The sequence below is a fragment of the Elephas maximus genome, chromosome 10 (assembly GCF_024166365.1).
Source record: "Elephas maximus indicus isolate mEleMax1 chromosome 10, mEleMax1 primary haplotype, whole genome shotgun sequence".
Lineage (NCBI taxonomy): Eukaryota > Metazoa > Chordata > Mammalia > Proboscidea > Elephantidae > Elephas > Elephas maximus.
The window spans coordinates 21467046-21752323 of NC_064828.1; the positions used below are offsets into that span (position 1 = coordinate 21467046).

General features: G+C 39.3%; 2 protein-coding genes across 3 annotated transcripts; both read left to right on the plus strand.

Annotated features, from left to right (window-relative positions):
- The first annotated feature begins 98008 nt into the window (after positions 1-98008).
- ZNF770 (zinc finger protein 770) lies at positions 98009-107450 on the plus strand. 2 transcript variants are annotated; one of them, XM_049898979.1, is made up of 3 exons: positions 98009-98120; positions 102278-102477; positions 102919-107450. In XM_049898979.1, the coding sequence occupies exon 3, from the start codon at positions 102975-102977 to the stop codon at positions 105090-105092; it is 2118 nt and encodes a 705-aa protein (XP_049754936.1). In that variant the 5' UTR covers positions 98009-98120; positions 102278-102477; positions 102919-102974; the 3' UTR covers positions 105093-107450. The 2 variants fall into 2 exon arrangements, with proteins under 2 accessions (XP_049754936.1, XP_049754935.1); XM_049898978.1 differs by lacking the exon at positions 102278-102477.
- Positions 107451-116041: 8591 nt separating this feature from the next.
- On the plus strand, positions 116042-237037 carry AQR (aquarius intron-binding spliceosomal factor). Its single transcript, XM_049898977.1, has 35 exons — positions 116042-116318; positions 118770-118826; positions 121167-121207; positions 127767-127802; positions 132500-132620; positions 134681-134821; positions 136230-136298; positions 137342-137442; positions 146809-146885; positions 149224-149288; positions 150470-150586; positions 151993-152106; positions 154022-154125; positions 158600-158702; positions 161412-161532; positions 167491-167632; positions 170063-170241; positions 172928-173095; positions 182301-182470; positions 186557-186798; positions 188616-188762; positions 189506-189575; positions 193846-193956; positions 196620-196729; positions 199671-199806; positions 201892-202101; positions 204249-204386; positions 206880-206951; positions 208002-208189; positions 208832-209003; positions 215378-215548; positions 219633-219718; positions 230633-230807; positions 233216-233329; positions 236378-237037. Exons 1-35 carry the CDS (start codon positions 116244-116246, stop codon positions 236750-236752), a joined length of 4518 nt encoding a protein of 1505 aa, XP_049754934.1. The 5' UTR covers positions 116042-116243; the 3' UTR covers positions 236753-237037.
- Positions 237038-285278: the final 48241 nt, after the last annotated feature.

Consider the following 285278-nt stretch of genomic DNA (forward strand, 5'->3'; position numbering starts at 1 on the left):
CAGCATTCCATCAACAAGTATTTACTGGGCACCTATAATATGTCAGGCACTGTGCCGAGGACCAGAAACAGTGTTTAGAAAATAGACTCAGTCTTTGTTCTTGTAACGCTTATAACTTAGTCGGATGCATGAATACAAAGTCCATGTGAACAAAGTCCACAGTTCACTGCTGTTCCTCACAGGTGACAAAGGGCTGGGTCCTTCCCTTGAAAGTTTCCAGCATGAACAACACGATGCCATTCAGCCCCATCCCCATTTCATTGGTTTACTAAGATAGACATGGTCATGTATAATCCACTTTTGATGGGCATAAGATGATGGAAGGAATTCAAATAATAAATATCTGTTAAGCTTGCTACAAAACACCAAATATGCTGGTGGCTATGGAGAGCACCACAAAGTAAACACGGAACCAATCCCTAGAAGTGAGAGATTCAGTAAACTCATATGCAAAGGCAGACTTTCTAACGTGGTCATAAATACTGAATAGATGGCAAAGACAGTAGGCACTATGGGAACTTAGAAATGGAAGCATCACTTCCAGAAAGGGTGAGCTTTGCACTGGGTCTTGAACACTGGGGAAGATTTTAATACAGGAGATAGGTTGTGTTGTGTGGGAGAATATTCTAGGACTGTTGTTTCTGTTGCCAAGGAGAGAAGTCCAATGCAACCTGGCGTATGCAGAAGGAATGGTCCAGGAGCTTCAGGCTTGGCTGGAGCTGCGGGTTCTCACAGTTCAAATTGGTTTCTCTCTGTTTCCCCATCTTGCTCTTCTTCCTCCTGCACTGGCTTCCATCTCCAACTGATTGGCTCCAGGCTTACACCCTAGACCCTTAACAACCCCAGCACAAAAGTCAACTTCTCTTTCCCAATAGTTCTAAACGAGCTCCTGTGAGGTACCCATCCCTGCATCAATCACTCTGACTAACCCCAACCGACCTATTGCCGTTGAGTTGATTCTGAGTCACAGCGACCCTATAGGATGAAGTAGAACTGCCTCATGGAGTTTCCAAGGAACGCCTGGTGGATTTGAACTTAATCACTGTGACTAGGAGGATGGAATGATCCTTTCACTGATTGGCCAGGCTGGGGTTATGTGCCCACCCTTAGAACAAAGGTCAGCCCCATCTGAGCCATATCAGACCAACATCACTGAAAGGGTGATTCCCCAGGCGAGAAAACTTTGGAAAAATAGCAACAATCATTAGCATCATCATGGCACATACTGTGTAATAAAGAGCATACTATGTACCAGGTATTCTTCTAAGCAACTTTCATATATTGTTTATTCCTCCTAACACTCCTATAAGGTAGGTAATCTTGCTCTCCCCATTTTCAGATGGAGAAGTTAGGTAATTTGTCATGTGGCCAAGTGGCTAAGCAGGGAATCAAACCCAGGCAGTCAGACTGCAGAATCCATAAAACCCATTACTGTTGAGTCAATTCCAACTCATAGTGACCCTGTAGGACAGAGTAGAACTGCTCCGTAGGGTTTCCAAGGGCGACTGGTGAATTTGAACTGTCAGCGTTTTGGTTAGCAGCCTGTCAGCGTTTTGGTTAGCAGCCAAGCTCTTAACCACTGCGCCACCAGGGCTTAACTTCTACAGATGCAGAGAACAAGCCAAATATCAGACTCAGAAATGAGTAAGATATATTTGGGAAATAGTGAGAAGACCAGCAATTCAGAGAGATGGTAATTTTAGTCTATTCTCACATCCAGAGAAACAATACCCAGAGAGCTGGTGGACAGGCAGTGCTTCCTCACCAAGAGGTCAAGTTCTGCCCAGACACAGGCAACCACCAGCTGAACTTCCAGGGGAGAATGCAATGGGCACCACAGAAAACTGAACATTCCCCGAAGGCTATGGCAGCCCAATCCTGTGATCAGCTTGTGGTTCACACTTTTATACAATTTACCAAGGACAATTTCATAACTAGGTCTGATTTTCTCTCTCTCTCTTGCTTTGAGACATCTATCATGGAAGACATATAGATCTTAGTGAAAGCTAACAACACATTTTAGACACACACACAAAATCAAGTGATGGGCTTTTTTGCGTGGCGAAGCTGCAGACCCAGGCTTGAGTCTATTTACTGTGCAATTCCTGATGCAAAGGAAAGCAAGCACAGTCAAGACAACAGCCAGCTCACCCCAGTGCCGTCAAGTCGATTCCGACACCACCACAACATATTATCACAGAGACAGTGTGTGCACTTCAGAAGAGAAATGGATACATTAGGAAAAGTTTTTTTTTCCCCCTTTGATGTAGAATATGCTACCCTTTTTTTGTATTAAAATGGGAGTTAACCTTAAAGAAATAAAATTCAGCCTGTAGGCTTCAGAAAACGAATGTTAGATTTTGACAGTGTCATTTCTCTCGTCCCTGAAAGCATTATGGGTGTTAACTTGGGCCTTCATCATGATTTTCCTTAATGGTGTGGAGGGAACGTTATTTTTCTCATCTCTGTTTTATTGATCTGCCCGCACTTCCTCCCATATTTTCTCTTTGCCAGCTGTTACCTCTGCCCCTTCTCTGCCCCTACAAGCTATGGAGGTGGTGGAGGGAGTTACTCCAGTGTCTGGCTGCAGGGGGTCCAGGCACTTCTGCCTCCACTCTCCATCCTTGGGTGAAAACCTCTTCTCTGCATGGGATTCGAAAAGAAGATGAGCTGAGAGCCCTAGACCTGCCCTTCAAGAAGATATCAGAATGGGCCTCAGGTTCTTTTTATGAGCTAGTTGAAGAATGTACAATTTGTAGTATTATCTAGTTGCCGTCAAGTCGAGGCATCTCTGGGTGGACTCGAACTTCCGACCTTCGCTTTGTCTGTGAACGCGTTAGCCATATTACCACACAGGGACTCCTGATTTACAGTTAGTGTGTCTTTAAGTGGGCTTGGAGACATGCCCACCATTCAGGTCACAGTGGGCATGAGCCCAGCAGATGGGTGAGACTGCTCTGTTTTCTTTTGTGGATTTTATTTCCCTAAAAGAGCCATGAATAGTCAAATAGCAGGTGATTTGAGCCCCCTAGAATTTGGGAATAAAATAGAACCTTTAAAAAAAAAAATGTTTTAAGGTAAATGAGCATGTGGAAACCTCAAAGTGGGCTTTGCAACATGAGAAAAAACATCGATGACAAGTGTTTTTACTCTTGTAATTATCTGTTTTGACCATTGTTAATGGTCTAGAAGTCATTTCTAAAACTGCTTTGTTTGAAATATTAAAAAAAAAAAAAACACACACACACATTGTCGTCCAGTCCGTTCCGACTCATAGCAACCCAATAGGACAGAGTAGAACTGCCCCACAGGGTTTCCAAGGAGCCGTTGGTGGATTTGAACTGCGGATCTTCCGGTTAGCCACCACTATCTTAACCGCTATGCCGCCAGGGCTCCATTTGAAACATAGAAGACCTTAACTGGAGAAAGAAAATGCCTTTAACGTAAGAACTTGCCATGATTAAACAAGAAGCTTTCAATTTTCCGAAGAAGTGTGTTTGTGTTTAACGTAAGTGCAGTTCCATGAAACTACACGCAGAATTGTGTGTGTCTACGTTGACATGTGAATGTTCTTGTTCTGGAGAAGGCTTCAGAGCTCCGGTCGGTTCTCAGTTGCTGTCGAGTCAGTTCTGACTCATGGCAGCTCCATGTGTGTCAGAGTAGAGCCCTGCTCCGTAGGGTTTTCAATGGTTGATTTTTCAGAAGCAGATCACCAGGCCTTTCTTCTGAGGTGGACTCCAACCTCCGACCTTTCAGTTAGCAGCTGAGCACGCTAACCATTGGCACCACCCAGGGGCTCCCTGGTGACGGTAAGCATTCCCATTTTGCCCGTCTCGCTCTCCTTCCCACATCAGCTCTTCCTTGCTTCTCTGTCATTACCAGTTCTCTCTCTCTTGCCAGCTTCCTCTTTATCCCTCCTCAGACTAATTGTTCTTTTGGTTTTCTGACCAAGCAAGACAGAATGAAAGGAGATCTCAGGACCTGATGCCTGGTGGTGGCGGCAGGCAGAGGGCAATAGTGACCTCTGGGTGAGCTATAAGGAAGATGGACAGCATCCCCTTGACCAGCCCTGACCAACATCTACAGAAGGAGCTGTGAACAGTCCAAGGTGCCACCCTTGCAGTCAAACTTCCAGTACATTGAGTGTAAGGTGAAAGAGGCTGTCAGGGGAGAAACTGAATTGAGTAGTAGCTTTTCCTGAATATTTTACTATCTCTTTTTTTTCCATTCAGTTTCTTTTTTTCTTTTTTTTTTTTTGATGTTTTGGGGATTTTTTTTTTTTATCACTCCTTAGTTCCTGTCCCCCTTAGAACACCCCCAACACTCTAATTTCTAATTGGCTTTCCATGGGACAAACAGGAGGTATGGCTTCTGGCAGGAGAGGATTTTCTGTTGATTGATGGATTAATTTTTGTTGAGCACAGTGCGCTACCAACAGAACCAAAAATTCAAGAGAAAATTTTAGCTCTAGGAGTTTTTGTTCTAATGAAAGGACAGACAGACAACATATTTAAGCCTCCCAGTTTCTTTTTCTTACCAGTGCTTCTTTCTGTTTCTCTCCTGTAAGACAAGTCTACCTGGGCAAAAAGTGGAGACTGAGGCAACTGGAAAGCCAATTTGGGTCTCAGAAACATGCTATTAAGAGCTGATTGGACCAGGCGACCTGTTGGGGAGAGGTTTCCACTGGTGAGTTTCAGTAGCCGTATTTGTTGAATGGCTGCTCAATTCTAGGCTTTGAAGGAATCAAGCGTTTACTTCTCCAGATTCTTTTGGTTCTATCCTTAGGTCGACCTAGATTAAAGAAAGTAATGTTCAAAGGAGGATGAGGATGGCTGTACAACTCAGAGAATGTAATCAGTGTCACTAAATTGTACAGGTAGAAACTGTTCAAGTGGGGTATGTTTTGCTATGTATATTTTCAACAACAACAACAAAATAAAATTTAGAAAAAAGAGAAAGAAAGAAAATAGCATTCTTGTACTATATACTAACATAAAAACTCCTACAGAAATCCCTTCACTGAAATACAACTCATTACTATATGAACGAGTTGAAGAGTGTACAGTTTGTAGTATTACCTAGTTGCTGTCGAGTCGATACTGACTCACGGTGACCTCATGTGTGTCAGAGTTGAATCCCGCTCCAACGGGTTTTCAGTGGGTGATTTTTCAGAAGTAGATTGCCAGGCCTTTCTTTCGAGGCACCTCTGGGTGGACTCGAACCTCTGACCTTTCATTTGTCTGTGAGCACGTTAACCATTTCACTACACCAGGACCCCTGATTTACAGTTAGCATGTCTTTAACTGGCTTTGGAGCTGTGCCCACCATTCAGGTCACAGTGGGGCTGATAATCGCCAAATAATCACATGAAGAAAGTTTCAGTATCCTATCAGGATCCATATGGTCATTTTTTAATAAGTCAGTGGACCCCCCCCCCAAAGAAGTTTCCCTTTTCTGACTATTCTGGCATGTTTTCTTTTATCAAACAGCGTAAGCTAAGGAACCAGAGTGTTTTCCTGTTTGCTCAGAGCAAATTTTGGTGCTCAGATGAACAAATTGTTCCATCGCTGATCACTCACAATGTATCTGAGCCACCATTTCCCCTGTAAAATGCAGCATATGAGAAACGTATTTAAGATTCCTTCCAGCTCTGAACTGGCCCTCGACACACACACTTTCTGATCTCACTTGTATCCTTATCTAATTACAACATAAGCTGCATAAGAGCAAGGCTCGTGGCTGTTACATTGACCGGCAGATCCCTAATTCCTAGCACATAAAAGGCTTGCAGAAAATACACTTCGAATGAATAAATTACCCCATATACCCCACGTGGTTTTGCTCTATGAACTTTAAAATTCTTTCCTTTATACTCTAGCCGCGTAGCTATAGCTAAAATTCTGTCATTTTCTCCCCTTTTTTCTCTTGTTGAACCCATTCTCTTGCATAACTTGCCAGAAAAGGCCCCAATTAAGAAATAAAACACTATATGGAATCAAAGTGACAATAGCAACTCCAAAGATTAGACAGGAACCTTAGGGGGTATTGAGTTTATGTTAATGTGGAAAGAACAACTCAGAAAAGGAGGGTGAGAATGTAATCATTGTCACTAAATCGTACATGTAGAAACGTTTGAATGGGTGTATGTTTTGCTGTGTATATTCTCAACAACAACTAAACAAACAACAAACTATATAAAATTTAGGAAAAATAAAAGGAATAAAACACACAGAGAGAACACAAACGTTCCATGCCTGTGACAGAGATGGGGATGGAGACCGGCTCCCCTTTAGCTTGGCTCAGGCTGATCAGAAAGAAGCCATAAAGGTCCTTGTGCCACGAAGCCAGCCACCAGTCGACCTAAAAACAAGTGGAATGAACGAAGCTCCTTGCTCTCTAGGCTAAAAATGATAAACTACCCCCTGAACAACAGATCTGACCCTGAAGAACGGGACGGAGTGAACCAACCGCTGCCTCCCACAGGCCTCATAGATCCCGGGCACATCCCATTGAAAGTGCCCGCGGCGAGGAAAGGGGCAAAATGCCTTCTACAAGGTTAACTGTGCTGGCTTTATTCTTTACTAAAGAATCAGATTTTTCTCCAAACGTAAAGCTTACTCAAAACACTGAGGTTCTGTTCGTGGATAGAGAGGACGCTAAGGAGCTGAAGCATGAGAAAAGAATCGGAGAGGACGTTGAACCGAGAGAGGAGAAAAGGTTTACCTCGTGAGGTTGATTTTTCTCCCTCTAAAACTCAGTCCGCAGCGCGGGCCTTCAGGTACATTTCGTAGACAATACTTCCCTCTACTGGCCAAGAAGGGTGATTACAAGGTTCAATTACAACTCCCTTAAAACATCGGTGTTTTTGTTGTTTCGGATTTTGTACCCGGTTGTAAGAGTAACTTTTTGGGGGGGGTCCACAATGAGAGCACGAAAAGCTCTTTTTATTATACATACATCAAAAAGTTTATATATATTACTGTAATATGTATTATTTATATGTTATTGTATATATCGTTTATATATTTTATTTTATATAATGTTATATATATTATATGTATTTTATAAATATATTATTTATATATGACATATATAATATATATCAAAAGCTCTTATATGTATATCTCAAAACATTTGCCATGTCAACATTTTTTACATGTACAGTTCAGTGAGATAAATTACACTCATCACTTTGTACAACCATCACCACTGTCCATTTTTCTAAATTTTTCTATCACCCTTAACAGAAACGCAGTGGTCCCTAAGCAATGACTCCCTCTTGTCCTAACACCCCTGTCGTTGTCGGTTGCTGTGGAGTGGAGTCCAACTGAGGGCAATCCCATGTGTGCAGAGTAGAGCTGCTTCATACGGTTTTCTTTCTTAATAATTTATTTTGTTGTTGTTGTTGAAAATATACACAGCAAAACATACACCAGTTCAACAATTTCTACACGTGGAATTCGTCGACATTGATTACATACTTCAAGTTGTGTAACCATTCTCACTCCTTCACAGATCGTTCCCCCTCCATTAACATAAACTCTCTGCCCCTAAGCTTCCTATCTAACCTTTCCAACTACTGTTGTCAATTTGATCCCATATAGATAGTTTTTTGAAAGAGCACAATGCTCAAGATAGATATTCTTCACTAATTAAGTTAAGCTATTGTTTGCCCTAAAGAAAACGTCAGGAGATATTTTCAGTTTAAGGTTTAACGATCATCTCAGGGCAATAGTTTCAGGAGTTCATCCAGCCTCAATGGCTCCAGAAAGCCTGGACACCATGAGTGGGGCTGCCCTACCCAGGCAGCCTTTGAGTTGAGCTGAATGATGGAAAGGACCCAGCCATGTGAAGACATGAGGGAGGAGCCTTCCGAGTGGAAGGAGTGTTGAGGGTGAATTTCCACCCCATGCCTTTCCCACCGGGTCCCCAAGTAGCCAGTGCCTGAATTGTAAGAGAAGTGGCCAGGCTTCTCTAGGTCACTCCAACCTCCAGGGCCAAGTGGTTTATTGGGAAGACCCGGAAGTGCCTGCCTGTGTAAAACGGTAAGGAAGAGGAGAAAAGAGTCACGGGTTCTTTTATCAGAAATTATGCTTTGGGATAAAATGCCATTTTTTAAGCTAACGTGCGATTTCCATACATTTGCTCATTCAGTAAATGTATGTGGATTGTAATCTTACCACGTCAGGCTCTGCTAAGTACAGGGAACACCTATGAAACAGACAGACCCAGAGTTTAGCCTTGTGAGATGCTGATGAATAAACAGGCAAGTATAACACAACTCACCAAATGCCGTGATAGAGTAAATACAGACGGGAGCATATAGGAAGAACACCTGGCAGGAGCTTGCTGTCTCAGGGAAGGCCTTTTAGAGCTGGTGATATAGATACAGGTGGGTAGAGCACCAATTTTGGGGAGACAAAACAGGGAGAGGAGGAAAAGATGAGGCTGCAGGGGTAAGCAGAGTTCACATCACAAAGGATCTTATAAGTCTTTTAAAGAATCTGGACTTTAGCTGAAGGGCTATGTAAAGCTGCTGAAAGATTGAAAGTAGGAAATAATGTAATCAGTTCAACTGCAGTGTAAAGAATAGCAGCAAGACCAGTCAACGAGATTGATGAGGAGAACGTTGTCGTAATTGAGATGAGAGAAGCTGGTGATCTGAATCGGAAAATGGCCATTGAGATGGAGAAGATGGATAGGTTCAAGAGATATTCAAATGAGACTTGTATGATTGCATATGGGGGATGAGGTTAAGAGAGGGGAAAATATAGTTCCCAGGTTTCTGGCTGGAGCCACTGAGTGGGTGCTGGCTCCATCACTAATAGGGGCACCATTATGGGGACAAGGGAGTCCCTGGGTGGTACAAATGGTTAAGTGCTTGACTACTAGTCGAACACTTGGTGGTTTGGTTTGAACCCACCCAGAAGCACCTCAGAAGAAGGCCTGCTGATCTACTTCCAAAGGTTATAACCTTGAAAACACTATGGAGTGCATTTCTACTCTGCAACACACAGAATCTTATGAGTTGGGATCAAGTTGATGGTAACTGGTTCTGTTTTTGTTCTTTTATTTTTTAATTTTATTTTGTTGTGGTTGAGAATATACACAGCAAAACATATACCAAGTCAATTATTCCTACATGTACAATTCAGTGACGTTGATTACATTCTTCAAGTTGTTCAACCATTCTCACCCCCCCTTTTTGAGTTTTTCCTCCCCCATTAATATAAACTCACTGCACCCTAAGGTTTCTATTGTCACTTTGGTCCCATATAGAGAGTTCTTAAAGGGCATAATGCTCAAGGCAGAACTTTTTTACGAGATAAGTTCAACTATTGTTTGATTTTAAGAAAACTTTAGGAAATATTTTTGGTTTAAATTTTAAAGATTATCTCAGGGCAATAGTTTCATCAAGCCCTCATAACTCCAGAAGGTCTAGAGTCCATGAGAATTTGAAATTCCAATCCTCATATTCCCCCTTTTAATCAAGATTCTTCTATAGAATCTTTGATCAAAATATTCAGTAATGGTAGCCAGGCACCATGCAGTTTGTCTTGTCCCATGGCAAAGGAGGTAGTTGTTCATGGAGGCAATTAGCCACACGTTCTATATCCTCCTCCTATCCCTGACTGTCCTTCCTCTGTTGCACCAGGTGAGTAGAGACCAATTGTCATGCCTTAAATAGCTGCTTGCAAGGTCTTAAGACCCCCAGGCACTTCACAAGGAACTAGGAGATAGAACAGAACCATTAACTCGTGAGTCCCATGAAACCATGCCCTAAATCTCCAAACCAAGGAATCAAATCCCATGAGATTTTGGTTGTACATAAACAGCCTCAGCAACAGCTCTTTTGGTTGTTATTGTAAATATATCTATCATCGCAAAACTTTTGCCAACAACTGAGTTTTGTTGTTGTTGCTTTTGTTTGTGTTTTATTATTATTACGGGGGCAATTTTGGCAAGAAAGATAATAAGTTTTATTTTGGACATGTTCTGGAACCTGCCTATGGGTCAATTAAGTGGAAGTGATCAGGGTGCAGTTATTTATGTGGATTTGAAGCTCAGAACAACTGTGGGCTAAAGATAGAGGTAAAGATGGTGAAGACATGAAACTACATGAGATTTCCAGAAGATTTTGTAGATAAAAAAGAAAGAGGACCTTGAATAGAACCTTACGGGGACACCACCACATGTAAGAGGCAAGCAGAAGAAGGCGGGCCCACACAGGAAACTGAGAAGGAAGAGGCAAGGAGGTAAACGGCAAATTTTTGGAAGCCAAAGGAAGAGTATGGTTCCAGAAGAAAGGAGTCGTGGACTGTGTTGAATTTTGATGAGAGAGAGCTGAGAAATGTACTTTGGATTTAGCGAGAAGGCTGTCATGGGTGACCTCAGTGACGTTAGTATCAGTGGAAGTAATAACAGTAGAAGTTGGGTTGTTACAGGTAAAGGGTCAAAGGAAGATGAAGGCCTGGTGACCTACTTATAAATATTAGTAATACTAGGCAATTCTTACGAAGTTTTGTTACAAAAGAAAAGCAAGAGATGTAATAGGAAAGAAATGTGGAGTCAAAGGTATTTTTGTTTTGTTTTGTTTTTAACAGAAGAGACTTGAGCATTGTATAAATGCTGATGGAAAGGAATGTATTTTCATCTTCATTTTATAGAGCCTAAGGAAAAAAAAAAAAAAATTTGTCCAAGTTCATACAACCGGCAGAGCTAGGACTCAAACCCAGGTCTCTCTGGCTCCAAAGGCCTGGTTCTTAATGATAAACACAAAGAGCAGATAACTCAATTCTAGGTACCCGCTTCCTAACAGAATTTACTGGATCAGAATTATATGCCAAGGAATATGTATTGGACCCTAAGCATCGGATGAAATCATAGCCACAGCCAACACCTAGGCTTCAGCCTGGTGAGATCTGTGCAAAGAACCCAGCCAACCTGTGTCAGAACACCTGACCCACAGAAATTGTGAGACAATATATTTGTGTGGTTTTAAGTCACTAAGTTTATGGTAATTTGTTATGCAGCACTAGAAAACTAATATACTGCTTTATTTACAATAGCCAAACACTCGAAACAACCTACCTATCCATCAACCAGAGAATGTAGAAATGAATTATGGTATATTCACACTGGAATACTATGAAGCAGTAAAAAGGAATGAAGTCCTGATACATGTAACAACTTAGTTGAATCTCAAAAACATTATATTGAGTGAAAGAAACCAGACACAAAAAGATTGTGAGTCTACAATTATCTTCTATGATTCCATTTACATGATATTTGTTTGTTGTTAGCTGCTGTCAAGTCGACTTCAACTCATGGCAACTCCATGTACAAAGAACAAAACATTGCCCAGGCCTGGGCCATCTTCACCCATGTTAGTATGCCTGAGTCCATTGTTACAGCCACTGTGTATTCTGGATGCCTTCCAACCTGGGGGGCTCATCTTCCAGCACTACATTGGACAATATTCTGTTGTAATTCATAGGGTTTTCATTGGCCGATATTTATTTTCATTGACTAAATGCACCAGGCCTTTCTTCCTAGTCTGTCATAATCTAAAAGCTCTACTGAAATCTATCCACCATGGGTGACCCTGCTGGTATTTGAAATGCCAATGGCATAGCTTCCAGGATCATAGCAACATGCAAGCCACCACAGTATAACAAACTGACAGACAGGTGGTGGGGATAATATTTAAGAACAGGTAAAAGCTAATTGATGGAGATAGAAATCAGAACTGTGGTTGCTTATCGGAGGGAGGGTTCACTGTAATGGAGCATAAAGATCTAATAGTGCAAAGATCTAGGGTGACAAAAATGTTTTACATCTTGATTGGGATGTAGATTACATGAATTTACTCATTTGTCAAAACTCATCAAATTTTTCTTAAGATTGGTACATTTCACTGTATGTAAGTTATTCCTCAATTAAAACTAATGTTAAGTCCAAAAAAAAAAAAAAAGCATAGACCATGTATCCCAGCCCTATTTAATAGTCCAGCAAGTGAAGCTAAAAGATCGGTGTCTGGCGTAAGCTGACACAACTCACTAGTGGCAAATCTCAGCTCTGTAGGAGTTTGGAGTTCTTTGTCTTCTTTTATTCTACTTCTTCATTGCATTTCTGCTCGGCTTAGAGCAGATTTGGAGTTGGAAAGTAAAACATATGCTTAAGATGACAACTGATTGGGTTATTACTACTTATATTTTCCATATGAATACGTTCTCGTGGTTGTTATGTCCCGTCGCGTCAGTTCCGACTTGTAGCGACCCTATGCACAACAGAACAAAACACTATCTGGTCCTGTGCCATCCTCATAATCACTGTCATGCTTGAGTCATTGCTGCAACCACTGTGTCAATCTATATGCTTGAGGGTCTTCCTGTTTTTCACTGACTCTCTACTCTACCAAACATGATGTTCTTATCAAGGGACTGGTCCCTTCTGATAACATGCCCAAAGTATATGAGATGAAGGCTCACCTTCCTGGCTTCTAAGAAGCATTCTGGCTGTACTTCGTCCAAGACAGATATGTTCGTTCTTTTGGCAGTCCATAGTAAATATGAATATACATATGATGTTCATAAGAACTCTTCTAGGGGCTAAAGCGGTCTCTTAGAAACTCAGCTTACCATGAAAACATGTAAATAAGTACTATTCTGAAAATATATACCATCCCTCCCATATATTACATTTCTAGCAAAAACTATCAAAAGCAACATTATTTTCAACTCAGTCTAAGTTGGTGTTACTCACCTGGATAATTACTGCTAAAATTATCCTCAAGGAAATGAATGTATCATTTTCTATTTCTTGTTGGTTTATCCAAAAGCTGAGTAAGTACAGGCTGGATAATTAAGGGAATTTCTGAAAGTGACAGATGTAACCATAATGAAATAGGAACTAACTCTGTACAAAATCGTGCAGGAGAGGAGGTCAACTTTTGCAACACTCAACTCTGAAATCCATGCCTTCATCAGATTTAGTTCAGTGACATATGTTAGAACATGGAAAGGAATAAGTGGGTGAGGGGTGCTATCCAGACAGGAAAAGTCCTTAGTGCATACCTGAGCATCTCCTAAATAAACCTACCTGCACCCAAGTTCTTGTCTTAGATCAGCTGTGGGTAATCTAAACTAAATGCATGTGCTCTGGAGGCAGATTGTTTAGTTCAAGTAGTAATTGCACATATACCAATATTGTGACCTTAAGCAAGTTACTTAGCCTCACTAAGTCTCAGTTCACTCATTGTAAAGTGGGGATATTCACAGTACATATTTTGGGGAAATGGTTTTCCATGGATTTCTCATGTCTCTGTATGTTTTGCAAGACACTGCCTTTTGTTACAAGGGCTTTGTATAGCAAACAGCCTTGGAAGATAAAGATAGTGTTTCCCTCCAGAGCAAAGGGCAGGCATACTTACTGTCCATTATAAAAATTCAGGCTCCCAACGCTCACGGTTCCTCTCCTGCAATACTATCCACTGTGTGTGCCAGTGCATATCTGATCCCATCTGCATCACTCCCATGGGACTTTGGGGCCAGAACTATTCAAATGTGCTGATACTCATGCTGCTTGCTGAGCCATGAGTAATAAAGTCCTTTGACTCTGACCCAGGAGTCTTGAGTCTTCCGCCAGCACCCAGAAGCTTGTAAATAGAGTAAAACCTCAGAACTTTCACAGTTCATGACACCTAATAATAATTAAACAAGTTTGTTCATTTAAAATGCTGAGTACAATTCTTAGTACTTGGTAAGCATACAATAAATGTTAACTGTAATTATGTTACAACCATCAAAATATGGGTATACCCAGGGGCGTACCACATGAGTGAAAATGTGTCTATGCATGAACTCCCACTAGTAGTAATTCAATCATATAGATTATGGCTTTGTAGTCCATGTACAAGTGCCCACAGGGTGGTGACTTATATAACTGTTCTTGGCCATCAACATCTTAGTGACTATCAATGTTTATTAATAATCAATAGTCATTTCTTATAGCAGAGCCTGGCAGGGGAAGACTTAGGAGGCACACATGTTATGTGACTGGGAGGGAGACTTTGAATGTGTGGTATTGGACAGGTAAACAGGCTTGAGCAGTGGGTATCTGAATCACTGAAACGTCCATTTCCTCAGATTAGCCCCACAAACTTTGTGGCCATGTTATCCACATTTTACCTCCTGGAAGGAAGCTCCACCAAAAGTCTACGATAGACAGAAACAATAAAATAACAAAACAAACTCTTGAGTCACTTCATTTTGCACTGAAAGGCACACTTTGGCAGACAGAAAGGCTCAGTGCTGTGTAATTGTCATCAGTGTTTCACTCAATATTTCAGGTACTCCAACTGAACACATGCCTTCTGTGACTCTTGTTGCTAAGCAAAAAAGTGTATAAAAAGGCTTGTTATCCTTTAAAAAAAATTCCTTAAAACATAAATGCATCCCAACTGCCACTTGGATTTATACAGAGACGACTCCTGTCATCCTTCCTCCTTCCTTTCCAAGCCAGCTCTTCTCAGATTTTCCTTCCCTTCCCTCCGAGTTGCAGAGCTGGGCTCCGGGCTCCTACGCCCATTTTCCTGATTCATGGCAGATCACTCCAAGCCAGGTCATATCTGCCAGGACAAGCATTACCACTTTGAGCTATTTTTCTCTTCTCTTCTTCCAAAGCCTCCCCCCAACAACATTAATACAGTTATTTTAATATTCCTTCTTCTTTCCTTCAGCTGACAAATATTTCTCTATACCTGAAGTTTTTTTCTTTGTTTTATTTTGTTCTGTTTACTCCATGCTATGTCAATTTCTCTTCTCTGTTTTTTCCCCTTTCATTTTGTCCATCTTTTTCCCCTCTCTGAGAAGGGCTGGTGGGTTGGAAACCCCAGGAGGATCAAAAAGAAATTCTAGAGAAGCCAAGGTGACTGGTAATAAGGCTTTAAATTGGAGAGTACCAGTAGCAAACCAAATACTCTTTAAGCAATGTGGTACTTTCATTCCTTCTTTGCCAGCCCTTGAAGATAAGGATTTTAATCATCCTCATCATACAGCTAGGAAAACCGAAAACTGAGAGGTTAAGTAACCCATGAAAGGCAATAGATGGTAAATGTCAGGGCCATGATTTGGACCCAGACACTGTCACTGCAGAGCCCAGTCTTACCACTGTATCCATTACATCTCCTAAGTTCAGATTAGAGGGCTGAATACGAGTTACTTAAACAAAGGAGAAGGTAAGTCATTCTAGGCATAGGGTACAGCGTCGCACAAAGGCCAAAGATGTGAACCAGCTTGCCAAGTTTGGGGAAGCATAATATCCACAGGGAAGTGACCAAAAACATACAACAACAATAGCAAAATAACAAACTCCAGAGACCCAGTTATGACATCATTTGAGAAAAGCTTAGGACTCATATTTGGAAGACTTAGGTTGCAATGACATCTGCCTTCCTTGCTAGCAAGTTAGTTAGCCCCTCTAAGACTCTATTTCCTCATCTGTAAAACTAAGATAGCATACATTTCACAACTTAGCCGCAAGGGTTTAAAAGAGATAACATATAAAAAAGCTTTGTAAACTGCAGCGTCGTGTGTAATTATCTTTCCCTTTTACCTTCTCCCCGCTCTGTAATGGAAAGTGGGTTTCAGAATAGAGACTCGGGAAGCAACTGTAGAATAAAGGACATTGTGGAAACCTGGGAAAATTCTTGCAGGCAGCCTTCCGTGTAAGAGTTATTCTTTTCTAGCTCGAAGTCTGGGAGGTTTATGAGACCCATCCTATCCAGGCAGAACAGAGAAAATGGTTTTGCCAAAGGCATTAGTCAAGCATTTTTCTACTAGAGGAAAGTTGCACCTTTAACCTTCAGCATTTTATGGGTTATATGAAATACTAAAAGAACAGAAATGACTAAAATAAAATAACGCCAGGCCCTATATCTTAAAAACTGAACTTTGAGAAAATACAGAGAACCTTTGGAATTTGTATATCAGCTCTAATAAAATTAGCTGGCATGGGATATGGGATCAGCATAGGACACAGACTGAGGTGGGAGCAGAGGCAGATGAATAGATGATGAAATGGCTGGCGACAGGAGACGGCCTCAAGTCCAGCAATAGAGCCATCTCCCACAGCCATCCTTCAGTTTCAGCACACGTAGTAATTTGGAGCCACTTACCAGCCATACAGCCCTAGCTGGTTAAAAAAAAAAATCAGCTTGCGCCATTTTCAAGACTTCTCCCCATCCCTAAGGCTCTGTTCGAGGCACTAAGGATACAGCAGTAATCAGGACAGGCAAGGTCACTGCTCTCATGGAGCTTACATTCTAGGGTCCATTTTGGTGGGGAGTAGGAGCAATTCATATAATAAATGAACTAGACAATTCCAAACAGAATGCTAAGTGGCACGTAAGAGGTGCTTGATGATATTTGTTAACTGGATGAATAGATGAACAAGGCCTAGGATTCTCTTAAAAGACCACCCTTGTGCCATGAGGCAGCCAAGTCGTCTGTCTTCAATGCGATATCATTTAAAACATTTATTCAAATTCATTCAATCATTCAGCAAATAGTTCTGTGCTAGCAGAATGCTAGCCACTGGCGACATAAGACAAAACATATCCCAGACATATATGTTATGGGTTGATTTGTGTCCCCAAAGAGATATCTTGAAGTCTTAACCCCGATACCTATAAACGTTGATCTTGTTTGAAAATAGGACCTTTGGAGATGCTATCAGTTAACACGAGTTTATACCAGAATAGGGTGGATCCTAGTCCAATCATGGTGGCGTCCTTATAAAAAAGAAGGGACCCACATAAAGAGATGAAGTTGTATCTACAAGCCAAGGAATGTCAAGGATTGGTGGCCATCACCAGAAGCTAGGAGAGAGGCATGGAACAGTTTTTCTCTCAGAGCCCTCAAAAGAAATCAACACAGCTGATAGCCTGATTTGGACTTCTAGCCTCCAGAACTGTGAAACAGTAAATTTCAGTTCTTATAAGCTGCCCACTTTGTGTATTTTGTTATGGCAGCCCTGGGAAACTAATACACAATAACTCTCAGTGAAGAATCATCTCCTGTTGACTTTATTTGTTCTATCTTCTACCAGTTTTGCTCACCTTCAGATTCAGCCTGAATGTACCTTCTGCCAGGAGAGATATAATAGGCTCTGTGTCAAAATGTTTATAGAGCCTTGATGGCCCAGGCTCCCATCTCAGAGAAGTGAGGAGTGACATCTTCACAAGGCAGATGGCTCCATCGCCCTTAGAATCTTCTATTGAGCTGGTAACGATGAGAAAAGTTATTCAGGCCATGCACTGACCAATTCTCTCCCAAGCATGAGCACATGTGTTGTTTAATCTGTGGCTGGAAGACCCAACTACAGAAGTGGAAAACCATTACAAAAGAAGAATGTTATTAGCCACCATTTCCACAGAGCAGGGAAGAGTTCTGGGACTCCAGTGCAGGTGTGTTACCACTGGCTCTCAGGGCCCACAACAATACACTGAAAACCCCTGTGGTCCTGGAAACCCTAAGTATAACAGAATGGAACTGCTCCATTTTCTTACCTGTGATCTTTACCAAAGCAGATAACCAGTTCATTCTTCCATGGCTCTGCTGGGTGAGTTCAAGCTGCCTACTTTTAGGTTATTAAAAAAAAAAAAAAAAAAACCCATTGCCGTTGAGTCAATTTCAACTCACAGCAACCCTATAGGACTGAGAAGAACTGCCCCATAGGGTTTCCAAATAGCGGAATTCGAACTGCCAGTCTTTTGGTTAACAGCCAAGCTCTTAATCTCAGCACCACCAGGGCTCCAGCTTTGGGCTATTAGTAAAGCGCAAACCGTCTGTACCATTTAAGGACCTCCAATGCCTCATGGACACACACAAATAATTAGGACAGCTTTAACTATCTTATTATCAATATTTAAGAATAAAAAAATATCAAATTTGGCTAGTTTATAGTGTCTTTTCTTCTTTGAATCCTATGATACCTTTGGAAACTCTAATCTTTCTTCCCAAGATAAGGAGCTTTCTTTCAGGTGTCCGTTTAGTTTTCTTTTTAAATTTTTATCCGTTCAAATAAAGAGAGCTTATTGAGCAGGGAAAACCATTAAATTTGTAATTTCAAATCATAACTAGAGAAGGTAGAATTTGTGAGTTGTTTAAAGACTTGGAAGGTGGAGATCGTCCCAGATGAGTACCCTGAAAGGCTGAGAAGGAAAGACGGGTGAAGAGAAAGGAAAATAAATCTACTCTCAGAGGCTGAGTAGGGGGCAAGTAGGAAAACACCAAACTGAATAAGAAAGAGCACATTGTGTCTAGCTGAAAATTGTTCTCAATATCCTCCCTCCAAGACAGATGCTTTAATGTGCAAGAATAAGTGAAGGTGTCAAATGAGGTTGCAATCGCTTGCAAAAGATTATTACATAGCTGGACCACACTGCTCCCGCTCTTTTGAGCTGGGTGCTGATGGCTGGAAGAAGAGATCTAAACCATGCTTAAATTTGAGCAGCAAGGGCTTCTGGAGGAAAATTGATCCATAAATCTGAGACATAAATAAACAAGCCACCATCTTAGACAATGTTCTTGAAAAAATGACCAGGCAAATCTGCTTGGAGTTGGTGGGTTGGTGTTGGAAAAGCAGACCTAGATTGTTTGCCTTCTCCTGATGGATCAGTAAAGGACCGTGACTGCTGTTTTCCCTAACCTCCAGCCCTCCCTCCTCCCACACCATACACATGACCCTCCCCAGATGTGACCGTACCTTTCTTTATAGCATGTCAAGATATCACATTGGCCTCTTTGTTGGCTGTGGATTCTAAGAGTTGGCAAATTGGTTTTTCCAGATACGCTTTGGTCTGACTTCTTATTATCCCTCTGCCTTAAAGGAGGAAAACTATGCATTTTGTTTGTTTTTGAAATTTGCATATATCATCATAGGCCAACAGTAAGAACAATAGTGTGACTAACGCAAACTTTGTATTCTATAATATTATTGGTGTGGACTTTGATAACTGTGTGGGGGGATTTTTTGTTTTGTTTTGGCTGCTAAAGAGGACTGAGGATGACATAAGCTCTTCTTCAAGATGGAAAATTCTGTCACAAACCCTAGATTCGATGCTCCAGACAGGAACCTCGGCCTTATTTGGAATACTTGAGCACAACTGATATAAGCCTGGATAGATGGGGGTCCCCTGAACTCAACCATTGCCCTAGATCAGTATCTCTGCATCGGGCCTAACGTGGTAGAACAAACTCATCTGTACACGGGCTTGTTTTGAAAAATGCAACTGAATATTATCCAAGTGAATGAAACCTAAACCAAAAAAAAAAAAAAACCCAGTACCATCGAGTCAATTCTGACTCACAGCAACCCTATAGGACAGAGTAGAACTGCCCCATAGAATTTCCAAGGAGCGCCTGGCAGATTCCAACTGCCGACCCTTTGGTTAGCAGCCGTAGCACTTAACCACTACTCCACCAGGGTTTCCCAAATGAAGCCTAGGAGAGATAAAAGAGACCTCGAGGGTAAGTGTTATTTTCAGTGCTCAGCAAAGTACCTGGTGTTGAAGGAAATGTTCTATAAATAATATTTTGAATGAGTAAATGTACCATTATCCTCATCAAGTATCTAACAAAACATCGAAAATTGAAATCACCACTTTATTCAAAATTTTCAAGTTCCCTTACTAATGCATATTTTGCCAGCATTCCCAGTGGTGGATGAGAGGATGAACTGACTAGAGTCTCCTATATGCTGTCTCTCTCTTACCTTTAAAAATGGAAGAATTCCTCACCTGTAAGATCAGTGGTAGGTCAGAGGTGTCCTGTACCAGCCTTGACTTGGGTTGATAATGTTCTATTTCAGAGTCTGTCACTATTGTGTTCACTCTCTGCAGAAGAGCAGTGGTATGTCTGAGGCCAGAGAAACAAAGGTCTGGAAAGTTTACAGACCACCCAATCATCTTCTGAATCATGAAATGTCCAAAACAAAGTATGAATGCTTTTCTCTTGGTTTTTGTTTGTTTCTTCCTTTTTTTTTAGGAATGCCTTGGTTGGAATGTGGGCGCCATACTGTTAATCTACCAAGAAAAGAAGGCTCCATTCTTGAAAATACTTTTTTACTTGATAGAAGCAATGAAAGGGACAATACCACTAATAGCTCTTTTTCACTTATGGCCTTCCTAACCCTCTCCTTTCTTTGTTTCTTGGCATTAAAAAAAAAAGAAAAAAGAATTCAATTTCCAAAGCATTAAACATTAGCGCAGATTTTCTGAGGTACGTTCCAGGAAAACAGAGGAGGTGTTCTCTTGCGTGTCAGGTGTTATCAAAAACACCAATCACCAAGTCTTCCTCTCTCTATACCAGTGGTTCTGAAAAATACCCAGGCCAGGCCCACCCAGACTAATCGAATCTAAATCACTGGGCGTAAGACCCAGATCCCCTAGTTTTAAAAACTCCCCCAGGTGTTTCTGATGTGAAATCAAGCAGCCTGAGAGCCACACTAGCCTCTCCTTCTCCTTTTCTTAGCAAAACAGTTCAGCTTTCTCAGCCCTGGTTGTGTAGCAGTTAAGAGCTTGGCTGCTAACCAAAAGGTCAGCAGTTCGAATCCAGGCTGCTCCTTGGGATCCCTATGGAGCTGTTCTACTTTGCCATATAGGGTCGCTATGAGTCGGAATCAATGCAGTGGGTTTGGGTTTTTTCGTTGTTGTTGTTCTAAAATGTTACCCTCATGCCTTTTACCCTACTGAGCAAACCAAGATTCCTAATTAAGATCCATCCTCCTTACAAGGCTGTGGGTAAGTGGAAAATGCAGTTTTCTTCGTAAGGAAATAATTTTCTTCTGGTCATGTGTGGAATCAGCGTCTCTTGGAACGAGTGTGTCATGTCCCCTTTTACTTGGTCCAGGAGGCAGAGCACACAGCCGGAAAGTCGATGTGGTATTTTACGATTATCCTTAGACTATGACTTGAAAGACATACTCATTGATTCTCTTGTAGGCAAATGGATTTGCACTAGACATGCTATTGTTGTTAGTTGCGGTGGATGAGAAAACAGAAATAAATGCAGTAAACCAGAAGTATGTATGTTCTTGCATTATTTGTAGTGGCCCTACACTGGAAACAACCTGATTAATAGAGGAATAGTTAAATACATTCTTTAGTAAAAGAGCAATTTACAGAAAAATGGATAAAAACCCTTTTCTAGCCAAAAAGAAAGACGGGAGAGAAGGAGCAAAAGAAATTTAGGTGTGATTAAAATTGAACATAGGTGTCATCGAAGATACTCTCTACTGGTCTCACCCCTTTGGGAACAAGGGAGAATGAAGAAAGCTAAAGACAAGAGGGAAAAATTAGTTCAAAGGACTAAGGGACCACAACTACCATGGGCTCCACCAGACTGAATCCAGTACAACCAGATGGTGCCTGGCTACCACCACTGACTGCTCTGGGAGGCATCATAATAGAGGGTACTGGACAGAGCTGGAGAAAAATGTAGAACAAAATTCTAACTCACACAAAAAGACCAGACTTACTGGCCTGACAGAGAGTAGAGAAACCCCAAGACTATGGCTCCCAGACACCCTTTTAACTCAGTAATTGTCATGGATTAAATTGTGTCCCCCAAAAATATCTATCAGCTTGGCTAGGTCATAATTCCATTTATGACTGTATGAGTGCCTACCATTTTATCTTCTGATGTGATTTCCCTATATGTTGTAAATCCTATCACTAAGACATAATAAGATGGATTAGCAGCAGTTATATCGACGAGGTCTACAAGATTAGGTAGTATCTTAAGCCAATCTCTTTTGAGATATAAAAGAGAGAAGCAAGCACACAGACATGGGGACATCATGCTACCAAGAAAACAGCACCAGGAGCAGAGCATGTCCTTTGGACATGAGGTTCCTGCCCTGAGATGCTCCCAGACCAAGGGAAGACTGATGACAAAGAGCTTCCTCCAGGGCCGACAGAAAGAAAGACTTCCCCAGGAGCTGATACCCTGAATTTGGACTTGTAGCCTACTAGACTGTGAGAAAATAAATTCCTCTTTGTTAAAGCCATCCACTTGACGACTAAGACAGTAATGAATAACAGTACTAGATGACTAAGACAGTAATGAATTCACTCCTGAGGTTCACCCTTCAGCCCAAGATTGTACAGGCCCATAAAACAAAACGAGACTTAAAGGGCAAAACAGCCCAGGGGCAAGGACTAGAAGGCAAGAGGGGACAGGAAATTTGATAATAGAGAACCCAAGGTTGAGAAGGGAGAGTGTTGACATGTCATGGAATTGTTAACCAGTGTCATAAAACAATATGTGTACTAACTGTTTAGTAAGAAGCTAGTTTGTTCTGAAAAACCTTCATCTAAAGTATGATAAAAAAAAAAAAAATCGAACATAGTAGAAACTAGGAAACCAGCTGCCTCTCAAAGAAAGCTATTGTCCAATTCTAGACCAGTTTCTTGGTATTTCTATGTATGGTTTACTGGACTTTCAAGCATAACACCCTCTTGGGATACTGATGGAATGTGTATTGAGATGAATAGGGACAATATTATTTATCATCCAAATCAGGAAACTTCTAATAAGGGATACTATTAACAACTGCTTTAGGCAACAGGCATAAGCCAGAACTATCCTGAGCAGACCAGGACATGTTGTTGTCATTGATTTGTGCCATCAAGTCAATTCCAGCTCATAATGACCCTATAAGACAGAGTAGAACTGCCCCATAGGGCTTCCTACTCTGAAATCTTTACGGCAGCAGATTGCCAGGTATTTTCTCCCACAGAATGGCTAATGGGTTCGAACTGCAACTTTTCAGTTAGTAGCCACGTGCTTTAACCATTGTACCACCAGGGCTACTAGACCAGGGCATATGGCTGCCTATTAACAAGAAACCTACAGAGAGCAAGCACCAGACAGTCCCAAATACAGTTGTGACTCTGATCAAGGTTCTGCCCTCCTTTGGTTCAAAGGCTTTTTTCTGATCCAACATCCAATTACTTCATCTGTGTTTTCAAATGTTGTGTCTTTTTCCTTCTCATCCTCTGCCTGACTTCAAGTACCTCTGCCACAACAAACTCCCCCAGGTTTATAGCTTCCATTCATGTCTTCAACGGAATGATATCACCCTCCATTGCACATAATAGATCACGAGGACCCTGTCTCCCTCTCGTCCTCTATAGATTGCTACACGATCACTAGAGTTTGCCATAGAGTAAAAGCAGGTCAGAGAAGAACACACGCACATTAACTTCATGAGGAGAAGGAGCCTGGTTGACAGTCGACTCAGGATGAATCCCCCATCTGCATTCCCTCTCATTTTGAAGAAGGTAAAATGAGAATTTTCATCCTTTCCTCTCCCGGGCACCCGCCATTGCCCCATATCACATCATTCGCCAGAAGCCTCTTTATGCCACATAAAATACAGCCTAGGAGACACCTGGTCCCTCCTGATCACATGTTTGTATCTATTTTATAGGGTTCTAAACAAGAACAACAACAAACCGTTGCCATCAAGCTGATTCCAACTCTTAGCGACCCTATAGGACAGAGTGTAACTGCCCCACAGTGTTTCCAAGGAACAGCTGGTGGATTCGAACCTTTTAGTTAGCAGCCTGAGCTCTTAACCACTGGCCACCAGAGCTCCTTATTGGGTTCTAAGGAATCCTATTTTCATGGAGAAAAAAATGTCATTTAAAAATGTTGCTTGATTTATTTATTAAATCCTGTTCTTTCCCCATAGCAACCCTATAGGGCAGAGTAGAACTGCCCCATAGAGTTTCCAAGGAGCGCCTGGAGGATTTGAACTGCTGACCCTTTGGTTAGCAGCCATAGCACTTAGCCACTCGATGGCAATGGGTTTGGTTTTGGGTTTGGCTCCTTCCCTTTTTGACTGTTTTTTATTCTGCTTTGAGTTGCTTGGGTCAGTTGAAACAAATGCTCAATGTTTGGTCCCAAACAACAAGATATGGCAGAAGCCCTCTCTTAGCTGGCACTTACCGAGGTCAATCATGCAAGTCTAATCATGTCCCATGGAAAAAAGAACAGCTTCCTGTGGAAAATACCCTTCCCCACAGTTTCAAGCCAGGTATTTTCCCTGAGTGCCATTGTGGTTGAAGCAGTAGGAGAATGAGAAGGACTTCAATGCCCCCATTCGGAGAATGCCATCTGCTCTGAGGTCATACTCCTACTGTAAGGCCAAGAGTTGATATGCTCTGTAAAGGTCAAATTCAAGGAAAGGCCATTCCCTCACCCTTTGGTGGAGGTTAAAGGGACAGGCAAAGTAGCCAGTGCTTTCTCTTGTCACACACCAGTCCCTGTGCTTTATGAATTATCATTAACACAAATGGCTGGCTGTTAGCTGTACCTGCGGCCATTTCTAAGGTAAGGGTACAAAGGAAGATTCACAAAGACATCCACAGTTCATAGATGGAACTGGATTAAAATTTTAAAATGGTATGCCTCCTTTAAATATCAGTACTTTAATTTGGACTATCCCACCAAACAATAAAGTCAATTTATCAGCAGTAAATTAGACTAAATTAACAAGGAAATGATTTGCTTATCAGTGTGAAAGTTATTCAGTGCAGGACGAAAAGAAAATTGACATTTGTCGAGCATTTACCACATGACAAGTCCGACACTGGGCACTTTATGTGCATGCTACACTGGATTTCAGAGCAGCCCGCTGAGGTACGAAGTATTGAACCCACTTTATAGACAACCATGACTCAGAGTCATGGTTAAGTAACTTGCCCAGTTCCCACAGGTAAAGGGCAGAATGAAAGAGCCAAGTTCAACCCAGGATATATCTGCATCTAGAACCCTCTTTCCACTGTACCAAAAAGGCCAGAAACTTTTAAATATATGAGCTGATTAGACACAGGAGTACCTATAGTCATGTACCTATTGTGAGGTTGCAATTTACTCAGTCTTCTGCTCAGGTGGGCGAAAAGGTGGTGCTACAACTGGTAGAGTCATCCTTATGATGGTAGAGTCATCCTCAACTGCTGAGTACCAAGGAAAGCAAAAGTAAAGGTCCAGTCCAGCTTAAACATTGGTCCAATGCAACCATTTGGAGTCCTTTTGTTTAATGTTCCATCTCTTGAGATAAAAGTACTTGGTGATTTCTCAGTCTTCCACCCACATCCCTAATTCCTCTTCAAGACAGCATCTGGATACATGTGGGTTGGGCTGTTGGTCAAAGAACTTTGCAGCCTCACAGGGGAGAGAAGGTAAGAGTGATGTCCTCTAACCGCCCGATCCGCAGGAACTTGTCCTTTGTCCACCCAGTTGCTGTTGCCCTGTTAAAGTCTGCTGCTCAGCTGCTTATGTAACTGGCCCTCTGGTTTCTTTTTAAGCTTGCCTGCTTCCTGCTTACCTAGAGGCCTCATCTCTATCTTGCAGGTGGTCTTGCTGGAGCCCCTTCGAATCTCATTTAGTCTCCAGATTAGTGCTGACCTCCCCTAAAGGGTGATTTTTCTTCCCTGCCCCCCACCCCCCAGAAATACTCTGATACACGTGCCTCAATTACCCCTCAGTTAAGCTTGCCCACCAGCACCCTTAGTAAATGTTCCTCCTGGACGCACGGGCACTTCTAGATGCCATCAAGATATGGAAGCTGGGCAAGACACCTGTGGGACTGTACTCAGGCCCTCCCTCTCTGCCCCACTGAGCTGTGCCACCACCTTTCCTCTGGTGTGGCTCCCCCTTTCTCCAACCTAAGTATAGAGTATCCATTCAATTTCTTCAACTTTTGAGTAAACCAACTCTTCTTGAATTTATTCAGCAGCACAGCCAGACCTAGCTGTGCATTGCCTGTAGCAAATGTGGGTCTCAATATTTGCAGACAAGACAAAAAGGAGCAAGAGAAACCTTAAAAAGTGTGTGTCAGGTGGGGAGTGGGGATCAGCTTCAAAAAATGGCAATCTGTGAAATATCATTGGAAGAAGAGACCCGCAGAACTTTGTCTTGACGCTAGGGAGAGTAAAAAAAGGGGTTGGAGGGAGGGCAGGGTCATGCACTGTTTCTGCTTATGAGTTCAAATTGCTTCTCTTTTTCATTTAAATGTTTATTTTTTTCTCAGTGCCAACTGAAATAATCACTTCCTTCTATGAGCCCCTCTATAGTCTGGTGACACAAATGGTTACGCTCTTGACTACTAACCAAAAGGTTGGCAGTTCAAACCTATGCAGAGGCACCTTGAAAGTAAGTCCTGGTGATCTCCTTCCGAAAGGTCAGAGCTTTGAAAGCCCTGTAAGCAGTTCTACTCTGCACACTTGGGGCTGCCAAATTGACTCTACAGAAGCCAGCGACAACATGGCCTAGTCACTGCAGGCCAACATTGAAATGAGGCTTATTTTAGGACTGGCCCACAGCTCCCACCAAGGTCTGCTCCATGATCTTCATCAGTATCTCACTATGCACCCCGTCCACTCTCAGAGCCCCCCCTTCACCACCTGGAAGTGGCCAATGCATAGGGCATGCCCCTCCCCCTAGCAACACCTACCCCCCGCCCAGTTTCAACATTGGTGGTTGTGTTTTGTGTCTAGATCTGGAATAGAAGTTTGATTGTCTCTGTCCTATTTAAGCTAGTTACTATGGTTGCCAGATGTCTGATTTCAAATACTTAAAGCATTTTTCTGAGAAACTAATTAAGAAAATACCAGATGTTTAAATGCCCAGTATTTGAAAACATGTCTAATTTTTTCCCAAAAGGTAATTTTAATTTTAAATTTTATTATAGTATCCAAAATTCTCAACCTTCTATGGCTTCCCTAGTTTCAATATCCAAATAAAATTGCTCAGGTGACAGAGGAAAGGTCAGAAAGTTCCCCCGAGTCTTACCAGGGGCTCAAGTTCCATTATTACTTCTCACTGGAAAAGTCTGGGCCCACTGAATTCTCGGAATTCTTAGCTCACCATCTCATCACTTGAAAATGGTGCCCTGTCTCCCCTGCACTCAGCCTCGTTGCTTCATTTCCCTAAAGGACGACTCACACTAGGATGTCGTACATGCCAGGCATTATTAGTTTGGGGAATTCATTCATTCATTTAGCAAATGTTTATTGAGTATCTACCATAGGCAAGGCACTACAGCAAACAAAAGAGACAACAATCTCTGTCCTCGCGAAGCCTACGTTTCAGTGGAAACACTCAGAAAATAAATACAGTAAATAAGACACTATATAGTATGTTTCATAATGATAAATGCACAGAAAAATTAAGTTGGGAAGAGGCATAGGGAGCGATAGGGGGAGGTTGTTGATTTTTTTAAATAGAAGAGTCAAGAGGTCTCCATTGCACAGCCTTTACATTGAGTAACACCCCAAACCTGGCCTCTTCTGGGAAATAATTAGCATCCCTAATAACATGCTTGATAGGCTTTACTAAGATGGATGAAGACCTCTTCTGGAAAGTCGGTTACCCACCCACCTAGCTGGCAGTATGGAGCCTGACAGTCTTCAACCAGACCTATTTATTCCTCTTGTTCTTTACTTTTTTCCTCTTCCTCCTGTCTTCTTTCCTTTAACTCCTTCCTTCTTCCTCCTTTGCATCCTCCTCTTCCTTTTCTTTTTCTGTAACTATTTCTCCCGAGAATCCTCTGATTCGACTTGCTCATCAGTCTCTGTCCTTGCAACAAACTTGAAATAAAGCTGACATCTCTTGTAGTCAATTTCTCTGAGAAGTTGCTTTCATCAAAAAAAAATTTTTTTAATCACATGGAAATAACTAAATTCTTTATTGAAACATAATTTTAATCCAGCAGTTCAAGGTAGGGGGTTGGAGCATTAGGAGGAGGGGCCAGAGTAGGAAATCCCCATTTCTGACATTCACCTTGACACTCTTCCCTCATCTGTGTTTTTATTACTGACGACCTTCCCCATCTCAGTAAATGACAACCCCATACTTCTAGTTGCTCTGACACAAAACACAACCTCCAATATTGAAACCATTGGAGATGGAGATGGAATGAGGGAGGGGCATGCACACTGGCCATTCCTTGGGGGGCTCTGAGAGTGGACAAAGCAGGTGAGGATACTGGTGGGGAAGCTGGAGGCGGCCACAGTGGGAGGTGTGGGCCACCCCTAAAGAAGGCTCTTTTTTTTTTTTTAAGTTTTCCGTGTGCATCTGATAAATTAGTAGACAGATCTAGTGGCTTTGGGCGTTGTTGTAAAATCACATTTACCGCTTAGGTCAGGGCTATTTCCATTACACAATCATACTATTTCTCAGAAGTGCTGCATTTGTCTAACTTTCGTATTTCTCCAATCTGGTAACAGTCTTTTAAAGTAGGAGACAGTTAATAGCTTTATTCCAGAAGGATTGACCACCTTAACTCAAGTATCCGGAAAAATTTATTATGTTAGGAAAAAAAACTAATGATAATTTTTTGGCACAAAAGATATATTCACTTGGAGAACAAAAATTGTTTCAAACCTGGTCTGGAGCAGAACTTTTTTGCATGATATAATTCACACTGTCCTTTTGGGAAGTAATTGGCATTGCTGTTAAAATGCTTCAGCAGTTTTCTGATAGACCTAAATGAGGTTAAAGACTTCTGGAAAGCCAGGGTTACCCACCCAGCTGACTGGCTAGCCTAATAATCTTTAACCAGACATTACTTTTTCTTGTACTAGTTTAACAATGATTAACCACTCACTTTTCCTATAAAATCCCCAAAGGGAATCTAGAATTGGCATGCTTAAAGGCCTCATGCCTTGTAACTAGTTTGAAATAAAACTTTGACCCATTCCTATCATCTATTTGTCTAAGGAGTTGTTTTAACATCATTTAGGAAGAAATGCTGTATTTTTTTTCCTACTTCATATAAAAAAAATAGCTAAGAAATTTCACTAAAAGGTATTAAATGTATATAGAAGAGTGCTTAAATATGTGGAAACTTAGTTTCTTTGAAAGCTCTGAGCACTTTGATTTGACTAATGGAGAGAAATTTCTTCTTTGGACGAAGTGATTCAAACTTGGCTTCTCTCTTGGAATAAAAGATCTTCCTTCAGATTCTTTCTTTGAGCAAATCGGTGCCTTGCACATGGGATTCGAGTGCCTGGAGGGAACAGCACCTCTGGAGAAAGGGAAGCTGGATTAATATTATGTTTTAATCATTAAATGAAATGTTTGTGTCAAAACAAGAGCTAGGATCATGGATAATCTGTGAACTTTAATGAATCTAATAGGTGAAGGTTGAGTTTGTTATGAAGTAAATTTTAAATTTTTAAAAATTTTAATTTAAATTGTAATTTAAAAAAATACATTTCACTCGATGAGAAGTAAAAGATTAATTCTTAGAAAAAAATTTCAACTCGATAACATAAATTGAATAAAAATATAATACAACAAGGTGATAAACCAAACCAAACCCATTGCCATCCGGTTGATTCTGACTCATAGCAACCCTTTAGGACAAGGTAGAACTGCCCCTAGGGTTTCCAAGGAGCTTCGGGTGAATTTGAACTACCAACCTTTTGATTAGCAGCCAAGTTCTTAGCCGTTATGCCTAAATTTCCCAGATCATGTATGTAGAAATATATATTTTAGAAAATTGGTTTTTTTTATTGCGTCCGTGCAATATTTTTGTTGACATTACCTGGAAACTCTTTTGGTCACCAAGGAAAAATATATGAACTTTCAAATGTATATATTAGAACGGAGTTGAGCCCTCTCTTCCATGGTCTTTCAGGATGCTGGATTGTGCCAGATAGCTCTGAACCAGACCTATAGAACTTGAGGTGTGAGCAAGGCCACCAAGAACATGTACGGAATCCAGTGAAAAAATATCTAAATCCTCACCTCATTTCCAAGAGTTAACCAGCTAAAAATCTTCATGCAGGATTTATGTTGATATGCAGAACAGTAGGCCCATTCTGGAGAGCCAGCGCAGGTAATTTATGCTGGTTTGTCAGCCTTCATCACCTTTAAGTCTACAACAAAAGGAGAATAGGAGTCCTGAAGTAAAGAAACAAGCTCTCAACTGGGAATAATAATAACCGTTTCACAGGACTGTTAGAAGATAAAAGCAATAATGTGTATAAAGTACTTAGCACAATATTCACCGCACACATGTAATATTTATTATTTCTAATATATTAAATAAATTAAATTGTTATTTAATATATTAATAGCATTTTTAAGTTCCTTCTCTTTCTCTTTACAATCTACAAAAAGCTTTAATAGGAGCTCTTTTACTCTGCTCACTCACAACTATCCAGAGTGCTTTGTGGAATGGGAGAAAGTACTTCCGGTTTACCAGTCTCTTGGGACCTGGTGAAGAAGGATGTGATAAAGCACACACACTCCTAAAGGACCCAATTCCTAGTGGAGATCTGCCTTTGGGGTTGAGACTCTGAGATGTGTCACACCTACAGATCAGGCCCTCCCCCACTTTTCCCAGTGTCACAAGATTCCAAGTAGGGTGACAAGTGAGGGAATTCTCGGGACACAGGACACAGTGCTGAAACCAGGAACATCCAAGGCAAACCAGACAAGTTGGTCACCCTAATTCGAAGAGAAACGTGAACACCAAACCCTTTTTGCAGACCAAGACTGCAAAAAAGAAAAAGAAAAAAATAGCCTTCAAAGCCGTCGGAAGTATAAGCACACGCTATAGGACTCCAAACGTCTCAGTTCTCCCACTCCAAGGGAGGGCAGCAGCAGGTTACTAAGCCCTTCTCACCACAACCCCTGCCAAGGGGCCAGTGTCGGCGCTAATGTCCCTCCATAGTTTAATTATGCTGCCTGAGGCTTGGCAGGTGTGTCTCAGCATGGACTGGATGACCACACAGCTCAGGTTTTCACCTTCACGGAAGCAGATGTCTGCAGAGACCCAGGCAGCCCTGCTACAGCTCATTTATAACAGCTGCAGCATGGACTGTTTGATGCTGAGAACACAGAACCCTCACAATTTTTTTTTTTTAATTGTACTTTAGATGAAGGTTTACAGAGCAAACTAGTTTCTCATCAAGCAGTACACATATCGTTGTATGACACTGATTAACAACCCTGCAACATATCAACACTCTCACTTCCCAACCCTGGGTTCCCTATTACCGGCTTGCCTGTTGTCTCCTGCTTCCGGTCCCTGCCCCAGTGCTGGTGTGCCCCTTTAGTCTTGTTTTGTTCCGTAGGCTTGTTCAACCTTTGGCTAAAGGGTGAACCTCAGGAGTGACTTCATTACTGAGCTGAAAGGGTATCCGGGGGCCATACTTCAGGGTTTCTCCGGTCTCTGTCAGGCCAGCAAGTCTGGTCTTTCTTTTTGAGTTAGAATTTTGTTCCACATTTTTCTCCAGCTCTGTCCGTGACCCTCTATTGTGACCCCTGTCAGAGCAGTCAGTGGTGGTAGCTGGGCACCGTCTGGTTGTACTGGACTCAGTCTGGTGGAGGCCATGGTAGATGTGGTCCACTAGTCCTTTGGACTAATCTTTCCCTTGTATCTTTAGTTTTCTTTATTCTTGTTTGCTCTCAAAGAGGTGAGGCCAGTGGAGTGTCCTAGATGGCTGCTCACAGGCTTTTAAGACCCCAGACGCTACTCACCGAAGTAGAATGTAGAACATATTCTTTATAAACTGTTATGCCAATTGAGCTAGATATTCCCCAAGATCATGAGAACCCTCACAGTTTAGTGGAAAGAGCTGACTTATTCAATATATCAAAATACAGTATGATAAATACTATCAGAGACTATATAATTAAGAAGTAGGTGCCCAGTGTCCCTGTAGTGCCTGCTATCTATCATTATTGACGCTCTTACACATTCTTCTGTCTGAAATTATTACATTTCTCCACAGCCTCTCCTCCAGCTCTCAAGGAATAGACTACAACTTTTTCATCTGAACCACGATGCCTATCACAGTGCCTGCTAACTGGTGTTTTAATGATAATTAAATAGACATTGTTATGAAAATGCTCTGGTAAATATAAAATGCAACATAAATACATGCAGGTATTACTTAGTCATATGAAGAAGTCCATTTAAAAATAACACTATTAAAAGATGTTTAAAAGTGCCAACCCTTATTTAATAAGAATAGCATTGAGGAAAAGTTAGTATATTAACATGTCCAGGCAAAAAGATTCACCAGCTTTACAACCTAATGGTCAGATTTTAAATGATCATTCCCTTTGCAGCCCGACCTCGTTCCCAGGAAAATTGTGAATTTTTTATTATTCTAATAATTGTGTTATGATAAAAAAAAATATTTTAAAGAAATCACCACATTTTAACCTGCTTAAATATTTCCACAGTGGAGATAAATGATAATATAGTTTTTACTGAAGACTTTCCATTTGGCAGACACAGCAGGCAAGGAGGTGGCAGCTGAGCTCTGTCAACGAGAAACCAATTTGGGTTAGAATGATATAAAAATTAAACTACTGTAGTGTATCAGAATATGGGAAAGTGCTCCTAAATTGTAGCCTTGGTGATTTATTGAAAAGAAAGAAGTGACTTATTGGAAATGAGGAAGTAAAGAAGGAGAGAGTAACAAGAGGAGTTAATGATGATAAAAGATTGAAGAAACGATCATGAAACCAGCCAATTCCCTCCTTCAGTTTTTGCAACTGTGCTGTATTACATTTAAAGGGGGAGCACAAAAGCTAGATTAGTTGTATTTTCTCTCTCTCTTTGGCATAGAAACGGCCTAAAAGGGAAGGGAGAAAGAGTGATGGTAAGATAGAAATAAAAAGGGAGAGATGTCAGTAAGAGTAAAATAATTGATAAAGAAGAGTAAGGGAAAGAGACAGAAATGGAAGGAATATAAAAAAGAGAGGAGAAAAGTAAGAAAATTTGCCAGAAATAGTCAAGACCAGAAAGTAGACATTATTTCTGTGTTGCTTTGTATAAAGGACTTTTGACCTTCAAAATCATAAAACAAATGTCTTGACTTTGTTAAGAAAACAAAACAAAACGATCAGTTCCTGTTTGGTCAATTCCAACTCATGGCATCCCCATGTGTGTCAGAAGTAGAACTGTACTCCATCGGGTTTTTTATGGTGGGTTTTGGGGAAGTAAGTCGCCAGACTTTTCTTCTGAGGTGCCTCTGGGCGGACTTGAACCTCCAACCTTTTGGTCAGCACCCAAGCTTGTTATGTTAACTGCGTGCCTCACTCAGGGACTCCATCTTGACATGGTTTAATATTTTTCTTTGTTCTTCTACAGCCGTATGCTCACCATCCTACTTCTTGTACTAAAATGTTAGACCTTGGCTACCTTTATTCCTTCCTTCCCACTCCACTCTTCAGTATTTTAACAGCTTTCTTTACACAAGAATTTCAAGGTTCATATGTATTGAAGTTTGGAGCAACTGGGTTGGGGTTATTTTTTTCAAAACAAGAACAGCTAATTCTACGTGGTGAGATAAAAAAAGTCACCTAAAATTGAGAGTGGCCCAAACTGTTGGAACTCGAGCCATCCCAGGATTTTAGAAATGAGAAGGAAATAGCTGACTTGTCGACATCATCCCTAAAATTGGGATAAAAATATCTGTGGGCTACAGAGGCTTTGAAAGAACGAAATCAGTTAATGTACACAAAGCACCAGCACGGGCCCGACACACAGCAAAAGCTCAATAACTGGATTTTGAATGAAGATTCCAGTTAAAATAAGGATTTGTGCTTGAATTATTTTAATAACTAAAGCATCAAAAGCATAAACTTTGTTTAACTCGGGAAAAATGATAATTGTTTAGTACCTTCATCTTTGAGGTGTAAAATTTCACGAAGTAAAAGTCACTCCAATAAAGATGCTCAAAGGAGTGAGGGGAACGTTTCCTCCTGGTGAAAACCTGTCCAAGATTTCCTTCCTCCTCTTTTGAAAGAAAACCTGTCCTTGCACTCACTTCCTGGTGGCAGCCCCTATAGTCTTTCTTGTCAAGAAAAGATCTCAAATTTACACTTGTAATATTCACGTAAACAGCCTAAGTGGGGATGCCACCTCTCCAACTTTTCTCCTTCAGTCTTCCTACAAGAGGAAAGAATGAAGGCAGGGTAGACACCAGTAGCCTATTGAGCCCAATCCATCTCGTGCTGGCTCCGTGTGTGTCAGAGTAAAACTGTGCTCCACAGGTTTTCAATGGCTGGTTTTTCAGACGGGGGTTTTTCAGAAGCAGATCTCCAGGCCTTTCTGCTGAGGCATCTCTAGGTGAACTCCAGCCTCCAGCCTTCCAGATAGCAGCTGAGTGAGTTAACCATTTGGACCACCCAGCAACTCCTGAATGTAAGGGTAAGTAGATGCTTATATATCTAGCTGTCTTGCTAGACTAAGGAGCCCTGGTGGCACAGTTAAAGTGCTTGGCTGTGAACTGAAAGGTCAGCAGTTTGAACCCACCAGCCTCTCTGTGGGAGAAAGATGTGGCAGCCTGCTTCTGTAAAGATTTACAGCCTTGGAAACCCTATGAGACAGTTCTACTCTGTCCGATATGGTCGCAATGAGTCAGAATCGACTCGGCAGCAATGGATTTTGGGGTCTTGCTAGACTAGTATTGCAAAACTATATTCACGATGGCAATTTCCTCAAAGGAAAGAGTCAAAAATGTGCCAAGTAATTTAATTTTAAAAGTTACTTTAGACAGGAAATCAGGGGCTGGTTTGTGGGTGACTCGGGGAAAGCTGAGGAGCGTGATGAAGGCGGTGATCCCACACCACAGCAGGCTTGGTGGGGTCGACCCCTGCGAAGCAAAGCCTGTAAGCCCTTTGTAGAACAATATCTTACTCTCAGGCTTCTCACCGTCAGTCCTCTGCTCTGGTTAATATCATCAAGGGAATCCTCGCCTGACAGAATGTAATTTAGGTTCTATTAAATATGATTACTTGGCCTTGAAAATGATGAATATTGGACAGAATTATAGAATTGCTTTACAAAAGAAAGGTCTCTTTTACATCCTTTCTTGTGGAGCCTAAAATGAAGCCTGGGGAAATCCCTCCGAGGAGTTGCGGCATTTATAGGTTCGGTTTATGAAAAAGGGAATTGATATTCATATTAAAAATTGTAAAGATTGAGCAAGGTGAAGATAGCGAGGCTGCAGACAGCTGTGACGTGTGTCTGAAGGGTGAGTGGCATGTTGCCTCCCTGATTTACTTGCTTTAATTATATCAGTAATGTGAAAGTCGACATGATTCGAAACTAGCTCTTTGGGTTTTTCATTCAAATACTAGCCCCCAGTGGCCACTTTTTATGGTCCTCCCAATTTCCAATTACATAAGTGTTCACAGCTGAAATGCTTCAGAGTTCATTGCTGGGCTTTCTTGGCAGGTGGCCCATGCTTGAGGTTTTATTTAATTATATCTTGTTTCTGATGATAAAAGTAATACATGGTCATTGGAAAAAAATTGTAAAACACAAAATATTGCAAAGAATGAATTAAAATCACTAATAACTCTGACACCCAGAGATTGCCATTAAATTTTGCTGAATAATTTCTAAGTTTTTTTAATACATATATGTCTACCTGTATTTTTCATTACTTAATTGTATATGCTCTTTTGTGTCTTTTTTTGTTTTTTGTTTTTTTTACTTAAGACTATAGTATGACCATATCCCCATAATTTAAAGAAGTACTCTTCAATGAGATTTTAATGGTTACATTAAAAAAAAAAAAAAAAAACCTGCTGCCGTTGAGTCGATTTCAACTTATAGCCACCCTATAGGACAGGGTAGAACTGCCAGATAGGATTCAAACTGTCAACCTTTTTTGGTTAGCAGCCATAGCTCTTAACCACTGCGCCACCAGGGCTCCAATGGTTACATTATGTACCATTAATTTTTAAACTGATCTTCAGTTAATGGACATAAGGGATGCCTACTTACAATATTGTTAACATTATCAGATAGCTCTGGGTGCACATTTCTAGTTATTTTCTTAGGATACATGTCTTAGTCATCTAGTGCTGCTATAATAGTAATACCACAAGTGGATGGCTTTAACAAAAAAAAGTTTATTTTCTCACAGTAAAGTAGGTTAAAAGCCCAAATTCAGGGCATCATCTCCAGAGGAAGGCTTTCTCTCTCTGTCGGCCTTCTCATCAATCTTCCCCCAGACTAAGAGCTTCTTTGCACAGCAATCCCGAGTCCAAAGAATGTGCTCAGCTCCTGACACTGCTTTCTTGGTGGTATGAGGCTCCCCCCGCCCCGCCCCCCATCTCTCTGCTCACTTCTTTCTTTTATATCTCGAGTGATTGCCTCAAGACACAATCCAATCTTGTAAATTGAGCCCTGCTTCACTAACACAACTGCCACCCATCCTCCTTCATTAACGTCATAGAAGCAGGATTTACAACATACTACCCAGAATCATGGCCCAGCCCAATTGATACACACATTTTTGGTGGGACATAATTCGATCCATAATACATTTCTAGAAGAATTGCTATATCCAGTGGTCTGCAAAATAGTAAGGCTGTTTCCAGAGTAAGACGGACTAGGTAGAAAGATTCTAGTGATGTACTTCCGAAAATCAGCTAATGAAAACCCTATGCATCACAACAGTCTGATCCGCAGCCAATCGTGGGAATGGTACAGGACCAAGCAGCGTTTCATTCTGTTGTGCACAAAGTCACCAAGAATCGGGGGCCAACTGACAACAGCTAACAACAACAACACATATTACCCAATTGCAACTTCCTTTTCTGCAAATTCTGCCTTACAGTATTTCCTCCCCGTATCTTCTGACTTTTTACCCTGCCAGGACCTAAAACAATGGAGGTAGCAGGTGGAATTGAGATTACCACCATTATATTTCTGGTTGGCAGTGAATTTTGTGTTAGGGATAAGGTGGAGGCACCATCAGAATTCAAATGACCTCAAAAAATCAGGGAGCGAATGAAGTAAGTCTCCACTACTTGAAGAGGAGCACATTTGGAAAAAAGAAAGAGGCTCCCCATATTCCATATTAACACGTTTTCAGGATGTTACAGTAGATCAAGTCATAATCGTAACTAACGTTTTTATGTTATTTTACAGTTCATGAGCGCTTTTGTATACATGGTTTCATTGACATAACAACCTCATGAAATAGTTTATCCTCATTTTATTTATGTGAACTCTGAGAGTCAAATCTCTGCCCCAGATCAAATAGCTGCCAAGGAGGGGAAGCAAGAAATCATTTGCAGGCCCCCAAGTCCTCGCTCAAAGTGTCTCCAAATGAAATATACAGGAAGATGTGCATGGTGGTGCTCGTGCTGGCGGAACAGTCAACTGGGAGGCTAGACACCTGTCTTAGTCATCTAGTGCTGCTGTAACAGAAATACCCCAAGTGGATGGCTTTAACGAAGAGAAATTTATTCCCTTACTGTCTACTAGGTTACAAGTCCAAATTCAGGGCATCAGCTCCAGGGGGCAGCTTTCTCTGTCTGTTGGCTCTGGAGGAAGATTCCTTGTTATCCATCTTCACCTGGTCAAGGAGCTTCTCAGGTGCAGGGACCCTAGGTCCAAAGGACATGCTCTGCTCCTCGTGCTGTTTTTTTGGTGGTATGAGGTCCCCCAGCTCTCTGCTTGTTTCCTTTCCCTTTTTGTTTCTTGAGAAATAAAAGGTGGTGTAGGCCACACCCCAGGGAAATTCCCTTTACATTGGATCAGGAATGTGGCCTGGGTAAGGGTGTTACAATCCCACCATAATCCTCTTTTGCATAAAATTACAATCACAAAATGGAGGACAACCACACAATACTGGAAATCATAGCCCAGCCAAGCTGCCACACACATTTATCAGGGGAAATAATTCAATCCATGACCACACCATAAACAGAAACTGTGAGGAAAGATTCCCTAACTTTAGTTCTAAACTGACCCTCTCATACCCTGGTTGTGCTCCTTTGCTAAAGAGGAATTTCAAACAAGTATGATGTACTGAATAATTGGAACATTGCACCCATGAAGACAGGCTGAAAAAAGTAAAGAAAAGTAAGGCTAAAAAAAGACTTAACAACTGTCAGCTTTGTCAGGTACAACTCTGGAATGAGAGCAATTGGTGTCTTTTAGATTTAAACAAACAAGAGCAAACATATTTAAATTGCATTGAAAAAAAGATTTAGCTTAGCAAAACAACTTTTTGCTTGCAGTTTTAGATAAATGGGTTAATAAAATGTTATCACCCTAAAGGAGGAAATATATGACCATTTAATCAATGTGGCCAGGTACAGTGCGATTACTTCTGTGTGTGGCCTGTCTAGCCATGGGCTTGTAACTCCCACCCAGGTGATTGATTGTATGGTAGGATAAGCGTGGGCTACCAAGGGGGTTGGTCAGTTTTGCCTTAAATGAGAGCCAATTCCAGAGCCTAGAGGAGGAAACCACCACCGTCAAAGAAGGAGAGACCAGCAAGAGAGACCTGGCAGCAGGAGATAGCATGGTGGGCTTCCTGGCCCACAGAGAGAGAAAGCTGAGTGCCTTTGGGCAGATACTGAGGACCAGGGAGAGACATGTCTGTGAGCACAGCTGGGAAGAGGATATCCCGATGGAAGAACAGTATCTTGAGTGTCCCTGAGCCTGAATTGTAACTCTTACTTCCCTAATAAACCCCATAATCATGAGTATAATCTGTGAGCTCTTTGTGGCCAGTCCAGCGAATTATTGAACCCAGTAAAGAGTGCTGCGTGAGGGACGGCTGTGTCAGAGTTGGTAAAAATTTCGGAGAGAGAAGAAGGCATGTCTGACCTCCATCTCATAAGTATAAGCTGTGAGCTGTTGGGCTTGGTTCTCTTTCCCCCTTGTCAAGTTAGATGATGTCAGACACCACCGCCACACCATTTTTACACCAGGCAAACTCATAGGATGGGGAAGTAAGTACACTTTCAGTAATATGGAATCACCAGTCACCCTCTTCGTTACTCCTATCCTGTTAAGAAACAAAGAGAAAAGTTATATATTCCCAAATTGAATATTAGAGTAAAAATGTGTTTTTCTAAGTGTATATTTTCCTCTTGTTCCCCACATTATCTTTACCTAATTATTAAAAAAAAAAAAAAAGACACAGGAGCTGATAAAAGATAATAAAACTGTTATTGATTCTTATTTCTATTAAATATCATCTTGAGTTATAGTAGATGATTTTTCCAACTTTTCTAGAAATCTTAGAGTTTTATCTTCAGATCTTCAAATAATCTGGTCTGGCAAGCAGGTGTTGTTGGTAAACAGAAATCAGGTCTGAGAGATTTATTTTGCCTGTTAGCCCTTCTCTCTTTGGAATTACAAGTATCCCAGATATCATGAACGCTACTTTCTCTCTTAATATGCATTGAATGCATGTCATTACATTGACCAATGACATGCATTCAATGCATATTAGTATGGATCTGCTATGCAGCTGAAAACGTAAGACATTTGTCCCAATACTCAAGGAATTCCTGTTATATTAATTAATAGAGAAACTAACATAAATTATTACAATGCAACGGGATGCATGCAACACTAGAAGAATATGTACATACTCCAGGGCTGCAGAGCTATTAACTTTGCCTCCATGAGTATAAGAAAGCTTCACCATCATCTCAGGTGGAACTAAAAGGACGAAGAGGTTTCCACAAGGAAAGAGATGGGAAGGTTTATGCACATATATTACTTGGTCCCTTGCTTTATGACTCGATATTTTTCTTCAGTTTAAAGTATGGAGGCACATAATATCACAGACCCTCTGAGCGCAACGCTGAAAACATCTTTTAGACTTCTTAGCCAGTTCATCATTGTTTTGTAAAGTCTGCATTTTCTTTAAATTGACCAAATTATCTACCACCTTTTGCTGTGCTTGTTGTTCAATGGGTTGATAATAGTTCATTGTTGGTCAACAAACACTAGTTCCTTGGTTAATTTACCACTGTGTGGTAGTGTTAAGTCCACAGGGGTGGATTATACAATACGCAAGGTAAGCATAGTGCCTACCTTGCTTACCAGATCATTTGTGCTGAACAACTTCAAATGAGTTTCACTACATCAAAGATATGAAATTGTTCACTACAGATGAATATGTAAGCACAAGTAAGCCTGTGCTTACCTTGTTAATTGGGCCTTCCACCCCTGTCAGGGATTGTAAATTTGAAGAGGCTTTGGTTCTGTAGGATGGTGCTGGGAGGTTGGGAGAGAGGCAGATGCCAGACATACCTGGTAGCAGAGCCTTTGATGTGGTGAAAAATGTGGAATTGTTCACTACAGATGATCTGGTAAGCAAGGTAAACACTGTGCTTGCCCTGCCTGTTCGATAATCTGTCCCTGTGTTAGGATGCTTAATTCTAGCAGGTACCATTCACATAGAGGCTACCATCAGGGCTCTGGGCCCTGTTCCAGACAACTGTTTGACTTTGAGGCATTCGTCTCCAACTAGACTGTACATGATTCTGTTTTAATGACTACATTTTTGTTTCTATTCGAAATACACCTAGAGTAGATATTTTAAGGGAAAAAAAATAGCCACTTATTATCTATGCTGGTCACTTCCCTAGTTAATTTGGTTAAATTGAATATCTAGAATGGTAGCAATGACTTTCTAAGATACTGTACCATCACACAGTCTTAATCTCATACTGGTATAGATTTAACATGGATCACTGAACAATATAATTTCCATTGTATAGTTGGCACTGATGGCTTGTGGTCAACTGATATATGCCAAATTTATTCAGAAACCGTAGCAGCTTTCAGATTCCTGGGCAGCATTTTGTGGGCAATCTTTTAACCATTAATTGAATTTTGAAAAGGAATTCAATATTTCTCTAACTTCTTTGGCAATCAGATCATAAATGGCCTGTTGTCTAGAATCCTGAACGGCAACTAACTGGTTTGTTCTTCACTGGTAAACATTTCAGGGTTATTTCAAATTTGTTGGGTGCCGTAGAGTCAATTTTAACTCACAGCAACTCTATAGGACAGAGTAGAACTGTCCTATAGGGTTTCCAAGGAGCGGTTGGTAGATTTGAACTGCCGACCCTTTGATTAGCAGCCGAGCTCTCAACTGCTATGCGCCAAGTCTTTTATTTTAAACTACATTTGATTTAAAAAAAAAAAAAGTTTGAAACAAATGGATAATAGACCAATGCTTGTGTGATACTTCTGCACAACCTTATTTCCTTTTATAAAGTTTTTATCTTGGATTTTCTTCATACCGTTAGTTTCCTTTAATATTGATATTTCTGTGTGGCAAGAGCTGCAATGGCATTCCCCTTCTTTTAGACTTAAACCCATGGAAGACTGTAGAGTTTTCCCCCCTAAGAAAAGAAAAGGAGATCATGTGAGCACAGTAGCACAAACATCCGATACTTATTTGTAAGAATTGAGGGCTAGATGAGTTACTTCTGCAGGACTTTCCAGCTCTAGGATGACAGAATGAAAATAACAGATTGTAGTTTTTAGTTGTATGAATGTCATCTGTATTTTGTCAGGGAGAAAAACATCAAATGCATCCTGAATCAGATCAAATAGAGCAGTCCAAAGATTTCTGGTAGAGGTTAAAACTTAGTTCATTAAATTGGGAATTACAGTTCTCAGTGTTCAGACAGCGCACATTGAAATGAAAGTTTCTTTTTAAAAAATAATGAAAATCCTTCCAAGGGTTTTTGGATTCCATCACGTTTATCTGATTTTCTGGAATTGTTGCACTGTGGCACATTACCAGCGCTGGGAAGTCCACCTTTGCAGAGTCATGTATGATTACACGGTTGCATAGAGTCCCTCACACAGTAGTCTGTCCCCAGCAGAAACAAGATGTCAGGGCAGCTAGCAAACCAGCAATTCTGCTGTGAGTACATACAAAGAGGAAAGCAGAGTTTGTCAATGAATCAGCTTCTTTCCAATTTTTGCAGAACTTCCATGTTGGTTATTCAGGAACAAATTGAGCCCTTGGTTAGTGGAAAATTGAATCTCTCAGTGAATTATGTAAAAGAAAACAGTCAATAAAGGAGTGTTTTTTTTTTTTCTTTTTCCTGCACCCAAGAAAATGTGTCTATCTTCTTAAAGTTTACATGCAGCTACATGGAGTTGCCTAGAGTATTTCATTATCAACACACACACACTGCAAGTCCAGTAACCTACCCACTACAACTGCTTCAAGGAAGACTTGTTCACTTCCTAAGCAAAAGTGGAAAACAAAATCATACTTTCTAAAAAGAAGACTATTGATTGACATTAGGCGGATGACTGTCTTACAGCCGTAGCCTCTTCCATACCTCTCTATAAATGCCAAATCTCACCTCGATATCCTGTTCTTTTCAGATGTTCCTCTAATGTCGAATGGACCTATACTAAATTTCATAACTAATAATGATAAAAGCTAACTGTTGTTGAGCAATTAGTATGTATTGTTCCAAACTTGTAGCGTATATTATCTCATTAAATCCTTACCACCATGAGGTCTGCACTGTTAATAGTCAATTTTGCAGATGAGTAAAGTAAAGTGAGGCACAAAGTGGCTAAGTGACAGCTCATGATTACAGAGACAGTAAGTAGTGAAACATGTATTAAAAGCCAGGTTGTCTGAGAGATGACTGCTACTCAGCAAGGAAGAAAAGCCTGGACTTATAAAGCAACCAGGAAATGAAAAGGCTTTCCTTCTGCCGTATGAGAACCTTAATGGAATTTTTTCTTAAAATATTTTAGAAAGCAGGAGACGCACAAAAAAGCCATACATGCTAAAATTGGGGGAGAGGGGAAAGAAATTCCCCCGCAGGCAGTGACCTTTATTACTAAGATTTGAGTTGGAATCCAATTTTTATAGCTCAGTTATAAATTTCTAAACCCAGGCAGTTATATAATAGAAATGCTGACATGACCTTAATTCCAGAGGTGCAAAGGGTATAATTGAATTTAAGAACAATGTCTCTCATCCATTAAGTCATTAAAAAGATCTTAACAATCTGACACATTGGGAAAGTACTACATGAAAATGGTTAACAATGGTATGCAAATAAAAATGAGCTTTTACTATTAACTACTGTGTTTTAGGTTGTGTTTGCCAAATATAACATTAAACTACAATACAGTCATTGAGGAAATGTTATGGCAATATGTTTTAGAAGTTTCTGAATGTAATGCCAACAGAGAAAGATGTTAGTATCTACAGGGTATTGCCAAGTACATATTGCGTAATTTATACAGTTTATATTTACAGTTTTTAAAATTAAAACTAATCGGAAATAAGCCTTTTGGTTCCAGGCTTCTGGAGTTGTCCTGGTGGTGAAGTGTATCTCGCATACATAAGGATGCCAAGTAAACGCAAACTCTGGAATATTCCTCGACACATAGATGTATATTTGGCACTGTTGAGGAAAAACATCCAGATGTTTGGCATCATATAGACACAACCTCAACCCAATGCCTAAATCCAAGTGAAATTGAGAGCCAAACATATATTCGGGGAATTTAATCAATATAGACATCAGTTGGGCTCAGGGTAGCTCAAACAGAATAAAAGAAAACCACAATCCCTCTCTTCCTAAATGGCAGGGTTAGAGACCTGTATTTTCTATTAACATTGTCTCAATTCTCCATTTAATCCGACTGCTCATCAGACTAGTAATGAAGTGCAACATTTCAGCGCAATGGAGAATCCAGTAGAACAAACCACATCATGGGCATGGCCCGCAGAGTTCCAATAATTATTTTAATCAGATCTGCTGGTTGTTTTATTTCCCTATACATATGCTGGTATAGCATGAGTTACTAATTCAATAAGAATGTATCTAATAGATTTTCCAGGTAAGAGTTGGTTGCAATATTTGCAAATATATTCGAATGTCTTATTTTAATCGTATATACAGGCAACAAGCTGTGGAAATGAATATATGCAGGCACATAAAAAAATATATAACCCAGTGACCTAAAACTTGAAAATGGGAGAAAGATGCAACAGTCTGCTTCCATAAACATAACAACCTTGGAAACTCTATGGGGCAGCTCTACTCTGTCCTGCAGGGTCACTATGAGTGGAAATAGACTGAATGGTAATAGATTTTGATATTGTAAAGTTGATAAAAACAAAAAAGGGTTTAAATTGGTGACCGAATTACTGTGGTAGATTGGTTATAAAAATGGCTGCAATTTTTCTCCTGTTCTTACAATGTGTCTTCACGGCTCCTCCCATCAAGATGTGGACGTTATTTACCCTCCACTCCCATCCCTTGGATCAGAATGACTTGCAGCTTGCCTTGGCCAGTAGAATGTGGTAGACTAATGGGGTACCAGTTCTGAGCCAATGCATCAAGAGGCTTATGCACATGCGCTCTCTTGCTTCTTTTCCTTTGCGATGAGAACAGATCTATGGTAGCCTGCTGAAGAATTCAAGACCACTTAAAGAGAGCCAAATCATCCCAGCTGACTCTCCAGCTAATCACAGACTCATACGCAAGCCTACCTAAGAGCTGAGCCTGGCACAGAACAGCAGCACCCCCGCCAGCCGATGTGTAGATTAATGAGAAATAATGAAAGGCTGTTACTCAGCAATCAATAACTGATACAGTTAGTGCCAGGCAGTATATTTACAGCAATATTCAATGCAAATATTGTGGTTGTATCTAAGTACTAATGTTCCTTGAATTTACTTTTTTTTCAACACACTGTCACAAACTTGGCTTGTAGCATAGGTAAGAGAGATATAATTACCATTATTTTAAAGATGAGAAAATTGAGGCACAGAAAAGTTAAATCACACGGTCAGTTATTGTTGAGGCAAGAAATAAGGGTAAGGTAGATCGAAGAGTAGAGTCCATTCTCCTCTCTCTAAATCCATGTGAATGTCTAATAATGCTTATAATCTTAACTGTCTTCACTGTGAATTATAGCATTTGACTTAAAGGATTAAAAATACCGGCATCCTGGTAGCCAGTAAGAAATTTGGCAAGTTCTGTCCCTACCAATAGGAAAACCAGGGTATCATTATACCCAATAAATCCCCTAAAATAAAAAATGAGAAAATCACCCAAAAATTTACGCATGATTTAATACTCATTGTTGTTGTTGATGATGTTGTTGAACGTCTTAGGCTTCAATGGTGTTTATCTTTCATTGAGAAGAAAAGAAAGGAGGGAAAAATTCGCCTCTTCTACTTTGTTGTCAACCTTTGCACTACTTAATAAACCAATTAAATTAAACATTCAGGATGTACCAGTCTTTACACTGAGATAACCACTGAGTAATCAATGATAATTAAAAAAATCAATTGCTCTTCTGTAGTAATTAAATTTGTCCACTTAGACATAATTGATATTGTTCACAACTAATTATCCAAGTAAAGGCTCTGAGGGACTTTTCGAGACTAAAGGAATTGAGCCAAAGATTCTTCCTAATTTGAAATTGGACTGAACACCACGTTTTCTCAAAAAAAAAAAAACCTGACCAAGTCTTCTCTAGAAACACAGTATTGAACAAACTCAAACGCAGTCAGGAAATCAGTAATTCATTAGGGGCATTTTAGCACAGACCTAGCCTAGTACTCTGTATGTGAGTGTGGGCAAATCACTTAACCTCTATGTTTCTGTTCCCTCATACATAAGATGGAGATAGCAACATTAACCACTTCATGGAGTTGTTGCAAGTATTTTAATAAAGATGTTAGAACAGTTACTATAAGCCCTATGTTATGTCATTATTATTAATTGTCTTGGTATGATTTTTAGAAAGAACAATAAGATAGCCACTAATCCCTGGTTTATCCTATTGCTTTATTCTCACTTGCACCTAATTCCTTTGGGCATTTTAAGTTCAAATATTCCTACCGCCCTTTTTCATACTATGAGATCCTATTGTCCCTCTTGGGGAAAAAGAAATGGCTAAAACAGGGAAATAGAAAGTTCACATTCGCTGTGCGGTGTATCTGATTACAAGTTGCTAAACCAATACCCGCTTTCCCTCTCAAGAGCCGTTCATTTCTCAGCACCAGAGGGGAGGGGAAATAATAAAATAAAACAAGACGATCTTATCACTGATGCTTAGCATTTGTATACTCACTTAAAAAGATGGCAGAGCAAATTACTGCAGCCCTCAGGCGGCCTAAACGGCATGTTAGCAAGTTATATGGATATGCTAGTACCTATTTATTCTGGTATTCAGTGCAAAAAATGTCAGGGAAATCCCTACTTAAGTACACTAAATTACTGACTCCTGGAGCTGGAGAGTATGTTGAGAAGCTATTTAGCCACCGAACCCATCCCCCAGATAAGAATCTACGGCCCATACTGATGAGAACCTTTCCAAATTCTAAAGAAAGCTATTAAACTATCTCCTACATTAAGATCCTCATCCTTCCAGAAAGTTCTTTGTAAGGCATTCTGGCTTCAGCTTAAGTGCAGGCACATTCATTCTATCATTTGGTGGAATGAAAACAGTCGGTAAGCACCCTGACCCATGTGGCATTTCCTCGAATTTTCTCCTTAGTCCTAGAATTGTATTTCCCAGTACCAACAGGACAGCTTTATCTGAATGGCTTCCACTTATCCCATAACCTGGCTTCCCATATGATATTAAATTAAGAATATCCTATGCACTCTGATTCTGAAAGTATACAGCAATCATGACTTGAACTTTGCTGTTCAGATAAACCTTCGACAGCCTTCTGAAATACCCATCAATCAAATAAGGGTTAAGAAAAAAAGAACAGCTCAGAGGTCAGACACTTCTCTATTGTTATTGCCAATGGTAGGTTAAGCTATATGGCTGAGGATCAGAATTTTAACCAGAAGGCCAGCAACAATGTAGTTTATAAGTAAATATAGAATTAAAAACAAGTAAATGTATGAATAAAATGCAATCAAGAGCAGGCTCTTAGGTTTCTAAATATATTTCTTAATTAAGGAGCTCTGGCAGAACAATTGGAAATAACCTGATGTCTGATGTAAGAAAACAGAATTTGGTTTTTGATGGCATTATGAAGTGTCTGTTTCGAAATAGCAGATTGAGCAAACGCACCTCTTCCCAAGGTCATTAGAATTCATATCTTGCTAGAAAACAAGAAAAGGAGCCTGTATTTGACCAGAAAGTTTCAAAAAATATTAGAGGAAAAGGTAGGATATGACTATTTATAGAGAAAACAAAACAGGGAAATTTGTAGCCCAAATCTCCAAAAGTAAGAGAAACCTTTCCCTAGGAAACCCTGAAAGAGGCTCAAGTAGGGAAGTATGATTAAACCTTGGTTAAGATTAAACACTAAGCAAGGTCATTAATTTTATAATTTCATTGAGAATAACAGAAGAGGTCGGGTCCCTCTTCTTCCTTTTTCCAAGAGTAATAACTCATACTTTTATAATAAATGCAAGGAGATTCATTAAATGTTAAAAAACAGTCTGGACTGGAGAAACTGTTTGATCTTACAGAATGAACAAATGCTTCCAAAATGGCAAACCTGCAACCTTTTAAAGGGTGAGAACAAAAAACCTGAGGTGCACTATTTTGATTGGACATTACAAACTTAAATGAACACAAAGCCAATTTACTGGAAGTGGGGACATGGGGGGAGGGTTAAAGGATGTTTCTCTCTTAGAAACAACTTGCTGAAGTGAAATTTTCCTGTCAGCAGTTGCCTTGGAGATCCAGATAAGAGGCAGCATCAAGGCCTTCTTCCCGAACATTGTTTCAGGAATCTTGATAGGCCTGGGAAATAGTTTATCATTATTTTCCCAGCTTAACCACAGAGAAAAGGAAAAAAAAAACTTTCGTTTCTATTTAGGTAGAGAATGAGTCAAGGGTTTGCATATATCAAAAGAAAGGCAAGATGGAGTAGGGTCCCAAACCCTAAAACAGCCATTTTTACTTTAGTCAAGTGCCCCAGTTCACCCGCTCTTACCCACCCCCTTCCATGTAAGGAGAATATATAAAGCTGGCATCTGGTTTTTGCTCCCAAAAGAAAACCTCAAAACTTTTGAAAGATCACGCCAGCTTTCAAAAAGTAGACAAGTGATTCAGGGACCAAAGCAAAAAAAATTTTTATTCTAATTAAACCCGAAAACCCACTGCCGCTGAGTCGATTCTGACTCATAGTGACCATGTAGGACAGAGTAGAACTGCCCGATAGAGTTTCCAAGGAGCGCCTGGTGAGTTTGAACTGCCTACCTCTTGGTTAGCAGCCCTAGCACTTGACCACTACACCACCAGGGTTTCCTTATCCTAATTAGGTGGTGGTTATACAAGGCTATAAAAAAAAAAAAAAAACCCGTTGCCATGGAATCAATTCCAACTCAGAGCGACTCCACAGGACAGAGTAGAACTGCCCCATAGAGTTTCCAAGGAGCACCTGGTGGATTAGAACTGCCTACCTTTTGGTTAGCAGCGTAGCACTTAACCACTACACCACTAAACCATCAGGTTATATATGTGATAAAATTGCATAGTGCTGTGTGTGCGCACGTGTGCGCACACACACACACACATAAAAGCATATATAACTTCCTGAAGCCTGAATAAGCTCTATGAATGTACTGGTGTTAATTTCTTAGTTTTGATATTGTCCTACAGCCTATAGGATGTTAGCACTGGAGGAGGCTCAGGAGATGGTGCCTGGGACTTCCCTGTACATTTCTTTGCAACCTCCTGTGAATCTATAATTATTTCAAAATAAAAGTTTTTTAAAAAATTCTAATTGGCATGATTAGAGAAAGTCAAGAAAACATTAAGTCCATTAACCAAGAACAGGCTGCTATGAAAAAAAAAAAAAAAAAGCAGAGATCCATAACATTAAATAACAGGAAATCAGAAATATGATTTTTTTGAGATTTAAACTCAACAAAGACTAAGAATAGCTAACACTCAAATATCTGAAAAATAAAATGGACAGTACTAAAGATCAGCTGGTAATCAGGAAAGTAAAAACAAGGAAAAGTTCTATTACATGAAGTAGAAAGTCAACGAAACAGAAAATATGAGACAGAATTGAGAAACAATGGGATATGAGAGAAATGCATAGGAAGTTCAACATCTCTCGGACCAAAGACAATAGAGTGGGAAATAAATTTTTAAAAGAAAATAAGAGGATGAAGAGAAGGAAAAGGAGAAGGAGGAGGAAGAGAGAATTTTTCTGAGCTTAAGAAAAATGTCAGTCTTCAGGATAAAGAGACATATTGAGATAAAAGAATAACATGAGACGAAAAAAATATAAAATTCGATCTACTTCCCACTCAGAGATAAAATCCAAATAGATCAGAGATTTAAATGTAAAAAATGAAATCATATAAGTAAAAATTAGGATAAATTCCTCTATTATCCCGGAGTGAAGGAAATTTTCTTAACTATGATTCAGAATCAAAAAGCATTAAGAGAAAAGACTGATAAATTTAATTATATACAAATTTAAAATAATGTGAGTTTTTTCTTTTGGTGCTTGCTTTGTGTGTGTGTGTCTGGATTTTTTTCTTTTTTGGCATGGCCCATAAGCAAAGGAAAGCACCCAACACGAAACCAAACCTGTTGTCCTCAAGTGGACTCTGACTCATAGTTAATTAGGACTGTGTAGAGGGACTCTCATAACCCATTGACCCATTGCCTTTGAGTTGATTCTGACTCACGGTGACTCTACAGGACACAGTAGAACTGCCCCATAGGGCTTCCAAGGCTGTAATCTTTATGGGAGCAGACTGCCACATCTTCCTCCCATGGGGTTTGAACCACAGACCTTTTAGTCTATAGCCAAGACTTTAACCACTCTGCCACCAGAGCTCCTTAAGGAAAAAACCTCCCTCCACCAAAAAAAAAAAAAAAAAACCCGTTTCCTGTCACGTGAATTCCAACTCATAACAACCCTATAGGACAGAGTACAACTGCCCCATAGGGTTTCCAAAGAGTGGCTGGTAGATTTGAACTACCGACTTTTTTTTAGCACCTGAGATCTTAACCACTGCACCACCAGGGCTCCCCTTACATATTAGGAATTTTAATTCTTTTTCTGTGCTATAAATTGCAGGATTTTAACCCTTTGTGATATAAGTTGCACATTTTCCCACCCCATCCACCCTTTGACCTTTCCTGGGAGACCTTATCCCAGTGATTAAGAGGTCAGCTGCTAACCAAAAGGTCTGCAGTTCGAATCCACCAGCTGCTCCTTGGAAACCCTATGTGGCAGTTCTACACTCTCCTATAGCGTCGCTATGAATCAGATCAACTCCATAACAGTGAGTTTGGTTTTTGGAATACACATAGTCTCTAAAAATATTTTTGGGAAGTTACATACCAACTTTCAAGTTAAAAGAAAGGCAAAAAGGCCTAGAGATGTGATCAGACATTTCACAGAAAATAAAATGCGAATTGCTTTTAATAGTATGAAAAGATACTCAACTTAATGCACTATAAAATAAAGACAAGTTAAAAGTACATTGGGAGAGGCGGAGCCAAGATGGCGGAATAGACAGACACTTCCGGCGAACCCTCTTTACAACAAAGACCTAAAAAAACAAGTAAAACGAGTATACTTGTGACAAGCTGGGAGCCCTGAGCATCAAAGGCAAGCTTAGACAACAACTGAGGGGCAGGGGGAGGAAGAGACCATTCAGAAGTGGAGAGGAGTTACTGGACCTGAATCGTGGGGACCCCTCAGGCACCATTCCCGGAATGGCAGCGGTGGTGACGGCGGCTGGCTGATACTAGCATTAGGTCACAGTTTCCTCAGGGAGAAGCAACCAGCCACACAGCCTACTCACACCTCTGGAACCTGAGGAGAATGGCGCTCTCGGCAAAAGCTAAGTACTTGAGTATATTTTACTGTGCCCCCCACCCCCAAATCAGCATCAGTGGCTGAATCCCTGGACCTGAGATAGACTCTGGTGAGCACCTAGAGCCATCCTCCCAGCCTCGGGGAAGGAAAAAATTTGCAATTGGGGGAAAAAGATAATTTGCCAGCTCCATTAACCAGGACTGGTAGCTCCACTCAGGTCACCCAGCCACCCGCGACAGGGGTCCACAGATAACTGGTACCTCCCTGTCCTTACAACCAAAAACTTTGGGTGCCCATGGTCCCTCTGAAGAACCCACCCACCAGCACGCTCTAGGAAACAGAGACACGTTTTCCTCAGAGACACTTGGGGGTCAGTTCTCAGCCCCCTGCCTTGTTCAGAGTATGAGCCCCCGCTGCAATCAGATACCGGTATATATGCCAATCACCCCTGCCCCTCTAAGACTGTAGGACATAGCCTATGGCTCACACACTTGATGATCAGCTACCTGGAAACCTGAGCTGAATTCATACAAGAAAACTGAATGGACTCCTAGACTGATATACCTGATAACAGCTCTAGCCAGCTGGGGACAGGACACCAGAGCTCCAAAGGCAAAAACAATCAAGCTAGCTCACTCAAGCAGCCCATAGGGGTACACCAAAACAAAACAAAGCAAGCAGCTATGACACAGTAAGCAAGCATAAACTAATACAATAACTTATAGATGGCTCGGAGACAACAGACAATATCAAGTCACATAAAGAAACAGACCAGGATCACCTCAACAGGCTCTCAAAACAAAGAATCCAGAGATCTTCTAGATGAAAGTGCATTCCTGGAATTACCGGATGCAGAATACACAAGTTTAATATACAGAACCCTTCAAGACATCAGGAAGGAAATGAGGCAATATGCAGAACAAACCAAGGAACACACAGATAAAGCAACTAAAGAAATTGGAAAGATTATTCAGGAACATAATGAAAAGTTTAATAAGCTGGAAAAATCCATAGACAAACAGCAATCAGAAATTCAGAAGATTAACAATAAAATTACAAAATTAGATAACTCAGTAGAAAGTCAGAGGAGCAGAATTGAGCAAGTAAAAGCTAGAATTTCTGAACTCAAAGATAAATCACTTAAACCCAAACCCAGTGCCATTGAGTCGATTCCGACTCATAGCGACCCTATAGGACGGAGTAGAACTGCCCCATAGAGTTTCCAAGGGGCGCCTGGTGGATTTGAAATAAATCACTTGGCACTAATATATCTGAAGAAAAATCAGATAAAAGAATTAAAAAAAAATGAAGAAATCTTAAGAATCATGTGGGACTCTATCAAGAGAAATAACCTACAAGTGATTGGAGTACCAAAACAGGGAGGGATAACAGAAAATACAGAGAAAATTGTTGAAGATTTGTTGGCAGAAAACTTCCCTGATATTGTGAAAGATGAAAAGATATCTATCCAAGATGCTCATCGAACTCCACATGAGGTAGGTGTTAAAAGAAAGTCACCAAGACATATTATAATCAAACTTGCCAAAACCAAAGATAAGGAGACAATTCTAAGAGCAACGAGGGATAAATGAAAAGTCGCCTACGAAGAGAGCCAATAAGAATAAGCTCCGACTGCTCGGCAGAAACCATGCAGGCAAGAAGGCAATGGGATGACATATTTAAAAAATTGAAGGAAAAAAATTGCCTGCCAAGAATCATACATCCAGCAAAACTGTCTCTTAAATATGAAGGTGAAATTAAGACATTTCCAGAGGAACACAAGTTTAGGGAATTTGCAAAAACCAAACCAAAACTACAAGAAATACTAAAGGGAGTTCTCTGGTTAGAAAATCAATAATATCAGGTATCAACCCAAGACTAGAACACTGGGCAGAGCAACCAGAAGTCAACCCAGACAGGGAAATCCAAAAAAAAAGCAAGATTATTAAAAAAAAAAGCCCAAAATAGGTAACAGCAATGTTATTATATAAAAGAAGACAACATTAAAATAATAAACAGGGACTTAGAAATGTAATCATACACCTTCCATATGGAGAGGAAGATAACGGCGATACAAACAAATAAAAGTTAGGTTTAAATTTAGAAAAATAGGGGTAAATAATAAGGTAATCACAAAGAAGACAAACTATCCTACTCATCAAAATGAAATACAAGGGAAAGAAGCCCCGGATAAGCAAAGCACTACTGAAAAAGAAGAAGAAAGTGGGAGGCCTCACCTTACCCGACTTCAGAACCTATTATACAGCCACAGTAGTCAAAACAGCCTGGTATTGGTACAACAACAGACACATAGACCAATGGAACAGAATTGAGAACCCAGACATAGATCCATCCACGTATGAGCAGCTGATATTTGACAAAGGACCAGTGTCAATTAACTGGGGAAAAGATAGCCTTTTTAACAAATGGTGCTGGCATAACTGGATATCCATTTGCAAAAAAATGAAACAGGACCCATACCTCACACCATGCACAAAAACTAACTCCAAGTGGATCAAAGACCTAAACATAAAGACTAAAACGATAAAGATCATGGAAGAAAAAATTGGGACAACCCTAGGAGCCCTAATACAAGGTATAAACAGAATACAAAACATTACCAAAAATGATGAAGAGAAACCCGATAACTGGGAGCTCCTAAAAATCAAACACCTATGCTCATCTAAAGACTTCTCCAAAAGAGTAAAAAGGCCAACTACAGACTGGGAAAGAATTTTCAGCTATGACATCTCCAACCAGCGCCTGATCTCTAAAATCTACATGATTCTGTCAAAACTCAACCACAAAAAGACAAACAACCCAATCAAGAAGTGGGCAAAGGATATGAACACACATTTCACTAAAGAACATATTCAGGCAGCCAACAGATACATGAGAAAATGCTCTCGATCATTAGCCATTAGAGAAATGCAAATTAAAACTATGATGAGATTCCATCTCACACCAGCAAGGCTGGCATTAATCCAAAAAACACAAAATAATAAATGTTGGAGAGGCTGCGGAGAGATTGGAACTCTCATACACTGCTGGTGGGAATGTAAAATGGTACAACCACTTTGGAAATCTATCTGGCGTTATCTTAAACAGTTAGAAATAGAACTACCATAAAACCCAGAAATCCCACTCCTCGGAATATACCCTAGAGATACAAGAGCCTTCATACAAACAGATATATGCACACCCATGTTTATTGCAGCTCTGTTTACAATAGCAAAAAGTTGGAAGCAACCAAGGTGTCCATCAACGGATGAATGGGTAAATAAATTGTGGTATATTCACACAATGGAATACTACGCATCGATAAAGAACAGTGACGAATCTCTGAAACATTTCATAACATGGAGGAACCTGGAAGGCATTATGCTGAGCGAAATGAGTCAGAGGCAAAAGGACAAATATTGTATAAGACCACTATTATAAGATCTTGAGAAATAGTAAACCTGAGAAGAACACATACTTTTGTGGTTATGAGGGGGGGAGGGAGGGAGGGTGGGAGAGGGTTTTTTATTGATTAATCAGTAGATAAGAACTGCTTTAGGTGAAGGGAAAGACAACACTCAATACATGGAAGGTCAGCTCAATTGGACTGGACCAAAAGCAAAGAAGTTTCCGGGATAAAATGAATGCTTCAAAGGTCAGCGGAGCAAGTGCGGGGGTCTGGGGAACATGGTTTGCAGGGACTTCTTAGTCAATTGGCAAAATAATTCTATTATGAAATCATTCTGCATCCCACTTTGAAATGTGGCGTCTGGGGTCTTAAATGCTAACAAGCGGTCATCTAAGATGCAGCAATTGGTCTCAACCCACCTGGAGCAAAGGAAAATGAAGAACACCAAGGCCACACGACAACTAAGAGCCCAAGAGACAGAAAGGGCCACATGAACCAGAGACCTACATCATCCTGACACCAGAAGAACTAGTTGGTGCCCGGCCACAATCGATGACTGCCCTGAGAGGGAGCACAGCAGAGGACCCCTGAGGGAGCAGGAGATCAGTGGGATACAGACCCCAAATTCTCATAAAAAACCAAACTTAATGGTCTGACTGAGACTGGAGGAATCCCGGCGGCCATGCTCCCCAGACCTTCAGTTGACACAGGACAGGAACCATCCCCGAAGACAACTCATCAGACATGAAAGGGACTGGTCAGCGGGTGGGAGAGAGACGCTGATGAAGAGTGAGCTAATTATATCAGGTGGACACTTGAGATTGTGTTGGCAACTCTTGTCTGGAGGGGGGATGGGAGGATAGAGAGAGAGGGAAGCCGGCAAAATTGTCAAGAAAGGAGAGACTGAAAGGGCTGACTCAAGAGGGGGAGAGCAAGTGGGAGTAGGGAGTGAGATGTACGTAAACTTATATGTGACAGACTGATTGGATTTGTAAACGTTCACTTGAAGCTTAATAAAAGTTATTAAAAAAAAAAAATTCCAAACATATGGAAAAAAAAAATGAAATACAAGGGAAAAATACAGACTCAGCAGAAACAAAATCAACAACAACAATTATGAGGAAAGGACAATATATAAAGAAAATCTACTCATCACATAAAATTAAGTGGGAAAAAGAAACTGTCAACACGCAAAAAAAGACATCAAAATGATAGCACTAAATTCCTACCTATCCATAATTACCCTGAATGTAAATGGACGAAATGCACCAATAAAGAGACAGACAGTGGCAGAATGCATTAAAAAACAAGATCCGTCTATATGCCGCCTACAAGAGACGCACCTTAGACTTAGAGACAAAAACAAACTAAAACTCAAAGGATGGAAAAAAATATATCAAGCAAACAACAATCAAAAAAGAGCAGGAGTGGCAGTATTAATTTCTGAAAAAATAGACTTTAAAGTTAAATCCATCATGAAGGATAAGGAAGGACACTACATATTGATTAAAGGGACAATACACCAAGAAGATATAACCATATTAAGTATTTATGCACCCAATGACAGGGCTGCAAGACACATAAAACAAACTCTATCAGCATTGAAAAGTGAGATAGACAGCTCCAGAATAATAGTAGCAGACTTCAACACACCACTTTCGGTGAAGGACAGGACATCCAGAAAGAAGCTTAATAAAGACGCGGAAGATCTAAATGCCACAATCAACTAACTTGACCTCGTAGACGTATACAGAACACTCTACCCAACAGCAACCAAGTACACTTTCTTTTCTAGTGCACATGGGACATTCTCTAGAATAGACCACATATTAGGTCATAAAGCAAGCCTTAGCAGAATCCAAAACACTGAAATATTACAAAGCATCTTCTCTGAACATAAGGGCATAAAAGTGGAAATCAATAACAGGAAAAGCAGGGAAAAGAAATCAAACACTTAGAAACTGAACAAGAAAAAAAAAAACCAGTGCCATCGAGTCATAGCGACCCTATAGGACAGAGTAGAACTGCCCCATATAGTTTCCAAGGAGCGCCTGGTGGATTCGAACTGCCAACCCTTTGGTTCGCAGCCCTAGCACTTAACCATTACGCCACCAGGATTCCCAACTGAACAATACCCTGCTCAAAAAAGACGGGATTATAGAAGACATTAAGGATGGAATAAAGAAATTCATAGAATCCAATGAGAATGAAAACGCTTCCTATCAGAACCTTCGGGACACAGCAAAAGCAGTGCTCAGAGGCCAATTTATATCAATAAGTGCACACAACCAAAAAGAAGAAAGGGCCAAAATCAAAGGATTATCCCTACAACTTGAACAAATAGAAAGAGAGCAACAAAAGAAACCCACAGGCACCAGAAGAAAACAAATAAAAATTAGAGCTGAACTAAATGAAATAGAAAACAGAAAAACAATTGAAAGGAATTAACAAGACCAAAAGCTGGTTTTTTGGAAAACTCAACAAAATTGATACACCACTGGCCAAACTGACAAAAGAAAAACAGGAGAGGAAGCAAATAACCCAAATAAGAAATGAGAGGGGCAATATTACAACAGACCCAACTGAAATGAAAAGAATCATATCAGATTACTATGAAAAACTATACTCAAACAAATTTGAAAACATAGAAGAAATGGATGAATTCCTAGAAACACACTACCTACCTAAACAAACAAAAACAGAGGTAGAACAACTAAATAGACCCATAACAAAAGAAGAGATTGAAAAGGTAATCAAAAAAACTCCCAACAAAAAAAAGCCCTGGTCCGTACAGCTTCACTGCAGAGTTCTACCAAACTTTCGGGGAAGAGTTAACACCACTACTACTAAAGGTATTTCAGAGTGTAGAAAAGGATGGAATACTACCAAACTCATTCTATGAAGCTACCATCCCTGATACCAAAACCAGGTAAAGACACCACAAGAAAAGAAAATTATAGACCTATATCCCTCATGAATGTAGATGCGAAAATCCTCAAAAAATTCTAGCCAATAGAATTCAATAACATATCAAAAAAAATTCACCATGACCAAGTGGGATTCATACCAGGTATGCAGGGATGGTTCAACATTATAAAAACAATTAATGTAATCCACCACATAAATAAAACAAAAGGCAAGAATCACATGATTTTATCAATTGATGCAGAAAAGGCATTTGACAAAGTTCAACACCCATTCATGATAAAAACTCTCAGCAAAATAGGAATAAAAGGAAAATTCCTCAACATATTAAAGGGCATTCATACAAAGCCAACAGCCAACATCACCCTAAATGGAGAGAGCCTGAAAACATCCCACTGAGATCGGGAACCAGACAAGGATGCCCTTTATCACCACTCTTATTCAACATTGTGCTGGAAGTCCTAGCCAGAGCGATTAGGCTAGACAAAGAAATAAAGGGCATCCAGATTGGCAAGGAAGAAGTAAAAGTATCTCTATTTGCAGATGACATGATCTTATACACAGAAAACCCTAAGGAATCCTCCAGAAAGCTACTGAAACTAATAGAAGAGTTCAGCAGAGTATCGGGATACCAGATAAACACAAAAATCAGCTGGATTCCTCTACACCAACAAAAAGAACATCGAAGAGGAAATCACCAAATCAATGCCATTTACAGTAGCCCCTAAGAAGATAAAATACTTAGGAATAAATCTTACCGGAGCTGTAAAAGACTTATACAAAGAAAACTACAGTACACTTCTGCAAGAAACCAAAAGAGACTTACATAAGTGGAAGAACATACCTTGCTTGTGGATAGGAAGACTTAACATTACAAAAATATCTACTCTACCAAAAGTGATCTATACATTTAATGCAATTCCGATCCAAATCCCAACGACATTCTTTAATGAGATGGAGAAACAGATCACCAAGTTCATATGGAAGGGAAAGAGGCCCCGGATAAATAAGGCATTACTGAAAAAGAAAAACAAAGTGGGAGGCCTTACTTTACCTGATTTTAGAACCTATTATACCGCCACAGTAGTCAAAGCAGCCTGGTACTGGTACAACAACAGATACATGGACCAATGGAACAGAATTGAGAATCCAGACATAAATCCGTCCACATATGAGCAGTTGATATTTGACAAAGACCCCAAAACAGTTAAATGGGGAAACGACAGTCTTTTTAACAAACGGTGCTGGCGTAACTGGATATTCATCAGAAAAAAATGAAACAAGACCCATACCTCACACCATGCACAAAAACTAACTCAAAATGGATCAAAAACCTAAATAAAAAATCTAAAACGATAAAGCTCATGGAAGAAAAAATAGGGACAATGTTGGGAGCCCTAATACATGGCATAAAACAGTATAGAAAATATTATAAAGAATATAGAAGAAAAACTAGATAACTGGGAGCTCCTAAAAATCAAATACCTATCCTCATCCAAAGACTTCACCAAAAAAGTGAAAAGACTACCTATAGACTGGGAAAAGGGTTTTAGCTATGACATTTCTGATCAGCGCCTGATCTCTAAAATCTATATGATACTGCAAAAACTCAACTGCAAAAAGACAAATAACCCAATTAAAAAATGGGCAAAAGATATGAATAGACACTTCACTAAAAAAGACATTCAGGTAGCTAACAGGTATATGAGGAAATGTTCACGATCATTAGCCATTAGAGACATTCAGATAAAAACTACAATGAGATTTCATCTCACTCCAACAAGGCTGGCATTAATCGAAAAAACACAAAATAATAAATGTTGGAGAGGCTGTGGAGAGATTGGAACTCTTATACACTGCTGGTGGGAATGCAAAATGGTACAACCACTTTGGAAATGGATATAGCACTTCCTTAAAAAGCTAGAAATAGAACTACCATATGATCCAGCAATCCCACTCCTTGGAATATATCCTAGAGAAATAAGAGCCTTTCCATGAACAGATACATGCACACTCATGTTTATTGCAGCACTGTTTACAATAGCAAAAACATGGAAGCCACCAAGGCACCCATCAATGGATGAATGGATAGATAAATTATGGTATGTTCACATAATGGAATACTATGCATCGATAAAAAACAGTGAGGAATCTGTGAAACATTTCATCACATGAAGGAACCTGGAAGGCATTATGCTGAGTGAAAGTAGTCAGTTGCAAAAGGACAAATATTATATAAGACCACTATTATAAGAACTTGAGAAATAGTTTAAACTGAGAAGAAAATATTCTTTTGTGGTTACGAGAAGGGGGAGGGAGGGATGGTGAGAGAGGGACATTCACTAATTAGATAGTAGATAAGAACTACTTTAGGTGAAGGGAAAGACAGCACACAATACAGGGGAGGTCAGCACAATTGGATTAAACCAAAAGCAAAGAAGTTTCCTGAATAAATTGAATGCTTCGAAGGCCAGCATAGCAGGGACAGGGGTCTGGGGACCATTGTTTCAGGGGACATCTAAGTCAGTTGGCATAATAAAATCTATTAAGAAAACATTCTGCATCCCAATTTGAAGAGTGGCATCTGGGGTCTTAAACACTAGCAAGCAGCCATCTGAGATGCTTCAATTGGCCTCAACCCACCTGGATCAAAGAAGAATGAAGAACACCAAGGACTCAAGGTGATTAAGAGCCCAAGAGACAGAAAGAGCCACATGAACTAAAGACTATATCATCCTGAGACCAGAAGAACTAGATGGTGTCCAGCTACAACCGATGACTGCCCTGACAGGGAACACAACAGAGAACCCCTGAGGGAGCAGGAGAGCAGTGAGATGCAGACCCCAAATTCTCATAAGACCAGACTTAATGGTCTCACTGAGACTAGAAGGACCCCAGTGGTCACGGCCCCCAGACCTTCTGTTGGCCCAGGACGAGAACCATTCCCAAAGCCAACTCTTCAGACATGGATTGGACTGGACAATGGGTTGGAGAGGGATGCTGGAGAGGAGTGAGCTTCTTGGATCAGGTGGACACTTGAGACTATGTTGGCATCTCCTGCCTGGAGGGGAGATGAGAGGGCGGAGGGAGTTAGAAGCTGGCGAAATGGACACAAAAAGAGAGAGTGGAGGGAGAGAGCTGGCTGTCTCATTAGAGGGAGAGTAATTGGGAGTATGTAGCAAGGTGTATATGGGTTTTTATGTGAGAGACTGACTTGATTTGTAAACTTTCACTTAAAGTACAATAAAAATTATATTAAAAAAAAGTACATTGGGATACCATTTCTCACCTTTGCTTTTGGCTAAAATTCTGAATGATTGACAACACATTTTGGAGAAATTATGGGAAAACAAATACATACATTGTTGGTTAGAATACAATATCACACAGCCCCTATGAGGAGAATTTGATAATATCTAGCAAAAATACATATTCATTCACACTTTGACCCAGCAATCTCATTTGTATTAATCTATTTAAAAATATAGAAAAAAATTATGAAGAAGGCTATTCATCGAACTACTATTTGTAATACTGGAGACGACCCAAATGTCTACCAAGGACTGACTGGATAAAAGGAATACCCATACAATGGAAAGCCAAAAGGAATGAAGACTGTCTCTATGTATTGTTACGGAACAATCTCCAGATTACAATATTAAGTGGGGGAGAGAAAAAGCAAAGTAAAGAAAAATATATTTCTGTTTATGTAAGAAAAAGCAGTGAATACAAATAGCTATTTGTGTATTTACTTAACTAAAACTATTGGGGTCATTTCAAAGGGCTCAAGATCCTACTTGATAAGGTTTCCCCTGGACAAAGACGGAAATCTGTAAGAACAATTACTGCAGTGGATTTCAAACACATCAAGTATGTTAAAATCCATGAGTTTATTATTTAAAAAACTACCTCATTGGTTACCCTTGAAATATGCTAGGGAACCAGCTCATGAGTCTTACATCTGGTAATAAAGGCAAAGAGCCAGGCATTTAACTTGACTTTCTGTGTACCACCCAGAGCACCCTTCAGGACTGAGATGCTCATTGTCCCAGCTGCCAGGAGTGTTCACTGCCAAAGGCTCTGAGCTGAGCACCGCCCCAGGAATGGTCCTGAAGGGAGTTGTCTTAACCAAGATTACTTCCTCTCCCCAGGGGCAGCCCGCAATCAATGATTAGTTAATACAGTGGTGGGGTGGGGATAGAAAGGTACCACCTGAACTTTGAAAGGCTATCCCAGCTTCAAAGCTCCCCATGAGACTGCCCAAGTTTTTTTTTAACTGCAACTCCAGTGCAGTTCAACTTTTCCCTCTGCTCAGGCCTGCTTCCCTCATCTCTTACAAGTGTTGTTCCTGAGAGCTCTCCCCTTTCAACCTCTGACACACAATCACCAGTCTGTTTTTCTGGGAACTGACCTATAATACTTTCCCATATGAAATACATCTCAGGGTAAAAAAATAGTTGATAAGAAAAATTTCTCTCAATAATAAATGGAGAAAGAATGATACAGTAAGAATAACACCATTTTGCAAACTTCTAATTAAATGATGGATCTAGGCAATGATTATCAATGAGTGTTAATGTCACAGAGAGACAACTGGATATCATGTGCCTCCTGCGGGAAGTACACATCACCACACTTTTGTATACTTGCAAAAAAATATTTAACCTGAATCAGACTAAATCTCTAGGTCCATCTATCGATTTATAGGAAATATTGGGACAGGCAATCATGTTAAATGATACTGTGGGGATGCATTCAGAAAAATCCATCACACAGGAGATTGAACGGGACAAATAACCAAGTTTCTTCAACAAATAAATGGCAAGTAATTAAAAATAATAATTATAAGAGGGAAGAGGAAGTGGACCAAGAAATTACCATAAATGGACATTATTTGGTTTCTGGTTAAAAAAAAAAGCTATAAAAATAGTATGAAACAGCCAGGGAAAGTTGAAACATCATTAGTTATTTAATGGCATTAAAGAAATGCTGTTAATTCTTTTCAGGTGTAATTATGGCATTGTAGATATTTTTTCGAAGATCTTTATCTTTTTAGCAATACACACGGAAATATTTACCAATGAAGATATGATGACTGGGACTTGTTCTGCAATAACAGGGGGGTGCGGGGTGGGAATGGGTAGGAATAGTTGGAGGTGAGAGGTAAACAGGATTGGCGATGAGGTTATAATTGTTGCTAGGGGATAATGCATGAAGCTTCACAGTAATATTCTTTCTACATTTATATACATTTGGAATTTTCCATTAAAAAAATAAAATAAAAACAATCCCACTGAATGTAAGCAGAATGAATAAAATTCAGGGGTAATTTCTTTTATTTCTCTTCAAATAATATGGACTAATACATGTTATTGAACTAGGATAAAATAAAGGGATCATCTTGATTTAAAAAAAAAAAACTTTATTGACTAAGGTTAAAATGTAGAAAAATCCCAAGAAATATAAGTAATAATTGAAATAGTAAACTAAATTCTAATCTCCTGTGTAAAACCATGAGTAAGAAAGAATGGCTATTTTGAAGGGAAATGTAATTTTAAAGGAACTAAATGATAATACTCAACCACTTTAAACAATATATGCTTTAAAATTTTTCAGAATGAATATTTCTATAAAACAATGTTTTATTTTTTCACTACGGAATAATTAGAGCAGAGCTAAGGGAAAAGGAGAGAGAAGCCTTCCAATTTCAGTTGCCAAACAAAATGCAGGGCGTCCGGTTAAAAATGAATTTCAGATAAACAGTGAATAATTTTTTATATAAGTATGTATAAGTATGTCCCAGATTAGTTTTATCTGCTAAATCTAGCAACTGTGATTCCAGTTCTGTAGCTTATTTTTATGGTTGATCTTTTCTTCTTCCCGTTTCTTGTCTTTTTTTCTTACCACCATTTTACCGCTTGTTCTAAAATGTTATCCATATGGTACTTCATTAAGGCAGCTATTATTTAAAACCTCTCATGTTAAGAAGCTGCGGGAGATTTTCACTTAGAGATAGATGGCAGTTGTGGTCCAGGTATTTAATTTTGAGATCTCAAAATACCAGCAGAAATTATTCCCTAGAGAAAGAGGAATCTGGAAAGTGTTTTTGACAGATCCACCACATTCTTATAACCTCCTGTTTCCCTTGCAATAACACCCAAACTGTATTAATCAGCCAGATAATGGCAGTGGTGAGTGAGAGTTGAAGGGCACCACCGTACTGACCGTGCTGACTCCACTAGACGTATGATTTGAGGTGGGAAAAACGGGAACCAGAGTTCGGCCCCTTAGCCCCAACTACAGTCCTTTCAAAATAACCACTTCTACCCTCTGTCTCCACTGACGTGGACTCATCATATGTGTATTGTTTTCAAAGTGCTTTCCTACACTTTCCTTGCTTACCTGGAAAGGCTCTTGACGAGGTTGAGCAACTGGCCAAGTTCACACACCTGGGTGACCCTTGTGCTCCTGATTCTCATCCGGGACTCTTGAAGCCATAATTTGGTTAAGGTTGAGCTTTGGTAAAGTTAGGGACTCTATACACTGGGGCTTCTGTGAACTGGTCACAATTCCAGTTCAAGCTCTTGGCCTTACTAAGAGGCTCACTATGCAATAACCTCAGACTTGCAGCTCATTCAATCACTCAACGAGTATTTAATGAGCGTTGGGCTAGCCTGGAGGAAACGGGGGCAGATCAGAAAGAAAATGTCCCTGCCTTCACAGAGTTCACAGTGAAAGGCGACCTAGGCAATTAGATAAGTACTAACAGTGAGATATGATGAATGCTATAATAGCACGTGGAAACCCTGGTGGCGTAGCGGTTAAGTGCTACAGCTGCTAACCTAATGGATGGCAGTTCGAATCTACCAGGCTCTCCTTGGAAACGCTGTGGGGCAGTTCTACTTTGTCCTATAGGGTCACTATGAGTCGGAATCGACTTGACGACAATGGGTCTGGTCTGGATGATAGCACGTTGTGAGAACAGAGACTAAAAGTCTTGAATCTTTATGTCAGGGAAGCCTTCCTAAGACAGGGATGCTGAAGCTGAAACCCAACAGGCTAATAATAACATGATGGGAGAAAGGAAAGAAGGTGAGAGAGAGAACAGAAGAGTGTCCCATGCAGTGTGAATAAAGGTGCAAAGGCCTGGAGGAGACAGAAGGCAATGTGAGGGGACTGTGTAAGAGACGGGCAGGACCAAAGCGTCAGTGGTACAAGACAGGAACATGATTTGTGCCTCCTCACACCAATATTTCCACTATAAAAAGCCAAAACCAAACCCGTTGCCATAGAGTCTGACTCATAGCAACTCTAAAGGACAAAGTATTACTGCCCCATCGGGTTTCCATGGCTGAAATCTTTAAGGAAGCAGACTTGCCACATCTTTTCTCCCATGGAACAGCTGGTGGGTTTCAATCTCTGACCTTTCAGTTAGCAGCTGAGCGCTTAACCACTGCGTCATCAGGGCTCCTGCCTGCTGAGAACCAAAAAGCAAACTGACTGATATCCAGCCCATTCCGACTCACAGTGGCCCCATAGGGTTTCCAAGGTTTTAATCCCTACGGACACAGATTGTCACATCTCTCTCCTGTGATGCCACTGGAGGCATTGTACCGCAGTCCATCGCTTCAACCACTGCACCACCAAGGCTCCATAATTGAAGCCACAGGAAAAAGAGTCTGTCTATGCATTTCCCATCCCTACTTTCTTACCTCAGGCACCACCACAAACACAAAGACCTTCCCAGAGTTAGCCATCCCTCCTGGTAACTGGGTGAAGTTGCTTCTCTGCTGATCAGGGTCCATTTGATTTTTCCTGGACAACAGCTCAACACAGGGAAGTAATTCTGAAGCGCTTAACGTCACACATAGTGTGCCCCTCCAATGACTGGGACAATGACCCCAGACGCATCCTTTCGTTATTAAGAAAGAAACTATATGTGGAGACATACATCAAACTTTCCTCTAACGTAAGTATTTAGATTATTAACACATTTGTCAGAATTCAGCGTTTTTAAACACACGTTTTTCTATTTCCTTCGCAACATCCTTATGAATTAGGCTGGAGCGTGTTGTTTCTACTACAAACATCTTTTCATCATGGTAAAATGACTATACATCCATTAAACACAATTTTGAAAATATTAAATAAAAAATTAAAACAACCTCTAATTTTTACCACCCAGATACAGTAAAATAAACATTTTGATATTTTTCTTTCAAGTATTTTGCGTGCATGTTTGTATTTTGTGTTAATGTATATAATTCAATAGATATAGTTCTTGTTTCAGGCTTTTTTCACTTTACATTATATTATGAACTTTTACTGTATTGCTAAAATTTTTCAAAACTGTAATTTATAATGTTGACAATATTCTAGTGTATAAATATTCTGTAATTTATTTCAGTGCTGTCAGACATTTAGGCTTTTCCTCATTTTTCATTGTTATAAATATTAAGAACTAGTTTTCTTATTTACACTTTACCTTTGGGAAAACTGACACAGAGAGGTTAAATGCCTTGCCCCAGGCCTGGGACTGGAATTCAAATTCTGTCCTCCCATCTAATTATCTTTTTCATAGACCACAAATATTAATTTGTTTTAACACTATCAATCAATGCTTAGGCCATATTTGCCACTTTAATGCATTTTATTTCCTGGTCTTTATGTTTAAAACAAACAAACTGACAGTGTGGGAGACTATGAATGGAGTTGATATATAGTCCCAAAACGGAGGTGAGTGGGAGCGAAGGGGTAATTCAGAGCCACCACCCGCTCCCCCCAGCTGTCTTTCTCATCTCTACCTCTTCCCATTGCACCAACTTCCCCAATTGAGACATCTACCCAGTGCTGTTGAGACATCTAGTGCTGATAATATCACTTGCTCATTTTTATTCACAGGAAAATAAAGCTTCTCTGATACTCAACATCTCTACCAGGACATGGGTTTCTGCATTTTAATGCTTCCCTCCTGTCGTTTGATTTCCCATCCATCTCTTGCTTGAGAGCTCCCTCCCTCCCTCCCTCCCTCCCTCCCTCCCCGCCCCCCCTCATCTCCACACACACATCTGGCTGGTCTTTGATTTGGAGTTTCAGCAGAAGCTGTTGGTATTTGCAGCTCTGCCCTTTCACATTGTCAAAAAGAAATACAGGATAAAAACCACCCTGTGTCCAGCCTTCTTCCTTGCACCTTGAAGTTATATTTCAAAGGGATCCAGCACCAGACCATGGAAAGAACTCATGTCTGAGAGTCTAGAAGCCCAAAGTTTTGCCTGAGTGCTATTACTAACTTGCAGTTTGATCTTTGGCAAATTGCTTGTCTCCCTGATCTCTTTCCTTCTTTATTAGTTAATCTTGATGATTCCTTCCAGTTTTTTTTTTTTTTAATAACTTTTATTAAGCTTCAAGTGAACGTTTACAAATCCAATCAGTCTGTCACATATAAGTTTACATACATCTCACTCCCTACTCCCACTTGCTCTCCCCCTCTTGAGTCAGCCCTTTCAGTCTCTCCTTTCTTGACAATTTTGCCGGCTTCCCTCTCTCTCTATCCTCCCATCCCCCCTCCAGACAAGAGTTGCCAACACAATCTCAAGTGTCCACCCGATATAATTAGCTCACTCTTCATCAGCGTCTCTCTCCCACCCGTTGACCAGTCCCTTTCATTTCTGATGAGTTGTCTTCGGGGATGGTTCCTGTCCTGTGTCAACTGAAGGTCTGGGGAGCATGGCTGCCGGGATTCCTCCCGTCTCAGTCAGACCATCAAGTTTAGTCTCTCCGTGAGAATTTGGGGTCTGCATCCCACTAATCTCCTGCTCCCTCAGGGGTCCTCTGCTGTGCTCCCTGTCAGGGCAGTCATCGATTGTGGCCGGGCACCAACTAGTTCTTCTGGTCTCAGGATGATGCAGGTCTCTGGTTCATGTGGCCCCTTCTGTCTCTTGGGCTCTTAGTTGTCGTGCGGCCTTGGTGTTCTTCATTTTCCCTTGCTCCAGGTGAGTTGAGACCAACTGCTGCATCTTAGATGGCCGCTTGTTAGCATTTAAGACCCCAGACGCCACATTTCAAAGTGGGATGCAGAATGATTTCATAATAGAATTATTTTGCCAATTGACTTAGAAGTTCCCGCAAACCATGTTCCCCAGACCCCCGCACTTGCTCCGCTGACCTTTGAAGCATTCATTTTATACCGGAAACTTCTTTGCTTTTGGTCCAGTCCAATTGAGCTGACCTTCCATGTATTGAGTGTTGTCTTTCCCTTCACCTAAAGCAGTTCTTATCTACTGATTAATCAATAAAAAACCCTCTCCCACCCTCCCTCCCTCCCCCCCTCATAACCACAAAAGTATGTGTTCTTCTCAGGTTTACTATTTCTCAAGATCTTACAATAGTGGTCTTATACAATATTTGTCCTTTTGCCTCTGACTCATTTCGCTCAGCATAATGCCTTCCAGGTTCCTCCATGTTATGAAATGTTTCAGAGATTCGTCACTGTTCTTTATCGATGCGTAGTATTCCATTGTGTGAATATAGCACAATTTATTTACCCATTCATCCATTGATGGACACATTGGTTGCTTCCAACTTTTTGCTATTGTAAACAGAGCTGCAATAAACATGGGTGTGCATATATCTGTTTGTATGAAGGCTCTTGTATCTCTAGGGTATATTCCGAGGAGTGGGATTTCTGGGTTTTATGGTAGTTCTATTTCTAACTGTTTAAGATAACGCCAGATAGATTTCCAAAGTGGTTGTACCATTTTACATTCCCACCAGCAGTGTATGAGAGTTCCAATCTCTCCGCAGCCTCTCCAACATTTATTATTTTGTGTTTTTTGGATTAATGCCAGCCTTGCTGGTGTGAGATGGAATCTCATCATAGTTTTAATTTGCATTTCTCTAATGGCTAATGATCGAGAGCATTTTCTCATGTATCTGTTGGCTGCCTGAATATGTTCTTTAGTGAAATGTGTGTTCATATCCTTTGCCCATTTCTTGATTGGGTTGTTTGTCTTTTCGTGGTTGAGTTTTGACAGAATCATGTAGATTTTAGAGATCAGGCGCTGGTCGGAGATGTCATAGCTGAAAATTCTTTCCCAGTCTGTAGGTGGTCTTTTTACTCTTTTGGAGAAGTCTTTAGATGAGCATAGGTGTTTGATTTTTAGGAGCTCCCAGTTATCTGGTTTCTCTTCATCATTTTTGGTAATGTTTTGTATTCTGTTTATACCTTGTATTAGGGCTCCTAGGGTTGTCCCAATTTTTTCTTCCATGATCTTTATCGTTTTAGTCTTTATGTTTAGGTCTTTGATCCACTTGGAGTTAGTTTTTGTGCATGGTGTGAGGTATGGGTCCTGTTTCATTTTTTTGCAAATGGATATCCAGTTATGCCAGCACCATTTGTTAAAAAGGCTATCTTTTCCCCAGTTAATTGACACTGGTCCTTTGTCAAATATCAGCTGCTCATACGTGGATGGATCTATGTCTGGGTTCTCAATTCTGTTCCATTGGTCTATGTGTCTGTTGTTGTACCAATACCAGGCTGTTTTGACTACTGTGGCTGTATAGTAGGTTCTGAAGTCAGGTAAGGTGAGGCCTCCCACTTTCTTCTTCTTTTTCAGTAGTGCTTTGCTTATCCGGGGCTTCTTTCCCTTCCATATGAAATTGGTGATTTGTTTCTCTATCCCCTTAAAATATGACATTGGAATTTGGATCGGAAGTGCGTTAAATGTATAGATGGCTTTTGGTAGAATAGACATTTTTACTATGTTAAGTCTTCCTATCCATGAGCAGGGTATGTTTTTCCACTTAAGTATGTCCTTTTGAATCTCTTGTAGTAGAGCTTTGTAGTTTTCTTTGTATAGGTCTTTTACATCCTTGGTAAGATTTATTCCTAAGTATCTTATCTTCTTGGGGGCTACTGTGAATGGTATTGATTTGGTTATTTCCTCTTCGATGTTCTTTTTGTTGATGTAGAGGAATCCAAGTGATTTTTGTATGTTTATTTTATAACCTGAGACTCTGCCAAACTCTTCTATTAGTTTCAGTAGTTTTCTGGAGGATTCCTTAGGGTTTTCTGTGTATATAATCATGTCATCTGCAAATAGTGATAACTTTACTTCTTCCTTGCCAATCCGGATACCTTTTATTTCTTTGTCTAGCCTAATTGCCCTGGCTAGGACTTCTAGCACAATGTTGAATAAGAGCGGTGATAAAGGGCATCCTTGTCTGGTTCCCGTTCTCAAGGGAAATGCTTTCAGGTTCTCTCCATTTAGAGTGATATTGGCTGTTGGCTTTGCATAGATGCCCTTTATTATGTTGAGGAATTTACCTTCAATTCCTATTTTGGTAAGAGTTTTTATCATAAATGGGTGTTGGACTTTGTCAAATGCCTTTTCTGCATCAATTGATAAGATCAAGTGGTTTTTGTCTTTTGTTTTATTTATGTGATGGATTACATTAATGGTTTTTCTGATATTAAACCAGCCTTGCATACCTGGTATAAACCCCACTTGATCAGGGTGAATTATTTTTTTGATGTGTTGTTGGATTCTATTGGCTAGAATTTTGTTGAGGATTTTTGCATCAATGTTCATGAGGGATATAGGTCTATAATTTTCTTTTTTTGTAATGTCTTTACCTGGTTTTGGTATCAGGGAGATGGTGGCTTCATAGAATGAGTTGGGTAGTATTCCGTCATTTTCTATGCTTTGGAATACCTTTAGTAGTAGTGGTGTTAACTCTTCTCTGAAAGTTTGGTAGAACTCTGCAGTGAAGCCGTCCGGGCCAGGGCTTTTTTTTTGTTGGGAGTTTTTTGATTACCGTTTCAATCTCTTTATTTGTTATGGGTCTATTTAGTTGTTCTACTTCTGAATGTGTTAGTTTAGGTAGGTAGTGTTTTTCCAGGAATTCATCCATTTCTTCTAGGTTTTCAAATTTGTTAGAGTATAATTTTTCATAATAATCTGAAATGATTCTTTTAATTTCAGTTGGTTCTGTTGTAATGTGGTCCTTCTCATTTCTTATTCGGGTTATTTGTTTCCTTTCCTGTATTTCTTTAGTCAGTCAAGCCAATGGTTTATCAATTTTGTTAATTTTTTCAAAGAACCAGCTTTTGGCTTTGTTAATTCTTTCAATTGTTTTTCTGTTCTCTAATTCATTTAGTTCAGCTCTAATTTTTATTATTTGTTTTCTTCTGGTGCCTGATGGATTCTTTTGTTGCTCACTTTCTATTTGTTCAAGTTGTAGGGACAGTTCTCTGATTTTGGCTCTTTCTTCTTTTTGTATGTGTGCATTTAATTGATATAAATTGGCCTCTGAGCACTGCTTTTGCTGTGTCCCAGAGGTTTTGATAGGAAGTATTTTCATTCTCGTTGCTTTCTATGAATTTCCTTATTCCCTCCTTGATGTCTTCTATAACCCAGTCTTTTTTCAGGAGGGTATTGTTCATTTTCCAAGTATTTGATTTCTTTTCCCTAGTTTTTCTGTTATTGATCTCTAGTTTTATTGCCTTGTGGTCTGAGAAGATGCTTTGTAATATTTCGATGTTTTGGACTCTGCAAAGGTTTGTTTTATGACCTAATATGTGGTCTATTCTAGAGAATGTTCCATGTGCGCTAGAAAAAAAAGTATACTTTGCAGCAATTGGGTGGAGAGTTCTGTATAAGTCAATGAGGTCAAGTTGGTTGATTGTTGTAATTAGATCTTCCGTGTCTCTGTTGAGCTTCTTACTGGATGCCCTGTCCTTCTCCGAAAGTGGTGTGTTGAAATCTCCTACTATAATTGTGGAGGTATCTATCTCGCTTTTCAATTCTGTTAAAATTTGATTTATGTATGTTGCAGCCCTGTCATTGGGTGCATAAATATTTGTTATGGTTATGTCTTCCTGATCAATTGTCCCTTTTATCGTTATATAGTGTCCTTCTTTATCCTTTGTGGTGGATTTAAGTCTGAAGTCTATTTTGTCAGAAATTAATATTGCTACTCCTCTTCTTTTTTGCTTATTGTTTGCTTGATATACTTTTTTCCATCCTTTGAGTTTTAGTTTGTTTGTGTCTCTAAGTCTAAGGTGTGTCTCTTGTAGGCAGCATATAGATGGATCGTGTTTCTTTATCCAGTCTGTGACTCTCTGTCTCTTTATTGGTGCATTTAGTCCATTTACATTCAGGGTAATTATAGATAAATAAGTTTTTAGTGCTGTCATTTTGATGCCTTTTTATGTGTGTTGTTGACAATTTCATTTTTCCACATACTTTTTTGTGCTGAGGCGTTTTTCTTAGTAAATTGTGAGATCCTCATTTTCATAGTGTTTGACTTTATGTTAGTTGAGTCGTTACGTTTTTCTTGGTTTTTATCTTGAGTTATAGAGTTGTTATACCTTTTTGTGGTTACCTTATTATTTACCCCTATTTTTCTAAGTAAAAACCTAACTTGTATTGTTCTATATCGCCTTGTATCACTCTCCATATGGCAGTTCAATGCCTCCTGTGTTTAGTCCCTCTTTTTGATTATTGTGATCTTTTACCTATTGACTTCCATGATTCCCTGTTATGTGTATTTTTTTTTTTTTAATTAATCTTAATTTGTTTGTTTTTGTGATTTCCCTATTTGAGTTGATATCAGGACGTTCTGTTTTGTGACCTTGTGTTGTGCTGATATCTGATATTATTGGTTCTCTGACCAAACAATATCCTTTAGTATTTCTTGTAGCTTTGGTTTGGTTTTTGCAAATTCTCTAAACTTGTGTTTGTCTGTAAATATCTTAATTTCGCCTTCATATTTCAGAGAGAGTTTTGCTGGATATATGATCCTTGGCTGGCAGTTTTTCTCCTTCAGTGTTCTGTATATGTCGTCCCATTCCCTTCTTGCCTGCATGGTTTCTGCTGAGTAGTCAGAACATATTCTTATTGATTCTCCCTTGAAGGAAACCTTTCTTTTCTCCCTGGCTGCTTTTAAAATTTTCTGTTTATCTTTGGTTTTGGCGAGTTTGATGATAATATGTCTTGGTGTTTTTCTTTTTGGATCAATCTTAAATGGGGTTCGATGAGCATCTTGGATAGATATCCTTTCGTCTTTCATGATGTCAGGGAAGTTTTGTGTCAGGAGTTCTTCAACTATTTTCTCTGTGTTTTCTGTCCCCCCTCCCTGTTCTGGGACTCCAATCACCCGCAGGTTATCCTTCTTGATAGAGTCCCACATAATTCTTAGGGTTTCTTCATTTTTTTTAATTCTTTTATCTGATTTTTTTTCAGCTATGTTGGTGTTGATTCCCTGGTCCTCCAGATGTCCCAGTCTGCATTCTAATTGCTCGAGTCTGCTCCTCTGACTTCCTAATGCATTGTCTAATTCTGTTATTTTATTGTTAATCTTTTGGATTTCTACATGTTGTCTCTCTATGGATTCTTGCAACTTATTAATTTTTCCACTATGTTCTTGAATAATCTTTTTGAGTTCTTCAACAGTTTTATCCGTGTGTTCCTTGGCTTTTTCTGCATTTATCCTAATTTCATCTGTGATATCATTAAGCATTCTGTAAATTAGTTTTTTATATTCTGTATCTGATAATTCCAAGATTGTATCTTCATTTGGGAAAGATTTTGATTCTTTTGTTTGGGGGGTTGGAGAAGTTGTCATGGTCTGCTTCTTTAAGTGGTTTGATATGGATTGTTGTCTCCGAGCCATCACTGGGAAACTAGTTTTTCCAGAAAATCCGATAAAAAAAAAAATGCAGTCAGATCCCTATCAGAGTTCTCCCTCTGGCTCAGGCTATTCAGATGTTAATGAAGCCGCCTGCGTCCAGTCCAAATCCCTGCGGGACGGTTCCCCGGCTCGGACGCTGCTCTTTCTGCTCCAAGACCAGTCACTGCCTCCCGGGGACTTCTCCTACCAGCTGTGTCCCACGCCGCCCGTGGAACCGGCTGGTCCCCCTCCCGGGGTTAGTTCAGGGGGGTGGAGCAGCTGTCTGTGCTTGTGCCGTACCTGACTGGTACGCTGGCTCCAGGCTCTGGAAACAATCGCTGCTTCCCCGTATTAGTTCGTTCTCCGTCTCTAAATCTGTGTTTGTTGTTCAGGGTTCGTAGATTGTTATGTATGTGATCGATTCACTTGTTTTTCCGAGTCTTTGTTGTAAGAGGGATCCGAGGTAGCGTCTGCCTAGTCCGCCATCTTGGCTCCGCCTCTCCTTCCAGTTTTGACATGACGTACTTTTAGAACAGGCTGTTCTTTTGGTTGTTCTTTTAGAACATCTCTTGAACCTCCCCTGTTTAAAAAATATCTTCTTTAAGCTTGCCTCTTTCTGGCCATCAAATATTTTTGCCTCCATTCCCTGTATAAGTCAAACGCAAGAGAACATGCCTACAGGGGGGTTCCGTTCCTTGGTTGTCTTGTAGGCAGCACTCTCTTGATCCAGCCAACCAGGACTTCTATCTTGAGTTCTGTGTTTTAGAGGACCCTATTCTGGCTCCCCTCTGGCCCTCCTCCCTCCTACAGGGTAATGAGTCTGTGTGACAAGTGGATTTGCCCATCTGGAGACCTCTTTCTGTCTTCTAGGTCAAGCTCCGCCTACCTAGGAAACCCAGAATTCCCTGCCTGTAAAGCCCTGAGCCTGCTTCCAGAGTCTGCTTGAGCTTCTCCCTTCTCTGCCCTCTAAAGGGCAGACTGCATTGCTCAAAGCCTGGTCAAGAGGTGGCTGTTTGTGGAATATGTTTGGAGGTGTGGACAGATCTTGGATATGTGGGATGGAGTCTATACATTTACACTCAAGGCTCTTCGAGGTCAGTATGAAGAGAAGGGAGTTGAGCCATGAACCCAAAACCCATTGCCATCAAGTGGATTCCAACTCATGGCAACCCTATAGGACAAACTAAAACTGTCCTATAGGGTTTCCAAAGAGCAGCTGGTGGATTCGAACTGCCGACCTCTTGGTTAGCAGCCCTATCTCTATCTCTCTCTCTCTTTTTTTTTATTTTACTTTAGAAGAAGGTTTGCAGAACAAACTAGTTTCTCCTTAAAGAGTTAATATACATATTGTTTTGCGACATTGGTTAACCACCCCATGATATGTCAACACTCTCCCTTCTCAACCTTGGGTTCCCCATTACCAGCTTTCCTGTCCCCTCCTGCCTCCTAGTCCTTGCCTCTGGGTTGGTGTGCCCCTTCAGTCTCATTTTGTTTTACGGGCCTGTCCAATCTTTGGCTGAAGGGTGAACCTCAGGCGTGACTTCATGACTGAGCTGAAAGGGTGTCCAAGAGCCATATTCTCAGGGTTCCTCCACTCTCTGTCAGGACAGCAAGCCTGGTCTTTCTTTTTGAGTTAGAAAGCCCTATCTCTTAACCACTGTGCCACCAGGGCTCTGGGTTGAGCCATGGGGGGAGGGGGGAATGTTGCTGTCAAGTCAGTTCTGATTCATAGCGACCCTGTAGAACTGCCCCATAGGGTTTCCAAAGAGTGGCTGGCTGGTTGATTCAAACTGATGACCTTTTGGTTACCTGCTGTAGGTCTTAACCACTGCACCACTGGGGTTACTGAACCTTAGGAGAAAAAGACATCCATTTGCACACTTGCCGAAGGCCCACGAATATGGGGAATGAGCCTACTTATATTGTCTTGCAAAAAGAGGCCTAGAGCAGTTACCAAGAGTGGCTCTTCAAAGGCTCTCTGAGTTTTGTGGCCACAGAGGAAGATGGTATACGTGGAGAGAATGGGACATCAGGGAAACCACAGATCTTTGGCTCTAGCTAGATGCAAGTTCTGAGTACAAAGGTTAATTTGTAATTTCTTATCTGGACTTCATATTGCCAAACTAGAGTTATGACCTTGTGAGCACAAAGTGTGGTATTATACTGGCAGTAAGAATAATACAGTAGATTATTGAGCCTAACCTGATTCCCAGGTTGACATTTTTTCTGTTTGTGTTGGTCCATTTTCCCTCAAAGCCAGTAAAAAAAAAAAGTCATTAGCTAAAAGAAACAATTGTTTTAGGCTGATCTAAACAACCTTGAATTAACTAGTCCACCTGAAGCCAAAGTTGTAATAAATGTTCTATTAAAAAGTATGTTAATACCAAACCTCATTTAATTATTTCCCACATCCGAGTTTTTTCAGTATTAAAAGCCAAACTCATTGCCATCGATTCAATTTTGACTCATAGCGACCCTAAAGGACAGAGTAGAACTGCCCCATAGGGTTTCCAAGGAGCACCTGGTGGATTCAAACTGTCGACCTTTTGGTTAGCAGGTGCAGCTTTTAACTGCTATGCCACCAGGGTTTCCTTTTCGGTATTAGAAGCTGTGATTTTTTAGGATCAGGAGTCATAAACTGGGCTCTGTACATTATATTCACATGATATTTCAAAGGGATCAAGGTGGGGGAAGTATGTGCCCTTTAAAATGGTTTTAGTTGTGGTTCTACCCAAGTCAAAAATTAGCTTGGGAAAATTCTGCCCAGTCTACTAATTAACTAGATGACATTGAACAAGTTATTTACCCTCTTGGGGATTCAATTCCTTTACCTTTAAAATGAGGTGGTTGGATTAGATGATCTCTAAGGTTCTTTCCAAATCTAAGGTTTTATGATTGTCTATGATTTTATGAGCAGTTATGCCTAGAGCTATTTAGCAGAGAAGATTGCAGAACGTGAAAGCCTTTAGGACTTAGTGAAAAGATGAAAAGACTATTCATCAGGAAATGGGGTCAAGTGAGAGAGCAAAGAGGGTAGTTGCCTGAGCAACTCGAGTTTGCAAAGAAATTATTATAGAGTGAAACTTTTGCAGGCTGGGGAGAAAGAACAGAAATGAGAGCTCTCTATCTTTTCCCATTGCTGCCCTAGAAGAAGAATCATACAAGAGCTTTGCTTAACTATTGAGGAACAAGGTGAGGTATAGAATAAACAAGCATAGAAAATACCCAATTCTAAGTCTACCACAGCCTCTTTCCTAGTGTTTTAATCAAAGCCTTAAAGTATGAATACCAGCTGTCCAAGAGTACTTCGGTGGCTACCCACAGCATGCTCATTTCCACCCCCTCTTTCAGCATCAGAAATCTGCGAAATCCTCCAAATATGAGCCTATGCTGAAGCTGGGGTTGAAAGCTGGTATCGAGTCCCCAAGTCCTGTTAGTGACAATAGGAGAAAGTAAGACTCACAACTTCGTGGTGAAACTAAATCCTGAGACAGCAGACAAGAATGTGTAACTACTTGGTCTGAGTCTTCAACATAAATGCCAGTCAAATGACCTCAGAGAATTTGGATGCTCCCAGCAAGGGTGGCTCCTTAGCCCTGTAGCTTCCTGCTAACAAAGAAATGAGATGTTATTTGGTTTCCCTTGGAAGTCTAGCCGTGTTAAGAGAAAATAGACTGCAAACGTGTCTCCAAATGCTTTGCCATTGATCAAAATGCAGGAAGTTGCAGGGGTCAGGTGGGAGACAAATGGTAATAAGAGACTTGTAAAATCTCAGATTGTGGCTAACCAGCTCTTGAGTAAATAAAAATTGTCTGTATTTCTAAAAAGTTGTAGAATTAAAATTAGAAAACGTGGGGTATACATATCCCGTTGCTGTCAAGTTGATTCCACCTCACAGGGACTCTATAGGACAGAGTAGAACTGCCCCATAGGGTTTCCAAGGCTGTAATCTTTATGGAAGCAGACTATCACATCTTTCTCCTGAGGAATGGCTGGTAGGTTCGAACCTCCGGCCTTTCAGTTAGCAGCCAAGTGCTTAACCATTGCACCACAAGGGCTCTCGCTCTTTCTCTCTCCCCTCATTCCCTCACTCCTTCCCTGTCTCTCTAGATGATTGTCTTAGGCTGGGTTCTCAAGAGAAGCAAAACCGGTAATGTGTATAAATATATAGAGGGAGATTCAACAGCTCACTCGATTGTAGGGTTGGAACGTCCCAAGTGGGTTGGAACGTCCCAAGTTCTTGGATCAGATAGAGTCCTTTCTCAATTCATGGAGCCACAGAAGCTGGTGAACACAAGATGAGCAGGTTGGAGAGCAGGGATCCCACTCACAGGTTGTGACAGTCAAGGAATCTCCAAGGTCAGCAGGCAAGACTGTAAAGTTTCTCCTGAGTCACTTAGCTATAGGGGCTGGTGAACCCAGGATAGGCAGGTCAGGGAGCAGGACTCTTGCTCACAGGCCATGAAGGTTGGTGAATCCCAAGATGGACAGGTAACCTGCTAGTTCAAGTTCCAAGAACCAGAAGTCAGACAAGAGACAGCTGCTGGATCCAGAACAAGTCAACAATATTTGCAAGTGGAGCAGGAAAAGGAAGTAGCGGCAGAAGGCAGAGAGATGAAGGCTAAGGGGGCGGTAAGCCTCGCCAGACCCCACCCTGCCAGTACCACTCAGCAGATTCCATTGTGGGCATGATCACATATCAAATTTCAACAGGAAAGTGATCACAACATTATACAACTGCCAAACACTGAGAATCATGGCCCAGCCAATTTGACATACAATCTTAACTATCACAATGATGTATGTCAATGAATTTTATTTTTCTCTGTTCAAAAAGTCACAGATTTCCCGAGAATCAAGACAGCTTTCACTGTACTTATGTTTCTGAGATCTGACTCAGTATCTCCTACGATATATTTTGCAAATCTTCTCTTCCTATTCCATTGAGCATAAAAAATGTGCTAACAACAATCTGAGAAGTAAACCCAATAACTGTCCATTTTCTCTTTAGCCTAAATATCGTTTCTCATTAGAAGTTTAGACATCTGGAACAGACTACTGAAATATAGGGCTTCTGTGAGCACTGAATATAGAAACCGCTACAGTGAAGAGGATGGTGGAAGGCAGGAGAGGAGGCTGGACAGGTGGACTGCGGCCGTGGCATAAAAAGGCTTTTATGCCAGACAAGAGTATGGACTCAGTCGTAAATGATGGAAAACTGTAACAAAGAATATTAAATGGGAATAACATGGTGTCGTGATCTGAATTGTTTCCCAAAAAAATACGTGTATCAGTTTGGCTAGGCCATGATTTCCCATATTGTGTGATTTGGTCACAATTTTGTCATCTGATGTGATTTTCCTATGTGTCGTAAATCCTATCACGATGATGTTAATAAGATGGATTAGCAGTAGTTATGTTGATGAGATCTACAAGATTAGATTGTGTCTTAAGCCCATCTCTTTTGAGATATAAAAGAGAAGCAAGCAGAGACATTCAGGGACTTCATAACAGCAAGGAAGCAGTGCCAGGAGCAGAGTGCATGCTGTGGAGCCAGGGTGCCTGCACTGAGAAACTCCTAGAACAGGGGAAGATTGATGACGAGGACCATCCTCCAGAGCAGACAGAGAAAGCCTTCCCCTGGAGCTGATGCCCTGAATTTGGACTTCTAGCCCACTTGACTGTGAGAAAATAAACTTATGTTTGTTGAAACCATTCACTTGTGGTATTTCTGTTACAGCAGCACTAGAAAATCAAGGCACATGGCTAGATGTCTGATTTAGAAAGCTCACTCCAGCTACAGTGTGGAGGTTGGAGAAGGAGCAGAGGAGGGGAAGCAGAGAGATGTGACAGGCTGAGTCCAGTGACAGCTAGTAATGTACAAGGTGACACTGGATGGAACATGGAGGAAACAGGTGAAACAGATGCAAGGGGCATGGAGAGGACACAGATAACTGTTTCAGACAGCATCTCTGCACTTCTTAGTAAGCTGCTTCGCAAGGCTTTGGCAGCCTTGGACCTGAGTTTCATCGTCAGTCAACCAAGAATGATACCATTGTCTTGCTTTTTTGAATCACAGATTTTTTTTTTAAGAGGATCAAATGAGGATCCATAGGTTTAAAGCAAAGATGTCACCTTGAGAACCAAGGTGTGACTGACCCAGGCCATAGTGTTTTCAGTCACCTCATATGCATGCAAAAGCTGGACAATGAATAAGAAAAACTGAAGAAGAAGTGATGTCTTTGAATTATGGTGTTAGCAAAAGAATATTAAATATACCATGGACTGCCAAGAGAATGAACAAATACGTCTTGGAAGAAGCATGGCCAGAATGCTCCTTAGAAGAGAGGATGGTGAGACTTAGTCTCACATACTTTGGACATGTTATCAGGGGTGACCAGTCCCTGGAGAAGGACATCATGCTTGGTAAAGTAGAAGGTTATCGAAAAAGAGAAACACCCTTAATGAGATGGATTGACATGGTGGCTGCAACAATGGGCTCAAGAATAACAACAATTATGAGGATGGTGCAGGACCAGGCAGTGTTTCTTTCTGTTGTGCACAGGGTTGCAATGAGTCAGAAGCAACTTGATGGCACCTAACAACAACAACAGGTTTAAAGCAGCAGTAGTTACCCAGTTAGTTAGTAATAAAACCTGAACTGTCCTAATTCTGTGTAGTTTTTTTTTTTTTTATCATACCGCACTGCCATTCTATCAGTCTGAAATATGGTGATGGTCTGTATAAATGTGTGTATAAGTTTTTTAAAAAGAATATATAGGGCTAAAACACAAGTGTGTTAACTACTGATTTACTTATTTGGAAGGCATTTTTATTTCTCTTTAAGTTTTAATAAAAATAAGACCTCAAAATCCGTAGCATTAGCAAAATAGAAGTCTGGTAAAGTTAGCCTAGTAATTTACACACAGTTATGGGAGAACCAATACATATAGTGGTTATATGATATATCTCATGGGCCTATTTGTCAAACTTAGACACAGCTTATTTACACTTGATTATTTTTTAATCTCTTTCCGATTGTTTAATGGTTTCCATATGCTTGGTTGTGCTTTAACTCATGTGCATTTGGCGAATCTTAACCTATCACAAGAAAGTGGAAGTCTATAAAATAAAAATTTATCTTCTTTTCACCAACCCGTCCTCCACCTCAGCACACTCTCCAGAGGTAACCACCGTTAACAGTTTTGTGCATATTCTTTTAGGCTTTTTTCTATTTGTGTCCAAACATGCCTATATGTTATACCAAAACAAATGTCCTTTCTTGGGTAGTTTTCTTACAAAAATGGCATAATAGTAGCAGTCTTCACCTTTTTTTTTTTTTCAATTAGTAACTTTTTTCACTTAATTTTTGTGTAAATACGTATAGATGTTTGGAAGCTCTGGTGGCGTAGTGGTTAAGAGCTACAGCCACTAACCAAAACGTCAGCAGTTCCAATCCACCAGGCACTCCTTGGAAACACTACTGGCCAGTTCTACTCTGTCCTATAGGGTCGCTAGAAGTCAGAATTGACCTGACAGCAACAGGGTTTTTTTTTTTATGTATAGCTAGACCTTATTCTTTTAATAAAATTCCAAACCCAGGCCCTCCTGTGCTCTGCTGCTCAAGAGAACCAACCCAACCTCCACATTCTAGCCAGAGCTGCAGACATCAAACCATGCCATCCCCACTTAAAATCCTTTATTACAGTTTCCCACCATTTACAACTGAGTCCATACTCATTGCTGGCATAAAAGCCTCTTTATGCCATAGCCTCAGTCCATCTTTCCAGCCTTCTCACCTGCCCTCCATATTACAATGCCATCAACTCCCACCCTGTTCTCCATTTGCTTCCAGCCACATGGAAATCTCTGCTGCTCACTACATGTGGACCCAGATTCTCTTATTAGAAACTCATATGGCCAGAGGTGTTTCAGAATTCATCATTTTTTATACTGTATATTACATAACATCCCAGCAGGGTCTAAGGCATAACTCACTGTCAAACACATTGATATTTCTGCAGCAAACCTAAATATTCACAGTGAGTGTGATCAGGCCACAAATGGCCTTGGGTCAGTTCAGGTCTGGTTTCACCACTCAGCCAGATGACTTCTCTTGGCCCCTACAGACCCAGAACCCACCCTTCTCCACCCAGCTCTGTGGCCTGGGAAAGTGACCTACTGGGCTTCAGCTCTGTACTTAATTGCTCCCAGGCTTCTGATAGGTTGTGGCAGATATGGAGCCTAACAGACCATCTGAGGGTTATTGAAGGACATGAACACTCACTCCTGCTCTTAAACATGACTCTTTCCTTCTGGGTTCCAGAAACCACTCTCTTCTCTCATCTCTTTGTGTCTAGGGGGAGGACAGCTCTGCTGTTTCTAGTGCCAGGGTACTGTACTATTCCTTGTACTTTCTCTACACCTCTGTCATGGATTGAATTTTGTCCCCCCAAAAATGCGTGTATCAATTTGGCTGGGTCATGATTCCCAGTATTGTGTGATTTTCCTGTATGTTTTAAATCCTGCCTTTGTGATGTTAATGAGGGAGGATGGGCGGCAGCTGTGTTAGTGAAAAAAAAAAAAAAACCTTTTTTTTGAGGCAAGACTAAATCTACAAGATTGGATTGTGTCTTGAGGCAATCACTTGAGATATAAAAAAAGTGAGCAGAGAGACAGGGGGACCTCATACCACCAAGAAAGCAGTGCTGGGAGCAGACCACATCCTTTGGACCTCGGATCCCTGTGTGAGAAGCTTCTAGTCTGGAGAAACATTGATGAGAAGGCCAACAGAGAAAGAAAGACTTCCCCTGGAGCCGACACCCTGATTTTGGACTTTTATTCTACTTTACTATGAGAAAATAAACTTCTCTTTGTTAAAGTCATCCACTTGTGGTATTTCTGCTATAGCAGCACTAGATAACTAAGACAACCCCACTCACACCATTGTAAGTAAGCAAATTATCCCAATTTGAGAAGGCCAACTGTTTCCTGATGGGTCCCTGACAAATGCAGCTTATAAATGAATTGAGATCTTATGAGGTTAGGTTTTCCTGCCTACTGGGTTAAGAAAAAGTTTACAGCTTTTAGAACCTTTTTTTTTTTTTTTTTTGGAGTTTCAGATAAGATATTGTGGACTCACACATTATATTATTTCTTCTGTTTAATGCATACAGCTCCTTCTTCTGGGATGCCCTTCCTTTCCTTGTCTACTTGCCTGACTTTAAAAACCATCTGCCCAGCAATCTTCCAGGGTAAACAATCCACTGACCAAACCCCTGTAAACTCCCTACCACCCCACAGTCCTGGACACTCGTAAAGTCCCTGGAACAGAGGGCTTGGAAAACTTGTGTGAGAATGTGTAAGGGGGAGGGGGAGAGCTCACACTCAAGAGGAAGAGACAAGGGGTAGTGGCGTTCCTCAATAAGATAGTCCCTGCAAAGGAAGAGACAGGGGGTGGTGACATTCCTCAATAAGATGGTCCCTACACAGCTAAACCTTAAGCCAAAGAAATAGTCTCCATAGGCAGTCCTGTCCTGTCTTTTAAATGTTAACAGAGACAGATAATAGACGAGAAGGGTATAAAACCCTAAAAAAAGGACTATCAGGGCTCTCAGATTCTCTCTATATCTGAGTAGCCCGCTTGACACTCCCTAGTCAAGAGTACTTTTACTACTAACCCTCTGCTTGCTAATAAACCTCTGCTCGTTTGGCACTATTTACCTCAGTGTTTGAATTCTCTCCTACACGGAAGACAAGAACCGAGGCCATTCTCTGGTAACAAATGGACCTTGAAGGGAAACCCCACCCAGAGAAGTGATGAACTCACAAGTACTGTTACTGTTACATATGTTAATATATATCAAATGAAAGGTCTAGAATTTCTTAATATTGTGACCCTAATACTCCCCAGCATGTTTTCTCCTTTTTCCAAATGGGCAACTGAGAGCTTGACATAACTAACGCCATGAAGAACCTGTAAGTTTTTCTCCTTCCTCTAACTGCCTCCTCCTTTGAATGCCTCTGTTAAAGACTTTGTTTTGACCTAATGTTGATGACAACACAGCCCAGGTATCTGATATGTTTCTCTGATAAAGAGTCTTTTGTTACTGTAATACGTAGCTCCTCCGGTCAGGCCATCTGCGGACTACAAAGGCACTTCTAACCCTTGTAAGATTCTATACAAGCTCTAATGTAAAATTGCTCTTTGGGACTCCATAGACAGCCTGCGTTCCTGCTGGGTCCCTGGTGATGTAAACTTTCTCACTCTTTCTGACTTGGAGTATGTTTCATTGGCTTGACTGCTCCAGGGCACAGACCCTAATCAGGTAACAATATTGCATGGTTCAAGAAAACAATGTGTGAGTGTACTCATAAATGACTAACATCAGTGGTTTTTTTAAGTTATTTTGATTATCCCCTCCCACCACAGATTTAGATACAACCTACATAGAAATTTTTGAAAAATACCCACCCTTATGTGTGTAATGCATTCTGGAAATGTCTGTCCTATGCTTGTCTATGTACTTGGCTTGCTGACCAAAAGGCTGGTGGTTTGAACCCACCAGCAGCACTGTGGGAGAAAAATATGGCAGTCTGCTTCCATAAAGATTACAGCCTTGGAAACCCTGTGAGGCAGGCCTACCTTGACCTATATGTTGATTCTGACCTCTATGAGTCAGAATCAACTTGATGGCAATGGGTTTGGGTTTTTTGGTTTTGGTATTCTAGTCTATACCACTTTTTAAAAATATTGATCATAACCCACTAAGTAGATCTCATGCCCCAGGAATGGGTCATGCCATGCACACTTTGAAGGACAAAATATTGATTCACCAGTGCTCCCAAAATTTGTCACACAAAGAACTAAAATGTTAATCGCAGCTTAGTTGCCATTCACACTTCACATGTTGCCTCTTCCCACTTTCAGTGGCTTGTTCTCCTGCGTAGTGGCAGGAATTCCAGCCCTTAAGTTGGATGACATCTGGTTGGAACCACAGGACGTGTTCTGAGACAGAAACCAGAGCAGCTGCAATCTGGGAGTTGGGACTGTCTTAGCCAATTTTGGATATTTGGTCGCCTTATCTGAGATTACATGTAAACTCATTTTTTTTTCCAGTTCCTCAGAAGCGAGCTTTTACTGTGTAATTTCAAAAAAGAAATTTTTGTGTGTGTGTTGTTTAATGACCGGGGTTAATTTTAACAAGCATTTATGAAACGTGAGCTGGTGCCTGGAAAATGTGGATCAATTATTGCTTCCCTAGAGGAGGCAATGTTACTTTTAAAATATAGATCCTAGTTAGAGTGCCTATATTTCTTTTAGGACTTTAAAAAAGAAAGCAAAGTATGGGCTGGGTAGGGGTTTTTTTTTTGTTTGTTTGTTTGAAAGTTAAATTGCACATGGCCTGAGTAGGAAAAAAAATTGTTCTAATTAGACTTTCTTGTACTGGCAAGCAGATAGTCATTTGGTATCCTTAAAAGATAAGGAGTTAATTATATGGATAGTGTATCATTTACGATTAAAGTTGGGTGCATGTCACAGGAATCCAAAATAGTGGTGGATTAAATAAGGTTGTATTTATCTCTCTTATAAAAGTCCAGAGGTAGGTGATCCAGAACTGGCATGACTGTAATGTCAAAGGACCAGGATCCTTCTCTGCTATATACTGCTGGGATTCCTGTCAGTGCATACAAACTCTAGTCTGCTAGAAGGAGGAAGGGAAGAGGAAGGGCCTACCCCCTTCCTTTAAAGACATATCCAGGAAATTGCACCCACCACTTCCCTCTCATAACCCACTAAACAGAACATAACTGCAGGGCTATGCTCAGTTGCATGGAAGGCTGAGAAGTGTAGTCTTTATCCCAGGAGGCCAAGAGCCCAGCTAAAAAGTGGAAGGTCTCTTACAGAGGAAGTTGGCAAAGAGAGAGGCTGAGGGACAATAAGCTGACTCTTCCACGAATGTACACGGCCTGAGATTTCTGCAGTTGTATAAGGTCAAAGCCCTGTAATAAACTCATATATTTATAGGAACATATATACATATACACATCTATGTAATAAATTCCTATGTATAAAATAAATGCATGTGTGTGAATTTATTACATCAATGTGTGTATGCATATATGTTTGTCTTAGTTATCTACTGCTGCTATAACAGAAATACCACAAGTGGATGGCTTTAACAAAGAGAATTTATTTCCTCACAGTTAAGTAGGTTGAAAGTACAAATACAGGGCGTCAGCTCCAGGGGAAGGCTTCCTCTCTCTGTAGGCTCTGGAGAAAGGTCTTTGTCCTCAATCTTCCCCTGGACAAGGAGCTTCTCTGCGCAGGACGTGCTCTGCTCCTGGTGCTGCTTTCTTGGTGGTATGAGGTCCCCTGTCTCTCTGCTCACTTCTCTCTTTTATATCTCAAGAGATTGCCTCAAGACACAATCCAGTCTTCTAGATTGAGCCCTGCCTCACTAACACAACTGCCATCCATCCTGCCTCATTAACATTATACAGACAGAATTTAAAACATATAGGAAAATCATATAATAGTGGGAATCAGGGCCCAGCCAAATTGAAACACACATTTTTGGGAGGACATAATTCAATCCATGATAATGTTCATAATATATATGTTCATACAAGGACCACTGGTGGCATAATGGTTAAGTGCTCAACTGCTAACTGAAAGGTCAGCAGTTGGAACCCACCAGTGGCTCTGCGGGGGGAAAAGACCTGGCGACCTGCTTCTACAAAGATTACAGTCTGGGAAACCCTATGGAGCAGTTCTACTTGGTACTCTAGGGTCACTGTGAGTGGGAATGGACTCAATGGCACACAAAAATGTATGTGTATATAGATATATGAATTTATGTGTGTGTGTGTATATATATATATATATGAATTTATTATAGGACTTTGACCTTACACAATTTAGGGAGTTCTTAGTCATGTGGCTAGATATGCTCCTAGCCCAGGAATCTGAGTAACTGAAGAAGAAAGTTTGTCATCCTTAAAGGAGCTGGGTAGGATGTTACCCCAGGCCAGCAATGTGAGCCAAGAGATGAGCAGCAGTGAGTGAGCTGCAACAGTGCCTTGTGCCTTTCTCCACCCTTCCAAGTATAAAAACAATAGCCTACTGCTCCGTTTACGCCTTCCAAGTAGTGTGCAACAATGCCTAGTGATCACTAGCTCACAAACCCTGAGCCAAGCAGGAAAGAGGATTCTAGGAAATATAATTCCAGTTTAGCTAGACTGACACAATACAAATCCTCCACACCCCTGCCACTCACTGCAACACGGCAGCAGTAGAGATCATTTAAAAATGTAAATCAGACCATTCCTGAAGCCTTCCAAACGCATCCCATTGCATCTAGAATAAAACCCAAACTCTTCACCTTGGTTTACAAGACTCCACAGGATCTGACCCCTATCACTCCTCTGACCTCATTTCATTTTGCACCACTTGCCCCTGCTCGCCATTCTTGAGCCATAGCCCTTCTACCTGTTACTGAAATACAACAAGGTCATTTCTGCCTGATGACCTTTGGGCCGGCTGTAATGTCTGCCTGGAACACTCTTCCAATTAATCTTCACATCACTAGATGCCATCGGTTTCTCTCGAAACTGATGAAGAAGCTAAGTTCTACATTCAGTGTGTTACCGAGACAGGCAGCGGCAGAGCTCAGCCCTTCTAGGAGGCACCTGTTCTGGCTTATCCTCCTACACCAAGCAGAATAGGCCACACATTCTTCCGAAATTGTCCTTGACAAGATAACCACAGAATGGCCATAGCTGGCCTCAACTGGCTTTAGCAGGGTTTTAACACCATTTTAGCCCTTTAAGTGACCTATTCTCTTTAAGTGCAAAATACATATAAGCGCCTGCCTCTGGGTGGTACTTATAAAGGAAAATTGCCCTTTTCCTCCATCCTGGGGAATTGAACCCTTGACTGGAGAAAATGCATTGTCACTCCCAAGACCTAGATGTCTGTACAAAGGTCATTCCTGAATATTCATGATAAATTTACATTTCCTTGTCTGCTGTCAGTAAAAGCCTGCCTCCCCCAAGCTGCCTGTGAATAGTCTTGGAGGCAGCAGCCTTGACTGTTCCTTTCTTTGTGCAACAAAATAAAGACGCCCTTCTGCTCTCCCACATCGGCCTCTTGTTTGTTGGCTGTGATGAGTCCACCAAGCAAAACCTGAGGTTTCCACTTGTCAACATTATTGCTGAAAAGGTGATAGATAGCCTTTCTTTTCATTCAGGTTTCAGTTCAAATGTTGCCTCCTCAACTTTGTTCTTCCATGACGGCTTAATCTAAAGAAGCTTCCCCAACACCTCAATATTCTCACATGTCACCTTGTCTTTGCTTTTATCACCACCAGAAATTATCTTGTCTATTTATTGCTTATTTTTTATCTTTCCAACCAACATTACTAGCAGAATATAGGCTCTATAAGAGTAGGGATTGATTTTGTCTGTCTTGTTTCTCTGCCTGGAATATGATAGTCTCAATAGATGTCTGTTAAATGAATAAAGAAAAATATTTGTGCTGATTACGGATTCCTATCACGCCTGCTTCTCCTACTTAGACAGGGTCCCTCATAGATTAGATGTCAAACTTGGACACGTCACCAGGAAAGGCCAATCTCTAGAAAAGGACATCATTTCTGGTAAAGTAGAAGGTCAGCTAATACGAGAAACTCTCAATGAAATGGACTGACACAACAGCCATAACAATGAACTCAAACATACCAACGATCAGGAAGATGGCAAAGGACCAGGCAATGTTTTGTTCTGTTATATAAGAGTCAGAGCTGACTAGACAGCAATAATAACAACAATTAGTGTCCCTAGAATCCTATATAATACCAGAAATAAAGACATTTTCAGGCAATGCATAAAGGAGGATTTTAAAAAAAAAAAATTTTTTTTTTTTTTAAATGTTAGAAGAATGGCGGTCAGGCTGTAGACAATAAATAATGAAAGGTTTGCAGGATCCAGAATCAGGGATATATGTAGTCACAAAGATACAATCAGGAATGTATGTATCTCTCTGGGTAGCTGACTGTTCAACAATACTTGGCAATGTGGTAAATTCTTGCATTTGTTAGTCAGGTCCTGGACAATGTTCCAGCTGAAAGGAGAAATGACCTTTACATTGTGTTAGCACTCAAAAGGCTTTTGCAACAAAGCATTCCACATAGCTCTTAGAAAGTAGTTTGGAAAAATCAAGCTTGTTGGAGCATGTTGCTGTAGGAGAAATTTACTGCAAAGCATTATAGGAGAAAAAACCAAAAACCAAACCCAGTGCCGTCAAGTCAATTCCGACTCACAGCGACCCTATGGGACAGAGTAGAACTGCCCCATAAAGTTCCCAAGAAGCGCCTGGCGGATTTGAACTGCTGAGCCTTTGGTTAGCAGTTGTAACACTTAATCACTACGCCACCAGGGTTTCCAATTATAGGAGACCCACCCAACCCACTGCCTTCGAGTCGATTCCTGTGAAAACTTGAGATCTCCTCCCCATCCTTTGCTCTTAAAGACTTCAGTCAAGAAGTGGAAAAGAGGGGAAAAACCAGCCATTCAGGGAACCATTCAAGCACCAGTCCAGCGTACAAGGGGTGGCAAGATGGAGATGAAACTTATCTACCTGAGTTCAGATGTGGCCTAAGTGGGTTCCTTACTTTATGTCAGAAGGCACACCAGAAAAAGCCCTCGGGCATTAAGAAGAAATGGTGATTATTGGTTTTCTACCTAATCCAGAAGCCATGACCTAAACAGGAGATTGGTAATCTCTCAGATATTAACTCCCCTGGAGTCTTGCAGCCACCATGGCAGATTTAAAACCCTGGGTGTGGGACTGAAAAGGGAAATGCCTGCCTGTCTGTTCTGGGTGTCACACAGAGGGGTATTTTGTGGTAGAATGTACCTGTGAGAAGGACCCTATCACTATCCTCCAGCAATTAAGACCCAGCAACAGGGGCAGGGGCACTGTATGAAGCTCTTTTGACCCCATAAGCACAAGAGCTTGGTAGATAACATAGCTTCTCACTCCTTCTTGGGATGGGATGCTGCTACCTAAGTAGACCCAGAAATCCAAGAGGCATTGTCACAAATGAAGCATCTCTTTGGGAGAGGGGTACTAGCCTGTAGTTGGAGGTGGTCCATCTGCCGTAAGTCAAATATAGCTGTACGGTGTCATATCTTCTATCTCAACTCACCGCCACTCCTTGATCTGCCACCCTGCCCTCAGAAGTTGTATAGCAAAATAAACAACAGGCTGCAAATATATTTCTAGAGGGAGCATATGATGAGAAGAAGAGGATTTTATTCACCAAAATCTTCTTAGAAAGGGAGAGCTATCTTTGTTGATATTTGATAATTGCTTGGGGGTAGAAGCTGATGTCTGAGGGATATAGATTTTGGTGGACTATGTTGCACAAAGAAAGCAGACAGATTTGTTGGTTTGTTCTACAAATGCATGGAGAAGGGGAGAGAAGAAAGATACGAGAGGTAGAACGGCTGAATTGCCTCCAGATTCCAGACACTTCCAGAGGAAGTCCTTGAGGTGTGATTAATTACTGTTGTGTTTGGCCTTTCTAGCCATGGTCTTGTAATTCCCACCCAGGTGACTGTTGGGACTATGTGGTAGGAAAATTGTGGCCTACCAAGGGGATTGATCAGTTTTGCCTTAAAGACAGCCAATTCCAGAGCAGAGAGGAGGATCCCACCATCACCAAGGAAGAACAGCCAAGAGCATAGAGTACAGCCTTTAGACCTGGGATCCCTGTACTGAGAAGCTTCTGGAAGCAGGAGACAGACACAGAGAGAGAGAGAGAGAGAGAAAGCTGTAACTCTGAAGATGCTGAGAAGCAGTGGCAGCAGAGACCTGGCAGCAGGAGATGGCGCAGTGGGCTTCCTGGCCCACAGAAAAAGAAAGTTGAGCGCCTGTGGGGAGAAGCCTGGGGCCAGGGAGAAGCGTGCCTGTGAGCACAGTCAGAAAGAGACTGTCCTAATGGAAAAACTGTATCCCGAGTGTTCCTGAGCCTGAATTGTAACTGTCACTTCCCTAATAAACCCCATAATCATGAGTATGGTCTGTGAGTTCTGTGTGGCCATTGCAATGAATTATTGAACTCAGCAGAAAAGCAGGAAGTGCTGTGCAAAGGACAGTTGGTGTGCGAATTAGTAAAGGCGGCGGAGAGGGGTGGCCTCCACTTTATGGGAGTCAGCCTTGCACTGTTCATCTTGGTTCTCTTTCCCCCTTGTGGGGTTGGAAGAGGCCAGACAATGCCACCAAGCTATTTTTACAGTCCTATTCCCTAAAAAAAATAGTGACTCCTAAACCATAAATGAAATTTAAAAAAATACTTAATGGTCATGGAAATTTTTTTCCTGAAACTGATGAAGAAGCTAAGTTCAACATTCAATGCATACTTCTAAAACGGCAATACATAGCCCTTGAGGTTAAGTACTACAGAGGAACACAGCAGCAGGAGCAGACTGCAGGATCTCACATGTATCAAGAAGACTGTCAAAAGCCACCAAATTGGATTTTCATCCAAGTAATCCAAATATCTGAGGAGCAGGGAGTCTCTAGCTGACGACTGATAATTTTGATTTTGCCCCTGCATTTCATTATCTATACTGTTTCTGAGTGAGGTTTTCAACACACAAATATAGGCAGGCCACACCTGTGCTCAAAATTCTTCAATCATTTCCCATTACCTGTTGTTGTTGTTAGCTGTTATCAAATAAGTTCCAACTCACAGCAACCCCACATACAACAGAAGGAAACACTGCCTGGTCCTGTGCCATCCTCATAATCATTGCTATGTCTGAGCCCAGTGCTGCAGCCATTGTGTCAATCCATCTCATTAAGTGTCCTCCTCTCTTTCACTGACCCTCTAGTTTACGAAGCATGATGTCCTTCTCTAGGCACTGGTCCTTCCTGATAATGTGTCCAAAGTATATAAGACTAAGTCTCACCATTTTCTCTTCTAAGAAACATTCTGGCCGTACTTCTTCCAAAACATATATTTTTTTTTTATCCTGGCAGTCCATGGTATATCTTCACTAACGCCATAAATCAAAGGCATCAATTCTTCTTCAGTCTTCATTATTCGTTGTCTAGCTTTTGCATGTGTATGAGGCAATGGAAAATACCTGACTTGGGTCAGGCACACCTTAGTCCTCAAAGTGACACCTTTGCTTTTCAACCCTTTAAAGAGATCTTTTTGCAGCAGATTTGTCCAATGCAATCCTTAGTTTGATTTCCTGACTGCTGCTTCCATGGGCATTGATTGTAGATCCAAGTAAAATGAAATCCTTGACAAATGCCATGTTTTCTCTGTTTATCATGATGTTGCTTACTGGTCCAGTTGGAGGGTTTTTGTTTTTTTTATGTTGAGGTGTAATCCATAGTGAAAGCGTAGTCTTTGATCTTAATCAGTAAGTGCTTCAAGTACCCTTTGTTTTCAGCACACAAGGTTGTGTCATCTGCATATCACAGGTTGTTAAAGAATCTTCCTCCAATCCTGATGCCGTGTTCTTCTTCATATAGTCCAGCTTCTTGGATTATTTGTTCAGCACATAAATTGAATAAATATGGTGAAAGGATACAACCCCGACACACCTTTCCTGATTTTAAAACACACAGTATTCCCTTGTTCTGTTTGAACAACTGCCTCTTGGTCTATATACAGCTTCTGCCGCTGCACAGTTAAATGTTCTGGAATTCCCATTCTTCACAATGTTATCCATAATTTATTATGATCCACACAGTTGAATACCTTCGCATAGTCAATAAAACACAGGTAAACATCTTTCTGGTATTCTCTGCTTTCAGCCAAGATCCACCTAACATCAGCAATGATATCCCTCATTCCACGCTTTCTTAGGCTGGGTTCTCTAGAGAAGCAAAACTAGTGAAGCCTATATATATACAGAGAGACAGAGACAGAGAAATTCATATCAAGAAAATGGCTCGCTTCATTGCAGAGGCTGGAAAGTTCCAAGTCCATGGGTCAGGCTGGAGGCTTCTCGTAGCTGCAGGGGCTAACAAACCAAAATTGGCAGGTCAGACAGCAGACAGCAGGCCTCTGGCTCACAGGCTGTGGAGGCCAACGAATCCCACGATGAGCAGGTAAGACAGCAGGTAAGCTGCTAGTTCAAGTCCCAAGAAGTAAAGTCAGATGAACAGTGGCCATCTGCAGGATTCAGAACAAGTAAAAGCCAGTAAGCTTTGCCCAAAAAGTCCACCTATATTGGGTACAGGTCATAGCCCTAAGGAAACCCCTTTTCATCTGACTGGCTGCTCATAACAGATCTCATAATGGAAATGATTACATTATATCAGATCTCATTATGGAGGTGATTACATCCTTACATAGCTGCCAAATGACATCATAACTGCCAAATCACTGAGAGTCATGGCCCAGCCAAGTTGACACACCACATTAACCATCACACACATCCTCTTCTGAATCCAGCTTGAATTTCTGGCAGTTTCCTGTTGATGGACTGCTACAACTGCTTTTTAATGATCTTCTGCAAAATTTTACTTGTGTGTGATATTAATGATATTGTTCAATGATCTCCACATTCTGTTGGATCACCTTTCTTTGAATTGGGCACAAATATGAAACTCTTCCAAGTCATTTGGCCAGGTAGCTGTCTTAAAGTTCTCGGCATTGACAAGTGAGCACTTCCGGCATTACATTCATTTGTTGAAACGTCTCAATCGGTATTCCATCAATTCCTGGGGCCTTGTTTTTCACCAGTGCCTTCAGTGCAAGCTGGACTTCATCTTTCACTACCTCCTGAAAGAGTTACACGTCAACCAATCTTTTTGGTACAGTGGCTTTGTTTCTTCCATCTTCTTTTGACACTTCCTGAATTGTTAATATTTTGCCCATAGAATCCTTCAGTATTACAACTCAAAGGCTTGAATTTTTTTCTTCAGTTCTTTCAGCTTGAGAAATGCCGAATGTGTTCTTCCCTCTCGGTTTTCTAACTCCAGGTCTTTGCACATTTCATTATAAAATTTACTTTGTCTTCTTGAGTCGCCCTTTAAAATCTTCTGTTTAGCTTTTTAGCCGATCATTTCTTCCTTTTGCTTTAGCAATTCTACGTTCAAGAGTAAGTTTCAGAGTCTCCCCTGGCATCCATCTTGGTCTTTTCTTTCTTGTCTTTTTAACGACCTTTTGCTTTCTTCATGTATAATGTCCTTGATATCATCCCACAACTCATCTGGTCTGTGGTCATCAGTGTTCAATGTGTCAAATTTGTTCTTGAAATGGTCTCTAAAATCAGTCCCCGGCCTTGTTCTAGCTGATGATATTGAGCTTCTCTATTGTCTCTTTCCACAGATGTAGTCGATGTGATGCTGTGTATTCCATCCTCAAGGTTCATGTGTATAGTTGCCATTTAAGTTGTTGAAGAAGGTATTTGCACCAAAGAAGTCTTTGGTCTTGCAAAATTCTATCATGTAATCTCCAGTATCGTTTCTATCACCAAGGCCCTGTTTTCCAACTACTGATCCTTCTTTGTTTCCAACTTTCATATTCCAATCGCCAGTAATTATCAATGCATCTTGATCGCATGTTTGATCAATTTCATACTGCAGAAGTTCGTAAAAATATTCAATTTCCTCATATTTGGCATTAGTGGTTGGTGCACAAATTTGAAAAATAGTCATATTAACTGGCCTTCCTTGTGTGTGTATGGATATTATCCTATCTCTGACAGTGCTGTACTTTAGAATAGATCTGAAATGTTCTTTTTGGTGACGAATGCAATGCCATTCCTCTTCAAGCTGTCATTCCCGGCATAGTAGACCATGTGATTGTCCAATTCAAAATGGCCAAAACCAGTTCATTTCAGCTCACTAATGTCTGGGATATTGATCTTTATGCATTCCATTTCATTTTTTGATGACTTCCAATTTTCCTAGAGTCATACTTCATACATTCCAATTATTAATGGATGTTTGCTGCTGTTTCTTCTCCTTTTGAGTCATGCCACATCAGCAAACGAATGTCCCAAAAGCTTTACTCCATCCACATCATTAAGGTTGACCTCTACTTTGAGGCAGCAGCTCTTCCCCAGTTGTATTTTGAGTGCCTTCCAATTTGAGGGACTCATCTTCCAGTACTATATCAGACAATGTTCTGTTGCTATTCATAAGGTTTTCATTGGCAATTTTTCCAGAAGTAAACTGCCAGGTCCTTCTTACTAGTCTATCTTAGTCTGGAAGCTCCACTGAAACCTGCCTACCATAGGTGGCCCTGCTGGTATCTGAAACACTGGTGGTGGCATAGCTTCCAGTGTCACAGCAGCACATAAGCCACCACAGTATGACAAACTGACAGATGAGTGGTGGTCCCATTGCCTACTGGACTGAAAAAAAAAGAAAAGAAGACCTTTGCAAGGCATATAAGGGCTTTCCCAGCTTCTTGCAAAGTGCCTGGTGAGCAATCAGTGCTCCACACTTATTTGTTGAATGAGTAACTGACTCTCCTGCCATTCTCCCACCCTCCCAACCTGTGCTTTACATATCAGCAATATCGAATTACTCGTAGTTTCCGGTTTGTCATGCTCTCTCATTGTGTGTCCTCTGTGTTTGAAATATTCCTTGCCTCTCCCTGCCTCCTTTATCCCTCCCACAAAAGCACACCCTGTTCTGGATCGGCTTATGTCTCCCAAAAATACATGTTGAAGCCCTAACCCCTTACCCGTGAATGTGATCCTGTTCTTAAGTAGGGTAGTACAATAACAGACTAGGGTGGTACATTCTTACAGACCCAAGTCTGTTACTGTACTACAACGTTTGACCTTTTCTTGTGTCTACATGGAGTCCCTAGGTGGCACGAATGGTTAAGCACTTGACTGCTGACTGAAAAGTTGGCAGTTCAAGTCCACCAAGAAGTATTTCAGAAGAAAGATCTGGCTGTCTATTTCTGAAAGATCACAGCCACTGAAAACCCTGTGAAACACAGTCCTACTCTGTAAAATGGTAGCAGTAGCCTCAGAACCTGTCTAACTTCAGGGGGATAATGTATTTCAAGATCAGTCCAAGGCTGATCCCTATGAAGTGGAGGTTTGACATATCTTTACTCTCCAAACTTTTACCAATTCTGACACCAGCTGTCCCTCCCACGGCACTCTCTACTTCTCCTCTGGGTTCCATAAGCCGTTGCAATGACCAAACAGAATGCACATACCATACTTACAGTTAAGTGGCTTGTTAGGGAAGCAACAGGGTACAACTCGGGATCAGAATCAGGAAGAATGTAGGCAGAGTCTGGAAATCTCCACAGAAGTGAAGAGCACATCCCTCCCTTTTTAGCACAGGACAACTCTCTCAGTTTCTCTCAGCCATGCAAACAAGTGGGCCCTTCTCTCTGCTGTACAGGCCTCCTCTCAGCTTCTTGAGGACAAGCCTCCTCTCGGCCACCTTAAGACAAGCTCCTCTCAGCCCCTTCAGGCAGGCCTCCTTTTGGTCACGCACACCCCTTTCAGCCATGCAGGCTTCTCTATCTTCGGCCTATCCACTACTAACTGACCCAACTCATAGCCACTGTAGCAGTTTTGTTCAGCTCTCTTAGCCGCATTCCTAGTGACAGGTTTCTGCCGTCACCACAGACCCTGCTGCAGGGCCACTTCTGGGCCTGTCGCCACCAGCTCTACCTTAGGGCCTCTTCTAGGCATCTCATTGTCCTCAGTGTTACAGCCCTTGACCTGTGTGATGGCTTTTTTAGGAGGTTCCTTGCCTCCTCTCTCTCTCTGCTGCTTTTCTCTTTTTGCCTCTCTTGCCTTTTCTCCTTTCCTGATTCTTTTGTCCTTCTTTTTCTGTCTGCCCACCTCTGTGGGGTTGGCTGCATATAAAAGCAAGCTCCGAGTCAATTTCAAGGTATGGCCCCTCCAGCAGGGCCATGAACTGACCAATCCACTGTCTGTAGGCCACAGATACTTAATTTGCATAATAGGTGTGATAATTAAGGAAACACTGGTGGCATAGTGGTTAAGTGCTATGGCTGCTAACCAAAAGATTAGCAGTTCGCATCCACTAGGCACTCCTTGGAAATTCTATGAGGCAGTTCTACTCTGTCCTATAGGGTCGCTATGAGTAGGAATCGACTCAATGGCAACAAGTTTTTTTTTGTGGTTTGGTGATGATTAAGGTTGTGTGTCAGCTTGGCTGGGCCATGATTCTCAGTGGTTTGATAGACCAATCACAGAGCAGGCCGCAGCCCAGGGACAACAGGAAGTATCAAAACCCAGGAAATGTCAATCAATCTGGGGTAGAATAAACCCTCTGGCTAGAAAACTAGGACAAAGGTAACTTCATAGGGTTTAGGAGAAAACAACGTCAAACTGTTTTTCCAAAGAACTAAGGCAAAAGGCCACATAAAGGAACTCATTTCACCACATACTTTGAAACACAGGAGGTCACCATGAGTGGTAATTGATTCAAGGGCAACTGGTTTTGTATCTATACAGGTCCACGGGTGGCACAACTACGGAGCAGTTCTATTCTGTAACACATGGGGTGGCCATGAGTCGGAATTAACTTGTTAACAATGAGTTTGGTTTTTGGTTTTGTGTCTGCATAACATTTTGAGATATCTATAATTTGAGTAGTGAATCAAAAGTGCAGGTCTGATATCAGACTATGTTCAAATCCCACCTTTATTGTTTATCAGCTGTGTGACCTTCAGTAAGTTACTTAATGTTTCTAAGCCTCATTTTCCTCATCTTAAAATGGAATGGTATCACTACATAAAGCTGTTGTGAGTTTTTAATACACTAATAATAAAAAAAATAGCAACCAACAATTGAGGGTTTACTACATATGAGGCATTATGCTGAGCACTTTGTATGCATTTCATCTAATTATCAGAGCAATATGAAGAAACTAAGACACTAAACACAGGACTTATGCACATTGCAGATAACCAAAGTATATCAAATGAATGAAGCTCATAGAAGGTAACAAGGTCAACAGCCTCAGGCCATCAGTAGGACCTAGAATGACATCTGGAACCCTGGTGGCACAGTGATTAAAAGCTCGGCTACTAACCAAAAGGTCAGCAGTTCAAATCCACCAGGTGCTCCTTGGTTTCCTATGGGGCAGTTCTACCCTGTCCTACAGGGTCACTATGAGTCGGAATGGACTCGACGGCAATGGGTTTTATGGTTCGGGAGTTGAGTCCAGTTTTGTTTGAACACAAAGCCGAGGCCCCTGACTTCTATGTTACATTTACTTAGGCTGGACTCAGTGCTTAGGTCAGTCGTGCCACTGAAAGCCCCTAATACTGTTACCGGAATAAGGTTCTTGCCTCTCCCTGGTCAAGAATGAGCAGGTAAGACACGTAGTTTTCCACATGAGCAAAGGTTTATTGAAGAGGCTTACAGGCATAGGCCAGGAGGGCCTAGAACAACACATACCCCTGTCTCACAGAACAAAAGACGGCCCGAGTTTTTATAAGTTCTTGGGTGGGAAAAGATTCGTGTTTATTCATAAGCACAGGCGGGGATATGTTAACTACGGTGCATGCGGAGCAGCTTTCCAGGATGGCTCCTGTCCCAGAGGCCTCTGGGATTCATAGCAGGACTTATCATGGGGTGTCCCGCCTGTGCAATCTCTGGCTCTCCGGGTATGATTCCCCTGCTGGGGCTGTAGCCCCTCACTACCCCTCGTGAAAGGTCACACAAGGGTCACAGGTGGATGTTCTGCACATGTCCCTGGGCCTGGTTTTCTCCACCTGCTTCTGAAGGCAACTTTAAAGAAGTTTGTGGGCTATTTTTAGATACTCTGCCCTATTGTTCTGGGGAATGGCTTTGTTTCTGTGCCCTGACCCATTTCTTATTACAAGTGTTCTCTGTCTTACTGTCTCTAGGTTCCACACTCAATCCCCTATTACCTCCCTGATAGTATAGTCTGTTTCTCTTTTACTTGCTTCTTCTCTAACCACACCAGTCTCTTCGCTGTTCCTCAAACAGGCACCCTCTGATCTCAGGGCCTTTGCTCCCTGTCTTAATACCTGACATTTTATTTATCACTGGCCCTCTGAGTTAGTACTAGCTAAGGGAGTTTTCAACGTGGACTCACTGGTTTCCAGCGGGGCCTTGAGTTCTGGATACAGACTAGTCGAGGTTTAGAAGTGAGATGGAAAATCCACCCTTCATGACGCCAATCATCTCTGTCCACCGCAATTATAGTGCAGGGTGAGCGGTGCCGGGCTTGGTGGCTCGCCTCTAAGCGCCTTTTCCCCCTGCGCCCTGCGCGCCTAGGCGCGGCCCCGGCGGCCCTGACATGGGGCGGGGGAGTCTGTTTCCAGCCGGACCACATCCCCAGGAGCGCCTGAGAACTGCGCTTGCGCGCTCAGCCCGCCGCCGCGCCGGCCCTGGGGACGTGTTCTGGCTGCCTTAGCTGTGCCTGTGCTCTGAGATGCGTGGCTGCCGGGTACCTGCCAGCTTCAGGTGCGTGAGGAGGAGTTCAGGAACCGGGGTGCGAGGTGGAGCGACCCGCGGGGAGGGTCGGACCTGCCTGGATCCTGCCAAGGTGCCCAGCGGCCCAGAACGGGGGCGCCTCGACCCCAGCTCCTTCACCTGTCCCACCTCCCGGCCCCTTGAGGGCACCTCAGGGGGAGCGGGAGCCTGGGAGGAAGGTGCGGAAAGAATGCTTTTTCCCTGCTGAGGGTCGTATCACGGCAATTCTGTTTCCCTGGCTGCGGCCAAAGCAGTTTTCACGTTTGCCCTTCCTTTCCAGGTGTGGGATTTTGCAGTCTCTGGTGGCAACGGATTTGGTTTTTTGGTTTGGACTCAAGTTCGACCGCTTGGTGCTTATTGGTTGTGAGTGTTTAGGGCTGTCAAGGTTCGCTGTCCATCTGAGAGGGAGGGGTGAAGGTTCAAGGGCAAGAGAGTGGGCAGGAGGGGACGGGGCAGAAGAAACTGGAAAGAGGAAAAGGCTGTGATAAATGCGCCAGAGATTGTTGCCCAACTGAAAGTTTTCTAAGTTTCTCTCAGATCTTTCGTTTCTTGTGTAAGGACTTTTGTAACATCCGCTTTTCGTTTGAATGCTGTTAAGTTTGGAAAATCAACAGCCTTCCAGCCTTGAGGCAGCATTGGGTTTCCTTGAGGTCAGTTTTCAGAGTCTTTAGGAATGTGTCTTGTTCCTGTTCATAATTTCCTGGTTGAACCATTGAGCAGGTTTACTATTTCATTTTTTATCTTCAGTTTAACTTAGTAAAAATTACAGTCTTGGGTTTGTCTTTTAAATGGTACTGCCAAAAAAAAGTTGAGAGAACAGAAAACCAATTTAAAGAGGATTTGGAGCTGTATTAAAAGTGTACCCTTATATAAGGAACCCCGGTGGTGCAGTGGTTCTAAACAAAAGGTCACTGACCAAAAGGTCGTCAGTTCGAACCCACCAGCCACCCTACGGGAGAAAGACGTGGCAGTCTGCTTCCAGTAAAGATTACAGCTTTGGAAGCCCTACGGGGCAGTTCTGCTCTGTCCTGTGGGGTCAGTGTGAGTCAGAATTGACTGATGGCAAGAGGTTTGGTTTACCCTTGTAAAAGTGTTTGGGAGACTGCAGTTGGAGTGGTAGGGATCCCTGAGCTGACACTTCTAAGTAGGAAATGATATCACCACTTGTCAGTCACTAATGGTTGTAACATTATGGGGCTTCAGTAAGTGCTTTTCTATGTGATAAGAAGGCAAGTCATAGTAATGTTAGTGGTGATCATCTGTAGGCACTTTTTGGTACAGGAGCTGTAGGTGGCTAATTCCTGTTATAATCAGAGGTGATCGTCATGTGTAGTTTCTAGTGTGGGATTTTTTTCAGGAGTGTTCCACAGAAACATTATTAAAGGGAAAGAGAGACATAAAAAAGGAAATGAAAAGTCTGGCTCAGGCCCGATCATAGGCAATTATCAGGCTTTGCCTGACATGCTTCATGGGGAAGCTGCCCTCCCCATACCAGACTTGGTGCACAGCCAGCGTACAGTACTGCATTTTGCCAGAGTTACAGTTAAGGACTCACTCTTCCCACCCCTGCCACCTCCAGCCATGCTTATAAGCACGCCTGCTTTCATGGTCCAGGTGCCTCCATTCGGAGGCCTCCTTGTGCATGAGGCACTTCCCAGGGACCTCCACCAAGACCTCCTCATTGGGGGTCTTGGCTGAATCACTTTTCGACACTTTGACTGGGTACCTTTCCATTCCATCTACATTCCATTCCTAATCACCTCCTGTTCACCTGTTGGCTGAGGGAGGAATTCTGCCCTAGGTTATGGGCATGGCTAACACATGACACCTGACACTGGATAGATGAGATCAATGTGGCTTATTAGTCATGTGTACTCACAGCTTGGGGAAGAGGGACACCGAAGAGCACACAGGGCCACGCAGGGGTTGCACTTAGGAACAGAGTGAACAGCCAGGGACTGGGGGGAGCAAACTTTGTAGTGTCAAGAGGGTGGGATGCCCCCTGGTTTCCCAGGAGGATATGATTAGATTGTTTGAATAATTCTGCAGGCTGGCACAGAACAGAAACCCACTAATTAAGGATAAGCAGGAACTGTGCCTGGGTTCCTTGGATTCGGAGAGTTGTTTGGCTAGGGGACTTAACCACAAGAGCAGAGATGGGAACTTGTGGTTAGACCACTCGAGGCCCTCCTGATTTTACCGAATGTCAAGGCAGCACATAATATTGGGCCTTAATTTTAGGCCATACACCACATTGCTCCATAAAGAGGCAGGAGCCTTTTGTTCGGGCTCCTGGGCAGTGAAATGATTCCCCATCTGTGCTCATCCAGTGCTGTTCCATGGGGAAAAGTGAAATACTGGAGAGCCAGTATCTTTTTTTTTTTTTTTTACCACTTACTTGCACTGTCACAGTAAGTGAATAAAATTAAGAAATAAAGACTTGATTGTTGCTTTGCATTTGGCTCATTGTCCTAACTGATCTCTTCAACACCTAATTGTTCAGCAGGAATTAAGTAAATTACCAAGTTCCTGGCAGTTTACTGGATTCATGCCTTAATTTTAATGCTCATGATTCTTGCTCTGGGTCAGCATGTTTAAAGATTTTGGAGGAGGTTCACCTGTAATTTCTCAAACTCACTGTAATGAAAAATGCATATTCCTACTGCCAACAGCTGATTGTTGTTAAGATGGATATCTGATTTATAAAGTATATTTTATAAATTAATATAGTGACTTGTAGTCAGATTATATTGTGTATATTCGTGTGACATATTTTATTTAACGTGGGCCAATTGAAGAAAACTGAACACTTGCTCTCCTCAGTTGTTCTGTCTTATCCTGAGGGCCCTGATCTTTATCAACTTAATAGGTTACTTGACCACTTTGGATAAAGTTACTGATTTGTTGTGAGTTCCTTGGTCTAGTGTTGTGTGAGGAAGTATGCTATTAGCAGCATTCATAAACTTTTTTAGCATCTTCCTACAGAAGTTTCACAAAACAACATTTATCCTTACTGTTGTATGTTATGTGTTCCGATATGTCTATTCTGTTTTATTAAATAAAAATGCTGATCATGATCCATTAAGCTAATTTCAGAATCCATTAATAGGTAGTTCCCTGCAGTTTGAAAAACACAGCAATGGAGCAACTAGTAAAAGATAGTTACTCATTAAATAAATTATGATTTTTTTTTCCTGCTTTTAATTCATATTGCTAAAGAGAGCCACAGTGGGTGTGTCTGTGATTCTGTGTTTAAGGTGTCTTCTAGGAAAAGACAGTAAACAACATATGTGTTGGTATTTGCCAAGTCATCTGGCAAAGGAGCCCTAAGTTTCTGGTAGACTTGTCAACTCTGATCTCAACTAGGAGATACAGTGTTAGAATGAACCAGCTATTACAGCATTTTTTGTTTTAATCTCTGATTTCTTATTTAAGAGCAATGCAGTAGTTGGGGAAGGATGAGAAGAAAATTGGCTTCTTAGATAAAAGAGGGTAGAGTGTTATGAATGTGCCTGGTAAAATTTTTGTATGTGCCCTATATACAAAGGTGTGTGTATAGGGAGGGCATTTTTATCTTTATGTTATCTGAAACCAAATGATCTTTGTATTGTAGTGCCTCAAAAGTGAACCCAGTCAACTTCCAATTATTTCGCTCTTTGTCTACTTCATCACCTCCAAAAAAAAAAAAACCAAACCTGTTGCCGTCGAGTCGATTCTGACTCATAGTGACCCTGTAGGACAGAGTAAAACTGCCCCACACGGTGTCCAAGGAGTGCCTGGTGGATTCGAACTACCGACCTTTTGGTTAGCAGCCATAGCTCTTAACCACTACACCACCAGGGTTTCCTCATTGCCTCAGTACTTGTCTTTTAGGAATTCCACAAAAAAGTGGAAAAAAGCTTAAAAAGAACTGTAAATTTAGTCAGTATATTATCTCCTAGTTAGAAACCCTAAAACTGCTACTAAGTAGATAGGGATAAAGTTTTAAAATTTAATTAGTGTTGAGCTAAAATCATACCTTACATTTATATATTGCCTTAACAGTTTTGACATGCATTACTTTCATTGATTCTCAAAACAACCCGATGTGGTGGGCAGGTGCGGAGGCATTTTACAGATGAGGGAATCTGTTTTTTTCCTTCTTCTAGCTGCCAAGATCAAATAGTGGCAAATTCAGCACTAGAACCACGTTCCTGTGGGACATTTTCTCCCAGTTGTCTGTGTTTTCCATGTTGGTTTAAAGAAGCAGTAATTAAGAGTAAACAGCGTTAATGGGGCTAAGAAAATACAATTTTGGTAAATGAAACATTCCGTTCTCAAATCATATCCCTGGATGCTATAATTCAATGTAAGTACATCTTATTTTTAGTATTATTTTAATTCTTATACTTTTTGCCTTTCTATCCCAATTATTTAAAAAAAAAGAAAATGCAGTTAAATAGAGACAAATCTACTTAACAGTGAACTAGGAAAATTGGAAAAAAGGTCTACTTAATGTCAAGAAATTCAACTGAGTCTCCTTTTAATATAGCATCTCAATTAATTAGAATCTTGCTTAAAAACTAAGATTTTTAGAGATTTCTTTAAAAAGACTCATCATTTCTCTATGTGTGTGAAATTAGTTTTACAATTCTGAAGTATTCTTCTAAAATAGTTATTAACTTACCTTTAGACACAGGAAAAGCCCAGATTCTACTTTACCCGTAACATCTTAGCCTAAAGGAAAACTTTCTTCTTTTCAGATGAATAAAAAAAAAAAATTTAATACCTTTTTATTTCTAATTTTTAGACATCTGTGGAGTTTAAGAAAGCCATGGAGCTCATCAGAGTATATCACTGAAGAATATGACGGCTGAAAACAATTTTAAAATGCTGAAGATTCAACAGTGTGTAGTAGCCAACAAACTACCCAGGAATAGGCCATATATTTGCAATATTTGCTTCAAGCACTTTGAAACACCATCAAAATTAGCTAGACATTATCTTATTCATACTGGTCAAAAGCCATTTGAATGTGAAGTGTGTCATAAAACTTTTAGGCAGCTGGTTCATCTGGAAAGACATCAATTAACTCATAATCTGCCTTTTAAATGTAATATTTGTCAACGGCACTTTAAAAATCTGAAAACATTTGTGAAGCACCAGCAGCTTCACAATGAAACCTTTCAGAATGATGTTAAACAGGTCAGGAGATTGACGGAGGCCAAGCAAGAAAAGCCAGTTTATGGAGTATATCGAACTTTTACCACAGAGGAGAGATGGACGTTACACCCATGCTCTAAACCTGATACCGCATACAACCCTACGAGGAGAAGAAAAACCATTCATGCGTGTACAATCTGTGGTAAGATGTTTCCGTCACAATCAAAACTCGACCGGCATACGCTTATTCATACTGGTCAGAGACCTTTTAAATGTGTCCTGTGCAGCAAGTCTTTCCGACAGTCAACTCATTTAAAAATTCACCAACTCACCCATTCAGAAGAAAGGCCTTTTCAGTGTTGTTTTTGTCAAAAAGGATTTAAGATTCAAAGCAAACTTCTGAAGCATAAACAAATCCATACGAGGAATAAGACTTTTCAGCCTCTTTCATTAAAGATCAAGAGTCCAGAATTGTGCCCGCTACCTAATAAATTAAATTCAAAGCAGGATGGTTTTGAAAATGGTGATACGGGTGAATCTGAGGAGAACAATCCACTTGACGTCCACTCTATTTATATCGTTCCTTTTCAGTGCCCAGAGTGTGAAGAATGTTTTGAATCAGAGCAGATTCTCAACGATCACAAGTGTTTTCCTGCCGGAGGTGGCAAAATTCCAAGCAGGCTTAAAAGAAGCTACAACTATAAAACCACTGTTAAAAAAATCCTGGCCAAGCTTAAACATGCCGGGGGTAAGAAATTAGATAACTCGCGATCTGAGAAGAAAGTCCTTAAAACCAGTTTCTTGAAAAATTGTGATCTTGCTTCTGGTGAACAGGGCTCCGAACAAACTCAGAAAAGATTTATGGGTTCTCTTGGCAAATACGGAACACGTAAGACAGTTGGCAATAAAAAGAAGAAAACATTGACTTGGCCGTTTTCTTGGCAAAAGCAATTCCAGACCCAAAATGTGGGGAAAAATTTGAAAGGTTTCTTCACAACACAAAGCTTGCTAACTATGGATAATTCGGTAAATAATAAAGACATGTCTGTCTGTGGTTCATCAGGTGAGGAATTCTTTGATAATTGTGAAATGCTTCAGTGTGGTTTTTCAGTTCCAAGTGAAAACATACATGCTGGACATAAAATGTGTCCTTGCGACAAATGTGAGAAAGTATTTCCCTCTATATCCAAACTACAAAGACACTATTTAATTCACACTGGACAGAGGCCTTTTGGCTGTAATGTCTGTGGGAAGTCTTTTAGACAGTCGGCTCACTTAAAAAGACATAAACTAACTCATATTGAAAAGATTCCTCATAGACGATCTCTTTGCCAAGTAGAATTTGAAAATTTGAACAAACTTTTCAGTCATCCAGGTGATAATGTTAACTGTAACACTTCCCAACAATATCAGGCTCTTGGTTTCCAAAAATATGAGGTCTCAGAGTCAGACCAAATGTCAGAAATAAAAGTTAAGGCAGAATCAGAGGATTTCATTCTTGGTACCCACTGTAGGAACAGACAGCCCTGTCTCTCCAGCACACGTCTGGAATCGGAGCAGAGTCGTCACAGCCGTTGTAGCTCTTCGGGGCGTACTGAGAGGAATGACGGCCTCCTTTACCAATGCAGTGTTTGTTCTAAAAGTTTCAGATCTCCATCTAAACTGGAAAGACACTATCTAATTCATGCAGGGCAGAAGCCATTTGAATGCTCAGTTTGTGGCAAAACATTCAGACAGGCTCCTCACTGGAAGAGACATCAACTTACTCACTTTAAAGAACGACCACAAGAGGAAATGGTTGTCCTAAATTCAGTCATGTAGCTGATGCAATCACTAACACATTTGTGGTCTATGATGATCTTGTTTTTAAAACCTGTGTCATTTAAGATGGGTTGTTATGAAAAGGCCTGCCTTAGATTGAATGATTTTGTAGGCAGTTGCTTGTCCTGCATGATAACATAATATACAGAAAATTAGTACCATACTCTAGGGATAGCCAAATTAATTTTTAGAGGGAAGAATATGGTTTAATGCTGGAAAGTAACCATTTATTTTGTTTGGATATTATAAGCATATACTTTGGCTATATGAAAGTGTTGTAAATCCATGATGCTGTATAAATGACTCAGCCTCATTCATTTTTTAAAAATTATTCTGTAAGACATGCCATCTCCTTTAAGACAGACTCAGAAGATTGAGAGGCAAAAATTGGTTCTTACCTGCAGTTAATAGCCCCACTGTGTTTCATTTGCTTTATGTTTAACATGAAAGCATAATTTTGTCCACCTGCGGTGCAGATTCCAGAGCAGACTTTCCTTCTTGAGTGAAAAAATACAGAGAGGTAATAGATGTGAAAATGGCTGAGAAAGTTACCGCACTATTTTCATTAGTGTCTTCAAAGCCGTTTATGTTTAGGACTTGGTGGTTGTTTCAGCTTTTCCTCAGGTGATGAGAATTGTTTCGGGTTTTTTTTTTTTTTTTTTCTTTTTGCCCTCAAGCTGTGGTTGTCTTTCCCAAAAGAATTTTAAAAGTAGGATAGAGGCCAGGATGTACCTGTTTATTTGCCATGTTCACTTGCCTGTATATTTTCCAAGTGCCATAATCGTCTTGTTAACATGTATGCAGTTTTATCTTCTCAGAGGAATAAATCGTGGATTTGCTTACTAATAGTTGACAACAGTGGCAGCAGACTTAAGACTCTTCACCTGGAGACCTAATCTCCAGAAGACTTTTACATTGACTTTAGTAAAACATTTCATGCCTCTTTAATTGAGTAGTCCTACGATTTACCTAAGCCTTTAATGTTAAGTTTGATCAAATAGCAGTGGTCCAGTTTTAGTTTTTATTCTTGTAATGCTAAAAAAAAAAAAAAGTTGTTTTGACCCTTATTAAATTATTGTTCCGTTAATAGGGTAATGAATTATTCCTGTGTAGAAATAAGATGTGCATATTATTGAGGCTGTCATTTTTCTGAACAGAGTTGGCATGATGTGGGAAATTCTTAATCCTGAGCCATAAGGGATTTATCCCACAAACTGTCCTTCACGTTTGCCCTTCTTTGTAAAATCTTTAATTACAATTTTTGGAAATAACCATGATATTTCTGCAAAAGGACAAAAAGATGAGTCTTTATCCTAAAAAAAAACAAAGCACGCTTAAATATGGTGAAAAACCCTATTGAGAATATGGATAAATGAACAAAATTTGGGGGTGGGTGGGGAGATCTGTTTATTAATGCAAGTGAATTCTATGTGACCTGGGTTTAATGTGCAGAGATGAAAAATGACAATAAAGGTAAAATGCCCAGTGATGTGCAAATGTGTTTTTTTTTTTAAAAGCATTCGGATAGAGACATCCAGCTAAAGCAGAAGGTGATTAATTATATGCTTTACAGAAGAACTTCTCTTAGGTTTTCTAGAAATGCGCCCCTCCAGTGCAGCAAGATGATGGTTTACAGGATTTGCTTTATGCAGAAATTTCAGGAACACATCTATTGCATCAAAACAAGAAGTGACTAGTTCATTTTTCCAAGAATGCTTACATAAATATTCAAGTTTTTTTTTTTTCCTTAATGTGTCTGAAATTATGTATTTGGGTGTTTTCCTAAGCTATTTATGTAACTTTATTTGAAGGAGTTGTCTTATATTCTAACAGTGTTGTGCTTGTATGATTCTGAGACTTTGTTTGCCTAAGTGATACTACTATACTTTTTTGTCCATGCCTTTTTATGCTGTTTCATATTGAAAGTTGGAATATTGTAAAAATTTTGTCAAAGATGTACTGTAGTGCTATTTGAGTACCTGTATCAAAATACTCATAACTTTATTATTATTGCAAGCTTCTTGTGGAAACTTTATAGGAATAAAAATAAACTGTACAGTCATATGAAGAAGATTAAACATTAGGTGTTAAATAACAGTTTGCTGCATGTTAGAACTGTTAGTATTGTTAAATCAATTACGTTGATTTCCTTAAAACACAAACTTTATATAAATATCTTTAAAGAGAACTAGAAGAATTTTGTATTTGGGTGCTTCCAGGCCATAGCATGACTATTTACTGAAATAGTTTGATTGGCTGAGTTAGTGGAATTACTGTCCCTTGTTTTGTACTGCAGTAGTGCCTACCATTTTTGCGTGAAAATGTGTCTGTTAAAGTGTATCATAGATGGTGGTTAAATCCTTGAAAAATTCAAATTTTAGAATATTTTTAAAAATAAAGTTTCAAGTTACACAGTTTGGATTTTTTTTTGGTTAAGCAAAAAAACCACATAATCCTGTACCGAATGCCAGACATTTCCCTGGGCCCACTCCAGTCCATCTTCCACACACTGAACTTCCTGACAGGAATATATTTTACTTCTGTTTCAGATTATATTTCTTTGATGGTCCCTTATCACCTACAAAAGACTATATTAACTCCATTGCATATCATATGATCCGCTTGCCCATTCGCCCTCTCTGGCTTTCCTCTCCAGATTTGTACTGAAGACATATAGAATCAGTTCTTCTAATACATATGATCATTCTTGTTGCCTCTATTTTGTCTGTTGTTTTGTGCCCTTGAGTCGATTCTGACTTACAGCGACCCTGTAGAGCAGAGTAGACCTGCCCCACAGGGTTTCCTAGGCTGCAAATCTTTATGGGAACAGATTTCCATGTCTTCTCTCCCACAGAGCTACTGATGGATTCAAACCTCTGATCTTTCGGTTAGCAGCTGAGAGCTTAACCATTGCACCACCAGGCTCCTTCCGTCTTTTCCACCTTATGTTAAATTGGACACAGACTTTCATACTCTGTTCCAAAAAGATATTTAGTTGAGTTGGGTTTTATTCATGTCTCTTGACTTCCATAATTATAGGAGAAAACAGAAGTACCAGTGATTTTCTTTTCGCTTAAAACTGACCTGCAGAAAATACAGATTTCAATTTACATACCATGTAAGACAACCAATTAGAATTGCAGACATTTTTAGAACATAGCAACAATCTTTGAAGTCTGGGTATCTTACAAGACCTTTTTTTGTTCAAAATAACATTTGGAAAGACTATCATAAGATGCAGAATGCTATCTGCTTTCCAGAAGCTGCTGGGAAAGAAGGAATCCCTATCTTGTTGAGATTTCTCCTATTGCCAGTTAGAAGGGCTTAGAATTTCAGTGCTAAGTGCTGGAATTCCATTAGAACTAAACAAAAGGAAAGAGAAAATGGTAGAATGGTATTAAATGGAATATGGAACGTGCAATATTTTGCATCTACTACTTTGGCAAACTTTTATTCATTCCTTGAAGTTTGTGCTTAAATTCTACTTTATCCAGAAGGCTTTCTGGTTTACCCACTCTCTGTGCTCCCACTACCTTTCGTTCATAACTCCATTATCACTGCTCATTTTCCCCCAGACCAGGGATTTTCAGGCTTTTGTGTGCATCAGAGTCACTTAGAGGGCTTATTAGCTTACGGGCCCTCGCCCTCAGAGTTTCTGATTAGGTGTCTGGGGTTAGGCTCAAAATTCACATTTATATCAAGTTCTCAGGTGATGCTGCAGCAGTGAGACTGCGCTTTGAGAACCGCTGGACTCAACTACATGCCTCTGAAAAACAAGGGGATGTGTCTTTATGTTTTATAACAGAGGGCTTGATACAGGATCTGGCAAACATTAGGTCCTCAAATGTACATTAAATTTATAAAGGAAGAAATGAATGAATGAAACAGTTATTCCAAACTTTTACACTCCCCTTAAATCTGTAACTTCACTGAGATCCTTCCACTCAGAGGGTGAGCTTACTTTCTACTTTGTTACACGAACAGTGAACTTCCCTCCTCTTCACTCCAAAATGTCTCTGTCTTGTCCTCTCTTTTTCTCTCCGTCTTCCTTAGAATAAAAATGTTCCTCCAAAATGAGCCCTGCTGGGTTCCTCCAAAAGGAGTCCTGGTGGCATAAACATTTAAGCACTCGACTGCTAACCAAAAGGTTTTAGTTCAAACCTACCTAGCTGCTCCGCAGGAGGAAGGCCTGGTGATACACTTCTCTAAAGATTACAGCCAAGAAAACCCTATGGGGCACTCCTACTCTGTCACTTGGGGTCGCCGTGAGTTGGAATCAACTTGATGGCACTTGACAACAATCATCTTTCTGAGGCCAGCTTTCCCTTGCCCTCTTTCCCCTTAGACCCCTCTTTCTTCTGGCATCTTTAGTTTTTCCATTTCCATTTGTCCCTTCCCCTCTACTAAAATCGAGAACAACAACCACCTCTATTTAAAAAAGAAAGTTTCCTGTATTCAATTCTAGCAACAGGTCCTAAGGAGTCTAAACCCATCACAATACGCATATCTCCTTGTCATCATGGTTGTTTTGGTATAGGTAATCCAGATCTAAACCAGTGAATGCATACCATTACACTGGCCAGAGTAATTGGCTTGGAGGTGAGCACTGACCTAAGTTGATCAGATCATAGTGAAACCTAGTACTTAATGATTGAGGAAGGAGAAGTATGTAGAAGAGAAGCCCATAATTGCAATGACCATTTGGTACCATGAGGAATGCTAGCCTGGGGATGAAGTTCCACATGCCCATCTGGTGGGCAAAGCCAAAGAATCACAGAAAAATGGAACGGGAAGCCTGATCAAAATGCCAGAAGCCTAGCATCACTAAACTTTTAAATTTATTTTTAAAAAGATTTCCTTGTTTAAGCCAATTGGAATTAAATTGTTTTTCACACAACAACAACAACATCAAAATACCCCAGCTAGGAATGGCCGCCAATGGTCTCCTAGTTACCAAATCTCATGGTTTTTTGATTTCTGGTCTTTCGGATTTCTTTGAAGCATCTGACACTGTTGCCTTTTAAAACCCTTCATTTTGACTGCCTGATTCCTTTAGCCAATTTCCTTATTTATAAAACAGAGGAAAACCATAAAATACACATATTAGGATTTTACAAATATCAAAACCTACCAGTCAAAAACTTGGCTGAGAGAAGTGATATGATAGGTAGATAGACAGATGATAGGGAGAGAAATTTTTTTTTTCTGTATTTTGCCATAAATCCGCTAGGTATTGTAAATTAAAATCATTCACATAGATCAGCAGAAAGCTACCTATGACTTGGAGCTTATTGGCTTAATATGCTCACTACCTATTGGCCACAAAAACATGAGATAAATTACGAATCTAATAAATATGTAAATTGACAAACTGCTTATCAGCACCTGGATCTTCTGCTACCTCAGGCTGTATCTAGAGAAATAGAAGCATCTTTTCTCTGAAAACCTGTTATGCTCTGTTTTCTCTATCGTGCTATTAATATTTCAGTACCCTTTCACTTATGTAGGATGAATTTCTCTTTATCTTGTCAGTATCTTGTACATTTATTCCTCCTGCTTCATTTTTACTGGCAAAACTCAAATTTAGGCCTTTTAAAAAATCTCCCAGCTAGTATTCCCATTCCCATGCTATCTACTTCGACCCATCTAACATACCACTAAGAAGTCATTTTCCAAAAATATATTTCCAATCAATGGCTTTCCATTGCCTTCCATGATGAATACACTCCCCTTTCAAGGCATTCGAGACATCAAGCCTTATCTATCATTCACTACTAACATGGCCCTGGAGGAGCCCTGGTGGCACAGTGGTTAAAGCAGTCGGCTGCTAACTGAAAGGTCAGTGGTTTGAAACCACCAGCAACTCCTCAGGAAAAAGGTGCGGCAGTCTACTTCCATACAGGTTTGGATCTATGAGTTAGAATTGACTAATATTCTCCCAGCATGGCCTGCTTCTGTGGCTTTATCTGTGCTGTGACTATACTAAAAATATTGTATCAAAATCTAATCTTTCAAGATTCATCATAAAAGCCGTTTAGAAAATCTTATTTTACCTCCTGTTTTACAGACACAATATATGGAAATAAAATGTCAATAGATATTACTATGTATACAAAATCTGTTGCGTCTAAAATTGTGATCACTCATGTAAATTTTTATCTCTAGCTCTATAAACAAACTTTATACAACAGCATGTAGAAGGCGCTAAAAAAGGACTTTGCATTGAATCTCCATATCGAAGACTTTTTTTGTTTGTTTTTACCTCCCTGATTGCATATTTACAGTATAAAATGTAAATAAGTCTCCTCTCTCCTGTCCTTTCTTCCTTCCTGGAGGCAACAGTGTTACCTGTTTCTTGTATGTGTTCATCAAGGGACAGTTCACTAAAGCTACATGTTTAATTTATGTATGGATTTGGAAATGGTAGGCATTCCTGTTCAATAGGTGTCCATTCAAACTCAGTAATAAGAAAGCAGGCAATCCAATTAAAAATGGGTGAAAGATATGAGCAGACACTTTCCCAAATAAAATCTATGGATGTCAAATAAGCCCAAGAAAAGATGCTCAACATTAGGGAAATGCAAATTAAAGCTGCAGTGTGGTACCATTACATATCTTTTAGAATGGCTAAAATTAAAAGTAGCTGAATATAGCTGGAATATATAAACTATTTACATCAAAGATATTCAGTTATCTCTGATGTCATATTTATAATTTCCACAACATGTAACAGCCACCAGACTACAATATCTGTAGTTCTAAGCAAACCAAGCAACCAAAAAAGCAATTACTATATGCTGAGCAGCCACCCATGCCAAACAGCCTGTACACTTTAATATCTGAACTCTTTAATATCTCCCAACAACTGAAAAATAGATATTATTTGCTCAATTTTATAATCAGAGAAACTGAAACTCAGGGAGATTAAATATTAAGTGATTTGTCCAACTTTACGTAAGTTATTAAGTGGCACAGTTGGCGTTTGAATTCAGATCTGCCCAGTTTCAGATTCTGTGTTCTTATTATGACCCACTCTCCTTCATGATCATTCAGTATTAGATATTTTTGGTTTCACATGTGATATAGGCTGAATAACACCTCATGGACTTGACTAACACTTGCTAGCCACTCTGAAACAACTGTGTGAGGCCCTAGCAGACTTGCACAGGACGTTCTGTTATCTTTATTTTCTAAATGCTTGGTAAATGTGCATCACAAAGCGTCAGTGACTTGTACTGCAGAGGAAATTCTCAATAACAAGATTCCTAGGATAATTTGCACAATATGCCTTAGTACACTAGAAAATCTTATACAATGCATTCTAGGTCTGATCAAGATTGTTATAAACTCTTATCAACACACATCATCATTTATATTATTTTTTTGAAACTTGAAGGGGCCTTGGGGCACATTTAACCCAATTCTTGAGACAGCTCACTTACATAAGAATAAGATAAAATCACATAGTCACATAGCTAGTTAGCATCAAAACCAAGTTAAGCACCTGTGATGCTTAAGGTTGTGTGTCAACTTGGCTTGGCCATGATTCTCAGTGGTTTGGCAGTCATGATGTAGTTTGGCAGTTGCGTAGTGATTTAATCAACTCCATGATGAGATCTGCTGTGAGCAGCCAATCAGTTGAAAACAAGTTTCCTCGGGAGTGTGGCCTACCTCCAGCATGTAGATAGATGTTCCAGCAAGTCTCTTGCTCTGGATCCTGCACCTGGGTCCTCATCATCTGACTTCTGGTTCTTGGGACTAGAGATAGCAACTTACTCACCAGTCTTGGGATTCATCAGCCTCCACAATATGTGAGCCAGTGGCCTACCACCTGATCTGCTGATCTTGGGTTCATCAGCCCCTGCAGCTACGTTAGTCAGGAGAAGCCTCCAGCCTGACACCTGACCCACGGACTTGGGACTTGCCAACTGTGTGAGCCATTTTCTTGTTATAAATCTCTCTCTCTCTATGTGCATATGTACACACACATATACATGTCACTGGTTACTGGTTTTGCTTCTCTACAGAACTTAGCCTAAGATAGCACTATATATAAAAATTGATTCAAAATGGATCATAGTACTAAATGTAAAACCTAAAACTATGAAAGTCCTAGAAGAAAATACAGTAGAAAATTTTGGTGACATTGGAATGGGTAAAGATTTGGTTTCTTAAATACAACGTCAAAAACACAACCAATAAAAGAAAAATAAATGATAAATTGAATTTCTTCAAAATTAAGAATGGGCACTCTTTGAAAGGCACTGTTAAGAAAAGTCACAGACAGAAAGTGTTTGCAAATCCATATACAATAAACTACCTGAATCCAGAATATATAAATAACTCTCAAAACTCAATAATAAGAAAATAATCAATCCAATTAAAAATCTGGACACCTCTCCAAAAAAGATAAAACAACCAAACAACCAACCAAATCCATGGCCACTGAGTTGATTCCAACTCATAGAGACCCTATAGGACAGAGTAGAACTGTTACATAGAGCTTCCAGTGATCCCTTGGTGGATTTGAACCGCTGACCTTTTGGCTAGCAGCTGTATCACTTAATCACTATGCTACCCGGGTTTCCAAAAAAGTTATAGGAATGGCAAATAAGCACATGAAAAGATGCTCAACATCATTAGTAATTGTTTTTGTTAGGTGCCTTCAAGTCAGTTTTGACTGATAGTGAACCTATGTACAACAGACCTAAACACCGCCCAGTCCTGCTTCATCCTTGCAATCGTTGCTATGTTTGAGCTCATTGTTGCAGCCATAGTGTCAATCCATCTCATCGAGGGTCTTTCTCTTTCTCGCTGGCCCTTTATCTTACCAGGCATGATGTTCTTCTACAGGGACTGGTCCCTCCTGATAACATCCAAAGTACATGAGACTAAGTCTTGCCATCCGTGCTTCTGGGAGCATTCTGGCTGTACTTTTTCGAAGACAGATTTATTTCTTCCTCTAGCAGTCAATGGTATATTCAATATCCTTTGCCAGCACCACAATTCAAAGGCATTAACTCTTGAGTCTTCTTTATTCATCATCCAGCTTTCACATGCATCTGAGGCAATTGAAAACATCATGGCTTGGGTCAAGCACACCTTAGTCTTCAAAGCGACATCTTTGCTTTTCAACACTTTAAAGAGGTCTTTCGCAGCAGATCTGCCCAACACAATACATGGTTTGGTTTCTTCACTGCTCCTTCCATGGGCATTGATTGTGGATCCCAGTAAAATGAAATCCTTGACAACATCAATCTTTTCTCAGTTTATCATGATGCTGCTTATTGGTCCAGTTGTGAGGATTTTTGTTTTATGTTGAAGAGTAATCCATACTGAAGGCTGAAGTCTTTGATCTTAATCAATGTGTCAAGTCCTCTTCGATGTTAGCAAGCAAGGCTGTGTCATTTGCATATTGCAGGTTGTTAATGAAACTTCTTCCAATCCCGATGCTGTGTTCTTCTACATATAATCCAGCTTCTCGGATTATTTGTTCAGCATACAGGTTAAGTACGTATGGTGAAAGGATACAACCCCGGTGCCCACCTTTTCTGATTTTAAACCATGTAGTACCCCCTTGTTCTGCTCCAACAACTGCCTTTTGGTCTATGCTCACGTTCCTCATGAGTGTAATTAAGTTTTCTGGAATTCCTATTCTTTGCAATGTTATCTATTAATTGTTATGATCCACACAGTTGAATGCCTTTGCACAGTCAATAAAAGACAGGTAAACATCTTTCTGGTATTCTCTGCTTTCAGCCAAGATCCATCTAACATCAGCAATGATATCCCTCGTTCCACATGCTCTTCTGAATCGGGCTTGAATTTCTAGCAGGCCCTTGTCGTCGTACTGCTGCAACCGTTTTTGTATTATCTTCAGCAAAATTTTACTTGCAGGTGACATTAGTTATTAGGGAAATGCAAATTAAAGCCACAATGAGATATATCACACATCTATTAAAACGGCTTAAATGAAAGACTGACCACACTAAGTGTTGGTGAGAATGAGCAGGAACTAGAGCTCTCATATGTTACTGGTGTGAATGTAAAATAAAACCACTTTGGTAAACAGGCAGTTTCTCAAAAAGTTAAACATACACCTACCATATGATCCAGCCATTCCACTCCTAGGTATTTACTTAAGAGAAAAGGAAATATATGTCCACATAAAGACTTAAACACAAATGCTCTTAAAATCTTTGTTTATAGCTGCCCCATACTGGAAACAACTCAAATCTCCATCAACGGATGAATGGATTAACAAATATGGTATACCCACACAACGGAATACTATGCAGAAATAAAAAAAGAACAAATTATGGATACACATAACATGGATGAATGTCAAAATCATTACGTTGAGTGAAAGAAGCCAGGGGAAAAAAAAGGTTCTTACTGTATAATTTCATTTATATATAATTTTCTAAGAAGGAAACGAAATCTATACATCCATAAGGACAGAAAGCAGATTAGTGGTTGCCCAGGAATGGGTTCGTGGGAGTGGTGAAAGGGAGGATTGCAAAGGGGTATGAGGAGACTTTTAGGGGGGGTGGATATGTTCATTATCTTGACTGTGATAATGGTTTCATGGATGTATGTATATGTCAAAACGTATCAGATTTTACTCTAAATATTTGCAGTTTATTGTATGTCAATTTATGCCTCCACAGAGCTATAAGATGCAAGCCCCCAGATGCCCAGTCTATGTTTTTTCCACTACAGCTCTCATTAGGGTTGAATAAAACCTCAATTCCACCCACTCACTAATAAGGAGCAACCCACCCCTTGGTTGGCAGAAGAGAGTAGACACCAAGGTGGCCCTTACCCCCTGCAACCTCAATCCGGCCGCCTGGATGTCCTCTCTCTTCTGCCCATTAGGGGGCGGGAGCGGGGGAGGTCGAAGTCACTGTCCCTCTAGCTCAGACTCGAGGTCTGCAGGGCTTCCGGCCTCGTTCCGTTCCTCTTCCGGGGGAGCTCAGGGGCTGTTGTCCCAATTCCCTGTGGCATCCTGAGAGCGGGGAGTATTCGGGCAGGCGGGGTCCTGCAACGCTGGTGAAGCAGGTGCTGACGCCGCTTAGGGGACGTACACGGGGCTCACCGCTGCCCGGAGCGGTTCTTTCGTTTTCACCAGAACGGAGGGCGTGTGCTGCCATGGCGACCCCTGCGCAGCCCAAGAAAATCGTGGCTCCTACCGTGTCCCAAATTAACGCGGAGTTCGTGACCCAGGTGAGTTCTGGGCGAGTTTATTGTATGTGAGGGGATGAAGGGGCGAGTCCCCGAGGTCTGGGGGTAAGACTGGCGTTCTTCTCGGAACTGAGAGCACCCAGGAGGTATTTGCTTATCGTTTCATTGATTTAAGTCTTTTCTGAGCATCGGCCACTGTGGTAGATGCTGGGGATACCGTAGTGAAAGAAACCACCCTGCTTTTAAGGAATTCACTGCCTAAGGAAGACAGGCACAGGAAAATAGAACTACTGTGTGAGACTGGCTCTGCTGGAGTTGGTCGCAGGAGCAGGGCGTTCAGAGAAGGAACACCCCAGTCTACCTGGAATTGGCATAAAGACTAAGGTGATCCTGGACTGTCTCTTGAGGGAAGAATAGTTATTTTTCTGGCGGTCGAGTAACCTAGGTTTTTGAGGGAAGTGACAAGAATCTGACAAGACACCTACTGCAAATAGATTACTCTGTGAACAGACTAATTTTGCCGCCTGAAAACATTTATTTGGAACCTGTTTACTGCATTGCGTTGGGCATAGCTTCCAGCATCGTAGCAACAGGTAAGCCACCACAGTAAGACAAGCTGACAGATGGCTTTTTGTGCTGCTGTATCTTTCCCTTTTGTCTTCAGTAAAGTTTAGTTGGAAAATCTGTGCTGTCATAGCTGTACTAAGTGAGGAATGGAAAGAGTTTCTGCTCTACATGAGACTAGGGAGTGTGAAGGAAGGCAGTGTATTCCTAGAGATAGAGATGTTTGAGAGGTCACAGGTTAAACGATATTTGAGAGGTTAGACTCCAAGGAGAAGAAGAAACTCAAGGAGAAAAAAGAGGACATGGTAGGTCCTTAATAAATGTTTACCAGATCATCAGCCAAATGGCGATATACAGTAAGTGGTTTGGATCATAAGACAGAACCTACATATTTATTTGGAAGTCCTTGAATCCATGACAACACATCAGACTCAGTTCAGTTAAGGGTATGATGTAAGGAGAAGATGACTGAGTTTGTGTGATGCTTATGGGGGCAGACACCACAGAAAAATGGAGGGCGGGGCGAGGATTTTCTCTTGGGTTGGAGAGTGATTGGCAATTTGGGAAGGTGTGATAAAAAAAAAAGTGGTCAATTACTATAATATTTTTGAGAAACTTTTTCTTAGTGTCAACTGTCCTAACTCTTGGGAGGCTATTTAAGTGTGTTTACTGTGTTAGATGCTGAGCTATAGAAGCAAACAAGACATTCGTCCCACCTCTTACATGTTCCAATTCAGTGGGCAGCAAAGATAGATAAGCAATTAAATAATTATAATACGGAAAGATGTCTATAATAGTTATTTACAAAATGAAGAGAATGGAAAAGTGATTATTACCACCAAGTAAGGTTGAGAAAAACCTCACAGAAAAGGTAACATTTTTTCTTTACTTCATTAATTCATTCCTCCATCCAAAGATCCCTGGTGGCACAGTGGTTAAGTGCTTGGCTGCAAAATGAAAGATTGGTGGTTCGAACTCACTAGCTGCTCCGAAGGAAAAAGACATGGCAGTCTGCTTCCATAAAAATTTATAGACTTGGAAACCCTATGAGACAGTTCTACTCTGTCCTGTAGGGTCGCTATGAGTTGGAATCGGCAGTGGGTTTAGTTTTTTTGGTTTATCCATCCATCCATGCATCAAATATTATTTGAATGCCTCTAGTGTGCCAGATACTATGAAGATTCACCTTTTCATAAATATACTAATGAATCTTTGTACTTGCCGGTTTTCTATTTTTTAAGAGATGATTTAGTTAAAAAAAAAAAAAATCAACAAAGCCGTGTTGTTTCTTAAGTATTGTACAGTCTGTCTAAGCATCTGGTGATATTGTGTATATGTATTTAACATTCACAATTTCCAGGTAAAACCTAATCTGATGAAATATAACATACTAACTCCTGTATTCTTTGTAGTAACCAGTTGATAGACTACAATTTTTGGGGGGGTTTTATGTATGTTTGAGGGTGTGTACACTAATCATTTAAAGGTTCGTTGTTTTACACATCAACATTCATGAAGATTCTGGGTCTGGTTTTTAATACTGGCTCAACTGTTACCTATAATCTTGGGTAGTTTACTTAATCTTCTTGACCTTGGTTTCCCTAGCATGAGGCTGAGGATATTTGACTTTGTTATTATTAACCAGGCCATACTGCTTTCCTAGGAGTGTTTGGAAAAATATATTTTGTTTTTATCACATTGTGTGTGGAGGGGAGGGGGGGAGTGCGAAGTACCATTGGCATTTAGTTGATTGGGGCCAAGGAGCTAAATAGCTTGCATGCCCCTTCCATACCCCCAGAAGGAAGAATTGGTCTGTCTTCAACGCCAGTAGCATGACTTTAGAAACAGCTTGTCACTAAATGGTCTTGGTCTTCCAGCTCTTCAGTGGTATGGATCTACGATTTATGGTTTATACTCTTTACTTTGCAGTTGGCATGTAAATACTGGGCTCCTCACATCAAGAAAAAATCACCTTTTGATATAAAAGTAAGTATTTTTTGCTTGCAACATACTTTTTGAACAGGTATGCCTTTTTTATCTTTTTTTTTAAGGGTTAATGTAAAAAAGCTTTTCATAATTTTTTTAAAATACAGCTTTCTGATTATCAAACTAATAGTAATTCATGTTAGAAAATAAAAATTACCCCCTGGAGATAATCTCTACTATCATTTTGTTGTATTTCCTTTCAGCTTTTTAAACAGACGTGTATATAATTTATTTAACCGTTTTTCTCTAATAGAGTCTTATTATTATACTTTATCATTGTTAAAATTGACCATGTATGAAAGTCTTTATAAATATACAGAAATTTTGATACAAGTTTTTGACAGTTCATTTGAATTGATTTGTGATGCTTTTGGCACCTTTGGTAAAAGTGAGATTCTTAACCGAAAAGTTCTTCCAATATTTAAGCTTGAATATTTCATTTATTTTCCTTTTGCCAGTTAATCCCATTTTATTATTCATTAAGAGAATATTCATGAACATGGTATACATTATTCTCAATTATCAGCAGGGTTACTCTGTCTTATTATATGCTGTTTATGTTTGTTGGATCATTTTTCATGAATAACAAAACAGCCCAATGGCACTATTAGATTGAATTAAACCTAATCAGGGTGAGGTTTTTACAGATTAAACTCATATCCAGATGATTTTAGTAGTACTACTAGTGATAATTCTAGATGAAGCTATGTATGACTGTTGAGAAGAACCTTATTATGGGTTGGTATTTAAAGAGAACCATGCCCTTCATTAAGGAGTGCTGATAGCAGAGTGGTTAAGCACTTGGCCACTAACTGAAAGGGCAGCAGTTTGAACCCACCAACCACTTCACAAGAGAAAGATGTGGCAGTCTGCTTGCATAAAGATTATAGCCTTGGAAACCCCATGGGGCAGTTCTACCCTGTCCTGTAGGGTCACTATGAGTCAGAAAGGCTCGACATCAATGGGTTTTAGTTATGCCCTTCATTTTATTATTTAGTTTAATTTTTGATAAAAAGAAAAGCAATGACAGAAAATTTTATCTAGATTGAATCAGACTTGCTTGCCTTATCTTCTCCTGCTACCACCCACATTTATTTGAGAAATACACTTTGAGCAGTTAAAAGATATTACTCTATACCATAAAATAATAATATGATGTGTTAAAGCACTTCATAATTTTACAGTAGACTTTTTAAATTACTACCCTGGTGGCACAGTGGTTAAGAGCTAGGCTGATAACCAAAAGGTCAGCAGTTCGAATCCACCACCCACTCCCCGGAAATGCTATGGGACCGTTCTACTCGGTCCTGTCATGTTGCTATGAGTCAAAATCGACTCAACAGCAATGGGTTTGGTTTTTATTATCACTAGTACTACTATTACTTCTACTGCTGATACTATTTTGAAGGCTTATTATGTGTTAGGCCTTGTACTAAATTCTTTAGATATATTGTGTTATGCATGTGGGTTAGTGTGTATTATTAGATCCATTTTGTGGATTGGGAAACTGAGCCTTTGAGAGATCAGGCATTTGTCCGAAGTTTCTAGCCAGCAGCACTGGAAGTGGATGGTTTGAACCAGGTTTCCAACTCCAGAACCTGAATTCTTAAGTATTACACCATCCTGCCTGTCTTAACTCAAATGAGTGGAAGTTCTGTGGCTTTATCATATTCATTTGGATAACAGGATGTAATGACTAGTATTTTCTTCTATTATGTCTTCATACTTTAATTTTACTGTCTGTCTTGCTTTTGAAAGCACGTTACTGTGACTTTCAGGTAGAGTCTGATGACAGCTATACACTTTAAAATTAAGTTTTTAAAAATACTCTGATCTTGTGAATTTTTTATTTTCTTTAAAACTGTTATAAACATATCATTTTAATGATTTTTAAGATTCTGTTTTTATGTAGATATGTATTTTGTCATTTTCTGCTCTTGTTTTCTATTAACATTTTGAGCACTGTCATGGGGTTTTATATATATATATATGTATGTATATGTGAAAACCCTGGTGGCGTAGTGGTTAAGTGCTACGGCTGCAAACCAAAGGGTCGGCAGTTCGAATCCACCAGGCGCTTCTTGGTAACCCTGTGGGGCAGTTCTACTCTGTCCTGTAGGGTCGCTATGAGTCGGAATCGACAACAACGGTACTGGGTTTGGTTTTTTTTTTTTGACTATATGTATATGTAAGTCTTTGGTATTGTTTCAGTAGCAGTAATTTTTGATAGCTTTCTTAAACCAGAATATTTTCTGTAATCTCAGGTATTAAAAACTATAAATTTAGGGTCTAAAAAAATTTGTTAGAGATATTAAAGTATTTTTATATTTTTGGTAACAGGTCATTGAAGATATATATGAAAAAGAAATTGTCAAATCAAGGTAGGAACACATTTGTCTTATGTTGGGATTAGGGCTGGACCAAAATGGAATTTGTATGAACTTCTAAACTTAATGTGTTTATAACTTGGAATGCTTTTTTCTTCTTTTTTTTTTCAGTTGGTTATCAGGAGATGGTGGCTAGAAAAAGTTTATATCTAGGTGCTGAAGAGTCAGAAGTTATTTCTTTGCCTTCTGATTATTGGCTCAGACTAAAGGAATTAAATCCTATAGGATATTTTGGGTTTTGAAGGGAATGCTTATTTCAACTTAGCCAGTGCTAATATTCTTACAATTTCCTGGTAAATCTTTTTTAAAAGATTGTTTTAAAAAATATAAAAGTAAGATATGCATAATAACAAGGAACGAAATATAAAATAATAAAACATTTTATATATGACATATAAAATGTATATGAAGTCATAAAATCAAATAAATAATAAAACTTCGTTTTGAACAAAAAGACAGAAGGGATTAAGTTTTCCTTAATCCCGATTGGTTTAGCTAGGTATATGTCTGTTCCTCACCACCCTCCTCTTCCTCTCCTTCCTCTGTTTTTTTAAAACACCAGAGGGTTTATACTACACATACCATACTGCATCATGCTTTTTTTTTTTTAATTTTACAGTGTATCTTGAACATATTTTCATATCTTCACCTGTAGACACGTATATCAAGTGAATATTTTATAGGCTAAATGACTACTTTTTTTTTCATTGTACTTTAGATGAAGGTTTACAGAACACACTAGCTTCTCGTTAAACAGTTAGTACATATATTGCTTTGTGACATGGGTTGCCGAGCCCACGACATGTCAACACTCTCTCCTTCTCAACCTTGGGTTCCCTATTACCAGCTTTCCTGTCCCCTCCTGACTTCTTGTAAATGACTAAATGTTTTAATGTGAAATAGAAACATTTATGTTATGATTGTTACAGACTGTCAAATCTCAGATTTGATAATTTTTCTGCGTTAGATTCTCCTGTTAAATATTGTGAAGGCAAGTCAATGGCAGTGTCAATATGGGAGACTAGTTATTTATTTTGTTTTGTTTTAATGATTAATTCATAAGCCTGTAAAGGTAGGTTGGGCCAAAGGCCATGTTAAGGATTTTGTTCTTTATTTGAAGAGTAGTATTAAGCCAGTGAATTGTTATAAGCATGATGGTAGTATTTTAAAAAGAGAGTTTGGAGGATGACAAGAGGCAGGAATTTAGTTGAGCAAGTATTGTAGTGATCAGGTTCAGGATGATGGTGGCTTGAACTAGTGTGGAGAGTTGAGATGGAGAGGAGCTGCCAGGTTTGAGAGAGGTAGAAGTGAGGAGACTCGATGGATGAATGTGGTAGATTAGGAAATCAGAGGAGTTAAGGATGACCCCAAAGTTTCTGGCTTAAGTTTCTGGGTGATGGCTCCCTGATTGGATGATCAGTTGTGCCATTACCGATTTTTGCTATTGTTGCTGGGTGGAATTGGGGTAGATCATTAGTTCACTTTGGGATATGTTGAAAGCTAAGTAATTAAGTAGTTGGGTATCTGGATATAGCACTCAGAAGAGAGGACTGGGCTCCATCAGCCACCATGTAGATGCTAACGGTGCAACAGTGATCACAGCAGATAAAGTCCCTACCCTCATGGAGCTTATATTCTGTTGGGGGGAGGCAGACAAAAAACAGAGATATGATGTAAGAGGGGGACTAAGTGCTGTGAATTTAAATAAAGTATGATTAGGGGATGGCAACAAAGGCTACTGTTTTAGATACGATGATCAGGCAAGTCCTCTCGGAAGAGATAACATCTGAGCAGGTATAGAACATATGACTAGTTGGTCTGAGGGTGGGTGCTGATGAAATTCCCTGAGGAGATACAACTAAAGATGAGCGAGCAGATAAATTCGAGGCAGAGCTGCCAGTGGGTTCAAACCCCAGACCTTGGGATTAGCAGTTGAGTGCTTAACCACCCAACCACCAGGGCTCCTTAAGGATGTATTAATCTGAAAATCACCAGGAATCTTCAGAACTATTTCTCTGTCTCTTTTCAGAAGGCTTTTTCCCAGAGGATTGTAATTGCTTATTTTATGTTTTTTTCCATTTAAACCTTTGCTATTAAGATTTCTTCCTCAAAAACAATTTTTATTACAAAATAACTTAAAGTTGCCAGTGTTTTTAAAATGATGTAGACTTGGTTACATTATTTGCAACTGCTGAAAAAACTAAACATCATTGGGCAGCTTACCAAGATTTATCACAGCACTCTTAGCCATTTTCTCATCCTTACACATTTTTGAATACTTAAAAGTGAACTGATTGCAATCTGCTCCCAAATCTCAAAGGTTAATGCACGTCTATAACACACAAAATGTGGTGTGTACTTAAAAATGTCATTTACATTTTTTTTAGACTAGTGGGTAAAGAAGCTGTTTTGCAGAGTTATCTGCTTCTGGCATCTTTGGTATTGGTGAATGGCTTGATGTAAGATTTATTAACTCATTTCAAGACTCTCAAAATAGGAAGTATATAACCATAAGGCAGTCTTAATAGTATACATTAAGGTATTAGTAACATTATACTTTTTTGCACCTCAGCCCTGATTCTCCAGAGGCATTTCAGGGAATATAGTAATCAGTTCTTAATATTCTTCTGGTATAAATGATCACTTCTAGGATCTCAAAATTAGTCCAAATCTTAGAAGATTATGTTGCCCAGTCACCCATGTAATGTGTAGCATGTTTTATAATTGATTCATATTTGCTGTCCTTGCCATTATCAGATTTGACAAGCTTGTCTTAAATATTTTAATCTCAGTTTTGATTTTAAAATAGTAAAAAATAATAATTGTTGGGTGCTTACTGTGTGTCAGAGCACTGTGGTGCATTGGTTTAGAGCTCATCTGCTAACCAAAAGGTCAGCAGTTCGAATCTACTGCTCCTTTGGGTGGGTTTGAACCGCCAACCTTTCAGCTAGTAGTCGAGTGCTTAACTGTTTGTGCCACCCAGGGACTGGTTTTCTGGCTCTTATCCAGTACTTTATTCTTAAATAGGACAGGGTCCATTGCCCTCTAGGAACCTCTTAGCCTGCACATTTTGGTATGATTGTTATTTCCTGTTATGGATTCACCCAAGTGGTTTTTATGCCTAAAAGAGAAGAGTGATGCTCTTACAGAGCAGTTTACTTTTGCCAAAGTGTGTTTATTTTTATTCAAAATGCTTTAATCCTTTTATTTTGAAATATAACTGAGAAATAAAAGGATTGCGGCGCTGGGTTTTTTATAACTCAGAAAAGGACTTAAAACAGAAATGTATCGCCTTTTGAATTATTATAAGGCAAACACCTCTGAACCCACCACCCAGGTTAAAAAAAAAAAGCAGTAGAACACTGCCAGCGTTCCAGAAGTCCCTGCTTGCCTTTTTTCTTTAATGTCTTCATATATATGTAAATATGCAAACATGGACACTGTCCTATAGTTTTGCTTGTTTTTGAACTTCAAATGGAATCACCCAGTATGTCCTCTTTTGTGGCTGGCTTCCTTTGTTTACTGTTGTTAGTTGTTTTTGTTAACAGTGCATTTGGAAGTAGTTTAAAAGTTTGTCAGGCCTTTGTCAACTTCTCAGCAAATTTTTTTTTGCTTCTCCCATGTGGTTGCAGGAAACCCTGGTGGTGTAGTGGTTAAGAGCTATGGCTGCTAACCAAAAGGTCAGCAGTTCAAATCCACCAGGTGCGCCTTAGAAGCCATATGGGGCAGTTCTGCTCTGTCTTGTAGGGTCGCTATAGTTGGAATTATTTCATGGCAACGGGTTTTGTGTTTTTGTTTTTTTTTTTTTAATGTGGGTGCAAGGAGGCAGCCCCAGCTCCAGACCTTATGTTTTTCACATAACCGTATCTCAGGAGAAGAAGCAGGGGCCAATCATGGCAGCAGTAGAACTCCACTTTGCATGCCCCCTCTTTTTTCTTGTCCAGTTTAATGATGCAGTTAATAGATGCAGCTTATTGGACATAAATTATTGAACTTCCAGAGGTTTTGTGAAATACATATTAAGTCCTTGGCACAGTATCTGGCACAAAGCAAGCACTGAGCAATTGGTAATTAAAAAAATAGCCATCCAGAAATCCTTCAAAATATTTTTGTCGTCTTTATTATCACTTATAGATTTTAAACTTACCTTTAAGTTCTTCTGTCATGATTTCTAGTCCCTAGACCATTCATCTTTATATGTATACCTTTAGCTAAGCTATTCACTGTACCTGTCTCAGAGTTCATTGGCAGAAGCATAAAACTCCAAATGTAATGAATGAATGCCACCAAGATTGTTAGAAGAGACATTGAGTGTTTTTCAGAGTGTTGTTCCTTTATCTTGACTTATTTTTGCGCTTATCCAATCATCCAGAAAGAGTTGACCAGTCTGCCTCTTTGTTTTATGTGAGGAAGCCTAGTCCCAGAATGTTGAAAAGCCTGTGCCAGGTTAACACCAAGTCAAGACTAGAATCCTGTTCTTTTTTTTCAGGAGCCAAGGTTTTCTCTCCTTCATTATGCAGTCCTTTTTGTGACTAATAGAGCTTTTTAAAAAAGATATTAATCATATTTAGTAAAAATTTCTATAACAGACTCTCATATAATCTCAGGAATTGGAAAAACTGTTAACTACATTGAACCAGTGTCTGAAAATTAATTATCTATATGAAAGCATATGGAATTTAAGTATTGTTTAAAGTCTTCATTTCCTAAGGTACTGTTCTTTTATTAATGCTATAATAATTAATGTTAATCTAATTTTTGTTTCAGTTATTTATTGAGGGCCTGTTTTTTTATCATTGTTGTTTTAAACAGGGAAAACTAGGTATTGTAAAAGGTAACAAAGATGAGAGGTCAGGCTTTGTGGAGAAGGTAAAATTTGAAAGGCAGTTCTCCTTTATACCACTAGAAAAAAACCTTAACACAAAAAGAGGAAAGTAAAAAGTGTTCAGAAATAGCCTAGGTGAGAAATTATTGTCATTGTGAATTGCTTTGCTGGTAAAGTACCCATTCCTTTTTTCCATAATTTCTTTAGTCACAAAAACTTTGCTCAGCCTTGCAAATTGTCTGATAGTACACAAGAGACTGAATACAAAAAAAGAATGTACGATACCTCAATTTTTGAAACTTTATTACATGTCGAAATAATACAGTAAAACTGCAAAAGCTACAACCTATTTAAGGTGGAAATGTGTCAGAGATAGAAAACTCAAATATTTTCCTGTAAAACAAGTGATAGAAAAGTGGTAAGATCGTACCCTGTCAGAGGTGGAAAACTTGCGGTATCTGGAAAAACAAGGCAGTCCTATTGAGTTCTGGCTCTCACAGGCTTCACTGTATTTTGGATTTATTTGAGGAATTGAAACAAAACAAATTCTAGCAGCTTCCAATAACCATGCATCCTTTGTCTTAGCAGCCTGTGGAGTGTAGTGCTGTATTCGGAAAAAGAAGCTTGTTTTAAGATCCTTTAAACGATTCTGGACACAGTGGACATTGAGTGAATGTTGTTAACATGCAATTAAAATGAAATGTCTACAGCTGGAGATAAAAGGGCGTGTCACTGAAGATTTCATATCCACTCGGTGGCCTGGCTGACTGTAGAGGCCAGTACCTTGGGAGTGTTCTATCTTTGTGCTTTTGCACAGTAAAAACCTTCATTTCATTATCACTAAAGTTTTGTAACATTGCTTTCTCCGTGAAACTATTTAAGAGATCAGAAATCAGTGGAATAGAATTTTGACAGGATAATTGTTTCCTGGGGTATTATAAATTTATAATGCCTACGTGTTTAATTTTCAAAGCTGGAGACCATTATCTAGTGGCCACGTTCTGGTCTGGCTACTTCATTTAAATATTCAAAATGATAAAACTAAATTAGTGGACATTTGAACCTGCCTTTGGAACGATACCCCATGACTATAGCATCGTTCATTCTTGTAAAAGTACTTCTACTAAAGGAGACAGTATAATAAAGTGGGATATCTTATATTTCCTTTACAATTTTGTCATATTTTCGGTTCAATATTGAGACTAAGAGCCATGTAAAAGTTCTGATTCTCACATTTGCAATATAGATTACGCATGTCCTGGGTGTTTTTAGAAGAGCGTGACTCTTTAGCAGAATGTTTCATTTGAATATTAAATGAAAAAATGTTGGCCAGTGCTTAAGAAGTTGAAATAGGCTAGGTTTTGACAGTTGTGATCTTGTATTATGAATATTGATGAACGCTTGTGTTTTGATTTAAATTATTTTGGCTTATTAATCGATGTGTTCACTTTCTCAGTAGGTAATGGCGCTGATTGTGTTTGTTACATGGGTAGGATATGATTTCACTTATGTAAATATTCTTGGACAACTTTTAAAAACAAAATAAACCACCCTGAAACAAAATAGAAACATAAAAAAATTAAAAGCAAAATTAGCTTATTTTCAGTGGATAATAAAATATACTTAGTCTCATATGTGAATTAATATTAAAAGAAAAGATTTCAAAATACATTTGCATTAGTAACTGAAATAGCTATTAAAATAATTTTGTTATTTTTACATTTTTAGATTTGCCATCAGAAAGATAATGCTTCTGGAATTTAGGTGAGTTCAAAGCCTTTTCCTTGATGAAGGTAAAGATGACAACGTAATTTAACTTTTAGCTATATTTTCTGAATAATTTTGAGAGTAGTTAAGAAAAAATGCTAAATTTGTAAAGATTAATATTTTTGTGATTGCTTATTTTGGAACATGTGTATGATATCCTTCGTTTTCAAAGATAATGCCTTGTTTTCAGTATAACTTATATTTGAAGTTGCTTCTCAGTTAAAGTACCACATGCAGAGCAATTTATAAACTCTTACTTGAATCCTCTAGTGATCAGTGGCATTAAATTGGAGTGAAATCTTTACCTATATATATATTTTTTCCCTGCTAAGCTAAATTGTCAGTTGGAGATTACCCATGTAGCCTTATTCTGACCTAGTCACTGACAACACAGATATCTGAAACAGAAGAGTATATATATGCTATTTTTCAATTATGAAGCTAGGTATGTCCAGTAGACTGAAAATACAAGCCAGGGCTGTTGTGGATGATAGCAGCATTTACTGTTTATTGAAGACTTGCTTTGTGCTAGACACATTGTTAGGCATTTTACATACAGAGCACTCACAGCAACCCTGAAGAGTATTATCCTCTCCATTTAGTGGAAGAAGAAGCTGAGATCAGAGAGAGGAAGTAATTTGCTCAAGACAATACAGTTAAGTAATTGGCAGATCTTGGATACCTATGTCTGATGCCCAAAAGGCAGATTACTCAAAGAGGAAGGACAAATTGATTGTACACTTTTCAATTATAATAATAGAAAAGATAATGGAATGAGGCTAGTACATGATTTTTCAGCTTTTCCACACTGTCTTGAGATCTGGTCTTCATCAAAGCCAGAGCCTCTATACTAACTGTTACTCCCTACATAACACTTATTTAAACTTAACAAAAATGGCATGAAGTAGGTGGTTGTATCCTTTCTACAAAAGGGGAAATTAAAGTTCATAGTTATGAAGTAACCAGTAAGTTGAATGTCTACTGTGTCCAAAGAACTGTGTTATATACTTTAAATACACAATCTCACTTAATACTCAAAATATCCCAAAATGTGTTCCCTTATTTTAGAGAGGAGAAAACTAAGGCTAGAAATTGGACCTATTTGGCCCCTAAACAAATATGTACTTTCTACCATATCATGCCTTCTTTGAAGAAGAGAGATAAGAATCAAGAGGATACTGATAAAAAATTGAGATAAAGTTCAAAGTCTTGGCAAATATCAGAAACCAGAAGAACTGTAGAAGGGAAGGAGAAAGCAACAGAACAGATGGAAGGCATCAATGACAGAGAAAGACTTTAATAACTGAAAAAATGGATTTTTACTTTTCAGGAACTTTTATGTGATTTCTGCCTGGGAATGCCATTTTCTCTGTGTCAGCCTCCAGATATAACTAGTCTAAAGTTTGTAGTAGAGATAATTGATGGTCTATGGCTAGATGGAAAGTGAGATGACAAAGAGAAGGTGGTTGGGTATAGGAGAGCAATCTGAGAACAAAAAGGGTTTCTGCTGATGAAAATCATTAGAGGGAGATGTTGTGTTATCTAAATTACATTTGCTACAGTTACCTGAAAAAGGTCAGGGAGTTATTAAATAAATGCTTGAATTTGGAGGAAAGAGATATAGTTTGGAGTTAGAATCATAACTGTCCTCTTGAGCAAGTCATTAAATTTTACTCCTTCGGTTTCCTCAACAGAGAAATGGTAAGAATAGGTTTGGAGCTTCACTGTGTAGTCAGATAATACCAAGATAAGACATTACTATTAAAAATTGTGGCAACAGAAGAAAACATTCTTTGATGGTTATGAGCGTGGGAAGAGAGGGAGAGGGTATTCACTAACTAGTAGACAAGAATTATTTTAGCTGAAGGGAAGTACAACACACAATACAGGGGAAGTCAGCACAACTAGACTAAACCAAAAGCTAAGAAGTATCCTGAAGACAACCAAACACTTCGAGGGACAGAGTAGCAGGGGCGGGGTTTGGGAGACCATGGTTTCGGGGGACATCTAGGTCAATTGGCCTAACAAAGTTTATTAAGAAAGTGTTCTGCATCACACTTTGGTGAGTGGCATGTGGGGTCTTAAAAGCTAGTAAGCAGCCATCTAAGATGCATCAATTGGTCCCAACCCACCTGGAGCAAAGGAGAATGAAGAACACCAAAGACACAAGGAAAATATGAGCCCAAGAGACAGAAAGGGCCGCAAAAACCAGAGACTCCATCAGCCTGAGGCCAGAAGAACTAGACGGTGCCTGGGTACCACCAGTGACTGCCCTGACAGGGAACACAACAGAGAAGTCCCTGATGGAGCAGGAGAAAAGTGGGATGCAGAACTCAAATTCTAGTGGACCAGATTTAATGGTCTGACTGAGGCTGGAGGGGCCCCAGAAGACATGGGCCCGGGACTGTCTGTTAGCCCCAAACTAAAACCATTCCCGAAGCCAGCTCTTCAGACAAAGATTAGACTGGACTATAAGATATAAAATGATACTGGTGAGGAGTGTGCTTCTTAGCTCAAGTAGACACATGAGACTAAGTTGGTAGCTCCTGTCGGGAGGCAAGATGAGAAGTCAGAGGGGGACGGGTTGGTTGAATGCACATGGGAAATACAGGGTGGAGAGGAGGAGTGTGCTGTCACGTTATAGGGAGATCAACTAGGGTCACATAACGATGTGTATGTTTTTGTATCAGAAACTGACTTGAATTGTAAACTTTCACTTAAAGCACAATTAAAAAAAAAATTGTGGCAAGCCTGGAGCATCCGGCAGAAACAAATATAAAAGTATCCTGGAACGCTATGTATTCCAACTACACTGCAAATAATTATAGATAAAACTCTGCTGAAGGTGAATTCGCACTTCCAAATTATAAAGCACATTAGGGCAATAATCCACTATAAGCAAGAATTGGTTGAAAAAACAACAAACAGAATTAGATCTGTCACAAGAAGTTCAGATATTAAATAATTGACATACTGTCAAATCATGTTTAAAATTATTATGGCATAAAAGAGGAAATATGTGAGCAAGATAAAGTAATAAAGAAGTACAAATTTGAAAAGCATGGAAATCAAAATTCATTAAAAGTAAAAAAATTTCAGAGTTAAATAGTAGATTATACACAGCTAAAGAGAGAATTGGTGAACTGGAAGATAGATATGAGGAAATTAACTAGATAGCAAAGAGAAATAGAGATGAGAAATAGAAGGGGTTAATGAATGTGGTGGCTAAAATGAGCAGGTCCAGTAGGAGTTCCAGAAGAGGCAGAGAAAGAGTACAGGAGAGGCACTTTAGGGAAGATGATGGTCAAGAATTGATGAAGCACATGAACCATTTAGATTTAGGAATTACAGAAAATCGGAACAGAGCAACTCCCAGAACATTAAAGACAGATTGAAGATCTTAAAATGTGCTAGAGAGAAAAGATTACTTGAAAGAAGGAAGGACAAATTGATTTTACACTTTTCAATTACAATGATGGAAAATAGAATGAGACTAGTACAGAGATTTAAAAAATCCCTATTAAACTAGAATTCTGCACCTAGCTAAACTGTTATGAAATAATCCAATTTCAGGCAAAGATAGATTAACATTACCAAACTTGCTGACAGAATTTCTAAGATACCTAACTCAGGAAGAAGGAATTTAGATTCTTAAGGGAAGAATGAAGTGAAGCTTCATGCATTTTATTTATGAAGGAATACTCTAGTGTCACTTAGAGCATTTTGACCATCATTTTGGGCAGAATCTTATTTATCTAGTTTTCTAGGTTGCTTTAAATTGCAAGAAGGATTGTCAGAGATAGACCCTAGGCTGCTTTAAATTGCAAGAAGGATTGTCAGATTTAGACCCAGGAAACACCAGTGAGAGCAGGCCCTTGGACCATAAGAGGAAGTAGAAAAACTATAGCGCTATAGCAGATTCTAAAATGCTTAACGGTTTGTGTGTATGAGTGTGTGTGTGTGTGTGTGAGATTGAAAGATTATGCATGTGGGGTAATTTAGAGCAGGAAAAAAGGGCTTGCTGTTTCTGTTAGCACACGAGATTATTATACAGCCAAGTACAGTTATTGATGTTTTTAACTATCCTGAATCATAAGAAATGGCTAGGGTATGTTTCGGAAATCAGAAATACTTAAATTTGTTTAGGGGTGTTTTCACTGAAGTTTTAAAATTAGAGTTTTGGCACCTTGAAGTGAAAATGCTAATATCTTGAAAATTCGTTTATGTCGAATACCTTGTAAATTAAGTATTAAAAGCTTCTTTTTGATTGAGTCTCTTAGTTTCTAGAAGTCTTTTGGTTTTGATATGAGCTAGTGTTAATGTCTCAGATACATTTATCTCTGAAAGTACCCATCATTTCATTTTATTTAGAGCTGTTATTCTTTATCAGGTATTTTTGTTTTTTCACTTCATGAAGAGCCTTAGGTACGGAAATATCCCATGGTGTGGTCGTGATAATCATGTATGTCAGTGACCTTTGGTGTCTTCCTAGTTGAGAGTGTAAAACTCTTATTTTATAAAGCCACATTTTCTGCATTTTAGTCAGGTAAATTTGTGAAGCATTCTCAAATAATAAATATCAGCTTTCAAAATGTTTTCAGAAAGTTTTGAATAATTACATTTCCAAGTGAGTGACACATTGCAGTGGGTGGTGGTAACTGATGAAATATTCTGTGGCTTTTCACTCTTCACAGCCAGTATCTTGAAAATTACCTCTGGATGAATTACTCTCCCGAGGTGTCCAGCAAGGCCTATTTAATGTCAATCTGCTGTATGGTGAATGAGAAGTTCAGAGAAAATGTCCCTGCATGGGAGGTAACAGATTTACATTACTTCATAGCTTTCATGCGGTGCCCACTCGAGCCATTACAAAGTAGCAGAACTTTTTGCTGACAACAAATAGTGCTTTTAGAGTAGAACTTTACCCAATCTTAAAGTAAATGTTGAGGAGAGAATGGATATAGGAAAGACAATAATACCAGTTTTCTTTTGATTTCAATGCTGTCTTTAAACTAACTTGCTATGAATTGAAAAATTATGCATGTGGAGTTATTTTTTGCTTTGTGCTTGAAACTAAGAATAGCACGGGTTATAAAGTTTTACTTGTACATCAGGAACTGACAAAGTAAAATTTACATTAATAATTGCAAACAGGTAGTACTCAAATGAAATAATAATATCTTGTTTTACTACAGAGCATATACATTTGTAGTTTTAGTTGAATAAAGTGTTTTTTCCAAAGTCAAGACAGATGTTTATGATTTCCATTGTTTCTTTGTCCCTGATTAGGGGTATCTTCTCCTTTCTTGAAATTTTTAAGGAACTGATGTTTTTTCTTTGTGTTGGTACAACAGAGGCTTGGTCAGTGGAAGTCCAAAATCTTGCTTTTCTTTGGCCACCATAAAATGGTCAGCTCATAAACAGAGTTTCTTCCCTGCCAGTCACACTTTTTTAAATGAAGACTAGGCATGGGTACTTTTTATCTATTTTAAGGGTATGGCCTCCAAAGTGAGAAGGTGTTGAATTCTTTAAGGTAAAACTATGGTCTGTTCTCTCAAATATTCATTAAGTGACTGTCATTTCAGGGCAAATTAGAGCCCAAACCAAACTGTGGGTCCTGTGTTTTACTGAGAGATTCTAGGAATTTCTCAAAGTTGCTTCAAGGTAATGTAGGAGGAGAGAGGGAGAAATTTTTAAGTCAGAGAATGACCTGATCAGTTTTGCATGTTATAAAAAAAACATTTTCGTGATTAGGGCTTGAAATAGGGAAACAGTAAAGATTAAGAGAAGAGGAAACACAGATTTACAAAGTGGAATTGATTGGATTTGATAATTAATTTGAAGTTAAGAAAGGGTGTTATTTTCAATAACCTTCCAGGCTTGGGCATCCAAATAGAGTAAATGATGGTGCCATTTACTAAGATAGGTCATAGAGGCTAGAGGAATGCTTTGGAGATTAGAGTTGTTGAATTGAATTTTGGACATAATAAGTTTAGATTGCCTTTGGAATATCTAGATGAAATTATGTGGTAGACAGAAGACTCTAAAGACCTAGAGCTAAGGAGAGAATCTGAACTGAAGATGTGTGTCTGGAATCAGTATATGGTAGTTGAAATAATGGCCAGGGAAAAAGAAGAATGAGGACAGAACTCCAGGAGCACTGCCTTTTAAGTAGCAGGCAAAGGTAAGGGATTTCAGCACAGTGAAAAGTTGATAAGGGTCCTTTGGACTTGATAGCCATACAGCTTCAGGGGAGTGGTATGGGTGGAAGCTTGTTTCAGAGAAGTGAATGGTAGAAAAGTAGTGGTAGGTTAGACCATACATTTGGAGCACATATCAGAAGGAAGAGAGATGTGCCAATAACTAGAAGGAAAGTTAGGTTAAAAAAAAAAAAAAGTTAAAGAGTGGCTTAAATATACTTATACTATTTACATGTTAAGAGTTAACAGCTAATATAAAACAGGAGAGGCTTTTTTTTGAGGTTAATTAGAGTGGGAAAATTACAATTTTTGCTAAAGAGTGTTACTTCTTTTATTTAAGTCAGAAGAATTAAAACATTTCAAATCCTTATAAGAAAATAAAGCCTCAGTTAAATATGTGTGTAATCTATAGAAGAAAAACTAAAGAAATTAAAATTATTTTATTTGTTGAAGGTTTCTGCAACTCTTTCATATTCCTGCCAGAAACCTACATTTGACTTACTACCATTCATTATAAATAAAACTTTAATGCTTTTTTTATACATATACAAATAATCTTTTTGTAATTATTTGGTTTTGTGAATAGACTACTAAAACCCTACCAGTGTTTCTTTAAGGGGGAAAAGTAGGTGAGCAAGTTAATTCAAAAATAAGTTTTATTCTCTCTGTTTTCAGACTTTTAAGAAGAAGCCGGACCACTTCCCATTCTTTTTTAAGTGCATCTTGAAAGCGGCATTAGCAGAAACTGATGGGGAATTTTCACTTCATGAACAGACGGTCTTGTTGCTTTTTCTGGATCATTGCTTCAATAGTTTGGTAATTGTACCTTGTCTTTTCAGGGAATTTTCAAGTTTTCTTCATCTTCTAGGTTGAGTTTAGATAAGATTACCTCTGTAGCCAACTCTTTGTCCATGGTAATGGGGAATGAGGATAATGCTAAAAGCATGATTTTAGCCCATTCCCAGTAAAACTATTTGATAAGACCTGCTCGCTTTTTAATGGATTTGGTCTTGATCTCTCCTTTTCTCTATCCAGACTTGAAGCAAAACGATAGTGAGAACTGACATGTCCAAAGGTAGAGCACAAAAAGGAGAAGCAGCAAAGAGTCTGGTTATTATAAGGGTCGAGTAGTGAGATACGTGCTACAAGCTGCACACGAAGATGTAGTTTCATTCCTTTTTATTTGTGCTTAATGGTCAGGCTGGCAAGTCAGCAGGAGAGCTGTATCTTGAGTTGACTGATGAAGACCATTTGCAGGTGATCTTTGGAAAATGTGTTGTGGACTGATACATTTTCATCCTTCACAAGATTATCTTCTAAAACAGTAGACATTTGCAATAATTCATATTTCATTTATACTCCCCTGCTGTGGTTATCTAAAGGTGTATACATATTTGTATGAAGTGCTTCTGAATTGATAGTACGCTTAGACCCATGCAGTAAAAGCATTGAATTCTTTTTTATCAAGAAGACTGAAGGTGAATTATCAGTATCAGCTGGATGGATTGTTATTTCCTGTTTCCTCTATGTACTGCCTCACAGGAAGTTTCATTTAAAAAAAAAATTATGATGCTTCCAATAATTTAGACACTGGAGGCCACTAAAACCCCAAAAAACCCAGTGCCCACTATTACCTTTTAAACATTTATTAAAATAAACAGAACAAATATAAATAAATAGACATGATTCCTTATCAGAAATTCAACAAATAACAGAATTTAATTAGTAGTTTGGTGCTAGGTTTAGCCAGCTTTGTCGTTGTTGTTAGGCGCGGTCGAGTCAGTTCTGACTCATGGTGACCCAGTGTGAGAGAGTAGAACTGCCCCATGGGTTTCTTAGGCTGTGATCTTTCTAGGAGCTGACCGCCAGGTCTTTTCTCCTACAGAGCTGCTGGGTGGATTCAAACCACCAGCCTTTTGGTTAGCAGACAAGTGCTTAACCATCACGCCACCAGGCCTCCTTAGGTCATACCCATAGTGATTCTAGTACTTGAAATTTTCTACAGTCTTAGCCAACTTAAAAACTAATTTATTATTGAAATGCTGCCTTTTTAATTTTTTTAGTATTGAATTTCTTAATATTAAAATAAGTGATTTGAAACTATCGATGTCGTGTTCTCCATGCAGGACTTAAACAGGCAGTGTGTGCCTTATGTAGCGACTTAAGTGGAAACGTTGGTACATTTATAAACTTGTTTTTTTTATTTTTTTAATGTCTTAAACAGGAAGTAGACTTGATCCGGAGTCAAGTACAGCAGCTTATCTCTCTTCCAATGTGGATGGGTTTGCAACCTGTAAGTATCTAATTTCAGAAATGTGTGTGTATATATGTCATAAGTGGACCATGTGTGTTTAGATTCTTTACTTTAAATAGGGATGTAAAAGTGGTAGCTAAAATTCCTCTTTCCTGCTTAGAAAATTTTTATTTATCGTAGTTGTAATTTTTACAGTTTTAAAGTTTTTATCTGCAGGCTAATATATGCTTCACCTGATGACAGTATTGTAAAATAAAATATATATGTTGAGCTTATTGAGAAATGGGGGTTAATTTAGCAAAGTATTATTATCCTTATGTACGTCTTTGGATGAGACTAAATGCAGATTTACGTTGATTTGCTTGTACATACAGCTGTAGGAGAAGGTCTGGATCACGTTTAATATCAACAGCTTCATTTTTCATCAAATCCTTATTTATTGATTTTTATGTTCATGTATCAAAGCCAGATTAACAGCTCTTGGGGAGTAAAGTTAAAAATATCAAATTTCCATGGAATACTTTATTCAGAATTCCATTTCCTGCACATGGGTGTTTTTATACACACCCAGATATGCAGGCACATTCGTAGGTACCAGTTGGTGGGGGTGAAAACATAAGGTATGTGTAAGTAATTAATACTAAGTTAACAAGTGGTGCGTGCCATGAGAGAGAATATGGTAATGTGGGCATTTCTTTGTTGTTCGCTTGTGATGGCTGTTTTATGTTCATTGTTTCAGACATATTTTTCAGGCTTAAATGCTTATGTTCATAAGCTTTAATGCTCATTTTTTTTAGGCTTAAATCCTTTATGTTAGAAATAAAAAAGATATTTAATTGATTATTGAACTTAGAGTCTTGACTGGAAGAGTATCTTTTTTCTTTTTTTTCTATTAAGAAGTATTAAAATTGAGAAATTTTTCATAATATAGTTATTAGTTTTCTAGTTTATCATGTTGCTCTCAGGTTTTATTACATTGCTGTATATCATATCAATATATTAGAAAACTAACTAATAGTTGATCTAACTTTTATCCTTATAAAATTCGAGGTTAGTAGTGATTTAATATATCTGTCTTTCAGGCACGATTGGAATTAGAATTAAAAAAGACACCTAAGCTAAGAAAATTCTGGAACTTGATTAAAAAGAATGATGAAAAGATGGATCCAGAAGCAAGAGAACAGTATGTTGGCAAAGCTTCATTCCACATCAGTTTATTGTGCTGGATTGTAGGTTCTAGAAGATGCTGACTGGTTTGTTTCATTCTATAGTGTTGAGCCCAAATAAATGTTAATAAGTGCTTTTACTTAAAACAGTCATAGGAGTACTTTCCACAGAGTTCTAAAGGAAAAGGCACAACACCACCATGCTTTTCTTCTTTCCCTTCTTTCTGTGCCAGTGATAAGTGTATACATAGTTGTCAACTGTTCTTCTCCCTGCCTATTTTGGTCTGTCCCTCACAGATAGTTCTCAATATTCTCCATAATCTTCAGGCTAGCAATCCAGTTTTTCTTTGTTTTTCTCCCTTACTCTTAACAATGACTCTGACACACTCCAACCATAATTTATTCACTCATTAAGCAAATATTGAGTTTGTATTATTTTGCTGTTCTAGGCACTGGGGATATAGTAGAGAACAAGACCGGAAGTAATTCCTGCTGTTGTAGAGCTTGCATTCTAGTTGGAGAGACAGCAATAAACAGGAGAATTATTTAGTATATTAGATGATAAAAGTGCTAAGGAGAAAAATAAATCAGGTATAGGGACTAAAGGAGCAAGTAAGGGTATATGTGTATGTAGGGTAGTGTAGGGGGTTATGTTTGTGGTTTTTCAAGTGGAAAGAACGAGAAGCCCTCGCTACATTGTGAATATTTGAGAGAAGACCTGAAAGAAGTGAGTTAGTCATGTGGATTTCTGAGGGAAGCACATTCCCGATCGAGAGAGCAGCAAGTGCGTAGGCTTTCAGGAAGGAGCGTTATGGTGCTCAAGGAAAACAAGGAGGTTAACACAGCTGGAGCAGAGTAAGCAAAGGAGATGAGGCTAGAGAGGTAACAAAGAAATTGGTGGTATTTGTGCTGTGTAGACCATTGAGTTGGAATCAACTCAACGGCACTAGGTTAGGTTTTTAGACCATTGAAAGGAGTTTGCTCTTACTCTGAGTGAGGTGGGAAGCTGCTGAAGAGTTTTTGTGCAGAGCAGTGATATGATTATATTAACAGGATCACTGTAGCTGCTCTGCTGAGAATAGACTAAAGATTGACAAGGGTGCAGATATGTGAGGAAATTTTCACGATCATTAGCCGTTAGAGAAATGCAAATCAGAACTACAATGAGATACCATCTCACCCTGGCATTACTGGCAGGAATCAAAAAAACCCAAAAATAACAAATGTTGGAGAGGCTGTGGGGAGATTGGAACTCTATGCGCTGCTGATGGGAGTACAAAATGGTACAGCCATTTTAGAAAATGAAATGGTGCTTCCTTAGAAAGCTAGAAATAGAAATAGCACATGATCCAGCAATCTCACTTGTAGGAATGTATCCTAGAGAAAGAAGAGCCATCACATGAATAGACATATGCACACCCATGTTCACTGAAGCATTGTTCACGACAGCAAAAGATGGAAACAACCTAGATGCCCATCAACAGATGAATGGATAAACAAACTGTGCTACATACACACAGTGAAATACTACACAATGATAAAGAACAATGATGAATCTGTGAAGCATCTCACAACATGGATGAATCTGGGGGGCATTATGCTGAGGGAAATAAGTCATTCACAAAAGGACAAATATGAGACCACTACTGTAAGAACCTACGAAAAGGTTTACACAAAAAAAGAAACAGTTGTTGATGGCTACGAGGGAGGGGAGAGGTGGGCGGAAAAAACATTAAATAACCAAAGTGGTAACTTTGGTGAAGGGCAAGACAGTACACAGTACTTGGGAAGCCAGCCCAGCTTGTCCAAGGCAAGGTCATGAAAGCTCCAGAGGTACCTCCAAACTCCCTGAGGGACCAAATTACTGGGCTGAGGGCTCTGGGGACCATGGTCTTGGGGAACATCCAGCTCAGTTGGCATAACATAGTTTTATAAAGAAAATGTTCTACTTTCTCCTTTGGTGAGTAGTGTTTGGGGTCTTAAAAGCTTGTGAGCGGCCATCTAAAACTCTCCCCTGGTCTTACCCTGTCTCGAGCAAGTGAGAAAGAAGAAGAAAACCAAAGACACAAGGGGAAGATTAGTCCAAAGGACTAATGGACCACAACTGCCACAGCCTCCACCAGACTGAGTCCAGCACAACGAGATGGTGTCTGGCTACCCACTGACTGCCCTGACAGGAATCACAGTAGAGGGTCCCGGACAGAGCTGGAGAGAAACGTAGAACGAAATTCTAACTCACACACACACAAAAAAGACCAGACTTACTGGTCTGACAGATACTGGAAAAACCTCAGGAGCATGGCCTCTGGACATTCTTATAGCTCAGTAATGAAGTCACTCCTGAGGTTCAACCTTCCACCAAAGATTAGACAGGCCCATAAAACAAAAACGAGACTAAATGGGCACACCAGCCCAGGGCCAAGACAGAGAAGGCAGGAGATGACAGAAAAGCTGGTAGTGGGAGATCCAAGTTTAAGAAGGGGAGAGTGTTGACATGTGGGGTTAGCAACCAGTGTCAAAAAGCAATATGTGTATTAATTGTTCGATGAGAAACTTGTTTGCTCTCTAACATGCAATAGGAAACGCTGTGGCATAGTGGTTAAGAGCCACGTCTGCTAACCAAAAGGTTGGCAGTTCAAATCCACCAGGTGCTCCTTGGAAACCCTATGGGGCAGTTCTACCCTGTTCTATAGGGTCACTATGAGTCAGCATCCACTTGATGGCAATGAGTTTGGTTTGATTTTAAAGTGCAATATAAATAAATTAAAGGAAAAAAAAGATTGATGAGGGTGGAGGCAAGAAGATTGAGAAGAAATGGCACCAGGCCAGGGAAATAGTGGGTAGTGGTAATAGCAGAGGGGGTGAAACATAGTCAGGTTGTGAGTATGTTTTGATAGGATTCACTCTTGGATTAGGTGTAGAATATGAGAGAAAGAAGACTCAAGGATGACTTCAGGTGTTCACCTTGAGCAAGTGGAAAAATGGAATCGTCATATCCTGACATGGGGGAGACTATAGAAGATAGAGATTTGGGGCAATGCTCAGGAGCTTAATTTTGGATATGTTAGGTTTTAGGTGCTTATTAGACATTTCAGAGGAGATAATGGATAGTTTCAAAGTTCTGGGGAGAGAAGTCTGGGACATACATATGTTTGTATGTGTCATATATATTATATATGTATTATATACCTTTGAAGGAGCCCTGGTGGCACAGTGGTTAAGTTCAGCTGTTAACTGAAAGGTTGAAGGTTTGAACCCACCAGCCGTTTCATCAGAGAAAGATGTGGCAGTCTGCTTCCATAAAGATTACAGCCTTGGAAACCCTGTGGGGCAATTCTGCTCTGTCCTTTGTGGTCACTATGAGCTGGAATTGACTCAGTGGCACACAACAGCAACAACATTAGGTGATGATATATCCTGTATTGGAAACTCTCTGGGGCAGTTCTACCCTATCCTATAGGGTTGCTATGAGTCGGAATTGACTGGACAGCAGTGGGTTTTTAGTGGGTTATATTTGTATGCTTTATATGTCATGCGTGTGTGTGTGTGTGTGTGTGTATCTGACAGTATAGGACAGAGTAGAACTGCATCATAGGATTTCCAAGGCTATAATCTCTAAGGAAGCAGACTCCCACATCTTTCTCCCGCAGAGCGCCTGGTGGGTTCCACAACTTTCTCCCATGGAGTGGCAGATGGATTCAAACTGTAGACCTTTTGGTTAGCAGCCATCGAAATTAACTTGATGGCAGTGGGTTTGTTTTTGGTATATATGTACTTGCTGCCTTTGAGTTGATTCCAACTCATAGTGACCCCTTAGGGTTTACAAGGCTGTAATCTCTGTGGAAGCAGACTGCCACATCTTTCTCCCGCAGAGCTGCTGTTGGCTTTGAACCACTGACCTTTTGCTTAGCAGTCAGTCACTTTAGCCACTGTACCACCAGTGCCCCTGTGTCTATATATCTATATCTGTGTATATCTATATATAAATATATAAACAAATTTTGGGAGTCATCATCATACCACCAAAGAAGGAAATGTAGATAGAAAAAAGATGATGTCGTAGTAATTTCCTGTTGCTGTGTAACAATTACCACAAATTTAGTGGCCTAAAACAGCACACATTTATTTTCTTACAATTCTGTAGTTCAGAAATCTCATGTGGGTGTCACTGGGCTAAAATCAAGGTGTCAGCAGGGTCACGTTCCTTTCTGGAGGTTCTAGGGAAGAGTCCGTTTTCCTTGCCCTTTCTAGCTTCTGGAGGCTACTCACATTCCTTCACTTATGGTTCCCTTACATCTTCGTTCAGCAGTGGCCAGTCAAGTCTTTTACATTTCTCTTCCACCTCCCAGTTTCAGTTTTTAGAACCTTGTGATTACATTGGGCCCCCTGATAATCCAGGTTAAGTTCCCTATTTTACGGGCAGCTAATTAGAAAACTTCTTTCCCCTTTGCCATGTAATATAATATTCACAGGTTATGAGGTTTATGACATGGACATCTTTGGAGGAGCATTATTATTCTGCCTTCCACATTGTTCAAGGACTGAGCCCGGGCGGGGAGGGGCACTCCAGTGTTAGTAAGTTGGGAAGAAGAACCAACAAAGGAGACTGTGGAGGAGCAGCCACAGAGGTAGAGTGAAAACTTGGAGACTTATAGTTCCTGGACGCCAGGAGAAGAAAGTATTTTAAGGAGAGGACGATTGACCTTCAGATATGCTCATAGGTCAAGTAAGATGACTGAAGATCTGGTTGAGTCTTTGCAGTTTTTACAATAGGACTGTAGAGGCAACTTAAGGAGAAGCTGTCTTTTAGATTTAGCGACAGGGAAATCAGTGATGGCCTCAACAAGAGCTGTCTCAGTGAAGTGGTGGGCACAAAAGCCTGACTGGTATGAGTTTAGGAGATAACGTGGGGAGAGAAATTGGAGACAGTGATTAAAGACAACTCTTTCAAAGAGTTTTCCTGAAAAGGAAAGAGAAAAGTAGTGATTGGAGAGGAAATTAAGATTTGTTTTACTTTTATTTGGAGAGTTAACAGTATACTTGCATGCTGATGGGACTGATCCAGAAGAAAGAGAGAAAAGGATGATGTACAAGAGAGAGGATGAGAACTGCTGGAGTGAAATCCGTGAGAAATGCACAAATACAGTATTGGCCTATGCTAGGAGCATGGGTAATTCATTGTTAGGAACAGAAGTGATGAGCACAGATGCAGGTGGGTAGGATGATAGGATGCTAGGGACTGGTTGAAATTCATTCTGATTGCATCTGTTTTCTCAGTGCAACAGGATGCGAAGGCATCAGCTGAGTGTGAGAATGGGATAAATGGTATTGGAGGTTTGAGGAAAGTAGGAAGGGTATAGACTGGAGAGTGGTAAAATGAGTGGACTAAAGAAATAGCTGGATTGGTACAGCCTTTAGGGATCATTTGAGGTTGGTCAGGTATTTCAGATGAGGCTAATATGCATGTTTGTGTGTGTTTCTCCAGCCATGTTCAGCTGTAGATATAGGCCTGTAGTAAATAGAAAGTTGGATTTAATAGGGCTTGGGATTTAATCATGTGAGCGTGACGAAGGCTGTCAAGGGAGTTGAGGATAAATGCAAGGAAGTGGTGAAACTTGATTGTTGTACTTTAAGCTTAGTAAGTAGGGAGATGAGGACATGAGAAGGTGAGGCACAGGGAAAAGATGATTGACTCCATGGATTGTGATAGAAGGTACATTGTTGGATTTCTTAAGGAAATGGTAGTCAGAATATGGGATACTTAAAACTGAGATTATGGAAAGTTTATAATTCCTGGTAAATGTAAAATCTTGGTAAAACCAATAGAAGTTAGTGGCTGAGTAGGATAGAACACAAGGTCATTAGCAGAGAATAGGACAAGGAACTGAGAAGCCAAGGAGTTGGATGGATGTTTTATGTGGATACTGAAACCACCAAGAATTATTGAGAGTATTGGAGAGTGAACATAGCTGGGAGCTGAAATCTTCATCAACTTCCTAAACCTCAGGGCTGTTTTGAACCTGTGTCTCGATACTGCGTGTGCTTTCCCTCCTTATGAATGTCTCTCTCTCCGCTCCTACGTGGTGAATTTCTTCAAATTCTTTTCATTCTTCAGGGTACCAGTAAGCATCTTCTCTGTAAGTTTTCCCTTACTCTCAGCTTGCGTTGCTTACTCCTTCCTTTGTTCGACCATTGTACCTTCTAAATCTGTACTACAGTATTCTGCCCTGGTGATTTGTGATTTTTTGTTGCCTTTCCATTAGACTGAGAGCAGCTTGAAAATAGGGACCGTATCTGGTCTTCTCATCACCTCTATTTAACACAATGTCTGGAAAATGATAGATGATCAGTTAATTGTTGAATTCTCTTAAATCGAATTTACAAAGGAAGGTTGAAGCTATATGGTATGATTCCCCTCCTCCTTTATCTTCTGTAAGCCAGAACGTTTCTGTAGCTCTGTTCAAGTCCATAACGTTTGATGCTGTCATTTTTACCTCAAGGAATTTAGATTTTTTTTAAAAGAAGTTACTCAACATTGAAGCATATTTATTTAGGAAGCATTTCTTAGTATAAATTCTGTATTGCTGATTCAACATTTCATTACTGAAATTATTTTCCTTATGATGTTTACAACAAAGGTCTGATTCGTTGGTAACTTTTTTTTTTAATCCAAATCAAATTTTGCTAATTCTAGCCTCTACTTTTTTGAGTTTTCTTTGGTGACTTTTATACCCCAAATCCAATTAGATCTAAATTTTATAACAAAGATTCATTTTGTTCATCTTAGATCACTGCATTTTTATCATGTGCTTTTAAGCTATTTATTAAGGTGGTTTTTAAAAATGGATTAGTTACTTCTACCAAGTTTAATTTTTTTTTTTTTAAATCAACAGATTTTACTGTGTGTAGTTTTCAGGAGAAAACAATGAGCTTTGTTTAGCTAAACCTTATTTGAGTTCATGTCAGTGCAACCAAGTGAAAGTATGCAGCAAAGAATTACATATTGAAGGCTGGAATGATGTAAAATGGCTTGAGGGCAGTTTCTGACCTCCTCCAACTCTACAAGGGGGAAGAGAACGAAGTTCAACAGCACAGGGCTGACTCCCATGAGGTGGAGGTCAGAAAAGCTTCCTTTTTCCGCCATCTTTACTAATTCTGACACCAACCATCCCTCACAGAGCACTGTATACTTTTCTGCTGGGTTTGATAATTCACTGCAGTGGCCACACAGAACTCAGAGACCGTACTCATGATTATGGGCTTTATTAGGTAAGTACCAGTTACATTTTAGACTCAGGAACACTCAGGATACAATCGTTCCATTAGGATAGCATCTTCCTGACCATGCTTGCAGGCACGCCTCTCCCTGGCCCTCGGCCTGTCCCCAGAGGCACTCAGCTTGCTTTCTTCCTCAGTCGCCTGGGAAGCCCACCGCCTGTCTCGTGTAGCCAGGTCTCTGCTGCCCATGCTTCTCACCGTCTTCAGGGTTACAGGTTGTTCTGTCTGTCTTTATTTCTCTCTGTCTCTGTCTCTCTGTCTCTCTCCTGCCCAGTCACCTGGGTGGGAATTAGAAGACCATGACTAGAAAGGCCACACAAATATAATCAATTGCACTGCAAATGGAGGGCCAGAGAGAGTTAGGATTAAATCACATCGAGGTAACAGCTACAGCTGGAGGAGTACATGAAATCACTGAGGGGCTGAGGGGGAATGAAGAACGATAAAACAAAGGAATAAGGACTCAACCTCAGGGAAGAGTCACAGCTGAAAAAGAAGAGTTAAAATATAAGCTAAAAAAGAAGAACCTGGCGAAGAAAAAGAAAAGTAGCAGTTGCAAAAGTAAATGAACCACAGTGGAAAAGAGTGAAGGAAGAATGAAAAGAGAGGGTTTCAAAAACAAAGAGTAGCCAGATGCTGCAAAGATGTGAAGAAGAACAGACCTGAGAACATAGCATTTGATTGTCCAACCAAGAGGCGTTTGGTTGGAAAGATATCATGAGAGAGATGAGACTGAAGCTGGGAATTAAAAAAGGGAAGGACTGATGAAATGCATATTCCGCCTCCGACCCTAACATCTTATCCTTCCAGCTGTAACTCCCTTACTCACAAAAATCTTCCCTGACTTGTAGTTTTTCAGTTCTTCCCTTTTTCATTATCAGCCAGCATAACTCCAGGTTTTACCTTCTTTTGTCTTCAGTCCTCTTTTCATGGTTTATGCAACCTCACTGAATAGCCTCACCCATATTCATGGCTATGGTTACTGTGTGCACGTGTACCTACACAGGTTACATGTGCTCCATTTCTCGTAACTTCCACTTCTTGCTAGATAACGGCATGGCAAAAATGAACTCATTCTCTCTACTGCCAAACCCAGTCTCCCTCTTGCATTCCCCATCTGGGTGAGTATCCCACTAACACCCAGTCACATAGCCAGACACTAGGTGTTTTCTGTCAACCCCACATCCAGCAGTTCACTAAAATCCATTAAATACTGTCCATTTTCCTCTACCATCTCTTCACTCCCACTGCCACTGTGTTAGTTCAAGCTTTTGTCTGGGTATTAAAACTACCTTTCACCCCTGCCTAGTCTTGCCCAGCAAAAATCTGTCTCCTAAACGGCTTCCACAGAGATCTTTTAATAGGTAAATCTCTGCTTATGTCACTCTGTTGATAAAATAGTTTGAGGGCTCTTCGTCACATTGAAAATAAAATTCTGATTTCTTACTAATTTTGCTGCAACGTAGATTTATATCTTTAGGGCTAGCTAATTATTTCCTCTAAACCTTGGTTTTCTCATAAACCTCTGGGAGAGAGGGAAGTAAAACCAAAAGACAGTAAAAGAAAAAGCTTTGGGATATGCCAGGCCCTTGGAAGTGGAAATAAAATATCCAAAGCATGATAAAGTTTAGGAAGTTGTAAAAGTTAAAACCTGTTGCTGTTGAATCGATTCTGACTCGTAGTGACCTTATAGGACAGAGTAGAACTGCCCCGTAGGGTTTCCAAGGAGCAGCTGGTGGATTCTAAGAGCTAACCTTTTGGTTAGCAGCCAGACACTTACCTACTGCGCCACCAGGGCTCCACAGAAGTTAAAGGAGGGGGCAATTAAACTCCTTTCTGGTCCTAACCCTGAAATCACAAAGGAAAACTCTTTTACAGTAGGAGAAAAAAGTGCTTTCTTAGTTGGCTCTTTAGGCCAGTAATGAGGCTGTTTTTTCTTACGGTAGTGCTGTGTTTACATACAAAGAAGCTGTGTGTTCAAATAATGTTTCCAGTTTCACAGAGAAGTAGAACATTTGGACAGTGTAAGAAAGCCACATTCAATATTTGAAAATATACTTTCGACATAACTATTTTGAAAAGTGATACATTATCTCTGATTTTAGGGCCTATCAAGAAAGAAGATTTCTGTCGCAGCTCATCCAGAAGTTTATCTCTGTGCTGAAATCAGTCCCACTTTCTGGTAACTCTCCTCCTCTACTCAGTTCACTTACGAAGTTACCCTTCAGATGCCCCTGTCGTGTTTACTTGTACCTCTAGTCTAAAAAGTGCTCTTTGGATGATTTTTTGCTTGTAATTGCAAAGTATGTGCCCTTAGCTTTTTAAGTATATTACCAGTCTGAGTGTGTGACTGCCTTGATGGGTTATTTTAAAGGCATTGGCTTGGTTATTAAAATGTCCATTTATTTAGCAAATGTTTTTTGAGCTTACTGACTAGAGTCAGCCCCTGCACGAGGTGCTGGGATACAATGCTGAGCAAAACAAGCACAGACCCTGTCCCCATGGCGTTTACAGTATGATGCTGAGTAGTGTTCCTTGTGACATCAAGTACTGTTTGGAGGGGAAGAAGATGGTTGTTCTTTGTATGAGGTACAAAATGGAATGAAATCAGAAATACAGAAAGTAAAATGGAAACGACTTTCCTCCTTCATGGCTCCCATTTATGGATGAAAAAATAAAATTATATGCTAGGTTTTTAAGATGATGAATAAAATACGCCACTTCAGAGAGGGTGTGAAAATAGATGGAGTATGTACTTGGAAAATGGGAAGCTGATTTTTTAAAAAGATTGTAGCTTCATTTTATGAGGTTATAAAACATTATGTCCAGATTAGTTGTTATAAAGGAAGTCTGCACAGGATAACCTGAGATGTCAGGACTTTTGTCAGAAGAAGGGGAAAACACACAGACACACCCCTAAGAAGCAAAAGACAAGGCTGTATCTGTGTCTGAAACTGGAATAACAAGTTGTCAGCTCTGAATAATACTGCCCAGTAGGGCCAGCTAACGTGAAAACATGAAACTCTGTCAGCCTCAGAGCTCAGAACTTGAGCATCAAATTCTAAATAGGTCATTGCCAGTCATTTCCTCAAGCTATAAATAAAGATACAGGATGCAGAATTTGCTTTTTTTTTGTTTTGTTTTGACAAAAATATTTTCTTTTGGCAGTAACAAGGAAAAAAGATAACAGCAGAGAGCTAGTTTGAATGGATTTAATTAACAAGTTACTCCTTTAAATTCTTCTGTTTAAACAGCTGCATGACCAAGAAAACTTGGATTCTAGTTCTAACCTAGACACTAAGTAGCTCAACACCTTTCTCAAATCACCTTCTCTGATTTTGAGTTTCTCACCTAGAAAATTCTCATCTAGAATGGCTGTTCTCTAAGGTCTTTTTCAATTATTAAATTCTGTGGTTTGTTATTTTAGAGTATGGGCATGTGTTAACTGTCGAGGTTCCAAATTAGCATTTCCGTATATTAGTCACGAAAACATTCACACGAAGCCTTTCGTTTTCTCGTATACTACAAATAAATGGATTTATTTAAGCATTCGTTGGGTACGTTCTGTAGATCTGGCACTGTGTTGGTCTATGTTGGAAGTCCTTAGACTTAAGCAGCAATAGGGACCCTACAATTACCTCCTTTTTAATCAAAATAATCTTGGCAGGATGGTTTTAGCTGGTAAAATGGTAGACCATTTCCTGGTATTAGGAAATAAAAAACTTGCACTCTGAAAGTATGTCATGTCATGTCACAAGGTTATAATTACTTAAAAACAGAAATAAATGTTTTTAAAAATAGTACAGTAGGGAAAGCTCAGAAATAACGTAAAGTAAGACAATGATCTTAAAAAATATTTTTTTGCTCTATGTAGCGCTGGCATTTTAATGTCCAAAGGAATACAAATTCAGTGGGAATTAGTTTGGCGTATGTCTTTTCAGCCCTTCCCTGTGCATTTTAAAGATGCGTGTGCATGTGTGTTTATACACTTGTGCACATACATGTATGTATTTGGGCATATGACAGAACTTTTAGAGGTTTGGTATGTGAAGACAGGAAAGGTAAAGCAAAAACTGATATAAAACTGCTTTTCCAGTTTTCAATGTCTCTAAGTTTTTAAAGTCAGCAGTTTAAACCCACCAGGCGCTCCTTGGAAACTCTACGGGGCAGTTCTACTCTGTCCTATAGGGTTGCTAAGAGTTGGAATCGACTCCATGGCACTGGGTTAAGTTTTAAAAAAAATCTATTAAGTATGGATTTTTTTTAATCAATAATTTAAAAATAGCTTTTCAAACCTGATTTTTAAAATATGCTTCTGACCCCAGCTGGGTTTTTAATCAATCTCTCGTGTAGAGCTAAATATAAGGGTGTATGAGGGCCCTACTCTGAATTATAGTGGGATCAGGATGAATATGACCCAGATGACTTTGTTTAAATAATAAAATAACTGCCAGTTTCCATATGTAGCACACCAGATGGCTTGGTAAGACAGTTCTGACGTGTTTTTCTCCTGTGTCTAGAACCTGTCACTATGGATAAAGTTCATTACTGTGAAAGATTTATCGAACTTATGATTGATCTAGAGGTAAGAAATCTGCAGTTACTTTTCTGTTAGAGAATCATTAAGGGTGCTAAGACTAAGCATATGACTGTATTTGATATACTTCTTTATCATGTCAAATTGGTCTTTGTATCTGTTTCAAGGTCTCACCTAGAAAAAGGAGTCATGAGTAATTGGCCCTTGAGATTTTCAGATGACTGTCCAATCCAGTGTGAACTGCTGTTTGTAGAAAAGAAAATATTCTTTAGTGCAATGACAGTTTATTTTCTATCATATTTTAATACCTCTTCATAGAGTTTGTAATAGTGGCCCATGCCATGGGATTATGACTATCTAATAATCTCACTTTTCTAAATGTACCTAATATTCTTGATGAATAGAAATATAGTTGCTGTTGTCAATTTTTTTTTGTTTTTAGATTAAAAGTCTTTAAAAAGAGGATTTCATACGTTAGGTGCCAGACTTTAATGGAAAGTTCAGATATAGAGTTGGCGTAGTTCAGATTAAGTTAATTTCCTTCCTTTCCCTTTTTAATGTGAGAAATTCAAGGAAAATCCTTCCTGTTCCTTTTCTGAAGAGGTGGAGTGATTTCCTGAAATGAGTATTAGGATATCGAGCTAGCAGTCAGCCGGGGGATCTTCATTCAGATTGTAGCTCTGCCAGTAACTACTTTATAACCATTGAGGATTGCAGCAACCTCATCTCTACAATAAGGGCATTTGATTAGACAAGTGCTTTTCAAACTGTGTTTGTCACAGTCTCAGAATTTCTCAGTTTTGCCTTATTGCGTGTTATGGTGGGGAAGGGAGAAGGAGAAAGAAAGGAGTCTCCACTTAGGGCCCCCCACTCACTTTTCTTCCAGAATAGTTCCACTTTTAAATCTGTACATGATACCAATTGGGATTTCATGAAGGATTTTGTTTAAAAGCTAGTGGCTGAGATGACCTGTGAGATTCCTTTCAGTGCTGAATTTTATTTCCAATTTTATCTTGAGTTCTGTTATCATCATTACAGTATTTAAAGCTAGAAATATTGCTGCGTTTATTTACAGCTTTAACCAGAACCTTTGCTTTGTACATAGTGTGTCTTGGAAAGTTAGAGGGTACTTTTATGCAATTAGCACCACTGAGTTCAATTATCAGTAGACTTCCCAACTAGCTGCAGAGAAATGATTTTAACTTACTGCTGGGTGCTTTTTTCCCTAGGCCCTACTTCCCACAAGGCGCTGGTTTAATACCATCCTGGATGACTCACATCTTCTGGTTCACTGTTACCTTTCCTATCTTGTTCATAGGGAAGAGGATGGTCATCTTTTTTCCCAGGTGAGCATTGGTGTATCTGAACATACTTACTGTTCTGTTTTCTAAATTGATTTCTTTGCCACACAACTGGGAGTACCAGCTCACGACGCAAAGTTAAGTCTTTCTAAGTATTGAATTGAATAATGTCAATTTTAATTAGTAAGTTTAAAGTCAAATCTTAATATACAAAATGAATACATCCTTGTAAAGGTGGCCTCTGATAATTATATAACGGTTTGTCAAATATATGTGGTTTTATTATTGGCCTAAATTATGATTTAGGGGATGTCATCTCACATCTTCACATGTCTTATGTCATTAACCATAAAGCAGAAGTTGTGTCCCATACACCTGGAATAGAACAGATGATTTCCTCTATTAATTTTCAGTGGATTGTGTCTCATTACTGTGCGTCTCTCTTTTTGTAAGATGATGGTGACAGAGGCTGATGACAGCATGGATGTCTATGTCTGTTGCCTAGTCTAGGAAGGCAGATACAGTTTGTTGCCTTCGATAGGAAGGCAAAGTGTTAATGGTTTGCGTGTCTTCCATACTTCCGTGCATTCTTCTAATGCTTGTCTTTCAATGAGATAATAATTAGAAATATGCATTTTATGTGTGTGTACATAATCCTTTACAAATTCTTTTATCTTGTGTCTGTGAGCATTCCTCTTCTATTTTAAAATTTCTATCCAATGATTTGCTACATATAAAATATATTAAAATCCTAACATTTCATCTGCTATTATTTAGAACAAAATCGATGAGCCAAGATGTGAACCGAATGCAGCCAGTAGGTGCTGTAGGGGTGATGCTGCCGCCCCAGGAGGAAGCAGAGCCCCATTGTCATTAGCAGCAGGAAGTAAGCCAGCAAAAGGAGGGCCTGATGGCCGCGGAGGCTGATGAGAGCAATGAATAACTTAGCTTTGCCCACCTTAATTGTTTTCCCTAACAGAAGCAGCCCATAGAGAGGAGTAGTCACTATTACGAATTCCAGAACCCTCATTCAGAAAATTCTTTTCGTAAGTGGCCTAAGTTAAAGACCTCAAGGGTTCCCTCTAGTGTATGGTTTTATTAATCTGTAGTGACGTAGATTTTTTTCCCCCGTGAAAATGCCTGGCTTCCTTTCATTTGATCCTTAATGTCTAAGCATTGGGATTTCAGTTTAAGCTCTTTTCTGTAGGAGACCATGCACATGAAATAGACTATTCACAATTTATTTTTAAGGCACATGCTTTATTTTTACATTAATAAAACATGTTTCAGGTATGTTCTGAAATGCTTATTGCAACATTTACATCCCAAAAGCTTTTCAGCACCTTTAAGAAGGTGTATGGACTTGTTTATTATTTACATTAAATCCTGTTTGTTCCTGCTTTCTTGTTCTTATGTTCTTATAGTTTATTATTTTAAATATATCCTTCCAGCTTTTGGACATGCTTAAATTTTACACTGGCTTTGAAATTAATGACCAGACTGGAAATGCTCTGACAGAGAATGAGATGACCACAATTCACTATGATAGAATCACTTCTCTACAGGTAATTGAACGGACAGTGCCTTTGCTTATGCTCTGAAAGATTGGGTCATACTGTAATTTAGATTATATATAGTACAGATAGAAAAAAGGTACTGATTTTCATGGTATTTTTATCTTGTTTTTTATTTTTAATGTTGCTAATTCTGACAAATTCATGAAAAAAATTGTCTCAATCCTGAGAGTCAATATATTGGTATTTGATGCTCAGAAATACTAGTTACTAGATGAATTTGGTACATTTAAATATTGGCTCTCCTGTCAGTTTTATTTTATGGAAGATTATTTCAACATACGTCAAGGTATATGTAGTTTGCAGATTTTGCAGTAACACACATGTAATGGGGCTGAAATTTTCTGATATAATTCGCATATACCAAAGAAGTACCTTTGTTTTCTGTTCCTGATTTCATTTTGCCCTTCAACTCCGTTTCTTCCAATGGCAGAAGGAAGCTTTTGTTTGCCATTTTATGGTAGTCCAGCTCTTTCTCTTCAGAAGAGTCTTTTTGGGGTACAGGCTCAGTCAAACTTAAATTTAAATTTCCTTTCATAATCAGTTTCACTCTTTCTCAAGGAGTCTCTGCTTCCCTTCTTCTTTCTCCAAATGGCATCTGGGTATATGGTGACACTAACGTAGCCTCATGATTTTGGAAGAGGAGTGATCTGTATACTATCCCGATTCGGATGGCTCTTCTTACTTTTCTCTGAGAATTAGTATTTTTGTCCTTCTCCCTTTGCCCTTGAAGTGACCACAGCTGATGTGACATGTGGGTCGTTCTTTTGGCACAGGCAAGATATGATGGTTGCCCTGGCTATCTTCCCTGCTGGGGAGGACCCAGCCTTGTTCTCGTTGGTGCTGTCAGCCTGAGGTCTCCTCCTATTCATCCCCTGGCTTGGACAGCCTAATTTCAGACTTGGGTTGCAAGGTCATTTTGTCATTGCCTGTAGCAGTCTCGTAAGTTGGAATTGACTATGGCAACTGGTAGTAATTCCATGGCAGGTTCACATGTAACTTTGGTTACCTTCTATGTCATCTACCACAGGACATGTGAAATCTTCTGGATCCTTTCAGTGCCACATGAACATCAGAAAAGACCAGGCATGTTATCTTAGTCAGCTTTATGAACTCACCCTGGTACTACTATTTCTATTTTTTCACAGCTTACCCCTTATTAGTTGGGGGTGTTACCCTGTCAGGTCCTTCTCTTCACAGAGTTCTAGACAAAAACAGGGCCCAAGCACACTATGTTTTTGGTACCCACCCCCCCCCGCCCCACCCCACCGCCCCAAGCTGTCTTTCCAGTGGGATTCCCTTAGAACTTTCTCTTAGTCTCGTTAGGCCAGTTCTTGGTAATAAAGTGGGTTTTTTGTTGTTGTTGTTGTTAATATTCTTTTTCTTTGTCTTGTCTATAAAGGTGGCTGACAGGGCTGTTTTGAAGTATATTCAAAATCCAGTTTTTGAAGTAAAAAAACTGAACATTGACTCTTTGTTTTATATTCCTGCTAGAACCAAGACCAAAAACCAAACTTATTGCCGTCGAGTTAATTCAGACTCAGAGCGATCTTATAGGACAGAGTAGAACTGCCTCATAGGGTTTCCAAGGCTGTAATCTTTACGGAAGCAGACTGCCACATCTTTGTCCCACGGAGCCGCTGCTGGGTTCAAGCTGCTGACCTTTTGGTTAGCAGCCACGCGCCTAAACACTGCATCACCAGGGCTCTAGAACACTTTCTGTTTTTTCCCATTATACTGGATGCCTGTGGCTGAATAAGGTCGTGGTCACATGTGAGAAGCATATATGAAAGGAAAGAGTATTAATATTAAAAAAATATATATTTCCATTGTATAGTATATCAATTGTAGAAGGTTGTATTAATATGTAGATATTAATTGCTGAGATTTTTATTGTTCTTTTTAGAGAGCTGCTTTTGCACATTTTCCTGAACTATATGATTTTGCCCTCTCAAATGTGGCAGAAGTAGATACTCGGGAATCCTTGGTCAAGTGTTTTGGACCTCTTAGGTAAGACAACGTGAAAGGAAAACTATTCTCTTTGGTATCATATTCCCTGAATTTTAATTTTCTTTGTTGCTTTTTATCACTTTTATAATGAATTGCACTACTTTAGGTAGTGTTGGTGCACCATGTCTAGAATTAGAGCTTCTCTCTAGCAATTTGGTATCTTTGCATCACTTGACTATAATTATCCATCTTTTCTTTTTTGTAAAATTTATATTTTTTATGATTTACTTAGTTTTCCTAGATCTTAAATTTTTTTAGAGTGGAACACAAAACTGGAATCCTGTCAGTCTGAAACACAACACAGCAAAAACCGGTTAATGTTTATTTACATGTGATATTAGAGGTGTGACTTAAGAACATTTATGCATGTTTATAATTTATGAAATCAGTAATATTCTCTGGCACTTAGCTATCTGTTAATATAGTTTTTAAAAAACAGTAGCAGTAAACATTTGTTTATTATATCATAGGCATTCTGCTAAGTATGTAAATAGTTTAATCCTCAAAACATTCTTGTGAGGAGTAGGTACCATTTTACATATAAAGAAACTGAGGGACAGAATAGTTAAGTAATTTGTCTAGGTCACACAGGAAGTAAATGTCAGAGACAGGCTTAAAACGTAGGTGGTCTGGTTGCTGAGCCTTAAATATTCACCATTATGCTCTATCATCTCTTTATTGTCCTTAACTGGTAGGAGAAATTATGTTTAGTTCATTGGCCATTTAAAATGAAACAAACTGAGGTTGGTTTGGTTTTTCATTTTGATACAAAGATTTAATAACTCATGGAGTCCTGGTGACACAGTGGTTAAGAGCTATGGCTGCAAACCAGAAGTTCGGCAGTTCAAATCCACCAGCCGCTCCTTGGAAACCCTATCGGAGCAGTTCTACTCTGTCCTGTAGGGTTGCAATGAGTTGGAATCGACTTGATGGCAATGGGTTTAGGTTTTTTTTTTTTTAAATCATAACAAATAGATCTACTTCATTCTTTATAATAATAGCTGTTTAGAATTCCATTGAATGGGTCTCCCATGCTATTTTTTAATCATTCTTTCTGTTGATGGATCTTTAGCTTTTAAATATTTTGCTATTGCAAACGATCTGCAGCAAGTGTCCTTTTTGTTTTTATGCAAAAAGTTTTGGTTTTGATTCCCAAGGGCAGATTAACTGAGTCAGGGAAATATGTGTATAAAATTTTTTTAAGTTTCCTTCAGAAAATAAGAGCAAAAAAAAATCCACTGCCATCGAGTCAATTCCAACTCATAACAACCCTGTAGGACAGAGTAGAACTGCCCCATAGGGTTTCCAAGGAGTGGCTGGTGGATTTGAACTGCAGATCTTTTTGGTTAGAAAAGGCTCTACTAAATTTACACTTAGGCCAATAGTGTATGAAGGGTATTTCTCCCCCTACCAACACTAGGTAAATCTTTAATAATTTACTAATCCTAGAACATCAGCAACAATGAAAAATTTGTTTTACTTTGCTTTCTCTGATTTTACTTGGGAAATTGAACCTCTCTCTCTTTTTTTTTCCAGCCATTTGCCTTTCTGTGAATTTCTTGTTAATATCCCTTGCTATTTAGTATTCCATTGCTTGTCTTCTTTAGATTTTTTTACCGAGTCCTTACATATTCTTAAAATGTAATCCTGTTTTGTGTTGTACATATTTTCTTGTTTCTCATTTAACTCTTTAATTTTGTTTATGGTATTTTTTGTTGTTATGGACGTTATACGTTTTTGTTTAGTCAGCTGTTCAGCTGTGTCAGTATTCTTTATAGCCATAACAAGTGCCTTATATGGGAGGCTTTCTGTACCGTAAAGTTATAAAAATATTTTCATAGGTTTTTTTTTTTTTTACATTTAATTTAGTTACATAATTTATCTGGGAAATGTATTTTTGCCCCTACAGTTCTTTTACATTCTTAAAAATTACTGAGAATCCCAAAGAACTTTTGTTTATGTGGATTATATCAATATTTAGTATATTAGAAGTTAAAACTGAGAACATTTTAAAGTATTTATTAATACAGTCTAAAATATCAGTAAGAATCCAGTATATGTTAGCATGCGTGTTGTTAATGAAAAATATATTTTCCAAAATGAAAAAAAAAAAAAAAGCATAGTGAAAAGATTGGCATTACTTTACATTTTTGTAAATCTCTTTATGTTTGGCTTAATTAAAGACAGCTTTTTGTTTATCTGCTTCTGGATTCAGTTTGTTGTGTGAGATATTTTGGTTGAAATAAATGAAGAAAATCCATTCTTACACAGATATGTAGATGGAAAAGGGAAGCAAGCATATTTTAAAAACTTTTCAACTAGTTCGGGATATTCTTCTTTGATACTCTACTAGAACTCAACAGTGGTAGTTTCTTAAAAGTTAGTTTCACTGTGGAATCTGAAACTATGTCAGGGAACTCTGTACAATTAAAAGGAGTTGATTTTAAAAATAAAGAACCCATGCTTGTGGATGAGAGGACTCAGTAATGTTAAGGTGTGAGTTTTTCACAAGTTGATCTATATAGATATAATGCAGTCCCAACCCCAGCAGGATGTTTTATAGAAGTTGACAAGCTTATGTTAACATTTATATGGAAAGACAGGGAGCTAGGACAGCCAAAACCATTTTGAAAGAGAACAAAGTTGAAGGATTTGCATTACCTGATTTCAAGACTTAGTGTAAGGCTGTGGTATAAGACATGATATTTACAAAAGGATAAACACATAGATAAATGGAAGGGAATAGGGAGTCTAGAAGTAGGCCACACGTACATGGCTAATTGAATTTCAGCTAAGGCGCCAAGGCTACTCATAGAAAAAGTATAGTCTTTTTAACAGTGGTGCTGGAACAACGGGACGTCCAATGCAGAATAGGAGCCTTGATCCATCCCTCGAATAAGATACAAAAACTAACTCAGAATGTATCATAGACCTAAATGTCAAAGCTCAAACTTCTAGAAGGAACTATAGAGGAAGATCTTTGTGATTTTGGGTTATACAAAGATTTCTTTGGACATCAAACCACAATCCTTAAAAAAAAAATGGTAAATTAGACTTTATAAAAATTACAACCTTCTGGTCTTTGAAAAACATTTTTAGAATGAAAAGACAGGTCATAGACTGGAAGAAAATATTTGTAAGGCACATATCTGATAATGGACCGGCATCCAGAAGTCTCAGAACTTAATAATAAGAAAAAAAAAATGACAAAAAATTCGAATAGACACTTCACCAAAGAATGTAGGTAGATATCAATAAGCCCACGAAAGATGCTTAACATCATTAGTTATTAGGGAAATGCAGATTAAAGCTACAATGAGATACCACTACATAACCATTAGAATTGTTTGTTTGTTTTTTTTTTAAAAAAAAAAAAAAAAAGTCAGTATTGACTCTTGACAAGGATGTGAAACCACTGGAACGCATATATTGCTGGTGGGAATTCAAAATGGTACAGCCACTTTGGAAAATTTTGGTAATTGCTTGTAAAATTAGACATGCACTTTATGCAGCCCAGCATTTCTGCTTACAGATACACCAGGAGAAATGAAAAGTAATATTCACACAGAAATCTACAAAAATGTAAATAATGGCTTTATTCATAATTGTGAAAAACTGGAAACAGCACAAATATCCTTTAACTGGTAATTGACTAAACAAACTGTGATACATCTTTATAATGGGATACTGCCCAACAATGCAAAGGAATCAGTTGCTGATACACCCAACAACAAGGGTGAGTCTCAAAGGCATTATGCTAAGTGAAAGAAGACAGTGTCAAAAGGCTACGTAATGTATGGCTCTGTTTATTTGCTTTTCTGGAAAGGGCTAAATTGCAGAGCCAGAAAACAGATTCATGGTTGCCACGGGCTGGGATGGGCAGAGGAGTTGATTATAAAAGAGGAGTTTTTAGGGATGAGGAAACTTAATTATTGGCAAGCCGTCAAGCTCATGGTAGTCTTCCCAACTTCTAATTTTTCACTTGGAAGTTCAAATTTTACCATTAGCACAGATGTTCTCGTTTTTCTCCCCTCAAATGGAAAGACATACACATTTTGAGAAAATTTTTATTTGTCGGAATAGTGCTATACCTACTAGTAGGACCAGTTGTTGCCACTGCCCTGATCCTTGCTAAGTTGCCAGCAGTTTTACGAACCATTTGCATTGTCAGTGTATATGTAAAGACAGTGATTGAAAAAAAGCCAAACAGATAATGTCTTAGTATTTATCAAAAAAAAAAAAAATTGTTTTTCTTGCCAACTCCCTGAAGGAATCTGAGAGACCACCAGAGGTTTGCAGAAGACACTTTGGGAACCCTGTATTAGGGTTTAACTTCCATTGCTGATTTTTCGTATTTGCTGCCTATGTTGCAGAATTATATTTTCTAGGTAAAACTTTTTAAGCTACCTGTAGAATTACGTGTTTCAAAAGTGAAGTAACGTAAGTTAAGAAGAAAATATTCTTTATTCTGCAGTTCAAATACACTCCACCAGGTGGCATCATACCTCTGCTTGTTGCCAACCCTTCCTAAAAATGAAGACACAGCTTTTGATAAAGAATTTCTTCTAGAATTGCTGGTAAATATCATTTTTCTTTGTGTTTTGCATGTGATTTTTTACTTCCTTTTTGAGTCATTCTTGAAGATACAGGTCTGGTACAGTTAGTCTCTGGTCTGAAGATTAGAGAATTCCCACCCGTTTGGAATTATATCATTTGGTTTTGTCAGATTGTTTTTCTCACCTCTTAAATTTCTTTTATCAAGTCTTTCACCTCTTAAAATGCTTAATGGCACAAATTTATTCTATTAACAAATATTTTTTTAACAGCTTCTGTGTCAGGGGCTGGATCGGGACATTGAGGACATGTCACCGGCTGACACTGTTCCTGGTGTTAAGGCAGTCACAGACACATACTCTCACAGTACATATAAATTCATGTATATAAATGTTCGTTTTAAAAGTGATTGCTTAAATACAGTGCCTTGACTGTTGAGCCATATCTTTATCATTAGAAGACCTCTGGGATATTTAGAAATAGAGTACGTTATCACTGACTTCATAGTTTAAGAAATCCAAGGGATTTTGCAGTCCTTTTGGAAGATGAGAGGCCTTAACTCCCAAACTAATACTTTTTTGGTATCAGTTTTTTAATTTAATATAGCATTTTATAAAGAAAACCCATTACTAAGGTATACAAGGTTAAAAAGTGGAAGTCTTGTCCTTTTGACTCCAGTTCTATCCCCCATACATAACACTTCCATCCATGTCCTTCCAGATGTCTTTTAAATCATGGTTTTCTTTAATTATAGAAGTTCTGTATTTTTACACAGATAACATGTACCTTCTACATTTGTTTGCCAACTGTGCCCTTCCCCTGTAAGGTATTTCCGTAAGTACTGCTGTGCCTTTTTTTTTTTCTTTACATGTTGTTGTAATAAAAAATTAGCATGGTGTGCTTCCGAAAATACCTAGTAGGAGGATGGTGTGGTTGGCAAAAAAACATAGAAAGTGTGCATTATTTGCGTAAAATCCAGTAATACGTGAGTACTTTTTAAATAATAATATGGAAATGTATAGGCCTAAATTTACATTCTTCTAGAACTTTTTTATATGCATTTACGTGTAAATACACACAATATAGGAATCCAGTTTTGTGTGTATTTTTTAAACATGAATTGGATCATACTTTGTTTAGCAGCTTGCCTTCTTTTCCCGTATAATATTGTATTCTTGGGTTCAGACCATTTGAGTAGTATGTTGTTGTTAGTTGCCATGAGTCGGAATGGAGTAAAAAAGAAAAATGATAGCTTGTTTTAATTGTTTCCTGCTTCTATAAAGTTGATTAGCTTTTTCGTATGTTTCCAAAAAATTGTTTTGTGCCTATGCAAAACATGCAGCGTGCCAGTGTGTGCATGTTTTTCTGACACAGATGGAACCATATTAGGCACGCTGTTTGGTGACTTGTTTTCCAAGCTAATACTTTTAGTACGTGGGGTAAAATGAGCTCCTTCGCTGTAGGAAAGAAGATGGTGTGCTCATTTTGAGGGCAGTGACAGGAAACTATTTGTAGCAGGTCTCTTAAGCCCAGCAACAGGTGTTTGACTACCATTTGCAGAGAAGTCCTTGGGAAGGGTTTGAAAATTAATTCAAGTCAGAAAATTCTTTTCCGTCAATATAGTTACTTGCATGCAGTGTTTGTCTTAGGTCATTATCTTTGCCTTCCTCCTTGCAAATTTTTCATTGTCTCAGAGTACAAGTGCTTTCTAAAAATTCCTTGTGGTGTTTTCTGACAATGTAAAATCTTCTCTCAGAAGATTGGGATTAATAGCAAATCCTTACTATAAAAAGAAATGAGGATTTTTTTCAGGACTTTTGGTAGCGGAAAATAAGGTTAAGTGTAAAGCTGATCCTGTGTCTTTTAAGATGTTGTAGCTAGAATTTCATCCTTAGTTATACCCAAAGAAAATAACTTTAAAAATCTATAGTGCTACATTATCCTTCATTTCAGCCCTTTCCAAGGATTTCCTCAGGGCTTTGGAGTCTTCTGATACCCAAACCGTGATCAAAAATTTGTAATATAAGTATTATTGAGGTGGTAGCACATCATCATCTTGCCTAAAATACTATCTTTACTGAAGAGAATATGATGCTTTTTCCTGAATATATTGTTATTTTAGCAGCTGTTGATTAGGTAACAAACTTATTTTTTGTATTTGAGATAGATTATTATGATATTAACAATGGAAGAGTACATAGAGGTCATTGAGGCCAACACTCTGATTTTACCAAGTAGAAGACTGAGACCAGTAAAGATTGACCCTTCCCAAATTTCATAGCTAGTTAGTAAAGAATGAAAACTATAACCCAGGACTTAGGATTTTAAGCTCTTGGCAAGTACCAAGCGCGTTGACACTATTTTACAGTATTCCCTTTCATTTTCACGAGAAGCCTGAGAGGTAAGTGGTATTTTATCATTTTTCCTGAAAAGGAAACTAAGCTTGGTGAGGTTGAAGGAACTTATCCAGGTTTTCACATAGCTCCTAAATTAGAGGACCTGGGATTTGAACTCAGGTCTATCTGATTCCAAAGCCCCTCACACTTTTCACTCTTTCATTTTTGACTTATGGAGAAAATGGGAAAAGAAAAAAAAACTTTTTCAAATGCTATACTAACTGTGAAAGACATGAAACTTCTTATCCCATACTTTAGGTGAATTTCCCCATAAATTATTTTGACTGGAAAAGGGTGCTTCTCACTTTCTAAACCTGCCTGTTTTCTTTCTTTTAGGTGTCTCGTCATGAACGACGAATTTCTCAGATTCAGCAGCTAAACCAGATGCCTTTGTATCCAACAGAGAAAATTATATGGGATGAAAATATCGTCCCGACCGAATACTATTCTGGGGAAGGTATGGTACAAAAACAGATACACTTTGGATCCAAAATGGTATTTTCTACCTTGTTCACCCACTTATTTCACCAGATTTGGTTCTAAATGACTTTTTCACTCATCCTCATAATTGAATGCATGCTTAGTGCGAAAGTGTATTCGGACACATTTGGAAGGCGTGTTTCAAAAGACATTTCAGGAAACCTTTTGAACAACATCATTATTGGAAGAAATGTGACTATTTTAAAGACATCACATGTATATGTTCTAGTATATTTATTTAAAAGAAAAATTGGTACTTCAGAGTCATCTTGTAACCATAATTCCAGTAAAATTGTTTTGACTTTGCAAGAACTGTGCTAGAGTTCAGGATAGGCAGATGTCGTATCTTTTTACGTTCTTACAGTGGTTAATGCATTGTTTTCTCACTTTTCTAATTCGTTCGAACTGCAAACATTTATGGCCATATACATGTGGCATCTTAACTCTTTGACCTCGTTGTTAGGTGCTGTTGACTCGGTTCTAACTCATAGCAATCCTGTGTACAACAGAACGAAACAGTGCCTTGTCCTGCTCCATCCTCACATTGTTATGTCTGAACCCATTGTTGCAGCCATTGTGTTGAGCCATCCTGTTGAGGGTTTTCTCTTTTTTAATGACCCTCTACCTTACCAAGCATGATGTCCTTCTCCAGGGACTAGTCCCTCCTAAGTACCTGAGACAAAGTCTTGCCATCCCTGATCCCAAGGGGGACTCTGGCAGTACTTCTTCCAAGATAGACTTGTTCGCTCTTCTGGCAGTCCATGGTATCAGTATCCATCACCAACACCATAATTCAGAGGCATCAGTTCTTCTTCAGTCTTTCTTATTCATTTTCCAGCTTTCACATACATATGAGGCGATTGAAAATACCATGACTTGGGTCAGGTGCACCTTAGTCCTCAAAGTGACGTCTTTGCTCTTTAATAATTTAAAGAGGTCTTTTGCAGCAGATTTGCCCAATGCAGTGCATCCTTTGATTTCTTGACTGCTGTTTCCATGGGTGTTGGTTGTGGATCCAAGTAAAATGAAATCCTTGACAACCTCAATCCTTTCTCCGTTTATCATGATGTTACTTATTGGTCCATTTGTGAAGATTTGTGTTTTCTCTGCATTGAGGTGTAATCCATACGGAAGGCTGTGGGTTTGATCTTCATCCGTAAGTGCTTCAAGTCCTCTTCACTTTCAGCAAGCAAGATGGTGTCATCTGCATAACACAGGTTGTTAATGAGGCTTCCTCCAATCCTGATGTTCCGTTCTTCTTCATATAGTCCAGCTTCTCGGATTATTTGCTCAGCATACAGATTGAATAGGTATGGTGAAAGAATACAACCCTGACACATACCTTTCCTCACTTTAAGCCATGCAGTATCCCCGTGTTCTGTTTGAACAACCGTCTCTCGGTCTATGTACAGGTTCCTTGTAAGCACCATTAAGTGTTCTGGAATTCCCATTGTTCACAATGTTATCCATAATTTGTTATGATCCACACAGTCGAATGCCTTTGGATAGTCAATAAAACACAGGTAAACATCTTTCTGGTATTCTCTGCTTTCAGCCAAGATCCACCTGACATCAGCAATGATACCCTTTGTTCCATGTCCTCTTCTGAATCTGGCTTGAATTTCTGGTAGTTCCGTGTTGATGCACTGTTGTGACAATATTTGAATTATTTTCAGCAAAATTTTGCTTGCGTGTGATACTAATGATGTTGTTCGATAATTTCCTCATTCTGTTGGATCACCCTTCTCTGGAATGGGCAGAAATATGAATCTCTTCAGTTGGCTGGCCAGGTAGCTGTCTTCCAAATTTCTTGGCACAGACAAGTGAGCACTTCCAGCTTTGCATCCGTTTGCTGAAACATCTCAATTGATATTCCATCAATTCCTGGAACCTAGTTTTTCACCAATGCCATCAGTACAGCTTGGACTTCTTCCTTCAGTATTATTGGTTCTTGATCATATACTACCTCCTGAAATGGTTGAATGTCAGCCAGTTCTTTTTGGTACAGTGACCCTGTATTCCTTCTATCCTGTTTTGATGCTTCCTGTGTTGTTCAGTGTTTTCCCCCAGGATCCTTCAGTATTGCAACTCGAGGCTTGAATTTTTTCTTCAATTCTTTCAGCTTGAGAAATGCTGAACATGTTCTTCCCTTTTGGTTTTTTAATTCCAGATCTTTGCACATTTCATTATAGTACTTTGCCTCCTTGAGCCACCCTTTGAAATATTCTGTTCAGTTCTTTTACTTCATCATTTCATCCTTTTGCTTTTGCTACTCTACATTCAAGACCAAGCTTCAGAGTCTCTTCCGACATCCATTTCGGTCTTTTCTTTCTTTTCTGTCTTTAATGACCTTTTGCTTTCTTCATGTATGATATCCTTGATGTCATCCCACGACTTGTGATCTTTGGCTATTAGTGTTCACTGCGTCAAATCTGTTCTTGAGATGGTCTCCAAATTCAGGTGGGATATAATCAAGGTCATGTTTTGGCTCTCACAGACTTGTCTTTATTTTCTTCAGCTTCACCTTGAACTTGCATATGAGCAATTGATAGTCTGTTTGCAATCGGCCTCTGACCTTGTTCTGACTGATGATACTGAACTTTTCTATTGTCTCTTTCAGCACATGTAGTCAAGTTGATTCCTGTGTTTTCCATCTGGTGAGGTCCACCTGTTCGTGTTGTTGAAAAAAGGTATTTGCAAGGAAGAAGCCATTGATCTTGCAAAATTTTATTATGTGATCTCTGATGTCATTTGTATCTAGTGATAGTAGTAGGCCATGTTTTCCAACTACCAGTCTTTCTTCTTTGTTTTCAACTTTTGCATTCCAATCACTAGTAATTATGGATGCATCTTGATTGTATGTTTGATGAACTGCAGAAGATGGTAAAAATCCTCATGTTCTTTATCTTTGGCCTTAATGATTGGTTCGTAAATAGGAATAATAGTCATATTAACTGGTCTTCCTTGTAGGCATGTGGATATTACCCTATCACTGACAGCATTGTACTTCAGGATAGATCTTGAAATGTTCTTTTTGACGATGAGTGTGACGCCATTCCTCTTCAATTTGTCATTCCCAGCATAGTAAACCATTGATTGTCTGATTTAAAGTGGCCAGTAGTTTGCTGATGCCTAGGATATCAATCTTCAGGTGTTTCATTTCATTTTTGATGACTTGCAATTTTCCTAGGTTCACACGTCATAAGTTCCAGTTCCAATTATTAATGGATGTTTGCTGCTGTTTCTTCTTGTCTTGAGTCACGTCGTATCAGCAAATGAAGGTCCTGAAAAGTTGACTTCATCCATGTCATTAAGGTTGACTCTACTTTGAGGAGGCAGCTTTTCCCTCATCGTATTTTGAGTGCCATCCAACCTGAGGGGCTCATCTTTCTGCACTGTGTCAGGCAGTGTTCCGCTGCTATTCATAAGGTTTTCACTGGCCTGTTTTTTCAGAAGTAGACTGCTGTATCTTTCTTCCTAGTCTCTTTGAGTAGTTAGTCCCTGACAGACAGAACAGCACTTAAGAGTATTTTGTCTTCTTAATAGTCAAAAAGTACACAAGTCCTTTAAAAAAAAAAAAAAAAGTAAACAGTCTTATGTCTAGTTTTGAGTATTGTCCAGTGGTGCTGATCTGAGTTTACGACATCATTTGCTTAGTGGAAAATACTACCTTTTCTGCACCCCTGTGATTAAGTGGAAAAAGAATACCTCTCAAAATTGAAGGGTCTTTATACCTTTGATGGAATGAAAGCATTTCAGAACAGTGTTGGTTGCCACATGGTGTAACTGTCACATGCAGTTTTATCAGAGACTTGGCTATGTGGCGCCATTGTTTTTTATTAACCATAGGGCTGTGTTTTTGGGCCCAATTTCTATCACTGTAAAGTAGGCAAAGATCAAAGCTAATGCTGCATATTGTGCAAGCTGTTTTCCAGCTTCCAAGGAAAGAAAATAATTGTGAAATTGGGACAGATGTAAAAAATTTAAATAAGAATTGTAAAGAAAGTCTTTGTAAAATCTTTTTCTTTTTTACCTTTTTATAATAAAAAAGATACAGAAAGTCATACAAGATATAGAGCATAATGAATAGGAGAAACCACGAAACCCTTGTAACTACCAGGCCAGCTACCCTGGAACCCCTCCATGTGCCTTGTCCCAGTTGCACAGCCCCCTCCCTCTACCTGAAAGAAAGCATTTGCTGACTTTTGTAACATTTCTTTATAACTTTATTACCTAAGTATGCATCCCTAGATGCCCAAATCAATCCTGCCTATTATTTTTAGAATCCCTGTTACTTTACCGGTACCCCATACCTCTTTCTTTTTGTCCATTGAAGAACCCGGATTGTTTACCTAGAGGTTTCCCATGGTCTAGATTTTTCTGATTGAGTACTCATGGTGTACTACACCTTGTTTCTCTGGTCTTTATTTTTCTTGCTAACTGGCAGCTGAATCTAAAGGCTTGATCAGGCTGAGGTTTTGTGTCTGTGGCAAGAGCATAGGTGGTGGTACATTCTTTCATCAGGAAGCATGTAATGTCTGGTGCTCTCTTTTTGTGGTGTTAGTGGCCATTGATGCTTAATGCTTAGATTTGTTAATTCATCGAGTGTTGCAACTTAGAAGAAAGGTGCTATTTAAGTTAAGCACTATAAAGAATCCATGTTATTCTATTAAGAATATTATTGTTATTAATCTCAATTTTTCTGTTTCATGTAATACCTAATTGTATATGTTGCTCAAGAGAACTGTTTTTTAGTTTTTGCAGCTATCTAAAGAGATCAAATTATTCACTATCTATTAATCTGGTCATTTTGTGATGCATTCCTTTTCTTAGAGCCCTAGTAAATACTTAGTTTTTGAAGTTGGAGAAGAAAGTGATTGTCCTTCGCAAGAATTGTTTCCTTTACTACCAGAATATTTATTTTCTATGGGTGCCTTTGAAACAATGTTTTATTTAGAAGGGCATCCGGAATAATTTCTGGGTTACTTGCGTCTGTGTATTTGAATTAAGCACAATAGTGGTTTCTCTGTGTATTTAGTTGTGCACACATGTATAAGTCCACAGTGAGCCATAGCTGTTACCTTGGATCCTTCAACCTGAAAGCCTAAAAGAATAGTTTACCAATCAGAATTTACCAAGGTCAATTATGTGGAGCTTTTTATACATTTATACATTATACATTTATACATTTAGGTTCATTATTGCTTCTGGCTCTGGTAGGTGGGGATGAGAATAATGAAAATATGATTTCCCAGTAAAACGTGTTTTGAGATTCTGTTTATTTTTTTTATCTTTTTCACATTGCTGCTGACTTCTTGGTCGGTTACTACCCAAGGGAAATAGTGTTAAGTGAGGATAATAGAAAAATATCGTTCATTAATCTAGTCAGAGAAGGGTCAGATAACTCCAGGAATAGCTGGTCTGTAATAACATACAAATGAGACCTGGCCCTTGAAGGGTAGCCAGAAGGGAGGCTCAGAGGACAGCAGTGATCATTGGAGGTCAACTTAGGTAACGTCATCTGCTCAGTCAGTTTTTCCTGATAAATTTTGTCATGGATCTAGTTTATAGTAGCATTAGTTACTTCAGGGTTTGTCAAATATAAATTAGGTGACAAAAGAAGAATTTGTTTTGACTATTAATTTCAGGTATTTTCAAATACTTTTAAGTAGCACTGTTTGTATATGGGTCGCTGATACGCAGATCACGTATATTAATGAAACTCGTCTTTCAGCTCAAACTCTTAATAGACAGCACTTTTTAACTTGGTTCCAATTTTGGGGTGAAAATAAACATGATAATATGTATCAACTATGCTGTGTTTTAGGCCTCATTAAATTAGGTTCTTATCAAATTTGTGGTACCATTTTTTATAAGGAAAACAGATACATGATTAAAAGAATAATTCAAATATGGATGTTATTTTCATTTTCAGGTTGTCTTGCTCTTCCCAAGTTAAATTTGCAGTTTTTGACTCTTCATGACTATCTCCTCAGGAACTTTAATCTCTTCCGCTTAGAATCAACTTACGAAATTAGGCAGGACATCGAAGATAGCGTCAGCAGGATGAAGCCCTGGTTAGTACAATGGTTCTATTCGTAATGAAGAGGGGCAAGCAGTGATTGACATACTTTTGCCAGAAACCTCAGCAGTGTATTTAGAAATAATATACCTGGCATGAAGATGCCCTCCAAAATGGAGATGTTTACCATTTGAGAAATTATTTAATGTGAATTAAAACATAGCAAAAGTGTCAGAATATACAATATGAGTCTGGATCCTTTGGGGATGGGGCTGGGAGACTGGGGATGAGGGAAGAGAGGTCATTATTCTCAGGGAGGGAAGGGAGAAATGTAAAGGGGAGTGGGTCGGACATTAGTAAAAGTGTAAAGAGAGAAGGAAGGGTATGAGTTGGCCCCCAGGCCAGCACAGGGCAAGACAGTTTAAGTCCTGGGAGAAGCTTATGGTAAAGGGGTATCCCACCACCCCAACTGCTCTTGTGACTGTCACCAATAGTCAGCCTCTCTGAAAGAATTGTCAGAAGTGGGGGGTGAGGAGCATTGCTGGACATTGCATGGGGAGGGACATTGGAAAGTCTTCTCTGGCCCTCTTCCCATAGTTTACCTTGAAGAGACTAAATCATCAGAATTTACTTGTGGGGCCAGTTAAGGAGATCTAATTACTTCAGGGACTTTTCTGTTTAAACTCGACTCTCCATGTGCCAGCTGATGTCTGGAATTCCTTTCCCTAATAAAAGCCTTTCATTGTAGTTAGTTGTAGGGACCTGTGCATTACAAGACTTACAAAGGTTAATTTGTTAGACATGGCTGACTTTGGGTAAATGCCCTTCATTCCCAAATTCAGTGTAAGTATGAAATTGATGGAAATAAGTTATTACGTTTAGGAAGTGGCTACAAATGAGTAAAATTTATTCGGTGAAATGATTTTTCATTACATTAGGTTACATCATGGATACATAAACAGTTATACTGCATTCTTTATAAAAAGCTTAACAGTTTTTGAATGTGAACTGATTGAGGTATCTTCCAGGCTTTTCTCGTTACTGATTGCAGAGAGCTACATGGATACAGTGATTATAATCTGTTTTTTTCACTGCTGATTTTTATTTCATACACAGTTCTATTTTTTAATTAATTATTATGTGAAAAGTTATTCTGGGTAAAACTATAAAACACAACATTTAAGGAAAAATATTTTTGACTTAATAATTAGTTGAGTCGCTATGAGTCGGAATTGACTCGACGGCGCTGGGTTTTTTTAATCAGTTGAGTCAGTACACGGGCAAACAGTTGGACATTTGTAAACTACTGGCTGATCATCCCTGTCCACAGTTTTGCTGAAATTACTGTCCGTTGTTTGGACCCTGGGAGAGTGCTGAATCAGAAAACTTCCTTAGAGTGTGTGGTTACCTTGAGTTTATATGCTGAGATTCTGGGCCTAATTTTGGCCATTTTGCAAAGTAGGGATTTATTAACCAGCAATTCAGATATGACTCACTTACATTTCACTTAGTGCCAAACAGAACAAACGTACCAGAGTACTGAGTATGTTATTAAGTGAAGACTTTTTTTCAGTTACAGTGTTTTCAGTAGAATGAAGAAAACGTCACTTTTGGAGTTGGTTCATTCACATACATAATAACTTAAAAAAAAAATTTATTCCTACTTGGCCATCATTGAAAGCTGTTAAAAATGATGAGGTCTAAAAGGGCCAGGATGCCTTATTTTTAACTAGTTTCTGTTTGATGTTATTAATTTCTAGTTTTTTATTGTGACACATAAAGCATTTATGTAGGATATTGGGTTTTTTAATCTTTATAAACATTGCTTTTGGCAGTACTTTCCAATTCTGTAGTGTTGCTGCAGTTTTGCTATGGAGTCTCCAGGTAAACTATTTGATGTAAATAGTAAATCACTAGTTAGACCAATATAAAAGAATGGGTTTTTGGATCATAGTGGGTCTAGTTATTTAACTAGCTGATTCTCCTCCCCTATCCATGACAGCGTCTTTTAAATGACTTAAATATTACACCCTAAAGCAAGGTGTTTGCTCATTTTTTTTTTAATTTTCGCTAGTTCCAAAATGTATTTGAAGCAAATTATAGAAATACACTACAATAAAATAATAAACAGATGAGACTATGTTGATGAAGAGAGAAAAAGGATAAGAACTTAAAATCAAGTTAATAGTACTGCATTCTTTTTTTCTTTAATAAAGTGGCACTTGTGTACAGAGTGTTACCTTTTTTTCTAGGGCAGGGGCGGGGGGAGATATTCCTATTTACCTTCCTTTTCTGGACCATGAACTATGATTTACACTATATATTGAGGCTTACATTAAAAAAAAAAAAAATTTGGAAATCCAGGTTACTAATGCTAGGGCTTAAATACTAGCTAAATATGTACCCTTATTTACTAGTCTTACTTGTCCAAAGTTGGGGGAAAGTTGTGATTTGTTTGATAATCATCCACCTCTTTGTTTTCCAGGCAATCTGAGTATGGTGGTGTGGTGTTTGGGGGTTGGGCACGAATGGCCCAGCCCATCGTGGCTTTCACGGTAGTCGAGGTTGCCAAACCCAACATAGGTGAAAACTGGCCAACCCGGGTTCGTGCTGACGTTACCATCAATCTGAATGTCAGAGATCACATCAAAGATGAATGGGAAGGTAATTTTGTATTTCAAGAATGAAGTTACCTTTTGCCCTCTTTTAAATAGGCTTTCACTTAGAGCATCAAGCAAAGCATTTTTACTCAATGTTTTATCCTTTTATTAAGTTTTATCTGTAAAATTTGACTTAAAAATGTCATTTGTCTTTCTGATTGTTATTACTAAAAGTACCAAGGATCATGCAAGAATAATTAAATACCTTAGCATGAAATATCATGCAAGTCAAAGTGTTTTGAAAATTACAGCTTACAAAAGGGATACTGTTTTAAGTCTTAAATTTAGTAAATATTTATGAATTTGTAAGATCAATATAAGAAGGATAAAAACATTAGTGTTCCCCAAAGAAAGGGGAAAAACAACACATATAATGTGCACATGCCAGGCAAGTAAGGAAAATTGTTATTTTTCAAGAGATAAAAACAGCCAAAGTGAAAAAAACAGGAATATATATAATATGTGGTGAATAAAGATGCAAAAATTAAAGTTAGGCAATCTGAAAAGGAATTTGAGGGGGGAGAAGTTCTAGTAAAACAACTCAGAAAGAAATAATAGCAGTTTCTTTGCACCAAAGAAGGAAGTTAAAGACTCAATAAAATCAGATGTATTCAAGAATAAATAATAATTGCAGAGATACTCTTTCTTTACTAGGCAAAATTTAATGGAGGGGAGGTCTATATCAAAATTTTATTTAGAAGCGGTTCAGTTCAAAGTTACTATGTCAAGTGGACTCAGTAGTAATATAGGTAACACGTGTCAGAAATGGCACATGAACTGGTTTTTAATTAGCATTTTAATGTTTTTCTCCCAGCTGTCTGCGAGAGCTCTCGCTTGCTGCCTCATTGTGAGAAACAGTAGCTGGTAGGTTTTATGTCCTCCTACCTTCTTGGCATTCCAGAAGGAAAGGGATAGGCTCTTAATGGATCAGCTTTCAAAAATCATTGCTCCTGGTATAGCTGTTTATAACCGTAGGCACCAAATGATATATTTATCAAAGAATTCTGAAGGAATCCAGCAACAAAACTGGCCACATGTTTAACAAATGGCCATTGTAGGGGGTATAGTTTGGGACAGATTGTCATTGTGGCCCTTGTATCCTTTAAAAAAGTTCCAGTCTGGCATATTACACATCTAGAATAATGCATACCTTTATTACAATTACTGAAGCTCAAGAAAGGCATTAAGGAGCTGGAGAAGGTCTTGTATTTATTATCCCTTGAAGCTTAAGGAGGTATTAAAATAACATTGTTTTACACAGTGGGTAATAAACTTCGGTAATTTATTGGCTATCCCCAGAGGTAGTACTGGTTGGAAATAAAATTAAAATCAAAACAAAAGACCCTTTATAGGAATTTCGAGACAACAGGGAACAAAAGAATGTTTCTTGGGAACCCCTCCATCATAACTTTGGAGGCTGCTATCAGAAAGCCATCAGCTTTTGTTTGTTTTTTTCTTTTCTTTTAAACATAGGCCTCTGGCAGAATGAGAAGGAGGATGGATAGATTTTGATGGACAAGAGAAGGGAACAAGAGGGTATTGTGGGACAACTGATTGTTATGGAGCATAGTGGAAAGAAAGATGTTTTCTGGGAAGCCAGCATGAAAGTCTAGGCCTTGTATTGATTGCAGATGGAGTAACTGAAAATGGATGGCCAAAAAAATGAGAGAGGGGCTCTGTAAACAGTAATGAATATTGTCTTATAAAAGATTTTAAAGTAAATATTATGAAACATTCTTCTTGTCCCTTTGAGAAGCGATGAAGCTCAACCTCTTGTCCTCTCCGTTACTCCCATTTAAGAATTAAACAGAAATCAAAATGCTGGGTTCTGCTCCAAAAGGTGCAGCTAGGACAGGTGAGCATAGATGGTTGAAAGGGAAGTAGATGAGCTCATTATAATACAGATCTTTTTAATATAGATTAAGATATGACAGTAAAATGGTCTACTTTAGGAGAGGATAGTCAGCCATCCCTCACTGATGCCAAAGATTAGAGGATGAGAGTTTGCTAACGAAAGACTGGGAAGTGTCTACATTGGTTGGGACTAAATGGCTTCTCAGGGCCACATCTTTGGCTGTAATAATTTGTGCAGATCAGAAACCATGCAAGCAGTACGACTCAGATAGAGCCATTCTCATTGGTTCTTATGCTGCTTTGCATAGAATTTGTTGGGAAGTGAACAATAAAGGCAATATTAGGAATCATAGTTATTTCTAGCTTTACCCACACTTGATGCTTGTTCCAAACTAGAACCAACTGTAATGACCCACATACATTACTGATTTGATTTAGTTCTACATCTAGTTACTGAGGTATGATTGTTTCGAAATATGTTTGTATCATACAGTGGCCAACAAAAAAATGGGTCAGACAGGCGAAGGTAAGTGGTGGAACCTCACATGCTGTGAAGTCTAATTCTCTGTCCTCTGTCTTCCTGCCTCTATAGTTTTAATAAAGTTTGGAAACCAGTTAAGTACATTGTTTGGTCTAATGGCTTAGGAGCTGTGGACTTTGGCAAAAGATTATAGGAAAACCCATAAATGTGTTACAATGCAAATATAATTATTGATCACCTCTGATGTTTTAAATGTTTATTTATCTCTTGCAAAGGTAAGAGGATGAGAATTTGGTGACAAAAGACTGAAAAAAATGAAATTCTAATCAGTGAAAATATATTTATGTTTTACTAGGTCTTCGTAAGCATGATGTATGCTTTTTAATTACTGTACGCCCCACAAAACCTTATGGCACTAAGTTTGACCGGAGGAGACCTTTTATTGAGCAGGTTGGCCTGGTTTATGTCAGAGGCTGTGAAATCCAGGGCATGCTGGATGATAAAGGACGTGTCATTGAAGATGGTATGGTGATTTATGTTTCTGAAAGAATATGTTTTCAGGAAGATAAATTTATTTGCTTTTTTCCTTTAATTTTCATAGGTACTATTTTTAGTTGACCTGTATACTAAATAGTTACAAAAGATGATGTATAAAATATATGTGGGGTACCTACTGCCCAGTGTTAGAAATAGGTAATATGGTGTCAAACTTCTGTGTTAGATAACTGAAAGGACAAAGTCTTTTGAAATCACGTTTATTCAAAACTTTTCATTTATAATACTTAATAATACTGCTTTTAAGATAATCTCTTTTAAGATAATCTTCTTACAATTATTCAGGCTTTTTTGTACTTAATTTTTCCTTAAGTTTTTCTATTTGCCTAATTTTTTCTTAAGTTTTACTGATTTGATTTATTTATAACAGTGGTTCTCAAATGGGAACAGTACTTTCCTGTCTTTGGAAATGGATGATGTATTTAGATTGTCAGATGACTGGGGTGGGGGTTAGGAGTGGTGAGTTCTTCGATTTGGTGGATAGGGGCCAAGGATGCTAAACATCCTGTGATATACAGAACAGTATTATAGAGGGAATTGTCCTGCCCAAGGTGCCAGCATTGCCCATGTAGAAACTCTGCCTTAACAAGTTTTTAGCCAGCTCTTTGATTTTTTACGCATAATTATTGCTAATCGTCCATTTGAAATTCTTTCTTATGTTGCCCAGACTTTCTTTGTAATACTTCTTTTTAAATTATGACTATCCATATTCAGTGATAATTTATAATTTAGTCACTAAACTCCTCTGGAAACTTTTTTTAACTTGTTCTTTAGACGAAGATTTACAGAGCAAATAGTTTCTCATTAAATGATACACATATAGTTTTGTGACATGGTCGCCAACCCCTCGATGTGTCAGCACTCTCCCTTTCTCGAGCTTGGGTTCCCCCTTCCCATTCATCCAGCTTTCCTGCCCCCTCCTGCCTTCTCGTCCTTGCCCCTGGGCTGGTGTGCCTGTTTAGTCTTGTGCACATGGTTGAGCTATGTGTATTATTGTTTGTTTTATGGGCCTGTCTAATCTTTGGCTGAAGGGTGAACCTCAGGAGCCACTTCAGTACTGAGTTAAAAGGGTGTTGGGGGCCATACTCTCAGAGTTTCTCCAGTCTCTGTCAGACCAGTAAGTGTGGCTTGAATTTTGTTCTACATTTTTCTCCAGCTTTGTCCGGCACCTTCTATTGTGATCCCTGTCAGAGCAGTCGGTGGTGGTAGCAGGGCACCATCTAGTTGTGCTGGACTCAGTCTGGTGGAGGCTGTGGTAGTTGTGGTCCATTAGTCCTTTGGACTAATCTTTCCCTTGTGTCTTTGATTTTCATCATTCTCCCTTGGTCCAGACAGGGTAACACCAGTGGAGTATCTGAGATAGCTGCTACAGACCTTTAAGATTTCAGACACTACACATCAAAGTAGAATGTAGAACATTTCCTTTATAAACTGTGTTATGCCAATTGAGCTACATGTGCCTTGAGACCATGGTCCCCACCGCTCAGCCCAGTAGTTCATTCCCTCAGGGAGTTTGAATGCGTCTGTAAAGCTTCTATGGTCAAGTTGTACGGGCTTCCCCAGTATTGTGTACTGTCTTACCCTTCACCAAAGTTACTACTTCTCTATTGTCTAGTTAGTGTTTTTCCCTTCCTCCCCCGCTCCCTAGTAACCATCAAAGATCGTTTCTTTCTCTGTGTAGACCTTTTCATGAGTTTTTATAGTAGTGGTCTCTCATAGCATTCTTCCTTTTGTGGTTGACTTATTTCATTCAGCGTAATGCCCTCCACATTCATCCATGTTGTGAGATGTTTTGCAGACTCATCGTTGCTCTTTATCATTGCGTAGTATTCCAGTGTGTGTATGTACCATAGTTTGTTTACCCATTCTTCTGTTGGTGGGCACTTAGGTTGTTTCTGTCTTTTTGCTGTTGTGAATAATGCTGCAGTGCACGTGGGTGTGCATTTGTCTATTCCTGTGGTGGCCCTTATTTCCCTAGGATGTATTCCTAGGAGTGGGATTGCTGGATCTTCCTCTCAAAACTTTAATCAGCTCCTAGTACCTATGATTTCGAAAGTGTACCATTGCTAAGCTGTTAATGATTAGGCTACCCTTATCACTAGAATAAAATAGGAAAAGGAAAAGCAGGATAGGTGGAATAAGCATAAGGCTACATAATGGAAGCACAGTTGAAGGCCTAAGACAAAAAGCTAGGAAGGCACAGGGACAAGTTAAAACACAGGTATTTATTTAATCAGAAACTATTCATTGAGTACTTACTGTATGTAGGAATTATGAGTGACTGACAGGAATAAAGATCTTTGACTCCTGAGAACTGCTATTATTGAGGGCGTGTCCAAGTAATTACTGTTCAAGGCAGTCATAAGTATTACATGGTTTTGGCGCTCCTTGGAAACTCTGTACAGCAGTTCTACTCTGTCCAGTAGGGTCGCTATGAGTCGGAATCGACTCGAGCGCAGTGGGTTGGTGGGTTAAAGGGAAGAAATAGTAAGAATTTAGAGAAAAGAGAAGATACTTCCAGCTTCTTGGAATTTGAAATGAATGAAGAAAGAGGGCATTCCAGTGATCGGGAAGTGATTGAGTTAAATCTGGACAGTTTTCTCATAATTTCTAGAAAAGGAGTACTATTAACTTTCTTTGATATTTGGAAGGTACTTCTTATTTCATTTAACATACTTTTTTTTTTTTATTAACTTTTATTAAGCTTCAAGTGAACGTTTACAAATCCAATCAGTCTGTCACATATAAGTTTACATACATCTTACTCCGTACTCCCACCTGCTCTTCCCCTATTGAGTCAGCCCTTTCAGTCTCTCCTTTCGTGACAATTTTGCCAGCTTCCCTCTCTCTCTATCCTCCCATCCTCCCTCCAGACAAGAGCTGCCAACACACTCTCAAGTGTCCACCTGATATAATTAGCTCACTCTTCATCAGCATCTCTCTCCCACCCGCCGACCAGTCCCTTTCATGTCTGATGAGTTGTCTTCGGGGATGGTTCCTGTCCTGTGCTGACAGAAGGTCTGCGGAGCATGGCCGCCGGGATTCCTCTGGTCTCAGTCGGACCATTAAGTTTGGTCTTTTCATGAGAATTTGGGGTCTGCATCCCACTGATCTGCTCCCTCAGGAGTTCTCTGTTGTGCTCCCTGTCAGGGCAGTCATCGATTGTGGCTGGGCACCAACTAGTTCTTCTGGTCTCAGGATGATGTAGGTCTCTGGTTCATGTGGCCCTTTCTGTCTCTTGGGCTCCTAGTTGTCGTGTGACCTTGGTGTTCTTCATTTTCCTTTGCTTCAGGTGGGTTGAGACCAATTGATGCATCTTAGATGGCCGCTTGTTAGCATTTAAGACTCCAGACGCCACATTTCAAAGTGGGATGCAGAATGTTTTCATAATAGAATTATTTTGCCAATTGACTTAGAAGTCCCCTCAAACCATGTTCCCCAGGCCCCTGCCCCTGCTCCGCTGACCTTTCAAGCATTCATTTTATCCCAATTGAGCTGACCTTCCATGCATTGAGTGTTGTCTTTCCCTTCACCCAAAGCAGTTCTTATCTACTGATTAATCAATAAAAAACCCTCTCCCTCCTTCCCTCCCTCCCCCCTTCGTGACCACAAAAGTATGTGTTCTTCTCAGTTTTTACTGTTTCTCAAGATCTTATAATAGTGGTCTTATACAATATTTGTCCTTTTGCCTCTGACTAATTTCCCTCGCCTTCCAGGTTCCTCCATGTTATGAAATGTTTCACAGATTCGTCACTGTTCTTTATCGATGCGTAGTATTCCATTGTGTGAATATACCACAATTTATTTACCCGTTCATCCGTTGATGGACACCTTGGTTGCTTCCAGCTTTTTGCTATTGTAAACAGAGCTGCAGTAAACATGGGTGTGCATATATCTGTTTGAGTGAAGGCTCTTGTATCTCTAGGGTATATTCCGAGGAGTGGGATTTCTGGGTTGTATGGTAGTTCTATTTCTAACTGTTTAAGATAACGCCAGATGGATTTCCAAAGTGGTTGTACCATTTTACATTCCCACCAGCAGTGTATGAGAGTTCCAATCTCTCCGCAGCCTCTCCAACATTTATTATTTTGTGTTTTTTGGATTAATGCCAGCCTTGTTGGTGTGAGATGGAATCTCATCATAGTTTTAATTTGCATTTCTCTAATGGCTAATGATTGAGAGCATTTTCTCATGTATCTGTTGGCTGCCTGAATATCTTCTTTAGTGAAATCTATGTTCATATCCTTTGCCCACTTCTTGATTGGGTTGTTTGTCTTTTTGTGGTTGAGTTTTGACAGAATCATGTAGATTTTAGAGATCAGGCGCTGGTCTGAGATGTCATAGGTGAAAATTCTTTCCCAGTCTGTAGGTGGTCTTTTTACTCTTTTGGTGAAGTCTTTAGATGAGCATAGGTGTTTGATTTTTAGGAGCTTCCAGTTATCTGGTTTCTCTTCATCATTTTTGGTAATGTTTTGTATTCTGTTTATGCCTTGTATTAGGGCTCCTAGGGTTGTCCCAATTTTTTCTTCCATGATCTTTATCGTTTTAGTCTTTATGTTTAGGTCTTTGATCCACTTGGAGTTAGTTTTTGTGCATGGTGTGAGATATGGGTCCTGTTTCATTCTTTTGCAAATGGATATCCAGTTATGCCAGCACCATTTGTTAAAAAGACTATCTTTTCCCAATTAACTGACACTGGTCCTTTGTCAAATATCAGCTGCTCATACGTGGATGGATTTATATCTGGGTTCTCAATTCTGTTCCATTGGTCTATGTGCCTGTTGTTGTACCAGTACCAGGCTGTTTTGACTACTGTGGCTGTGTAATAGGTTCTGAAATCAGGTAGAGTGAGGTCTCCCACTTTCTTCTTCTTTTTCAGTAATGCTTTGCTTATCCGGGGCTTCTTTCCCTTCCATATGAAATTGGTGATTTGTTTCTCTATCCCCTTAAACTATGACATTGGAATTTGGATTGGAAGTGCGTTATATGTATAGATGGCTTTTGGTAGAATAGACATTTTTACTATGTTAAGTCTTCCTATCCATGAGCAAGGTATGTTTTTCCACTTAAGTATGTCCTTTTGAATTTCTTGTAGTAGAGCTTTGTAGTTTTCTTTGTATAGGTCTTTTACATCCTTGGTAAGATTTATTCCTAAGTATTTTATCTTCTTGGGGGCTACTGTGAATGGTATTGATTTGGTTATTTCCTCTTCGGTGTTCTTTTTGTTGATATAGAGGAATCCAAGTAATTTTTGTATGTTTATCTTGTGACCTGAGATTCTGCCGAACTCTTTTATTAGTTTCAGTAGTTTTCTGGAGGATTCCTTAGGGTTTTCTGTGTATAAGATCATGTCATCTGCAAATAGTGATAACTTTACTTCCTCCTTGCCAATCCGGATACCCTTTATTTCTTTGTCTAGCCTAATTGCCCTGGCCAGGACTTCAAGTACGATGTTGAGTAAGAGCGGTGATAAAGGGCATCCTTGTCTGGTTCCCGTTCTCAAGGGAAATGCTTTCAGGTTCTCTCCATTTAGAGTGATATTGGCTGTTGGCTTTGCATAGATGCCCTTTATTATGTTGAGGAATTTTCCTTCAATTCCTATTTTGGTAAGAGTTTTTGTCATAAATGGGTGTTGGACTTTGTCAAATGCCTTTTCTGCATCAATTGATAAAATCATGTGGTTTTTATCTTTTGTTTTATTTATGTGATTGATTACATTAATGGTTTTTCTGATACTAAACCAGCCTTGCATACCTGGTATAAATCCCACTTGATCATGGTGAATTATTTTTTTGATGTGTTGTTGGATTCTATTGGCTAGAATTTTGTTGAGGATTTTTGCATTTATGTTCATGAGGGATATAGGTCTAAAATTTTCTTTTTTTGTAATGTCTTTACCTGGTTTTGGTATCAGGGAGATGGTGGCTTCATAGAATGAGTTGGGTAGTATTCCATCATTTTCTATGCTTTGAAATACCTTCAGTAGTAGTGGTGTTAACTCTTCTCTGAAAGTTTGGTAGAACTCTGCAGTGAAGCCCTCCGGGCCAGGGCTTTTTTTTGTTGGAAGTTTTTTGATTACCGTTTCAATCTCTTTTTTTGTTATGGGTCTATTTAGTTGTTCTACTTCTGAATGTGTTAGTTTAGGTAGGTAGTGTTTTTCCAAGAATTCATCCATTTCTTCTAGGTTTTCAAATTTGTTAGAGTACAATTTTTCGTAGTAATCTGAAATGATTCTTTTAATTTCATTTGGTTCTGTTGTGATGTGGTCCTTCTCGTTTCTTATTCGGGTTATTTGTTTCCTTTCCTGTATTTCTTTAGTCAGTCTAGCCAATGGTTTATCAATTTTGTTAATTTTTTCGAAGAACCTGCTTTTGGCTTTGTTAATTCTTTCAATTGTTTTTCTGTTCTCTAGTTCATTTAGTTCAGCTCTAATTTTTATTATTTGTTTTCTTCTGGTGCCTGATGGGTTCTTTTGTTGCTCACTTTCTATTTGTTCAAGTTGTAGGGACAGTTCTCTGCTTTTGGCTCTTTCTTCTTTTTGTATGTGTGCATTTATCGATATAAATTGGCCTCTGAGCACTGCTTTTGCTGTGTCCCAGAGGTTTTGATAGGAAGTATTTTCATTCTCGTTGCATTCTATGAATTTCCTTATTCCCTCCTTGATGTCTTCTATAACCCAGTCTTTTTTCAGGAGGGTATTGTTCATTTTCCAAGTATTTGATTTCTTTTCCCTAGTTTTTCTGTTATTGATCTCTAGTTTTATTGCCTTGTGGTCTGAGAAGATGCTTTGTAATATTTCGATGTTTTGGACTCTGCAAAGGTTTGTTTTATGACCTAATATGTGGTCTATTCTAGAGAATGTTCCATGTGCGCTAGAAAAAAAAGTATACTTTGCAGCAATTGGGTGGAGAGTTCTGTATAAGTCAATGAGGTCAAGTTGGTTGATTGTTGTAAGTAGGTCTTCCGTGTCTCTGTTGAGCTTCTTACTGGATGCCCTGTCCTTCTCCGAAAGTGGTGTGTTGAAGTCTCCTGCTATAATTGTGGAGGTGTCTATCTCACTTTTCAATTCTGTTAAAATTTGATTTATGTATCTTGCAGCCCTGTCATTGGGTGCATAAATATTTAATATGTTATGTCTTCCTGATCAATTGTCCCTTTTATCATTATATAGTGTCCTTCTTTTTCCTTTGTGGTGGATTCAAGTCTAAAGTCTATTTTGTCAGAAATTAATATTGCTACTCTTGTTTTTTTTTGCTTATAGTTTGCCTGATATATTTTTTTCCATCCTTTGAGTTTTAGTTTGTTTGTGTCTCTGAGTCTAAGGTGTGTCTCTTGTAGGCAGCATATACATGGATCATGTTTCTTTATCCAGTCCGTGACTCTCTGTCTCTTTCTTGGTGCATTTAGTCCATTTACATTCAGTGTAATTATAGATAAATAAGTTTTTAGTGTTGTCATTTTGATGCCTTTTCATGTGTGTTGTTGGCAATTTCATTTTTCCACATACTTTTTTGTGCTGAGACGTTTTTCTTAGTAAATTGTGAGATCCTCATTTTCATAGTGTTTGACTTTATGTTAGTTGAGTCGTTATGTTTTTCTTGGCTTTTGTCTTGAGTTATGGAGTTGTTATACCTTTTTGTGGTTACCTTATTATTTACCCCTATTTTTCTAAGTAAAAACCTAACTTGTATCATTCTATATCGCCTTGTATCACTCTCCATCTGGCAGTTCAATGCCTCCTGTATTTAGTCCCTCTTTTTGATTATTGTGATCTTTTACCTATTGACTTCCATGATTCCCTGTTATGTGTATTATTATTATTTTTTTTTAGTTAATCTTAATTTGTTTGTTTTTGTGATTTCTCTATTTGAGTTGATATCAGGACATTCTGTTTTGTGACCTTGTATTGTGCTGGTATCTGATATTATTGGTTTTCTGACCAAACAGTATCCTTTAGTATTTCTTGTAGCTTTGGTTTGGTTTTTGCAAATTCTCTAAACTTGTGTTTATCTGTAAATATCTTAATTTCGCCTTCATATTTCAGAGAGAGTTTTGCTGGATATATGATCCTTGGCTGGCAGTTTTTCTCCTTCAGTGCTCTGTATATGTCATCCCATTCCCTTCTTGCCTGCATGGTTTCTGCCGAGTAGTCTGAACTTATTGATTCTCCCTTGAAGGAAACCTTTCTTTTCTCCCTGGCTGCTTTTAAAATTTTCTGTTTATCTTTGGTTTTGGTGAGTTTGATGATAATATGTCTTGGTGTTTTTCTTTTTGGATCAATCTTAAATGGGGTTCGATGAGCATCTTGGATAGATATCCCTTCATCTTTCATGATGTCAGGGAAGTTTTGTGTCAGGAGTTCTTCAACTATTTTCTCTGTGTTTTCTGTCCCCTCTCCCTGTTCTGGGACTCCAATCACCCGCAAGTTATCCTTCTTGATAGAGTCCCACATGATTCTCAGGGTTTCTTCATTTTTTTTAATTCTTTTATCTGATTTTTTTTCAGCTATGTTGGTGTTGATTCCCTGGTCCTCCAGATGTCCCAGTCTGCATTCTAATTGCTCGAGTCTGCTCCTCTGACTTCCTATTGCGTTGTCTAATTCTGTAATTTTATTGTTAATCTTTTGGATTTCTACATGCTGTCTCTCTATGGATTTTTCCACTATGTTCTTGAATAATCTTTTTGAGTTCTTCAACAGTTTTATCGGTGTGTTCCTTGGCTTTTTCTGCAGTTTGCCTTATTTCGTTTGTGATGTCTTGAAGCATTCTGTAAATTAGTTTTTTATATTCTGTATCTGATAATTCCAGGATTGTGTCTTCATTTGGGAAAGATTTTGATTCTTTTATTTGGGGGGTTGGAGAAGCTGTCATGGTCTGCTTCTTTATGTAGTTTGATATGGACTGCTGTCTCTGAGGCATCACTGGGAAACTAGTTTTTCCAGAAAATCCGCTGACTGGTACCTGGCTCCAGGCTCTGAAAACAATCGCTGCCTCCCCGTATTTGTTCGTTCTCCATCTCTAAATCTGTGTTTGTTGTTCAGGGTTCGTAGATTGTTATGTATGTGATCGATTCACTTGTTTTTCCGAGTTTTTGTTGCAAGAGGGATCTGCGGTAGCGTCCACCTAGTCCGCCCTCTTGGCCCCGCCTCTAACATACTTTTTCAAAATGTCCAGGACCTGAACCCAGACCTAATCTTAGAGGAGAGTCAAGGACATTTAGAGTGTTTTTGGATCCAAACCAGTATCAGCAAGATATGACCAATACTATACAAAATGGAGCAGAAGATGTATATGAAACATTCAATATAATAATGAGGAGAAAACCAAAGGAAAATAACTTCAAGGTAATTTTTGGTCTATATAACTAAAAGTGCTATGTTGTAATTTGAATAACTTTTCAGGCATAAGTACATGATACAGTTGGAGCTCTGGTGGCACAGTGGTTAAGAGCTTCGTTGCTAACCAAAAGGTCAGTAGTTCGAATCCACCAGCTGCTCTTTGAAAGCCCTGTGGGGCAGTTCTACTCCATCTTATAGGGTCACTATCAGAATCGACTCGATGGCAGCAGGTACGTTGATATGGTTAAGAAAAAGAAAAACACTTGTCGAGAAAATAAAATTACTGCTTTTATTTGATTCTGAATATTCCACTTAAATTCTTAACGTATAGATTAAATATAAAACCTTAAGGAAATTCATTTGCTACATCGGTTTTTCTTTTGAGGAGTTTAAAGACTTAAAATATAAATTAACCCAGGTATAATTTTATTATTCAAAGGTCTGCCTCCTTCCTTGCTTTTTAAATATTAGATGCCCATTTTACACCCCAGTGTTAAGTGAAGAAAACTGCTTGCTTACTTGCTTACTGGGGCTTCTTTTATGAGTCAAAAATGGGTGCACTTCCAAATAACTTAAGAATAAAGATGGGGAACTCAGGTTTCTGAATTACTCTATGATACGGTCTATTTATACTTTGCTCATTAGTGGGAAAAAGGAGATTTGGGAGCTAAAGAGTTTCAATTTTGCAATAACTTTGGGGGGAAGAAGGAATGGTAGGAAAGGAAAGTTTTTAAAAATAATTATTTGAAACTATAAACTGTTCAGCAGTTTTAGCATTTTGTAACATCTAACTTTTGCACAAGAGTGCCTTTCTTCCGCCCCAACACAGTGCTTATTACACATTATTACAGTTTATCGCTTTTTTTTACCCATTACTATGATAAACAAAAGAATACTTCATGTATGGAGGAACCTAGTTATAAACTAAGTAGTACAAATTGTGTCCTCTGATTAATCAGTCAAATTATGTGCAGTATGGTTTTACAGACCTCATTACAGGAGAAATGCCTATTTTGTGGTTGTTGTGGTAGTCTTTAGAATTAATATCACTTCTAGTGATTGTAAGTAGAATTCTAGCTAGAGCATAGGACTGTTCTCTGCCTGCCTTACCTTCCTTACTTAACAGTAACTAGATGATTCTCTAGGAAAAAAAATATGTTGTGGTATTTGTACGCTCTCAACTTATCCGCACCCTCTCCCCATGTTGGTTGCAATTACTCTTTGGCATTAGAAAACAGCTGCAGTTCTGCTTTCAGAGTTCCTTAGTCCTGGAATCTGCAGTCACCCAGATGAATACACAGTAGTAAAGACAAAACAAAGAAGAAGAATAAAAAGGAAATGAAAGAACATTCACATGGAAAAAAAGTTTTAATACATACTAAATTAACGAAGTGAGTTTATTACAATCTCTGACTGGATTCGCTTTTTTTCTCAGCCCTTGGGCTCCAAACCATCTGTCCTGGTGTTGGGGTTTACTTCCTAGGTGCAAAGAGTTGTCATGTTCCCTTCATTACAGAAAAATTGGGGCTAAGGTATTGTTTTGGGCAAAGTTGGAGAGAACAAGGAACTGCTCCTACCTTCAAGGAGTTTATAATTTAATGGAGGAAACACATTTACACGAATAGGTATACACATGACGTAGCACATCAAGGCAAAAGCTATAATATTCATGGGTACTGGAATTCTAAAGAGCCTTGGTGGCACAGTGGTTAAAAACTCAGCTGCTAACAGAAGGGTCACAGGTTCAAACCTACCAGCTGCTCTATGGGAGAAAGATGTGGCAGTCCCCTTCCATGAAGATTACAGCCTTGGAAACCCTATGAGGCAGTTCTGCTCTGTCCTAGAGGGTCAGTATAAGTCAGTCTACTGGACTGCATGGGTTTGGGTATTGGAATTCTACCTTAAGAATAATTATCTAATGAGTTCCAAATAAGTACTCTGGGGCTTTCTGCTATGAGTAAAATGCCTAAGTGTTAACACCTGAGGCTTGAAATTTATTTTGTTCTTTAAAGATTCTTTTGAATGACTTGAAGATAAGTGATTATTTGTTCAGCGTACAGATCGAATAAGTATGGTGAAAGGATACAACCCTGCCATATGCCTTTTCCAATTTTGAACCAGGCAGTATAAATATGACTGCCTTTTGGTCTTAGTACATACTTAATAAATACTGAGTGAATGAAGGGTGCAGAAATTCAAGAGTTCAATTTTTACAGTACCTAGAAGGGTCTCACATTTGGTCAGTTTTGAGAAGGGTCTCACATTTGGTCAGTTTTCAGTAAATATTACTGAATCTCAGTCACGTCATTAAAAACGTTCCTTTCTTGTATTCATCGGCCGTTTTATTGAGTGCATACTGCATGTCTGGTATTGTGCTAAGTTATATGGAACTTAGATGAATAAAACACAGTTTATACCTCTGGGGAGCTTAGACTACTACTAAGGGAAATTAAAAATATAAACAAAGAACTACCATGGAATATTGGGAGATACCAAATGCCATCAGAATGATGCAGATATAAGTCTCACTGAGATTTGAAGGAGGCAGTCAGGTTCTGATCCAGGAAAGGGGGACTGATCCACTTCCTTTTTGGGAAAGGAAGAATGCTCATTTTGGTATTATTGGTGTTCCATTATATACCTAGACAGGTCCCTCATTTATTTCCATTTCCCTTTTCTAGTTGCCTATCCTAATCCGGATCCTTTACTCCTGCTTAGACAGCTGTAGTAGCCTTCTTTGTCTCTGTCGTTATTCTCCTCATATTGTTTTTCATACATTTCCTCCCGCTGTATAACACTGGTCATTTCTCTTTGCTTCTCAGAAAACTTCTGTGACTTTCCATTAATGATTGAATCAAAGCTCTTTTACAAATCTTTTATCTGAGCTAAATTAAAATGCTATTTTCCTCCGTGCAGTCTTTCCTAAAGCCAAAAAGTCTCCCCTACATCCATCTCTCTCTCCTGCCACAGACTGTGTTTCCATCGTATTTTATAATATGCTTTACTATTTGCCACATTCTACTGCTTTGTATTGTAGTTAAGGACATGTTTTATCTCCCTACTGGAATTGTAATGTCCTTAGAGGGTAGAGCCCTCGTCTTGTTCATCATTGTTATGTGAACATACTCATTTATCTGCCTGTCCATCCATTCACCCATCCATACTTAAGCTGTTTAAGTCCATGCGTTTAGGAAATTATAGTCTAGAGGGGATTAGACAAATGATAAACAACAACTAACCAGGTACATGAACAAGAGAATTTCAAGTAGTGATAGGTGCCAGAAAGTAAAACAAAGCAGTGTGATTAATGTGTACTGTTCTGTTCTTTTTAAAAGTTGGATTGTATAGCATTTATGATATAAAAATGGTATATCTGGTTATTTTATTATGTGAAATCAGTAGCCTAGCCTCCTGATTTCCATATGTGGGATAGATCACTTTGTTGAAATGATGATTGGAAAGTCTAAGAATTTGCCTAGCCTTGGTAATTAATTTTGACAGTATTTGTAGTAATTACTTCTTACAGTTGAAATTTATTTGACATTTCCTTCATTGTTATAATTGTGTTCATTTTTTAATTATTTCTAACCATGCAGATTTTAATATTTCTAAATTGAGAACTATTTCACAGTTCAGACATGTGTTAATATGTTTGTGGTATATATGTTCTTAGCATTGATGGACAATAGAATATAAGGAGGGAAAAACTCCGGGGGTTTCTAAGAGGAAGGAAGCATTTTCTTAAAGGATTTGTTCTACGATGTTTTCTACTCTTAGGTCAGCCTAAATTGGATTTTCATCCTACCTAATCGGAATCAAGTGGTAAACTCATTTAAGACATTCTGTCTAAATGAACTCCTCATGGATAAACTGTTCTCGCTAAATTTGGTCTTTTGTTTAACTCATTGTATGGTATCAGCTGAAAATATAGCTGTTGATTCAGTCTAGCCACGCACCTGTCAGCAGAAAATAGCTTCTTGCCCCGTAACAATCAGGAATGCCGGATTAGTGCAGCCAGCTCTGCATGCCAGTCAAGTGCAAATATTTGAGATGTCTCATTGACACAATCCTCTTCTGTCCTTTTATTGACAGGCGGTGCTGGAGACTATTCGGAACCTGATGAACACTGATTGTGTGGTACCTGACTGGCTGCATGACATCATTTTAGGTTATGGGGATCCAAGCAGTGCACATTATTCCAAAATGCCCAATCAGATTGCCACCCTTGATTTCAATGATACATTTCTCTCTATTGAGCATTTAAAAGCCAGCTTTCCTGGTCACAATGTTAAAGTAACTGTGGATGACCCAGCTGTGCAGATACCCCCTTTCAGGTAAAGTTAGAACTGAATATGCTCTTTTCGAGCATTTTGTAGTCAGTCCCAGGCCATCAGGACTACTAGCTAAAGGAATTTTTGGGTATTGTATCTGGATTTTAACAACCTCTGCCTTCACCATATAATAACTGAGATACATTTATTTGAATCTGTTTTTCTAATACTTGCTACAGAAGCCCACAATAAAAGTAGCCTTACAATGGATCGGTAAATACTTGTTGCCTGAAAAGTAATGTGTAAATAATTTATAGCATTTCACTAAAGAAACACGTCATTGAGTCCTGTGAATTTCCTAACTAGTATGTATGACCATGTAATATTGAGCTTTTTTTTTTTTAAGAAAAAAAATCTTTTTTTTTTTTAACCTTGCCTGCTTTCACAAGTATTACATATTTATAACATTTAATGTTAAATGAGCTTGGTTTTAAAATTTGAGTAGAAATGGAACAAAGTACCCAAAGCAATTGATTGCTGTTCCCTGAATTCCTTCCTGTGTGGTACACCTACAGGTAGTAGCCTGGGGCTTGCTTCTTATTGGAAATTAAAACACACAGCTTTCAATTGGCAGTTAAATACAATAATTCTACATATTAAAAAATTGTATCCTTTACACCACCCAAGCCTAGTCTTCCACCATATTGCCCATTCTTCTAGTCACCCCATCTTGAAATTTCAGCATTGATTTTGAATCTTTTTATTCCTATAACTCCTGCCATGTCTTAGAGAGTCAGCCTTAAGGGTAACTTTTTCACAGGACGTCCCTGACTGCTACCTCTCAGTCCTTGTGATGACAGTGTCTTTCCTGCCTCTTACCTCCTCACCAAAAGCCGTTGCATGTCATGCTGCTGGAGCCATCCCAGTTCCTAGCTGTTGCTTACCAAAATAAGGGCTGACCTCTTGGTTCTTAAGATTTTTATATCGCCTGTCCTCTTAGAGTGTGAAGAAAAACTAGACAATCTCCTAAACTGTGCACATGGAGAATTTTGCAGTTTAATTTTAAAGAGGTCAAGAGTTCATTGACTTCCCTCAGGTATCTGTGGAGTCACCTCCTAAGGTATTCGTGACTCTAGGCTCTGAACCTCTGCCTTAAAGGCAAGTGTGTCATAACAAAGCTGTAGCATATCTCTTTATCCTTATTTTTTTCTACCGTCCCCTAAAAAGGAGCCTGGTGACGCAGCGGTTAAGTGCTTGTCTGCTAACCAAAAGGTCAGCAGTTCGAACCCACCAGCCAACTCCATGGTAGAAAGATGTGGCAATCTGCTTTCATAAAGATTTACAGCCTTGAAAACCCTACAGAGCTGTTCTACTCTGTCTTACAGGGTCACTATGAGTTGGAATTGGCTTAGCGGCATTGGGTTTGGTTTTGGTTTTTTGTTCCCTAAAAGCTAGGCTACTTGTACTGGAACCTCTGCTGTTGTCTTTCGTCCTGGAGTGTCTTCCCTTCCCATCTTTGTATGTCTAAATTTTTCTAGGCTTCTCTTACAAGCCACCTCTCCCATGAAAGCCTTTTGTGATTAAATGAGGGACATTGTCTAAAGCACTTCACAATGCATGTGACATAAGTATTTAAATTTTTCTTCTTTGGTTCTCCCTTAGAAGACTTTTTCTAACCTGAACACCTTTAACCCTCTATTCCTAACTAACTTTAATGCTTGTAAATATGGTTTTTTCGGAATTTATGTACCGATAATGAGTTTTTTGGCCAGCAGTGTTTCTTACTCACCTGGTTTTCCTCCATACAATGTCATGCACAAGATAGGTGCTCAGCAAATTGTTGTAAATGGCAAAAATGAACAAGAATTTTGGTCTTTTAGGATAACTTTCCCGGTAAGAAGTGGAAAAGGGAAAAAAAGGAAAGATGCAGATGGGGAAGATGAAGACACTGAAGAGGCAAAAACCTTAATTGTTGAACCTCACGTTATTCCTAACAGGGGGCCTTATCCTTACAACCAGCCCAAACGGTAATAGTACTACCTATGCTAACTGTACTAACAAATAAGAGTTTGCTATTTAAAATGGATTAGTAGTGTTTTTAAATTTTCAAGTTCTTTGAAAACTCCAGGAAGCTTCTGTTTCTGCACCCTTTTTCTTTCTATCTTGTTAGTTAGCTGAATATATCTGTAGTCATGATATTTCAAAAAGAAACATCTTCAGGTACTATAAGAAATAAGGAGTCCTGGTGGCACAGTTGTTAAGAGCTCAGCTGCTAACCAAAAGGTTGGCATTTTAGATCTACTAGCTGCTTCTAGGAAACCCTGTGGGGCAATGCTGCTCTGTCCTGTGGGGTCGCTATAATTCAGAATTGACTCAACAATGGGGCTGTGAGAAAATAAATATTAGAGGACTTCTTTAATTTGAGAAGACCCACATCAGGACCCTGTGTAACATATGGCAGCAGCACCCACACTTGTGTGCCGTGACTAATAAAGTGACATTTTACCTGACAATAGATTGGGAACTAGAGCTTTGACACTCCAGACAAGGTCTCAGATGGGCCAGGTGTGTTGAGAAATAACTAGTCTTTCTTTCCACAAAATTTATTCAGTTTTAGTTGATTCATGGAGGGGAAAGGAAGAAGGAGGTCATTTAGAAGAGATTGAGAGAACCAGAGCAGATGTTAAGACCTCTGATCATTGTTATCTAAATAGTTACTAAATGTCCTCTGTATTTTTCACCAGCATTTCATCTACTTTTTTATTTGCAGTAATACAATTCAGTTCACTCATACACAGATAGAGGCTATCCGTGCTGGAATGCAGCCTGGGCTGACTATGGTAAGAGAAGTATTGTTGTACATGCTCTTAAATTGATTAAGACTGGAAGTAAGCACCAAATATTGAGTGTGTTCTATCTGAAGCACAAAAACTCAGTTGAATTCAAGTGTTTTTAAATAATTAAGATATACATATGGAAATTTTGCTGCTTATTTCAGTGTTCATAAATAAAGTTTTATTGGAACAAAGCCATGCCCATTTGTTTGTATATTGTCTATGGCTGCAGAGTTAAATACTTGCAACAGAGATTGTGTGGCCCACAAAGCCTAACATAGTTACTATCTGGCCCTTTAGAGAAAAAGCCTGTTGACCCCTAATGTAGAAGTGTTTTGTTTAATTTCCATGTATTTGGCAATGAGGTTTTCCTCATTCTCTTCCAGTTACTGATTTCTAAGGCCATTATGGTCAGAGGACATACTTTGTATGATTTCAGTTTCCGTTTTGTTTTTTTAATTAAATGGTATGATTGGTTTTAAGGCCCAGGATATGATCTCTTTTGGTGAATGTTTCATGTGCACTTAAAATGAGTATATATTCTGCTGTTGTTTGGTGGAATGTTCTTTAACTGTCAGTTAGATCCATTTGTTTGATAGTGTTGATCAGTTCTTCTGTATGTTTGCTGATTTTGCACCTGCTATTTCTATTAAGTACTGAGAGGGGGTATTTACATCTCCAGCTAAAATTATGATTTGTCCATTTCTGCTTTCAGTTCTGTCAGTTTTTGCTTCATATATCTCAAAGCTTTGTGGATAGGTGCATTCACACTGAGGATTGTTGTGTGTTCTTGGTGAATTGACCCTTTTATCATTATGTATTGAAGTTTGCTCTGTCTGATGTTAATATAGCCAGTCCAGCTTTCTTTTGATTAGTGTTTGGATGGTGTGCCTCTCGTCGCTTATCAACATGGTTAGGTACCAAAGACCAGATCATTATGCAAGATCACTGTTAGGCAAAAATGGAGGATGACCACATCAGGTCACAAAATGGAGGATGACTACATCATTATAAAAAATAGAACTGCCAAATTACATCATTATGTAACTGCAAAACCACTGAAAATCACAGCCCAGTAAAGTTGACACATAACCTTAACCATCAAAGCTAGCGTTACTCTTGTCACGCACCTTGGTGTTTATTACTGCCAAACATACATCGTTAATGCACAAAATAGTCAGATAGTAAATTTTTTACTATTGTCATAAATGCACAATGTTAGATAATGAGGTAGTCGATAAGGGAGGAGAAGGTGTACTTCTGACCTACTTATTATATTTGATGTGCGTTTTAATTGGTATATTTAGAACATTTTACATTTAATGCAATTTTTTATATATTTAGATTTAAACCTACCATTTTATTGTTTTTGTTTGTCTTTTTCTATTTCTCCTTTTATGCCTTATTTTGGGTTATTTGAATGGTTTTTATTGTTCTATTTTATCTATTGTGGGTTTTTTGGTTTTTTTTAACTTATCTCTTATATAGTTTTTTATAAGTGGTTGCTCTGGGGAATTACAATATACATAAGTTTTCACGGTCTACTTAGAATCAGTATTTTCACACTTTAATTGAATGGAGGATCCTTACTCTCATATAGGTCCAATTACGTTTCCCTTTTATGCTGTGGTTGTCTACGTATTACCTCTACATACATTGAAAACACCATCAGGCAGTGTTAGAATTTTTGCTTTCAACCATCAGACATATTTTAAAGAACTCAAAAGGAGAAGAATAGTCTATTATTATAGTTACCATTTCTCCTGCTCTTCTTTCGTTCCTGATATCCAGGTTTCCTCTGGTATCATTTTTCTTTCTGTCTGAAGAACTTCTTTTACCATTTCCTTTAGAACAGGTTTGCTAACAATGAATTATCCTAGTTTTCCTTCATCTAAAAATGTCTCTAATTCACCATCATTCCTAAAAGATATTTTCAGTGGATGTAGATTTCTGGGTTAACAGTTCTTCCCCTTCAGTATAAATGAATAATTTATAAGAATCAGCACAAAGCTGGTTCTTATGAGGTAGAGGTTAAAAGATGACCCAAAGTCTAATATCTACAAACAGCTATACCACGCCATCATCTCCAACACCAGCTGCTCCTCCTCCCCTGAGTACGCTCCCTCCTGTTTGGGGGTTCCATAATTCACTGCAGTGTCTCACAGAACTCATGAACCATATCAAGGAAATGGCTCACATGGTTGTGGAGTCTGGCAAGTACCAAATCTGGGGATCAGGTGTAGGTTTCTCCCAACCCATGTGGCTGCTGGGGCTGACGAACCCAAACTGGCAGGTCAGACCACAGGCTGCTAGTTCACAAGGCTGTGGAAGCTGGAGAATCAGGTCAGGTGATAGGCCGCTGGCCAGGGGGCTACAGAGGCTGGCGAATCTCAGAATCAGCAGATCAGATGGCAGACCGCTGGCTCAAGTCCCAAGAACCAGAGGTTAGATGATCACGAACTGGACGCAGGATGGAGATGCAGAGAGAGAGAGAGCACCCGTCAGGACACCCGTGTATATACCTTGGATACAAGCCACACCCCAGGGAAGGGCGTAAATTGAGTAAGGGTGGGAACTTGAATCACGCCCTCCTTCAAAGTGTATAACCCATACCAATCCTGCCTCATTAACACATAGAGGTTAGGATTTTCAACACATAAAATGGAGGACAACCATAAAATACTGGGAATCATGGCCTAGCCATGTTGACACATAACCCCAACCATCACAGATTCCATATACCTTATTTGCGTAGTCCCACTCAGTCATTTTGTGTGAGTCACAAAGACCATTGCTAGAAGGGCCATATTAAGTAATTGTACCGCACAGTACTTAAAAAAATATTTTTCCACTTCCTTCTGGTTTCCATTCTTTCTGTTGAGAAATCCAGTCATTTATAAAATCCTTCACTGTTTGTATTCAATCTATATGCTGAGCAAATAATCTGAGAAGCTATATGAAGAAGAACGGGGCATCAGGATTGGAGGAAGACTCATTGACAACATGTGTTATGCAGATGACACAGCCTTGCTTCCTGAAAGTGAAGAGGACCTTAAGCACTTGCTGATGAAGACCAAAGACCATGGCCTTCAGTATGGATTACACCCCAACATAATACAAAAATCCTCACAACTGGGCCAATAAACAACGTCATAATAAACGGAGAAAAGATTGAAGTTGTCAAGGATTTCATTTTACTTGGATCCACAATCAACAGCCATGGAAGCAGCAGTCAAGAAATCAAAAGACGCATTACATTGGGCAGATCTGCTGCAAAGGACCTCTTTAAAGTGTTGAAGAGCAAAGATGTCGCCTTGAAAACTAAGAGGCACCTGACCCAAGCCATGGTATTTTTAGTTGCATCATATGCATTTGAAGGCTGGACAATGAATGACGAAGACTGAAGAAGAATTCACGCCTTTGAATTGTGTTGGCGAAGAATATTGAATATACCATGGACTGCCAAAAGAACAAACAAATCTGTCTCGGAAGAAGTACAACCAGAATGCTCCTTAGAAGCAAGGATGCCCAGACTGCACCTTACATACTTTGGACATGTTGTCAGGAGGGATCAGAGAAGGACATCATGCTTGGTAAAGTACAGGATCAGCGGAAAAGAGGAAGACCCTCAGTGAGATGGATTGACACAGTGGCTGCAACAATGGGCTCAGGATGTAAGGATGGCGCAGGACCGGGCAGTGTTTTATTCTGTTGTGCATAGGGTCACTATGAGTTGGAACCAACTCGATGGCATCTAACAACAACAACAACAATATGTAATTTGTCATTTTTCTGTAGTTGCTGTCAAGATTTTTTTGTCTTTAGTTTTCAGTCATTTAATTATGATGCGTCTGGGTTTGGATTTCCTTGAAGTTATCCTGTTTGGGGTTCACTGAGCTTCTTGAATTTGTAGGTTTATATTTTTTTGCCAGTTTTAGGAAGTTGTCTGCCATTACTTCATGGGTTATTTTTTTCTACACTGTACTCATTTTCCTGTCTTTCTAGTACTCCAGTGGCATGGATGTTAGACCTTTTGGTATTGTACCATAGATTCATGATGCTATGTTTATTTTCTATCAGCTTTTTTCTCTCTGCTCTTCAAGCTGAGTAATTTCTATTGATTTATCCTCAAGTTTACTGATTGTCTATTCTGTCTATTCTGTTATTGAGCCCATCTAGTTACTTTTTAAATTTTGCTTAACTTTCAGTTTTAAAATTTGCATTTTCAAAAAATGTGATAATTTAGTAGTCTGCTATGTGTTTGTCTCCTTTTTAGGTTGTGGGCCCACCTGGTACAGGGAAAACTGATGTGGCAGTCCAAATCATATCCAACATTTACCACAATTTCCCAGAGCAGAGGACTTTAATTGTCACTCACTCCAATCAGGTAAATGACTGCATCTTTGTGGGGGAGGGGGTCGAAGAGAGGTGGGAGGGAAGGGGGCTACATGAAAGCACAGTGGAGAAGATTTGGCCAGGTGTGATAACTTCCTCATAGGCACCACAGAATACCAGGAAAGGCCCATTAATGTAGTATTTGCTATTGAGTTATTCATGGGTTATCACTGGTCATGAGTAGATTATATTGAGGGATTTATAAAAACCACCCCTTATTTCTCCTGGAGATGGACAAAATATGGAAAAACTAAGAAGAATATTTGAGTATGTGGCCAAATATTTGGATTAAATTAAATTGCCATTTTTTTTTTCCTTCTCCAGTGCTAAGCTAGAGCTTTTATTTTGAGATTGGAAGCATTAACCCTTAGTAATAGTAATTTTATTTATTTAGTGTAATGAGTATTACTAAAAGTCTAATACTAGGTCGAATTGAAAACTCTTGTGAAGTATACATATGAGTATATATATTACACAGAGGGATTATTTTAAGTTACAAGTCTATTATGTAAGCCATATATAAACAGACCTAAAGCAATGAAAACAAATCCTTTTTGTATGTACCGACTAATAAAACAATCTTTACATCTCTCTGTGTGCTGTGGCAGTCACTCTAAAGCTATCACTAGTTGTAGAAATGAGGAAGGAAGAGCAAGTAAAGTTTATTAACCCTGGTGTAAAATATGACTGGCAGCCCTCAAAACATCCTGGAATATTATAAAACTTAAACGGAGAGGCTAAACCTCTGAGGGGACTTATTTTCTGAGAATAAGTATTAACAATGGTGACTTCAGCTGACCAGCTGTTTAGAAGGATTAGTCTACGAACAAGTGGTGAGTTTTTAGAATGCTAAATGTCAGCTTTTAATCTACAGGTTCATCAACTTTTAATCTACAGTTTTTTTAGTGATACTCTCTAATTCATTCAGCGGTCATGTTTCTTATATTTTTAAGTTTATAAGTAATTGTGACATGCTATACAATATACTGGAAACCCTGGTGGCGTAGTGGTTAAGTGCTGTGGCTGCTAACCAAAAGGTTGGCAGTTCAAATCCGCCAGGCACACCTTGGAAACTCTTTGGGGCAGTTTGCTCTGTCCCCTAGGGTCACTATGAGTCAGAATCGACTCAACAGCAATGGGTTTTATACAATATACTAAAATCATGCGGGGGGGGGTGTGGGGGGCTGGGATTTGGGGGCTTTATCTTAATAAATGAAAAAAAAATTATGGAAAAAAGTTTTTTCTTTTGTTTAATAAAATTTCATATGTAATAATTGCACTTAATTTCAGATTCTTAGAATGGGCAAAGAATAAATCATGCATTGATTATTGTTTTGACATAATATTTCTGACTGATTTTGTCATGGCTTGATATGGCTTCCTGTAGTATGCTTTATTTAATTATTGATTTGAATTGCACAATCATAGAGAAGGTTATTTTGCAAAATTAGTAAAAAAACTTCATTGTTAAGGTTCTTCTTGATTCTTTGATATTCAAATCCATCTCCTTGATGTCCACCAAATTGTTAATTTTTCCCTTCAGTAAACTGTTCTATTTGCCAGATCTATATTTGCATATAATCCAAGCGGTTCTTTAACATCAATCTAGTTGACAACGCAATCTTTTTTTTTCTGAGATTGCAATGTGCAAATCTATGTGGTTCTGGAGTTTGGATAGTGAAATTTTGCTATGTGGTCAGAATCTACTGGGTTCCTTAGTTTTGGATGGTGAGTATCGAGAGTTCAGGTAGTAGGGAATTTTTCTGAATATTTTTGTTAATGTACTCAGTTTCTGAGTTCTTACCACCAGAATTTTGAAAACAAAGGATATCTATATATAATGTGTTGTTTATGAGATGATGTTGATGGGCAGAGGTGGACACAGGTGGTAAATGAGGAGCAGTGTTGGCGTGGAGTCTGTTTTCAGTGATACCTTTATTGGTGGGTCTTTCCCTACTGTGAAACTTCTGTCTTTCTGCCCAACCTAGTAACTTCAGGGGTCTGGATTTGAGAATCTGAGGGGATCCTTAAAGTGAACATTTTATAAGCAGAAAGAGGTGACACTTAAATGGCTGTATTCATAGTTTGCCATAAATAAGTACTCTGCCCATCATTGTATAGAAAACTTTAGAATTTCAGCCTAAGATTTGAATGATCCACTTTACCTTTCTGCTCTGCGATTCTCTTGAGATGGCCTCCCTGTACGCTCACTGCCTGAGAGTTCTTCTCCAGCTGCAAAAACCTTTGTCATTTCCTTCAACCCAGGGAAATGCCGTTGAGTGAAACAGAACTCCGTGTGACTATTCATTATTTTAGGAGTTGATTTATAACTACTTAGAAATAGCAGCTGAACCAAAGCCTTTCACTTTTCACAAATAAGAAGCAGAGGTTTGATGAGTGGGTGATTTTTATGGTTTCTAGTTAATCATTTGGCCACGTATACATAAGTAGCAATTTCAGAAGTCAATAAAAGTGCTGTTTTGTGTAAATTGTAAATGGCCTGACGTAAGACCTGTTGTCTTCTCTGTTTCAGTTTTGATTCGTATGTGACTACACGATGCTCATTTTTTCCCATCCTTCTAAATGTTTTTTGTTTTTGAAGAAACTTGCTGATTTCTTAAAACTCACCATCGTTCTATGTATTTTGTTCTCCAGGCCCTGAACCAGTTGTTTGAGAAAATCATGGCTTTAGACATTGATGAACGCCACCTTCTGCGTCTTGGTCATGGAGAAGAAGAACTGGAGACCGAGAAAGATTTCAGCAGGTGAGCAAATGGGGGGTGAGTTTTGGAAGAATTTTTAACCTCCTCCTCTTTTTTTTTTTTTTTAATTAAATATCAGGAGAAGAAAGCAATGAATAATCTAACTTAATTCTCAAAGGATCTAGCATAACCTACTTAGATGATAGAGATAGATTGACTTAAAACATTGGTCACGATCTCCCTCAGCTTCCAGTCTGTATGTTTATGCGTTTGTTTCCTCATGTATGTAGCTACTTCAATGAAGAGAGCTATCTTGTTGGCCTTTTAAAAACCGTAGATAGCCATTTGCTTTCTATTTATTGAGGTAATTTTTAATGTTACCAATTCATGACCCTCAAACCTGTGTAACTTTAGACAATTCCTTTTTCACATTTCACCTAGACATTTAATCCTGCTAACGTTTTAGCTACCCACCAAGAGGTTGATTTATTTAATGAAATGCAAATTGAAGATAATGATAGTATAAGCTTTGGAGTTGTATTGTTTGAGGTACTCTTTGCCAGTTTACAAAAAAAACCAAACCCACTGCCATCGAGTTGATTCTGACTCATAGCAGCCCTGTAGGACAGAGTAGAACTTTCCCATGGAGTTTCCAAGGAGAGCCTGGTGGGTTCGAACTGCTGATTTTTTGGTTAGCAGCTATAGCACTTAACTACTACGCCACCAGGGTTTCCACTGCCAGTTTCGCTGAGCTTTATGTTTATATTACAAACTAGCTAAAATTTTATAACTTACATTTCTTCTGTTGTTTGTATTTAAATTTTTTTCCTTTAAAGTTATTTTATAATAACTTACTTCATTTATATTGGAATCTATTTTTAAAGCACCATCTCAGACTGTAGGAAAACTAACAGCTGTATATATTTAATACAGTCTTTGGCCATTGAACATGACCTTTGACTAAATTGATCATAGACATCAAAAGAGCTAAAAGAGTACTAAATTATTATGTTCCCCAGAGCTCACTAAACATTTGTTAGCTTGTAAAAGGGCGATTTTGTTGCAGAGGGAAAATAATACGTGGTAAGTTATTTGGAGCTCTGAATTCTTAATTTTGGATCAGTCAGAGATACTTCTCAGATTTTCCCATATATAAACTTCATAGCTCTTAACCACTGTGCCACCAGAGTTTCCATATAAACCTCATAGTAAAGCTAATTTACCAAAGTGGGTTAAACCCAAAAATCTAATAATGCATAATTTAGTGTCAATGAAATGCTTAATACTGTAATTATATTGTAGTAGAATTTATAGTTCTTGAAGAATATTGTGAAACCCTGGTGGCATAGTGATTAAGAGCTACGGCTGCTAACCAAAAGGTCGGCAGTTCGAATCCACTAGGTGCTCGTTGGAAACGCATGGGGCAGTTCTACTCTGTCCTATAGAGTCGCTATGAGTTGGAATCGCCTCGACAGCAATGGGCTTGGTTTTTGGTTTGGTAAAGAATATTGTAATAGGACGGAAGTAGAATTTTTAAAAGGACTTTAGATGCTACCAAGTTTCTGGGACAATAATTTTTGCCTTCAGATGGACAAGCCAAGCCTCGAGTTCTGTTAGTATGTGCGTGCTTGTTCATTCGGGCCTGTTCCTTCATGCTGTCTGTGTTTGTCATAATTAGAAAGAATAGCATTTATTGTTTTATCATAAAAGTAGTACAGTTTCCCCTAAAGAATATATTAAAACACAGTGAAGTAGTATCATCCGTAATTCCACTACCCCAAAACAAGTGTTTGTTAGTCTTTTTTTTTCAATAATCAGTTGTAATCATGCTATTATTTATAATTTGTATACCAAACCAAACCCACTGCTGTCAAATTGATTCCAACTCATAGCAACCATTTAGAACAGAGTAGAACCGCCCCATAGGGTTTCCAAGGAGCGCTTGGGGGATTCGAACTGCCGACCTTTTGGTTAGCAGCCATAGCTCTTAACCACTCTGCCACCAGGGTTTCTATAATTTTGTGTATTTCTTTCTAAATTAAACATCGTATCACAAGAATTTTAGCATTTTATTAGACTCTTTATAAGCATTCCTAATTTTTTTTTTTTTGCATTACAGAAGTGTTCATTGTAGAAAGAATTTTATAAATAAGCAAATAGAAAAATATTACTTGTTAATGTTTATGTCCTAATAAGTTGAAAAATTCTCAAAAACATAGACAGTGTCATACCTCTTTTCTACTTCGGATCATTCCTTTCTGCCTAAAGGATGCAGATTTGATTTCTTACTTTGTCAACTCTTTAAACATGTGAACAGCAGTGATTAAACTAGTTTAGTCTTTTTTTAGTAGTAAAGAGTTGTTATTGTGGAAAACGTATGTATAGGCTTTGGGTTCCAATTCTGACTCTTCTACTTTCTTTCTTAACTGCGTATCTCTGGGTAAGGTATTCTTCACGCTTACAGTTTTCTTATTTATGAGACTACTAGGGTCAGATGCCAGGCTATATGCTGGGATTCGTAGAGGACAAGATATGGTTAAATATGTTTTAAAAGTATTTTTTGAAGTGTTTAGAACTAACTTACTTGTATGATCATTTAAAAGAGTGCTTCTCAAAGTAGCAAATCTGTAATCTGTTCTTGGTCTGTCACGAGATACGGAGTTTGTACCAGGATGCAGTGTACTGTACTGCCTCCTTCTTTGTGAAAGTCTTGTTATGAATTAAAAAAAAAAAAAGCTAAACTTAATGGTGTAGTTGATTCTTGTTTCTCACAGACCAGTAACAAATTTGCAGATCAGCATTAGTCCATTGACTACACTTTAAGTAGCTTTGGTGTAAATTAACCCAAGACTACCACTTATAGTTAAATATCAAGTACATTTTCTACTGTAGTTTTTTATTTGGCTGTTCATAGTTTCTGTTCTTCTTGACGATTTTGCTGACAGTTTTCTTAAAAGTCTCTTCATTTCACAGTTTTGCGTTTTTGCTTACTTGAAATTCGTAGGTATGGACGAGTTAATTATGTCCTGGCTCGAAGAATAGAACTTTTAGAAGAAGTGAAACGATTGCAGAAGAGTCTAGGGGTTCCAGGAGATGCCTCATATACTTGTGAAACTGCTGGCTATTTCTTCTTATATCAGGTAAGAGATTAAGTGTTTTAAAATCATTATTAATTGTATGTGGTCCCCAGTTGGAAACTGGGATAGATTCTTGAGATACTTCTTGAAAGCCTTTTTTGTTGGGTAGATGAAAAGATATACTGTTTTTAAAGCTGTAATTATGAATGTTTGTATTTTCTGTTATTTTCAATTTTCTTTGCTAAATAACTTTGATGACTCATTCAGTAAAAGGCCAATGTTGCTACTTTGTATATTGTTTCTTTTCTTTTTTTGCTACTAGCAAACTTTCCAGTACTTTTTTTTTTTTTTTTTGCTGTGGAAATATAACTGAATATTCTAGTTACCCAGTGGTAACAAAGTACAGTTCTGTAACCTACTTTTACTATGTGTATTAATCAGCTAATGAAGAAAAAGATATTATCCTTAAAAACTTGTAGAAATAAATTATTCCTCAGAACTAATTGTACAGTGAAATTTAAAATGCCTTTTGACTTCAATTTAGAGGTGTGCTTTCACTTTTTCTAGAGTTAATTTTTGGGGTATGAAAACCTATTAGAAATTGAAGGCTAAACAAACTGAATGAAAATAAGCTTTAATACTTAGTCTACTAATAATTTTAAACTTTAAATAAATCAAGGAGTAATTAAATAATGATGATTTTTGGTATAACTTTATGTGTTCTCTTTGTATTAATGCATTTGTGTATTTTAAGTATAAATCATAACAGTGAAATTTTGAAATATATATGAAAGAATGTCCATAAGACATTTTAAGTTGATACCTAACCCCAGTTGAGTACCATTCAAAACGAACTGATTGGTGGTTTCTCACGAAAGAAGGAACATGCTTAAAAGAGTATTAGGTATAAAATGAAAATCACTAGTCTCTAGGTGAAAACTGCTTTTAAAAGTAGGATAAATGATCTATAAATTTTGGACACTTGTAATAAATTCCAGGAAAAATAAACTTGAGGCTTCACAGTGTAGATCAACAATTTCCAACATTCCATGTATGTAAGAATCACATTGGGAAAGTTGTTTAAAAGGAAAATTCCTAAGCCCTGTCGCCAGAGCTTTTCATTCTGTATGTCTGGGGTGGGATGCAAGAACCTACATTTTTATTTAGCTTATCAGGTATCTGCTTAATGAACACATTTCGAGAAACACTAAAGCTATAGCAGAAGATGATCTGGGAGAATTTTAAAAAATTGAGGTTAAGTATGAACTGGCTGTAGTGACATAGCTGACATTATCCAGCAGTTGCCATTGAGTCGATCCTAACCCATGGCAACCTCACGTGTATCGGTGTAGAACTGTACTCCAAAGGATTTTCAATGACTGATCTTTTGCCAGACGTTTCTTCCGAAGCACCCCTGGGAGAACTTGAACTTCCAGTCTTTCGGTTAGCAGTCAAGCACATCAGCCATTTGCACCTCTGAGGGCCTCTGGCTAACATTGTATGTGTGTGTGTGTTGTGTGCCGTCGAGTCGATTCTGACTCATAGAAATGCTAAAGGATAGAATAGAATGGCCTTATTGGGTTTCCAAGGATGTAATCTTTATGGAAGCAGACTGCCACATTTTTCTCCCGTGGAGGCGCTGGCGGGTTCAAACTGCTGACCTTTTGGTTTAATCAAAAGTTCTTTATAAATATACTAAAGAGAATTGCAAAAATTATTAAGATCTGGGAGAAGGATAGGAGAGAATCAAGGAGATTAAAAAGCTGCTATGGAGAGAAACTGAGATACTGGAAAAAATCAATTTCTTTGCCCAGAGAGCTTTTTTAAAAACAAGGTCAATAAGCAACTCTCTTGAGTAGACATGAAAAATCTGTAATGTTTGAGATAAAGTCCCATGAGATGACCCTGAGGTTCTTTTCAGTTTCTGTGCTTTTCACTAAAGAGCCTTTTTTCTATGATCATAAAGGTTACTCTTGTGGAAGAAGAATATCTATCAGTGACTCACCTGAGAGGTAGTCATTTTGGGTCAAAGACTGCATTTTTTCTCCTTCACCTAAAAGATCTTATTTTTACTAGATTCCTTGTTTATTTTGTCATTATAAACATAATAATTAGTTAGACTTTAACCTCAAGTCCTTTTCCCTACAGGTAATGTCTCGTTGGGAAGAATATATCAGCAAAGTGAAAAATAAAGGTAATACGTTGCCAGATGTCGCGGAAATCTCCACTTTCTTCCCTTTTCACGAATACTTTGCGAATGCCCCTCAGCCTATTTTTAAAGGCAGATCTTATGAAGAAGACATGGAAATTGCTGAAGGATGTTTTAGGCATATTAAGAAGATTTTTACTCAGCTCGAGGTAAGGAATCTCAAATCTTAAACCTTTTCTTTAAAGGTTTTAAGTTTAGTTTTGTGTGTGTGTGTGTGTGTGTTTTAATGAAGTAAATGTGGAATGTTCAGATCTCACTGAGTGAATTGTTACTTATATGTGAGGTTATTGAAAATATTTATAGTTTTAATTTAAGAGACAAAGTAAAAGTTAAGATAGGAATTAGATCTTTATTATTCTGACCTTTCTTATGTAAACATCTTAGTATTTAAGAAAAGACTGTTTCTATCAGGGGATTCAAGAATGTTTTTTTTTAAATGAGAATTTGAGGCAGCCATATGGCCATTCTGAATTCCTCATGCCCTCTGACCAGTAGGCAAACAATACTGTTACCTGATTAGCTGGGATGACTGATCCCGATTATTAAGGTGAAATAAGAGTTTCTCTTACACAGAAGGGACAGAGAAGAATATGTCTGGAATCCAGGGACTGACTCTCGGTCACACCCTGGTTTTCACATGCTTTGTGGCAAACATCTTTGGGAGACTATGGCAGTCCTGTAGGGATCACATTCAGGCTGAGGTTCCTCAGTAAGAAGATTTAGGATTGCTCCAGGTAAAAAGGACGGGACTTTGTCTCTTTTGTCCTTGTATCTCTTAGGTATATGATTGTATCCCTGCTTCCTAGAATCTAGCACATAACCAAACCAACCCGTTGCCATCAAGTCAATTCCGACTCATAGCGACCCTATAGCACAGGGTAGAACTGCCCCATAGAGTTTCCAAGGAGCACCTGTTGGATTTGAACTGCCTACCCTTAGATTAGCAGCCATAGCACTTAACCACTACGCCACCAGGGTTTCCAAGCACATAACAGTGTTCAGTAAATATCTAATGCGTGTGTGGCATGTATGGGTGGGTGGATGGATGAATGAATGGATGGTAGGTACAAATGATAGATTTAGATACATAGTATGTTAACAATAAAAATTTCAAGCCTGCAAAACAGGAGTATGTTGTGTTTGTGATTACATAAACACAAAGCAAAAGGATAAAAGCATACTCAATTCATAATAACAGTTGCCTTGGAAGGGGATGGGGAGAAGGATATATAGGTTGCCTCACTTGTATCTATAGTTTTATTATTAAAAAAAAACTAAGAAATGTTAAAAAGGATTGAAGTAAATATGATGTAATGTTCAGATTTGAGAAAACTTGATATTGGGAAGTCTGCACGGGCCTGTCTGCTTCTCATATCCATCTCGTGTCCATTCCCTGCTCTCTTCTGTGGTGTAGCCTCTCCCGTGGTTGCAGGTGGCTGATCCTTACAGGTTTAATTTCCAGCCTCCCATGTCAGCCATTCTGGATGGCTTAGCCAATTAGAGATGTGGTGGGTAATGAAGACATAGAAAAACCAGGGTATTTTTCCCCCCTGCCTTGTGTTTTTTTCTCCTCTGTGGCACCAGCTTGTGCAGGGCTGAGCCGCTGTTCTGTGACCCTATCCCCTAGGCTCTGATAACACCATTTCCTCCCAGTGTCGTGGCTAATCTCTGGGTTACTTGACCATTCCTGGTTGGCTTTTCAGCTGTGCCATCACCTCTGTAACTACTTCCCTGCATTAATTTCCCTTTATTATGAATGTATTTGTTGTCAATGAATTGGAACATACTAGAAATAGTTTCTGTTTTCCTAGAGAGATCCCGAGTGGTACAGGTACAGGGGTGATTGATATTTTATTGAGTATTCTTGTTTAGGTTGTAAATATTTTACCTTACACAAAAACCAGTCTAAATTAAAGCTTCAATATCAGCTATTGTTTGAACTCAATTAGTACCTAACTAATAATAAACCAGTGTTATGATTCATTAGACTTAGTACAAAGAGAAGTAGTAAGAATTAGTGGATGATAATGGAGCCCTGGTGGTGCAGTGGTTAAGAGCTTGCCTGCTAACTGAAAGGTCAGCCATTCAAATCCACCAGCTGCTGCTTGGAGACCCAGTGGGTCAGTTCTGCACTGTCCTGTAGGGTTGCTGAGAGTCGGAATCAACTCAACAGCAATGGTTTTTTTGTTGTTTTTTTTTTTGTATTGTTAATGTTAATTTCTCAGGAGTTAAGTTATATGAATATATGAATAAACTATGTTTATTTTCCTAACATAGTTTCTCCCTCCCGCAACAGGAATTCAGAGCCTCTGAACTGCTTCGAAGTGGACTGGACAGATCTAAATACCTTCTGGTGAAAGAAGCCAAAATCATTGCCATGACCTGTACTCATGCTGCCTTAAAACGACATGACTTGGTCAAGTTAGGTTTCAAGGTGAAGTCTATTTTAGTTCCTTAATTTATCATCTATTCAGCTGTTAGGTTTTTGTTTCTTTTATTTTAATTACCAAGGCCATCCATTGGGATTTGACTCACACCTTATTGAAGTTTGCATTTATAATTTTTTTAAAATGTCTCTTTTAAAGGCAGATTGTGATATCACATGTTTATATGTTTAGAAAACTCTAAATCTAATTTACTTAATCTGTTTATCGGTAGTATTCATTAAATAGCATTGTAACCATATGGTTGTCTAGCCAAGTTTTAGTATTTGTTAAGGTAGGTTAATTTATTGTCACGAAGTATCATTTACCTGTTAAAAAGCTCTTCAAACAGAACTATAAGCTATAAAAATAACATTTGACTGTGGTTTTCACGTAGTAGACATCTGTGTGCTGGTATCATTCCCATATTAAGCATACATCCAGTCCCTGGTTATTCGACCACTGGGTAGATGGAGAGCCTTCCATATGAGGATATGGAATACTCTTATACAGAGAAATAAAATGACCTCATCGCATGATTAAGACAGGAGGAAAGCTAGAAGGCAAGATATCCTGTTAGCCCGTGACTCAATTGAAGTGGAATGTAACGACAGAGCAGTGAGTTGGAATTCTCAAACTTTGTGATTTAGTTAGCGATACTGGCTTAAAGTCAAGTTTTAATGTTAACTTCCCACAGTCAGTTTAGCTGTTGTTTAAAATAAGGGCTGTGTGCTGGTTTAAATTCAAGGTGAGCAAAATGTTTGCTGTTGAGAGTAACTGACAGTTTTAAAATGTTAAAAACTCATTGCAAGATAGGTGCTAAATAAATTCAAGGAGCTAGAACTGTTGTTACCTTGGATGAAAGGTTCCTCAGCTACAAGGTAGGACAACTGTGATCATTTACTAAGAGGTTGTGTGAACTTACCCTAGCGGTGTGAATGTACCCTGTTGCAGTTTATTAGTGAGAATTTTTGACCTAAATATTTTGTTCTTCTACAGTATACATTCAATTTGATATTTAATAACAAAGGGAAATGACACGATCATAATTAGCATTTTATGCCTTCACTGCAGCCTTTCAAATGCATTCTGCAGACGTTAGTCATAACTTACCAGATTTGCATTGAGCATTCTCTGTGCTTAAATCGTGCAGTACACCTAAAGGTAGTCAGCATGAGTGCTGAGCGTGTCCTTAGGGTTTTTCTATTTTTAATTTTTAAACATTACTTTTATCAAACTTATATATGAATCTAGTTTAAGAGTTTAAAAATTTTCCGGAACTATGGAATCTAGCTAGGCCACCAATCCTAGACAAATATAGATACCTTTTGGGAAAAATGAGCAAAACAGGAATTATAGGACATATAAAAATTAGTTCAAAGGAGAAGTGCGGTCAAGCATTAAGGGTAAATATTCTCCCTCTACATTCCACCTCCCCAGAACAGAAATGTGCAGTGCCTAGCCTTACTGGGAACTGGGCTAGACTATAGATTAGTGGGAGGATACAGACATTAAACAAGTTAAATACACAGATTGTGTTGTGCTGTGAGACAAAGAAACAGAATACTGTTTGAGACCAGCTTTAGATTGGGAGGTTGAGAGAATGCTTCATAAAGTAGGCTTTAAGCTGGTACTTTAAGGCTATGAAAGGACTAAACAGACAGAAAATAAGAGAGAATAGTGTGTGCAAAGGACCTGAGGCAGGAAAGCTTTTGCCATTTCTGGGAAACTGGAATAGGTCGATGTGGCTGAAGCTTTGTGAGTGAGAGAAAGATGACAGATGAGGTGGGAGAGGAATGCAGGGGCCAGTTGTCTTCAGAGCCATGCAGGTCTCGTTAAGTGTTTTTTTTCCTGAGACAGTAGGAAGCTTGAAACCTGGAGGTGATATAATCCTGTGACTGTTTTGGTGGTTTAGAGGAGGCAAGACAGGAAGAGGAGGGACTAGTAGGTAGTTTATTGGCAGTAGTCAGAGTGGGGGCTGGGACTAGAGTGGAGTGGGGGTAGAAATGAGCATGAATGGGCTCAAAAGATAGTTTTGAAGGTAGAATTGACGTGCTTGGGTGATGAATTGAATGTCCAGGGGTGACAGAGAAGTAGATTGTGGAGTGCAAATAGAACCCATGAGGGGAAAAAATTTAACCTCAAAATATCACCCAGCATAAGAGTACCAATGGCAGTGGCCTCATATACGGTTATAAATTGACTCTTGCTTATGTAGAACTTAAAGAGCTGCATTAAAAAGTGTTGATATTGTGTTCCAAGAAATGATACATGAGATCTCAATGTAGAGTTGTACATTTAGGGTACTTCCCTGAGGTTAAAGACTTGAATTGGTGAAGCAGGGGCATAATGATCAATAAGACCATGAAGTTTTCTATTTGAGTACTTTGTATGTTGTTTCTTATCTGAAATTATTTGGGTCTTTTTGAACGGTCATTTTGGTAGTAGTTGTTTGGCTTTTTAGCTGTCTTTTTGACAAGTTTTCCCCTTTCTCCCATTCTTAGTATGACAACATTTTAATGGAAGAGGCTGCTCAGATTCTGGAGATAGAAACTTTTATACCTCTTCTTTTACAGGTAAGAAATTAAGGTTTAAGTCAAACAGAAAGTACGCTTTTAAGAATTTTGGGGGCAGCATCAGAAAATGACAGAGTTCCGGGGTGCTAATTGCCGCAATTATGCATTACCCTTAGTGTCATTATATTTGGTATTCTATTTTAAGCCTGTAAACTTCCTTGAATCTATTCACTGGTTGTTAGTAGTTTGTATTGTCTCAGGGAGTACTATTTAAAAATTTATCGTTTATAGAGTGGTTTTGAAAAGACTTGGTAATTGTAATCAAGAAAATTACATTGTTAAACAGTTTGGAGGGTACCTTTTTTTTTTGCTTACTTTGTTAAAGTTGTTTCTAGAATTGTTTTTGATGTGCCCTGAGGACACTGCCTTTCTTGAGGCCTGAATTTTTACCTAAATGATAATGTTTAAGAATACTTCTGTACAATAGTCTTTATGATTGAAGCATTAACAACAAAATGTGGAATTCCAAATTTAAAGATAGAGACTGCTCTAATTTACAAATAGATTAGGTTCTAAAAGTTGTCTTATAAGCCAGATTATTTGGAACTTGCAGTGCATTTTATCATGATATGTCTTGAGGAACAAGGAGATATGTAGAGTAGGAAAATGAAGTAGTTGTGTAGGAGATGAAAGAAGATAGTTTTTGCTACTTAGGGGAATCCAGAACTGGCCTGAGCGTAATTTTGATACAAGGTATTTGCTTTGACATCTCTCCAGTTCCCTTCTTGGGTATCTGTCTCTCCCTTTGCACCCTTTTGCTAGTGCTGAACCTGAGCCTCCCAGGTGTCTTTGGATTACCCTACCTGTTAAAGTAGGGTAGTTCTGTGCTTGCTTAATCCCTCTACCACCCCTTGCCCACCGTCAGCCAAGAGCAGTGGTGCCCAAACTTGATTCACAAGGCATTCCGTAGATTTACCAGATTCCTCTGTGTGGAGCTGGTGAATATGGAGAATTTGTAAGCTAATCATACAGTTTATATAGAATGAGACTCTTATATGATAAGTTGGAAACTTTAAATTAGACTCTTTTGCCATTTCCTCACATTTCTAGAATCCTCAGGATGGGTTTAGCCGGCTGAAACGATGGATTATGATTGGTGATCATCACCAGTTACCTCCAGTCATTAAGAACATGGCCTTTCAGAAGTATTCCAACATGGAGCAGTCTCTGTTCACTCGCTTTGTTCGTGTGGGGGTTCCTACTGTGGATCTAGATGCCCAAGGGAGAGCCAGAGCAAGGTAAGGGAGACAAAGGGAAAGTAAATCACTCCTACTGAAGGACATCAGTTCAGTGACCCTACTATTTGTAAACATCTTTTGTATAGGCTCCTAGCATTTCCTACTATCCAGGAGCTTAATTTACAAATGAGGTGTACATTGACCGAAGTAAATTATTTCCTTTCTTGTATTCATTGAGATTTTTTTTAAGTGAATAATAATCTGAGGGCTTCTTTTCACTGCCTGTTCCCGTTTCTTAACGTCCCCAAAAGATAAACAGATGTTATAATTTTGAACTCGAAGCAAAGTTAAACAAGAGGAAAACATGTGACTCTTACTTTATATAAGGTGCACAGGCCCTGTCTTGTAATTACCTCAGTGTTTTCCTCAATTTACAATCTTTCCTGATTTTTTTACTTCAGGAGTAAAGATAGCAGAGAACAATGGAGCTGTCGTTTTTGTAATATCATCACTCTTCTGACACTTGGTTACTTGAAATAGGGTGGCTAAGGTTGGAAAGACATTGTTGCTAAAACGGTGACCAGAAAAATGAGTGATACGAACATTGCAAAGGAAACACAGTTTCTTTGAAACCTCCTTATGTGTAGTAAAAGGAATTTTACGTTGCTAATCTCCTTTGCGGGGGGGTTTGTTTTGGGAAAGCTTATGCAACCTCTACAACTGGCGATACAAGAATCTGGGAAACTTGCCCCATGTGCAGCTCTTGCCGGAGTTCAGTACAGCAAATGCCGGATTGCTGTATGACTTCCAGCTCATCAACGTTGAAGACTTTCAGGGAGTTGGAGAATCTGAGCCCAATCCTTACTTCTATCAGGTAACAAAAAATGTGAAGTGTTTAAGTTTATTTTGCGTTTGCTTGCTTGGCTGAAGTACTACCTAAATCAGTGATAACCATTTGGCTAGCCACTGAAAATAAGGAAGATTAGGTCCCCACCTCAAACACAACACAAAAAATTAAATTTCAGGTGGATTAAAGGTATATACATTAAAGAAAAACTATAAACATACTAGGAAGTACTAGAATAATGATGGATGTATAATGTTGGGGCGAAAAGGACTTCCTAAGCATGTTACCAAAAGCAGAAATCGTAAAGATACTGATTGATTTGACAGCAAAATTTATTGTCAACATTTAAATTTAATATATATACCTTATAAATCAGTTTAAAAAAAAAATCAACACCCCAACAGAAAAATGTGGTAAGGGCAAGAATACACAATTCACAAACAAAGATACAGATTTATAGCAAGTATCACTCAGTGGACTGTTTTTCACCTGTTTGACAGTACTTAGTGTTGGAGTATATTTGGGGGAAATTTTATACTTACACAGTGTTAGTGGGGAAGTAATTTGGTAGACAAATTTGTCAGTATATGTTAAAATTAATGTTCCCACTTCTAGGAATTTTTCCTAAAGAAATAACCGGACAATTGTTACCAAGATTTATATGTAAAAATATTCGGCACATCATTTTCTTTACTGCAAATTATTTTGGAAATGAGAAACAACCTAAATGACTATCAGTAGGGATTGATTACATTATTACTTCTTCCATATACTGAAATGCTGAATAATCACTAAGAATGATAATAATATAATTTTGTTTACTGATAAGAAAATTGTTTGTTAACATTAAATGAAAAAAATCAGGTTGCAAAGCAGTATCTATAGTGTTCTATATTTTATTTTTAAAAAGAACCATGAAAACAGGCATATGAAAATATATACAAATAATCTATATAAAATATATACAAATCTATATAAAAATAATCCACCAGGATATACAAGAAAAGATGGTAGTCTTTAGGTAATAGCATTTAGGGTGATTCTCAGTTTTCTTTTTTTTGTCTTTATAGCAAAATACTCAATAATTATGTTGTTAAGTAAATCAAAAATCTTGAGTTACATATGAGAAAACATCGTACATCACTGGCTAAAATGTGTACATACAGATATAGCTCCCACCTCTTGTCTGTCAGTTTGTCTACTGTGATGGCTTATGTGTTCCTGTGATACTGGAAGCTAAGCCACTGGTGTTTCAGATGCCAGCAGAGTTACCCATAGTGGACAGGTTTCAGCAGAGCTTCCAGACTGTCAGACTGGGAAGAAGGACCTGGCGGTCTGCTGAAAAAATTGGCCAGTGAAAACCTTATGAATAACAGCGGAACATTGTCAGATGTAGTGCCGGAGGATGAGCCCCTCAGGTTGGAAGGCACTCAGAATACGACCGGGGAAGAGCTGCTTCCCAAAGTGCAGTTAATGATGTGGAAGGAGTAAAGCTTTCGGGGCCTTCATTTGCTGATGTGGCATGACTCAAAATGAGAAGAAACAGCTGCAAACGTCAATTAATAATTGGAACATGGAATATCCAAAGTATGAATCAAGGAAAATTGGAAGTTGACAAAAATGAAACAGAACACTTGAAGATCGATATTCTAGGCACTAGTGAGCAGAAATGGACTGGTATTGGCCATTTTGAGTTGGATAATCATATGGTTGATTATGCCGGGAATGACAAATTGAAGAGGAATGACATCACGTTCTTCATCAAAAAGAACATTTCAAGATCTGTCCTGAAGTACAACGCTGTCAGTGATAGGATAATATCCATACGCCTACAAGGAAGACAGACTATTCAAATTTACATACTAACCCCTAATGCCAAAGATGAAGATTTTTACCAACTTCTACACTCTGAACTTGTTCTAACATGCAGTTGAGATGCATTGGTAACTACCGGTAATTGGAATGTGAAAGTTGGAAACAAAGAAGGATCAGTAGTTGAGAATACAACCTTGGTGGTAGAAAGGATGCAGGAGATCGCATGATAAAATTTTGCAAGACCAATGACTTAGTCATTGAAGATACCTTTTTTCAACAATGTAAACAGCAACTATACACATGGAGAAGGAGCCCTGGTGGCATAGTGGTTAAAGCACTCAGCTGCTAGCAAAAAGGTCAGCAGTTCTAACCTTCCAGCTGCTCTGTGGGAAAAAGATGTAGCAGTCTGCTTCCTTAAAGATTTGTAGCCTTGGAAACCCTATGGGGCAGTTCTACTCTGTACTGTAGGGCTGCTATGAATTGAAATCAACTCAGTGGCAATGAGTTTGTTACACACCTGGACCTCACTGGATGGAATACACAGGAATCAAATCGACTACATCTGTGGAAAGAGGTGATGGAGAAGCTCCATACCATCAGTCAAAACAAGGCCAGGGGCCAACTGCAGAACAGACCATCAGTTACTCATATGCAAGTGCAAGTTGAAACTGAAGAAAATTAAAGAAAGTCCATGAGTGCTAAACTGCAACCTTGAGTATAACCCACCTTAATTTAGAGACCATCTCAAGAAAAAATTTGAGACATTGAATACTAATAACCAAAGGCCTGATGAGTTGTGGGGTGACATCAAGGATGACATACATGAAGACAGCAAAAGGTCATTAAAAAGATAGAAAAGAAAGGCCAAAGTGGATGTCAGAAGAGACTGTGAAACTTGCTCTTGAACACAGAGCAGCTAAAATGAAAGGAAGATGCGGTGAAGTAAAAGAGCTGAACAGATTTCAAAGAACAGTTCGAGAAGATAAAGTATTACAATGAAATGCACAAAAATCTGGAGTTAGAAAACCAAAAGGGAAGAATATGCTTGGCATTTCTCAAGCTGAAGAAACTAAAGAAAAAATTAAAGCCTCAAGCTGCAATATTGAAGGATTCTATAGGCAAAAAATTGAACGACAAAGGAAGCATCAAAAGAAGATGGAAGGAATACACAGTCACTGTACTGAAAAGAATTGATCAGCGTTCAGCCATTTTAGAAGGTAGCACATGATCAAGAACTGATGATGCTGAAAGTCCAAGCTGCGCTGAAGGCATTGGTGAAAAACAAGGCTAAAGAAATTGACGAAATATGAGTTGAGATGTTTCAACAAACAGTTGCAATGCTGAAAGCATTCACTTGTCTATGCCAAGGAATTTAGAAGACAGCTAACCTGGCCAACTGACTATAAGCAATCCAAAGAAAAGTGGTCCGATGGAATGTGGAGCCAGTGGAAATTATTGAACCGTATCACCATTGTCACAAGCAGGTAAAATTATGCTGAAGATAATTCAAAAATGCTTGACATTGACAGGGAACTTATAGAAATTCAAGCCGGATTCAGAAGAGGATGTGAAACGAGGGGCATTATCGCTGATGTCAGATGGATCTTGGCTGAAAGCAGAGAATACGAGAAGGACGTTTACCTGTGTTTTATTGACTATGCAAAGGCATTTGACTGTGTGGATCATAACAAATTGTGGAGAACATTGCAAAGAATGGGAATTCCAGAACACTTAATTGTGTTCATGAGGAACCTGTATGTAGACCAAAAGGCCGTTGTTCAAACAGAACAAGGAAATACTGCATGTTTTAAAATCAGGAAAGGTATGAGTCAGAGTTGTATCCTCTCAGTGCAGTTATTCTGAGCAAATAATCCCAGAAGCTGTACTGTGTGAACACAGCATCAGGATTAGAGAAGACTCATTAACAACCTGCAATATGCAGATGACACAACCATGCTTGTAGAAAGCCAAGAGGACTCAAAGCACTTAGTGATGAAGATCAAGGACTACAGCCTGCAGTATGGAGTACACCTCAAAATAAAAGAAGCACAAATCCTCGTAACTGGACCAATAAGCAATATGATGATAAATGGAGAGAAGACTGAAGTTGTCAAGGATTTCATTTTACTTGGATCCATAATCCACACCCATGGGAGCAACAGTCAAGAAATCAAACGATATATTGCATTGGGCAAATCTGCTGCAGAAGACCTCTTTGAAGTGTTAAAAAGCAAAGACCTCACTCTGGGGACAAAAGTGCTCTTGACCCAACCTGAGGTATTTTGAACCGCCTCATATGCATGCAAAAGCTGGACAATGAGTAAGGAAGAATGAAGAAGAATTGATGCCTTTGAATTTGGTGGTGGTGAAGAATATTGAGTAGGCTGCCACAAGGAGGAACAAATCTGTCTTGGGAGAAGTACAGCCAGAATGCTTCTTGGAAACGAGGATGGTGACACTTTGTCTCACGTACTTTGGGCATGTTATTAGGAGGGACCAGTCCCTGGAGAAGGACATCATGCTTGGTAAGGCAGAGGGTCAGCAAAAAAGAGGAAGACCCTCAACGAGATGGATTCATACAGTGGCTGCAACAATGGACTTGAACATAGCAATGGTTGTAAGGACGGCACAGGCCAGGCAGTGTTTTGTTCTGTTGTACACACAAGTCCCTGTGAGTCGGAACCAACTTGGCGGCACATAACAACAACAGAGCATAGCTCGCGAAGATCTTACTTTTCCTCCAAATATTTTGTTTTTTAAAATCAAGTTACTCTTCATTTGTATCTTAAAGCCTGAGAAAAGATGTGACCTTTAAATGGCAACTTTGAAAATACTAAAGCGTGACTCAACTTAGTGATATTTGTTTATAGCCGCCTTGGAAGGCTGCTAAGTGTTCTATTGGAATTTCTCTTATGTTTTCGTTACACACTGTTTTTGGAATTTCTTTTTCAGTTAATTGTGTTACCTGTGCCATACCATAGTATTGATCTGAAACATTATTATGTAGATTATGTTTTCTTACTCATTAAACCCGGCTCTTGAAAAATAAATACACTTTAAAATGATTTGTTGCTATTAAAGAAATTTCTGAAGAGGACATTTTCTACCCAAATAAGAGCACTCCACTTTTAAGGGATAAAATTGGAGGAGTTAGTGTCTGAAGGGAAGAGGATGAATGGGTGGATAAATGAATAAAAGTGACAAATTTGCAAGGGACTTGAATTTTTGGAGAGTTCTGAAATGTTTGTTAAAATATATTTCATGTTGCTTTTTGTTAATACCTTGTGTCTGACTTTTGAGCAAAGTCCCAGATTGGCCAGTGTTCAGCTTTCATGTGAACAAAGAAATGGGTCCTATTTGTTGGAGGACTCATTGCGTCAGTCTTCCCAAAAATACACCTTGAAAGTAAATTTCAACCCTAGCTTTTGTTATGGCCGTTTTCACATTTCCCAATTTGTTCATTTATCTGTATTAGAGCTATTGTATAGGTAAATGTAGTTTACCACTGATAAACAAAATGGGAAAGATTCATATAGTCAGGTGGGTCCTTTTCCTTCCTGTCTTTCAAAGACCTCTGTTGTTGTTTGGTACTACTGAGTCGTTTTCAAGTCATAGCGACCCCATGTGACAGAGTAGAACTGCTGTATAGGGTTTTCTCGGCCGTAATCTTTATGGAAGCAGATAGCTACGTCTTTCTCCTTCTGGGTGGGTTTGAGCTACCAACCTTTTGGTTAGCAGCTGAACGCTTTACCGTTTGTGCTACCAGAGCGCCAAAGAACTAGCAAATTTAGGTGACAGAGGTAACTGAGGCTGTGTGAGCCTGTAGTCAAGAACCAGGATATAAATGATTTTTTGAAGATCTTCCTGTAATTTTCTTATTGCCTTTACATGAAACTCATCTTCCTGTGCTTTGGTTTTTTATTTTCATGTTCTGTTCGTGTTCTCATTGAATTTCTTCCTTCAACTAGTACTTTGAATGTATTTTCTGCTAAACTGAACTGAGCAGCCTTATGTATGATTCCTCTCTTTCGAGTTCAGTTAAGCTGTTGGTTTTAATCTCCTTCCCACCAGCCTTTAACCAGAACCTCTAATGTAACAGCAAGCCAGACTGGCCAGCTGGAGGCCACATCCACTTCTCACTAAAGTGGTCTGGTAGATACAGCAACCATCAGTACGAGAACATAAACAAAAAACAAAACAAAACAAAAAAACACTGAGAAGCCTAAGGAAGGAGGAAGAGCTTTGTGTACTGTAGCAAAATTTTATTAATCTTTGTTGTGATTTCTGTGGTCCCAGGAATATTAGGCCTTTAAATTGCTGTATTGTTTCACTATTGATCCATATATTGCAAATATATTGTATTTGTCAAAGGAAAACAATTACCACCTACTGTATTTTATTTATTATTCTTAAACTAAGATGAGGACCTCTCTCAATTTTATGAAAGGTTATCTTATTGCCCAGGTTATTAACTCTTCACTTCCTGTGGCATGCTAAGTGAACAAATTGCTTGATTAACCATTTTCTCTGTAAAACTGAGAACCAAAGGAAATACTTGCACATTCTGGTTATGTTTGCATTTGCAGAATCTTGGAGAGGCAGAATATGTAGTAGCACTTTTTATGTACATGTGTCTACTTGGTTACCCTGCTGACAAGATCAGTATTCTAACAACATATAATGGGCAAAAACATCTCATTCGTGACATCATCAATAGACGATGTGGAAGCAATCCACTGATTGGAAGACCAAATAAGGTATGCGTACAATATTTGCTCTTAGTTGTCATGTTGGTAAGATGGAAAGGCATATAGTTGTTATGAGTGATTTATGTTGTTCCATTTTGTGTCTTTGCTCTCTCCCTTTTAAGATACATGTGGACATGAAATAATAAGGACTATAAATAATTTTCTGGCAACCCTATCTGATTAGTTTTACTGATTTTCTGTGAATTTCTATATTGGCTAACACACTGAAGAGTAGTTTTTGTTGATAGTAATCAGAAATAAATGTTTCTAAAGCTTTTTTGTTAGTAAAATGATAATGAAATCACATTATAGTTTATATACCATTACCGAAATATGAACTGAAGCATGTTTTGTTTTGTAAAGGTGTAATTTGTATTGTTTTTGTTGTATGTGGAGATGTGTTTTGCCGTGAGTGAACAGAAGGTTGTAAAGGGCATTCGAACCTTAGGACTATTTTTTATTTTTATACAGTATGATGGAGTAATATCAAATAAAAAGAATGTGCTTGATTTTATTAATAAAAGGTTAAATAAATTAGATAAAATAACAAAACATAAATGTACTATTATTAATGATAAAATCAGGACTTGTGTACATGGCTGTATAAGTCAGCTCTTTCGCCTTTTCTTGGAAATTGTCCAAAAGCAGCAAAGGAAAATGGGAGGAGAAGGGCATAAACTTGATTTTTAGTGAGATGCCCAGATCAGGTGACTAAGATCAGGCAGAAAACACAGGGGGAAGAGAAGTGAGAGGACCAGTCTTGAAGGTGTGGCAAAAAATACACTTTCTGAAGGTGAGAGGCCTACGCTGAAATAGAAACACCACCTCCTTGTTATTCAGCAGCGGTGGTAGGATTCGTAGCGAACAGAAGCTCTCCTGGTCCCACGTTGGTTCAAAAAAGCCTACAGATGAGCTATATTGGCCAAAAGTAGACTGTCTCTGTACCAGCAGAGGAAAAGAGGTCCTTTGGTTGTGAAAACTATTCAGTCTTTAGAAAATAGCCCTGCTCACCCCAACCTAACTTCTTGCAAATAGCTGATTTTAGAAGTTAATTTATTCAATAATGAATAATAAAAGAGAACCAGCACAGGACTATTAATATAGGAAAAAAATGAAAGCGCATCAAAGTGTACTAGTAAACAGTGTGCGTGTTGGCCAGGAACAGATGAAAGTTGTGAATATACATTTTGCTATGAATTTCTGAATACGTAACGAAGTAACCATTGCTCAGAGGCAGAGCTACAAAGCAGAAATGCAGGAACTTAGGAAGAGATAAAACAAGCTGGAAGAAAATGAAACAAAATCATAGAAATAAAGACACAGTTGGAAAGAAGACAAGAAGGAATAGACGCTGCAGAACTCATCATAATGTGTATAGAGAATGAAAATGAGAAACTAATAACTTAGAAATATTGAGTTTAGAAATAGAAGGACTTCAGTATCAGAATCCTCTCCTTTATAAGTAACAAAACCTTAACTCACTTGAATAATAAGGCATGTTACTATCGTTCATAACAAGAAAGCAGAAAAAGGGTGGTTCCAGAGTTGGCTCCCAGTGTGGCTCAATGATGTCACAAAATGATGTCATCAAATGATGTCACATGTTTTCTGGTATCTAGACACCTGTGTCTGAGGTCAGCAAAGCCAAAACAGTTTCTGAGAAGTGGTCATGGGAACAATAATGGAGTTAGATCTGCATTTTATTGGTGGACTCTTAAAATATGGAAGCAAAGAGTGCTGAAAGAAGAAAAGGATCACAAGTGAAAATCCTAAGTATTCTTTTGCTCAAGGGGAAAAAAAAAAGTTTTGATGCAGAAACGCTATGTTAGAACAAAAGTTTGGAAAATTACATGTATAGTTGAAGGGGCTTAAGGGAGGTATCTTCTTAGAATCAGCATTGCAGTGAAGGTCACGTGTTTAACACCTGTACTAGTTGGGTAATCTCTTTACATCGGCCATTTCCAGCCACAAGCTCATCTTCCTAGAACTTTAGGACAAGCAGAATAGGGTGAACAAAACCACGTTTTCCGGTAGAATTGCATGTTTCTAGGTCAGAGGTACAGTGAAAATTTTACCAAAGTGACAGGCTGCATTATATGACAGAAGTTTCATTTAGAAAGATAAAATGGAGTGAATTTGTTTCACAGTTTAGGTAGAGCCCTTCATTCTGTCAAATGCCTTAAATTTTAGTACTCTTTATCAGATGTCACCAGGAACCCAGGTTTATTTCGTCCTTCTGCTCTGCCATTCTCAGCATCCAGCCCATTTCTCAGATAAGCTTTCTTCATGGTCAGGATGGCAAGAGAATCTTCAAGTATAACATCTGCACATAACAACAAAGGACTTACGTCCAGAATGTATGAACTCCAGTAAAAGTCATTGTTAAGTAAGAAAACCCAGTACAAAATTAGCGAATGATATGAACAGAAACTTCACACAGGAAGACATGTGAATGGCCAATAAGCACCTGAAAACATGCTTATCATCATTAGTTGTCAGGAAAATACAAATTGAAACTGCAATGAGATACCTCTGCACACTCAATTAAAAAAAAAATGTTGCCGTCGAGTCAGTTCCGACTCATGGGTACCCCGTGTGTTACAGAGTAGAACTAAGCTGAATAGGGTTTTCTTGGCTGTAATCTTTATAGAAGCAACTGCCAGGCCTTTCTTCCATGGTGCTGCTGGATGGGTTCGAACCATCAGCCTTTCTGTTAGTAGTCAAGTACAACCATTTATACTACCCAGGGAGCTATAGACTCAGTAGAATGGCTGAAATTAAAAAATTGACAATATACTAAATGTTGGCAAGAGTGTGGAACAACGAGCTGTGGCACTGGAACATTGCTGGTGAATATATAAAGTGGTACGGAACTTTGGAGAACGGTTTGACAGTTTCTTATAAAGCTAGACATACACTTAACCATCTAACATAATAACTTCATTCCTAGCAATGAAAACATGTGTTCACAAAAACATTTGTACATGAATATTCATTACAGCTTTATTCAAAAATAGTTCTAAACTAGCAACAACCCAAACATCCATGAAAAGGTGAATGGATAAACAAATCGTGATATGTTTATTAAAGAAATACCACTCAGCAATAAAAAGGCATAAGCTTGTAATGCACAGAACACATGGGTGAAGCTCAGAAATGTTATGCTGAGTAAAAGAAGCCAGACACAAAAGAGTTCATATTTCATGATTCCATTTTATGGAATTCTAGAACTGGCAAAAAATAACCTATAGTGACAGAAAGGAGGTCAGTGATTGCCTGGGACTAGGGATAAGAGGGATTGAGGGTTTGACTACAGAAGGGCATTAAGGAAATTCTTTTGAGATGATTGGAAATCTTGATTGTGCTGGTGGTTACATGGTTGTGTGTATTGTCAAAATTCATCCAATTACAGGAACAGTTAAAGTGGGTGCATTTTATTGTGTATAACTTCTACCTAAATAAAGTTTATTTAAAAAGAAATGTTTTGTAAACTTTCTAAAGGTAGGGACCATGACTTACGGTTTACTGAATTAATGAAAAAAGAGATAAATACATGAGTGCTCATATCAGAGATTCAGAAATCTTCCTGAACTTTCCTATTTATACATATATTTTCAAACTCAGCAAAAAGTACTGTGAAGATTATTTTTTCTTTTTTTTTTTTCGACAGAAGAATGCTGTAGGTGAGTCCTAGAGATATGTTAATAAATGAGCATACTGAAATATATTGCTGGGCCTCCAACTGGGATGACAGTTAACAAGCTAGATGTCCCTGCTTTCATGAGTGTGGCAGTCTAGTGGGGGGAAATTATTAATTAATTCCATAAATAATTATTTAATCAGAATTATGATAAGCAAAATGTAAAGAGTGATATAAGTGTGAGTAACATTGGGACATAGCCTAGTCTGGTTACTGTGTTTTATTTCAATAGTATTAATTTATTTGATCACTCAGTTCCAAGTGTTTGGTGATGTTTTCTTTTGGGTTTGGTTATCTTAAGGGCAGGATGTTTGTTAGCATATTATTTAAATGATCTCTGGAGTTTTTTAATTGTGTTTTTGAAAATAAGCCACATTTCTCTTTTCTTCCTAGGTGACAACTGTTGACAGATTTCAAGGTCAACAGAATGATTATATTCTTCTTTCTCTAGTCCGAACCAGGGCAGTGGGCCACCTGAGGTATGTAAGAAAAAGTATTCATCGTACTGTTGACCTTTACTATACCTTCTTCAGTTTTGAGCTTCCGTGTCTAAGTAGTTTGTTTTTTTTTTTAATTTAAATGATAATTGTTACGACAACTTTTGGTGCTTTCTATTAGAATATAGGAAGATCAGATTTCCTTGTAGGGTTAACCATTGTCATTGCTACTGAATTTTTTGACTCATAAGTGATTTAGTAGTTCTCACTCTTCAGTAACATGTGGAGATAGCATTTTATCATAAAATTTTAATATATCTGTTCTATATCTGCTGGAAATTTAATGTCAAAAATTAAAGGAGGTATAGTGGTAAAAAGTCTCTTTGGAATAAATTTTTCGTTGCTTAGAGTTCTTGAGTTTTTCCTCCCCACACAATCTTTCAGCTGTGGTGTTAAAGGATAAAGAAGCCATTTGTTTTTCCAGGATTAAGAATTGTCAAAACAGAAAATAATCTATTTTTTATAATTTATTATGATGTATTTATGTGCCAGAGATTTATGAGAATAATATCTTATTGAAAGCAGCTGTTCAGTTTTATGTAAACCTTCATCTCATATGACTTGCTAGCAAAATTTATAAGGAGAGTTTATTATTTTATTTAGTGGATATAAAAAGAAATTTCTCCAAGCTTTTATAACATTGTCATTAAGTCAAGATCTATTTGGAGCTTAACCCAGTGATCAGGTTCCATTAGACTGATAACTTTTATGTAAGAGTATGCAAAGATACAGTGTTTTGAGAAATTGTTTCAAGACTAGTGTTATAAAATACTTTTGGCTTATATATTTGCATCCCAAGCATGTATCTGGAGATGAAATTTCTAAAAAGAAGCTCCTTTTCCACATTAAGATTGATAACTGCTGCCTAAATGGGCCATCCTTATGGTTTACATAATTAACACCTCTCGAAAAAATCAGCTTGAATACTGCTGTACAGCACTGAGGCCTGTCAGGAAAAGTTTCCTCAGAGGGACCAGGATGTCACTGTAATAGAGCTGTATCTGCTTTGCCTGAATATCTAGCCCCCAGGTGGCTGTGTTTAGGCACAGCAGTGCCAAGTTGTGATCTTTGTAATGACTGTCTAGCAGGAAAGTCCTCCACCCACAGAGTTTCTCTCTTAGAAGCTATGATGTATTCTCCCTTTCTTGCAGGTTAGCCTTAAATTTATACGAAGTGTGGAAGGAAGATGAAAGTAGGCCTATTTCCCCCCATAAATGCTCAAGAACAGGGACAGATGACCCAGTGAGCAAGGTCTGCCTGGGCTTAATTGTACTTACTTACTAATCATAGTGCACGGTTTCACCTGTTTTTCACATCAGGGATGTGAAACCCAAGTGAAATTGCACTACAGATTAGGAAGTAAACACAATTAAGCTGTGCATACCTTGCTTACTGTAAGCTGGTGCGTACTCTCCACCTCGGCAAGAGGACGTGTTGTTACACCTTCTGGATGTGAAGGGGAGACCTGAATGTAATAATACAGCCATTACCATGAAACCAACAGTTTAGGTCACCTCCCTCCACCTCCTCCTTTTTCTCCTGAAACATTAAGTTTTAACCATAATTTTCTTTATAATATTTGTGTGAGAATCCATGCTAAGTATTTCTGGCACTGTACATCCATTTATCAGTTTTAGAACCACCCACCTATAGCATGACCTCTTAGGGTACTGAGGAAATGCAAAGAAAATAAAAAGCAATTTGTCTTATAGTAACCTAGAAGATAGTATTTCCTTTATGAATCCAGTGTCTGGCTAATGTAGAGAAAACAAACTGCAAAGGGGTTTATTTTCTCCAAGCTCTTTCTGCCTAAATGTCTTAATTTTGTGTAGGGGAGGAGAGTGTCTATCCCTTCCCTCCCCACATACATGCTGACGTTAGGTACTGATGTAACACAGTACGTCCTGACAAGGGAAACTAGATTGCTATCAGGGCCATAAACACCATGGAAAATGGGGCTGAATTAGAGATATTCCTAAATATCTAACATTGTACAGAGACAAAAGTCCTTATGTAAACATTCCAACTCCTGGTCGCCAACAAAAGAGTCACTCATGCTCCACTTGTTCGTGTATTAATGCTTAACTCACATAGACAAGAGACAACGAGATCAGCTTCACTGGTGGGCTGTGAGGCCGGTGCGAGGCCAGTGTTCTACGTGCATGCCTCTTGTGCCACAATCAAGAGAGACCGTGTTCCCTCTCTGCCACCAGGAACAGATACAGAAATGGGGTTGGCCAGGTGCCATAAAATGCTTGCACATGTTCAAGAGACAGAGAAAGTTATTCTGTGCCCAGAATAGGGGAAAGCCACCTCTGATAAGAAGAAGGAACTGAGAGAGAGGGTATGATCCAATCTTCAGTCTCCTTATCAGAATGTTCTGGGCATCCCACATAGGAGGCATAGAGGCAGACCATTCCCCAACACTGGTTCTCTGTCTGATTAATTATCGTCTTTGTAACCTTACGTCTCTGCAACACTCTTTAACATTTTCCTTCAGGAAATGTTATTCCTTCACAAAATGTTATTCTTTGTGAAAGTCTTCTCATTTGTAGAGTATTCACAGATTTCAATAGCCGTCTAAAATCATCTCAGGGGAAAAAACAAACAAGCAAACGGTTCTCTGTATTTGAAACCAAAATTATCTTTTCTCACTAAAACGCATTCTGTGTAATAGTGAGGTGAAATGAGACTTAAAATATAGATCCTCTTTTATAAATTTGTTTCAAGTCCCTTTTTAAAACCTATAGCTTTTTTAGAAGATAAAGAAAACTGACATCACTTATCAGATAGTCAGCTACATATATAGTCAAATTGTTCAATTTAGCCATTTTTATTACTGTTCATGTGAACTTTAAATGCACATTGTAGACAAAGCTGTGCGCTTAGGTACTAAAGTAAATACATGAATAGGGCATGGTATTATATCATATGTTATACCTATGTATTATGTGTATTTGTCATAAGTATAAACAGTGTGGCAAGAGTTATCTAGTAAGTAAGATTTGATCTCGATGTACCTTGAGGATTTGGTAAGCGAAGTCTGAGAATTTGGAGGAAGGGCTTGTTCAGATTGATTCAACAGTGATGGTAAAGTAAATTGATTATTGAAAGCTGAACTGTACCATAGTACTGATTTATTACTTTGGCTTTAATTGGTGCATTAGTTATTTTACTTTTTTTTTTTTTTTTTATTGTGCTTTAAAGTGAAAGTTTACAAATCAAGTCAGACTCTCATACAAAAATTTATAAACACCTTGCTATATACTCCTAATTGCTGTCCCCCTAATGAGACAGCAGTCTCCTTCCCTCCAGTCTCCCCTTTCGCATCCATTTGGCCAGCCTCTGACCCTCTCTACCCTCTCATCTCCCCTTCAGACAGGAGATGGCAACATAGTGTCATGTATGTACTTGATCCAAGAAGCACATTTTTCCCTAGTATCGTTGTCTATCCCATAGTCCAGTCCAATCCCTGTCTGAAGAGTTAGCTTTAGGAATGGTTCCTGTCTTGGGCTAACAGAAGGTCTGGGGACCATGACCTCCGGGGTCATCCTAGTCTCAGACCATTAAGTCTGGTCTTTGTACGAGAATTTGGGGTCTGCATCCCACTGCTCTCCTGCTCCCTCAGGGGTTCTTTGTTCTGTTCCCTGTCAGGGCAGTCATCGGTTGTAGCCGGGCGCCATCTAGTTCTTCAGGTCTCAGGCTGACATAGTGTCTGGTTTATACGGCCCTTTCTGTCTGTTGGGCTCATAATTACCTTGCGTCTTTGGTATTCTTCATTCTCCTTTGCTCCAGGTGGATTGAGACCAACTGATGCATGTTAGATGGCCACTTGCTAGTGTTTAAGTCCCCAGATGTCACTCTCCAAAGTGGGATGCAGAATTTTTTCTTAATAGATTTTATTATGCCAGTTGACTTAGATGTCCCCTAAAACCATGGTCCCCAAACGCCCACCCCTGCTACACTGGCCTTCGAAGTGTTTATTCAGGAAACTTGTTTGCTTTTAATTTAGTCCAGATGTGCTGACCTCTTCTGTATTGTGTGTCATCTTTCCCTTCACCTAAAATGGTTCTTATCTACTATCTAATTAGTGAAAACTCCTTTCCTTCCCTCCCCCCTCTCGTAACCATCAAAGAATATTCTCTTCTCTGTTTAAACTATTTCTTGAGTTCTTATTAGTGGTCTTATACAGTATTTGACCTTTTGCAACTGACTAATTTCACTCAGCATAATGCCTTCCAGATTCCTCCATATTATGTTTCACGGATTCATCAATGCATAGTATTCCATTGTGTGAATATACCATGATTTATTTATCCGTTCATCCGTTGATAGGCACCTTGGTTGCTTCCATCATTTTGCTATTGTAAACAGTGCTGCAGTGAACATGGGTGTGCATGTATCTGTTCATGTAAAGGCTCTTATTTCTCTAGGATATATTCCAAGGAGCAGGATTGCTGGATCTATGGTAGTTCTATTTCCAGTTTTTTAAGGAAGCACCAAATCGATTTCCAAAGTGGTTGTACCATTTTACATTCCCACCAGCAGTGTAGAAGTGTTCCAGTCTCTCTACAACCTCTCCAACATTTATTATTTTGTGTTTTTTGGATTAATGCCAGCCTTGTTGGAGTGAGATGGAATCTCAGTGATTTGCATTTCTCTGATGGCTGATGATTGTGAGCATTTCCTCATGTATCTGTTAGCCACCTGAATGTGTTCTTTAGTGAAGTGTGTTCATTTCCTTTGCCCATTTTTTAATTGGGTTAATTGTGTTTTTGTAGTATCATATAGATTTTAAAGATGAGACGTTGATCGGAAATGTCATAGCTAAAAACTTTTTCCCAATCTGTAGGTAATCTTTTTACTCTTTTGGTGAAGTCTTTGAATGAGCGTAGGTGTTTGATTTTTAGGAGCTCCCAGGTATCTAGTTTCTCTTCTGCATTGTTAGTAATGTTTTGTATACTGTTTATGCCATGTATTAGGGCTCCTAACATTGTCCCTATTTTTTTGTTCCATGATCTTTATCGTTTTAGATTTTATATTTAGGTCTTTGATCCATTTTGAGTTCGTTTTTGTGCATGGTATGAGGTATGGGTTTTGTTTCATTTTTTTGCAGGTGGATATCCAGTTATGCCAGCACCATTTGTTAAAAAGACTATCTTTTCCCCATTTAACTGACTTCAGGCCTTTCTGAAATATCAGCTGCTCATATGTGGATGGATTTATGTCTGTATTCTCAATTCTTTTCCATTGGTCTATGTATCTTGTTGTACCAGTTCCAGGCTGTTATGACCACTGTGGGGGTATGATAGGTTCTAAAATCAGATAGAGTGAGGCCTTCCACTTTGTTCTTTTTCAGTAATGCTGTACTTAATCCGGGGCCTCTTTCCCTTCCATGTGAAGTTGGTGATTTGTTTCTCCATCTCATTAAAAAATGTCATTGGGATTTGGATCGGAATTGCATTGTATTTATAGATCACTTTTGGTAGGATAGACATTTTTACAATGTTAACTCTTTCTATCCATGAGCAAGGTATGTTTTTCCACTTAGGTAGGTCTCTTGGTTTTTTGCAATAGTGTCTTGTTTTCTATGTATAGATCTTTTACATCTCTGGTAAGATTTATTCCTAAGTATTTTATCTTCTTGGGGGCTACTGTAAATGGTATTGATTTGGTGATTTCCTCTTCAATGTTCTTTTTGTTATTTTAGAGGAATCCAACTGATTTTTGTGTGTTTATCTTGTATCCTGATACTCTGCTGAACTCTTCCATTAGTTTCACTAGTTTTCTTGAGGATTCTTTAGGGTTTTCTGTATATAAGATCATGTCATCTGCAAATAGAGATACTTTTTTACTTCTTCCTTACCAGTCTCGATGCCCTTTATTTCTTTATCTACCCTAATTTCTCTGGCTAGGACCTCAAACACAATGTTGAATAAGCGTGGTGGTAATGGGCATCCTTGTCTGGTTCCCGATCTCAAGGGCAATACTTTCAGACTCTCTCCATTTAGGATGATGTTGGCTATTGGCTTTGTATAAATGCCTTTTATTATGTTGAGGAATTTTCCTTCTACTCCTATTTTGCTGAGAGTTTTTGTCATGAATGGGTGTTGAACTTTGTCAAATGCCTTTTCTGCATCAATTGATAAAATCATGTGGTTCTCATTTTTTATTTATATGATGGATTACATTAGTTGTTTTTCTGATGTTGAACCATCCCTGCTGACCTGGTATGAATCCCACTTGGTCCTGGTGAGTTATTCTTTTGATACGTTGTTGAATTCTTTTGGCTTCAATTTTGTTGAGGACTTTTGCATCTAAGTTCAGAAGGGATGTAGGTCTGTAAAAAAACAAAAATATAATTTTCTTTTTTTGTGGTGTTTTTATCTGGTTTTGGTATCAGGGATATGCTGGCTTCATAGAATGAGTTTGGGAGTATTCGGTCCTTTTCTGTGCTCTGAAATACCTTTAGTAGTAGTGGTGTTAATTCACCTTTGAAAGTTTGGTAGAACTCTGCAGTGAAGCCATTGGGCTTTTTTTCTGTTGGGAGTTTTTTGATTACCTTTTCAATTTCTTCTTTTGTCATGGGTCTATTTAGTTGTTCTACTTTTGTTTGTGTTAGTTTCAGTGGGTGGTATGTTTCTAGGAATTCATCCATTTCAAATTTGTTAGTGTACTATTTTTCATAGTAATCTCATCTGATTCTTTTAATTTCAGTTAGGCCTGTTGTACTATTGTCCATCGCATTTATTATTTGGGTTATTTGCTTCCTCTCCTGTTTTTCTTTTGTCAGTTTGGCCAGTGGTTTATCAATTTTGTTAATTTTTTCAGAGAACCAGATTTTGATCTTGTTAACTCTTTCAATTGTTTTTCTGTTTTCTTTTGTCATTTAATTCTGCTCTAATTTTTATTATTTCCTTTCTTCTAGTGTCTTTTTTTTTTTTTTTTTTTTTAGTGTCTGAAGGTTTCGTTTGTTGCCCTCTATTTGTTAAAGTTATAGGGATAATTCTTTAATTTTTGGCCCTTTCTTCTTCTTGTATGTATATATTTATTGATATAAATTGACCTCTGAGCACTGCTTTAGCTGCGTCCCAAAGGTTCTGATAGGAAGTGTTTTCATTCTCATTGGTTTCTACGAATTTTTTTATTTCATCTTTAATATCTTCTATAACCGAGTCTTTTCTGAGCAGGGTATTGTTCAGTTTCCAAGTGTTTGATTTCTTTTCCCTGCTTTTTCTGTTATTGATTTCTACTTTTATGGCCTTGTGGTCAGAATAGATGCATTGTAATATGTTGATGTTTTGGATTCTGCTAAGGCGTGCTTTATGACCTAATATGTGGTCCATTCTAGAGAGTGTTCCATGCGCGCTAGAAAAGAAAGTATACTTGGTTGCTGTTGGGTGGCATGTACTGTATATGTCTATGAGGTCAAGTTGGTTGATTGTGGCATTTAGATCTTCCATTTCTTTATTTAGCTTCTTTCTGGATGTCCTGTCCTTCACTGAAAGTGGTGTGTTGAAGTCTTCTATTATAATTGTGGTGCTGTCTATCTCACTTTTCAATGCTGATAGAGTTCATTTTATGTATCTTGCAGCCCTGTCATTGGGTGCATAAATATTTAATATGGTTATATCCTCCTGGTATAGTGTCACTTTAATCAATATATAGTGTCCTTCCTTATCCTTTGTTGTGGGGTTAACTTTAGAGTCTATTTTGTCAGAAATTAATGTTGCCACTCCTGCTCTTTTTTGCTTGTTGTTTGTTTGATATATATTTTTTCCATCCTTTGAGTTTTAGTTTGTTTGTGTCTCTAAGTCTAAGGTCCATCTCTTCTAGGCAGCATATAGATTGATCGTGTTTTTTTTATCCATTCTGCCACTCTCTCTTTGTCGGTACTTTTCATCCATTAACATTCAGTGTAATTATGGATAGGTATTTTGATGTCTTTTTTGTGTGTGTTGTTGACAGTTTCTTTTTCCCACTTAATTTTTTGTGCCGAGTTGTTATATATATTGTCTTTTCCTCATATTGTTGATTTTGTTTCTGCTGAGTCTGTATTTTTTTCTTGTGTTTTATTTTGATGAGTAGCATAGTTAATCTCCTTTTTGGTTACCTTAATATCTACCCATATTTTTCTAAGTTTAAACCTAACTTTTATTTCTGTATGTCGCCATGTCTTCCTCTCCATGTGAAAGATCTATGACTACATTTCTTAGTCCTTCTTTATTATTTTAATGTGGCCTTCTTTTACATAATGATATCGCTGTTTCCCTGTTTCGAGTGTTTTTTTTTTTTTATCTTGATTTATTTTTGTAATTTCCCTGTCTGGATTGACATCTTTTTGCCCTGTCCAATGTTCTAGTCTTAGGTTGATACCTGATATTATTGATTTTCTAACCAAAGAACTCCCTTTAGTATATCTTGTTTTGGTTTAGTTTTTATGAATTTCCTAAACTTCTGTTTATCTGGAAATGTCCTAATTTCACCTTCATATTTGAGAGACAGTTTTGCTGGATATATGACTCTTGGCTGGCAATTTTTTTCCTTCAGTGCTTTATGTAAGTCATCGCATTGCCTTCTTGCGTGCATGTTTGCTGCCAAGTAGTCTGAGTTTATTCTTATTGACTCTCCTTTGTAGGTGACTTCTCATTTATCCCTAGCTGCTCTTAAAATTCTCTCTTTATCTTTGCTTTTGGCAAGTTTGATTATATTATGTCTTGGTGACTTTCTTTTAAAGTGGAGTTCGATGAGCAACTTGGATTGATATCTTCTCATCTTTCACGGTATCAGGGAAGTTTTCTGCCAACAAATCTTCAACAATTCTCTATGTGTTTTCTGTTACTGTCCCTGTTCTGGTACTCCAATCACTAGTAGGTTATTTCTCTTGATAGAGTCCCACATGATTCTTAAGTTTTCTTCATTTTTTTTAATTCTTTTATCTGATTTTTCTTCAAACATATTGGTGCCAAGTGCTTAATCTTCACGGTCACTCATTCTGCCTTCCACTTGTTGGATTCTGCTCCTCTGACTTTCTGTTGAGTTGTTTAATTCTGTAATTTTATTGTTGATCTTCTGAATTTCTAGTTGGTGTCTCACTATGGATTCTTGCAACTTACTATATTTTTCATTATGTTCTTGAAGAACCTTTTTAATTTCTTCAGCTGTTTTATCTGTGTGTTCCTTGTGTTGTTCTGCATATTTCCCTATCTTCCTTATGTCTTGAAGAGTTCTGTGTATTAATCTTTTGAATTCTGCATCCAGTAATTCCAGGAAGGTACCTTCATCTAGAAGATCCTCTGATTCTCTGTTTTGTGAGATTGTTGAAGCGATCATAGTCTGTTGCTTTATGTGGTTTGATATTGACTGTTGTCTCTGAGCCATCTATAAGTTATTGTATTAGTTTATGTTTGCTTACTGTATCCTAGTTTCTTGCTTTGTTTTGTTTTGATATGCCCAACGCGTTGCTTGAGTGAGCTAACTTAATTATTTTCGCATTTTGGGTCTCTGACGTCCTGTCACCAGATGGCTAGGGCCGTTATCAGGTATATGAGCTTATGAGTCTGTTCACTTTTCTTGTGTGGATTCATCTCAGGTATCCAGGTAGCTGGTTATCAAGTGTGTGGTACAGGCTCTGTCCTACAGTCTTAGAGGGGCAGGCGTGTTTGGTGTAGGTACTGGTATCAGGTTGCAGCAGGGGATTATGCTCTGAACAAGGCAGGGGGCTGAGAACTGACCCCCAAGTGTCTCTGGGGAAAGCGTGTCCTTGTTCCCTAGAGCATTCTGGTGGTTTGGTTCTGCAGACAGACCATGGGCACCCAATGCATTTGGTTGTAAGGACTGAAGGTATCAGTTATCCTTGGACCTCTGATGCAGGTGACTGGGTGACCTGAGTGGAGCCACCAGTCCTTAGACCCCTAATGTGGGTAGGTGAGGACCCTGTTTAATAGGCAAAGCTGTGTCAAATATCAAACACCAACCCCTCCACCCCCCAGCTTAAACAGTTGCAGTCGGCCAGCAAGGGCCTATTCTCCTGGAGTAGGCCCGCACAGGTCCATGAAGGGGGCAAAGGTATTCAAAGTCCACAGACAGTTTATGCCTGGGCAGGAGCCGCATCTGTCCTGAGCTCCCTAGGTTAGTAGAGCTGGCAAATTATCCTTCTCAAAGTCTGGGAGCATGGCTCAGGGTGCTCAACAGGGCCTATCTCAGGCCCAGGGAAATCAATAGCCACTGAAGCCAGCTTGGGGGCGGGGCAGGCGTGGTAAAATATCCGCAAGTACTTGGCTTTTCCCGAGAGCGCCGTTCTTCTCTGGTTCCAGAGGTGTGAATAGGCTGTGTAGCTGGCTGCTTTTCCCTGAGAAAACTGCAGCCAAATGCTACCACCAGCCCGCCGCACCTGCTTCTGGAAATGGTGCCTGAGGGCTACCAGCGATTCAGGTCCAGCAACTCCTCTCTGCCTCTGAACAGTCTCTCTCTCCCTCTGCCACTCAGTCCGTTTTCTAAGTTTGCCTTTGATGTTCAGGGCTCCTAGCTTGTCATAAATATAATGGTTTCACTTGATGTTTTGGGTCTTTGTTGTAAGAGGGACCGCCAGAAGCATCTGGCTATCCCTCTGTCTTGGCCCCATCTGCATTGGTTATTTTGTGATCCCCCTCCCTGCCAAACAAAAACAGAGGTTAGTAAGAAAGCATTAACTTTTCCTTCATTCATTAGACTCATGGCATCAGTTAACAAAGCAGTCCCTCTGTGCTTATTAAGTTTTTAAGAAGCTTAATTTTTTATTGCCATAGCTTAACAAATATTTAGTGGTATATGTTAAAAAAGAAGAAGAAAGTTGTGTAAGTAAATATGTAACTAATGTAGAAGTGTGTTGATTATTATTTTGTTTGTTTCCTGAAGGGATGTCCGTCGCTTAGTGGTGGCCATGTCCAGAGCCAGGCTTGGACTTTACATCTTCGCCAGAGTGTCCCTCTTCCAAAACTGTTTTGAACTAACGCCAGCTTTCAGCCAGCTCACAGCCCGCCCACTTCATTTGCATATAATTCCAACAGAGCCTTTCCCGACTGCTAGAAAGGTAGGACTTCTTTCCTTGTTGCATAGTACAGGGTTCACCAGAGTGGGAGATTAGGATCCTCTTAGAGGTAACCACGTTAGCTAGGAACATTGTCACAAATAATCTGGTCACTGGTCTAAAGTACTTCTTACATGAAGGAACTGAATTAGATTTTTTTATCTTAAAATAATAATTTCAGCTAACATTTATTGAGTACTCAGCATGTCTTGGGCTATTCGTACTTTACATTATCTTGTTTCGTCTCGGAAACAACCCTGTTAGTTTTTTTTTTAATTCCACTTTACATGTCAGGAAACCAAGGGTTAGAGGGTTAAGTAGCTCAGCCACACATCTAATAGGTGTAGGGCCCAGTTTTTGAAAATCCAAGCAGTTTGACTCCAGAGTCCATGTTCATAATCATTGTATGCACTGCCTGTCTTCAGCTTTGTTAGGAGAACTTCTCTAACTAACTGATGAACCCTTAAGAAGTCTACAGTCTGGGGAGTAAAGGAGGGATAGACAGAGACATACCACTCCTTCCTTGCCCCGCTACCCGCTTTCTAACCCTTTTTTTTTACCACTCCCTCCTCCACCCTCCGTAAGTAACCGGTCTCTCTAGTTTATCCTTCTTGTATTCCTTTTGCCACGAAGGAGTACAGAAACCTTTGTATTTCCTTATATTCTTTCTTACACAAAGGGTAGCATACTTTTTGACTTTGCATTTTTCATTTAACAGTATGTCCTTAAATGTTCATGGTACAGTTCTTCATCCCACCACCTTAAAAAAAAGTAAATGATGTATGTTTGTTTTATAATAATGCTAAATACTTATGTTTAACTGCCCCTCCCCCTTTTTTTAAATGCTGCTGTGGGGGAATAGGGAGAACAGGGTGGAAAGATAATGATGGTTGGGATCGTTAAAACCTCGAGTATCTCCTCTGAAGTCTGGATGCACCCTGAAGTTCTCCAGTTCTCAGTCTTTTGTGGACTGATTGTTAAACAGGCTGATTCCTGACAAGCGGTTTGTGGCATAGCCTAGGCGCCTTCATGTTTAACCTACTCGTGAGGTGATTCCCATACGAGGACTCCAGGCACATAACCTGGAGACTACCTCGGGCTATACCAGTGAACAGAAAGCTGGGAAACTGCTGCTTTCCACAGTACTCATGGATTCAAGCCCCTGGGGGCTGAGGGCTGAGAACATCTCCTCATCTTCTGCTCTAGTGACAGTGTGGGGGATGGAAGGGTTGAGCAGTTAGCACGCATCTCAGGAGAGGCAGCGCCCACCAGAAAACAAAACAAAACAAGAAAACCTTGTGTTTTGAAGGCAATATTTCAGAATTGAAGACATAATATAGCATGGCATCTGTGCACACGGAAGTTGTAAGGATTGCAAAAAGGGATCAGTATCAAAAGGGACACCTGCATACATGTAATACAGCCATCCTGCTTAATTCTGAACAATACTATTTAATGTGCTATTTCTAACTTTTTATGCTTTAAATAATTTCTCATTTTAAGGTACAATCCTTTTTCTTAGAATAAGTTTTCTGAATTATTCCTATAATAAGAAAGAGGAAGACTTTATAAACATTTTAATGACAAAAAAATTAATCTTTATTCTAGGGTGGTTTAGGAAGAAGGTGCAAATCTTGTATTTTTTCCTTTAGTTTACTGTTTTGCCTACATTAACAGAGCAGTGTTTCTCAGAGTACTGTCAGAACTACTCCGTCAGAATAATCTCCTTCTACCCCAGATCTGCCGAAGCTGAATCTCCAGGGGCTGGAACGTCTGCGGTTTTACAAACTCCTTAGGCAATTCTGATGGACACCACAAAGTCTATACAAAATTTGCCAAAAATTTTAATCATATACTTTATTAGTTAAAAAAAACTAATATCATCACCCCAGACTAACAACCTATATATTAAATAATAGTAAATCTTATTATTTTTTAGAAAACGTAAACAGGAAGAATAGTTAAAATAGTTCTGAATTATCTCGTGTACTCCCTTTGGGGCATAAACAGTGCCGGAGACCACTACTTTAGACGTGTTGATTTTTCTTTCTATTGAAATGATTCCTTACCCCTTACCAATTCTCTACATAGCTTTATTGACTACAGCTGCCTTTTGTTTGCCAGCAGGAAACTGTATTAAAAACTGGCAACTCTTTGCTCTCCTAGACTCTAAACCCACTGCCGTGGAGTCAGTTGTGACTCATAGTGAACCTGTACTCCTAGACTCTAGCTTTTCTAAATCTGAATTGTGTCACTACTCTTCAGGACGTTTCTCTTGGACACCCGTGTTGCTTGTGTCTTATGTCCTCTTGCCCTAATGGTGTTTGTAGCTAAGATAGAGACCTGGGCTTCAATTGAAATGTTAGTTTTTAGGGTGTTTCACTGTATACTTTCTTTTTGCCTTCTTCTAGAATGGAGAGAGACCATCTCATGAAGTACAGATAATAAAGAATATGCCGCAGATGGCAAACTTTGTGTACAACATGTACATGCATTTGATACAAACTACACATCACTATCATCAGGTGAGTCTTCTCTGAATTAATATTTTATTTTTCTTGGTGTAAGAAGAATCTTCTCTTTTGCAGAATAAATCTTTGAAGTATTCGAGTCCTTGTAGAAAAGCAACTAAACTAGAATTGACTGTGATTGTTCATGGTTACATAAATACATTCATATTTCTTAAACATCCTTTATGTAGATATATTTGGCATGCAGTAAATTACACATATTCAAAGTATACAGTTTGGTAAGTTCTGGCCTAAGTGTTTATCTGTGAAACTATCACCACAGTCAAGATAAAGAACATATTTACTCTCCCTGAGAGTTTCCTTGTGCCCATTAGTAATTCCCCCTCCGTCCTTCACCACCCCTTCCCTCACTGCCCCTAGGCGACCAACAGTCTGTACTCTGTTGCTATAGATTAGCCTCCATTTTCTAGAAACTTAAGTAAATAGTATTGTATAGTATGTACTCTTCCCCCCACCCAGCTACTTTTATTTAACATAATTTTTTTGAGATTCATTCATTTATCATGTGTATAGATAGTTCTTTCCTTTTTATTTCTGAGTAGTATGCCATTGTATGACTGTGCCGTCATTTGTTTACCCATTCATTTGTTGAGGGACATTTGCATTGTTTCCACTTGTCTTAGTCATCTAGTGCTGCCATAACAGAAATACCAAAAGTGGATAGCTTTAACAAAGAGAAATTCATTTTCTCACAGTCCAGCAGGTTACAAGTCTAAATTCAGGGTGTCGGCTCCAGGGGAAGGCTTTCTCTCTCTCTAGGCTCTGGAGGAAGGTCCTTGTTGTCAATCTTCCCCTGGTCAAGGAGCTTCTCAGGTGCAGGGACCCCAGGTCCAAAGGATGTGCTCTGCTCCTGGTGCTGCTTTCTTGGTGGTATGAGGTCCTCAACTGTCTGCTTTCTTCCCTTTTATCTCTTGAGAGATAAAAGGTGGTGCAGGCCACATCCCAGGGAAACTCCCTTTACCTTGGATCAGGGAGGTGACTTGAATAAGGGTGATGTTACAATCCCACCCTAATCCTCTCAACATAAAATTACAACCACAGAATGGAAGGCAACCACACAAAACTGGGAATCATGGCCTAACCAAGTTGATGCACACGTTTTTGGGGGGACATGATTCAATCCATGACACCAGTTTTTGGCGATTTCCAATAAAGCTGCTGTGAGCATTCTTGTGCAACTCTTTGTGTGGACATAGGCTTTTATTTCTTTGGGGCATAATACCTAGCAGTGAATGACTAGATAATATGGTTGGCATATTTCTACTGTTTCAGAAACTGCCCAACTATTTTCCAAAGTGGTTGTAACATTTTATATTCCCACAAGCAGTGTATGAGTGTTCTAGTTGTTCAGCATCCTTACCTACACTTGGTATGGCTGGTCTTTTTTATTTCAGCCATTCCCCTAATAAGGTGTGTAGTGGTCTCATTGTGGTTTCGGTTTGCGTTTCTCTAATGATTATTGATCTTGAGAATCTTTTCATGTGGTTATTTGACATCTTTATATCTTCTTTGAGGATGTGTCCAGATTTCTTGCCCATTTCTTAAATTGGGTTATTTGCTTTATTGAGTTTAGAAAGTTTTTAAAAATTTATTCTGGCTACAAATATTAAATATGTGTTTTACTACAATTTTTTCCAAGTCTATAATTTGTTCTTTTATTTTCTTAACAGAATATTTCCAAGAGTTTTAAATTTTGATGAAGTTCACCTTATCAGTTTGTTCTTTATGATTCATGCTTTTTATGTCCTAAAAAATCTTAGCATACCCCAAAGTTATGAAGATTTTCCCTGATGTTCTTTTCGAGGAGTTTTCTACGTTTGGTTTGACATTTAGTGCAATGGGACATTTTGAGTTAGTTTTTTATATGGCGCATAGTACGGGTGGTTTTATTCATTTTCATGTGGACATCCAGTTGTTTCAGCACCGTTTGCTGAGAAGACTCCTCTTTCTCTGTTGAACTGCCTGGTTATCTTACTTGAAAATCAGTGTACCATATACGCGGGGCTCTGTTTCTAGGATCTGTTCTGTTCTGTTGATCTGTGTATCTTTGGCCAACACCACATTACCTTCGTTATGGTAACTTATAATAAATCTTGAAATTAAGTAATGTGAGTTCTTCAGCTTTGTTCCTTTTCAAAACTGTTTTGGCTTTTCTAGTTTCTTTGCTTTTGTATATATACATTTTAGAATCAGCATGTCAATTTCTACACCCCTCCCTCCGCCCCCCCCCAAAAAAAACTTAGATTTTGTGTAGATTTATTTTGAATTTATAAACCTTCAATTTGGGAAGACTAACATCTTAACAGTATTCAGTCTTGCATTCCATGAATATGGTATCTATTTTTTTACATCTCCTTTGAATTTTCTCATCAGCATTTCCTAGTTTTCAGCATACAAACCTTACACATATTTTGATAGCATTATTGCTAAGCATTGTGTATTTTTGCTACTATTGTAAGTGGCCCTTAAAAAATCATTTTTTCAGTCTCCAACAAGATAAACACTCCCTAAGGAGAGAAGCCAAGTCTTAGCTCTAGGTGCCATGGGGTGCCATAGGCCCAGCATATAGATCCGCACCAGTTTTCTGATCTGAGCGAGGGCAGAGCCCTGTTGCCTGCTGCTCCCTCCCTGCCATGGCCTTGCCTCAAGGCTTGGCTCGTCACTACCCCTCCACAGGACTTCTTGACTAGAGTTGGTCCTTGCTTGAGTTCATGTGCCCATTAGTCCTAATCAGCCAGTGTTTTTCACAGAAATGTTACAGCAAATTTCTTTGCTAAAATATCTAACAGCCTCTTTTTGTGTAGTTTTCATCTCTGAAGGTTTAATACATACTTTGATCATTAATATGTGACATACAGGTAGGCATATTCTGTGGGGTCAGCAAAACCTAGGCCACTGTTGCCAGTGAGAGTTGCTACGTGTTTTGGAGTAGAGCTCTGGTGTGAACAGTATCTATTAGGAACATAATGTGAGAACTTGGCATTGTAAATCACAATGTTTTTTCATTTGAATTCACATTGACGTTGTCTTCTTTTTCATTAGACTTTATTGCAACTCCCTCCTGCTATGGTAGAAGAAGGTGAGGAAGTTCAAAGTCAGGAAACAGAATTGGAAACAGAAGAAGAGACCCCACCTGTTCAAGGGGACGTTCTACACAGTTCAGCAGATACCAGCTCCAGTCAAGAAACATCAGCCTCTGAAACTGAGACCACCCCGGATTTAGCCGAGATCATTCCAGGTGGAGCTGAGGCCACCCCCAGTCAGACAGCCAGCTCCGACCCAGAAGCCACTGCTGCGCCAGCAGAGATCACTGCTGCTGTGGCAGCGTCTGTCACTGCACCGACAAAGGCTCATGCCCCTGAAGATGCCACACCTGCCCCAGCAGAGACCAAGCAGCCAAATGGCAACCCTTCTTAGAGAGGACATTTTCTTCACAGAGGCCTAAGTGAAGTTACTTTTGCATTTTACATTTGTTTCTGCCATTTCCTGTGGCACTGATTAAAATGTTCATTCCTTATTTTTATTAACTGATTTCAATGTTTGTCTTCTTGGATATATTTTTTAAAAATGTACATGTACCCACACACACTGCTGTTTCATTTGTTTAGTCAGAGGGCAAATAGCCATTTCCTTGATATTTTGATCATTAATGGACTGTATCTGTAATCATACCGGCATTAAAAGGATTTTCTATAGAATACACAGACATACTGCACATTTTTAAGGAACTTCTCCAAGGAAAAAGACAGAATATATTGAAATTAACCATAAAAGCTTTGGCAGTTTGTCCAAATGGGGAGGAAATTATTTCTTCTATCGTAGTATCAGATACTGAAGTCCTTTTTTCTTTTTCGCACCTCTCTATCGTGTCTTTTCTTTGATATAAAGGCTTCAGTGACCGTAGGATATAGATTTCTCCAATCCATCAAAGAGATTTCATACATTTCCTTCCCCAGAATCTCAGAATGGTTCCTGAGGCCACCTGCATTAGAATCATCTAGGCTGTCTGTTTAACTGCGGGTGTTTGGAGCCACTGCAGACCTAAGGTATCAGAATTGCAGGGATAGGGCCCAGGAATCTACATTTTTAGCAAGTGCTCCACGCCACAGATGTTTGGGTTGCTGGCAGAGTGCCTCAGGCAAGGCTGATGAGGCTGAGCCAGGATTGGCCGTTCAATTAACTAGGAAGAATCTGGCGAATAGATCTGGGTAGGAGGCAGGATCCTGAGTCCCAGCAGTAACAGCCAGCAAACAGCCCCTTTGTGCAGGGTGGAATTCTCCAGTCCAGAGATCCTGCATTTCCCACAAGGACACCTTCAGCTAAAATATGCTCCAAATTTGGAGAAGGCAAAGGTGCTAGGACCTTGATACTTAAGTGTGGTTTGCAAACCAGCAGTGTCAGCATTGTATGGAAACATGTTAGCAATGCAGAAGTTTGGGCCCTACCGCAGACCTGTTTATTCTGAATCTGCTTTTTAGCAAAGTCCCCAGTTGATTCATACACACTCTGTAAAGAAGCACCGTACTAAGATGATTCTGCTGTCCACATAAATGAGGCAATAATGTTAGGTTTATAGCTAGTGTGACTAAAGTTTTCTGACAAGGAATGTTAGCTTGTATGGTCCCTGGGCCTGGTGGCCAGAGCTGTGAAAAAGAGATGGGTATGTGTATATGGGAAGGGGAAATTGTCCACTAGCTGATCATCTGCTAGAGAGAGTAGCTTAGGGGAGCGTTTTCCCCCAAAGAGTCTCCTCTAGTACATCTCCCTATAGACATGACCATGTCCCAGGAACCTGTGAAGAGAGAAATGCACAAGGACTGCACACTGACATTGAAATGCTCCTAATGCTGACGTTTGGAAGGAGTAACTCGTAAATTAAACCCAGAAAATCAGGTTGAGTCAATGAGATTTTTGAGTTACTGATGCTTGCTCAACTCTACCAAACTGTCATGGAAATGATTTAGACACTCTCATTTTACAGTGTGTCTTACTACATCAGGACAATTGCGTAGATGTTGAGTGATGTCTTAGTTATCTCGTGCTGCTATAACAGAAAGACCACAAGCAGGTGGCTTTAACAAACAGAAATTTATTTTCTCACAGTTTAGGGGGCTAAAAGTCCAAATTCAGGGTGCCAGCTCTAGGGGAAGGCTTTCTGTCTCTGTCAGCTCTAGAGGCAGGTCCTTGTCTCTTCTGAGCTTCGGCTCCTGAGCAATCTTCATGTGGCTTGGCATGTCTGTTCCCCCATCTCTGCTTGCCTAGCTTGCTTGTTTTAATTTATTTTCTATCTCAAAACAGATTGACTCAAAATACACCCTATACTAATCCTGCCTCATTAACATAAAGGTAGCCCATTCCCAAATGAGATTAGAACCATAGGCACAGAGGTTAGGATTTACAGTACATGTTTTGGAGGGACACAATTCAATCCATAACAGGTGAGAAGGGAAATGAAAACGATGGGATAATACCAAACCAAACCTGTTGCTGTTGAGTCGATTCCAACTCATAGCAACTCTATAGGACAGAGTAGAACTGCCCTGTAGAGTTTCCAAGGAGTGGCTGGTAGATTTAAACTGCTGACCTTTTGGTTAGCAGCCAAACTCTTTAACCACTGTGTCACCAGGACTCCAAACGCGTTGCCTTCAAGTTGATTCTGAGGGAGTGAAATGCCAAGGAAACTACACTGGGAAACCTAGGTCTCATGGGATGAAGCTATTAGTTACCACAGTAAGGATCTAGCCAGATAGTCTATTACATAATTTTTCTGATTATAAGAATTTGAAAGCAGGTGTTGTGGGCATCTATATGAGGAAAAGCCCTCAGAATTATTTTCATTTGTGAATATACAATATCAGGCTAAGCAAGAGGGAAAGCAGCTTTACTGTATTGCAGCCTTTCCTAGAAAAGATTACTTTTTCTCTCTACCTTTTGAGGGGATATGAATTATGATACCTGCAGCCAAAATAAGCAAACTGGTTTGTTGCTTTCTAATTTAGTAAACCATTTTTCAAACACTGTTCATCACTTTGTCTAGCTGGTGACTGTACTTTCCTGCTTAATTTTCTGTCACACTAAAAAGCACATTTAACTGGAAGATGGGTAAGTCCTTGGCCTTTGCCAAAGAAATTTAAAAAGGGGTGGGAGGGTAGGATCATTTTAAATTGTTTATTCATTGGAAAGGCAGTTGAGCTGCAATTGACTAGAGAATCATGGGGATTTTTAAAGAACTGTAAAAGATCTCTTATTTTAAATAATGAGGAAACAATCAGAAAGACTTAACCAGAGTGGCAACTGTTAGAGTGGAATAGAATCCAAGTCTACAGTCCTAGGACGTATTATTATTTTTCTAATCAAGTACACAAGAGATTGTTTCATAAATTATATGAGTTTCATATTTAATTTGGGATTACTGCAGACACAGGTGCTGTAGCCATGTGACTTTCAGATTGGTGGCATTGCTTTCCGTCCTGTTTTTTTTTTTTTTTTTATCTGAATGTATCTTGATTTGGAAATCTATTTTTAAAAGCAAAGAAACAAACAAAAGGAAAAAATGCAAGCCGAGATAATGAGCATGAAATGAAGCTATTCAAGTATTTTGACTTTTTTTTTCACAAAATGCTGAGTTAAGAAAGTCTGTTCCCAGCAGTCAAGAATAAATAACTCCATGGATTTGAGCAAATGAATGAGAAGATCTGAACATGAGTTGGGGTAGTGATATAAGTTGAGATGCACATATATTCTCTTTCCAAATAGTTTGGCAAGCTCTACATAAACGATAGCACTATTTTTATTTACATAAACAAAATGGTGGAATTTTTTTAATAAGTTGCATTACCAAACTTGTACAACAGATACTCTTTAGTTGATAATAAAGGGCTACATAACTCAAAGAAGTTGCGATGTTTTGCTAGATACTGAAAGATATGGTAATAAATGAGCCATATGTGCTCCTGTATAAAGTGAAGTTTTTTGTGATTAGGAGATAGCTTGACATTTGTAAAACAGATTGGGGCTCACCCACACCTGGTTCAAATTTTACCGAATTTGCTTACTAGCTGTTTGACCTTGAACAAGTTTTATAACTCCTCTAAGCCCCAGTTTTCCTATCTGCAAAACAAGGAAGGAATCTTTCTTTTTTTCCTTATTTTTAATGGGGAAATACTTATGAAAATATCTGGCACTGAGTGCTCTGTAAATACCTTCCCCCTCTCCGTTTTGCCCCAATCTTTGGGACGATGTAGGATATCGCTGATCGGTCCTCTAACTTGGGTGGGAGAAAGGTGCTTAGCAGTGCCTCTCTATTCAGGAATAACGAAGAAAGATGAAGAAGGCACCCATGGGTAGCAACTGACCTTTGAGGATCTATCTATCAAGGATAAAGTCTACTGACAGGGAACCTGTGAGCCTGTCCATTGCAACTTTGAGGGTGGTCTTTGAAGGAATTAAAATTCTGGCAGAACAGCTTAACCAGAGAGAAGGCATTAGGTGCTATCGTACTTCTGGTCCTTGGAGCTGATAACTTCCGTCAATTCAGAATCCTGTACTCCCGTCAAAAATCATCTATATTGTTGGATTTACTTTGTGCCTTGGACGATGTTTTTCTCTGTTTATCTTGCAGTCACTCAAATGGTATTTTTAGTGATTATTCAGTTAAAACAACAAGATAGGAAACTTAAAAAAAACTTTGACCCTTTTGCACGTGCCGGAAGAGCAGTTAAAGACAAGCAGTGCCTTGCTTCCTGAGAAAAATTCTTGGCAGTTAGCCTTTGTAATTATGAAGCAATCATGTTAATAGACTTTTGAGAATAACGGAGCGGGAGCTCTATTGAGCCAAGTATGGAAATGACGTGAGATCATTTTTCCTTCATCCACTGGTGTTCTTTAGTGCCCTAGAAGGGGGTTGGATTAAATGAGATCGAGAAGCTTTGGACACTTTAGTTTTTCTTTCTAGGATAGTACCTTGGAGAGTTACTCCATGCAGCATGGTCCCTGCTGACTACGAGTGTGCCAACACTGTTCAGTTAGTGCTCTACCTTTGGCTCATGCTTATTTCAGTGGCTGGTTAAACTTCTGTACATACAAAGATGCCTGATCTCATTATTTGCAAACACAGAAAACACTGCGTTGAAAAACTCAGTGAAAAGCATGTTTCATGGTCGAATAAGTTTTGGGAACACAATGAATTAATATTTTCCTTTTGCAGAATCACAATGCATTGTTAGCTAATTAAAGGTTCTGAGAATTCCTGCTGGTAAGAATCCTGTTTAATTTTGTTGAATCTAGCATTCCGCAAACTTGTTTGACCATAGGAACTGTCCCCCCTTTGTTTTCTGTTAAGATACCTTTGGGAACGATCTCCTCAGAACAAAGTCTGGGAACCACTGTCTTTGCATTAGCAATTGAACTTTGACACCCCCTTAGAAAATAAGGCCATAATACAGTTTTTGGTTTTTTTCTGTGAGTAACTAGATGCAGAAACACAAGCGAAAAGTAAACTAGGGGTGAAGTGATTTGTACAAAATGTCATATTGTAGTGTAATTTGTTGAGTGCCATCTGGCATTAACAGCAACATCCTGAAACCACAAATGAACAGAAGTTTGGTCAGCATACCACAATGTTCCTCCATGTGAGCTTCCTAAGAAAGGGTCACTGTGCACTTTCTGTTTACATTGTAATTTTAAGCACCAGCATTTCACACTTAGCTTTTCTTCTCATTTCTTACCATGCAGTGAAAGAACAGGTTATGTTTCTGATGAGTCTTGTTTTCTTGGTTCTTTACATTTTTGTTCATTTAAAGCATTTAAATTCCAAAAAGGAAAGGAATTATTTAGCATTGCCAACAGGGTGGCTCAGAAGTAGTAGAAGAAAATTAAGGTAAATATAAAAAATGAAGAAAGCTTCCTATTATATTAATATTTAATACAGAGGACTCCAAAAGTTACCTTTTCCAACAGACATGTTGATTTCTCTTGGTTAATCTCCAGGGACGAGTGCCCGCACCATTCATTCCCTTCCCCTCCATCTGTGGCTCACGTTGTACACTCACGCCACACTTGCCTCCTGTTTGCAATAAATCTAATGATTTATGTGGAGTGAGTATACTGACTGCTAGAACCTCAAAGGCAGCTGCTTCTCCTTGGAGATGCCTGATTTAATATAAAGCAGATCTTTTAAGAAGCTGAGCTTATTGACATTTTTCAAAAAGTCAGGAGTTTTGGCTGAAAACTGGTCATATAAAATACCATCTTTCTCTTCTTTCATTCGTTGGTTTATTTTGGCCACTTTGTTGTTTTGGTTCTTGGTTTTTAGTTCAGTCATTTACAAATGAAAGTGCCTACTCTGTGACAGTATTTTCATTACCCGCTTTGTTTCTGGTACCACCTCCCGGTGCTGGTTTCCTCCAATCTCAGACTCCCCCAAGAAGAGCAGTGGACTAGCAGTTGACCTGGTTAGTTTGCATCTTGTTTTGATTGCTGACTTCTTTCACGGAAGTGAACTGAGTATAAAAAGTTGAAAGATGCCTTTGAAAGGATCTAGCTCTTGTGCATTCATAGACTCCTGAGTGCCTGCTGTGTGCCATTAGTTTATGGATAAGGGCATCTAGATTGGGTGATTTGCCCAGGACATTACAGTAGTTGAACTGAGACTAGAACCACGGTCTGACTTTCAGGCAAATCCCTTACCATGCCGTTCTTTAAACTTCTTACCTTGGGACACATCAAAGTAGAAGAAGCAACACTCACACTTCCCATGTGAGTAAAGCAAGCCTAACAAGAAAGTCTTCTTAGGGTTAGAATACTAGAGGGGATGCTAAGTTGCCAGAATCAGAAAAAGAAATAACAAGCCTGTAGAAAGCATGCTTCAATGTTTATAGTGTATGTACTTATGAGTGGAAGCCAAATTAGTATTTGGTTAGAAAAGGCTATGAGAAATACCTAATGGGAAAGTACTCCAGTGAGGAGTACTATCTGTACTTATAGAATGCTAATTATCCTTAAGCTGTTTTGTTTTTAAACAAAGGCAGAAGAGGCTAAATAAGGATAGGTTTTTTTTATATAATTTTTATTGTGCTTTAAATGAAAGTTTACAAATCAAGTCAGTCTCTTACACAAAAACCCATATACACCTTGCTACACACTCCCAATTACTCTCCCCCTAATGAGACAGCCCGCTCTCTCCCTCCACTCTCTCTTTTTGTGTCCATTTTGCCAGCTTCTAACCCCCTCCACCCTCTCGTCCCCCCTCCAGGCAGGAGATGCCAACAGAGTCTCAAGTGTCCACCTGATCCAACAAGCTCGCTCCTCACCAGCATCCCTCTCCAACCCATTGTCCAGTCCAATCTGTGTCTGAAGAGTTGGCTTTGGGAATGGTTCCTGTCCTGGGCCAACAGAAGGTCTGGGGGCCGTGACCACTGGGGTCCTTCTAGTCTCAGTGAGACCATTAAGTCTGGTCTTATGAGAATTTGGAGTCTGCATCCCACTGCTCTCCTGCTCCCTCAGGGGTTCTCTGTTGTGCTCCCTGTCAGGGCAGTCATCATTTATATCCGGGCACCATCTAGTTCTTCTGGTCTCAGGATGATGTAGTCTCTGGTTCATGTGGCCCTTTCTGTCTCTTGGGCTCGTAATCACCTTGGGTCCTTGGTGTTCTTCATTCTCCTTTGATCCAGGTAGGTTGAGAACAATTGATGCATCTTAGATGGCTGCTTGCTAGCATTTAAGACCCCAGACGCCACTAATGAGGATAGTTATAAAAGAGTCTGGTACCAAGATCTGCACTTGATGTTACCATTACACATCAACTGGTTCAGCCTTCCAATTTTACTCTTCCTGTCACAAGCCAAGCATTACCGCATTTGGGAACAGAGAAGAATGTCCATGTGAGCTAAAGGTCCCAGAAAGAAATGTCTTTTTAAAGCAAAATAAAACAAGACTTTTGGTTTTAAACAATTACAGAAACCGACTGATAAGTTTTTTTAGAGGCCACTATTGCAAGTCTTGAACTCTTACTGAAAGAATGGGTGCCTTTGTGCATGTAGAGAATGTGTCTCCCATGCAGAAACGAAGTCCTAGATTTGGAAAAAAGAATCGTGAATCTCAGCTGTTATTGATACTTCAGGATGAAACAATGGCTTTAAAATGCCATGTTCAAACTAGATCACCAAAATCAACTCATTTAAAATGACTTCAGAAGTAAAATTCTAGCCACCTTTCTTTACTTTCTAATGCAGTGGTTTTCAGATGCCCATGCCCATAGTGGAAAGATGGATAAAAATGCGGATTGCATGAGCCACTCCCAGTTCCCAGTGATTGAGTCCAAGAGTCTAGGGTGAGGCCTAAAAATCTGAATTTTTAACAAGCAAACTCCTTTATTCCTGATGCCAGCCATGTCTAGACCATTTTTTTTTTCAGTTTAAGTAAACTTTTATTGAAATATATATACTACGCAGACAGAAAAGTACTCAAGTCATAGATAAACAACTCAGTACATTTCCATAAAGTGAACACAATCATGTGATCACCACCCAAATCAAGTAATAAAATAGTACCAGCTCCCCAGAAATTCCCTGTTGGATTCCTTGCCAGTCATTAAACCCACTGCCGTCAAGTCAATTCCGAGTCATAGCGATGCTATAGGACAGCTTAGAACTGCCCTATAGGGTTTCCAAGGCTGTAAATCTTTATGGAAGCAGACTGCCACATCTTTCTCCTGCAGAGCGGCTGGTGGGGTTGAACCACCAATCATTTAGTTAGCAGCCGAACTCTTTAACCACCGCACCCCTAGGGCTCCCTTGCCAGTCATTACTACCTGCTAAAGCAAATAATCATCCTGTCTTCTGGCACCGTTAGTTTTGCCTGTTTTTGAGCCTTATGTAAGGAAATCACATAGAACATATGTTTTTGTGTCTGCTTTCTCAAATACATTTCACTGTATGATGTGAGGTAGGGATCAAGATTAATTTTTTTTCCTATGTAAATATCCCATTAACTGAATGCTACTTACTGAAAAGATCACCCTTCCCCCCCCCGCCCCCACTGCACTGTACTGTCATCATTGTCCTAAATCAAGTGATCACATATTTGTGGGTCAGTTTATGGAATCTCTCGTTTTACTGGTCTATTTTCCTTTTACTATGCTAGCATCTCTATTTTAATTACTGTAACTTTATAATAAATCTTGACATGTAATTGTGTATATTCTTTAGCTATATTCCTCTTCACAATTATTGGCCATTCTTAGTCCTGGTATAGATTATACAATCATCTTGTCACTTTCCACACACACACAAAAAAAATCCTGGGATTTTTTATTGGGATTGTATCGAATCTATAGATGAATTTGGAGAGAAGTGGCATCTTTACAATCTAAGAATATAGTAGCTCTCTCCATTTATGTAGGTCTTCTTTAATCTCAATAATGTTTTACAGTTTTATATAGAGAGGTCTTGGCCATCTTTTGTTACATTTATTCCTAGCTGTTTGATTTTTAATGCAAGCTATAATAGATTTTTATACCTTCACCTGGTATGTATTAACTTTTTTGAATTCTCTTATTATTTATTAAGTTTGACTGTAGATTCTTTTGGAATTTCTGCATACATAATTATGTTATCTGTAAATATTAATAGTATTTCTTCCTGTTCAATCCTTACACTTTATTTCTTTTCAATCTATATGTCTTTCATTTCCTTTTCCTCCCTTAATGCACTTTTGAGGTCTTCCATGTTGAATGGGGACAGTTAGAATGGGCATCTTTGTATCTTCCCAATTTTAGGGAGAAAGATTTCAGCATTTCACTATTAAGTATAATGTTTGTTATAGGATTCAGATTTAAAAATTTCCTTCTGTTCCTAGATTGCTAAGAATTTTTTTCACGAATGGATGTTGAATTCTAATAAGTACATTTTCCATATCCATCAAGATGATTATTTGCTTTCCTGCTTTATTCTGTTAATATGATGAATTTTATTGATTTATTTTTCTAGTAATTGATTTTTCTTCTGGTTCTGGGTCATATAGTGTTACTTGTTCACATGCCTTGTAATTTTTTATTGGGTGCTGGACATTAAAAATGCTATGTTGTTGAAAGTTTGGTTTTGTCTTCCTTTGAAGAGTGTTGAAGTTTGTTTGGGCAGGCAGTTGCTTGTGGGTTAGGTCTCGCCTTTGGATGTTTGTTTTTCAGCTTTGTTGTTGTTGTTGTGTGCCATCAACTCGACTCCAACTCATGGCAAACCTGTATGACAGAATAGAACTGCCCCATAGGGTTTCCTAGGTTGTAATCTTTATAGGAGCAGATCACCAGGTCTTTCTCCTGCAGAGTCACCAGTGGGTTCAAACCAGCCAACCTTTTTGTTAGCAGTGGATCGCTTAACCAGGGCTAGTTTAGCTCTATCACTAAGCTGTGATCCTTCAGAGTTGTTCAGTCCCTATCAAATGCCCCAGATTATCAGTGTGGTCTGTTCACTAAGGCTGGTAGAAATTTAAACATTTCCTAACCTTTGTGAGCTCTGGGAATTATTTAGCTTATAGCTCCCAGACAGTTGTTCTTTGCTTGACCTAATAGAGTTTCACCCTCTGCGTGTGCAGATTAGTATTTAGTTAAAGTCTTAGGGGACCTCTCTTCAGATTTTGGGGGCTCTCTCTATGTGTAACCCCTCCCAGACACTCTGCCCCACAAATTCCAGCAAGTTTAGCCCCCTTAAATCCTAAGTCCTAAATTCAGTGAGACCACTGGTTTTCTTCTTATGTTCTTCTTCACTGAGCTGCTGTTTGGAAATTGCCTCCAGGGCTATCATAGGCCTCACCTTGTTTCTTTTCTTTCTTTCAGGGATCACAGACCTATTCTGCCTGTTCTTCAATGTCTGAAAATAGTTGCTTTGTATATTTTGTCCAATTTTCTAGTTGATTGTAGTAGGGTGATGAGCAGAAGTAGAAGTCCTCACACTGATTTTTCAAATATTAAAGCAACTTTACTTTTCTATTCTTGTTTTAAATATATTGCTGTATTGAGTTTACTAATATTTTGATTAGGATTCTTGCATCTGTTTTTATGAGAGAGATTAGTCTATAATTATTATATTATCCTTGTCAGTTTGAATATCAAAGTTACACTGACCTCATAAAATGCATTAAACTGTGTTTCTTCTTGTATTCACTTGAAGAGTTTGTATTAATTTGTTATTATTTCCTTTTTAAACATTTTGGAATAATTCACCAGTGAAGCCATCTAAGCTTGGAGATTTCTTTGTGGGAAGGTTTTAAATTTCAGATTCAATTTCTTTAACAGTATAGGACTATTCTATTTTTTGTTGTTTTGCTTTTGGTAAGTTGTGCTCTTCTAGGAATTTGTTTATTTCAGCTGAATTTTCAAATTGATATTGACAAAAGTAATGAATAATATCTTCGTAGCACAGCTTAAGTATATCCCATACATTCCATGTCAAATTTTCATTAACATCCAGTTCAAATTGTTTTCTAATTTCCATTGTGATTTCTTCCTTAGCCTTTTTTTTTTTTTTTAAAGTGGGTTACTTCATTGCCAGGCATTTGAGGATTTTTTCTATCTTTTTGTTATTAATTTCTAGCTTTTTTTTACTTCATTTCACTGTTGGCCAGATGATAATCCTTTGAAATTTGTTATGACTTTTACGTACATGTTCCACGTGTACTTGAAAAGATTGTGGAATTCTGCAGTAGTTAGGTACCATATTTTTATGTATCAATTACATCAAGTTTGTTAATGATTTTGTTCAAATTCCTTATATCCTCACATATTTTTTTTATCTGTTCTATCAGTAACCAAGAGAGATGTATTTAAAAAAAATTCTAGTGTGACCATAGGTTTGTTTATTTATCCTTTTAGTTCTATCAGATTTTGCTTTATGTATTTTGAGGCTATGTTATTAAAAGCTTACGCTTTGGTCCAGTTGGGACCAAGCTGTCCCAAGACTGGCTTTTAGTCTTTGGGAAGGCCAGTGTACCTCTGGCTCACACTCGCTCCTTGAATGTAGTCTTCGAGGTCCCAGCTGAGGGCCTAGTATACTTCTTGGGACCAGTCTCCCTTGCAAAGCTCTGAACTCAGTTTTTGTCTCCATAGCACTACGAGACCATCAAAAATTTCGCTCTGCTCTTTCTCCCCCTTTCTGTTCAGTCTCTTGTGCTGAACAACTTAATCAGTGAACAGTTTGAAGGAAACTGATGCTGATGCTGGCCTCGCTTTTATGGTACCCATCTTCTCTCCAGGATCTTAACTCTACAAGTCCTAATTGAGTTGGCAGCTTCAAACACGAAACTTCAATTTTTATCTCCCTCCACCCCCCCCCAAAAAAAACCCATTGCTGTATAGTCGATTCCGACTCATAGCAACCCCATAGGACAGAGTAGAACTGGCTCATAGAGTTTCCAAGGAGCACCTGGTGGATTCGAACTGATGGTCTTTTGTTTAGCAGCCATAGCTCTTAAGCACTACTCGTGGTGACCCCATATATTATACAGCAGAACTTAGCTTCATAGGATTTTCTGGGCTGTAATCTTTACGAAGCAGATCCGCTAGGCCTTTCTTCAGTGGTTCTGCTGGGTAAGTCTGAACCACCAACTTTCAATTAATAGCTGAATACAAACTGTTTGCACCACCCAGGGACATTTACAGGTCCATCAAATTTCCAAAAGCTGCTGGCCCTGCACCAAGGATTTTCAAATGTCCCAAGTGATAAAGTAGTGTGTGAAAGTTGGAATCATCTCAATAAATTTCTCTTTTTTCAAGTCCTGGATGTCTCAGCACTTCCTGTTACCTTCCAACAGATTTCTTCTTTAGTTATCCTTGATGAACGTGTTGGTCCAGCTATTCCATCATAGCCGGGCTATGGACAGCAGAAGGGCATTTGAGAAACATTGATTTAATATCTTATTGTACCTGTTTTTATAACATCTCGTTCCTCGTACTGAACCCTAAGTCTCTGGGGAATAGCCGTAATATTCAGCTCAGTCAGAACCCACCTCATTCCTGCCACACCTTGGCTTTTTCATCATAGGAACCTCTAGAGGCTACCTGCAGGCTTATCCTTATCACTGATTTCTGACCAGTCCGGAGATTCACTAGAAAAAAAAAAAGGAGGTGAAAATAAGGCTAACCCAGTGATCCACAGCTTCCAGACATCCCTGCTACCAGTCAAGCTCAGAGCATATGCACTACTAGGCAGGGGCAGTTACAGGTTTTGGGAGACCTGAAGCAAAATAGTTTTTAGGACCATCTTTAGGAAATATAATGCAAAATTACAAATATAAAATTAGGAATAAGGTCTTGGAAAGAGCCATGCAAGTGGGGAGCTTTGAAACTTAACCTTCGTTAGCTTCATACTAACCCTGCCTCTGGTTCAGGTTTAAACTTTTTGTTCCTAGCTTGCCTTTGCCATCATTAAGTCCTCTTGTAATGAGCAGCTACTCTTGATCTATCTCTTTCACGCAAGGTTTGGACTCCTGCTGTGGACTTGGGTTCAAACCCCAGCTGACTGACTTCTCTAGCTGGCCTGACTATATCCTTAGAAGTAGTTGGCAGGAAGAAACATCGTAAGATACTCTAGAAAGTGGGGCTTCGGAGTGAAAAGGAGGCTGGGGAATCAATGAGAGACTCTGAAGATGGACTTTCAGACCAAATATTGATGATGTTTATCTTCCATTGGTTTTAACTAAAAAAAAAAACTAGATGCCAGATATTCTGCTTTACATGCTTTATATCATTTAATCTTCTCCATAACCCTGAGATACGGGTATTACTTTAGAATCCCCATTTTACAAAGGAGAAAACTTCTCTAAGCCACATTTGTCCAGACACAAAGCTAGTAAGTGAGAGAAACGGGATTTGAATTTTGCCTCTAAAATCCATCCTCTGAACTGCTACAAAATCTCACCATTTTATAATATTTTCCTAGAAAGGCCTAACTCAGAGGTATTTATTTTCTGTGATGATATTGGAAAAGTTGCTTTATGATACTGAGATTAGCATATGGTTAAACATCTTCTTTATTCCCTTTCTATGGAGATAATAAGCTCTTTAGTCAGTGTTTTGCTTATAACAGCCATAGATTTTGCTTCAGGCAGTTCCTCCATGGCGTAGTCACTATGGTTATGAGTTTTTTTACATCATTCTTATTAAAATTTTTTTTTAATTTACTCATGAGCCCAAAAAACCCAAACCTGTTGTTGTCAAGTCGATTCCGACTTATAGCGACCCTATGGGACAAAGTAGAACTGCCTGATAGTGTTTCCAGGGAGCAGCTGGTGGATTCGAACTGCCAAACTTTTGGTTAGCAGTCGAGCTCTTAACCACTGTGCCACCAGGGCTCCTCTTGTGAGTCCAGTGTCGGGGAAATCTCTGAGGGCATCTCTTCCTAATTCATATCAGTGTCTTTAATTTAGCATATCAAAGAGATAAGTGCTCGTGATCACTTTATTATTTATTACAGGAAGATTAGTATGCCTCAAGCACCAGAAGAGAAACCAAACAGACACTATTTGATCTTAGCAGGACCTGGAGCTGCATTGTTCCCACTTGTCAGCCGTGTGAAGCAATTCAGAAGAAGAGCACTTACCGTTGTTGAGCAGACTGTTCCTCAGAGAGGGCCTGGGTGTGCAGCCCTCTGCCAAGTTTCCCATTAGCTATGGAGAAAAGCCATTTGTATTCTGAAATTGCAAACCAGCCAGGCAATCACCACACAGAAATAGCCCCATGAAAATAAAGCAGTGCTATATTTGAAGCCTTAATCATGTATATTTATAGACCTGAGTTTAGTTCTCTTTGAAAATTTTCATATTATACAGTAACATTCTGATTACCAACAGGCTCAGAGGGCGAGGGGTTGGGACGTTTTACCCACAAAATGTTCTGAGTAATGGGGAGTTAATCACAAAGAATTTTTGCGCCCACCTTTTGCTGAATGTCTTTCAAAAATTGCTATACGATCAGAAAGCTAACTATGAGGTCCTGGAGGGAAGTGTGTTCTCACCAGATTCAGTCTTGGTGCTGAGGACCCTTTCCCACATTAAAATGAGAATCACTTGGGTGGGACAACACATTGCACCTATTAGTCATTCATGCCTTAGTATTAATGTGTTTATGAGGACATTTCCTGAGAAAAAATTTGAAAAGATGGAGGGTATCTGGTGTAAGAGGGCAATTTCACCCGTTTGAAAATGCTATCCAGGGCCTGGCCTGTTATCAACATTCTACCCTTCTTCAATGACTACAAATTACTGATCTTTGAAGACTTGGCATTTTATCGGGGGGGTGGGTGCTCGAACTCAGCACTTACAGAATGACCCATCGTCTTCCTCACCTTCACACCTGCTTCTATGATGTTCTTTGTATCCCGGACTCCTAGTCACTCATGCTGGTGAGGGAAGGCTTCACTGAGCACACACTTGAAGGAGGTGAGGGAGGGAGACATTTGGATAGCTGGAAGAAGAATATTCTGGGCAGAGGGAACAGCAGTGGAAGGACCATGACGACTTGGCCCAGGTGCTCAAGGAGAATGAAGGGACAATAGAAAGTGAGGGGAGGAACCAGTTCTGGAATTTACTGTTGTTGAAATTAGAAAGTTTAGAGTTGTCCTTGACTTCTTTCTCTGCCTCCATCCCCTGGTCTAGTCCTTCTCCAAGTGCTCTGAAACATTATTCAGAACCACGACCTCCTTTCCACTCCCATTGCTACCGCATGAGATCAGTTCCTCTCAGCTAGTCTCCCTGATTCATGGCTTTTTCTCTCCAAGTCTGTCCTCCACATTGCCGTTAGAGTTCGTCTTTCAAATCATGTACCCGATCATGTTATCCTCCTCTTTAACGTCTTTGATGGTCCCCCGTTCTATGTCAGCACTGTCCAGGAGAACTTTCCCCAATGACGGAAATATTCTATTATCTCTGCAGTCCAACGTCCACATGTGCATTGGAAATGTGGCTAGCAAGACTGAGAAACTGAATTTTTTATTGTGGTAACTACATATGTAACAAAACATTTGCCATTTCAACGTTCTTCACACGTACAGTTCAGTGGCATTATGTTCAACCATCACCGTTATCCATTTCCAAATGTTTCCATCACCCTTACAGAACTTATTGCCCCCTAAGCAATAAGTTCCCTTTTTCCCCTCCCTCCCACCAACTCCTAGTAAACCACTAACAGACTTTTGTTTGTATACACTTGCCTATTCTAGACATTTCATGTAAGTGGGATCGCATACTTGTCCTTTTGTGACTGACTTATTTTACTTAGCATAATGTTTTCAAGGTTCATCCATGTATCAGAAATTCACTTCTCTTTATAACTGAGTAACATGTCATTGTATGTATGTACCACACTTGGAAACTAAAATTTTCATTTTATTTTAATTTTAGATACTCTAAAGAGCCACATATAGCTTTTAGTTACAATACTGGACAGCACAGAATTTCTGTGGTTTTTAATCACTTGAGAAAGTCATATTTCCCTTTGGAAATCTAATGAAAGTTCTGAACAATCTTCCTTTAAAAATTCACGTACAATATTTTGCCTAGCATTGTAATGATTTGTGAGTCCATGGATCCCATCCATGTATTCTAAGAAGCCTGGCCCAAGGGGTAAAGTCCAAGATCCTGAACTGGCTTTGTCCAACCCCATTGCTAGAATGGGGAAACAGATAGTGTGTGGATAACATCTTAGGTCTCAAGCTAGACTGAACAGGTTGAAGCAGTCCAGTTGGAGGTATAAATGATGATCAGGAAAAGAAACCAAGGGTCAGTCCAGAAGAGTAGTATTAAATGTCAGGAGAGCAAGGACAGACTGGAAATGTCACCCAAGGTGGGACAAGGCAAGGTGGGGCAAGACAACGTGGTTCACATTGAAGGTTGTGAATGAAGTGAGACAATGGGCAGCAGTGAGCTGAACAACTCAGCCCCATCCCGTGTGCTCTGTGCCATCATCACACTGGGCTGGTCCATCATTGTTCTCCAAACATGTCATGCTTCCGTATCATTGTTTGCATGGCCTCTTTTGCTAAAATGCTCCTTCTCCTTGGCCCAGCAAACTCTTTTATTCTACAAGATCAAATTCATCTCCTCAGTGATGCTTCCCCTAACCTCCTTCCTTATAAAATCAAACACTCCTCATCCATGCTCTTCCACCACCACCTTTCCTAGCCTTCTCGTGTGGAATAGCAGTTTGAGAGTTAGGCCCAAATTAAATCTTGGCTCTTCCACTTGCTATCGGGGTGACCTTTAACCACATTGCTTTGGTTTCCTCATCTACATAGTTGAGGTAATGGTACCTCCCTGTGTTGTAAGGATTAAATACGTCAGGATATGCAAATTGAGTGGTGCAATGCCAGGCACATAGTGGGGACTGAATAAATAATAGCTGTCATTACCATGGAAACACTGGCGGTGTAGTGGTTAAGTGCTATGGCTGCTAACCAAAAGGTCAGTACTTTGAATCTTCCAGGCACTCCGTGGAAACTCTATGGGGCAGTTCTACTCTGTCCTATAGGGTCGCTATGAGTTGGAATCAACTCTACGGCAACAGGTTTGGTTTTTGGTTGGTCATTACCATTATTATAATCATCTATTTGAATCGTAGCATTACTGTATGATGCATACACTTAGTTATACACTTAGTTGTTTATGGACATTCTTCTCTCCATCCTACACCAGAATCCAGGGCAGACTTCCTGTTTCAAGCAGGTTAGAAACCACCTGATATAAAGAAGGAGCACCTGGCTTGGTTTGCTAGTCAGAAATTTCCAGGAATCATTTATTTGGCCAAAAATTTTTAGGGCACCATTATCATGTATCACACCCTTCCATGAGACTGACCAATAGTATAATAAATATGTGCCATCTTTTATCTCCACCACGAGTTCCTTGGAAACTCTATGGGGGCAGTTCTAATCTATCCTATACGGTACCTATGAGTCAGAATCGACTTGACGGCAACAGGTTTTTTGGTTTGTCTTTTATCTGCTTTGCATGGTTTTAAACATTTGAAAGGATTTGGTCAAGAATGTTTCTTCTCAGTCCTGGTATTGTCCAAATCCTCCGCTTTTGGCACACATGGGTTTATCAGACCAGCGTTAGAGAATAGGACCTCGAGGGAGGAAGACACAGAGCAGACAAAGTCTGAGTGGGGAAAAGACCTGAGATGATGATGGTAATAATAATAGTAATAATAAATATTTACTATGTATCTGACACTATGGTGTTTTGCATAATTACATTTAATTCTCAGTACAATCCCATAGTACTATTATATTTTGGGTTTTACAGATAAGAAAATTCAGGTTCAAAGAAATTAAGAAACATGTCCAAGGTTAACAGAGCCAGTAAGTGGTAGAGCTAGGATTTGAACCAGGAAACTTGAGGGACTCAGTTCACGTATAGAGGTACTGCCCATAAGGGAAGACTCTAGATTACAGAAAAGAGGAGGAGGTGGCTCAGTATGGAGCTCTGTGCCCCAAGAAACAACATGGATGCTTTGGAGGTGTGGAGAAGAGCCTACCAAGAGAGAAGAAATGGCACAAAATCCATTTTTGTCTCTTACTGAAATACGTATGTGGATGAGCTGGCTTATTCCGGCCTCTTAAATGAGTGAAAGCCCTTACATGGCCTTCTTAAATGCACTGGAAGGAGCCCTGGTGGCAGTGGTTAAAGCATTCGGCTGCTAACTGAAAGGTCAATGGTTCAAACCCACCAGCTGCTCCTTGGGTGAACGATGTGGCAGTCTGCTTCCATAAAGATTTACCGCATTGGAAACCCAATGGGGCAGTTCTACTCTGCTCTGAAGGGTCACTAAGAGTTGGAATCGACTCAACGGCAGTGGGGTTTTTTTTTTTTTTTTTGGTGCATTGTCTTACCCTCACATATTACTGCTGGGCAAACTATATCTATCCTTTGGCACCATTGCAGCAAAATTTTAGACAAAATTTTATGAAAAGTAACATTCATCTCTCAAACCTATGGTCCTCTTAAGAGGGGATTGCTTTTATTAGTAAAACACATAACGGGTTCACTCATGCCAGTTCCGAAGGAAACAAAGCAGTTTCTCTTCTTTGGTCTTTTGTTTTTTTATTTTTTTCTTCAGAAATAACTAGACTCTTGGCTTCAAAAAGGATGAATGACTGCCTGGTGCTGACTCACAGCTCAGCTGCGACTGCCCCTGGCCAAGAGAGAGGCTCTGGCAGGAATTCACACAGTGGCTGCCTCCTTGCTGGGCTGTGGCTATTCAAAGTCCTCTCCTCAGCTTCTGGCTCATGGCCCAGGCTCTTCCATGGGTCCCTTTTGCTTTTCCTCATCACTTTTGCTGCAACTTCCCTGTGCAAGCTTCTGGTTCTTCAGACCATCCCAGTCCCCTCTTCCTCACTGGCCTACGGGGCTTTTTCCCTCCCACTTGAGCCTTGTTGCTAGCTGTGGTAGAATCAGTCTTCAGCTCCTCATGGCCGCATGCACAACAGAACAAAACACTGCATGGTCCTGCACCACCCACTGATAGACTGTAGATCTGAGCGTTGCATTCTGATCCACAGGGTTTTCGTAGGCTGATTTTTGGAAGTAGATATCCAGGCTTTTTATTCCTAGTCTGTCTTAGTCTGGAAGCTCTGCTGAAACATGTTCAACATCATAGCAACATGCAAGCCTCCACTGATAGACACGTGGTGGCTGCACGTGGGGTGCGTTGGCTGGGAACTGAACTGGAGTTTCCCGCATGGAAGGTGTCATGGATTGAATTGTCTCCCCCCAAAATATGTGTCAACTCTTTTAGGCCGTGATTCCGGTATTGTGTTGTTGTCCTCTATTTTGTGATTGTAATTTTACGTGAAAGAGGATTTGGGTGGGACCATAACACCCTTACCCAGGTCACATTCCTGATCCAATGTAAAGGGAGTTTCCCTGGGGTGTGGCCTGCACCACCTTCTATCTCTCAAGAGATAAAAAGGAAAGGGAAGGAAGTAGCAGGGGGGTGGGCCTCATACCACCAAGAAAGCAGTGCCGAAAGCAGAGCCTGTGTTTTGGGCCTGAGGTCCCTGCGAGGAGAAGCTCCTAGTCTGGGGGAAGATTGATGAGAAGGCTGACAGAGGGAGAAAGCCTTCCTCTGGAGCTGACGCTCTGAATTTGAACTTTTAGCCTACTTTGCTGTGAGGAAATAAACTTCTCTTTGTTAAAGTCATGCACTTGTGGTATTTCTGTTATAGCAGCACTAGATGACAAAGATAGAAGGTGAGATCACCAGTGCCCCATTTACTTGAGCATAGGCTCCTCCATTGCTGAATGAGGTGCAGAGTCATTTCTAATCTCTTTTCCTTTCCACACTCATCTTGTCCTAACTGAAATTTTTTCTTCCTCCTTCATCTGCTGTTACAGAGAAGGTGTCCAATGCCATTTAAGATGGAGAAGCCACAGAGCACTAAGCCTGAATCTCAGCAGCCTTGATTTGACCAGACCTTTCTGGGCCATTCCAGCCCTGAGCTGCTATGATTAAATCTTTCCTGGAGCTTCAAACAAAGATGACCTTTTGCCATTATGGACTAACTAAAACTTCTAAAATTTGACTGCTAGGAGAAAAACTAAACACATTGCTGTCGAGTCAATTCCATCTCATAGCAACCCTGTAGGACAGAGTAGAGCTGTTCCATAGGCTTTCCAAAGAGCAGCTGGTAGATTTGAACTGCCAACCTTGTGGTTAGCAGCCATAGCTCTTAATCACTGTGCCACCAGGGCTCCTCTAGGATAAAAGTGGTGCACATATTGACAGAGATGTTAACAAGTGGAGAGGTGCTGTTAGAAAACTCATCACAAGGTTATGCGCTCGAATGTTATCACCTGCATTTCTTTTCAAGCCTGGGAAGCTATCATGGCCCCATTTAAGAACTCAGTGGGGGGCAGTTTACTAATCATATGCCCATTAGTTTGGAGCACATGTAGGATGCTGGCCTTTCTGCAGCTTTCTATGTTGCTTAGTGTCAGCATCAATCATGACACAGTAAGCTACAACACTCACTCACTTAAATACACTGGTGTGCATAATAAAATGTAGAAACGGGGAATTTATAGTTGGGTGTTTTTTTTATGTTAGCTTTTCCTGGGAACACTCATTCATTCATCCATCTAGCTATCATCTATCCATCCATCCATCCGTCCGTCCATCCGTCCCTGTATCAATCTATCTCTTTATTTACCTTATCTGGAGAGCCAATGAAATGTCATACCATCTCTAGACTGCTGTCCTCCCCACTGTTCAGAAAAGGTAAAAGGAAACCAGACAAGAATCCCTAACACAGCCTCTCACTGCTCTGTTGTTGTTGTTGTTAGGTGCCATTGAGTTGGTTCCGACTCATAGAGACCCTATGCACAACAGAACGAAACACTGCCCAGTCCTGAGCCATCCTTACAATCGTTGTTATGCCTGAGCTCATTGTTGCAGCCACTGTGTCAATCCACCTCGTTGAAGGTCTTCCTCTTTTCCGCTGACCCTGTGCTCTGCCAAGCATGATGTCCTTCTCCAGGGACTGATCCCTCCTGACAACATGTCCAAGGTATATAAGACTCAGTCTCGCCATCCTTCCTTCTAAAGAGCATTCTGGTTGTACTTCTTCCAAGACAGATTAGTTTGTTCTTTTGACAGTCCATGGTATATTCGATATTCTTCACCAACACCTCAATTCAAAGGCGTGAATTCTTCTTAGGTCTTCATTATTCATTGTCCAGCTTTCACATGCATATGATGCAATTGAAAATACCATAGCTTGGGTCTGGCGCACCTTAGTCTTCAAGGTGACATCTTTGCTCTTCAACACTTTAAAGAGGTCCTCACTGCTCTACACTGCTTGAGTTGTGATCTATACAAATTTGGAAATAGTATAACTAAAAGAAACTTCTGTGCTCTTATTCCTTGGAGGAAGCGTCAAGGTACAGTACAAAAGTTTCTTCAGGCAGAAAGAGGCTTTTACAAGGAGACTACATATTAAAGCTTTCCAACGTCTTTGTCCCAGGAAGACAGACTGAAGCCCACCTGAGCCTCAGCTCCAAAGAAATAGAAGACCAAGAATGCTCAGGTGAGAAACAGGAAGCTGTGGGATTATTCAGGTTAACAAGTAAAAACTCAATGCTTGAAGGTAACCCTTTTGACAAGTGTGTATTGTGAAGACCAAACCCTGAAACTGTGGCCCTTGAAGAAAAGGACAACATCTGCACACAGATCCATGCCTGTGTGATGGAATATTTTGTACCATGGAGATAGAACTAACACAAAGGCTATTCTCCACCCATACTAGTCAAGGTTTTCTACCAGCTTCTTGATGAGGTGAGTATTAGTTCCCTAGGGTTTCTGTAAAAGATCTTCACAAACTGGGTGGCTTAACAAAACAGAAATTTATTCTTTCACAGTTCTGGAGGACAGGAGACTGAAACATAGGTATCAGCAGGGCCACACTCTCTCTCAAGTCTCTAGGGGAGAATGCTACCTTGATTCATCCAACTTCTAATGGTTCCAGGCATTCCTTGGCTTGTGGGTGCCTAACTCTGATCTCCATCTCCATCTCCATCTTCACATGGCCTTCTTCTCTTCTCCATGTTTCTCTTCTGTGTTTCTCCTATATGGATACTTGTCATTGGATCATCTGGGATAATTTCATCTCAAGACCTCTTGCTGAATTATATCTGAAAAACCATTTTCCAAATAAGGTCACATTCATAGGTTCCAGGAGTTAGGATATGGACATATCTTTTTGGGGAGCTACCATACAATGCACTGCAAGTTGTAATATGAGACTGATAACAAAAATACAAACAACCCAGATGTTCATCTACTGGACAAATATTCTGTCTATACAATGGAATATTACTCAGAAGTAAATAAGAATGAATTACTAATATGCACAACATGGATGAATTTCCAAACATTATGCTATGTGAAAGAAGCCATATTCAAAACAGTGCATGTATAATCATTCCATTTATATGAAATTCAGAAACAGACACATCTAATCCATGGTGATTGAAGTCAAAACGCTACTTGCCTATGGGCACAGAGATTGACTGCAAGGGGTACCAGGGAACTTTCTGGGTGATAGAGATGCTCTGTAACTTGATTGGGAGTGTAGCTTACATGGGGGCATACATTTTTTTCAAGACTCAAGTTACACACTTCAGATTTGTAATTCTGGGGTAAAACTTACGGAGCTTTTAAATCAATATAAAAGGGAAAAAGTGCTCTAGCCCATAGGTTACTGAGGTGGATATTTCTAGATGAGTCACTGCATCAGAACACAGGCCTACCTCTCAGGTTTTCAGTTTCCTCTTTAGCTCTACCATTTCCAAGTGTTTCCCTTTCTTACAGAGACAGCTAGATGCTTATAGGAAATATTGCTGTATTTTATCTGGCTTTTCCAGTTGTCATGGAAGGGTTTAGGGATATTCCAGTATACTACCTACTACGAAAACTTACCTTCTTAATGACTTTGGCTATGGTATCTTTAGCCACACGCATAAGAAGTCCATCTTCCCTTCAGGAGCTTTGAGAACATTTTGGGATAAAACCAGTGCTTTAAAACCATTGCCCCAAATTTGTTAGTGGACAAGACAAATTATTATCAGGAATATCTGAAGGCAGCTGACTCTTATCAGTAGTTCTCTGAACCCTATACCTACGTATTGCTACCTAAGCTGCATGCTGTCCAGTAAAGCACTGAAAAAAAAAAAAAAAAAACACTATCATGAAAACCAGCATATCCTTTGGGAGGCTGGCAGATGGCTATATCATCTTCTATTTTTGTTAATCTTTTTTTTTTTGCCTTATATTTTCTCCTGTGGTTATGAGCCATGTTTAACTGTACACAAAATCTGACATCTAACCTATTTGCTACATTGAATTTTAAAAAGTGATTGGTCCTGAACATTTAAAATTACATCAACTAACATAAGAAGAATCCAGTTTCATTTGTGGCGTGATTTAAATAGCACTAAATGCAATAAGGGAGCCCTGGTGTCACAGTGTTTAAGCATTCAGCTGCCAACCCAAAGGTTAGCGGTTCAAATCCACCAGCCGCTCCTTTGAAACCCTATGCAGCAATTCTACTCTGTCCTATAGGACTGCTATGAGTTGGAATCAACTCAATGGCAACGGCTTTGATTTTTTTTTAATGCAATAATGTGGAACAGACCATCAATTGCTCGTACGCAAGTTCAAGCTGAAGTTGAGGAACATTAAAACAAGTCAACAAGAGTCAAAGTATGGCCTTGAATATATCCCACCCGAATTTAGAGACTATCTCAAGAACACTGATGACCGAAGACCAGGTGAGTTGTGGGATGACATCAAGGGCATAGCTAAAGCGAAAGGAAAAAATGATGAAGTAAAAGAACTGAACAGAAGATTTCAAAGGGTGGCTCAAGAAGACAAAGTAAAGTATTATAATGAAATGTGCAAGGACCTGGAGTTAGAAAACCAAAAGCTACCATAGAAAATATAAGACGAATCCAGTTTCATAGAAAACCATAGCTACTCTATGTTCAAGAGCAAGTTTCAGAGCTGAAAGAACAGGAGAAAAAAATTCAAGACTCAAGTAGCAATATTGAATGATTCTGTGGGCAAAATACTGAATGACACAGGAAGCATCAAAAGAAGATGGAAGGAATACACCGAGTCGCTGTACCGAAAAGAATTGGTCAACATTCAACCATTTCAGGAGGCAGCATATGATCAAGAACCGATGGTACTGAAAGGAGAAGTTCAAGCTGCACTGAAGCACTGGCAAAAAACAAGTTTCCAGGAATTGACAGAACACCAATTGAGATGTTTTGACAAATGGACCCGGTGCTGGAAGTGCTCACTCTTCTATGCCAAAAGATTTCGAAGACAGCTACCTGGCCAACTGACTGGAAGAGATTCATATTCGTGCCCATTCCAAAGAAAGGTGATCCAACAGAATGCAGAAATTATCAAACAATATTATTAATATCACAGTCATGTAAAATTTTGCTGAAGATGATTCAAAAAATGTTGCAGCAGTACATCAACAGGGAACTGCCAGATATTCAAGCCAGATTCAGAAAAGGATGTGGAACCAAGGATATCATTGCTGATGTCAGATGGGTCTTGGCTGAAAGCAGAGAATACCAGAACGTTGTTCACCTGTGTTTTATTGAGTATGCAAAGGCATTCGCTGTGTGGATCATAACAAATTATGGATAACATTGTGAAGAATGGGAATTCCAGAACACATAATTGTGCTCATGAGGAACCTGTACATAGACCAAGAGGCAGTTGTTGGAACAGAACAAGGGAATACTGTGTGGTTTAAAGTCAGGAAAGGTGTGTGTCAGGGTTGTATCCTTTCACCATACTTATTCAATCTGTATGCTGAGCAAATAATTCACAAAGCTGGACTATATGAAGAAGAATATGCCATCAAGTTTGGAGAAAGACTTATTCAGAACCTGCTATATGCAGATGACACAACCTTGCTTGCCGAAAGCGAAGAAGAATTGAAGCATTTACTGATGAAGATCGAAGACTGTAGCCTTCAGTGTGGATTACACCTCAAACATAAAGAAAACAAAAATCCTCAAAACTGAACCAATAAGCAGCATCATGATAAACAGAAAAAAGACTGACATTGTCAAAGATTTCATTTGACTTGGACCCACAATCAACACCCATGGAAGCAGCAGTCAAGAAATCAAACAACAGATGGCATTGGGCAAATGTGCTACGAAAGACCTCTTTAAAGTGTTAAAAAGCAAAGATGTCACTTTGAGGACTAAGATGTGTTTGACCCAAACCACGTTATTTTCAATCACCTCATGTGCATGTGAAAGCAGGACAATGAATAAGGAAGGTTGAAGAAGAATAGATGCCTTTGAATTATGGTGTTGGCAAAGAATTTTGAATATACCATCACTGCTAAAAGAACAGACAAATCTTGTCTTAGAAGAAGTGCAGTCAGAATGCTTCTTGGAGGCAAGGATGGCAAGACTTCATCTCAAGTACTTTGGACATGTTGTCAGGAGGGGTCAGTCCCTGGAGAAGGACATCATGCTTGGTAAAGTAGAAGGTTGGTGAAAAAGAGGAAGGCCCTCTATGAGATGGATTGACACAGTGGCTACAACAACGGGCTCAAACATAGCAACGATTGTGAGGATGGCACAGACCAGGCAGTGTTTCGTCCTGTTGTACATACGGTTGCTATGAGTCAGAACCAACTAACTCCACGGCACCTGACAACAACAACAAGTCACCATTGCTGTTTGCACTCAGCCATCTTGTGCACATGTGATATTCAGAAGTTGTTCATCTGCTTTGGGAATTTCCTGGCCGTGGTAAGTTTAAACTTCCCATGACATTGTCACACTGAAATTCTCATTTGCACCGAAATATTTAAAGAAGGGAAAATTGCACCCAAACTGTGATAATTACATCACTTATGTGAGAAGTGTGCTTCTACAGATGGCATGTGTTAATCAGGATGTGAGATTGAAATATACTTACTGCGATGTTGGAGGTTTTCCCACATAGATGTGTTGTGTGTAGGTGTGTATTTACATACACGCATAAGACATTGAAATATATAGATGTACATTTATTAGAAACATTTTATATATGTATATATGCAATATATATATGTTGTTGTATGAGAAAATTAGATTTCCTGGATTCTAAGATATATCTTTTCCCTGTTTTAACATCTATAATATTGTACCTATTTTACAGAATGGCTTCTTCTTTCCCAAATGTCTGTTATTGACTCGGTGGTGTATCTCACAACTGACAGACTCCTAAACATGCAAGTACTGTGTGCAGACATAGAGGATTGGGACCTGGGGGTCAGACACCCAGATGCTTACCCCTACTAGACAAAAAAAGTGGGGAATTATTCACAGGAGAAACATTTTTTTTGTCAGGTTGTGTTTTCTGGGGACCATTTTCAAACATGCTCTTGAGATAACCTAAACCCAGAAAAAAAAAAAAAGAAAAACTTGAAAAAGTGTTTATTTTAATTGGAAAAAAATTAAACATAGTTAAACCGGTTTAGTCAAAGTTTCAAAGAAGTTGTACAAATGGAACAAAAGCATCATTTTTACGGCATTCTAAATGACATGAGGAAACCCTGGTGGCGTAGTGGTTAAGTGCTACAGCTGCTAATCAAAAGGTCAGCAGTTCAAATCCACCAGGCGATCCTTGGAAACTCTGGGGCAGTTCTACTCTGTCCTATAGGGTCCTTATGAATTGGAATCGACTTGACCGCAACAGGTTTTAAATGGCATGAGGACTGAATGACTCCAGGAGAAACACTGATAGGGAGAAATAAGCTAAGAACATTTTAAAAGTGGAAATTTGGAGACTAAATCTTCTATCTTTTGTCCAGTCTGTTTTATAATAGTAAGTACAGTGTCTTGCACATAGTTTATATGCAAGTATTTATTTGATGACTGAAAATATTTACTTTGTGAACTGCATTTACTTGTCAAAAGAATAAAATAATTTCAGTCTTTCAGTGAAAAAAAAGACAAAAATCAGTGAATTGTATTCCCTTGCAAATGCTGGTGGAAACCCTAGCGGTGTAGTGGTTAACTGCTATGGCTGCTAACCAAAGGGTCGGCAGTTTGAATCCGCCAGGCGCTCCTTGGGAACTCTACGGGGCAGTTCTACTCTGTCCTATAGGGTCGCTATGAGTCAGAATCGACTCGGCGGCGCTGGGTTTTTGCAACGCTGGTAATTTGCCTGGTGCAGTTATGACCTGAGTTGCTTTTTCTGGTATCTTCTTTTCATACTGTTGGCTGTTACTAGTACTAAAGTGCAGATACAGCTGAAAATTCTGGAATGCATGCATGCTGAGAGATGCACTGGGAAGACCGTGGTGGCACAGTGGTTAAGCGCTTGGCTGCTAACCAAAATGTCGGGGGTTCGGTTCTAGCAGTGGCTCGGTGGGAGAAAGGCCTGGCAGTCTGCTTCTGTAAAGATTTACAGCCTTGGAGAGGGTCGTTATGAGGAGTCAGAATTGACTCCACAGCCATGGATGGGTTAAGACTTGGTTTTACCTAGAGACTCATGTTTCTCTGGGTTAGAAAGGTTGATTACTTAGCTGTTGGAATCATTAGCCACTTTGTTTCTTAATACCAACTTCAAGGGTCGTTTTACTAAAATGATAGTAAGACAACAGAAAATAAAAGTTGATTCAAATGAAGTGTTGGCAGTTGGAAAACACTAAGTGAAAAACATTGCTGTAGTAGAATGTAGGTGGTAGCTTTTCTTATTTCATTTTTTTAGCACTAAACACCCCAAATAGCTACCAAAATTAGCATATCAGAAATAAGACCATGTGTTAAAATGACATAATTTCAGGGCTCACTACTTTGTATAGAAACGTGGGGGCTTTTTTAGCGTAACACTCAATAGAATGAAAAATGGGATGTTAAATTTCCAACAGTGAACCACAAAAAAAAAACCCTCCCTGAAGCCAGCCATATTGCCTCGTGGAATCTCCAATTTAATTCAATTCAATCTGTTCGGTTCCTACCATGTTTTTAAATTTTTGCTAAAAAGGGGATAACTATTAGCCTTCGTTCCTCCTCCCCTTCCACATGATCTTTTTGGTTTTATTTTATTCTAGAGGCGTTAAAATAAGACAGAAATGTACCCGATTCTCTCTTTTGGAAAGAGTTGGATTTCTATCATAGTTCATTGTCTCATCTTTTACTAGAATTTGTCTCTTTACCTGTTTTATAATCTATTTTATGAAAACATTGCCTTCATCTTTAGCCTGGTGGAGCGTAGCACATCCGGCAGAAATGGCGCGGCTGTTTTTCTTTTCTTTTACCAACCAACAAACCAGTTGCTGTTGAGTCGATTCCAATTCGTGACAACCCCCCGTGTGTCAGAGTACGATTTTCAATCGTTGATTTTTTAAAAAGTAGATTGCCAGACCTTTCTTCTGAGGAGCCTCTTGGCGGGCTTGAACCATCAACCTTTGGTTGGCAGCTAAGGGCATTAACTCTTTGCACTACCCAGGGACTCCACTGTTTTCTTGTTAAAAAAAAAAAAAAAAAGCCCTGGCTAAATGTTCTCTGCTGTGTGGCTATCCTCATGCATATGGATTTTCATACAACTTAAATACCTTTTCAAAATGCAGTTCTATTCCCCTGTCTTAGTCATCTAGTGCTGCCATAACAGAAATACCACAAGTGGATGGCTTTAACAAAAAGAAATTAATTTTCTTACAGGCTAGTAGGTTTTTTTTTTTTTTTTTAGTAGGTTACAAGTCCAAATTCAGGGTGTTGGCTCCAGAGGAAAGCTTTCTCTCTCCGTTGGCTCTGGAGGAAGGTCCTTGGCCTCCATCTACCCCTGGTCGACAAGCTTCTTAGGCACAGGGACCCCATGTCCAAGGGAGGCACTCTGCTTCTGGTGCTGCTTTCTTAGCGGTATGAGTTCCCCAACTCTCTGCTTGTTTTCCTTTCCTTTTATCTCTTGAGAGATAAAAGGTGGTGCAGGTCACACCCCAGGGAAACTCCCTTTACATTGGATTGGGGAGGTGACCTGAGTAAGGGTGGTGTTACAATCTTACCGTAATCCTCTCAACATAAAATTACAATCACAAAATGGAGGACGACCATACGATACTGGGAACCATGGCCTAATCAAGTTCATACATACATTTTTTGGGGGAAATAATTCAATCCATGACAACTACCTGGCACATGGTAGATGAACGAATGAGAGAAGAAGAAAGTGCAACCGTATCCACCAACTTATGAGAATGAGAACGAGTATCGTATTTGGGGCATACAGTTCCAAGGATCAGGGCCAAAATCCGGGCACTATTAATGGAACAAGGATATGGGGTCCTCCTTAATGCTGAGCTAAATTCCTCATGATTAGAAATTATATGGGCCCCAATCCACTTTATCTGAGACTGTAGCTGCCTGGCAGACAATATCACAAACTAGGAAGTCTGCCATTAGGTCCAGTGCCTACCTTCCTCCCTTCCTCCAGGAGACTGTTGAGATTGGTTTGTTCGTTCTGTTCTTCCTCCCAGAGCTCCCACTCTGACCCCCAACACAGAGAACCCCAGAGCCGTCCTGTGCCTCCAGGGGCACTCTGCAGTTTCCCAGTTCCTCAAACCTCTTCTTCAAATGTCTCTTCCTACACCCTCCCCTTGGGCCTTAGCTGAACCAGTCTTTCCCCAAGGTCTGCCTTCCCCAGCCTTTCAGAGGGGCACCAGCTCCTTCTCCCTCACTGCCCAGAGTCTTCCTTTCCCACTTGTCATGACTGCTGCTCCTTCCTGTTGTAAGGACCCTCCTTCTTTGAAGCTGGTGTCTTTTAGCTATAGATCACTCTATCCTTCCTCTAAACTTGTCATTATACTGTTTAATCCTTTAATGTGTTCCAGTTCCTCTTAACACTAACATCTTTAATAAAGCCTGTTAAGTCCCTAAGTGAGCTGGCCCTTGCCAACAATATCAACTTTATCTCAGGTCATACCTTCGCTCTTTCTGCACTCCAGTCAAAGCCTTCTTTCAATTCCAAAATGCATCCAATCCCTTCCCACCCTGCAACCTAGAATCTTCACAAAGATCCTCTGCCTAGAATGATCTTTCTCTCTCTCCTTTTTGACCCATCCAATTCTAGCTCATTCTGAAGGTTCAGCTCAATAATTTCTCGAGGAAGCCTTTGCTAACCACATACTTCTCCTTCACATTTATCTCAATCGTAAATAATGTATATTGTGTAATTATTTGTGTTTTACCTGTACGCCCTGATAGAACAGAAGTTCTCAAAGTATGGTCACATCACAACTGCAAAAATGGTGTGGCAGAGGTGTTGTCTGACCCCCTGCAACATCACAAGGGTGAAGGAGAATCAAGGCCAACAGCCCAAGGCTGATTCCTACAAGGCAATGACCACACAGAACTCACAGACCATACTCAAGGTTACGGGGTTTATTAGGGTAGTAACAGGTTGGAATTAAGGTTCAGGAACGCTCAAGATACAATTCTTCCATCAGAATAGCCTCTCTTCAGCTGTGGTTGCAGGCATGCCTCTTTCTGGCCCCTGGCCTCTGTCCTGCTCAGGCAAGTGTTACAATGCTCTTTTAGTTCTGCCAATAAGTGCCTGGGGGCAACCCACTTCGCCAGTAAGCCTCGACCAAAAGGCACTCAACTCTAGTTCCATGGGTCAGCAAACCTAGTTTCACCAAGTGCGTGGAGGCACCGTACTCTGCCAGCAAACCTCCTGCCCAGAGACACTCAGCTTTTTGGCTCCATGGGTGGGGACGCACACTGCACCATCTCCTGTGGGTCTCTCCTGTTTGTCTCTCCTTCTGCCATTTCTCTGTCTTCAGTTTTACATTTCTCCTCTCTCTCTCTATCAATCTCCTGGTTCCAGAAGCTTCTTAGTGTAGGGATCCCGGATCCAAAGGATGTGCTTTGCTCTTGGCTCTTCTTCCTTGGTGATGGTGAGTTCCTCTTCCTGCTTTGGAATTGGCTCTCTTTTAAGCCTAGTGGGATGGCAAAACTGACCAATACCCTTGGTGGGCCAAATTACCTTATTTGCACAGTCCTTCCCAATCACTCGGAAACCCTGGTGGTGTAGTGGTTAAGTGCTATGGCTGCTAACCAAAGGGTTAGCAGTTCGAATCCTCCAGGTGCTCCTTGGAAACTCTATGGGACAGTTCTACTCTGTCCTATAGGGTCAGTATGAGTTGGAATCGACTCGAAGGCACTGGGTTTGGTTTGGTTTTTGGTTTACCCAGTCACTTGAGTGAGGGTTACAGGACCGTGGCAAGAAAGGCCGTACAAAAATGATCCATCACACTGCAACAACACATGGAACTTATTAGAAATGCAAATTCTCCAGCCGCACTCCAGACCTACTGAATCTAAAACTCTCGGGTGGGCCCAGCACTTTGGGTTTTACCCAGCCCTCCAGACAATTCTGATGCCGGCTGAAATTTGAGAACCACTGGGCTAAATATAAACTCCACGAGAGGGGCAAGGATCATGTCTGGTTTTTGTTGTTGTTTTTCCTCCATGGTGTCCTGTGAGAGCTACCTGCTTGAAAAATATTTGTTGGATGAATGAGTGTATGGCCTAAAGGTCTGCAGTGGAGTTCTCTATCCCTGAAGGTAGGGAGTATGTGAATTTAGGATAAACTCTCTACTTCATAAGTATATATGTAGTAGGAATTTATTTATTGTCTTGTCTGACAACTTAGCAAAAGCTACACTTTCTAAGCCTAAAAACTAAACTCACTGTCAATTTTCTCATCCTAAGAACACTCTTTGGGGCTTCCCAAGAAACACCAATGAACTTTCTATGTTATATCTGAAAATGTAACGTTCATTTTTTTTTTTTTTTTAGCCACCATTAATTACATTACATATGAATGAGACTGGTGCCTGCCCTTCTAGTAATGATGATGAAATGCTGACCAGAAGCTATAATTTTTCAAGCTAAGTTACTAAATTCTCAATAAATTAAGAACTACAGTTGTTCTTTCTAACTTCTTCACAGTAGGGCCACCCAACCTAACTATAACATTTGAACATGTGATTACATTAGGAAATTTTTTGTTTGTTTGGTTTGGGGAAGAATTACAGTAAAAAAAAAAAAAAAGGCAGCTTACAAATTGTGATTATGTTATTGATTGTCATATGTGACCCAAATCTGTAGGTCAGGCTGAGGGCATCTCCTGACTCAAATAGCCGCAGTGGCTGGTGAGTCCAAGATCTGAAAGTAAGAGAGCTGCCCTCTGGCTCACAGGCTGTGGAGGCTGATGAATCCCAAGACTGGCAGGTAAGATGGCAGGTAAGCTGCTAGCTCAAGTTCCAAGAGCTGAAGATCAGACAAACAGGAGCCAGCTGCAGGATGCAGAGAGAGCAAAAGCCAGTGAGCCTTGCCAGAAAGTCCATCTATATTGGGTGCAGGCTACACTCCCAGGGAAACTCCCTTTCAGCTGATAGGCTGCTCACAACAGATTTCATCGTGGAGGTGATCACATTCCATCATATCTCATTATGGAGGTGATTATATCATTACATAGCTACCAAACTATATCATAACTGCCAAACCACTGAGGATCATGGCCCAGCCAAGTTGGCACACAAACGTAATCATCACACCACACGATCATCTCGATGGATGCAGAAAAAGCATTTGATGAAATCCAACACACTTTCTTGATGAAAACCATAAAGAAAATTGAGATAGAAGGGCAATTCTTCAGTATGATTCAGGGCATGTGTGAAAAGCCGACAGCCAACATTATACTTAAAAGAGAAAGACTGAAAATTTTTCCCTTGAAATCAGAAAAAGAGTGCCACTCTCACAACTTCTATTCAATGTTGTATTAGAAGTCCTAGCCAGAGCAATAATACAAAAAAAAAAGAAATAAATAAATAAAAGGTAACCAGATTGGAAAACAAGAAGTAAAATTATCTCTATTCACAGATGATATGATCTTATTATAGAAAATCCCACAGAGCCCACAAGAAAAGTTCCAGAACTAACAGAGGAATTTAGCAAAGCTGTAGGGCACAAGGTCAACAAACAAAAATCAGTTGGGTTTCTACACACCAGCAGTGAAAAATCTGAAAGGGATATTAGGGAAACGATTTCATATACAATAGCGTCTAAGAGACTAAAATACCTAAGAATAAATCTAACCAGGGATGTGAAGGACTTATACAATGAAAACTATAAAACACTGCTGAGATTAAAGAAGACTTCAATAAATGGAAAGATGTTCCATGCTGTCTTAGTCATCTAGTGCTGCTATAACATAAATACCACAAGTGGATGGCTTTAACAAAGAGAAATTTATTTCTTCACAGTAAAGTAGGCCAAAAGTCCAAATTCAGGGCACCGGCTCCAGGGAAGGCTTTCTTTCTCTGTCAGCTTTCTCATCAATCTTCCCCTACACTAGGGGCTTCTCCCAGCAGGGACCCCAGGTCCAAAGGATGTGCTCTGCTCCCGGCACTGCTTTTGGGTAGTTATGAGGTCCCTTCTCTCTGCTTGCTTCTCTTTCCTTTTTATCTCTTAAGAGATAAAAGGTGGTGCAGGCCACACCCTAGGGAAACTCCCTAGGGATCAGGAATGTGACCTGGGTAAAGGTGTTACAACCCCACCCTAATCCTCTCAACATAAAATTACAATCACAAAATGGAAGACAACTGCACAGTACTGGGAATCATGGCCTAACCAAGTTGACACATGTTTTTGGAGGACACAATTCTATCCATGACCCATGTTCAGGGATTGGAAGACTTAATATTGTTAAGATGTCAATGCTACCCAAAGTGATCTATAGATTCAAAGCAATCCCGATCAAAATTCCAACAAACTTCTTTCTAGAAATAGAAAAACAAATCCTCAACTATATATGGAAGGGCAAAAAGCTCTAAATAGCTAGAGCAATGTTGACAGAGAAGAACAAAATAGGAAGACTGACACTTCCTGATTTTAAGACATACTTTTTTTATACAGTTAAGGTAATCAAAACAGCCTGGTACTGGTATAAAAATAGACACATAGACCAATGGAATAGAATTGAGAGTCCAGAAATAAACTCACACATCTATGGTCAACTGATTTTTGACAAGGTTGATAAGTCCATTTGATGGAGAAAGAAGAATCTCTTCAATAAATGGTGCTGGGAAAATTGGATTTTCACATGCAGAAAAATGAAACAGATCCATGCCTCACACCATACATAAAAACAAATTTGAAATGAATTAAGGACTTAAATGTGCAATCTAAAACCATAAAATTCCTAAAAGAACAAACAGGGGCAATGCTGTCAGGGCTAGCTTTCAACAATGGACTATCTAATATAGTAACGAATGTATGAATGGCAAAAGACAAGATAAATAAATGGGACCTCATAAAAATTAGAAACTTTTGTTCATCAAAAGACTTTACCAAAAAAATGAAAAGACAAGCTACTGACTGGGAGAATATCTTCAGAAACCATATATCTGACAAGAATCTAATAATGAAAATATATATAAAACATCAACAATTTAACAACAAAATGATAAACAGCCCAACCATAAAATGGACAAAGGACTTGAATAGACATTTCACCAAAGAGAACATTCAAATGGCTACCAAACACATGAAAGATGCCCAACGTCATTAGCCTTCATAGAAATGCAAATCAAAGCCACAATGAGATTCCATTTCACTCCCTCTAGAATGGCTAAGATAAAAAAATAGAAAGTAACAAATGTTGGAAAGGATGTGGGGAAACTGAAATGCTTATACATTGCTGGTGGGAATGCAAAATGGTGAACATGTTGTGGAAAACAGTGTGGTCATTCCCCAAAACACTAAAAATAGAACTACTTATGACCCAGCAATTCCAGTCCTAGATAAAAAAAAATATATACCCATAATTCTTGAAAGGAGAGACTCAAAAAGAGACTTGTACGTCATTGTTCATTTCAGCACTATTCATAATAGCCAAAAGGTGGAAACAAGCTAAATGACCATCAGTAGATGAATGTATTTAAAAAAATGTGGTACATGCATACAATGGAATACTCCTTGGCCAGATGGAGATATATGCTACAGTATGAATGGAGCTTGAAGACAGTAGGCTGAATGAAATAAGCCAATCACAAAAGGATAAATATTGTATGACATCACTTACATGAAGAGACAAGAAAAGGGAAATATATAAAGTTTATTAGTCATTACCAGCAGTGGGGGGGTGGGGGGGAAGGGAGTGAATGGTGATGGAAAAATCATATTGGAAGGGTAGGGTTGCATAGCTGATTATTGTAATTACTGTCAGTAAGTTGCACACCTGTAAAGAGTTGAATTGGCAAAAGTTATGTGAGAGATACATTTACAACAACAACAACAACAAAAGGGTAGCTGCCCAGGCAGCTTATGTAACACAAATACATTATGGGATTTGGTTTCTTGGTTTGGAGGTTTAGGGTCGTTGTTTCATGGGACGTCCCATTTCATTGGCCTAATAACATGTTTAGTGCTTCTGTTCCACCTCCTAGTTTGTTGCATGGTGCCTGGGGTCTTAAAAGCTTGCAAGTGGCCATCCAAGTCACAACAATTGGTCTCTATTGACCTGGAGCAATACAGGAAGATGGAAAGCCAGAAATAGGAGTAGTATATGGAATGTGTGGCTAATTGCCTCCATGAAAAGCTGCCTCTTTTGCCATGAGACCAGAACTGGATGGTGTCTGGCTATCATTACTGAACATTTTGATCAAAGATTCCATAGAAGAATTCTAATCAAAAAGGGGAAAATGTAGGACAGAATTTTAAATTCTCTTGGACTCCAGACTTTATGGAGTCATGTCGGGTGGATGAACCCCTAAAACTATTGCTATGAGATAATCTTTAAACCTTAAACCAAAAATATCCCTTAAAGTCTTCTTAAACAATAGTTGAGCTTAACTAGTAAAAGACAAGGTCCTTCTTGAACATTATGCTCTTTTAAGAACTATCTACCAAAAAAAAAAAAAAAAGAACCCAAACCTGCCATTGAGTTGATTCTGGCTCACAGTGACCCTACAGGATGGAGTAGAACTGCTCCACAGGGTTTCCAAGAAACGGCTAGTGGATTCGAACTGCTGACATTTTGGCTAGTATCAGTGTTCTTAACCACTGCGCCACCAGGATCTGAAGAACTATCTATATAGGGTCAAATTGACAACAACAACTCGAAAGATTAGATAGGAACCTTAGGGGCAGTAAGTTTATGTTAATGGGTGTGATGGTTAACAATTGTGTGTCAACTTGGCTAGGCCATGATTCTCAGTGTTCTGGCAGTTGTATAATATTGTGATTTTGATATGTGATCACCCCTGTGATGGAAATTTGATGAAATTTGATATGTGATCACCCCCGTGATAGAATCTGTTGAGTGGTACTGGCAGGGGAGGGGCCTGTGGTGGCTCACTGCCTCCTCAGCCTTCATCTCTCCATCCTTGGCAGCCTACTTCCTTCCTGCTCCCCTTTCCAAGGCTTTTGGCTGGTTCTGGATCCTGCAGCTGCGTAGTGTTCACCTGACCTCTGGTTCTTGGTACTTGAGTTAGCAACCTACCTGCCGATCTTGGGATTCTTTGATCTTCATTGCCTGTGAGCAAGAGTCCTGCTCTCCGATGTGCCAATCCTGGGTTCACCAGCCCCTGCAGCTACATGAATCAGGAGAAGCCTTGCCGTCTTGCCTGCCAATCTTGGGATTCATCAACCTTCACAGCCTATGAGCAAGAGCCCTGCTCTCTGACCTGTGGATCTTGAGTTCATCAGCCCCTGCAGCTATGTCAGTCAGGAGAAACCTCTATCCTGATCCACGGACTTGGGATGTTCCAGCCTCTACGATAGCTTTACTGGTTTTGCTTCTCTAGAGAACCCAGCCTAAGACAATGGGAGAGGAACAACTCAGAAAAAGAGGATGAGAATGGCTGCACAGCTCGAGGAATGTAATCAATGTCATTAAATAAATGTAACTTAGAAACTTAAAAAAAAAAAAGACTACAGACAAATTGTGATAAATGTAACTAATGTCACTGAAGGATTTGTGTAGAAATTGTCAAATGGGAACCTAACTTTCTGTGTAAACTTTCACCAAAAAGTCAATAAAATTTTTTTTCAGTAAAATATTATTAAAAAAGTAAACATCTAGTTAAGTGAAAATAACTTGAAAAATACAAATATACGTATTTTATGTTCCTTTTGGCCATTTCTAGAAACCCTGGTGGCATAGTGGTTAAGTGCTATGGCTGCTAACCAAAGGGTCATCAGTTCGAATCCACCAGGCGCTCCTTGGAAACTCTATGGGGCAGTTCTACTCTGTTCTATAGGGCTGCTATGAGTCAGAATTGACTCAACAGCACTGGGTTTGTTTGGGGATTTTTGGTTTTGGCCATTTCTGGCATTTTGCTTCTAAAATGCATCAAAATTTTATAAAAATTTATGAAAAATATAACTTTGAAAAGCAATTTAAAAATATTTTTATCATTTCACATTTTAAAAACATATTTTTTCATTTTCTTTAGTGTATTTTCCCTTCTGATTTAGATTTGCTTTGTTTCTTCTTCCTTAAAGCAGCCAAGAACACAAACCAAACTCTGAACAAAATAATCCCTTTTCAGTCGTACCAAACCTGTTGTCGATTCCATCTCATAGTGTCCCTATAGAATGGAGTAGAACTGCCCCCATGGGGTTCCCAAGGCTGTAATCTTCACTCTCCGGCTGAGTGGCTGATGGGGTTAGCAGCCAAGTGCTTATAACTGTGCCACAAGTGCTCCCTATCTTTTCAGTCATAGGTAATACATAGCAACTTTATTAGCATCTCTGAGATTCCCCCTTCTTTGGCTTCTTGAAATTAATTTTCCCTTCACTTGGTAATCACATAACGAACACCTCCTTTCAGAAGTGCCTTCATAGCTGTAAGGGAGTGAGAAATCATCCCAGTTTCCATTAGTTCATGCCATACAAGAAGAAGTGAGAATAACTATTATTTTTGTGTCATATTTTTGTTGCTTCCATCTCAGATCTAAAGAGAGTCCCCCAAAAGTCTCTTAATTAACTCAGTGTTGGAGGCTGCTCACTGCTGGCCCTTCCCACTGCCAGGGGACATTGGATTCTTCGTTCTTCCTTACCAATCAACAGGTGGTGTTTGCTGTAGGTCAGCTACCACAGTGCTTCTTCATCCAGGTTGCCATTAGCCATCACCTGAGGAGCTTATCTAGGGTCCCTGGTTGACGCAAATTGTTTGCACTCATCTACTAACCTAATGGTGGTTCAAACCTACCCAACGGCATCTCAGAAGAAAGGCCTGGCAATCAGTTTCCATAAAGATTACAGTCAGGAAAACCCTATGGAGCAGTCTAATCTGTAACACATGGGGTCATCAAGAGTAGAAACAGACTTGATGGCAATGAGGTTTTTTCGGGGGGGAGGTGGGGCGTTGCTGCTTATAAAACTACTGAAACCCAGGTCTCGGATTTTAAAAATTCTGATTTAATTGGTCTAGCATGGAGACTGCCTGGATTTTGGTAATTTAAAATATCTTCCCAGGTGATTACACTTTGCAGCTAGGGTTGAGAGCAATTAAACTTAAAGGGCATCTAGGAAGATTGTAAATTCCATCTTCTTCATCTCTTCTCCAAGGACTTGTTTCCTGGGACTTTCTTCTCATTCCTGCCCTCTCCATTTTTTTTTTTTTTCTAAATTTTGTTTTGTTGTTTGTGTTTTACATGACCTCTGGGACCTGTTGAAAGACAAAAGAGGAAAATCACTTAAGGATCCCTGGTGCATAGTGGTTAAAGTAATCGACTGCTAACCAAAAGATCGGTAGTTCAAAACCATCAAGCAGCTCTGTGTAAAAATTTACAGCCTTGGAAACACTGTGGGGCTGCTATGTGTTGGAATTGACTCCATTGCAGTGGGCTTGATTTTTTTTTTTCCTCTTCTTTTAAGCAACTATCAAAGTAAAAATTGAAACAGGAGAGACAGACAAAAGCAAAGGCTGATTTTAGGCAGCTGTGAAGTAAAAAAAAAAAAAAAGATTGTTATTTTAAGTTTGGGACCATTGACTTTTTAGGTTATTGAATGTTTATTTGAGGTTGAATTCTTCAATATATAGTCTTGCTTAAATTTTTTGTCCTTCAGGTTTGTCAGGTCATAAGCGTCTAAAGATTATGTCTTAGATAATCAGATATTCCCCACAGTGCCTAGTTTCCAGTGACTGAATAAAGAGCTAATGTAGAAGTGGCCATTATTTTGTATTTTGATCCCCCTTTACCTCTCCTGGTCTTTCTCCATCACATGCTTTTAAGTGCACAGGAGAATAAGGGAGACCAATGATTTTGTTGTCGCTGTTGCTGAGAATAGACACAGCAGAACATACACCAATTCAACAATTTCTACATGTACAATTCAGTGACATTGATTACATCCTTTGAGTTGTGCCACCATTCTCATCCTTCTTTTCTGTATTGTTCCTCCCCCCTTGACATAAACCCTCTGCCCCCTAAGTTTTCTATCTAATCTTTCTAGTTGCTGCTGTTAATTTGATCCCATATAGATAGTTCTTAAAAGAGCATGATGATCAAGGCAGACATTCTTTATCAGTTAAGCTAAAGGGAGACCAACAATTTTATTCTGTTCTCCTCACATTGTCATTAAGTTAAGGGACATTTATAAAGGAAGGGAGAGAAGGAAAGAAGCCTGAGGAAATGAGTATGGGGTGGGCAGTGTGGGAAAGAGAAAATGTACCAGGAGCAAGTCCTACCTCAGGAGTTCTTTGCCTATACAGGAGGAGAAGATAACCAATGGACTGTGGGTTGAGTGTTGAGGTACTCCATACACGCTGTTTGATGGATACCGGTATTCCTATCTTGTGTGTGAGGAAATCATGGCTTGGAGAGTTTATATAATTTTCTTAAGGTCACACATTTTTGTTATTTTGCTATTTTGTATTACATTCTTTTCATGAATTATTTTATGTAACCCTTACAATAACTGCTTGGGTTTGGCACTACTAATACCCGCCACCCCACCACTTTATTTTACAGAAGAAAGTTTTAAAGAGGTGAAATAACCTACCTGAAGATAAAACCAAAATCAAACCCACTGCCATTGAGTCGATTTTGACCCATAGCAACCCTGTAGGAGATAGTTGAACTGCCCCATAGGGTTTTCAAGGCTATAATCTTTATGGAAGCAGGCTGCCACATCTTTCTCTGAGAAGAGGGTGGTGGGTTCTAAATACTGACCTTTCAGTTAGCAGCTGAGCACTTTAACTGCTCTGCCACTAGGATTCCTTACCTGAAGATGCATTCCTATTGAGAGGTAAAAGTGAGATTTGAATCCAGGACCTTCTCATCCCAAGTCCTGTGCTCTTAATATGATACTGCCTCACATGCTAAAGCTGGGAGAGACTTGGGTTTATATGACCCTAAAGCCCCTGTTTTTCTAGTAATATCACAGTGCAGACGAACAGAGGGAAGTTTGCAGCATGGAAAAAGAAAGGTTGGTCAAGGAATGGACGTAGGAAGGAACAGAGAAGATGAGCCCCTAGAAGAGTCTGGTTGACATATTTGAATGCTGTTTTCCTGAGGCAACCTATGTAGAGCTCCATATCTGGCTCTCAACAAAGGGAAAAAGGGAGAAAAGTCATGACCTCTATCCTTGAAGACTCAAGAAAGGAGGTAAATAGATATTATGTGCATGAGAACACAAAAGGAAAGTGACACCATGTAAATAGGACTCATTTAGAAACATACAAGTGCTAAGGGCACTGCTGAAACTGGATCGAGGACCTGGAATCAGGACGTGTTAGCCTGGGAAGTGGGTCTGAGCTGGGAATGGAGGTGGGTTGTTGGGAGGGAAGAGGGGGTCAGGAGAAATGCTTTGAAGGTGACTGAGTGAGGAGCAGAGGATGCGAGTTGGCTTTGCCAGGATGAGATGCAGTCAAGAGTTCAAACCAAGGTGCAGCAAAAAAATGAAGGCAGTGGGATCATGGCAATGAAGGGCTACAGTTCTTGCTAGAGTTCTTAGGGCTGTTGAGTGTAGATGCAAAGCAGAGGTCCGAGGACCTGCATGGGGTGATTCTCCAACCAGGGTTGGAAAGGATGTTAGAGGTTGCCCAGTTCTTTGCTATTCAAAGTATAGTCCTCAGATCACCATCTGGGAGATGTTAAAAATGCAGAATCTCAGTGTCTCCCCCTTCCTGATTAGGTTCTGCATTTTAATAAGATCTCACTATGGATTTCTTGCCACAACAACAACAACAACAAAAAGTGGTGGCTTTAAAGAAAAGGAATTTATTGTCTCATAGCTTTGGAGGTTAGGAGTTGGAATTCAGGACGTTGACAAGGCTAGGCTCTCTCTCTTTCTGTGGGCTTTAGGGGGAAGGCTCTTGACTCTTGCAGCTTCTGGCATTTATTGGTGTTTCTTGGCTGCATGTAGATATCTTCACCTGGTACCTGTCTTCCTGCTGTGGGTTCTGTGTCTATTCTTCTCCTCTTATGAGACACCACTCAGAAGAGATTAGGTTTAGGACATGACCTGCTCTGGTATGGCCTTGATAACCTAACAAAAGAAAAACTCTGTTTCCAAACAGGGTCATATTTACAAGCATAGGGGTTAGATCATCAACATAGCATTTTTGAGGATACAATTCAATCCATAACACCAGGTAATTGTATATACATGAAAGTGCATCAAACACCTATCTGAAGGCTCTTGTCTGGAGTGTAGCCACAGAGAGAAGCATGCCCAGAACGCTAAGGAATCAGAATTTTTTTGAATAGAGCAGAGGCTTTTGCATGCTTCTTGTTGTGCTTCCCTAACATTACCCGGTCCTACTAGAATATTGAGCTTCATGAGAGATAGAAGGTAAGCCCTACCATGTGAACAGTAAAATATGTAGCTTAGTGTCCCCCAGTTCTGACATGAGTTATTGGAGGATATTTCAGCAGCTTACCATGGTTGTTTTTGACTTGTACTTACCTATGTACAGCAGAACAAAATGTTGCCTGGTCCTATGCCATCTTCGTGACCTCTGGGTCTACTATTGTTATCACTGTGTATTTTGAGTACCTTCCAACTCAGGGTGCTCATTGTACAGCACCATCCTGGACAGTATTATGCTGTAACCCATAAGGTTTTTGTTGGCTAATTTTTGGAAGTAGATCACCAGGCCTTCTTCCTAGTTTGTCTTAGTCTGGAAGCTCCCCTGAAACCTGTTCATCATGGGTGATGCTGCTGACATTTGTCATAGCTTCCAGCATCATAGCAAAGTGCAAGCTACCACAGTGTGGCAAACCGACAGACAGGTGGTATGCTGTGACCTTATTATCAAGCACAAAATCCCTGCCAAGGCCAGAGCCCAGAGCCCCTTGGGAACAGCTGGCTGAAGAATAAGAAGATGCACTTTAAAGAGCAGGTGACCCAGAGAGCTAGAGCCAGTTCCCAGGGCTCATGAGTCCGTTGTAAAATCAGCCCCGGTAGGAGCATTTATACCACAGTAAGCAGCAAACACTACAAATCAAGGCTTTATTTTTCTGGCGAGCCAGTTTACCAGCTCACCACTGTGAGAGAGTAGACAGGTCAGAGCAGAGAAAGCTCTGAAGTTAGTATGTACAAAACGTGGAAGGAGAAATTCAGGAAAAGATGGGACAAATGAAGCCCTAGAAAATGACGCTGGTGGAGCTATCTCGTTCCAAACGCCTGGGGTTGACTGTGATTTACCCACTAGCCTCATTTCTGAAACTCCTTTTCACAGGCCTGGCTCAGGAGGAGGAGGTCACTGGAGGTTTGAAGAGAATGGAGAAGGTGTGAAGGAGTGTGGAGAATGGAATCATGAGCTGACTGTTACTGTTGTGTGCTGTCGAGTCAATTCCAACTCAAGAGCTGATCAGAGAAACTAGAAGACTGCTGGATGGTGCTGAGATTCCAGGATTCTAGATGCTGTGTTGGGTAAAATATCCCCACCAGTTTTCAATCGCTGGGGTGTACAGAAGGTGGATGGTGTGTTCATCTAGGGCCAGGTTTTATGTCAGTCACGTGTATATTGCATTTGATTATTATTATTTATGTTTGCTCATCAGTCAGAACAAGGCCAGGGCTGACTGCAGAACAGACCACCAATTGTTTATATGCAAGTTCAAACTGAGGCTGAAGAAAAATTAGAACAAGTCCATGAGAGCCAAAGTAAGACCTTGCATTTAGAGACCATCTCAAGAATAGATTTGATGCATCAAACACTAAATCATCGAAGGCTGGACCAGCTGTGGGATGACATCAGAGACATCATATATGAAGAAAGCAGGAGGTTATTAAAAAGATAACAAAGGAAGAAAAGACCAAAATGTATGTCAGAAGAGACTCTGAAAGTTGCTTTTGAACGTAGAGTAGCTAAAGCAAAAGGAAGAAATGTTGACAGAAGACTTCAAAGGGTGGCTCAAGAAGACAAACTATTACAATGAAATGTGCAAAGACCTGGAGTTAGAAAACCAAATGGGAAGAACACACTCAGCATTTCCCAAGCTGAAAGAACTGAAGAAAAAAATTCAAGCCTTGAGTTGTAATATTGAAGGATTCTACAGTGAAAATATTGAATGATGCAGGAAACATCAAAAAAAGATGGAAGGAATATACAGGGTCACTGCATCAAAAAGAATTGGTCGACATTCAACCGTTTCAGGAGGTAGCATATGATCAGGAAATGATGGTACTGAAGAAAGAAGTCCAAGCTGCACTGAAGGCACTGGAGAAGAACAAGGCTCCAGGAATTTGACGGAATACCAATGGAGACATTTTAACAAACAGATGCGGTGCTGGAAGTGCTCACTCATCTATGCCAAGAAATTTGGAAGACAGCTACCTGACCAACGAACTAGAAGAGATCCGTGTTTGTGCCTACTCCAAAGCAAGGCGATCCAACAGAATGCAGAAATTACTGAACAATATCATTAATATCACACACAAGTAAAATTTTGCTGACAATCATTCAAAAGTGGCTGCAGCAGTACATTGACAGGGAACGGCCAGATATTCAAGCTGGATTCAGAAGAAGACGTGGAACAAGGGATATCACTGCTGATGTCAGATGAATCCTGGCTGAAAGCAGAGAACACCAGAAAGATGTTTACCTGTGTTTTGTTGACTGTGCAAAGGCATTCAACCATGAAGATTACAACAAATTATGGATTACATTGCAAAGAATGGAAATTCTAGGACACTTAATTGTGCTCATGAGGGACCTGTATATAGAACAAGAGGCAGCCATTTGAACAGAACAAGGGGATACTGTGTGGTTTAAATTCAAGAAAGGTGTGCTTCAGGGTTTTATCCTTTCACCATACTTACTCAATCTGTATGTTGAGCAACTAATCCAAGAAGCTGGGCTATGTGAAGAAGAATACAATTGTTATATGAAGAACATAAGATCAGGATTGGAGGAAGACTCATTAACAACCTGCAATTTGCAGATGACACAACCTTGCTTGCTGCAAGTGAAGAGGAAGTGAAGCCTTTGCTGATGAAGATCAAAGAATAGTCTTCAGTATGGATTACACCTCAACATAAAGAAAACAACCCTCACAACTGGACCAATGAGCAACATCGTGATAAATGGAAAAAAGACTGAAGTTGTCAAGGATTTCATTTTACTTGGATCTACAATCAATGCCCATGAAAGCAGCAGTCAAGAAATTAAGTGACACATTGTATTGGAAAAATCTGCTGCAAAAGACTTCTTTAAAGTGTTAAAATGCGAAGATGTGGCTTTATGGACTGAGGTGCACCTGACCCAAGCCATGGCATTTTCAATTGCCTCATATGCATGTGAAAGCTGGGCAATGAATAAGGAAGACTGAAGAAAAATTGATGCCTTTGAATTATGATGTTGGCAAAGAATATTGAATACACCATGGACTACCAGAAGAATGAAAAAATATGTCTCGGAAGAAGTACAGCTAGAATGCTCATTGAAGCAAGTATGGTGAGACTTCGTATCACATACTTTGGACGTGTTATCAGGAGGGATCAGTCCCTGAAGACAGGCATCATGCTTGGTAAAGTAGAGGATCAGTGTAAAAGCAGAAGACCCTCTATGAGATGGATTGACACAATGGCTGCAACAATGGACTCAAGCATAATGATTGTGAGGATGGCACAGGACCAGGCAGTGTTTTGTTCTGTTGAACACAGGGTCGCTGTGAGTCAGAACCAACTCAGTGGCACCTAACAACAATTGTTTGTGGAGCCCTGATGGCACAGTGGTTAAGCAGCTTGGCTGCTATCCAAAAGGTTGGTGGTTTGAACCCACCAGCTGCTACACAGGAGAAGGACGTGGCAGTCTGCTTCCATAAAGAGACCATATGGGGCAATGCTACTCTGTCTTTTAGGGTTGCTATGAGTCAGAATCGACTCAACAGCAATGGGTTTTCTGGTTAAGGGAAAAAAAGTATGTCATTGGAACCCATCTCTCTCTTAATTAAATGGTTAAATGCAGTTAATAATCTATATCCCTGAACATCTCTGCTTCAGTCAGATCACTTTCCTTAGTTTCCATTGAAAACATCTCGAACTTTCCCACTTTTGTAGCTTTTTCTGTTTTGTCTTCTTGGTCAACTCAACCTAGACCTCAAGACCAAATACTACCTCCTCCAGGAAGCCTTTCCTGATCATTGCAGCTGTCATAATCTCTTTCCCCACTCGACAAAGTCCTTGAGAGTGGGAACTGTGATTTATACTTTTTCAAATGAATACTAGGAGATGCGATCTATCCATTGCAGAGTTCCAGCAGAGGAGACTTTCGGCAGTCCACAGTTGCTTGCAGAAGGGCACTTGGTAAAAATAATGTACACCTTTTCCCCTTCACAAATTTCTCCACTGTCAAGTTCCCCAGTAGTCTTCTAAGTATGCCTCCCCTGTGCCAGTTAGCATTCTTGTCTGTCTCTTTGTTGTTGTAAAACAAGACATCGTTGCTGACCCATGTGACAATAACAATGTCCCAGTGCCCTTTATGTCATCGTGCCAGCCAGCTCAAGCCAGCAAAAGAGATCAAGTGACTTTGGTTCCAATTAAAATCTCCTTTGCCTTTGGATCATCGAAGTGGATAAAGCCTAATGTCAATAATCGAGAATAGTGTATATTTACAATACAGTAGGCTTGGAAACCCTGGTGGAGTAGTGGTTAAAAGCTACGACTGCTAACCAAAAGGTCGGCAGTTTGAATCCACCAGGCGCTCCTTGAAAACTCTATCCGGCAGTTCTACTCTGTCCTATAGGGTTGCTATGAGTGGGTTTGTTTTTTTTGTTTGTTTGTTTTGGTTAGGCTTCACCTTCCTGAGGTAAAAGGAAAAAAGAAAAATCTTGATAATCCTAAATGACCCTTTAATTAGTTGACTAGTAAGGGATGTAGTTTTGAGAACTGGGGAGAAGGGAGGACAGTGATATTTCTGGTGACTCTCCCTGCCACTGCCAGACGCTGAGGACAGCACAGTCGGGTGGACTGTGGAGAGCACGTGGGGTTTTTTCCTAGAAGGGAGCACCTTATGCCTCCAGGTGCACCGTGAATTACTCAGACTGTGTTGGTTCACTCACGCATGGATGTGACAACCATGGTGTTTGTTTTCCTGGCCTTGTGTCAGCTAATTGTCTTTTCATTTATATGAAATAGGAGAGACATTTGAAGACTCGCTGACACTTTAATGAGAAGAACTTTGGTTATGAGTTTTTTTTTTTTCCGTTTTATGTAGTCTTGAATTAAATATCTCAAATTGACTTTGGAGGTGAGATTCACATCCTACTTTCTACCAGAGAAAATCCATAAATTAGCACAGGATGGGAATCTGGCCCTGACTCTGAAGGCAGGGCAGAGTGACAGGACCAGCATAGATCTGTGACACTCTGATTTTCCTCCTTTGGCCAAAGTTCAATTATTTTCCATTGTATTGACACAATGTTATGCATAATGAATGGTACATAGCAGCACCTGTGTATCCCTTCATCCCCTCCCCCAACACACCAAAAAAAAAAAAAAAAAAAAACATCGCCATGGAGTCCGTTCCAATTCGTAGCAATCCTGTGGGGTTTCCAAGGCTGTAAATCTCTACAAAAGCAGACTGTTGCATCTTTCTTCCATGAAGCCACTAGTGTGTTTAGAACTGCCAACCTTTCAGTTTGCATCTCAGTGCCTTAACCACTGTACCACCAGGGCTATATACACACAGTAAAAAAAAAAATTTTCCATGTAATTCAATAGAATCTAGAGATGATTTGTCACAGGAAAAGAATTCTATCTCAGTTTATTGCTCAGAAAATTTATAATCTTTTGGCTGTTTTTCAAGATTGTCAAAGCAGTAAGTTGAATTTAAGCATTTGCAAAGTCAACCAAATTCTTAAAGAGCTTTTTTTTTCTCATCCAAACACCCTTAATAATCAAAATACAGAACAAAACTTCCTTTTCAAAGACTGACAAAAATAAAATTATTTAAAACCATCTCATTTCCCTGAATAGCTAAAATGTGTTGAAAGAGATGAACAAAGTAGGAAGACTCACACTTCCTGATTTTAAAACACTACATAGTTACAGTAATCAAAACAGCCTGGTACTGGTATAACAATAGATACAAAGACCAGTGCAATAGACTTGAGAGTCCAGAAATAAACCCACACATCTATGGTGAAGTGATTTTTGACGAGGGTGCTAAGTTCATTCCATGGTGAAAAAACAGTCTCTTTAATATAAATGGTGCTGGGAAAACTGGATTCCACATGCGGAAAAATGAAACAGCATCCATGCCTCACACTACATACAAAAGAAATTCAAAATGGATTAAGGACCTAAAAGTGCAATCTAAAACCATAAAATTCCTAGAAGAATAAGCAGGGGCCTGGCCTTCAGCAATGGATTATCTAATACAATAACAAAAGCACAAAGAGCAAAAGACAAGATAAATAAATGGGACCTCATAAAAACCAGAAACTTCAGTTCATCAAAAGGCTTTACCAGGAGCAGGGGGGCCAAGATGGCAGACTAGGTGGACGCTACCGCGGATCCCTCTTGCAACAAAGACTCGGAAAAACAAGGGAATCGATCACATACATAACAATCTACGAACTCTGAACAACAAGCACAGACTTAGAGATGGAAAACGAACAAATACGGGCAGACAGCGACCGTTTTCAGAACTAGGAGCCAGCGTACCAGGCAGGTGACCTTCGGAGCCCGATCTGGGGCAGAGCCCAGGGGGGCAGACAGCACAGAAGGGGGGCCCAGCCCTTCCCCCCCCCGAACCCATCCCGGGAGGAAGTCTAGCTGGTTGGCACGGGCGGCGTAGCGGCGCAGCCGGAGGGAGAAGCACCCAGGAGGCAGTGACTGATCTGGGAGTGGGGAGAACAGCGTCCCAGCCGGGAAGCCGTCCCGCCGGGAGTTTGGCGGGAAG

Excerpts from the sequence above, each read along its gene's own strand:
- ZNF770 (XM_049898979.1), top strand. The coding sequence starts at position 102,975 with ATGACGGCTGAAAACAATTTTAAAATGCTGAAGATTCAACAGTGTGTA.
- AQR (XM_049898977.1), top strand. The coding sequence starts at position 116,244 with ATGGCGACCCCTGCGCAGCCCAAGAAAATCGTGGCTCCTACCGTGTCC. Across the intron at positions 127,803-132,499 it reads ATAATGCTTCTGGAATTTAG|CCAGTATCTTGAAAATTACC; the intron begins GTGAGTTCAAAG and ends CACTCTTCACAG. Across the intron at positions 146,886-149,223 it reads GAAATCAGTCCCACTTTCTG|AACCTGTCACTATGGATAAA; the intron begins GTAACTCTCCTC and ends TCCTGTGTCTAG.